The 273,795-nt window shown below is 48.7% G+C and overlaps 10 protein-coding genes, 1 long non-coding RNA gene and 1 pseudogene across 31 annotated transcripts; 4 read left to right on the forward strand and 8 right to left on the reverse strand.

The window, feature by feature from the left end:
• Positions 1–5,628: 5,628 nt before the first annotated feature.
• MRPS24 (mitochondrial ribosomal protein S24) lies at positions 5,629–8,715 on the reverse strand. The gene is made up of 4 exons (XM_087441905.1): positions 8,637–8,715; positions 8,472–8,540; positions 8,102–8,213; positions 5,629–6,486 (listed from the first exon to the last, which is right to left on the reverse strand). The coding sequence occupies exons 1-4, from the start codon at positions 8,673–8,675 to the stop codon at positions 6,203–6,205; spliced, it is 504 nt and encodes a 167-aa protein (XP_087298031.1). The 5' UTR covers positions 8,676–8,715; the 3' UTR covers positions 5,629–6,202.
• Positions 8,716–13,324: 4,609 nt separating this feature from the next.
• URGCP (upregulator of cell proliferation) lies at positions 13,325–86,307 on the reverse strand. Of its 6 annotated transcripts, none has more exons than XM_004438315.3 (6): positions 85,952–86,307; positions 34,098–34,124; positions 33,724–33,794; positions 21,591–21,641; positions 21,343–21,381; positions 13,325–19,379 (listed from the first exon to the last, which is right to left on the reverse strand). In XM_004438315.3, the coding sequence occupies exons 4-6, from the start codon at positions 21,622–21,624 to the stop codon at positions 16,786–16,788; spliced, it is 2,667 nt and encodes an 888-aa protein (XP_004438372.1). In that variant the 5' UTR covers positions 21,625–21,641; positions 33,724–33,794; positions 34,098–34,124; positions 85,952–86,307; the 3' UTR covers positions 13,325–16,785. The 6 variants fall into 6 exon arrangements, with proteins under 6 accessions (XP_004438372.1, XP_087294059.1, XP_014649106.1 ...); XM_087437933.1 differs by lacking the exon at positions 85,952–86,307 and adding an exon at positions 56,597–58,249; XM_014793620.2 differs by lacking the exon at positions 34,098–34,124.
• Positions 34,100–84,901, reverse strand: LOC147918111 (NTF2-related export protein 2 pseudogene; annotated as a pseudogene). The gene is made up of 2 exons (XR_015554712.1): positions 63,437–84,901; positions 34,100–34,124 (listed from the first exon to the last, which is right to left on the reverse strand). The product of XR_015554712.1 is annotated as an NTF2-related export protein 2 pseudogene (transcript).
• Positions 86,296–104,899, forward strand: UBE2D4 (ubiquitin conjugating enzyme E2 D4). 4 transcript variants are annotated; one of them, XM_014793622.2, is made up of 8 exons: positions 86,324–86,407; positions 93,182–93,245; positions 96,913–96,944; positions 97,042–97,119; positions 100,211–100,316; positions 102,127–102,220; positions 103,990–104,031; positions 104,436–104,899. In XM_014793622.2, the coding sequence occupies exons 1-8, from the start codon at positions 86,384–86,386 to the stop codon at positions 104,656–104,658; spliced, it is 663 nt and encodes a 220-aa protein (XP_014649108.1). In that variant the 5' UTR covers positions 86,324–86,383; the 3' UTR covers positions 104,659–104,899. The 4 variants fall into 4 exon arrangements, with proteins under 4 accessions (XP_004438374.1, XP_014649108.1, XP_087299134.1 ...); XM_004438317.3 differs by lacking the exon at positions 104,436–104,899 and having other exon boundaries at positions 86,296–86,407; positions 103,990–104,382; XM_087442457.1 differs by lacking the exons at positions 86,324–86,407; positions 104,436–104,899 and adding an exon at positions 86,437–86,515 and having other exon boundaries at positions 103,990–104,382.
• Positions 104,900–113,013: 8,114 nt separating this feature from the next.
• DBNL (drebrin like) lies at positions 113,014–126,857 on the forward strand. 2 transcript variants are annotated; one of them, XM_014793623.2, is made up of 13 exons: positions 113,014–113,155; positions 117,666–117,721; positions 119,518–119,630; positions 120,216–120,290; positions 121,831–121,977; positions 122,763–122,840; positions 123,146–123,297; positions 123,435–123,483; positions 123,924–124,017; positions 124,641–124,736; positions 124,833–124,945; positions 125,202–125,295; positions 125,755–126,857. In XM_014793623.2, exons 1-13 carry the CDS (start codon positions 113,073–113,075, stop codon positions 125,892–125,894), a joined length of 1,290 nt encoding a protein of 429 aa, XP_014649109.1. In that variant the 5' UTR covers positions 113,014–113,072; the 3' UTR covers positions 125,895–126,857. The 2 variants fall into 2 exon arrangements, with proteins under 2 accessions (XP_014649109.1, XP_014649110.1); XM_014793624.2 differs by having other exon boundaries at positions 123,438–123,483.
• A 654-nt stretch (positions 126,858–127,511) lies between these two features.
• Positions 127,512–130,449, reverse strand: PGAM2 (phosphoglycerate mutase 2). Its single transcript, XM_004438319.3, has 3 exons — positions 129,927–130,449; positions 129,637–129,817; positions 127,512–127,961 (listed from the first exon to the last, which is right to left on the reverse strand). Exons 1-3 carry the CDS (start codon positions 130,338–130,340, stop codon positions 127,795–127,797), a joined length of 762 nt encoding a protein of 253 aa, XP_004438376.1. The 5' UTR covers positions 130,341–130,449; the 3' UTR covers positions 127,512–127,794.
• Positions 130,450–153,403: 22,954 nt separating this feature from the next.
• On the reverse strand, positions 153,404–161,977 carry POLM (DNA polymerase mu). 5 transcript variants are annotated; one of them, XM_087445271.1, is made up of 11 exons: positions 161,544–161,977; positions 160,049–160,232; positions 159,194–159,292; positions 158,867–159,037; positions 158,141–158,212; positions 156,101–156,221; positions 154,635–154,767; positions 154,373–154,520; positions 154,031–154,270; positions 153,871–153,954; positions 153,404–153,764 (listed from the first exon to the last, which is right to left on the reverse strand). In XM_087445271.1, the coding sequence occupies exons 1-11, from the start codon at positions 161,717–161,719 to the stop codon at positions 153,705–153,707; spliced, it is 1,488 nt and encodes a 495-aa protein (XP_087301397.1). In that variant the 5' UTR covers positions 161,720–161,977; the 3' UTR covers positions 153,404–153,704. The 5 variants fall into 5 exon arrangements, with proteins under 5 accessions (XP_087301397.1, XP_087300931.1, XP_004438377.1 ...); XM_087444805.1 differs by having other exon boundaries at positions 153,404–153,704; positions 161,544–161,973; XM_004438320.3 differs by having other exon boundaries at positions 153,404–153,704; positions 154,373–154,475; positions 161,544–161,971.
• A 168-nt stretch (positions 161,978–162,145) lies between these two features.
• LOC147918112 (uncharacterized) lies at positions 162,146–169,118 on the forward strand. The gene is made up of 3 exons (XR_015548567.1): positions 162,146–164,621; positions 165,384–166,715; positions 168,996–169,118. It is a non-coding gene; the product is annotated as an uncharacterized LOC147918112 (long non-coding RNA).
• Positions 169,119–180,459: 11,341 nt separating this feature from the next.
• On the forward strand, positions 180,460–192,249 carry AEBP1 (AE binding protein 1). 2 transcript variants are annotated; one of them, XM_087417803.1, is made up of 22 exons: positions 180,461–180,528; positions 180,888–181,660; positions 183,327–183,671; positions 184,256–184,318; positions 184,437–184,508; positions 184,648–184,791; positions 184,867–184,944; positions 185,694–185,771; positions 186,576–186,659; positions 186,778–186,831; positions 187,670–187,779; positions 187,859–187,998; positions 188,320–188,404; positions 188,501–188,645; positions 188,744–188,829; positions 189,250–189,373; positions 189,650–189,846; positions 189,965–190,144; positions 190,330–190,681; positions 190,762–190,901; positions 191,016–191,115; positions 191,355–192,249. In XM_087417803.1, exons 2-22 carry the CDS (start codon positions 181,408–181,410, stop codon positions 191,963–191,965), a joined length of 3,441 nt encoding a protein of 1,146 aa, XP_087273929.1. In that variant the 5' UTR covers positions 180,461–180,528; positions 180,888–181,407; the 3' UTR covers positions 191,966–192,249. The 2 variants fall into 2 exon arrangements, with proteins under 2 accessions (XP_087274391.1, XP_087273929.1); XM_087418265.1 differs by lacking the exon at positions 184,867–184,944 and having other exon boundaries at positions 180,460–180,528.
• Positions 192,250–192,377: 128 nt separating this feature from the next.
• Positions 192,378–200,174, reverse strand: POLD2 (DNA polymerase delta 2, accessory subunit). 6 transcript variants are annotated; one of them, XM_004438321.3, is made up of 11 exons: positions 200,110–200,174; positions 198,398–198,671; positions 195,717–195,838; positions 195,389–195,512; positions 194,984–195,098; positions 194,604–194,802; positions 194,231–194,311; positions 193,921–194,078; positions 193,575–193,702; positions 193,013–193,114; positions 192,378–192,642 (listed from the first exon to the last, which is right to left on the reverse strand). In XM_004438321.3, the coding sequence occupies exons 2-11, from the start codon at positions 198,615–198,617 to the stop codon at positions 192,482–192,484; spliced, it is 1,410 nt and encodes a 469-aa protein (XP_004438378.1). In that variant the 5' UTR covers positions 198,618–198,671; positions 200,110–200,174; the 3' UTR covers positions 192,378–192,481. The 6 variants fall into 6 exon arrangements, with proteins under 6 accessions (XP_004438378.1, XP_087276250.1, XP_087275719.1 ...); XM_087420124.1 differs by lacking the exon at positions 200,110–200,174 and adding an exon at positions 199,519–200,046; XM_087419593.1 differs by lacking the exon at positions 200,110–200,174 and adding an exon at positions 199,010–200,046.
• A 28,375-nt stretch (positions 200,175–228,549) lies between these two features.
• Positions 228,550–230,765, reverse strand: MYL7 (myosin light chain 7). Its single transcript, XM_004438324.3, has 6 exons — positions 230,610–230,765; positions 230,359–230,434; positions 230,046–230,150; positions 229,534–229,612; positions 229,294–229,342; positions 228,550–228,734 (listed from the first exon to the last, which is right to left on the reverse strand). Exons 1-6 carry the CDS (start codon positions 230,643–230,645, stop codon positions 228,633–228,635), a joined length of 447 nt encoding a protein of 148 aa, XP_004438381.3. The 5' UTR covers positions 230,646–230,765; the 3' UTR covers positions 228,550–228,632.
• A 2,571-nt stretch (positions 230,766–233,336) lies between these two features.
• Positions 233,337–247,332, reverse strand: GCK (glucokinase). Its single transcript, XM_087422364.1, has 10 exons — positions 247,270–247,332; positions 242,053–242,215; positions 241,319–241,473; positions 240,105–240,224; positions 238,749–238,844; positions 238,453–238,552; positions 236,341–236,524; positions 235,196–235,351; positions 234,228–234,461; positions 233,337–233,930 (listed from the first exon to the last, which is right to left on the reverse strand). Exons 1-10 carry the CDS (start codon positions 247,315–247,317, stop codon positions 233,786–233,788), a joined length of 1,401 nt encoding a protein of 466 aa, XP_087278490.1. The 5' UTR covers positions 247,318–247,332; the 3' UTR covers positions 233,337–233,785.
• Between the last annotated feature and the right edge of the window lie 26,463 nt (positions 247,333–273,795).

Below are 273,795 nucleotides of genomic sequence, written 5' to 3' on the forward strand. Positions count from 1 at the left end.
GAATACTTTATCCAGCAAAGTTATCCCTCAGATACGAAGGAGAAGTAAAGGCCTCCCCAGATAAACAAAGCTAAGAGAGTTCGCCACCACCAGACCTGCCTTGCAAGAAACGCTGAAAGGTGTTCTTCAAATTGAAATGAAAAGACACTAATTAGTGACATAAAAGCAAATGAAAGTATACAATACTCTAGCAAAGGTGAAAAATAAACAGAATTAGAAAACTGTAACTGTATATTAGAATAGTTTGGTAACCACTCAATTACTTTATAAAGGCCAAAGGAAAAGAGCACTAAAAATAACTATAGCTACTACAATTTCTCAACAAATTCACAGCATAAAAATAAGTAAATTGTAACATCAAAAACATAAAAGGAGAGGAGTAAAAGGATGGAACCTTTATAGGTGAATGAAGATAAGATGTTATCTTTAGAGAAACAAAAAATGGACTGTTTTATCTATGAGACTTTATGTAAGCCGTATGGTAACCACAAAGCAAAAATCTAGGGTACAGTCATGAAAGGTGAAAAAAGAGGAAACTGAGCAAATCACCACGGAAAACCACTACTTTACAAAGGTAGACAGAAACGGAGAAAAAGAAACAATAGAGATACAAAACAAGCAGAAGGCAAATGATAAGACGGCAGTAGTAGGTCCTTACCTATCAGTAATCAGTCTAAATACAAATGGATTGAATTCACCAATCAAAAGACACAGAGTGTCTGGCTGGATTAAAAAACAAGACTCAACTATATGCTGCCTACAGGAGACTCATTTCAGCTCTAAAGACACACATAGGCTCAAAATGAAGGGATGGAAGAGGATAGTCCATGCAAATGAAAACTAAAAGAAAGTGGGCATAGCCATACTTACACCAGACAAAACAGACTTTAACCCACAAATGATAACAGGAGACAAAGAAGGTCATCATATAATGATAAAACAGTCAATACATCAAGAAGATATAACAATTGTAAATATATATGCACACAACATTGGAGCACCAAAATATATTACGCAAATACTAACAAATCTAAGGGAGAAACCAACAACAATGTAATAATGGTAGAGGACTTCAATACCCCACTGTCAGCGATGGATAGGTCATCCAGACAGAAAATCAACAAGGAAACATTGGAATTGAATCATACTCTAGAAAATGGACTTAATAGATATACATAGAACATTCATCCAATAGCAGCAGAACACACATTATTCTCAAGGGCACATGGAACATTGTCCAGGATATATCATATGATAAGACAGAAAACAATCTTGGCAAATTTAAGACTGAAATTTTTACCAACTATCTTTTCTCACCACAATGGTATGAAACTAGAAATCAACAAGAGGAAAGCTGGAAAATCTATAAATATGTGGAAACTAAACAACACACTTCTGAACAACCAATGGCTCAAAGAAGAAATCAAAAGAGAAATAAAAATCTTTCTCAAAACAAACAAAAATGGAAATACAACATATCAAAACTAATGGGATGCAGCAAAAGCTATTCTCAGAGGAAAGCTTATAGCAATAAATGCATATATTACGAAATTAGAGAGATCTCAAATAAACAACATAACTTTACAACTCAAGGAACCAGAAAAAGAACAAATTAAGACCAAAGTTAGTAGAAGGAAGGGAATAATAAAGATCAGAGTGGAAAAAAATGAAATCGAGATCAGAAAAATAGAAAGGATCAATTAAACAAGGGCTGGTTCTTTGAAAAGATAAACAAAATTGACAAACCTTTAACTAGACTACCTAAGGAAAAAAAAAAGAGAGAAGACCCAAATAAATAAAATTAGAAACGAAAAAGGAGACATTACAACTGACACCACAGAAATGCATAGGATCATGAGACTATTATGAACAATTATAAGCCAACGAATTAGATAACCTAGAAGAAATGGACAAATTTTTAGAAACACACAATCTACCAAGAATGAATCAGGAAGAAATAGGAAATCTGCACAGATGAATAACAAATAGAGAGATTGAATCAGTAATCAAAAACCTCCCAACACAGAAAACCCAAGGACCAGATGGCTTCACTGGCAAATTCTACCAAACGTTCAAAGAATTAACACCAATCCTTCTCAAACTCTTCTGAAAAGTTGAAGAGGAGGGAATACTTCCAAACTCATTCTATGAGGCCAGCATTACCCTGATGCTAAAGCCAGATAAGGGCATCACAAGAAAACTATAGACCAATATCCCTGATAAATATAGATGCAAAAATTCTCAAAAAAATATTAGCAAACTGGATTCAAGAACACAGAAAAAGGATTATACACTGTGACCAAGTAGGATTTACCCCTGGAATGCAAGGATTGTTCAACATAACATAAATCGATAAATGTAATACATCACATTAATAAAAATCAAAGATAAAAATCACACGATCATCTCAATAGATGCAGAAAATGCACTTGACAAAATACAACATCCTTTCATGATAAAAACCATCAGTGGATTGGGTATAGAAGGAACATACATCAACATAATAAAGGCCAAATATGAACCCACAGCTAACATATTCAATGGAGAAAAATCGAAAGCTTTTCCTCTAAGATCAGGAACAAGACAGGGATGACCACGCTCACCATTCTTATTCAACATAGTAATGGAAGTCTTAGCTAGAGCAATTATGCAACACAAAGAAATAAAAGGTATCCAAATTGAGAAAGAAGAAGTAAAACTGTTGCTATTTGCAGGTGATATGATTCTGTATACAGAAAATCCCAAAGACTCAACCAAAAAATTATTGGAGCTAATCAACAATTTCAGTAAAGTTGCAGGATACAAAATCAACATACAGGAATCAGTTGCACTTCTACACACTAAAGATGAAATATCTGAAAAAGAAAAAAAGAATACTATGCCATTCACAATAGCATCAACAACAATAAAATACTTAGGATTAAACTTAACCAAGGAAGTGAAAGATCTGTACAATGAAAATTACAAGACTTTTGGGGCTGGCACGGTGGCACAGCGGTTAAGTGCACGCGCTCTGCTTTGGCAGCCCAAGGGTTCGCAGGTTCGGAGCTCAGGCACACACTCATATAAAGTAGAGGAAGATGGGCACAGATGTTAGTCCAGGGCCAATCGTCCTCAGCAAACAAGAGCATCAGATGTTAGCTCAAGGCTGATCTTCCTCACAAAAAAAAAAAAAAATTACAGGACTTCGCTGAAAGAAATTGAAGGAAACAAAAAGAAAGACATCCCATGTTCATGGATCAGAACAATTAATACTGTTAAAATGTCCACACTGCTCAAAGCCATCTATAGATTCAATGCAATCCCCATCAAAATACCAATGGCATTCTTCATAGAAATAGAAAAAACAATACTAAAATTTGTGTGGAAACACAAAAGACCCTAAATAGCCAAAGCAATCCTGAGGCAAAAGGACAAAGGCAGAGTTATCACACTTCCTGATTTCAAACTATACTATGAAGCTACAGTAACAATAACAAATTATGGTACTGGCACAGAAATAGACACATAGACTAATAGAACAGAACAGGAAGTCCAGAATTAAGCTTCCTAAAGGAAAGTTCATTGGAGGAAAGTGACAGTTTGAGATGGCAACATCTTCTCATTGGCTGAGTTACAGTGTTTCTCATTGGCTGGGCTGTTGCCAGGTGGGGAGATAAATCTTCCTTCAGCAGTAAAGTTGTTGTACTTCTTGCGGCAGTCGCTCAAGCCAATGTCTCTTCCTGTTTGGAGGAACTGATGATGTACGACAGGGCATGACAGCTCCCCCTACAGGCCTGCCAACTCCAATTTAGTTGAGGTTTCCTTTATTCATCTCACAAAACTCACAACTAGTAGTAAATAAGCCTTAGAAATATAATGCACAGTATAGTGAATATAGACAACGATACTGTATCATAATCATCAAACTTGCTAAAAGGCTAGAACTTAATTATTCTAACTACTAAAAATAAAAGGATAGTTAATGTAACATGATAGAGGTGCTAATTATCACTACACTGGTAATCATATTACAATATATAAATCTATCAAATTAATGTGTTGTACATCTTAAATTTACAGGTTATATGTCAAATATATTTCAATGAAAAAGAAAGGATCAGGGTTGGGCCGGCCCCGTGGCTTAGCGGTTAAGTGCTCACGCTCCACTGTTGGCGGCCTGGGATCGGGTCCCGGGTGCGCACCGACACACCGCTTCTCCGGCCATGCTGAGGCTGCGTCCCACATACAGCAACTAGAAGGATGTGCAACTATGACGTACAACTATCTACTGGGGCTTTGGGGGGAAAATAAATAAATAAATAAAATTAAGAAAGGATCAGGGTCAAGATCTGGGTGAGTCTCTAATGGTCAATATCAAGGCGAGGGTGAGCATCAGGGTCATACTCAGGCATGGGATAAGGGCCAGTGGCAGGTTGAGGATCTGGGTAAGGTTCAGAGTCAAGTGAAGTTTCATGATCAGTATGTGGGTAGATGAGGGTCATGAAGGTCAGGACATGATCATGTCCAGCTGAGGTCCAGCATCAGCGAGAGCGAGGTTCAGTCAGGTCACAGTCAGAGTAAGGGTGAGGGTCAGAACACCTTCAGGTCAGTCAGTGTTATGGTGAGAATCAGGTATAGGGTGAGGGTCAAATTCAGATGTAAAGTCAGGTCCAGGGTCAGGGTCAGTGTCAGAGTGAAGGTCAGAGGGTCAGGGTGAGGCTCACATTGAGTTTCGTCAGCAGGGTGTCAGGGAGGGTCTCAGGGCCTGAATGACAATCAGCTTCAGGGTTAATTGTTAGAATCAGGGTCAAGAGTAGGGTCAGATCTGTGTGAGCAACAGGGTCTGGGTGACAGCTGAGTTTCAGGGTCAAGGTCAGACTCAGAACCTGGTTTAGCAATGAGTAGGGTCAGGGTTCGGGTCAGATTTAAATGACTTTCAGGTTTGTGGTTAAAGCCACGTTAAGAGTTTGGGTGAGGATCACGGTCAGAATCAACACAAGGGTGTGTTAGAATTAGGATGAGGTCAGTCAGGGTCATGCGGTCAGACAGCGTTAGGATGAAGTTTTCAGAGTGAAGCTCTGATTCAGAATCAGGGCTATGGTAAACATGAGCGACACAGGGTCAGGGTATGGTCCATCAGTCAAAATCAGCGTCGGAGTCAGAGACATGATTAGGAGAGGGTCAGGTGAGAACCTGGCTAAGAGTGAGGCTGAGGGCGAAGGTCCAGTAGTGGGTAGGAGCAGGGAGAGCATTACTGTCAGAGTGAAGGTAAGGCTCAGGGCGACAATCAGGGTCAAGATTAGGGTGTGTGTGTTAGGTCGAGTTTCAGGGTCAAGGTGAGGGTAGCAGGGTCATGGTCAAGGTGAGAGTCAAGGTCAGTGACGGGTGAAGTTAAAGGTGTGCAATCCCTGCCCCACCTCCCAGCGCCATGTGCCGCTTTTGCAGACGCGGCTTTCTGAAATGCTCTCCCCCATTTACCTGCTCGTCTACCTGCCTCACCTGCTTGGAGTCTTCAATGCCGCCTAACCCTCCCTGCCCCAATCCTCTGGGATACACATGTCCTGAAGGCAGGGATCCTGGAACAGAATGTTTTGTTCATTGATGGGTTCCAAGCACTTAGAAGAGTGTCTGGCACAGAGTAGGTGCTCAGTTAAAAGCTTGTTTAATAAACAATGAGTATGCATTGAAGTACTTCTGGGACAAAAGTATATCTGGAAATAAAATACACTGTTCATAGTAAATAGTTCTCTCTGGGGTAGAATTATAAGAAAGTTTCATGATCGATTTGATACATGTCCATATCGTTTTGATTTTTTAAAAATTAACATTGATTACTTCATAACCACCAAAAATAGATCTTGCCATTTTGAAAGGAAACAAAGAGCTTTACGTAAAGTTCCCGACACAGTGATCGCACAAGATACTTATTGAATTGTGGCTACTGCCTAAACCTCAGACAACTGGCAGCCTTCCTGGGAGTGCTGGAGCATCCTCAAAGAAACCCTACTCCAGTTCCCTCACCTGAAGAGTAAAGACAGACTGAAAAAGACAGGAAGACAACATGGAGAGTCTATTTATTCAACACCTGTCACCTGTGCAACTTTGACAATGAAGCCTCAGTACTCTGTGGGGATGTATTTTCCCCCATTTCTACTGCACTCCTTTCCCATACGATTCTGTCCTTTGCAGGCTAGAGCTTGATGCAAAAAATGCGATTGTCCTAGATGTACTTATACACAACCTTAGAGGGCAAAGTTTGGAGGTGCAGCCGCACAGGACACTTGTAAAAGTGGGACAGCAGAGTCTCACTGTAGCCCACGAGGAAGTAGAACTTGTGTGCAGGCAGCTGCCTCAGCACCAGGGCACAGATCTCCACCTGGTTAGCCCGGCGCTTCAGGATAATCTGGTCGGCCAGGCAGCCTGGGAAAGTGCCCAGCATGAACTTGCGAAGGAAAACATCTTCCACGGTTCGCTCTGCAGCATGGTCCTCTCCATCCAGGTTACCTGATGAGAGAAGGGCACCACAGAGAGTCGGCCAGAACTCCTGAGGTGACCTCCGAGAGCACTGGGCACTCAATTCCACCTCCCACCCCAGCCTCTTCTATTTTCTTCTGTAAGTGGAATAAAAAAAATAACACTTTAAAGTTCAAAGTACCTTATTTCACTAAATTCCCAAGCCAATCCTGTGAAGGAGCTATTACCATTGCTCTTGTTTTACAAAAGGGAAGGCTGAGGCCTGAGCCAGGGCTCAAAACTCAAATGATCCCTCCATGTCTAGTCCCTTTCCCACTCTTTCTTGACTGGTCAGCCAACGGGCCAGAGAGGAGGCCACCAGCTACTTCTGAGATTAGGGACACGAGCTCTCCTACCAGCCAGGGCCATGGGCTCAACCAGTGGACTCTCAGTGCCGACCCTGGAATCTCCCTACTTCTTACAGTATCTGTTGAGAATTTCTCCCCCACACCCCCCCAGACCTTAGAACCAGAATCTGACAAGGGTGGGGGACAGGAATCTGTATTTTAAGTTCTCTAGATATAAGCATCTCAAACACCCAAGTTGAGAACACTCGTACTGAACAAAATTGACTCTCAGTAATTCACAGTATATGTTCTTCAAAGTCACTATGAACAACGAACTGCTCCCAGGAGAAATACAGGGTTAGGTTTCTGCAAGCCTTTGGTTATAATTTGTGAAAACAGATCAATACATGACCTTGCTTTATGTGTGTTTCTGTTTAAGGACACCTTATTTATTACATGTGGCTGATTAACACTGAATTCTCTGCCAACAGCACTGTAACTCATGCCTGAAGGAAGCTTATCTAACATGCATATTTTCTCTGAAAGGTACATCACAGCCTTGTGCTTAGGAACGCTAGACATCACTTCAAGCATTACAGGCTATTTTAAAGCAGTGAAATCACCAACAAAACTGCAAAATTGTGGTACTAATAGATATCGAAAAGGACACTTGCTTACAATATGAAAGCTGAAACAAGAAGGCAGAGCCTTGTTCAACCTCAGCTGGGAAGGTGCACGTGGGATTGCTGCTCTCCCCATGTCTGAGCAAGACCGTAAACGCACACACAATAACCAAATTAACAAATACAGAATCTCCGAATAATGAGGGTCAACTGTATACACTTGTAGAGAAAAATGTGTGCTTCGATGGAAAACTGCAATGTTTAGAGCACACTCTTCCGCATCGTATTCTACGTGGTTTCACCCCTTTCACTGCCTCTGAGCTATTTTACATCTCTGTAAATTATAGTTAACTGATAGCAATGCAAAATAATTCTTGTCTTTAGGCATGCAAATAATTTCTGTGGAGGTGTGAGTCCTTGCTCCCCATGGAAAAGCCAGTTTTGCCTTCCTTTCAAATACATTTCAGCATTCCTCTATATGTCTCCGCTTTTTTGCTTCTCCTTTGAACGTGTCTGACTTATTTCTGACTCTCCTATCAACTACTGAGTTGAATAAAACCTGACACGTGTTCATTTTGTGCTTGTGTGACAGTCACCATTGAAAACTTCTCCTTCGGTGGGGCCCGGGGTCGTACCGCCGGCCTCCTAGCACGCTGTCGTCCTCTCCTGCCACCTAGACAGGCATCGTCCCCTTACCCGTGTGCAGCGACAGCCAGCCCTTGCGGTGGGCGATATAGTGAGGTGCGTGTGCCTCCTCGTAGGTCACTGGCTTGTCGCCCTTGCTTACTCGGACTCGGGCTGCCCGATTCTAGGAGCAAAGAGGGCCATGACTCAGTGCGCCCAGCGACCCGGCCGCCCTCGCCCCCGCCCCTCGGGCCCCCGAACCCCCCAGCCCGCCTCCACCACCTAGGACTCCGCCCCTAGGCCCCCACCCTTCGCCCCTCGCGCCCCAGAACCCCCTACCCGACCTCACCCCCGGCCCCAGGCCCCCAAGCCTCCGCCCCTGCACACGCCCCTCCCGACCCCGGCCCCGGCCCCCGCCCCCGCCCCCGCCCGCCGCGCTCACCTTGGCGCAGACTGTAGAGGTGTGCAGAGGGCGCCAGGCGCACGGCAGCTCCCGGCTCCAGGACAGCAGCTGTGAGCGGAGGGGGCGTGAGATAGCAACTAGGGCTCCCACCCCGTCCCGCCCGCACCGCCCGCACCGCCCGCACCGCCCGCGGCGCCCACTCACCCGCAGCCCCAGCCCCCGGCCGCACATGGGCGCCGCCATCTTGGGCCGGGCGGAGCGCGCGTGTCGGGGCGCGGCGCCGCGCAGGGGGGCGGGGCGGGGCGGCCCCCGGGGTAAAGGTCACCGCCCGCATTCCGCGCCGCGGCCGGGACTAAATGGGAGCCGGCGAGGGGCGGGGCGGGGCCTCCCGTCTGGGGGCGGGGCCGCGGCTCCTCGGTTGCGAGGTGACCTGTGCGGGACGGAGGGGGGTGGGAGCGGGGCCTCCCCGCGCCCCCCGCACGCGTGTAACCCTTATCCCTGCACCTCTGCGCCCTGCCCCGGTCGTTGTGTGCGTCGTATTCCAGATCCGGAAATTGAATGACGCAAAGCGTGAGCTTTCGCCCGCAAAGAGCTCGCACTAGCAGGGGCGACGGGTGTTCTGAAGAGGGAGCGGGCCGAAGGGAAGAGCCGCGTCCGCTCGGCCGCCGCCCAGCCTGGGCCTTCGGGCTCCGAGCGGCCCGGAGCGTTTTCCCAGGTTCTAGAAATTAGGCTGCTGACTTCTGCCTCCAAATAATATTGCTAAAGAACAAGCAAACAAAACTTGGCTTTTATCCACAAATAAAGAAGAAATATGTTTTGGTTAAAACTTTACCCAATTCCTCAAGGATGAGTGTAGGGTTTCATATGTGACCATACTGGCCTTGGGGAAGGAAAATTTTAAGTAAGGGAGAAAGTACCGGATAGTAAGGAAATTCATGGGGATAGCACAGAGCCTGTAATGCTCAAACCAGAGCATTGCCGCTGTGATTGCTATCCAGTAATTATTAATGGCAGAGGGAAAAATAGCAACACTGGTATCTTATTTCAGAAGTCACCGTAGTAATGGAAGAAAACATGGGCTCTGGAATCGGGCCCAGATGTAACAATCTTTGAACAATTGAGCCTCAGTTCCATGACCTATAAAATGGGTTTTGTTAATATTACTACCGCATAGAGCTGTTAGGATAGATAGCTGTTACTGGTTGTTAGTTTGAATCGTGAAATTGCCAACATTTGGCCGTTTTTGACCTACGTCATTCATCCTAATACTGCTTGCATACTGCTGTGGTTTGAGAGGGAGGACTAGATTATCATCTATAAGGAGGGGAGGGAAACGCTGGCAAAGGTGGACGCTGAATTGCCCAAAATCACACTGGGGAGGGGCAGAGAGGGACCAGGACCTACGTCTCTTGGTCTTGGCTTCAGTCTAGTACATTGTCCATGATCAAGGTTCGTTTGACCACTGGAAGCCCAGTCCTCGGCCCTTAATAAAGGGACAGCGTCTTTCCTGCCCACTTCACTAGGCATATTTTATTTCTAAATTTTTAAACTGTGGTTTCCAACTGTTATGCATATTGGATAAGCGGACAGAACAGGAATGACATGTTCTCCAACCACAATACTTTCCAAATGTAAGAACTTTCAACTTTTCCTGAAGGACTCTAGTAGTATCTTTTTTTCTTTTCAAAGTTTCCATAAAGTTTGATAATTTTATAATTTGATAAGTTTTATAATTCTGCTCCCAAGTGGTGAGGAACATAGGATCTGTCTGAATTATTGCTTCCTGGCTGTGCAATTTAGGTAAGTGACTTGACTTTTCTGAGCCTCAGTTTCTCTCATCTGTAAAATGGAGACAATGATGGTTGTCCTGAAAATTACATTGTAACATGCCTGGCCGAGTTCCTGATATCTACATTCTCGTAGGGAGATGAACCAGCTATTAAGGGTTTCTGAAGACTCACAGGACCAGCACCCTTACCAGAGGCAAGGAGAAGAGGCTGGTTTTCCAGTAAAGGTGACAAGTCACCGACTTCTACTGGAGCAGCAGGAGGCAGGGCTGCCAGGGGAGCAGGGGTTTGAGTTTTGCCTTGGAGGCAGTAGGCAATAATCCAGTCGAATTTGTTGTTTTTCTTTATTCAAGCCGCTCTCCCTTATGCCTGGGGTGTCTCCCAGGAATTCCAAACTAATCTAGACCTTTCATGGTTCAAATATCCTGTTACCTACCTTTTGTTTATTGTCTTTGTTTATACCATGCCTTGTTGCAGAAAGGGTTTCAGCTGGTTCCTTGATTGGGGGTCATGTGAGTGTGTTTGCATGATTAAAAGAACTTAAAACGAGATTTTAATACATTAGTATAAATTGTTACATTGTTTTAAATCGCCAGTGGAAGAACTTTAATGGGATGTTTTATTTTTCTGTAATTTCCATTTGTTAGTGTTCTGATGCACTTTGCTTCTCCCATCAGTCCTGTAAAGGAGGCAGTTTTGTCCAGGTTTTGCAGATCAGAAGATGGAGGCTCAGAGACTCACCTGAGATTACAGAAATAGCAAATGGCAGCAAGCCTTCTTGTTCCAAAACATGCTTGTTCCGCATCTGGGGTTCCACTGCATCAGTGGGTGGGGGTGTGCATTCAAAACCACGTAGGATGGGGGAATGGCCTGTGTGTCTGTGCGCAGACTGCTCGGGACTGGTCCTACGGGGCTTCCTGGATATGCAGCAGCCACATCTAGGAACAAGTGACCCACACGAAGGGCACCCCAGCTGGGAGGCCCGGACTAGAGCCCTGGGGAGATGGGGATGTGCAACCATTTTTTCTCAGACGTGACCCTCTTTACTCTCCTTATGATAACCAAAGAGTCGCTTTTATGTTCTCAAAGCAGTGGTTCTCAACCCTGGCTGCATGTTGGAGTGCTCTGGGCCCCATAGCACAAGTATGGGACTAGAGGGGTGGTACCTGTGCTGTTTCAGTGCTCCTCTGATGATCCTGATTTACAGCCAGGATTGAGAATCAGTGTCCTAAACTCCAAGGTTTGTGGGAACCTCCCAGAACTGATTGGTAGAGACCCCGTTTGGGGAGACGGCTGTTGGATGCTCCTTACTCCCCTACTCCCCTTTTCTACCACTGGTCCTGCAACACCATGGCAGCTCTCTCTCTGAGCGGATTGCCCTTAGTCCAGGCCTGTCCCTCTTGGGCCACAAGGCAGAGGAGAGGCCTGCTGGGTGGTCTGGACTTCTTTGAGACAGTCTGTCCACTGGATCCGGCACAGCCCAAGGGGTCACCTGTATCACCGGCCGGGCTGTAGGGCAACATTGTGGGAAGGGGAGACTCTGGGCCCACCTGGACTTGCAGAGCACAGTCCAGCCTGGAACATGGTGTTTATTTCCTGGAGCTCACCAAAATCTAACCTCAGGGAGGGGAGCCCCAGCCGGAGACGTCTGCTTTCCTGTTGGCTGCGGGCTCGCGGAGACAACCCCACACGAGACTGACTTCCCCTAACTCAGAACTGCTGACACTTTGTAACCTTGCATTTTGCAAACCTATGGTTTCCACATTACTCCTGGCAATTTGTTTTCTCCTAATAACCAACCCATTCACCAAGAAGAATCCCAGAGGCTCTCAGCTCTATTCTGGGAACTAGGCCAACTAACCACTGAAACCAAGTTAAAGCAGAGTCTTGAATCGTCCTCTTCTTTCTCCAACAGGTAGCCAGAGGGGCTCTAATCCCATGTTTCCCTGGGAGCTCCTGCTCCGTTCTCCCACCCCCTCTCCCTCTGTTGAGGCACAGGAAGAAGGGGTAGGTTCACTGGGTTAGGTCCCAACTATAATTACTGACTTCAGCTTTGGGGTGCTGAGCAAGTCCAGTCTCCTGATAGCGAAACCAATTAGAAACGCTGTGCGCCACACTGGGGCCCTGGGCTAAAAGTCAGGGCTTGGCATAAGTGGATGAGAAATGGGCCCCATGTGTTCTGGCAATTGAGACCTCACTCCCTGGTTCTCAGATGCCGTGCTAGATTTGAAGACAAAAATGTGTGAGACACTATGCCTTCCATAGGGAGCTCAGATGGGGAGAGCAGAAAAGCAGACAGGTGGAACGAGGTTAAGATAAGGACCATGACGGGGCCGGCCCCGTGGTGTAGCGGTTAACTGCGCGTGCTCCACTGCTGGTGGCCTGGGTTTGGATCCTGGGCGCGCACAGATGCACCACTTGTCAGGCCATGCTGTGGTGGCGTCCCATATAAAGTGGAGGAAGATGGGCACAGACGTTAGCTCAGGGCCGGTCTTCCTCAGCAAAAAGAGGATTGGCATGGATGTTAGCTCAGAGCTGATCTTCCTCACCGAAAAAAAACATAAGGACCATGACAGGAGCACATAAAGGCCCCTGACCCCCTCAGGTGGTGGAATGGAGGTGGGCTGCCATCAGAGGCCATCCTGAGGGAGAAGTGCCTGCCAGAGTCAGCCAGGAACAAGGACAGGTGGCAGGAGGCCCCAGGCAGACAATAGCATGAATGAAGCCAGGGAGTCCAGAGTGTGGGTGCTGTGGAGTGAGGGGTGGGAAGTCGCCAGAACCAGGATCAAGATCACCTTGGCCCTGGCCCCGTGGCTTAGCGGTTAAGTGCGCGCACTCCGTTGCTGGCGGCCTGGGTTCGGATCCCGGGCGCGCACCAACGCACCGCTTCTCCGGCCATGCTGAGGCCGCGTCCCACATGCAGCAACTAGAAGGATGTGCAGCTATGACATACAACAATCTGCTGGGGCTTTGGGGGGAAAAAATAAATAAATAAAAATCTTTAAAAAAAAAAAGATCACCTTGGCCCTCTTCTGCAGTCTTGTCTCAGGGGTGCTTGTAAAACCACATCTGATGTAATTTTGTTGAAGTCTTCGGAACCCAGGATAGGTTTATAGCCAACATCTTTTTTTTATTACTGCCTCAGGAAAAAAAGGATTTTTCTTTACTGGGCTAATTCACATCTGAGGAGCTGGGGAGAGATACCACATTAGGTTTACACTGGTACAGATTTCTCAACACGAGCCCTTCTAGGTAGTGTTTCAGTACATCCAAGATAACATCAATTAGAAAACATTGCTTTATATACCATGAAGAAAGAGAAATGGCTGCAAATTAATTTTAAGATACCACTGATTGATTACAAGATAAATCCTGTTTGCCATGTTAAAATGTTTGAGATTGATGTAGAAAGCAGGCAGTTTCCTTTGCATGAACCTCATGGATGTGCAGACTGGTGTAGACACGGCTTCTGGTGCCTTGTGTGCACAGACTTGCTCCTCCAAAACCAGCCTTTGTGCACTCACCAAAGAGCAAGTGCTAGTAGGGGGACTAAGGTTTAGTGAAGTGTAGTGACTGTGCTCAAGGGCTGTGGAATTAGCAGGAAGCAAGGCCGAGGTTCAGAACCAGGCCAGCGTCCTGCATGCTGAGGTGAGCTACTTCCCACCTCCCAGGAGAGGGGCAGGCACTCTTGTGCCTAGTCTCAAAGACTCCCAGGCCATTTACTCCAAGATCACTGACATGGTTCATGCTTTCACCCAAGTAACAGGGTCCCGCGCGAGCAGCCCTGTCCACTCTTCCGAGTGGCTCTCGCATCACTAAGCTTGGCTTCAAGGACGTCACCTGGCAAGGTCTGGGGCCTCTCAGTCTCTGAAGATGTCTTCAGGTCTGATGTGGGGGGTGCCCTCCGGCTGTGGTGATGGCGGGGCATGCTGATGCTTAGTGTTTTGAGCTCTAGGGCCGCTAGGCAAGAGCTGGGTATTGTGGAAATCTGAATCACAAGAGTGGCACTGACTTTAGGGTCTGAAGGTGCACCCCTTTTGCAGGTCATGGAATTGAAACATCAACCTCTAAACGAGGGTGAAGGGAGCGTCATAACTGACTTTTTGGAAAAATCACTCAGCTCCAGGGCAACCTCTCCTGTCCCTGCACCTGAGAGAGGTGATGGTCTTTCCACACCGCCCAGGCAGTTCCAGAATTCCTTGGCTGCTTGACTGCGTGTCCTCCACAGTGGTCCTGCCTGGGGCTGCCCAGGGAAACCTCCTGCTCAGTCTGTTACATCCAGTCTTTAGACTGGTCTGTTTTCAAAAGTCTAAAGAGTCTGGGCAAATGTTTGATGTAATTTCATAGTATCTTAGGTCCTGGGATGCATGGAATAATTTTCCTGATTACTAAGCAGTTATTAATCTGTTTCGGATCCTGCAGCCTCTTGAAAATCTGTTGAAAGCTATGAACTCTTTCCCTAGAAATAAAAGCACACATCTAATTTTCAGGAATTCAATGTCTGAACCTTATCTTTGCACAATGGATAGACCCAAGGTAAAGAATCTTTGATTAGTAGGGAGCCACGAGGGCTGGCTTCCCTGTTTCAGATTTCAGGAATAACTTGAGGGAACTGGTTGATAGTCAACCAATGCTAAGCGAGGTTTCCAGTGCCTGAACTTGGGGCCCAGGAGTGTCCTGGGTGACATTCCTACAGTGCTGGAGAAGCACCTGGGGGGAGTAAGACGAGGTTTTGGTATTTCCAGGTGAACCAACGTCTTAAAATTTGTGTTATTTACGATCCAGGAAGAGGTGAGTTCCTAGTGCCTGAGGATTAGAGATTCTTTTTGAGTTTCAGAAGGGAAAAGGTTTTCCTAAATTTATCAGAAAAAGATAGATCAGGTTTCCAGAGTTCCAGTACTGCCTTCAGCCTCAGTTCCACATGTCTGGAGGCTGGTCCCCAGAACGCAGGGGGCAACATTGTTAACATCAAGGGAGCTGCAGGTGTAGCATCCTGGGACTCCAGAAAAGGGCACAACGAGCCTGCTGTTCAAGAAGGGGTTCCAGTCCCAAGGGCTCCCTTGCCGAGTCTGGCCAAAGGAGTACAAGGAACACAGAGGAGGACCTGGTCACCGCCTGGGGGCCTAGTTTCCCTGAAATCACAAAATGTAGAGGGAAGGAGGCCCCAAGGCCTAAGCAGAGATTCCCAGAGCTAGTGGGGTTGGGGTCCAAGGCTCACTGAGGTGACCCTGGCCCTTGGTAAGGGCCAGCGCAGGCAAGGATTCCAGCTGGGGAATCGACAGTGGAGGAGCCCTACATTCTAGCTTGAATGGTGGCAACCGGGCCATGGAAGATATGAGGGAGGGTGCCTGGCCACAGAGACACGGAAGTGGGACAAAGGGCTGACACTGAGGGGCCAGGCGAGGGGTGAGCCTGGCAGCTGTGGGAGTTTGGGGAAGACGAGTGGTCAGGAGCAGAGGTGTAGGGCTGAGGGCACCGGCTTACTCATCAACACCTATGCAGGGGTGTGGCTGGGCTGCACTGCTGAACTGCTCCAGGCCTCCTTTCCTCACCTATCAAATGGGATCATGGTGGAGATACCTCGAAGTTTCCGCCAAGACAGTTCAGTTTCCTAGTAACAGCCTGAAGAATGGGTCTCTGCTTAGAAAGGAACAGCGTGGCCTTTTTCAGACCCTTCTCTCAGATGTTCACCACTTCAGACATTCTATTTTGCACCCTCCTCAGACTGACACTGATCCTCTTCAGGAAACAGGAAAATTAAGGCACAGAGAGGAACCTGCCCATTACCATCATTTGCACATTCATTCATTTCATTCATTCAACACACATTTATTAAGCGCCCATAGTGTGCCAGGCCCTAGGGGTACAAAGCTGGGTAATGTCCAGCCCTTGCCCTCAAGGAGCTCACAGCCTAGGGGAGGGGCAGAGGTGAACAGGTAAGTCACGATGCACAGCGCTGAGTGTTGTGGCAGAGGTGTAAACAGAGTGCTGTAGGGCGCGGCAGAGCGAGCAGGACCTCTCCTGGGGCGGGGTGGGGAAGCTTCACAGGTCAGTCAATAAATAGAGTGCCCCGGCTGCCCTGCACACTGAGGGCCCTCCCTAAACAGGCAGGATTGAGTCACCAAGGCTGGGGTGCGCTGGAGGAAAGGCCTCCCTCTGCTTCCTCAGGGCACCTTCTGACCTCGATCCTGTACCTGTCTGCCGGGCTGCAGTGATGGGGAGCTACTCTCCACTCCAGGGGCAGATGGAGAAGAGCAGCTGCACAAGAGGCTGAACCCCCAGGGGCCTCGAAAGGAGCTCAGAGACAACAAATTACGGCTGTGTCTCCACCCCCGAAGCCCAGGGCTATTAAACTCCCGAGAGCATCTCTGAGCTGGTCTGTGAGTTGACTTCCTTTCTTAACACTGTTTAGGAAACTCCAGACCCCTGCCTTTTGCTTTTCTCCCTTCTCATGTGGGTCGGGCACCAGCCCCCCTCAGGGGCCAGGTACAGCCCCATGCGGACACCCCCATCAGAACAGGCTGCCCACGGCAGGCCTCCGGCAGCTGAACCTCTGTTCTCCCGACTCAGAGCCGCCTCACCAGCTCAATGAGCTGCTGAATGTTTTTGTTTTGGTTGGACAGGCCATTCCTGATGTTTTCTAGCAGGCATCTCTTTAGTTCAAAAATGGCCTCGCTGTACCCCAAGCTCACAGCGGCCATGGGAGGCACTCCATGCCACAGGCCAGGGATGTGCCAAATGTGCTGCCTCTCAGGGTCACAAAAGGCCAGGTCAGCCAGCGTCCGGATGCCATCGCCCTGTTTCTCCATTTGCACTGCAGCTCTGCTCACGTCACTGGGCTGATCCAGGAGCTGCCTCCTCTCTCTCGGCTTGGGGCCGGAGGCAGACACATCATGAAGGTTCTGGTATACAAACTGATAGTTCGGCATGTGCCCCGTTTTTTCCAGCCTCAGAAATGCATGCAGAATAGCCGGTGGGATGTCCCTCGTTTCAGCTAAACTGACCACGGTGACGTTGCTCAGCCCCATAATCAAAGTGGCCAGGGAAGCCTCCAGCTCAAACCTCTCCCCAGCGGCGGTCAGAGCCCCCCCTATCAAGCCTCCAGAGTCTATCACCAGGATGTGGTCACAGCCCAGGTCCTGGCTGAAGCTCTCGGCCACTGTGATGAGCTGCATAAAGGCCCCTCGAGGACCACAGCCCTTCCCCGTGGCAAACCGCAGCCCAAACATGGTGTTGAGAAGGGTGGACTTGCCTGTGCCCGGCACGCCCAGCGCTGACAGGACCACCAGTCGCGACCTTCTCTCCAGGCGGATGTGCAGCTCCTTCAGGAGCCCTGTGACCCAGCGCAGGGGAGTGCTCAGTGTGCTCCCGTCGATCAGCTCCAGGGGGAGCCCCTTCAGCAGCAGCTCCAAGGCCAGGCCTGGGAAGTGGGCAAACCGCCTTTGGCCTGCTGGCAGCTTCCCTGCCTCCACAAGGCAGCTTTCTGCCTCGTAAAACTGTCCCATCTCCCGCAGGAAGTGCTCCACCCCCAGGGGCTCAGGCCAGAGCGCCTCACTGAAGTCCACTGCCCCACAGTGTTTTGGTCTCAGGGTAAGAATTGTCTCCGGAGGCTGTCTCAGCCTTGGCTGGGCCACCCGGGCCAGCCCCCACTCCATCCACCTCAGGAAGTACTGCTTCTCGCCCAGGGAGGCGCTGCTGACGCCTGTGATGAACTCTTGCACCCCCCAGGCAGGGTCGTGGCCATTTTGCTGCATTCGAAGTTCCAGTAAACGATGCCTCAGCTCAGCCCTGTGCTTCTCAGGAGGGTCTCCAGCCCACTGGACCTGGCAGAGCTCCTTCTCCACCTGGGCCGCCTTTCTCCAAGGGTCCCCCTGCAGCCTCAGCTCGTCCCTCCGGTAGGCGTCCGAGTCTTTGATTTTCCTGGTGATGCGCTCCATCCGGTCTTTCGCTCGCTGACACTCCTCGCAGTCCTCATCCACCCTCAGCCCCAGCTTACGGGCTGCATTCGCCATCTCCTCCACAGACAGCCTCCTGCAGGGGGACCGGGCCACGTGCCCCACGATGGAGCGGATCCTCCGCACAAAGCTCGCGCTGTCCGTGCTGCTGACCTTCACGAGAACGTGCGAGTGGTCCATCTTCAGCACGGGGATTAACTTGTTCAGGAATCTCAGGTTTGTGTTTCGTTTCCCACGGTAGGGACTCAGGATGAAGTAGTATTTTGTGGCCGACCCCTTCATGGAGTACAGCAGTTTGTACTCCTTCTTACTGATGTTGTCTGTCAAGATGAACACGGCTGAGGAGATTTCTGTCAAGAGCTTAAACTGCAGCCAATGAGACCCAATGTCACCTCTCAGGTTCAGAAAGGCCACAGGCTCTGGGAAAATGTCCAAGTCTTCCCTGCCACTGGGAAGAAACCAGGAAATTTCCACCATCCCGTCTGCAATCTCCCGAGGGTTGGTGCCCAAGTTCAGATCCCGGTGCCAGAAGCAGTCCCGCTGCCTGTGGCCCGGGCTGAGCACTGCATTGAGAAGCTGGGACTTGGAGTTGCTGCTGACCTCCATGCGCACGAAGGCAAAGGCCGGCGCCCGGAACAGGACCACGCTGTCTTCTCTGAAGCTGCCCACCCCCCTTGGAGGCTGTGACCACCATGTCCGCACAATGCCCCTCATGGCCCACAGCAGAAATGTGTGGTAGTGGTTTTCTGAGTCAGGCAAGATGAGAGGGAGTGCAAACTGGCAGAGGGACATTTTTACCACGATTTCTTGTTGCAGGAAACTATCTGAGGAAAGCAGAAGGGCACAGAGAAGGTCCAAGGGGTTCACAGGCGTGTCGGGGGTTGGCAGCTCAGAGAAAGAATAGATGTCCGCAGAGATATCGTCAGCTGTGTCCCAGTAGATAATCTCCTCTTCCATCTGGCTCTCCTTCTCCACAGGCCTGGCATCTGGGGGCATGTCCAGCACCATGGTGGTGTTCCTGGCTTCAGCATTGAGGGCCTGCAGCTTCCTGAGGAAATTCCAGGGCAAGTCTTTGGGAACCTGAGGAGCCCAGTTCTTCATGCTGTCACTACTGATCTGCAGGGAGTCCTGGAGGCTCAGTTTCTGGACCTGGTATGTCTCTAGTCCCAAAAGTGACAGCATTTCTTGCAGTCTGCTCCTCTCCACTGTGGAAAGAAATGAAGACATAAGTGCTCACCCTGCGTGTCAAGAGCCCAGGTTAGAGGTGAGAGGGAAGAGCCAGCATGGCGGGGTGGGAGATGGCCTCCTTCAGAGAGCAGGATCCTGGTACCCCTAGGCCCACCAGAGACCAAGACAGAGGTAAAATCACACCATCCCAGGACCAAACATAGCCAGATAAGCTCTCTAATGTGGGCCACATTAAGAATTGGGAGATTTCATGGAAAAGTCTACATGTCTGGTTTCTCTTCCAACCTACAAGATCTAGCAACACTGAGTCCAAATTTAATTGGCTAGAGTGAGCAGCTATGTACCCCTGATGTGGAATGCAGGCCCCATTCTTCCACCATGCCCCCACTCCAAGATACTCCCGTGCTTCTGACCCCACACTCCGGGCCCAGCAGCGGGCTCCCTCGTCCTGACCCCACACTCCGGGCCCAGCAGCGGGCTCCCTCGTCCTGACCCCACACTCCGGGCCCAGCAGCGGGCTCCCTCGTCCTGACCCCACACTCCGGGCCCAGCAGCGGGCTCCCTCGTCCTGACCCCACACTCCGGGCCCAGCAGCGGGCTCCCTCGTCCTGACCCCACACTCCGGGCCCAGCAGCGGGCTCCCTCGTCCTGACCCCACACTCTGGGCCCAGCAGTGGGTTCCCTCACACTGTCACCAGGAATTTCCCACAGGAGACACAATCACTAATTCACTCTGATTTTCTAGTTAATATTCTCTTCTCTTTAAAAATGAGTTGGAGAATTTTTAAAGGAAACAGGGAGTTATTACTAGGCATAGAGTGACAGAAATCATAGGTAAACAACCATTTTTCAAATCTGAAGCCAATAATACAGTTTTAAATTTTTACTTAATTAAAATATTTGGTAGAGATTATCATAAGCCTGCACTTATTTGTTCAGATCTTCAAATATCACCAAAAACAATATGAATTCTTACAAACACTAGATGCTCAGAACAGTAATGAGCCTTCAAAGGTTTCACACCATCCCTGTCTTGCCCATGGCATCTTAACTATTTTCATACTGCATATAATAGTACATTTTAAATGTTAATAAATAAATGCAAATCCTGCTGAGCTCCAGGATTTTCTCCATTCCTTTCTTTTTGAGGAAGTGACAGCTGTGATGCTTCCTTAGATGCTCATATAAACCGCGAGAGGAAGCACAAGTGACCAGCCCTCTTTTTGAGTCTTAAGAAGTCATATGATGGACTCAGGACAACTCCTGGGTGACCAGCAGGACTCAAAACACTGGAACTCAGGTGTCTCGTTCCCCCATAGGGGTCCACCTGCCGCTTAATGTTCCGCCTCAGAAACCCTCCATCCACAGGGGCTCAGAGAGCTCTATATGCAGTGTGGCTGCCGTATCGCCCCAGAGAGAACAAGGGCTGGTGGACTTGTTCCAGAAACAAAAGAACTGTGTGGGGAGAGAGACATTGTGGTAGAAATCCTTCATAGGTGCTACTCAGGTTTCTGAGTTTTGCCTGAATGAAACCAGGGACATTGTTTTTCTTATCCAGACATGGAACAACTATTTTTATTTTTTAAGTGGCCTGGTAGTTAAGTGTGACAGGGAAAAGCCAGCGCAAACAAACTTATTTATATATGCACTCATGCCCAGTGTGTGACCCTCGGCAGATCTGTAAACAAAACCACTGGACCAGATGAATGGTTCCCAAACCTAGCTGTGCTTTAGAATCACCTTGGGAACTTGTTAACTGTAAGATTCCTGAGCTTCCCCTCTACGGAGCTCACTCACTATGTCACTTTATATGGGGAACAGCTCCCTGGGGGGGTGTTTTTCTGGCCATATTATTAATGGCACATAAAGGGTTAATGGACTAGAGGTGACTTTGGTGCAGTCAGGGAACCACCAGCCTAGATGATGTCCTCTTTCAATAGGACAGGAAGCTAGAGCAGAGAGAACAGAGAAAACACATACCTGGTGGAAAGTCACCATCCTGAGCCTCATTCGTACCATCTAAAAAACCAAACAAAAATGAAGTGTCAATCCAATCAGGTGCCTTGGATTGACACATTAATTTAAGCTAAACTCAGAAGCCTCTCTTTCTTACTAGGATAGCAACTTCTCCCAATTTTTCAAAATATAAAATCCCAGTTATTTTTCACTTTACCCATTCCCTCTCTCTTTCCCCAATCCAATCTGTTGCCAAATCCTGTAGTTCCTACCTCCATAATGAAACTCGCAATCATCTCCTTCCATTTCTCTCCATTCCAAATCTAGAAGTAAAAAACACATGCACATTTAGTTTTATCAGCAAGTTAAGGACCTTTCTGCCAAAAAGATCAAGTGAGGATGTGGTGGCTAATGTTCATCTTTAGTGCTATTACTGGCTTCAGTTTTTCCTATGTAAATTTCATTTTTCTTCAACCCAAAATATGACACAAAGTAGTAACAGTTACACATAAGACAGTGATTTGCTCTAGGATATAGTCCTTGTAGAATTTACTAAACTTTGTGAAAATAAAATATAAATAACTTTATGAAACTTACATAGATTAATCTTTGATTTTAGAAACTATTTAAAATATAAGTTGATATAAATTCCTTGGCTCAATTTCAAGATTACTTCCTACAAACATTATTTTATTATATAATAATAATTTTTTGTAATCATTTAAAATGATGCACATATATGGGGGGAGGGCAGAGAGTGGGGAAGAGTTATAACTTAAAAGTAAACTGTTATTTGTCCAAAGTCTCTAACATCATGATATGTCCAGCAACACTAATATGTTAATTCTAGAATGTATTTAATTTAGTGCTATTCAGATATCTGCATTGGGGAAAAAAGACCTTAAAACCCTAGAGATTTGCTTACAAACGTGTGACAGTGGGAGCATGACTTCTGTATGCATATTTTTATTGTTTTGACTTTTTTTTTTTTCACTGAAGAAGACCCAGGCTGCCGAAGCGGAGCACAATGAACTTAACCACTAGACAGACCACTGGGGCTGGCCCTTGTTTTGACTTTTTATCTAAGTAGGAGTATCACCTATTCCAAAATTAAAATTATATATATATATATATATATTTTTTTTTTCTGTGAGGAAGATCAGCCCTGAGCTAACATCTAACATCCATGCCAATCTTCCTCTTTTTGCTGAGGAAGACTGGCCCTGAGCTAACATCCGTGCCCATCTTCCTCCACTTTATGTGGGATGCCGCCACAGCATGGCCTGACAAGTGGTGTGTCGGTGCGTGCCCACGATCCAAACCCGGGCTGCCAGCAGTGGAGCGTGTGCACTTAACCGCTACGCCACAGGGCCAGCCCCTAAAATTATATTTTTAAAAGCTTATGAATCAAGACAAGATTCTGACATTTTCAGATTTATTAATTCTCTTATGATTTCCATATAATCAGGTAGATAAACATAACATTTCAGACAGTAGTCTTTGATGATGTCTCTGGGAGACAGACATGAAGAGCAGGAAGGAGACAAACAGGAGAAAAGGGTTCAGAAAGCAGGAGAGTATCAGAGAAGACACAGATGGTTCACACAGATCAAACTGAAATGCTGAGCAGTCAAAAGATTATTTTATTCAAAGAGGAGAAAAGACATCAGCATTCTTCCAACGAATGCAAACTGCCAAATGAGAAGATAGAACAATTGAAGAAGAGAACAGGACAGCCAGAGAAGCCCGGGATGGGGTCAAGGGGGCTCTGAGAGAGTAGTTTTGAGCTGAAATCAAGGAGGAAGCTTCAGACCCAGAGAAGACAGGGCCTTGCTTTGTTAGGGATGAGAAACAGTTCTGATTTGGACCAGAAAGGTAACAAGTGGGTGAAGGCAAGGATGCTCAAAGTAGCCAAAGTGTCGGGTTATCAAACGAGGAAACTACTGACAAGGGGTGGGAGAGCCTAATGCTCCACAGGCAGAGAACGCTGGAAGCCAAGATAAACATCCGTCACCACGGAAGAGGTGGAAGAGGAGGCAGCAAGTCTGCAGGCAAGGACACAAGTCAGCAGCAAACACAGGGGCCAGCAAGGGCTTGCGACCATGGGCCAAGGTCTCCACTATACTTCAGTTGGACAGCTGGGCTCAAGTGGAACACAAGGGGCAGAGTGTGGGCCAGGTCCTACCACTGAAATGAACTCTAAGTGGGGCAATTAAAGCCATTCTCATCCATCAAACTGAATTACTTGTTTTCCCCAATTATTGAAGTACCCAGTACTCACACTGTAGAGTTTTTCACCAAATTTTTGAATACTTGTTATTGGGCAGTAAATGGATATTTAAGACACCATTTGACCCCTTGGGGCTGTTACCGTTAAGAATGAGCTATGGGGGCCGGCCCCGTGGCCTAGTGGTTAAGTTCGGCGCACTCTGCTTTGGCATCCCAGGTCCAGTTCCCGGGCATGGCCGTACACTGACTGTCGGAGGCCATGCTGTGGCAGCGACCCACATACGAAACAGAGGAAGACTGGCACATATGTTAGGTCAGGGCAAATCTTCCTCAAGCAAAAAAAAAAAAGGAGGATTGGCAGCAGATGTCAGCTCAGGGTGAATCTTCCTCAGCAAAAAAACAAAACAAAAAAAAGAATGAGCTATGGACACCTACATGCAAAAGAATGAAGTTGAACTCCTATCTCACACCATACATAAAAATTTACTCAAAATGTACCAATGACCTGGGGTCATGGTGGTTGAGTTCGCGTGCTCTGCTTCAGCAGCTGCTTTGGCGGCCTGGAGTTCACAGGTTCAGATCCTGGGTGAGGACTTACACACTGCTTATCAAGCCATGCTGTGGCAGCTGTCCCACATATAAGGTGGAGGAGGACGGGCATAGATGTTAGCCCGGCGCCAATCTTCCTCAGCAAAAAGAGGAGGTTTGGCAACAGATGTTAGCTCAGGGCTAAAACCATACAACTCGTAGAAGAAGACATGGGGGTAAATCTCCATAACCTTGAGTTTGTCAATGGATTCTTAGGTATGACACCAAAAGCACAGTCAACAAAAGGAAAAACAGATAAACTGGACTTAATCAAAATAAAAATTTTGAGTGGCATCAAAGAACATTATCAAGAAAGTGAAAAGACAACCTATAGAATGGGAAAAAATATGTGCAAATCATATGTGATTAGGGTCTAGTGCCTAGAATACACAAACAACTCTTACAACTTCACAACAAAAAAGACAAACAACCTGATTAAAAAATGGGCAAAGGACTTGAACAGATATTTCCCCAAAATATATTTCGGATCCTGGGCGCGCACCGACGCACTGCTTGGCAAGCCATGCTGTGGCGGCGTCCCATATAAAGTAGAGGAAGATGGGCATGGATGTTAGCCCAGGGCCAGTCTTCCTCAGCAAAAAAAGAGGAGGACTGGCAGATGTTAGCACAGGGCTGGTCTCCTCACAAAAAAATAAATAAATAAACAGAAGATAACAAGTGTTGGCAAGGATGGGGAAAAACTTGAACCTTCATGCATTTCTGGTGGGATTGTAAATGGGGCAGCTGCTGTGGAAAACAGTTTGGCTATTCCTCAAAAAGTTAAACATAGAATTACCATTTGACTCAGCAATTCCACTCCTAGGTAAATACTCCAAAGAACTGAAAACAGGGACTCAAGCAAGTACAGGTACACGCATGTTCACAGCAACACTACACACAATGGCCAAAAGGTGGAAACAACCCAAATGTTCACCAACAGATGAATGGATAAACAAAATGTGGCTCTCCATACAATGGAATATTAGTCAATCTTAAAAAGGACCAATATGGATGAACCCCAAAACATCACGCTAGATGCAAGAAACCAAACACAAAAGGGCACATATTGTCTGATTCCATTTATAGGAAATATACAGAATAGATAAACAGAGACTTAACATAGATTGGTGGTTGCTATAGGGGCTGGGAGGAGGGAGGGATGGGGAGAAAATGTTTAATGGGTACAGAGTTTTACATTCAAGTGATGGAAATGTTTTGGAAGTAAATAGATAAGAAGTACATCTTTGTGAATATACTAAATGCCACAGAATTATTCACTTTAAAATGTTTTTTTCCACCAATTTTTTTCCTTTTTTTATTCTGTTAAAATACACGTAAGATAACATTTACTATCTTAACCATGTTTAAGCGTACAGTTCACTGGTATTAAATACATTCACATTGTTGTGCAGTCATCACCACCATCCATCCCTGTAACTCTATTCATCTTGTAAATATGAAATTCTATACCTATTAAACAATAACTTCCGATTCTCCCCTCCCCTCAGTCCCTGGCAACTACCATTATACTTTCTGTCTATGATTTTGACTACTCTAAGTACCTCATATAAGTGGACTCATACAGGATTTGTCTTTTTGTGACTGACGTTTCACTTAGCGTAGTGTTCTCAAGGTTCATCCATGCTGCAGCATATTGCAGAATTTCCTTCCTTTTAAAGGCTAAATAATATTCCACTGTATGTATATACCACATTTTGGTAATCCATTCATCAGTTGATGGCACTTGGATTGCTTCCATGTTTTGACTGTTGTGAATAATGCTGCTATGAACATGGGTGTGTACAAACATCTTTTCAAGACCTTGCTTTCGATTCTTTTGAGTATATGACCAGAAGTGGAACTGCTGGGTCATATGGTAATTTTATTTTTAATTTTTTGAGGAATCTCCATACTGTTGTCCACAGTGGCTTCACCATTTTACATTTCCACCAACAATGCACAAAGGTTCCAACTTCTCTACATCCTCACCAACACTTGTTCTCTTCTGTCTTTTTGATAGTAGCCATCCTAATAGATGTCAGGTAGTGTTTCATTGTAGTTTTGATCTGCATTTCCCTAATGATTAGTGCTGCTGAGCATCTTTTCATGTGCTTATTGTCCAGGTGTGTATCTTCTTTGAAGATCTATCTGTTCAAGTCCTTTGCCCATTTTTGAATCACGTTTTTTTTGTTGTTGTTGAGTTTTAGGAGTTCTCAATATATTCTGATATTAATCCCTTATCACATATATGATTTGCAAATATTTTCTCCCATTCCATGGGTTGCCTTTATACTCTGTGGATAGTATCTTTTGATACACAAAATTTTTTCATTTTCATGAAGTCCAATTTGTATATTTTTTCTTTTGTTGCCTGAGCCTTTGGTGTCATACCCAAGAAATCACTGTCAAATCCAAATTCGTGAAGTTTTTATCCGATGTTTTATTCCAAGACCAAGTTTTAAGTCTTACATTTAGGATTACATTGATCCCTCTTGAGTTAATTTTTGTATACAGTGTTAGGTAAGGGTCCAACTTCATTCTCTTGCATCTGAATATCCAGTTTTCCCAGCACCATTTGTTGAAAAGACTGTACTTTACCCATTGAATAGTCTTGATACCCTTGTCAAAAATCATTTGACAGTCTATGCGAGGGTTTATTTCTGGGCTTTCTATTCTATTCCATTCGTCTGTGTGTCTGTCTTTATCCAATACCACATTGTTTTGATTACTATAGCTTTGTAGTAGGTTTTGAAATCAGGAAGTATGAAACCTCTGGTTTTGTTCTTCATTTTCCAGACTGTTTTCAAGATTGGCTATTCACTGTCCCTTGAAATTCCATGAGAATTTTTAGGATGGGTTTTTCTATTTCTGCAAAAAATGTCATTGAGTATTTGATAGGGATTGCATTGAATCTGTAGATAGCTTTGGGCAGTACTGACATTTTAACAATATTAAGTCTTCCAGGCCATGAACATGGTATGTGTTTCATTTATTTACGTCTTCTTTAATTTTTTCCAAAAATATTTTGTAAGTTTATTGTACAAGTCTTTCACCTCCTTGATTAAGTTAATTCCTAAGTATTTTATTCTTTTTGGTACTATTGTAAACAGAATTGTTTTTTTAATTTCCTTTTCAGGTTTTCCATTGTTAGTGTATAGAAATGCAACAGATTTTTGTGTTGGCTTTGTATCCTGTTACTTTGCTGAATTCATTTATTAGTTCTAAAGCATTTTTGTGGATCTTTACGATTTTCTACATATAAGATTACATCATCTGCAAACAGAGATAATTTTACTTCTTCTTTTCCAATTTGGATGCCTTTTATTTCTTCTTCTCGCCTAACTGCTCTGGCTAGAACTTCTATATTGAATAGAAGTGGTGAAAGTGGGCACACTCGCCTTGTTCCTGATCTTAGAGGAAAAGCTTTCAGTCTTTTACCATTTGGGATTATGTTTGCTGTGGGTTGTTCATATATGGCTTTTATTATGTGGAGGTAGTTTACATTGCTTCCTATTTTAAAGAGTGTTTTTATCATGAAAGGGCATTGAATTTTGTCAAATGTTTTTTCTGCATCAGTTGAGATGATCATGTGGTTTCTTTCCTTCATTTTGTTGATGTGGTGTTATTATAAGTCGAACCATCCTTGCATTCCAGGAATAAATCCCACTTGGTTATGGTGTATCATCCTTTTAATATGCTGTTGAATTCTGTTTGCTGGTGTTTTGTTGAGGATTTTTGCATCAGTGTTCATAAGGGATATTGGTCTGGAGTTTCATTTGCTTGTAGTGTCTTTATCTGGCTTTGGTTTCAGGGTTATGCTGGCCTCAAGAATGAGTTAGGAAGAGTTCCCTCTTCTTCAATTTTTTGAAAAAGTTTGAGAAGGACTAGTATTAGTTCTTCTTCAAATGTTTGGTAGAATTCACCAGTAAAGCCATCAGGAGAACGGGCCGGTCCTGTGGCTTAGCGGTTAAGTGCGCACGCTCTGCTGCTGGCGGCCCGGGGTTCGGATCCCAGGTGCACACCGACACACCGCTTCTCCGGCCATGCTGAGGCCGCGTCCCACATACAGCAACTAGAAGGATGTGCAACTATGACATACAACTATCTACTGGGGCTTTGGGGGAAAAATAAATAAAATTATTAAAAAAAAAAAAAAAGCCATCAGGAGCAGGTCTTTTCTTTGTGGGGAGATTTTTTATTACTGATTCAATCTCCTTATTAGTTATAGGTCTATTCAGATTTTCTGTTTCTTCATGATTTAGTCTTGGTAGGTTTTGTGTTTCTAGGAATTTGTCTGTTTTGTCCAGGTTACCCAATTTTTTGGCATACAGTTGTTCATAGTACTCTCCTATGATCCTTTTTATTTCTGCAGAATATGTAGTAATGTCCCACTTTCATTTCTGATTTTAGTAATTTGAGTCTTCTTTCTTTTCTTCCTAGTCCATCTAGATAAGCTTTATCAATTTTGTTGATCTTACTGAAGAACCAACTTTTGGTTTCATTGACTTTCTCTATTGCTTTTCTATTCTCTAGTTCATTGATCTCTACTCTAATCTTTATTATTTCCCTCTTTTTGTTAGCTTTGGGGTTAGTTTGTTCTTTTTTTTCTAGTTTCTTAAGTTGTAAATTTAGGTTGTTGATATGAGATGTTTCCTGTTTTTAATGTAAGCATTTACAGCTATACATTTCCCCCTTCACACTCCTTTCGCTGTGTCCCATATGTTTTGGTGTGTTGTGTTTCTGTTTTCATTTGTCTCTAAGTATTTTTTAATTTCCTTGTCATTTCTTCTCTGATCCATTGGTTGTTAAAAAGCATGTTGTTAAGTTTCCACAATTTTGTAAATTTTTCAGTTTTCTTTATGTTATTGATTTATAATTTCATCCCATTGTCATCAGAGAAGACATTTTGTATTATATTTATCTTTTTAAGTCTATTGAGACTTAACTTGTGGCCCTACATACGGTTTATACTGCTAAATGTCCCATGTATGCTTGAGAAGAATGTGTATGCTCTTGTTGGGCAGAGTGTTTTGTATATGTCTGTTGGATCTAGTTGGTTTATTGTGTTGTTTAAATCCTCTATTTCCTTACTTATCTTCTGTCTGGTTGTTCTATCCATTATTGTGAGTAAGGTATTAAAGTCTCCAACTCTTATTGTAGAACTGTCAATCCCTCCCTTCAATTCTGTCAGTTTTTGCTTCAAATATTTTGATGGTCTTCCATTAGATGCATAAATGTTTATAACTGTTATATCTTCTTGCTGTATTCAGCCTTTTACTAATATATAATGTTCTTCTTTGTCTCTTATACCTTTTGTGATTTAGAGTCTATTTTGTCTTATATTGGTATAGCCACTGCTGCTCTATACCAGAGCTGCTCTATACCAGAGCTGCTCTATACCATATACTATTTGCCTGGAATATCTTTTTCCATCCTTTCACTTTCAAATGGTTTAATGTTTTGGGATCTCAAGTGAGTCTCTTGGAGACAGCATATAGTTGGATCATGTGTTTTGATCCATTCTGCCAATCTCTGCCTTATGATTGTAGAGTTTATCCATTTACATTTAAAGAATTACTGATAAGGCAGGACTTCTCTCATTGTGCTATTTGTGATATCACTTTTTTTGTCCTTCATTTCCTACATTCCTATCTTTTTTTGTGTTCAGTTCATTTTTTGTAGTGAAATGTTTAAATTCCTTCTTAATTTCCTTTTGTGTATATTCTATAGCTATTTGCTTTGTGGTTGCCATAGGGGTGACATTAACATCCCAAAGTTATAACATTCTATTTTGAATTTATAGCAGTTTAACTTCAGTAACATACAAAAACTCTGCTCCTTTACACTCTGTCCCTACCCCTTTTTGGTTGTTGATATCACAAAATTACATCTTTATACAATGTGTGCCACCAAACATAAACTAAATCATTCTTTAAAATTCATGGTCTCCTAAATTATGTAGAAAACAAGATTTGGAATTACAAACCAAAGTTACAGTAATACTAGCTGTTACATTATTAATTTTTTTCCTTAAGTGTATTAGTTTCTTAAATCATGTAGAAAACAAAAAGTACAGTTACAAACTTGTTACAATAATACTAGTTATTATAATTGCCCATATATTTACCTTTATTGAGATCTTTACTTCTCCACACGGCTTCAGGTTACTGTCTAGCGTCCCTTCATTTCACCTTGCAGGACTCCCTTGAGCGTTTCTTGCAGGGAAAGTCCAGTGGTCATGAACTCCCTCAGCTTTTGTTTATCTGGGAATGTCTTGACTTCTCTCTCACTTCTAAAGGACAGTTTTGCTGGATTTAGGATTCTTGGTTGACTGTTTTTTTCTTTTAGCATTTTGAATATATCTGCCCACTATCACCTGGCCTCCAAAGTTTCTGATGAGAATCTGCAGAAAATCTCTTTGAGGATCACTTGTATGTGATGATTGGCTTTTCTCTTGCTTGTTTCAAGATTTTCCCTTTGGCTTAGCCTTTTGAAAGTTAATTATAATGAGTCTCAGTGTGGGCTCTTTGAATTCATCTTACTTGGGATCATTGAGCTTCATGTATGTTTATGTTCATGTCTTTCTTTAAATTGGGAAATTTTCAGCCATTATTTCTTCAAATATTCTCTCTGCCCCTTTCTCTCTCTATTCTCCTTCTGGGACTCCCACAATGCGTATCTTGGTCCTTTTTATGGTGTCCCATAGGTCTCTTAGGCTGTACTTACATTTCTTCAATCTTTTCTCTTTCTATTCCTCAACCTCAATAATTTCCATCGTCCTATCTTCAAGTTCTCGGATTCATTGTTCTGCCCACTCAAATCTGCCTTTAAATCCTTCTAGTGATTTTTTCATTTCAGTTATTGTACTTTTCAGTTCCAGAATTTCATTTTGGTTTCTTTTTAGGTTTTCTCTTTAGTGATATTTCCATTTTGTTCATATCATGTTCTTGACTTGCTCCACATCTTCCTTTAGTTCTTTCAGCATCTTTAAGACCATTATTTTAAAGTCTTTGTCTAATATATCTTCCAATAAGTCTTCAAGGACAGATTCTGTTGTATTATTTATTTTCCTTTGAATGGGCCATGTTCTCCTGTTTCTTTGTATGCCTTATGACTTTTTGTTGAACATGGACATTTGAATCTAATAATGTGGTAACTCTGGAAATCAGATTCTCTCCCTTCCCCAGGGTTTGCTGTCTTTTGTTATTGTTTTAGTTTTTTTGATTGTTATAGGCTGTCTCTGTGCTGAGGATCAGTCTGAGGTGTAAACGTAAGGTCTTCTCAGGTCTTTTCTGAGCCTTTTCCTGGGCATGTACAGTCACTTTTTAATTTTCCCTGTATATGCAGTTGTTTTTAATGTCTGGCTCCCAAAAAGGAAAAAGCAATAAGTGAAGGAGGTAAGAGTGTTGGTCTTTTAAATCCCTTGGAAGTCATTTCAGCTGGAGGAGGAGGGGAGAGGTGCAACTATGGGGGGAGGAGCAACAACAATGGCTGCCCCCCTCTTTGTCCGCACCTCTGTGATCAGAAGGAGCAACGAGCAATGAGAGCATATCCCCAGTATTTGGAAGACAGGGTTCTTTTTGCCTGCCCTGGCTCCTGCAAGCTGCTCCAGCATCATGTGCACAGCTGCCTGCCACTTGGCTGGGAGTGGGAGACAGGTAGCTGCTACTGTGCTAAGAGCTGAAATTGACCAAAATTAACTGCAATTTACCCTCCAAGTCTCCCCCTGGAAGTTGCAAGCCTTCAACAGACTCCCGAGTTCCAGAATAGTTCCATCATACAGATTCTGCTGCTGCAGTTGTTGTCCAGGTGGGGAGAAGGATTCTCCGTGCCTCCTGTTCCACCATCTTCCCAATCCTCTTAAATGGTTTTTAAATTTATTTTAAAAGAATGAGCTATGAAGTAGACTCCTCAGACTTGAGATAAGGTAAATAAATTCTATAGGAAGATTCTATAAAGCACAAACCAGGCAAAACTAATCTATGCTTTTAGAAGTTGGGAGAGTGTTTACCCCTGGCAGTGGAGGGGTGGGAAGTGATTAGAAGGGGAGCATCTGGGGTGATGGTTTTGTTTGGCTTCTGCATCTGGATGCTGGTTAACATAGGTCAGTTCATGTTTGTGAAAATTTATCAAGCTATACATTTGTAATATGGGCACTTTTCCATATGTATATTATACTTTAGTACAACTTTTTTTTTTAATCCTACAGATTGAAGAGCTTGCTTTAAGTCTTAAGAATAAAATATATGTGGAAGGAGAATTCACGTACCTCAGGAAGAAAATTTTTAAAAATAATTACAGGAGGCTTATTCACTAAAGAGAACTTTGGGGAAGGACCAGAGTGTCTCCGAGCCTCAGTTTCCTCAAATGAAACAAAAGACCGATAATAACTACCTTATGAGGTTGTCATTAAAAACTAAATAAGACAACGTACTTCACAGTAGGCATCCAGTAAGGTAATTCCTTTTCGTCAGCCCATCCCCAAGCTTTCTTTCCTGTTTTTCTAGAGCAACACTCTCCAATAGAACTTCCTGTGATGACGGAAATGTTCTATATCTGCACTGTTCAATATGCAGCCACTAGCTACATGGCTACTGAGAACTTGAAATATGGCTAGTGTGGCTAAGGACCTGAATTTTTTATTTTGTTTAATTTTAAATTGTGTGCCTAGTGGCTACTGTACTGAAGAGCATGGTTCTAGATCTTGAGAAAGAGAAGGACTTGGTGCAATTACTGCTTGATCCCAACTTTGCTATAAAACTTGACCAACTGGTCATTAATTTCCATAGTGCCTACCTTCTAGAATTTAAGTTCCATTAAGACAAAGATTTTTGGCCATTTCATTCATTATTGTTTACTACATACACAATGCCAGTACCTAGTAAGTAGTCAATAAATATTTGTTTGAATGAATAAAATAAAATAAAATTTGACTAACCCAAACTTATTTGCATGTTTTTGTGGGGTTATTTTTGCATAACACTATTAATATCCAATACAACACATTCCTTTTGAGAAGCACCAAATTAATGAGAGAGAGATCCAAAATGAGTTACTAAGAGAAATTAAGATGTCTAGAGTGTGGCCACCACACCTTAAAGCTGAAGTCATGAGGGGCAGCTACAGCCCCACTCCCCAAATTCCAAGAAAGAAAAACCAGCTTATGTGGACCATGACCAGGAAGACCACAAGCCCTAGTCTGCCCAGGACATTCCCAATTTATACCTGTTGTCCAAGCAGCACACAGCTTTCACTCTCAGAAGTGCCCAGTTTAGAAACTAGACAGTCACCCTAAACATGACTCAGGGTGACAGTTATGACACACTCAAATTGGAGTGATGTGTTCCTGGTAAACTGTGATAATTACCTGTTTAAAACTGAATCCTATTTTGAATATATGAAGGAAGCTTCAAAGACACTTACATAGAATCTTCTTATAAAAAAAAAAACAATAACAAAAAACAAAAGCCTCATGCTTATTTATTTTTGAGGTCCGTGCTCCCCAGCCCAGGGCAGTGCTAGAATCCAGAATTCCAATGGGATAGAAGAAACATACCTGCTTCTGAGTGGGTCCAAGCCTAACCTTACCTGCAATGGCCACAGCTGTTCGTCCCTCAGATGCCTTTATTTCTGGGGCCACTTCTCCCAAATCTGAATGTCTGAAACAATTTCAGAAGAAAATTATAATTAAAATAATGAAATACCACTTTCACCTATCAAATTGGCTGCATATCAAAATCTCTTGGGGAGCCTTTAAAAACTACAAATCCTGGTCACACCCCAGATCCTCGAAAGCAGAATCTCAGAGCCAGGACTGGCCATCATTGCTTTTAAAAGTGCCCTCAATGATTCTAATGTGCAGCCACAGTTGAGAAACACTGGTCTAGAAAAATCAGCACTCTCAAAAACTGTGGGCCAGAGCATAAATATAGCCATTCAGAAAGACATAAAAATGTACATACCCTTTGACCAGTGATTCCACTTCTATCCTAAGGAAATAATTAAGATTTAGTTACAAAGACGTTGATGTCAGCTTTATATATAATAGTGAAAAATTGGATGCCTTTTAAAGTAAAGTCCAATAGCAGGGAATTATTTGGTACAGTCTTATTCTGCAACCATTACAAAATATTCTATGGATCTCATTTTGTGGACAAAAAGATGTTGGATGATATGTTATGGAATGATGTTAATGATATGTTCATTAGTGGGGGGTGGGAAGTTAGGTTACAGAACAATATGTATAATGTGATTACAATTTAATAAAATTGTGTATATTTATCTATAGGTGTATATAGGGAGATGTAGAAGGATGTTCATCAAAAGTGAATAGTATGGGTGGGAGGGATGAACCTGAATTCTTTTAAGTATGTTTGATAACTATAGTCCATTTAAGAATAAACTATTTTAGGCATATCACAGGAATGAGCAAATGTGTTGATTTTGTCAGGCGCCAGAGTTCCACTGTTGAAGAAAGGACATACAAATAAGGAATGGAGGACATTAGAGAAAGACCTCGCAGAGGTACACTGGCATTGGAGGTACTATTGTGAACTCATGACTTTTTCCATGCATGCTTGTGTGCATGTGTGTATGCATATTTGTGCATACATGCAAGTATTTCCTAGCTATGTCCACTGAAAGGGTGGAGAACCACAGACACTATCACAGCAGTGAGCACACCAAGCACCCTTTAATATCATTCCACACTAAAAGACAACAGGTCTCCTTGGAGAAATGGCTGATTCCAGGGCTGCGGCAGGGAAAGAACGAGATGAACCTGAGCATCTTATTTTAGAAAATAAGGAAGTGCTCCATAAAGGGCTGGGGCATGTCACAGGACACAGGAGCCAGCTTGAAGGGGCTCCCAGTGCCAAGTCTGGGACAATTTGAGCATGAACATAATTAAATATAGTAATTCATTAAAAACCAATGAAAAATAGGAATTAATGAGTCCATATAGATAATAAATAGGTAAACAAATGGGGGGATAAAAGAAGGTTCTTGCTTACAACAGAATGCTAATGTGGAGGGGTGCTGAAGTTGGAATAGCATTGTTTTGCAACCATCTTAATCAAGACTGGTTCAAGCAAGAAACGTCAACGAATACCAGCTCTTGGAGGAAAATGTTGACGAGGAGCAAGATATGTCTCAAAATGTCTCCTCACAGACTGCTTATTACGTGCCAGGGAGAAAAAAACCTAGTACTTATACTTGACTGGGTGACCAAAGCCAGTGACAGTGGGGACAGATGGCCATTGTGTGCTCCCAGCTGTGGTACCCTGAGAAAGGACACAGTATCACCTATGCAGTATTCTGGCTGAGAATGTAGAACACTAAAGTAATCATGTGGACAAAACCAAAATGAAATATTATGCTAGAGGTGGATAACTGTATTATCCCAAAGTATGAATGTCATAAAAGACAAAAAATGATTGAAGAAATGTTCCAGATTAAGAGACATGAAAACAAAATGCAATACTTAATCCTAGACTGGATCCTGAACTAGAAGGAGAAATTTTGGGGTCCACTGACAAAACTGAAATATGGGTGCCATAAATGTTAAATGTATTGATGTTGATAACTACTGTGGTTATGTAAGAGAGTATCTCTATTCTTAGGAAATAGACACTGGAGAATTTAGGGATAAAGGGTGATAATGTATGCAACTTATTCTCTAATAGTTAAGAAGAAAATTACATGTGTGCATTTATATGTGTATGTGTGTATACACATATATACACATAGAGAGAGATGGCAAGAGACAGAGAAAGAATGATAAATAAGAATGGTAAATGAGCTAAAATGTTAAGAACAGGAGACTTTGTTTTTTTTTTTTTTTTTTTTAAAGATTTTATTTATTTATTTTCCCCCCAAAGCCCCAGTAGATAGTTGTATGTCATAGGTGCACATCCTTCTAGTTGCTGTATGTGGGACGCGGCCTCAGCACGGCCGGAGAAGCGGTGCGCCGGTGCACGCCGGGGATCCGAACCCGGCCCGCCAGCAGCAGAGCGCGCGCACTTAACCGCTAAGCCACGGGGCCGGCCCAAGAACAGGAGACTTTGGATAAGGGACCTTTTTATTTTTGTAATTTATGTCTAAGTAGAAATTACTTCCAAATAAAAAGTTTAAAAAGTTAACAGTGGTTAGTTATTTCTGGGTAGTAAGATATCAGTTTATTTTGTCTTATTTGAATTTTTTTCAATAGAAGAAGCATGTATTAATTTAGTAAAGTTAAAAGAGCTATTAAAATGATGCTGTCAGTGGGGGGGTGGGTCACGGCCAGTATAAGATATGTGGGTGCCCCAAGAAGATTTGATAATCTGGTGCTCTTCAAACCAATGTTCTTCCAATACTGTATTTAATGTAGTTTGGGGCAGGCCCCCTCAGAGACAAGCAACCCAGCTCCATTTAATTCATCAGCAAGACAAACATTGTGTGTTAAATCAAATCCACCCTCCTAGAGGAAGTATCAGGACCCTTGGTTGTTATTCCAGCATGTTCCTTGGGGGTCTCGTCCTCTGCTCTCTCTGAGGAGAGTTCCAGTTACCACAATGGTCACTGTGTTCATGGCTGTTTTAGCCTCTTTACAGTGCAGAGCACTAAGCAACTCTCTGACTTAATCTGACCCTGAAAAATGGGAGTTTTCATTGTCTTCTCTTCACTTTTCTGCAAAGAACATATATTGCTTTTGTAATAAGAAAAAAAAGTAACCTTAAAAAAGAAAACAACATGATTGGTTAAAAATCATTCCCCAGAGGGGAAGAAGCAGGCCTGGCCTGGCAGCAGCCATGGCACCATGCCTGAGATCCCAGGCAGGCAGAGGCCAGAGGACAGGTATTTACAGCCCAGGGCGTTGCCAGGCCTCTTCCCACTGCACATGGGCTCTCAGGACACACTCTCCAGGTAGTTCCCAGGACAGGAGCTTAACTTCAACCCTTTCTTCCCACACGAGAAAGCAGGGAACAAGAGTGACACTATCACAGGGACGACCTTGAGTTTGTGCTAACTTATAAAAATATAAATAGGGCCAGCCCCATGGCTTAGCAATTAAGTGCACGCGCTCTGCCACTGGCGGCCCCGGTTCGGTCCTGAGCGTGCACCAACGCACCGCTTCTCCAGCCATGCTGAGGCCGCGTCCCACATACAGCAACTAGAAGGATGTGCAACTATGACATACAACTATCTACCGGGGCTTTGGGGAAACCAAAAAAAAAGGAGGAGGATTGGCAATAGATGTTAGCTCAGAGCCGGTCTTCCTCAGCAAAAAGAGGAGGATTAGCATGGATGTTAGCTCAGGGCTGATCTTCCTCAAAAAAAAAAAAATAATAAAATAAATAAATAAATAAATAGAATTCTGTACTTTATTCTTGTCAACAAACTTCACACCTGATTGAGTCCCTGTGTTATAAACTGAAGGCAGTGCCAAGCTTTGAGGAGAGAACAGCAACAGAATCTCACCTTTGTCCAATGCTTTTTAATTTACAACTCTGCTTTCAATACTTGTATGGCCTGAATTGTGTTCCCTCAAATTCCTATGTTGAAAGCCTAACCCCCAATGTGACTGTATTTGGAGATGGAGCCTTTAGGGGGGTAATTAAGCTTGAATGAGGTCCTAAGCGTGGGGCACTGATCTGATGGGATCCGTGTCCTGTAAGAGGAGGACACCTCTATACGAGCTTGCTCTCTGCAGGCGCACAGAAAAGGCCACATGAGGACACAGCAAGAAGGGGGCTGTCTACAAGCCAGGGAGAGAGGCCTCAGGAGAAACTGAATCTGCTCACACTATGATCTGGGACTTCCAACCTCCAGAACTGCGAGAAATAAATGTCTGTTAATTCAGTCTGTAGTACTTTGTTACGGCAGCCTGAGCCGATTAATATAATACCCGAAACCATCCTGCAAGGTGGAAACAGGAATCAAGGCGGTCAGGCCAAGGGATCTGCCCAGCATCACCAAGCTAGCAAGCACATAGCCAGAACCCAAACATGAATCTTCTGGTTCCCTCTGGCTCTTTTTTTTTTTTTTTTTGTGAGGAAGATCAGCCCTGAGCTAACACCCGTGCTAATCCTCCTCTTTTTGCTGAGGAAGACCAGCTCTGAGCTCACATCTATTGCCAATCCTCCTCCTTTTTTTTTTTTTTCCCCAAAGCCCCGGTAGATAGTTGTATGTCATAGTTGCACATCCTTCTAGTTGCTGTATGTGGGACGCGGGCTCAGCATGGCCGGACAAGCGGCGCGTCAATGCGTGCCCAGGATCCAAACCCAGGCCGCCAGTAGTGGAGCGTGCGCACTTAACCACTAAGCCACGGGCCGGCCCTGGCTCATTATTTTTAAGGCTTGGATAGGTTTTAGGTAACTTATAATTACAGCTAGTAATTATAAAAATCATAAAAACCAGACTATCTGCCAACTTTTCTAAGCACGCAGCCTTGCTAAGCCGCCTCCTGCCTGTCCACAAGCAGGCCAGACCAAGACCGCAAAAACCAACAGCACTTCCAATGGCCCCAGACACGGGCAAGGGGGCTTTCTGCAAAGCAGTTTTTGAAAATTACTAACATCATTAATATCTTTTTCTGATTCCAAAAATACAAGAATAAAATATAGAAAAGAACCAAGAAAATGCCTTTGCTCTCTGAAAATTACTCAATATGTTAACCAATCCTCTCCCCCTTTTAATCTATTCATGTTGCTATAGCTCACTCCATCAAATGACATATAGGACTACGTTCTATGTGCCCCGTTTTACTCCCTTACTAGGGGCTATTTAGGTTTCAGTCTTCTCCTGAGGCCCACACTGGTCCTCTCAAGAACCCAGGGCATGGAGCCAAAAGTGGAACCCAGCTCAGGCACTGCCCAGGAGCCACCAGCCGAGGCCTGGCATGGGCATGGGCTCCTGGTCTCTATGCTGCCCAGGCCTATGGCCTCATGTCGTGATGGCGCCATGGCTCGCCTTCCCTCCTGGGGGCACCTCCCCACACAGACTTCTCCTCAGGGAAAGGGGTGATCTGATCCCCAGTGTGTCTAGCAATTCTTTCGCACTAAGTTGGTAAGCAGATACCCTGATTGTACACAGGGCTCCTTTCAAGTCTAGCAGGCAGAATCAAGACCCTGACAACTCCAGGCCACCTGCCTCACTGGCTGTCTCTTTAGGAGACAGGACAAGGCATCTTGTCCTTGCCCTTTTTTCTCTCTTTTTCCAATTGCCCAACAGAATTACCTGAGGAGCTTTTCTACTTTGCGGAACTAATAAAAGAAACCTCATGTAAATTAAGAGTCAGGAAGGCCTGTAAGGGGAGCCCTCACGCTCTATCATTCATCGTCAATTACTCCAACCAGGAAGAGACTGTACACTTGCATCTGGACAGAAGGGTGTTTACTGCTTTACTACCCAACAGGAGGAAGGAAGATTTCTCTCTGCTTGGCAACAGCCCAGCCAATGAGAGGCTGCAGCACCGCAGCCAATGGGAAGCCTCTATACTTTGGACTCCCAGTTTCCTCCAATGGACTTTTTATTACAGCCCCTCCCCACTCCTCCTCTTTCCCTATAAAAGCAAGCTCCCTGGGCCAGCGCAGTGGCTTAGCGGTTAAGTGCGCGCGCTCCACTGTCGGGGGCCCAGGTTCGGATCCCGGGTGCACACTAACGCACTGCTTCTCCAGCCACGCTGAGGCGGCATCCCACATACAGCAGCTAGAAAGATGTGCAGCTATGACATACAACTATCTACTGGGGCTTTGGGGGAAAAATAAATAAAGAAAAATTAAAAAAAAAAAAAAAAAAAAGCAAGCTCCCTTCCTTCCACCTTCAGATTTGCTTATGGTCTGCCACAGCCTGCATATCCCAAATTGCAATTCTTTTGGTTGTTCCCAAATAAAGTCATTCTGTGGGTAAAACAACTGGCCAATCCACTTTTTCAGTTGACATAAATGGTGTCTGAAAGTGGGGTCCAAAGGAGGCAACCCCTGAGAGACAGCAAGCCCCAGAATCGGGCAAGGTACCCATACTGAGCCCCTTGTGCTCATCGCTTCTGTGAGTCACCATCTACTTTTGGTTTAGTGAATCTCCTCTTGGATTCTTTTTTTTTTTTTTTTTTTTTTTTTAGATTTTATTTATTTATTTTTCCCCCAAAGCCCCAGTACATAGTTGTCTGTCATAGCTGCACATCCTTCTAGTTGCTGTATGTGGGATGCGGCCTCAGCATGGCTGGAGGAGTGGTGCCTCGGTGCGCACCCGGGATCCGAACCCGGGCCGCCGGCAGCGGAGAGCACGCACTTAACCGCTAAGCCACGGGGCCGGCCCTCCTCTTGGATTCTGAGCTCCACACCCTTTGCATTTTGAGCTCTCCTACTTTATTTGGGATCAGGAGAGGCTTTGTCCTCTTGGGGAAGGGACTTTGTCCTTCCTAGTTCAAGGCTCTGTCCTTGAGTTCAAGGCTTCACTCTTGGGGAGTAGTCAGTTATTTTCTGAAGAGTGCAGTAGAAGGATTTCTTTTGGGGATTGAGCCTGCTGAGAATCCAGGAATTTTCTTTGGTTTTCAGATTCCTTTTGGAATCAGGGCTAGGAATCTAGCAACTTTCTTGGGTTTTCAAAGGAATTTCAGAAATGGGATCCCAGTCATCTAAATGTTCTGAGGGAAACCCTCCTTCAGGGACCCTGGCCAGGTTTATGTTTAAGAAACATGGGATCCCCACATACACATTTTTAACTAAGTGGGCTAAACAGACCAAGAGTCGTCTGGAATGACAATGGCCATTATAGCGCACTTTTGATCTCCCCAAACTTGTTTTTCATAAAAGCAAATTGGAAGATCATGGCTCTAAAATTAAACAAAATGAATGATATGTTTATTTTAATTGGGACCTGGAGGGTTCCAAATGTGCACAAGACTCTAAAATTGCCTCACTACAAGATAATGTGTCTAAATTAGCCGAGAGAACTAAAAAACTGAGGGAGAACAAAATGGCTTCACAAGCCTCATGTTCCCCTCCACCTTCTTCTTCTTCGTTTTTTTGTGAGGAAGATCAGCCCTGAGTTAACATCTGATGCCAATCCTCCTCTGTTTTGCTGAGGAAGACTGGCCCTGGGCTAACATCTGTGCCCATCTTCCTCTACTTTATATGGGACGCTGCCACAGCATGGCTTGACAAGTGGTGCGTCGGTGCGCGCCCAGGATCTGAACCTGCGAACCCCGAGCCGCTGCAGCAGAGCACGTGCACCTAACCCATAAGCCACCAGGCCGGCCCCTCCACCTTCTCCTTTGACTCAGGTGCCATCTTGTTTGTCTTCCCAGACTCTTTTATCTCAGACTCTGCCCCAGCAGCCATCTTGTGTTCAGGCTTCACCCCTGATGTCATCTTCCTCTTTCTCTTCTGCTCCTCCACTCTTATTCATTTATTAGGCCAAGATTAATTAGAAAAATACCACGCTGGAATTTCTTCCTGTCAAAAGGGGGAAAAAGTTCTAAAATTTGACAGCATGCAAATAAAAATCTTCAGTTAAAAAAAAAAAGATTCTTGGGGCCGGCCCCGTGGCTTAGCGGTTAAGTGCGCGCTCCGCTATTGGCGGCCCCGGGTTCGGATCCTGGGTGCACACTGACCCACCGCTCATCCAGCCACGCTGAGGCGGCGTCCTACATACGGCAACTAGAAGGATGTGCAACTATGACATACAACTATCTACTGAGGCTTTGGGGAGAAAAAGGAGGAGGACTGGCATGGATGTTAGCTCAGGGCTGATCTTCCTCACACACAAAAAAAGATTCTTTGGCCATCTGAGCAGGTAACCTAACTTAGTCTATCTGCCAGAAACAATTTGGATCCAACTCTTCCTTTGAGTTTTGTAACTGAGACATGGCTAAGATTTTTGAAACAAGAGCTGTAAGATCTCTGTTTATGTCTATACATCTACGGATGTATGATATATACATGTGATTTTTTTTAACCTCCAGATGATATTGCCAAAATTAATTTGTAAAGAGCTCTATTTAATTGTCATAAAGAAAATGAAGCATTTATATAAACGAAGTATACTCTCAGAAATATAGAAACTAACCCAAATGCTTTCCACATTTACATGATCTGGAATTAATCTTTAGTAAATAAAAGCTAGCTTAGGATTGTTGGTTTAATTGAAACAAGCATGTCTTTAGAGTTATCAACACTGAATATAATGCAGACACAACTTTCATTCTACCTGGGTTTATTAAGTTCATGTTATCTCTGTTGCAAAATTTGTCAGCAAGAAAAATAACTTTAGATGATGGCTAACTGCTTTAATGTCACACAAAGTTTTTGTGAGTAATCTAAACATAATTGTTGGAAACAAATGATTTAGATAGATGAAACTGGGACAAGAGTTTTTAGGAGCAATAATTATATTTTATCGTATGTGTGCTTAAAAATAGCTTCCAAAATCTTTTTGGTAACTTGAGACTTTAGAGTTTTGCTAAGTTAAATTAAATGATGGCATTTCATTGAATATCTGGATCATTTTCCAAACAAGATAAAATACTAAAACATTAATTACTGAACATAGGTTCATCCACTTTTGGCTTCCTATTGCAAAGATACTAAAGGTAAATTTGGGTCTGTTAGTAACCGAGTCTTGTGCCACATCGAAAGGTTATAAATGTGCCAGTCCACAACTGCTTACTTCTTAGTTTTCACTAGAAATTAAGGATTCTAAGGGTTAAGAATTCTAAGATATGTAACTGAAGCTACTATAAACAAAAAGGGAAATATCTCAGTATGCAAGGAAAGTAGGATGTGTGTTTTGGTAAAAGACGGTATGAGGAATAGAAATGCATTTTGTTGAAGGGGAGAAAAAAAGCAATTTTGTCCTACAGAGAGGCTGGTTATTTCAGAATGGGAAAGAGGAAAACATAGGACAAAATCTGAATGTAAAAGACAGTTGTAGGAAGTTTATGGAAAGGAATCTTGGGAAAGGAATTTTATGTGTGGTCAGGACTGGCTAAGATCAGAGTGAGTGAGTTTTAATATCAGAAGTAAGCTGATGCAAAATTAAAATGTGGCTTTCTTTTCTGTGAGAGGACAAGGTTTTCTTGGCCTATTAGTCTACTTTTAATAACATTGTAAAAGCTTCTTTACCTTTTAAGTAATATACCTAGAAAACAGAGATTTTGTGTTGTATCAAAATAACTTCCTGTGTTGTTTTTATCAGGTCTTTAATTACAGTCATGCGCTGCATAACAACGTTTTGGTCAACGCATATATGACGGTGGTCCCATAAGATTTGTACCATATAGGCTAGGTGTGTAGCAGGCTATACCATCTAGGTTTGTGTGAGTACATTCTATGATGTTCGCACAATGACAAAATTGCCTAATGGCACATTTCTCAGAATGTATCCCTGTCGTTAAGCAACATATGACTGTACTTAGGAAAACTAAGCTTTCTTAATGTTAAAGAAGTTAAGTTTTGCTTACAACTATGTAACCTTCTGTATTTGCCTTTGAAATCTTCTATTGTTACTTTGGTCAAATAGATATAGTGTTATCACTTGTAATTCTACTTACTATCTAAACACATATGTCACAAAAATATCCAAATTTCCTTTTCAGTTGTATTATAATGAACCCTCATCTGATGCCTATCTATTGCCTTTTTTTTACGTCTTTTGTCATTCACAGTTATTGTTTCACAATGCTGATGCTTTTACAAATATGTTTCATCTTCAAAGAGACTCATGGAAAAGACTTTGACAAGTACTCTGGAATAAAAGTTTTTGATAACTTTAAGATCATAACACTCAACTGGATAAGAATTTCTAAAACTCAAATGGAAAACTGACTGCTTTAATGTTTTGTTTTCTGGATGTAAAGGATCCCTTTTTTCTCCTCTCCTTTAAGCTATCTATAATTTACAGCCATTTGGTAAAGTGTATCTTTGCAACAAAAGTTGAAGCATTTATCTTTCTCTCCCTACTGGATCCCTGCAGAATTTGGAAACTCTTAAGTATTCTCTTCATGACAATATATGTATTGGCATAAATTCAAAGAGAATCTAGTCTCCTTATAACAGGACATAATTGGAAATATTGGCTAATTATACCATGACTTTGACCAGATTACCATATTCAAGAGAGATGTATATAGACTCAGAGATGACCAGATAGCTTTAAGGAACTCCTTGGAAAAATCTATCTAGTACCTTTCTTACAAGGTAGATAGATTATTTCCAGCAAAATAGTCTTTAAAAAGTGAGCTTATATAGTCAATCACTAGTCATGCTGCATGTATATAAATAATTAGCCCAAGTTTAATACAACAAATTAGTTTTACTATGATTATTTTTAATAAAAATGGGGGCTGGGCTGGCCCTGTGGCTTAGTGGTTAAGTGCGCGCGTTCCGCTACTGGTGGCCCGGGTTCAGATCCCGGGTGCGCACCGACACACCGCTTCTCCAGCCATGCTGAGGCGACGTCCCACATACAGCAACTAGAAGGATGTGCAACTATGACATACAACTATCTACTGGGGCTTTGGGGAAAAAAAAAAGGAGGAGGATTGGCAATAGATGTGAGCTCAGAGCTGGTCTTCCTCAGCAAAAAGAGGAGGATTAGCATGGATGTTAGCTCAGGGCTGATCTTCCTCACAGAAAAAAATAAATAAATAAATAAACAAAATTGTTAAAAAAAAAATGGGGGTAATTGTGGAGAGAGAAATTATGTTTGCACCTTTGTAGATATTAAATTCTAGTCCTACTAATTGTCTTTAAGGTTTTGTTATATACCTATAAGCTAGACTGGATCCTAAATTCTTCTAGTTTCTTTAAATGTCTGGCTACAATTCTCCAAACTAACATTTCCAATTTTTAGTGCCCTTGAAATATCCTTGGAAGGATCTATACTAAGTCCTCCTCACTACCCAGATGGCAGCCAAACTTCAGAGACTTGAGCCTTGGGTACACATCTCATAGCTAAAGAAGGCTTCACCTGACATCTGATTCTGTAAAAATGCTTGGGACCTCTAAATCAAATTGACTACGAAGAGAAGCAGCCAACATCTGAGGCAGATAGCTTTCTCAAGATGACTAGACCAGGCCTGTATACCCTCTTCCCACTGTTGTTTCTTTTCTCTCTTTTTCCTGAAAGGACAATGCTCTTGTCCACATTTTCCAATCCCTTGCAAAAAGCGGAAACCTCTCTGATTGCTGGATTTGCCATCAGAAACCTCCTTCTGTCCAAGACAGTAATGACCCTTTAGTTCATCCTGTGAGTAATTTTAATGGGATTCCAGATGCCATTGTCTGTTTAAATTGTTCTGCAGGCCTATTTTATAGAGTCGGTGCTAAGCACGCCTAAACTTGTTCCTTGCTTTAATTTAACTCAACCTTGGGTGGCAAAAATGAGATCTTTTGAATATCTGTATGAAAAATTCTGTAGGACTGCCAATGTAACCCAGGCCATTTGTAAATTTCTTGATCTACCCATATATTTAGGCAACCTCTCAGTATTTAACAATATAATGTCTGAGCCTTGGTTGGATAACGCAAATGCCTCTATGCCAATGAATGAGTCTACAGATACCCCCGGTTATGCGGGAGCCTTATGTACACCCCTTGGTTACACCTTCATATGTGGAAGTTTTGGTAATGACCTTTATGCTTGGGCAGCTCATTACTTTGACAGCTGGAGAATACAAGGACAGTGTGCCCTTGCTGTATTCACTGTCCTATTCTCTCTCCATAACCAAACAGAGACCTCTCATTGGCCCGTTCCATAAACCACTAAAACCACTTTCAACAAGAACTTCCAGGAGGCATATGTGATTTTGGGTTTGCCTTTGCTGGGAGAGCTTTCTTTCCACAAATTGGAGTGAGTGCCAATGAACAAATGATCAGGAATCTATCCCTGACACTAGAAGAGTTGGCGAACTCCACAGCCAGGGCAATTTCAGCTCAGCAATAGTCGCTTACCTCATTGGTCAAGGTAGTTTTGGATAATTGTACAGCCCTTGAGTATCTACTTGCTGAGCAAGGAGGCGTCTGTGCAGTGGCAAACACCCCATTACACATGAATAAATGCCTCTGGGGAAGTGGAAACCCAATTACATAAAATTAGAGAGCAAGCACATTGGCTACAACCAATTTCACCTAACAACCCACTGTCTTTTGATTTGTTCAGCTGGTTACCTTCAGGTCTGGGCTCCTGGTTTAGAGCCATCCTGCAAACTATGCCTGTAGTATTGCTCTTAATGTTACTCTGTATACTTGTTGTGAAGTTCTGTACCTATTACCTGTTGAACTTCTGTAAAAATTATGTGCCCAATAAGGTGATGCTGGCTCAGCAATTCAAGATCATCGCCAATGCTTATGACCTTGATGAAATATAGACTTTAAATGGGAAATGCCTGGGAGAGTTCTCCCTCCTAATCTTCCTTGTTACTCACATGTGGCCTAAATGGTTTCTAATCACTGTGTAATTTCCCTATAACATGGGACACAATAACCAGGAAATGTCTTCCTGGCACCAAGGGACAAGACCACTATGTGCAGAGAACTTTCAGAGAAAGATCTTGATCAAAAGGAAAATGTGGAATTAATCAAAGAAACCTCAACTAAGTTGGAGTTGGGAAGGCCTGCAGGGGGAGCTCTCGTGTGCCGTTATACATCAGTCACTCCCAACAGGAGGAATTACGCTTGCATCTCTCCCAGGAAGCTGTTTACTACTTTACTACTCAGCAGGAGGAAGAAAGATTTCTCTCTCCACCTGGCAACAGCACAGCCAACAAGAGACGCACCCCAACCAGTGGGAGCCTCTACACTTTGGACTCCCAATTTCCTCCAGTGGCCTTTCTGTTTATTACAGCCCCTCCCCACCCCAACCCCCTCTTTCCCTATAAAAGCAAGCTCCCCTCCTTTGCTCTGCAGATGTGCCTATGGTCTGCCATAGCTTGCATAACCTGAATTGGAAGTCTTTTCGTTGTTTCTTTTTTTTTTAAAGATTTTTTTTATTTTTTTTAATTTATTTATTTTCCCCCCAAAGCCCCAGTAGATAGTTGTATGTCATAGCTGCACATCCTTCTAGTTGCTGTATGTGGGACGCGGCCTCAGCATGGTCAGAGAAGCGGTGTGTTGGTGCGCGCCCAGGATCCGAACCCGGGCTGCCAGCAGCAGAGCGCGCGCACTTAACCGCTAAGCCACGGGGCCGGCCCTTTTCGTTGTTTCTGAATAAACTCTTCTTGTGGGTAAAACAAATGGCCAATTCACTTTTTAAGTTGACAACTTACATCTGGAGATTCTGATTCAGGAGACCAGGGTGTTCAATGCACACTGACCCACCTCTGAAAATGGAGATGCTTGCTATCACCTCAGAGACAGGCCCTCCTTGGACAGTGTCCCTCAATGCCCAGAATAAACTGTCCAAACCTTGCAAGCAAGGCTAATTCTTAGCAACAAACCCAGCTCCTTCAATGGGCGGTACCAAAAAAACAAGATAGCATAGAAAACATTCCAAACCAGAAGAGTCTAGATAAATACAGGTACAATTGCTCACCATAGTGTAGTCAACAATGTATTATTAATTGCTTTGGATAATAGAGTCTGACTCAATTTTTGCTGTTTGATGCTGACAGCTTTCAAGACCTGCCACTTTCCCTCCCACCCCCTATCTGGGCCAGCTGACGAGAGAGCCTAGGGATTCCCTCCTTTGGTGCTGGCTGGGGACCCTCACCCCATTACAACCCCCAAAACAAAACCCCAAGCCAGATGCTCTGCCCAGAAAGCCTCACTAAATCAGTAAAAAATCTTTTCAAACTCTCTTGATATGTGTTATGGGTTGAACTGTGTCCCCCAAAAAGAGAGGCTCAAGTCCTAACCCCGGTCAAGTGAATGTGACCTTATTTGGAAATAGGGTCTTTGCAGATGTAATCAGTTAAATTAAGATGAGGTCATATCGGGGTACGGTAGGCCCCTAATGCAATGACTAGTATCCTTATAAGAGGAAAATTTGGATACATGGGGAGAAAAACGTACGACCATGGAGGCAGAGATTGGAGTGAAGCATCTACAATCCAAGGAATACCAAGGATTGCTGGCAGCCACCAAAAGCTAGGAGAGAGGCATGGGAAAGACTCTTCCTCATAGCCTCCAGAAGGAACCAACCCTGCTGACATCTTTCTGACTCCTAGCATACAGATACTTTAAGCCACCCGGTTTGTGATACTTTGTTACAGCATCCCTAGCAAACTAATACAGTGTATGTGTGGCTCTTTAGGCTGTATTGTTTCTGCCTTGTCTTGAGGTGGCGTTCTCCCCCATTTGTGTCTGTTTCTCTTCTCTGCTTCTTATAAGGATGCCAGTCATTGGATCATCGCCCACCCTAAAGCAGTATGACCTCATCTTAACAATCACATCTGCAAAGAGCCGATTTCCAAAAAGGTCACATTCACAGGTACTAGGGGTTAGGACTCCAACGTATGTTTCAGGGGGGACACAATTCAACCCAAAGCAAAACCCAAGCCAAAACTAGGGGCCATCCCACCCCTGCAGGGTGACCACATACTTTGAAAGTTTAAAACTCATTATGCAGCAGTGGGGACTGCCTGAGAAAACATGTGAAAAGTTTCCATCAAGCAGCACATGAGGACAAACAGATGTCAGATATTATAACAAGCAGCCAGCCCTGGTGGTCTAGTGGTTAAGACTCGGTGCTCTCACTGCCACAGACCGGGTTTGTGTCCTGATCAGAGAACCACACCACCCGTCTGTCTGTTGTCACACTGTGGCAGCTGCGTGTGGCTGTGATCCTGAAAGCTGTGCCACTGGGATTTCAAATACCAGCAGGGTCACCCACGGTGGACGGGTTTCAGCAGAGCTTCCCGACTAGACAGACTAGGAAGAAGGACCCAGCCACCCACTTCCAAAAAAACTGGCCAGGAAACCCTGTTAATAGCAGTGGAGCATTGTCTGATACGGCACTGGAAGGTGCGAGGATGGCGCAAGAAGACCGGGAAGGGTTCGCTCTGTTGGACACAGGGTCGCTAGAGTCAGAATCGACTTGAGGGCACTAACAACAACAGACAAGCACTGTGCAGCCTGGCAGTTTAGTCCCCCAAAACATGCTGGAGTGTGTGGGGAGCAAGATGGGGGGGCCACTGCTGTCCTCGTGCTTTTCTGCACCTAGAACCCCTCAACGGCAGGAAGAGGTGGCATACTGAGAAAGGGCACACCCTGCACGTGCTGGCAATGATGTCCTGACTGCTGGTGATGACCCTTCGGCAGGGCCCTGGGGCGATAACCATCGCAACACCCCAGCCTAAGACAGTTCCAGAAGAGAAATGGCATAATGAGCAACAGTCTTTGTTCCGGGCTCATGCTGTGGAGCCACCGTACAAGCTCTAAAACGCAGCCCTAATCCTCCAGGAGCCTACAGCAGAGTTAAGTTGGGAAGATATTATGAACACTCATTACACAAACTCTACAAAATACACATATGCTAGTCTATAAAACAAGGCTGGCCATCCCTGCCCTGCACACCTCATCAGGTTGCTCTAAGGATCCGGAGAGATTTACGTACATGAAGCAAGTTTACATAAGGCAGCCAATGTTCTCTTAGATTTATCCACATATTTATTTACTGGTAGTAACTCTTCCAGGAGCTTGGGACACATCAGTGAAGAACACAAATATCCCCACACTTAGCTTACATTCAACAAGGTGGGGGAGACTGACAATAAGCAATTTTTAAAGGTTTTAAATAGAGGATACATTGGAAGACATTAAGTGCTGTGGAAGAAAGACGGCATAGACCAGGATCAGGGTCTTAGCATGTGGTGAATTGGGGGACAGACTGCTGTAGTTAAAGGGTGGTCAGGGTGGGCCTCCTGGAGAAGGGGACATGCAAGTACAGGCTTGGCAGGAGGTGAGGGCATAAGCCATGTGGCTCCCTGGGGAGTGATCCAGTCAGAGGCCTGAGGGTGTTCAGTGATCAGAGGGAGGCCAGTGTGACTGGTATGGAGTGAGCAGGAGGAAAGCAGTAGGAGAGGTCAGGTAAGACCGAGCTTTCTAGGCCATAGAAAAGACTCCGGCTTTTATTCTGGAGGATGCTCTGAGTCCAAGGTAACACGCCTGTCTTATGTTGAGAACAGATGAGAGAGGACGAAGGTCAGACGTAGGTGGTAGCACCAGAGGCGACAACACAGGGTTGGGCTCTGCAAGTCTCTGTGAAGGACAGAGTGTGTGAGAAAGACAGAGTCCAGGAAACCTCCAAGTGTTCAGGCTCAATAGAGCTGCTACCATCTTACAGGGGAAGGTGGTGGGTGGGCAGGGCTGGAGGGGATCATGAGCAAGTTGGTACCATGGAGATGCTGCATAGACACAGGGGCTGGAACAGGCTTGGACGGCTTGCTGGGGAAGTCAGCCCTACACCGTGTACCGGAAAGACCACCTCGGCTCCTTTCCCAAAGACACATACTCTACCCACAACAAAGGCAGAATCAACTTGTTATTTATCCATGGTAACAGAAAGAAATTATGATCGGACCTGGAAAACCCAAAAAATCAACTGGAAAACTGAAAACCATGAGAATTAAGCTGGGGACACACAACAACTTTTTAAAAACTCAACCGCCTTCCTGTATACAAACATTAGTTTAGAAATGTGGAAGGAAAATTCCCGTTTATAGTACGAACAAGAGAAAATTTAAGAATATATGTAATAAACGTACAACACCCATATGAAAAGAATTTCTAAATACTAAAGAATATAAAAGATTTGAACAAATGAAAAGGCATATCCTTTTGGGGGAAAGGAAGGCTTAATATAATTTTTTAAGTCAACTCTCCCTGAACTAACCTGTAAGTGAATTTAGGTTCAAAAACAGACAAATTGATTCTATGGAGAATTATTTGTACAATAATAATCAGGAAAATTCTGAAAAAGAACAGCCGTGAAGGAGGACAAACCTGGCCAGATAGTAAAGATAGTACTAGCCACAGGGAATTAAGGTTGTAGTGCTGGCTCATGAATAGACAGTTCAGTAAAAGGAGAGCCCAGAAATAGGCCCAAATACAGTGGGCATTTCATCTCTGATCCAGGTAGCTTTGAGCATCTGGTGATTATGCAGCTAGAACAACCTGGAAAAAATAAAGGTCAATCCCTACTGCTTTTACCAAAATGAATACCAGCTGGATCTAAGATTCAAATTTGAAAACAAAACAAAAAATGCCCTGAAAGAAAATATTAAAGACTTATTTTTCTTAAAAAAAGATCTCAGTAGGGAAGCCTTCATGAAGTTAAAAGGCAAACGACAGACTGAGGAGAAGTATTTCTGACACAAATGACAAAGGCTCGTTTTCTCAACGTACAAAGATCTACCAATCCATACGAAAGAGCCAAGAATCAAAACAGAAAGAAAAATGACCAAGACCATCTCCAAAATGCATTTTGAGTTTAAAACAAAACAAGGGGGAGGACACAGAACCCCCGCTGCACCCTGCCACCCCAGTGCAGTCCTGGTTCTCAGACGGGAACAGGGTGCGAGGTGCCTGAATTTTCACCCAAGTCCCTTTTATACCTTTTGAAATTTGTACGATGCGCATGTATTACTTGTTTTTAAAAATAAGGCAACTAACAATTTTATAAAAAGTTACAATGGAGAGAGAATCTAAAGCAGAACCACCATGTGTGAATTACAGCAGGAAAGGCCTTTCCAACATGCAGGCAGCTCTCGGAATGCACAACCTCCGAGTGGGAATCCTGGAAAGGAAAGGATCCCCTTCTAAATTATTTCATTTTCAGGTATCTTTTGTAAAACTATAATTGAAGGTACAACCGCTACGCTAATACAGCTTCTTACTCCAACGAACCATGTGAACACATCCTTACTTCAGCTTCATCCAGAGCATGCTGGAGAGACACTGTGTGCTCTGTGGTCACAACAAAATACAGAATCCAACATTTCTGTTTGTGCCTCAGTAACCAAATTTAAACCAACCATCCAATTTAAACCAACCATACTTAATGGGGTCATTTTGCATCAAGTTTTAACTTAAACTGCTTTGCTGGGCCTCAGTTTCCTCATCTGTATAATGGGCATAATAACAGTACTTACATATAGGGTTGTTGTGAAAATTAAATAACATAATAGATGAAAAAGCACTTAGAATAAAACACTTTTTGGAAGTAGGCAGGATCTAAACTGAAAAGAACATTCCCTTGGACTGGAAAGCCTCTGCCACTTGTGGTTCTGGGTAAGAGGCCCTTCTCTGAGTTGGGCAGAGGTTGGCCACATGGTGATTCCACCCACAGACAGGTAAGTGAGGTCTGGTGAGCTGCTCTGCAGAGCCAGGGAAGCTTCAGCCTACAACACCCTCCTAGTTCTCCCATTTTCTCCAGTGGGGACACACTAGGGTGGCTGCTGGCTTGTTGGGCAATCCCAGATCCATGGGGAAAGAGCAAAGTCTGTGTCCTGCTGGCTAAGCCACATCCCTTCTTCAGAAGCCACAGCAGCTACTGACCAGGCTAAGGGCTCCTGTTGGACTTCTCCCAGGAGCAGACACACACCTTGTCTGAGGTACTCAGTGTTTCCTCCCCACAGTGTAGTCTGTGGGCCCTTTCCTCCTTTCCCTAGCCAGGCCAGAGGAGCCATCCTCCACCCAGTGTGAAGAGCCCGGAACTCTTCTGGCCCATTTGGACCAGGCCAGGCTCCAGTGGGAAAGCTGAGCCCTTCCCAGAAGGCAAAGCCCAGGATCCTTTTCTTCCCCACAAAATGACGGTGTTGGGAGAGACTCTTCCTGGACAGGGAACACAAAAGGTTAAAATTAAGTCTTAGGTACTTTTAAGTGTTCTGTGGATGTTAATGGGAGTGCTTTCAGCTGCCAACAGAGATGAGCCCTGAGAGGAGTGGCCATGAGAGCAGATGAGGTCCTAAGTGGAGCTCCTTTACCTCCTAGGACACGTCTCCTTACATTGCTTCTGGTCCAGTAAAGAGATTACTTAAGTGCTCAATGACCACATTTTCTGAAACAAAAATTTGAGGCGTATGAGTTCACTTATGGGAGGAGGGTGGTTAGAACTTCATGTTATCAATGAGATCAAAAAAAACTGGGACTATTTCTGAGGGACTAGAAGGGGTCAGAGACGAAGTTTCTGTCTTTAAAGACTGGGTGAATGAAGATGCCATTAGCTTCTTATTTCTTGACTCAATAATTCCATCAGACAGGCTAAACTTTTAAAGTTTGATGTCATCATGTGTTGGGAGGTAAAGAGAGCCCTTAAAATCTGGTGGTAGAAGGGAAAGGTGGTACAACCATTTATGAGGATACTTTGATAGTGTCAACTACAAATGGACAGGCCCCTGACCACAAGGTCCAGTTCTTTTTATCTACTCTAGAAAAACACTTGTGCATGTCCAGAGGGAGACACCAATGTGCAGCATTATCTTACAGAGAAAACTGGAAACATTCTCAAGTAAATAACATAACCATGCCACAGAATATTATAAAAGTGTCAAAATTTAGATAGATCTGTTCCTTGTTCTGACATGGAAAGATTTTCAAAGCATACTGTTGGGTGAATAAAGCAAGCTGTGGAACAGTATGAGAGCATTTACGTAAAAACAGAGCTAATAACTGGTTAAGACAGCAAATTTTACGTTAAGTGTATTTTAATATATTTTATACTATACTATAAATTATAATTATATAAAATATAATATTTTAAATAATTTTAATATACCACAATAAAAAATTGGGGGGGAAAACAGAGCAAAGAACAAACATAACATGTAAATGTCTGTCAGGATACTTGCCTAAGATGGGGGGGGGACTCTAGCAGTATTTGTAAGGCTCTCTGATAAGAATAAAGACCTAATTAAAAATACACCAAAATTTTAAGAGCAGTGGTCTATGAAAAGTCTAGTTACATTTGAATTTTATTCTCTCTTTTATACTCTTTTGTTTTTCAAATTATCTACCATCAACAATCTGAAAAATATATATACTTTGCACAGGTAATCTAGGTTTGCTATCCCTCTAGGTGGGTGTGGAGAGATGGTAGTAACATTGCTGAGGGTAGGAGCCCCTTCAAGACGGGCTACAAATGATGAAGCCCTTGGTCTCAGGAAAATACACACCAACCTCCAAGGCTGCATTCAATTTCAGGGAACACAGGGACCCCAGAAACCCACCCATGAAGTGTGAACCCTTGGTTAAGAGCCTTTGATTGAGACGACATTTAAAGCTGCAGAAATGGATGCAATCATGCAAAGAATGTGTGTGCAGATTAGCAGAGATGGACTGTAGAACCCAAGGGAACTCCAACAAGGAAGGAGCAGGCAGAGCACGGAAGACAGGAGGTGGGGGCCATAGGAGTGGAGGGCAGTCGGTAGCAGGGTGATGAGCTCCATCTCTCCTGCCCCCTCTGCCTCCTCCACACCGCTGTCGCATAGATTCTCCAGGAGCTCGACTGACAAACACCCTTCAGTGAGCAGTAGGCAGTGAGCCCACACATGAGGCCAGGTGCCACAGTCTGGCCCAGCCTCCTTCTCTGGCCCTTCTCCACTTAGCTCCAAACACACCGGGCTGTGGGTCATCTCAAATATATCTTTTCTCTGATGCCTTCATTCTTGCCATTTTCTTTTGCACAACGCCTCGCACATTGGTAGGGTCCTCAAAGATTGTCAGGAAATCTTTCCTTCCCAACTCTTTTATGGAGACTGTCACTTAGGAAAGCACACGGGATTTGGAGGCTCCTGCACGAAAGCCCAGCAGGAATCAGGGCTCCCCTCCCAGCCCTGCCCCGAATCTCTGGACTTGTTCCCAGAGCACCTAGTCTAGCAGGCTGAATGTCTGCTGGTCAGCTGAGACAGGCAAGAGGATCACAGGAAGCCATGTCTCCCAGTGAAGCCTGCAGAGTGGACACTTGGGGGTTACATCTAGAGATGTGGACTGTCCCCAAATTTGTACATACCATAATAAGTGCATAGTTCTCTCTATAAAATGAAATAAAGTATACCAAAAGTTTGTGACCTCAGCTTTGCAATGGGTACCCCTCAGAAAATTACATATTAATACCAACTGCAGACTCACGGGGTCAATCACAAATAGTTGGAACTGCAAATATCAAATCTGCATTAATGCCACCTACAGGGACACAGTTTAGGGTCTATTGGCTCACAGAGGGGCATACCAGCCCAGAAATAAGTCTACTCCTGACCCATATCTACAAAGTTGTGGGCTTGGACACCAAATGCACCATTTCTTTTCAAGGGCCTCATGGCAGCCCCACATAGGCTCAGCCACCCCTGCTGCCTCCAGGGGGCCCTGCATCACCCTTTCCTGACAAGAGAGGCAGTAACACAGCGGGACCTTGAACCCCTGGGTGAATCAGCCTGGTCTTCTGAGGGATGGGCTGCTGTTTACTCTATTTATGAGCTCAAAGCACTGGGTATTTCGTGAGCACTGCTCCCCAAACCTAGAAAGACAGCAAGTAGATGGAAAACGCCCATGACTTGGCTGGAGTCAAATCCAGGCTGCTCCATTAAGGCCCACTGCACTGAGCCAGTTCACTCCACGGCATGGCTCAGGCGTCACCTGTAAGAGGCCTGCTATCCATCATCTCTACCACACAGGCCTCGACACCTGTAAATGCTCTTCGTGAAATGTAAAGATGTACAATTTGAATTGCTATCACAGCCACTAGTCTAAGACCCTCTGAATGGCAGACAACAGTCAAACGAAGAATTTTACCAACTAAAGCAATGACCTTGAGACTAATTTTCCTCCTCTGTGAAGTGAAGATGTTGGATCACTTCTTTCATTCCCAGCTTTCATGACTAGCTAAATTACCAAAACAAAAAGTAATCATAATGAAACGCTGAGGTTTTATTTCGCAAATAAGGATCTAAAAAAAAAATGACAACTCTGTCATCATTATTCGCTAAAAGGAACACGTTAACACGAAGACAGTAAAAGAGAGCTGATGTCAGAATAGGGGCAGCCATCCCACCAGGGCCCGCGGCCCGGCCGACCAGGCGCCCCGGACCGGGCCGGCGCGGGGTGCCCCCAGCCCTCGCTCCTAACGTTCAGGCCACGTCCCGACGGCGGTGAGAACCCAGCATCAACTCCGACGCGAGCAAGTGGAAAAAACACAGACCGAGGGCCGGGCGGCAGGCGCCCGCCGACACCCGGCGCCCGGGGCGGAGCGGCTCCGAGGCCTGGGGCGCCGGGGGCCGCGCCGCACTGCCCGCCCTCCCCCGGCCCTGGCCCCGGCGCCCCCGGATCCCGCCCGCGCGCCGCTCTCCTCCGCCCGCGCCCCCGCCGCCCCCCGCCCGGCCGCGTCCGCCCAAGGTCGGCGGGAGCGGACCCGGGGCCTGGAGGGCGGCAGGGGTCCAGGGCCGGAGGGGCGGGGGTCCCGCAGGCCGGGGGGAGGCCCGCCCCCGCAGCCCCCACCTCGCAGCCCGCAGCCCCGACCCCAGCGCGGCCCCGAGCGCCGCACTCACCCGGGCGACGCCATGAGCGCGGCGAGGTCTCGGCGCTGCCGCCGCCTCCGCTTCCTCCACGCCGAGCGACTCCGCCGGGGAGGAGCCTCGCGCCGGCCACCGGCCGACCGCCCGGGCCGCTCCAGGCGGCGGGGCTCGGGGAGGGGCCGGGGGTGCAGGGAGGGGGCCAGGGACACGCGGAGGGGGCTGGGGAGCGCGGGCTGGGGGCCTGGGGTCGACCCGAGAAGGGCTGTGGGCCCGTTGTACGATAGGGGTGCGGCCGGGTATCGGCTCGGGGAGGCGGGGGACGGGATGTGAGTGGGCCTGGGGTCAGCTCGGGGCGGCAGGGGCGAGGGGAGCACGGGGTTGGCACCGGGGGCGTGGGGCGGCCCACGTCGGCCTGCAGCGCGGACCCGCCCACCTGCCCAGGTGCCCCAGGTGCTCAATCTCCGGGACTCGCCAGGAGGCTCCTCTGGTGCAAAACCAGCCGAAAACCTGCCCTCGGGCCACGACGCAGCTGCCGGATTTTGGTGAAGTCAACACCTCCCTGCGATTTGAGTTTAATTTCCGTAAGAAAAGCCTTTCCTTAGTCCAGCAGTACAAGGCGTTGTTATTATTATTAAGCAAAACAACAGCTTTGCTATTTCTTACTTGCTGTGCTGTCTTGTACAAGTTGCTGGCCTCTCCGAGCCAGTTACCCCCGTAAAATGTGTGTAAAATCACATTGTGGAGCCCTAAGGACTGTGGGCACTTTTATTATTATTTATGTTGCATTATTAAGCAATAATAATGAGTCTGGAATTCCTGCATTGGTGTTTCACAGCATCACTTGTGGGTGCTTGAGCCTCAGTTCCTGTCTCAGCAAAATGAGTTTTCAGAAGTAATTGAGCTCTTGTAAGTGAAAACGCTTAACAAAAATCTCTGAACAATATAAACCACTGTTGATCACATTTTTGTTATATTAAATATAACTAATCATTATTTTATTATTTTTACCAATAAGAATAAGAGACAACAAAGCAGTGACTGAAAGCCTTGGCTCTGGAACCAGAATACCTGGGTTGAAATCTGGGCTCAGCTAATTACCAGCTCTGGAACCTCAGGCAAGGTAGAACCTTCCCAGAGCCATCGTTTCCTCATTTGAAAAATAGGGATAATAATGGGTTCCTTCCTCTCTCTGAGGGTTGAATGAGTTAATATGTGTAAAGTGATTAATACATTGCCAGGTACATGGTCTCTTTCCTTCCCTGAGAATCCATCCTTGTTCCCTTCAGTAAAATACAAGGTCGCAATTGTTGTCTTGAGTTCAGAAAACAATTAATGCTCTGTCAATGTGAGCTGATAAGTAAAGCCACAGGGGCTTATTAAACCCAATTTAGGTATAAATCCAAGAGGACTAGGGTTAGAAAGAGTTTGGGGAGTGGGCAACCACTAAATGGCCTGATTGAAGGCAGCAATGATTGCCACTGGAGTGAGGGAGGTCAGGTAATATTTTTAAATAAACTTTGTTTTAAAATATATTTAAAAATAAGTAATATATGTTCACTGAAATTAAATATTCTTCCTCAACATGTTTTAGTGAGTATGTGGCATTTCACAGCCGAACACACATTCTTCTCAAGTGCAAATGGAACATTCTCTAGGATAGACCATATGTTAGACCACAAAATAAGTCTTAATAAATTTAACAAGATTTAAATCATACAAAGTATCTTTTCTGATTACAATAAAACTAGACACCAAAAATAGAAGGAAAACTGTAAAATTCACAAATATGTGGAAATTAAACAACACACTCAAACAGCTGATGGATTAAAGAATAAATCACAAGGAAATTAGAAAATACTTTGACAAAAATAAAAATAAAAACACAACATACCAAAACTTATGTGAGGCAGCAAAATTAGTGCTAAGAGGGAATTTTATACCTGTAAATATCTACATTAAAAAAGAAGAGGGCCGGGCCCGTGGCTTAGTGGTTAAGTGCGCGAGCTCCACTGCTGGCGGCCCGGGTTCGGATCCCGGGCACGCACTGACGCACTGCTTCTCCGGCCATGCTGAGGCCGCGTCCCACATACAGCAACTAGAAGGATGTGCAGCTATGACATACAACTATCTACTGGGGCTTTGGGGGAAAAAACAAATAAATAAAATTATAAAAAAAAAAAAAAATGAAGAAAGATCTCAAATCAATAAACTCTATGCCTTAAGGAACAAAAAAATGAAGAGCAAACCAAACCCAAAGCTAGCAAAAGGAAGGAAATATTAAAGATTAGAGCAGACAAAAATAAAATAGAGAATAGAAAAACAATAGAGAAAAATCAATGAAATAAAAAGTTGATTCTTTGAAAAAATCAACAAAATTAATAAACCTTTAGCTAAACTCACTAAGAAAAACAGAAGACTCAAATTACTAAAATCAGAAAGGAAAGTGGGGACATTACTACTGATTTTACAGAAATAAAAAGAACTGTTAGAGAATACTATTAACAGTTGTACACCAACAAAGCAGATAACCTAAGTGAAAAAAATAGCTTTCTAGAAACACACGATCAACCATAACTGAATAATGAAGAAATAAGTAATCTGAATAGCTCTATAACAAGTAAAGACATTGAATTAGTAATCAAAAAACCTCCCAACAAAGAAAACTGTGGACCAGATGGCTTCACTGGTGAATTCTACCAAATATTTAAAGAAGAATTAACACCAATCCTTCTCCAACTCTTCAAAAAAATTAAGGAGCACTTCTCATTCTATGAGGTAATTACCCTGATACCAAAGCCAAACAAAGACACTACAAGAAAACTACAGACCAACATCCTTTATGAATATTGATAGAAAAATCCTCAACAAAATACTAGCAAACAGGATCCAGAAACACAGAAAAGGATTATACACCGTGACCAAGCAGGACTTATTCCTGGAATGCAAGGATGGTTCAACATATGAAAATTGATTGATGTAATATATACATCAATATGATGAAGAAAAAAAAACACATGATCATCTCAATTCACGCAGAAAAAGCACTTGACAAAATTCAATGACCTTTCATGACAAAAACTCTCAAACTAGGAATAGAAGGAAACTTCTTCAACCTAATAAAGGCCATATATGAAAATCCCATACTCAGTGGTGAAGGCCTGAAAGTTTTTCCCTAAAACAGAAACAAGAAAAGGATGCTCGCTTTTGCCACATCTGTTCAACACAGTACTGGAAATCCTAGCCAGAGCAATTACACAATAAATAGAAATAAAGAGTATGCAAATTGAAAAAGAAGAAGTAAAATTATCTCTGTAGATGACATGATCATATGTGTACAAAGCCCTAAAGATTCCACAAAACCCAAACAACAACAACAAAAACCTGTTAGACCTAATAAACAAATTCAGCAAAGTTGCAGATGACAAAATCAACACACAAAGATCAGTTATGACAATGGCAGCAGGCCACACACATGTTAACACTTGCAGCAGGCCTGGCCACAGACCTCAGCAGTAGGTCCATCCATAGAGCCATCAGCCAGCCCACCCAGAATCTCTAACCAGGCTGACTGAAGAGGTCTTGCCCTGCAGACACCAGTCAATAAAGACTAGAAAAGGTACTGCTTCTTCAAATGCACAGATACCAACCCAAAGCCAGAAGGATCACAAAGAACCATGCAAATATAATACCACAAAGAAACCTAATAAAGCTCCAGTAACTAACCCTAAAGAAATGGAAGTCCATGAACTACTTGACAAAGAACGCAAAAGAATTTTCTTAAACTCAGTGAGAGAACAAAGACAGTCATCCCCAATAAACAGATGAAAAATCCTCACCAAATAGTAGCAAACTGGATTAAACAGCATATTAAAAGGATCACACACCATGAAAAAGGAAGATTTAGCCCTGGGATGCAAGGACGGTTTAAATTATGCAAATCAATCAATGTGATACACCACATTAACAGAATGAAGAATAAAAATCACATGATCATCTCAGTAGATGCAGAAAAGGCATTTGACAAAATTCAACATACTTTCATGATAAAAACTGTCAACAAAATAGGTATAGGAAGAACTTACGTTAACACAATAAAGGCCATTTATGAAAAGCCACAGCTAATATTATACTCAATGATGAAAAGCTGAAAGCTTTCCCTATAAAATCCAGAACAAGGCAAGGATGCCCACTCTTTCTTCTCCTTCAACATAGTGCTGTAAGTCCTAGACACAGCAATTAAGCAAGAAACAGAAATAAAAGGCATCCAAATCAGAAAGGAAGTAACATTATCTCTGTTTGCAGATGACATGATCTTCCATGTAGAAAACTCTAAAGACTCCACAAACACAAAAAATCTACTAGAACCAATAAATGAATTCAGTAAAATTGCAGGATACAAAAATCAACATACAAAAATCAGTTGCACTTATATACACAAACAACAACCTACCCAAAAAGGAAACTAAGAAAACAATCTTATTTACAATAACATCAAAAAGAATAAAATACCTAGGAATAAACTTAACCAAGGAGGTGAAAGACTTGTACACCGAAAACTATACAACATTGATGAAAGATATTAAAGAAGACAAAAGCAAATGGAAAGACACCCCATGTTCATGGATTGAAGGAATTAACATTGTTAAAATGTCCATACTACCCAAAGTGATCTACAGTTTCAATGAAACCCCTATCAAAATCCCAATGGCAGTCTTTACAAAAAAAAAAAAAAAAAAAAGAAAAAATAGGGGCCGGCCCCTTGGTGTAGTGGTTAAGTTTGGCGTGCTTTGCTTCAGTGGCCCAGGGGTTCGTGGGTCTGAATCCCAGGCATGGACCTATCCCACTCGTCAAGCCATGCTGTGGCAGCATCCCACATAGAAAATAAGAGGAAAGACGGGCACAGATGTTAGCTCAGGGCCAATCTTCCTCACCAAAAAAAAAAAAACAAAAAAAAATAGAGGGGGCCAATCCAGTGGACTAGTGGTTAAGTTTGGCAGGCTTTGCTTCAGCAGCCTGGGGTTCGCATGTTTGAATCCCAGGTACGCAACGCTCATCAAGCCATGCTGTGGTGGCATCCTACATCCAAAATAAAGGAAGATGGGCACAGATGTTAGCTCAAGTCTAATCTTCCTCAGCAAAAAGAGGAAGATTGGCAATGGACGTTAGCTCAGGGTCACTCTTCCTTACCAAAAAAAATAGAAAAAAATAATCCTAGAATTCATTTGGAACCACAAAAGACCCTGAATGGTGAAAACAATTTTGAGCAAGAACAAAGCTAGAGGCATCACACTTCCTGATTTCAAAATATATTATAAAGCTATAGTAAGAATAGAGAGCCCAGAAATAAGTCCATGCATTAACAATCAGCTGATCTTTGAGAAGGGTACCAAGAACACAAAATGGGGAAAGAATAGTCTCTTCAATAAACTGTGATGGGAAAACTGGATTGGATATCCACAGGCAGAAGAATGAAGTTGGATCCTTATCTTACACCATATACAAACATCAACTCAAAATGGATTAAAAACATAAACATAAAACCAGAAACTATAAAATTCGTAGAAGAAAACATAGGGAAAAAGCTAAATATTGGACTTGGCAATGATTTCTTGTATATGACACCAAAAGCACAGGCAACAAAAGCAAAAATAGATTAATAGCAGGGCTGGCCCACTGGTGTAGTGGTTGTTTGCCCGCTCCACTTCAGCAGCCTGGGGTTCACAGATTCAGATCCTGGGCACGGACCTATGCACCGCTTATCAAGCCATGCTGTGGCAGGCATTCCACATATAAAGTAGAGGAAGACGGGCACGGATGTTAGCCCAGGGCAATCTTCCTCAGCAAAAAGAGGATTGGCAACAAATGTTAGCTCAGAGCTGGTCTTCCTCTCTCCCTCTCTCTCTCTCTCTCCCTCTCTCTCTCTCTCTCTCTCTCTCACACACACACCCACCCACCCACCCACACACACACACACACACAGAGTAGTACAGTAGTTCTAGCCATTTAAAAGCTATAGGGCCAGCCCTGTGGCTTGGCAGTTAAGTGCGTATGCTCTGCTACTGGCGGCCCGGGTTCGGATCCTGGGCGCGCACTAACGCACTGCTTCTCCGGCCACGCTGAGGCTGCGTCCCACATACAGCAACTAGAAGGATGTGCAATTATGACATACAACTATCTACTGGGGCATTAGGGGGAAAAAAAGGAGGAGGATTGGTAATAGATATTAGCTCAGAGCCGGTCTTCCTCAGCAAAAAGAGGAGGATTAGCACGGATGTTAGCTCAGGGCTGATCTTCCTCAAAAAAATAAATAAATAAATAAAATAAAAGTTATAAAGAATTTGGAAAAAGCAATTTATATACAAGTCTTAAAACATATGACAATTAATGAATAGTATACGACCATACAATTCAGTTATTGCTAGTTATACACAGTTTTTAAAAAGTTTTAAAAAGCCAATCCAAAATAAGAATAAGCTCATTTTGAATAGGATATAATGAGTACATTTTGATCAGTACTACAAGATGTTGTGATCTAAATTTCAGTTCCACCCTTTCTCCTCTTTAATTCTCTTTCATTATTATATCAGAAATATAGCGTGTAGTTTGGGGCAAGAATAAATGAATTATTGGTTTTTAATTTTAGTGGTAAGAAACTTAATTTAGAATTGCAATGTGGAAACGAAGTAGGCACATCTAGCTTTAAAACATTAAAAAAAATAAATTATAAGAATGGAAAGATCTTTAAAGTTTAACTGAAAACCAAAGCGAGGTTTCTTTCTCTTTAGAAGTTGAGACATAGAATTATAAGAGAATAGAGGATATGGCCTAAGAGAATAATTTGGCCCAAGAGAATAATTCTAATAATAAACCCACAGCCTGAGTTTGGTTCCCAGGCGCAGACCTACACCACTTGTCACTGGCTATGCTATGGTGGCAGCTCACATACACTTGTTCTTTCGAAGTTTATAGGTTTATAAAGATCTGCTGTTCTCTATTTTCTCTCTAAAAAGACAAAGAGTTAGCCACATAACAAAAACATGTTTTAAAACAGGTCTATTTGCTTGATGCCATATGGAAGAACAAATCGTAAAATTAAATAATTTTAACTTTAAATAACTAAAAAATAAAAATAAAATAAAATATAAGGGAAAATCACTTATTTTGGAAGTGGGTAATACACAGGAGACTTTTGGCCTAATGTTCACATGGAAGACTTAGAAGTTAATGGTGTCACAAAGAGGTAGTAATGGCTCTTTCCAACTTTCCTGTTAGACCCTGCTACAGCGTTAGGCTTATGGCTGACATTTTATCTCCATAAGTTCTCAAGTAAATTGAGACACATATTGGTGATAAGTATGAGATGAATTGGAGAAACCTTTAAAAATCATTCTTAGAACAAAAGTGACACTCATGACCATTTGATAAGTATACTTATTACCTTGGTGATTTAAATCCTAAAAATAGACTACATTTTTATGAGGTAGAAACAAGTACCAAAAACTTACCATTTGGTCACGCATACTTACTTTTGGCTCCAGCCCTGGGTCTCTACCTTTCTCATTCCCTATTCTCCCATTAAAGCTATTAGTCCGACTACCATTCACTACCTCAAGTTACAGGCTTGGAGCTGCCAAGAAAAATATTTTTAAGAAGCTTTGCTTTTGGGCCAGCCCTGGTGGCCTAGTAGTTAAGTTTGGTACACTCTACTTTGGCAGCCTGGGTTTGGTTCCCAGGCGCAGACCTACACCACTCCTCAGTGGCCATGCTATGGTGGCAGCTCACATACAAAATAGATGAGGATTGGCCACAGATGTTAGCTCAGGGAAAATCTTCCTCAGCAAAAAAGAGGTGGATTGGCCACAGATGTTAGCTCAGGGCGAATCTTCCTCAGAAAAATAAAAAAAAGGAAGCTTTGCTTTTAAGTCACCAAATGTACTGAATATTCAGGTATCAACTGAGAACATTTTGCATCTCTCTAGTTGATTTATTCACTTCATAAGAAAACATAAAAGACATTACTTAACATGAAAAAGACTACTGAGCATCTCTACATGCAATTCCACTGTCAGAGTAGTTATGCAAACCTAAATCAGGAATGTTTTAATTGAACTGATTTGAAAAAGCCATATATTAATACTGCATTACCAGTGTATACTGAAAACAGGTAAGTGTTTTACTATAAAATTCTAATATTATAAGAGGATTTTATTTCTGCAATAGCCTGGGTTCACAGCAAGTATGTTAATACAGAGATCATGTGTTTAATATTACTATAAGAATGCCATTAGTAGAAATGTATACAAGGTATGTAAAAACCTAGCATTAAAGCTCTTAATGGCAAAAATCCAAAATGGCAGCTCCTAGAAAAGATGCTGCTGGAATTTTAAAACTTAAAGAAATTTAGTTTCAGCACATACTAGTTTATAGTGCTTCTACAATTAAATGAACTACTTCACATAAATTTCTGTAGCTGCAAACAATGAACCAAAGGAGTATGGACTTTTGCCCCCTTTAACAACTAGCCCAATCTTGAAAATGGAAGCAATCACTTGCAATCTTCTATATAGTGTTGTTAGAAGTGGACTGAGCAGTCAACAGGAAGTTCTGGTTGAAGTAGTGTTGTTTGTTGTCATCAAACTTCACAGTTCCACTGGTCACAACAAGAACTGTACTTTGGGCTCGGGTAGCTTGCTCGTGAATTGTTTGGCAATCTACCATATTTACTTGGAATTCACTAAAAGGCAACATCTCAAAAAAACTGGTTAACATTGCCATTCCATATTAAAGTGGCCTTGTCCATTTATAGCCTGATTAGTGCCCATCTTCTTTAGTCCACTGTCTCATGGTAAATATTGACAAATTCCTCAGCAGCTCTACATGCCTGATCTATATAAGTTTTAAAATCAACAGACAAGGCCATCAGAGAGCCCGAAGCAGCCTGTTCCAGCAGAGGCAGTGTCACTACATCCTCACGTGTCCAGCTCCCTTGGCATGCATGACTGGATTGTGGCTCCACATGAAAATGGTCACTCTTTCCTTGGTGTCTTCTTCTGTCTCCCCGAGACCAGTCTTTTTTGAATTTCCTCATAGTTTTAATCTTATTCTTTCTCTGGATCTCCTCCCTTTAGCTCTAACTGCAGCTACTTCTCAGTATAACTTCTTCGCTCCTCTCCTCACCTCTTACCTGGTGTATAATTGTTTTAATATGCTGCTGAATTCAATTTGTTAGTGTTTTGTTGAGGATTTTTGCATCAATAATCATAAGGGATATTCTTCTGTAGTTTTCTGTCTTTGTCTAGCTTTGGTATCAGGGCAATGCTGGACTCATGGAATGAGTTAGGAAGTGTTCCCTCCTCTTCAATTTTTTTGAGAAGTATGGGAAGAATTGGTGGTGTTAGTTCTTCTCAAGATGTTGCATAGAATTAACCAGTGAAGCCATCAGGTCCAGGGCTTTTCTTTGTCAGGAAATTTTTTTATTATTGATTCAATGTTCTAGTTTTTATTATTGATTCAATGTCCTTACTAGTTATAGGTCTATTCAGATTTCCTATTTCTTTGTGATTCAGTCTTGGTACATTTTGTTTCTAGAAATCTGTCCATTTCATCTAGGTTATCCAATTTGTTCACATACAATTGCTCATAGTTCTCTTATAATCCTTTTCATTTCTGTAGAATTGGTAGTAATGTCTCCATTTTCATTTCTGACTTTAGTCTTTTCCCTTCCCCTTTTTTATTGAGCTAAAATACACATAAAAAATTTACCATCTTAACCATTTTAAAGTATACAGTTCACTGGTATTAAATAAATTCACATTGTTGTGCAGCCATCACCACCATCCATCCCCATAACTCTTGTAAGTCTGAAACTCTATACCTATTAAATAATAACTCTCCATTCTCCCTTCCCTCCAGCCCCTGGCACCCAGTATTCTACTTTGTCTTTGTGATTTCCACTGCTCATATGATTTTCCCTCATACAAGTGAAATCATATAGTATTTGTCTTTTCGTGACTGGCTTATTTAACTTAGCATGATGTTTTCAAAGTACATCCATGTTGTAGCATATGGCAGAATGTCCTTGCTTTTTAAAGCTGAATAATATTCCACTGTAGGTCTTTACATTTTGCCTACCCATTCATCAGTCCATGGACACTTGGGTTTTTTCCATTTTTTAACTATTGTGAATAATGTTGCTATGAACATAGGTGTACAAACATCTCTTTGAGACCCTGCTTCCAATTCTTTTGGGGTTGTACCCAGAAGTAGAATTGCTGGGTCATAGAGTAATTCTATTTTTAATTTCTTGAGGAAACTCCACACTGTTTTCCACAGTGATTGTACCATTTTGTATTGCCATCAACAATGCACAAGGATTCCAAATTCTCCACATCCTTGCCAACATTTGCTGTTTTCTGGTTTTTTTGATAGTAGCCATCCTACTGGGTGTGAGGTGATATCTTATTGTATTGATTTGCATTTCTCTAATGATTAGTGATGTTCAGCATCTTTTCATATGCTTAATGCCCATTTGTACATCTTCTATGGAAAAATGTCCATACAACTCCTTTGCCCATTTTCGAATTAGGTTGTTCTTCTGTTGTTGAGTTGTAGGACTTCTTTACATATTCTCATATTAATCCCTTGTCAGATATACGATTTGCAAATATCCCCGCCTATTCTGTGGTTTGGCTTTTTACTCTGCAGATAGTGTCTCTTTACGTGCCAACTTATTAAATTTTCATAAAATCCAATTTGTCTATTTTTTATTTTGTTGCCTATGCCTTTGGTGTTATATCCAAGAAATCACTGCTAAACCCAGTGATTTCTGGGTGAATTTCAGTGTGGTGAAGATTTTGTCCTGTGTTTTATTGCTTTCAGTCTTACACTTAGGTCGTTGATCCATTTTGAGTTAATCTTTGTATATGGTGTTAGGTAAGGGTCCAACTTCATTCTTTTGCATGTGGATATCCAGTTTTCTTGAAGAGATGTCCTTTCCCCATTGAATGGTCTTGGCACTCTTGTCAAAAATGATTTGGGTGTGGCCCCATGGCTGAGGGGTTAAAGTTCCGTGTGCTCTGTTTCAGCAGCCCAGGTTCACAAGTTTGGATACCAGGCATGGACCGACTCCACTCACCAGCCATGCTGTGGTGGTGTCCCATGTAGAAAATAGAGGAAGGCTGGCGCAGATGTTAGCTTAGGGCTAATCTTCCTCAAGCAAAAAATAAAAAGAGAATTGGAGCAGAGCAGAGTGGATGTTAGCTCAGGGTGAATCTTCCTCAGCAAAAATAAATAAATAAAAAATATAAATAAAAATGATTTGATAGTATATGTGAGGGTTTCTTTCTGAGCCCTCTATTCTATTCCACTGGTCTATATGAATGTCTTTATACCAATAACACTCTACTTTGATTACTGTAGCTTTGTAGTAGGTTTTGAAATCAGAAACTGAGTCAGGTTTATTCTTCTTTTTCAAGATTGTTTCGGTTATTCACTGCCCCTTGAGATTCCATATGGATTTTAGGATGGATTTTTCTATTTCTGCAAAAAATGTCATTGGGATTTTGATAAAGATTGCACTGAATCTGTGGATCACTTTGGGCAATATTGACATTTTAACAATATTAAGACTTCCAATCCATAAACATGGGATGGGTTTCCATTAATTTATGTTTTCTTTTATTTCTTTCAGCAGTGTTTTGTGGTGTTCATTGTACAAGTCTTTCACCTCCCAAGTTAATTCCTAAATATTTTACGCTTTTTGATGCTATTGTAAGTGGAACTGTTTTTGTAATTTCCTTTTCAGGTGATTCACTGTTAGTGTAAGGAAATGCAACTGATTTTTGTGTATTAACTTTGTATCCTGCTATTTTGCTGAATTCTTTTATTAGTTCTCACAGGTTTGTGGAGTCTTTCGTATTTTCTACATATAAGATCATATCATCTGCAAACATCTGCGATAATTTTACTTCTTCCTTTCCAATTTGGATATTTTTTCTCTTTCTTGCCTAATTGCTCTGACTAGAACTTTTAGTACCATGTTGCATACAAGTAGTGAAAGCAAGCACCCTTGCCTTACTCCTGATCTTAGAGGAAAGGCTTTTAGTCTTTCACCTGGAGTGTTGTTTGCTGTGAGTTTCCATTTATTACTTTTATAATGTGGTGGTAGTCTTCTCCTATTCTTAGTTTGTTGCGTTTATTATGACAGGGTGTTGAATCTTGAAAATGCTTTTTCTGCATCAATTGAGATGATCATGCGGTTTTTTTCCTTCATTTTGTTGGTGTAGTGTATTACATCGATTGATTTTTTGCATGTTGAACCATCCTTGCATTCCAATAATAAATCCCAGTTAGTCATGATGTATAATCCTTTTAATATGCTGCTGAATTCTGTTTGCTGGTGTTTTGTTAAGGATTTTCACATCAATGTTCATAAGGGATATTGGTCTGTAGTTTTCTTTTCTTGTAGTGTCTTTGCCTGGCTTTGGTATCAAAGTTATGCCAGCCTCACAGAGTGAGTTAAGAAGTGTTGGTTTGGCTTCAATTTTTTGGAAAAGTTTGAAAAGGATTAAAATTAATTCTTCTTTAAATATCAGGTAGAAATCACTAGTGAAGCCATCAGAACCAGGGCTTTTCTTTGTGGGGAGATTTTTTTTATTATTGATTCAATCTCCTTATTAGTTATAGGTCTATTCAGATTTTCTATTTCTTCATGATTTAGTCTTGGTAGGTTTTGTGTTTCTAGCAATTTGTCCATTTCATCTAGGCTATCCAATTTTTTTGGCATACAATGGTTCATAGTATTCTCTTATAATCCCTTATTTCTGCAGAATAGGTGGTAATGTCCCCACTTCCATTTCTGATTTTAGTACTTCGAATCTTCTCTCTTTTTTCCCTAGTCCATCTACCTAAAGGTAGATTTAGGTCAATTTTGTTGATCTTACTGAAGAACCAACTTTTGGTTTTATTGGTTTTCTCAATTGCTTTTCTATTCTCTATTTCATTTATTGCTACTCTAATCTTTATTATTTCCCTACTTTTGCTAGCTTTGTGTTTAGTTTGTTCTTCTTTCTCTAGTTCCTTAAGTTAGGTTGTTGTTTTGAGATCTTTCTTGTTTTTAATGTAAGGTTTTATAGCTATAAATTTCTCACTTAGCACCTCTTGCAATGCATTAAGTTTTGGTATGTTGTGTTTTTGTTTTCATTCATTTCTAAGTATTTTATAATTTCTTTGTGATTTCTTCTTTGATCCTTTGTTTAAAAGTGTGTTGCTTAGGGGCCGGCCCCATGGTGTACTGGTTAAGTGCGTGTGCTCCACTGCTGGCAGCCCAGGTTCCAATCCCAGGCACACACCTATGTACCACTTGTCAGGCCGTGCTGTGGCGGCGTCTCATGTAAAGTAGAGGAAGACGGGCCCTGGGCCCGTCCAAAAAGAGGAGGATTGGCATGGATGTTAGCTCAGGGCTGATCTTCCTCACACAAAAAAATAAAAGCATGTTGCTTGTTTTTCACAATTTTGTGAATTTTCCAGGGTCTGTTTATTGACTTCTAACTTCATCCCATTGTGGTCAGAGGAGATACTTTGTATTATATTTATCTTTTTACATCTATTGAAAAAATATGTGGCCCTACATATGGTCTATCCTGGAAAATGTCCCATGTACAGTTAAGAAGAATGTGTATGCTGTTGTTGTTGGGTGGAGTGTTCTTTATATGTCTGTTAGATCCAGTTGGTTTATTGTGCTAAGTTCTCTATTTCCTGACTTATCTTCTTTCTGGTTGTTTTATCCATTATTCTGAATGGATTATTGAAGTCTACAACTATTATTGTACAAATGTCTATTTCTCCCCTCAATTCTGTCAGTTTTTGCTTCATATATTTTGACGGTCTGTCATTAGGTGCATAAATGTTTATAACTGTTATAGCTTCTTGCTGTATTGAAATTTTTTTTTATATGCAATAGCTTTTTTTGGTTTGTTTCTTGTAAATGTTTTTTATTTAAAGTCTATTTTGTCTGAAATTAATATAGCCACTCCTGCTCTCTTTTGGTTAGTATTTGCATGGAATATCTTTCCCTATCTTTTCACTTTCAAACAGTTTGTGTCTTTGAATCTCAAGTGAGTCTCTTGTAGACAGCATATGGATGGATCATGTGTTTTTATCCATTCTGCCAATCTCTGTCTTATGACTGTAGAATTTAATCCATTTACATTTAAAGAATTACTGATGTGTAGGGACTTACTTCTGTTATTGTGTTATTTGTTTTCTCTATGCCCTATCACTTTTTTGTCCCTCATTTCCTGCATTCTTGTCTTCTTTGTGTTGATTTTTTGTAGCCAATTTCTTAAATTCCTTCTTAATTTCCCTTTGTGTATATTCTATAGCTATCTGCTCTGTGGTTGCCATGGGGATTACATTAACATCCTAAAGTTATAATATCCTATTTTGAATTTATAGCAGCTTAACTTCAATAACATACAAGAACTCTGCTCCTTTACACTGTCCCCACCTCTTTTAGTTGTTGATGTCACAAAATTACATCTTTATGCATTGTGTGCCCTGAAACATAAATAATTCTTTAAAATGCATTAGTCTCCTAAATTCTGTAGAAAACAAGATTTGCAGTTACAAACCATTGTTACAATAATACTAGCTTTCATAATTGTTCGTATATTTATCTTTACTGAGATCTTTATTTCTCCTTATGGCTTCAGGTTATTGTCTAATGTCCTTTCACTTTGTGGGATTCCCTTAAGCATTTTTCGCAGGGCAGGTCTAGTGGTCATGAAATCTCTTAGCTTTTGTTTATCTAGGAATGTCTTGATTTAGCCCTCACTTTGGAAGGACAGTTTTGCTGGATTTAGGATTCTTGGTTGACAGATTTTGTTTTCTTTTAGCACTTTGAATATATCTACCCACTGTCTTCTAGTCTTCAAAGTTTCTGATGAGAAATCTGCAGATAATCTCTTTGAGGATCACTTTTATATGATGATTGGCTTCTCTCTTGCTTATTTCAAGATTTTCCCTTTGTCTTTGGCATTTGAAAGTTTGATTATAATGTGTCTCAGAGTGGGTCTTTTTGAGTTGATCTTACTCGGAGTTCATTGAGCTTCTTGGATGTTTATATTTGTGGTTTTCTTCAAATTTGGGGAGTTTTAAGCCCTTATTTCTTCAAATATGCTCTTGGCCCCTTTTTCTCTCTCTTCCTCTGGGATTTCTACAATACATATGTTGGTGCTTTTGATGGTTTTTCATAGGCATCTAGGCGTTGTTAGCTTTTCTTCATCTTTTCTCTTTCTGTTTCTCAGCCTCAATAATTTCCGTTGTCCTGTCTTCAAGTTCACTGATTCATTGTTCTGCCTGCTCAAATCTGCCTTTAAATCCCTCTAGTGATTTTTTTCATTTCAGTTATTGTACTTTTCAGCTTCAGAATTTTGTTCTGGTTTCTTTTTAGGTTTCCCATCTCTTTATTGATGTTTCCATTTTGTTCACACATCAGCTTCTTTACTTTTTCCATGTCTTCCTTTAATCCTTTCAGCATCTTTAAGACCATTATTTTAAAGTCTTTGTCTAATATATATTCCAATAAGTCTTTTTTAGGGACAGATTCTGTTATATTGGTTCTCTTCCTTTGAACGGGACATACTTTCCTGTTTCTCTGTAAACCCTGTGATTTTCTTGTTGAACACTGGCCATTTGAATCTAACAATGTGGCAACTCTAGAAATCAGATTCTTCCCCTTCCCCAAGGTTTGCTGTTTTTGTTGTTATTTTATTTATTATTATTGTTGTAGCTTCTCTGTGCCCAGGATTAGCCTGAGGGGTAAACTTAATGTCTTCTTGTATCTTTTTTGAGCCTCTCCTGGGGCACACACAGTCACTTTCTAATTTTCCTCATATATGCAGTTGTTTTTTAATATGCTGGTCTTTAACGTCTGGCTCCAAAAAGGGAAAAAGCAAAAAATGAAGTGGTGGAAAAGAGTGCTGGCCCTTTAAATATCCTAAAAGACACTTGAGCCAGATGGGGGAGAGGCTTGCAATAATGGGAGGAGGTGCAACAATGGCTCTCCGCCTCTGTGTTTGCACCTCTGTGATCGGAAGCAGCAATCAGAGATCTAAGCATAGATTCCTATTTGGAGTACAGGGTCCCACTTGCTCCCCTCCCCCAGGCTCCCACAAGCTGTGTGCAAGCTGCTCCATGAACATGAGCACAGGTGCCAGCCACATGGCTTGGGGTTGGGGATGGGTAGCTGCTACTGTGCTAAGAGCTGAAATTGACCAAAATTTACCACCCAAGCCTTCCCCTGAAAGTTGCAAGGTTCAACAATCTCTAGAGTTCCAAAATAGTTACATCAGATGATTCTACCAGTGCAATTGTTGTCTAGGTGGGAGACAGATTCCTGGTGCTTCCAACTCCACCATCTTCCCATAATCTTCCTAAGTCTTTTTTTTTTTTTCTTAATAAATCTAGGTAAAGGGTTGTCTATTTCATTGATCTTTTCGAAAAAAACTCCTTTTCTTTTCATTCATTTTCTCCACTGTTTTTCTATTCTATATTTTGTTCATCTCTGTTCTAATCTTTTCCTTCCTTCTGCTGGCTTTAGGTTTAATTTCTCTCTCACTTCTGAAGGACAGTTTTGGAGGACAAAGGATTCTTCATTGACAAGGTTTTCCTTCAGCACTTTAAATATACTAGCCCACTGACTTCTGGCTCCAAAGTTTCAGGTGAGAAATCTGCTGATAATCTTATTGATGATACCTTTTATGCTACAAGTTGCTTCTCTCTTGCTGCTTTCAAGATTCTCTTTGTCTTTTGCTTTCGACAGTTTATGTGTCTCATTGTGGGTCTCTTTGAACTTATATTATTTGTAGTTTGTTAAAGTTCGTGGATGTTTATGTTCATGTCTTTCTTCAAATTTGGGATATTTTCAGGCATTATTTCTTCAAATAATCTCTGCTCATCTGTCTCTTTTCTTCTGGGACTCCCACAATGCATATGTTGATCCTCTTGAAGGTGTCCTACAGGTTCCTTCGGCTTTGTACACTTTTCTTCAATCTTTGTTCTTTTTGTTCCTCAGACTTGATAACTTCAATTGTCCTATCTTTTAGTTCACTGATTCTTTCTTCTGCCTGCTCAAATCTGTCTTTGAATCCCTCTGGTGAATTTTTTATTTACGTTATTGTACTTTTCAGCTCCAGAATTTCTTTTTGGTGTATTCTTTTATTTTTCTCTATTGACATTTCCATTTTGTTCAGACATCATTTCTTGACTTTCTCCATGTCTTCCTTTAGTTTTTTGAGCATCTTTTAAGACAGTTGTTTCAAAGTCTTTGTCTAGTAGGTCTGCCATCTGGCCTTTCTCACCAGTTTCTGTTGTTTTTGTTTTTTTCTTTGAATGGGCCGTATTTTTCTATTTGAGTGTCTTGTAATTTTTGCTGAAAACTTGACATCTGAATCTAATAATGTAAGTCTGGAAATCAGATTTTCCCCTTTCCCCAGGGTTTCCTTTGTTTTTATTATTTAATTTACTATTACCGTAGACTGTCTCTGTGCCTACAAGGATCAGCCTGAGGTGTAAAATTAAGGTCTTCTCAGGTCTTTCTGAGCCAGTGCTTTTCCCTAGGCACTCATGGTGACTTTCTAAATTCCCCTGCATAGTGGTTGCTTTTAAGTGTCTTAGTCCTTAAATGTCTAGTTCCCACAATGGGGAAAAGAGATAAATAACGATGGAGGGAAAGTGCCAGCTCTTTAAATTTCCTGGAAGTTGCTTCAGCTGTAAAGCAAGGGGCTTGCACCACGGAGGGTGGGGGGTGCAGCAATGGCTGCCCACCTCTGTTTCTGTACTTCTATGATCAAAAGCAGCAATGAGAAAACAGTTTCCTGGTATTTGGAGAACAAAGTCCTTATTGCCCATCCTGGCTCAGCAAGCTGCATGTAAACTGCTCCTGAACAAAAGCATGAGTGACTGTCACAAAGCTGAGGGTGGAGGATGAGTGGTCAGTGCTGCAATTAACCAAAATTAACTGCAATTTCCCATTCAAGCCTTCTTCTGGAAGTTATAGTCTTTGAATAGAGTCCAGAGTTCTAACATAGTTATATCAAGCAGATTCTGCCTGTACAATTGTCTAGGCAAGAAGAGAGATTCCTGGTGCTTCCTATTCTGTCATCTTCCCAGAATCCCATAACTCTTTTTATATATTGCTGAATCCCACTTATTATGTTTCACTGAGAATTTTTGCTTCTGTATTCATGAGAGATATTAATCCACAGTTTTCCTTTTTTGGATGGTCTTTGTATGGTTTTGGTATCAGGATAATACTAGCTTCATAAAATGAGTTGGGTAATCTCTCCTTTTCTGTTTTCTGGAAGATAACATGTAGAATTGGTTCTTCTTTAAATGCTTGGTAGAATTCTCCAATGAAAACATCTGATTCTTTTGGGGGAACTTTTAAATTAAAAATTCAATTTCTTTAATGTTTATAAAACTATACAAATTATCTATTTCATATTGGGTGAGTTTTGAAGAATTAGTCCATTTCACACAAGTTGCCCAATTTATGTACGTAGAGTTGTTTATATTTCCTTATTATAATTTTGAGGTCTACAAGATTTGTAGTGATATCCCCTTTCATTCCTGATATTGGTAATTTATGTTATCTCTTTTTTTCTTTGTCAGTCTTAGCAGAGGTTTGTCAATATTATTGATCTTCTCAAAGAACTAACTTTTTATTTTCTCTTTCCAATTCCATTAATTTCTTCTCATTATTTCCTTCCTTCTGCACCTCTGGGTTTATCTTGCTCTTCTTTTTATAGGATCTTAAGGTAAGAGCTTATTTTATTTTCTTGAGACTCCCTCTTTTCTAATATAAGAATTTGGTGCTATAAATTTTCCTCTCAGCACTACTTTATCTACATCCCACACATTTTAGTATGTTTTACTTTCATTTTCATTCAGTTCAATATGTGGTTTTTATCTATCTTGAGACTTCCTCTTTCACCCATAGATTATTTAGCAATTTCTTGTTTAGTTTCCAACTGTTTGGAGATTTTCCTGTTATCTTTCTGTTACTGATTTCCAGTTTGGTTCCACTGTGGTGACAACACACACAGTACGATCTCAATTATTTTAAATATGTTGAAATTTGTTTTATGGCCTTGTCATAGTAAATGGTCTATCTTGGTGTACTGTCCATGGGAACTTGAAAAGAATGTCTATTCTGCTGTTCTTGGGCGAAGTGCTTTGTGTGTGTGTGTGTTGGATCCTGTTGATTGATGGTACTGTTGAGTTATATATCCTTGCTGATTTTCTGTGTAGTTCAATCAATTATTGAAAGAGGGGTGTTGAAGTTTCCAACATGATTTGTCTATTTCTCTTCTCAGTTGTATCCATTTTTGCTTTACATATTTAGCAGCTCTCTTGTTTAGTGCATGGACATTTAAGACTACCATGTCTTCTTGATAGCCTGACCCTTTCATCATTATGAAATGCCCCTCTCTGTCCCCAGTAATTTTCTTTGCTCTGGAGTCTACTTTATCTGTCATTAATATAGCCACTACTGCTTTCTTTTGTTTGAACTACATATCATTTTTCATCTTTTTACGTTCAACCTATCTATACTATTACTTTTGAACTGAGTTCCTTGCAAGGAGCATATAATATGGCCCTGGGCTTTTTGTTTGTTCTTCCCTCCCCAAAGCCCCAGTACATAGTTGTATATTATAGTTGTAAGTCCTTCTAGTTCTTTTATGCGAGCTGCCGCCATCGCATGCCTACTGACAGATGGACGAGTGGTGTGGTTCCCCGCCCTGGAACCGAACCTGGGCTGCTGAAGCAGAGTGCGCTGAACTTTAACCACTAGGCCATCAGGGCTGGCTCAGTAGGGTCCTGTTTTTTATCCCTCCTGCCCCTCTCTTTTAATTGGTGTATTCAGACATACAATTAATGTAATTATTGATATACTAGGCTTCAGTGGGGTTTCTGTTTCATTTTGTTTTCCACTTCTTTCCTCTGCTCTTCATTTCTGTTTTTTTCTGCCTTCCTTTGGGTTACTTGTACCTTTTTTTAGAATTCCGTTTTGTTGCGGCCGGCCCCGTGGCTTAGCGGTTAAGTGCACGCGCTCCGCTACTGGCGGCCCAGGTTCGGATCCTGGGCGCACACCGACACACCGCTTCTCTGGCCGTGCTGAGGCTGCGTCCCACATACAGCAACTAGAAGGATGTGTAACTATGACATACAACTATCTACTGGGGCTTTGTGGAAAAGAGGAGGATCGGCAATAGATGTCAGCTCAGAGCTGGTCTTCCTCAGCAAAAAGAGAGGAGGATTAGCATGGATGTTAGCTCAGGGCTGATCTTCCTCACACACACAAAAAAAAGAATTCCATTTTGTTTTATCAATAGTGCTTTTGAATTTATCTCTGTATAGACATTTAGTGGTTGCTCTAGGTATTATATTATGCATACAGAACTTTTCACAGTCCCCTGGTGTCGACATTTTACCAGTTTGAGTGAAGTGTAGAAACCTTACAAGCTTTTAAGTTTTTTTACCCTCTGTCATTTATAATACAATTGTCCTAAATATTTCCCACACACTTTGAGATCCGCCTCAGAAAATATAATTTTTGCTTCAAACACCCAATATAATTTAGAAAACACAAGAAGAGGGAAAAAACCCATTTTATTAACTAGCATTTTAACTCTTTCTATTGTTCTATCTCCCTTCCTGATGTTTCAAGATTCCTTCTTTTATCATTTCCTTTCCAATTCAAGAATGTCCTTTAGCCTTTTTTTATGATAGATCTGCTCTGCTGGTGACAAATCCTCTTAGTTTTCCTTCAACTAGGAATGTCTTAATTTCCACTATATTCTTGAAGAATATTTTCACTGGATATAGAATTCTGAGTTACAGTTCTGTTTTCAGTAATTGAAAATGCCGTGCCACTTTCTTCTGGCCTCCTTGGTTTCTAAAAAGAAATCTGCTGCAATTTAAATTGGTTTTTTACTTATAGGTAAAGTATTATTTCTTCCTGCTTTCAAGATTTTCTGTCTCTAGTTTTCAGGATTTTGACTATGATGTATCTTGGCATGGTGTTTTTTGCAGTGGATCCTACTTGGGGTTAGCTCAGCTTCCTGGATCTGCAGGTTTATGTCTTTTGCCAAATTTGGGGGTTTTTCAGCCATTACTTATTCAAATACTTTTTCAGCCCCGTCTTCTTTCTCCTCTCCCTCTGTGACTCAGATGAAATGAATGTGAGATCATTTGTTATACTCCCACAGGTCGTTGAGGCTCTAGTTTTTTTCCTATTTGCTCTCTGTTGTTCTTTCTGTTAGTTTTTATTGTTTTATCTTTACTTTCACTGATACTTTCCTCTATCATCTCCACTCTGCTATTGAGTCCATCTAGTGACTTTATTATTTCCTTTATTGTATTTTTCAGTTCTAAAATTTCCATTTGGTTCTTCTTTATATTTTGTATTTCTTTGCTGAGACTCTAGTTTGTTTCAAGCATTTTTGTAATTGTTCATTAAAACATTTTTATGATGCATGCTTTAAAATATTTGTCAGATAATTCTAATCTCTGTGTCATTTCTGATATGGCATCTGACGATTGCCTTATCTTACTCAAGTTGAGATAGTCTTGGTTCTTGGTATGATGACTGATTTTCAATTGTACCCTGGACATCGGGGGTATTACGTTATGAGACTCTAGATCTCATTTAAATCTTGTCTTACAGAACTTCTCTGACATTACACCAACACAGGAAGAAAGACCCCACCTCATTACTGCCAAGTGGAAGTGCAAGGCCACCACCCTGGCTGGGAGGGTGTGACGGTTAATTTTATGTGTCAACTAAATGGGGACACAGAATGCCCAGACAGCTGGTTAAAGATTTCTGGATGCGTCTGCGAGGGTGTTTCCAGAAGCGATTAGCAGTGAATTGGTGGACTGAGTAAAGCATATGGTCCTGCCCAATGTAGCTGGGTACCATCCAATCTGTTGAGGGCCTGAACAGAACAAAAAGGTGGAGGAAATTTAAATTGGTTCTCTGCCTGAATGCTTCAGCTAAGATAGCAATCTTCTCCTGCCCTCAGTGCTTCTGATTCTCAAGTCTTCACATAGATTGGAATCCACACCCTCAGTTTGCAGCTCTCAGACCTTCAAACCATACCGCCAGCTTTTCTGGACCTGCAGCTTGTAGATAGCAGATCATGGGATTTCTCAGCCTCCATAATCCTGTGAGCCAATATCTTCTTATAAGATATCTCTCTCCTTCTTCCCACCCCCTCTACTTTCTCTGAAGAACCCTAATACAGAGGGGGAGGAATGCCTTGTAACTTCTCCTAATGTGACTGTCATGGACACTGTGAGGGGGGAAAGTGTCATTATCACTGGATGGGCATGACAATCCCATCTCTTCTTGGCCTTTTCTGACATCACCCTAACAAGAGAGGAGGACTGTCTCTTTACAACTTGACTATCACACAAGTTTAGGCTCCCCACTTAACCTTTGCTGATCAGGATGGGGCCCTATTTTGTTCCACGGTATTTGGCTGGAGTAAAGCAGTTATGGTCTATAAGTTTTCCATTTTGCTAAGTTGCCCCTTTCCTGGTCCTTTGGTGAAACAGAGGCTTTTGTTGGGGCTTTTTTTCTTGCTCCCATTGGTGTTTCCACATTGCTGGCTTCTCAAGCACCCAGTCCAGGATATATTAAGCAAAAAGAGAACTCGTTGTGATGTCATTCTTGGGTCTCAAATCCCCTTGCTAGTCTGCCATCTTCTCTCTACCTTTCGGAGTTTTCTTATGTTTTGATAAAGCCCAATTTATTGGTGTTTTCTTTTATAGTTGGTGCTTATTACATTATATTTAAAACATCTTTGTCAAACCCAAGTTCATAAAGATTTTGTTTTTTCTATAAGTTTTTTAGTTTTAACCTAATTTAACAAGTAGATCTATGATCCATTTTTATTTAATTTTGGCATATAGTATGAGGTAAAGATGGAAGTTACTTTTTATGCATATAGCTATCCAATTGTTCCAGAGCCATCACTTGAAAATATTTTTTCTCCATTGAATTGCCTTGGCACCTGTATTAGTCCATTTGCCTGCTATAAACAGAATACCATAGACTGCGTGGCTTATAAACAACAGAAATTTATTCACAATTCTGGAGACCGGGAAGTCTAAGATCAAGGCACCAGCAGATTTAGTTTCTGGCAGGGCCCACTTCCTGGTTTACGGATGGCTGTCTTTTCACTGTATCCTCACATGGCAGAAGGGGCATGGGAAATCTCTAGGGTCTCTTTTATAAGGGCACTAATGCCATTCATGAGGACTCTGCCCTCATGACCTAATCACCTCCAAAGGGCCCCGCCTCCTAATACCACCACATTGGGAGTTAGGAATAAATATATGAAATTTCAGGGGACACAAACATTCAGTCTATAGTATCACCTTTTTCAAAAATCAATGTGCAGGTCTATTTCTGTACTCTCTATATTCTTTTTTCATTGACTAACCTGGCTATCTTTATAGTCACACCTTCTTAAATATGTATATTTTTTTTATGATATAGCCTGTAATCATACAGTTTGAGTCTTCCAACTTTGTTCTTCCTACTCAAAGTTGGTTTGCCCATTCTGAGTCCTTAATGTACCCACATAAATATTAGACTCAGTTTGCCAATTTGTACCAAAAACCTTGCTGGGATTTTGATTTGGACTGTATTGAATATACACACTAACTTACAAAGAATTGATATCTTAAGAACAGTGAGTCTTCCAACCCATGAACATGGTCTCTCTCTCCATTACTTTGATCTTCCTTAATTTCTCTGAGCAATGTTTTATAGTTTTGTGTAAAGGTCTTCCTTACACAAAGGAACAAACTTTTTTGTTTGTGTAAAGGTCTCCCTTACATAAACTTTTTTCAAGTTTCTTCATAAGCATTTCATATTTTTGTTTTTTTTTTTTAAATTAATTAATTTATTTTTTGTGAGGAAGATCAGCCCTGAGCTAACATCCACGGCAATCCTCCTCTTTTTGCTGAGGAAGACCAGCTCTGGGCCAACATCTATCACCAATCCTCCTCCTTTTTCTCCCCAAAGCCCCAGTTGATAGTTGTATGTCACAGTTGCACATCCTTCTAGTTGCTGTATGTGGGACGCTGCCTCAGCATGGCTGGAGAAGCGGTGTGTCGGTGCGTGCCCGGGATCCGAACCCAGGCCGCCAGTAGCAGAGCATGCACACTTAACTGGTAAGCCACGGGGCTGGCCCCTCATATTTTTCTTAGTACTGTAAATAGCATTAAATTATTTTTCAATTTCTGATTGTTGCTAGCACACAGAAATACAATTGATGTCTGTATATTGATCTTGCATCTGTAACTGCTAAACCGTTAATAGTTCTAGAAGTTTTTGTAGTCTCCCTTAGATTTTCTGTGTAGGCAAGCATACCATCTGCGAATAAAGACATTTTTACCTCTTTCCACTCTGTCTGCATTTTATTTCTTTTCCTTGCCTTATAGAAATGGCTAGAACATCCAGTACAACGTTGGATAGCAGCGAGAACAAACTTGCCTTATTCCTGATCTTAGGGAGGGAACGCATTTAGTCCTCCATTATTGTTATGGACTGAATGTTTATTTCCCCCCAAAATTTATATGTTGAAGCTCTAACTTCCAGTGTGGCTATATTTAGAGATGGGGCCTCCAAGGAAGTAATTACAGTCATGCATCACTTAATGATGGGGATACTTCTGAGAGATGATTAAGTGATTTTGCTGTACAAACATCGAGTGTACTTACACAAAGCTAGATGGTTTAGCCTACTATACACCTCGGCTATAAGGTACTAATCTTATGGGACCACCATCATACATGCAGTCCGTCATTGATCGAAACGTTGTTATGCAGCACATGACTCTAAGGTTAAATGAGGTCATAAGGGTGGGGCCCTGATCCAATAGGACTAGTGTCCTTATAAGAAAAGACATCAGAGAGCTAACCCTCTCCCTCCACCCCCATGACCTGTGTTCATGCACCAAGAAAGACCATGTGAAGATATAGTGAGGAAGCCATCTACAAACCAGGAACAGAGCTGTCATCAGAAACCAAGTCAGCCAGAACCTTGATCTAGGACTTCTAACCTCCAGAGCTGTGAGAAAATAAATTTATGTTGTTTAAGACACCTGGCCTATGGTATTTTTTATGGTTGTTCTAGCAAACTAATACAAGTTCTTTTGGCTCAAAGTTTTTCATGGGATTGCACTTAAGCTGTGAGCCAGGATCATCTTAAGGCCTGAATGGGGAAGGATCAACTTCCAAGCTCGTTTACATGGAATTGGCAGGATTCAGTTCCTTGTGGGGTGTTGGACTGAGGGGCTTCATTTTTTACTAGCTGTTGCCAGGAGGCCTCTCTCAATTCCTTGGCACAGGGGCCTCTCCATAGGGAAGCTCACAATATAGCAGCTGGCTTCCATCAGAGTGAGAGAGAGGGAGTAAGGGAGCGAGGTAGCAAAAAAATGAGAGGGCAAGAGAGGTTGCCCAAGATAGAAGCCAGTCTTTTTCTTACCCTAATCTCAAAAGTGACATCCCATCACCTTTTCTATTAATTAGAAACGTCACTAGGGGCTGGCCCAGTGGTGTAGTGGTTAAGTTCGTGCATTCTGCTTTGGTGGCCTGGGGTTCACAGGTTCAAATTCTGGGCGCAGACCAACACACCACTCGTCGAGCCATGCTGTGGTGGCATCCCACATACAAAATAGAGGAAGATAGGCACAGATGTTAGCTCAGAACCATTCTTCTTCAGCAAAAAGAGGAAGACTAGTTAGCTCAAGGCCAATCTTCCTCACACACACACACAAAAATATCATTAAATCCAGCCCACACTAAAGGAGAGGAGATTACAAAAGGGCTTGAATACTAGGAGGTGGGGATTGTTGGGGGTCATCTTAGAGGCTCCCTACAATAAGCTCTCAATAGCCAAATCTAGGACAACTTGAGCAACATATAAATAACAATACTAATGGATTAAAACTGATAGAATAAAAATCCATGAGTCCACACTGATATAAACAAAATACTTGAATAAATAAACGAGGGAGAAAAGACAGCCCTTCCTTACAGTAGAATTCCAATTAATAAATGTAGAAAGAAAACTAGAAATAGAAAATTAACATTTGGTAAACACCACAGTAATAACTGATGTAGGCAAGAAGGGAATCTAAAATTACCACATGAAAGTAAGATTGAAAAAACAAATAGGGTATTCACATAGCCTCAAAGTTTCTCCCAAGCTACTTATTAATTTAAAAAGAAAAATTTTTATCTTTACAGTGGAGAAATATGACAAATATCAACTTAAAGTGATCAGACTTTACCAGTAACAAGACTTACCAATGTCATGTACCTCCTGGTACGACGCACTGAGGGCAGAACATCACTCTGTAACAGTCTTGCCAAAAATGCATAACCTTAATCTCATCAATCAGAAAACCCAAACTGAAGGATAGTCTACAAAATAACTTGCCCATACTCTTGAAAAGTGTCAAGGTCATCAAAGACAAAGAAAGACTAAAGAATTGTCTAAGATTGCAGGATGCTAAGGTGACAAGACAAGCAAATGCAACATGGGATCCTAAATCGGATCCTGGATCAGAAAAAGGCTGTTAGCTGGACAATTAGCAAAATTTAAGTAAAGTCTGCAAATTAGTTAATAGTATTGTATACACGTTAATTTTCTGGATTAGATAATTGCATTACAGTTATGTAATATGCTAATATTAGGGGAAGCTGGGTGAAGGGTATACAAGAACTGTGTATTGTTGTTATTCTATTTTAAACAGCTTTACAGACATAAAATTTACCCATTAGTAATCACTCCCTATTCCCTACCCTCCCTTAGCCTTAGGCAATCACTAATCTACTTTCTGTCTCTGTAGAGTTGCCTATTCTGGACATTTCATATCAATGGAATCACACAATATGTGGTCTTCTGCGACTGGCTTCTTTCATTTAGCATGTTTTCAAGGTTCACATGTTGAATTGTGTCCCCCCAAAATATGCTGAAGTCCTAATCTCCAGTACCCGTGTATGTGACTTTATTTGAAATTCGGGTCTTTGCAGACGTCAAGTTAAGATGAGGTCATTAGGGTGGGCCCTAATCCACTATGATTGAGTCCTCATAAAAAGGGGAAATTTGGACACAGAAACAGACACACATACAAGGAAGACAATGTCAAGACACAAGGAGAACACCATCTGTAAGCCAAGGAATGCCTGAGGCTACCAGAAACTAGAAGAGAGATGTGGAAAAAAGATCCTCCCTCACAGCCCTCAGAAGGAACCAACCCTACCAATACCTTGATTTCAGACATCTAGCCTCCAAAACTGTGAGACAATAAATTTCTATTAAGCCACCCAGTTTGTAGTACTTCGTTACATCAACCACAGCAATCTAATATACCCATGTTGTAGCATATATCAGTACTTCATTCTTTTTATTGCCAAAATATTCCATTTTGTGGATATATCATATTTTGTTTATCCATTAAACATTTGGGTTGTTTTGACCTTTTGGCTATTATCAATCACACTGCTATAAACATTTGTGTACAAGTTCCTGTGTGGACATGTTTTAATTTCTCTTGGGTATAAACCTAAGAAAGGAATTGCAAGGTCATATAACTTTAACTTTTTAAGGAACTGCCAAACTGTTTTCCAAAGTGGCTGCACCATTTTACATTCCCACCAGTAAAGTGTGCAAGTTCCAAATTCTCCACATCTTCACCAACACCTGTTATTGGCTGTCCTTTTGATTATAGCTATCCTAGAGGGTATGAAGCGGTATCTCATTGAGTCTTTGATTTGCATTTCCCTAATAACTAACAACATTGAGCTTCTTTGTTTTATGTGCTTATCGGCCATTTCTATATCTTTGAAGAAATTCCTATTCAAATCCTTTGTTCAGTTTTTAATTAGTTTGTCTTTTTTATTGAGTTGCAGGAGTTCTTTATATGTTCTGGACCCTTATCAAATACATGATTTGCAAATATTTTCTCCCATTCTGTGGGTTGTCTTTTTGCTTTCTTGATGGTGCTGTTTGAAGCACAAAAGTGTTAAATTTTTATGAAGTCCAATTTATCAATTGTTAAATCTTTTATTATATTTACGATACTTCTGTACATCTAAAACTACTTCAAAATAAAAAACTATGTATAAAAGTTTATGTAAAAAGCTTAGAAGACTATGCGCTAAACTACCAACAGGAAGCAGAAATGGAATTTTTCATTTGCTATTCAACACAATTCCGTTTCTTTTCTTTTTCCTGGATTTCTTTTCCGGATTATACAAGTGATGCAGATTCTCTGTGGAAATTTTGGAAATTAACATCATTAGTAAACTCACCATCCAGAGATAACCATCGTTGTCACTGAAGTTTATATTCTTACACAAATATATAAACATTTATAAAAATTTGGGATCATTCGTTCTATGAGGGGAGAGCCACGTAAACAATTCGGGGATGGACGACTCACTGACTAACAGGAACACCAAGAAAAGGTGCTCCACCAGGGGCATTCAGGGGGGTGATGCTTGAGCTCGCCTTGCAAGGTGAGAGATGGCTCTGCTTTGGGGGAAGGAAAGAGGGAGCTTTCCGGACAGAGGACAGCCACGAGTAAAGGAACGTAATGAGAGCATGATGGAAACCCTTCATAGTAAGCCAGCTGGACCATACTGGATTTTGAAGAGCCTTATGCGACAGGGTGTAATCCTTGTAGGCCGTGGGGCATCCTTGTCGAGTTTTGGGCAAGGGACACGGCTAGGGACCATGGAAACGTCTATAATACATTTTATATTCTGACTGAGTACACACACACAGGTGACCATATGTTGGCCAGAGACAACCCCAGATTACACCTTTGGGCCTAGAGTAATTATACTGCACTCCCCTTTCACTCCCAAAAATGCATGATTTTGGAGGATGCGTGTTATCATCTACACACATACACACAACGGAACTTGCACACTTCTCACCTTTACTATGTGAGATGCACTAATATTTTGTATTCTGTATTATTCCAGTTTTTAAATGTTGGCTGCAACCCGTTAAACTGATTTCGTGACACACTAATTGTTCCTAATCCCCAGTTTGAAAAACTCTAACCTAGATACCTGCCAGGTCTTGGGAAAACGGGAAGGAGACAGAGAATTAAGTTTGGATGTGCAGTGTAAGGCCGTGGTTCTCAGCCTAGGCAGCGCCATAAAATCACCCGAAGCATTACTGAAAACGCACACCTCCAAGCCCACTGCATTTAAAACTTTGTTATGTGTATTTCTACGGAAAGAGCTGTGACATATTTGACACGTAACACGTAAAAGGGTATGAATACTTACAGACTTAAGTTCAAAGCAGAGCTGAGAACCACTATTTTCAGGAGTACGCGACAGCCTGGGAGGGAAGCCCAGGAGGCAAGGACAGGGAGCACGGCCGCCGGCCCCTCCCAGGTGCTCGGCGAGTCACTGTTAAACCAACGAGCGCCCCTCTCTCCGCCGGCCTCCCCAGACCCTCGCTGACCCGGGGGCTGGGCCGCAGCGGGCGCCACACAGCAAGCGACAGACGACGCGGCCGCTCCCGCTCGCCAGGCCCACTCCGCTCGCCCGCTCCGGGACGCGCCAACCGCAGGACGCCGGCCCCACAGTGCCCCGCGGCGCGCACGCGCAGGCGGCCGTTCCCGGCTTGCAGCGCTGCGCCGAGGCCGAGCCGGCAGCGGGCAGCCTCTGGCAGCCCGGGGCCGAGCCGCCCCCGTCTCCAGCAGCTGGGGTAGGATGGCGCTGAAGCGGATCCAGAAGGTAAGGGGCCCTCCCCCGCTAGGGCTTCTTGCGAGTCCGAAGCGTCGGGGTCTGAAGCCTCAATTCGCGGGCGGGGGCGCCGTGGCCCCCAAGTGAACAGCGGCTGAGGTGAGCAGACCACGGCGACCCCTGCCGGGGGTGGGGGGGGGAGGCGGAACCGCCGCCGGCGCGGCCTTAAAAGGGCACGGCGCGGCGCGCGAGGCGGGGCCAGCGTCACGTGGGGCGGTGGGGCGGGGTTGGAGGGGCGTGGCCGGAGTCACGTGGGGATTGCGTCAGGCTGGCAGGTTGGCTGGTGGGCTAGGCGGGGCGGTAGGGCGAGTTGACGGTGGTGCCTGCTGCGATGTTTAGACTCAGGGCTCTGTCGTTGCCTGTCCCGGGCCACGAGAAGGCGCCGGTTGTCTGAGGAATGAGGGCTCGCCCTTGTAAAAGTGTCGGGAGGGCTGGGCGGGGGAGTCGTGGTTGGAGCTGGGTCCTAAGGAATGAGTTGGAACTCTGCAACTGGAGAAAAGGGACAAGGGCGTTCTCGGCCACAGGAAGACCGCGTGGCTTGGCTTGGGGCCCAATGAAAATGACCGGAGCAGGATGCTGAAGCAGGGGCTGGGAGTGGGTTAATGGGCCTGGACTGGGTCTTAGGGCCAGTGCTGGGATAACTGTTTTTTTATCTTGTAGGTAACTGGGAGTCGTTATAGGCGATTAATATATTGTCAAACTAAAAAGCAAATTCCTGTTATTTTATCCTCAAAACGAATTTATTCCAGAATACCCAAAAGAAATGCAATTCAGAATGTACATGCTATGGCAAACCATAGGCAAATCCGGAAAACTTTTTTAAAAGAGGGTTGCTGCTTTTATAGAGAGAAAGAGATGGGGGAGGGTGCTGTTCTAAGTGAAAGTGCATTGGGGGAAGGTAACATTTCAGGGAAGCAGTGGCTTCTCATTGGCTGAGCTTGTCATTTCTCATTGGCTGGGCTGTTGCTAGGTTGAGAGAGAAATCTTCCTTCAGTAGTAAAGTAGTTTTACTTCCTGTCCAAGATGCACGCAGGTCTCTTCCTGTTTGGTGTATGATGTGGTGGGAGAGCTCCCCATACAGGGCTTCGCAACTGTGATTTAGTTATGATTTCTTTTATTAATTCCCATGATATTAACTAGAATTTGGAAAATGCACAGTAGTAGAAGAAAGAAAACATATTCCCAATTCTACCACCTTACCATTTGTTGACATCCTAGCATATCTACTACCAGTCTTTTTCTTATACTTTAAAGAAAATAATCATACTGTATTTTGTATCCCACTTTTTTCACATAGCCTTAAACGTGAGCATTTTCCATGTTGTGAAACAGTATTCATAGTCATAATTTTTAACACTAACTTTCTGTAAGAAAGTGACCAGTAACTTAATCATTACCTGTAGCGAGTAAACACATGGACATGGGTGTTGAGGGACCTGGGGTAGAGAATGAGGTCACCTGTGGTAGGACCACAGGCAAGGCACTTAATCGTTCCCAGCCTCTGTGTCCTATATAGAGTTGTTTTAAGACTTAAATGAGATGATACATGTTTAACACATGCTTGGTATATATCAAGCACTAAATATGAGTTAACTGCCATTGATATTCTAAATTCTTCATAAGAGTGCTGTGATGAGCATTATTGCACAGTAGGCTTAGATTTGATTACCAGAGATGGAATTACAGGATCTCTAAGGGTGTGACTCATTTTTTATAATTAGCTCTCCAAAAAGGAATTTTTTTGGCAAATTATTCTCTAAAGGGGTCATCTGTCATCCTAGGACTTTGAACCCGGTGAATCACATGCTCAGATCTGTGTTATAACAAGATCCTTCTGGCGGTGATGTGGCCTGGAGTGGGCCAGAGACTGGTGCAGAGGGAGAGTAGAGGTTATTGTGAAAGTCCAGCAAAGGCTTTGCCCAGATTAATGACTGTGGAATGGATACCAAGGCAACGGCAGTACTTGAGTGACATGGCAGAGGTAGAATTGACAGGACTTGAAGAAGAGTATGTGGTGTATCCATCCACAAGATGGATAACTGGGTAGATGGTGGTGTCATTGCCTAAGATGAGGAATCAGAAGTTTTGAGGACAGGGAGCAGGGTGGGGGAGATAAGGAGTGTAGGTTTGAACCTAGATGTTTGAACACGTAGCCTGATCATATTTATAAAAGGGAGAACTAGGAGAAACAAGTTAGGACCTTGAGGCTGAGATGGCAGCCATAGATATAAGGTAATTGAAGTCAGAAGGCTAGGGAGAACTTGCCTTGACAGGAATCAATAAAGGAGGAAACCAGAGCTGGCTTCCTGGGTATGTGACCTATATTGTCTCACAGGGCCCTTCGCTGTGAAGAGCCCTGTCCCTGGGTTAGTGCTCTGCAGTCACCATCTTGAAATTCAATAATTATTGAAGAAGAGACCCTGTATTTTCATTTTGCATGAGGACTCTGAAAGTTATGTAGCAAGTCCTGGAAGAAACAATGCAATGGTAGGAAATGTCTTGAAAAATGTGTCCAGTGCACGGTGGTGAGAAGGCAACACTGGGACAAGTTAGGAAGCCTTGGCTGCAAGTGACAGAGGCCCAGCTGCCCTGGCTACAGAATTGGAGGTCCACAGGACTTTGGGAGTGACTTTGGGGCTCCTGCTCTGTTTCCATGAGATTCTCTGGACTGAGCAGCTCTGGGCCCCATAGCCCACTGGGCATCCCCTAAGAAGAAGAGAGACGCTGGCTTCCAGAAGTTCTCTGAGAGCCAAGAAAATCTTTTTTTTTTCCTTTATCTACTTGTTATGAATTAAGTTACATGCTCATTCTTGAACCAGTGAGTGCCAAGACTGCTTTTAGAATGTCTGGTTACTGCTAGACCTGGAGCTGAGGGTGAGTCATCGTCTCCTAAGAGACCAGAACTGAACAGGAGCTCTGCAGGAAGGAGGAAGGGGGTGGTGCCAGCAGTCTAAGGCCTGAGTCAGGAGAGTGGCCTTGCACTAGCTGCCCCCTTAGCTCCCAACCCACAGCCCTTGCCAGCCAACTTCATCCCTTTTTTATAAACTGTTTCCAAAGAGTTGAATATTTGTAGATGAACTTTCGCTTTATTGATAAAATATTTCCCTCAATTAAACAAGAGTACTCATTTAAAAAATCTGACTATGTGTCAATGTAATGTTTCTAAATGTCTTCAATAGGGACAGGGATTTATGTGGCAGCATTACATTTATGTTTATACTATTAATGATAATTATTTTTTGCTTTCTAAAGCAATGCATGTTCTATAGAGAAAATTTGGAAAATGTCCCAAAATGTAATTTTTTAAAAAGTCGTCTATAGCCCTGTGAGGTAGTTGTGGTTAACATTTTGATAGATTTCATTCCAGTCTTTTTGCTGTGCGTGTGTTTCCAATTGTCGTAGTCACATGGTACATCAAATTTTACATTTTGCCTTTTTCTTCTCTTTTTTCCTTAAGGTTGTATCATGACATTTTCTCCTGTTACTCTGTAGTCTTTAGAAACTATAATTTTCAATGATTGCATAATGCTTGATTTAGCTTTTCAAAAAAAGTTTACTTTTTCTTGTTATAAATGATAATTGTTCTATAGAAAGAACTTGGAAAATCAGGAAAGTATAGATAATACCGTATTTTATCTGCTCTAAGATGAACATTTTTTCACATCTCTGAAATTGGGATGCTTCTTAAAATCACTGTCAGCCAGCCAGCAGTTGTGACTTAGTTGTCACCGTCTGTATGCATGAGCCAGATCATGGTAGTGCATACTGAGATAAGTGAATTGTTGGTGTGTTGGCTTTAATTGCTTTAAAAATGTCTTCAAAAAAAATACTGTGATTTAGGATTGAAAAGAAAAGCTTTTGTGAACACAGGCACAGAAACAAAACAGTGGGGAATCAATTTTATATTCATGGAATAAATATTTATTATTGGAGGAAAGATTGCAATTCCCTCTATTTCCCTGCCAAGCCAACCAATGCTCCATAAACCCCAGAAAGGAAGGTACCATTGACCCTCAAGTCAGTGAGGCTGGGTCACCTTTACTTGCTGAGGTTTGTGCAAAGAGATTGTGTATCATGGACCTTTGCAGAATGGGTATCAATGGCTCGGAAGAAAACTCCAGAAACAATAGTGGAGGCCTCTTTAAGAATCGCCACATTACCATTGCTTGGAAAGCACAGAGGATGGTTGTGAGAACATCCATGGCCCAGGGTTGACATTAGACTCTAAGTGGGAAGAACCAATTTATTTATTTCACTTGTTTTTCCTTTCTTGTGTGTGTGTATGAGTGATAGTTGATTAAAAAAAAAAAAAAAAAAAAAACCTATGCCCAAGTAAGCTTAAAAGAATTCTTTCAATAAAAATAATTTTAAAATAAAATTGGAAGTTTTAAGTGAAAGAAAGCATTCGGTCTTAGTTGAATTGCCAGTGTGTTTTCTTCCTTAGTTGTACATAAAATAAAGTCGTGACTGACAGCAGATGCCATCTTGCATTTGATGAAATGCAGTAACAGAGCAAGCTTGTCTGCTGGTTTGCTTAGCTACTCTCCTCTGTAACACACTAGACTTTCCTTTCTTTCCTTTTTTGAGGGAAAATAATTATTTTAACGTGCATAGTCCTTTACAATTAATAAAATATTTTATATAGTTATTGGATAGGTAATAAATAGCCATGGTTCAAAATTCAAAAAGTACAGAAGAGTCTACAGGAAAATTCTCCCTTCCACGTCCCCAGCCATCCAGCTCCTCTCCCTAGGGGTGAACAGTGTTAGGAGGTTCTTCAGTGTTCTTCCAGGACTAGACATCTTCCACCCATTCCTCATCCCTCTTTTTATGATACTAATGAAAGCATCTTCTATGCACTGTCTCCTTGATTTTTTACTGGGTGCACTTGTATACATTATACACATTACAAAATTTATAGCCTTACAGTAGTGCTGGCCAATTGGCAGGCAATTGTTATCATTACAACTTAACAGATAATTATACTGAGACCCAAAGAGGTCAAAGCGATTCTCCCAATGACAGAGCTGGGACTCAGGTCTTCTAGGCCCTATTAGGAAGCACAGGAATGCAATATAGGAGTGGACTAGTTTCTTTCAAATCATGCTTCTTCCTTCAAATGCCAGTTAGCATTAGAAACCCTTTGGTGCTGGTTGGAATCTATCAACAGAGACCCCCCCCTTCTGGTCTTTGAGGAATCATTAAGTCTTAGTAACCATTTACCACACCCCTAAAGAGGGACAGGGAACAGCCCATGCAAACATGTGGAGGTATAGAGAAACCTGGCGAGCTGGGGGGAATTGGCCTGTACTGCCAGCTTTTCCTGCCCCCGACTGTTCATATGGTGTTTCCAGGATTTGCCTTAACAGTCCTTCTATCAAAGAGCTCATTCATTCAGGCAGCATCGCAGAGGGTGTAAACAGTCCCCTACAGAGTGGTGGTGGAGGTGCCGAGGACACAGCACAGAGGTGAGCAGGACAGCACTGTTCTGCGCAGGTTTCTGTAGCCATACTGCATTTCTGAGTGTGTCCTCTGGTCCCCTTGCATTACCTTAGTTGTTCCCCAAGTTCATTTCTACTGTGACAACTAGCAATGCTGCTTACAGGGTGCTTACCAAGTGCAACCCATTTAGATACATCAGATACTGAGAACTGACCAGTGCTGTTTAACCTTCTGGGAGAAAACATGGCCTTGATTTGTAGTGTTTGCTGGTTTCTGTGGTGTAAATACGACCACCATGGCCAATTATATTTGAGGGGAAATGGGATGGGTACAGGATGGCCAGAGGGGTGGAGTTACTAGAATGATCAGCATGCCGGGACATAAGGTGAGATCAGGAGGAACTCTGTGGATGAGCTGTTTCATGCTTAGTTCAGGTCAGGTGGAATATCATCAGCCAGGGCTGAACTTCGTGCATGTACCCCAGACCCCGGGGTTTGCCATCCCTTGAGGAGTTTTGCTGCCACCTGATGGACCATTACTTGTGCCTCCTTCCTTCCCTTCAGAACCTCTCTGGAAACCCCAAGAAGTTTACCCAGATGTGGAACCTGGGGAGGATGGGGAATATTAGGAAACACTCAAGCTCAAGTTTGAGAGTCACTGCCCAAAGACTTGGGCCTTGAGGCTCATGCTGGGCCAGGATACCTTTTGGGGATTGTGGCCAGAGTTGGTATCCCATTAAGAGAATCTAGTTATGGTGAATTTCCTGTTCCCCTGTTGGTACATCGAGTAGCACTGCTAGACTGACTCGCATGTCCTTGTCTCCGGCTTGGAGCACTAGGACTTGCCACACACCCGGTGGTGGGTAGGACAGTAGGGGAAGTAGACTGATTGAAATACAGGAGCCCTGCCCTTGATTGAGCACTTCCTCTGGGCTAAGAGCTTCCATGCATTAACTCAGGAGCCCAGAGCCCTTCTCCACCTGAGTGGGGGAGAGGCTAGGCTTGAGCGTAAGGCAAACACACGTGAGACTCCTTGCCCTGCCCTCTTCCAGCTCTGTGACCTTGAGCAAGTAACTTAACTCTTAACTCTTTACATTCCAATTTCCTGACTTACAAAATGGAAATGGTAATACCTACTTCTCAGGTACCTTCAAAGCCATGAGCAGACCCTCAGGTCACTCGTTTTCATTAGCCAGACCAACCCCCTCCTGAAGCCTAGGAGCCCCTCCCACCGGGAGAATGCACTTCTGGCCCAGAGGTTTGGGGTAGAGCAGCATCCCAAAGGCACACACCAACTCTGAGCCCACTGTCTTTCATGTTCTAGGAATTAACCGACTTGCAGAGGGATCCTCCTGCCCAGTGCTCCGCAGGACCTGTGGGAGATGATTGTAAGTAGCTTTCAGCGCTCCTAATCACAGGAGCTTTGCAATCAGATTTATCAGCCCAGCAGTTTTTTAAGGTTTATCATTGTTTTCCCTTCATTTGCTCATGAAGTGCTTTCTCATTAGAAGCATTGAGTCCATTGCCTGCCTGGTCAAGATGCTGCCAGAGAAATAGAAGTATAATAATGTACACCTGAGATTTATATAATGTTCTAAATGAATGTTACCACAGTTAAAAAAAAGATGCTGCGAGAAATCACCACCTCCCTCCACTGGGGCACAAGAAAGCCGTCTTGTCCTGAGGCCCACTGGCTTCTGGAAAGTGCCTCTGACCAACTAAAACTTGGGTGTTGCTGTAGAAATGGTCATGAAGCTAGTCATGGAGGACCTGCTGCTGTACTTGGAGGCAGAGCTGGAGGGTTGGTGAGGGGCAGCAGGCTTGCTTCTTGCCTCTGCCCAGGGGAAGGACAGTACTGTTCTTTTCTCCCACTTGCTTCCCCAAGGGAGACTGAAGAAGCAGCACTGGCTAGCCCTCTGCTGCCCTCTAAAGTTGACCAGCCAGAGGCCAAGCTGCCCAGCCCTTGAGTTCCCCAAATCCATACTCTGCTCCCCACCTGACCTCCACTCTCTGGGCTTCTTAGGCGCTGGGACACTCATTCTTTACTGGAGGCTGCAGTAGCTGCAGCTGTGGGAAAAGTAGATGGGAAGGGAGAGACTGTGTGTCAAAGAGGGGTGGTGCCCTCTGAGGACACCACAGAATTAAAAACAGGGACTCAAACAGAACTTGTACACCAATGTTCATTGCACCATTATTCACAATCGCCCAAAGGTGCCCAAGTGCCCGTCAACAGATGAATGAATAAGCAAAGTGTGGTATATACATCCAGTAGCATATTCTTTAGCCATAAAAAGAAATGAAGTTCTGACATAAGCCACAACATGGATGAACCTTGAGAACATGATGCTAAGTAAAATAAACCAGAAACAAAAGGACAAATATTGTATGATTCCGTTTATAAGAAATATCTAGAGTAGGCAAATTCGTAGAGACAGAAAGCAGAGTAGAGGCTCATAGAAGCTGAGGGGAGGTAGTAATGGGGAATTATTTCATGGTACAGTATTCCTGTTTGGAGTGAAGAAAAAGTTTTAGAAATGGATAATGGTGGTGGTTGCACAACAGTGCAAATGCACTTAATGCCCTTGAATTATATAGTTAAAAATGGCTAAAGTGACATATTTTATGTTACATTGTTTTTCACTTTTTTTATTGTGTTAAAATACACATAACAGGGGCCCGGCCTGGTGGCATAGCAGTTAAGTTCACACGCTGCACTTCGGCAGCCTGAGGGTTCGCAGGTTCAGATCCTGGGTGTGGACCCATGCACCACTTGTCAAGCCATGCTGTGGCAGGTGTCCCTTATAAAGTAGAGGAAGATGGGCACGGATGTTAGCCCAGGGCCTATCTTGCTCAGCAAAAAGAGGAGGATTGGCAATGGATGTTAGCTCGGGGCTAATCTTCCTCACAAAAAAATTTAAAAATTAAAAAATACAATACACATAACGTGGGGGCCAGCCCCATGGTGTAGCGGTTAAGTGCGTGCGCTCCGCTCCTGGTGGCCCGGGTTCGGATCCCAGGTGCGCACCGATGCACCACTTGTCAGGCCGTGCTGTGGTAGCATCCCACATAAAGTGGAGGAAGATAGGCACGGATGTTAGCCCAGGGCCAGTCTTCCTCAGCAAAAAGAGAACGATTGGCATGGATGTTAGCTCAGGGCTGATCTTCCTCACCAAAAAAAATACACATAATGTGGAGTTTACCATCTTAACCATTTTTAAATGTCCAGTTCAGTGTTTTAAACACATTCATCTTGTTGTGCAGCCGTCACCACCATCCATGCCCATAACTCTTTTCATCTTGTAAAACTGAAACTCTATACCCTTAAATGCTAGCTCCCCATTGTGTTACATATTTTACTACAATAAAGAAAGAAAGAAAAATTTCACGAAGCTGGAAGAACAGAGGAGGTGGTGTCACCTGTATGTGTGCCTATACATCCTGCGGGCTGAGGCTTAGAGCAGCTGAGGGTGGCCGGGCAGAGCCGCTGAGAAAGGAGGTTCCGAAGGTGTTATGTGACAGTTGAATGAGCAAGGGTAGCTCTAGCTCCACTGTTTCCTGGCCCTGCTTGTCACCCGATCTGTGTTGTCCTTCCAAGCATGCCAGGTCTCCATAGCATGTGTTCCCTTCTTACCTCTCACTTAAGATCATGTCAGTAGGGTCACTGGTAGGATGGAATTGGTTCTGATTCAACCATAGCTTTCTAAAGGTGCCCTCTATGCTTGCTCTGCACCACGCACACCCTCCCTTCACCGTGGCCCTGTCCTGGGAGGCAGCTGTCATTCTTGGAAAGGTTAGCATCAAGGCTGCCCTCACACTCAGTACCTCGGTGTATGGGGTTTGTACAGCCTTGGACACTAGCTAACCTTTTGGGGCCATTCCGTGCCTGCCCTGTGGGTAAATAGCTCCTTTCTAGCATCCCTCTGCAATTTCCTTCCTCTTCCTCTCTCTTTTACGGCCTTTTCTTCTGCCTGTGCCCCCAAACCCTGCTTAGCCCTCAGCAGCCCTCAGGGGTTCAAGTGAATCAGACCAGAGGGTCCCAAACTGTTCACCAGAAGGAGCCCCTTTTATTAGCTACCCCTCCCCATGGGCTCCTATTCTCTAATATGTTCATTATCAAAAACTCTTATTTAATAAGGAATTCCATTCCATATTATTATGAAGCAAAGGTAGATCTACCTGCGAGCCACAGCTAATGATTAGCATGAGTTGGAAGAAAAACATCAAAAGCAAAAGAAGTGACACTTCCATCAACTCAGGCAGCCTTATCGCAGGTGAAGGTGTTATCCTCAGTAACATTTCTTTGAAATATTGCAAAAGGTCATGTGCTGCCTTGACTGCCTTTAGACACCTCTAGGGGTTTGGAGAACCTCGCCTTTAGTCCCCGCACTCGCCTCCCCCACGCCTCGGCAATTTCCTGTCCTGCTGTTGGGGGTAGAGTCTGTGGGTATTTGAACAGGTGGCAGGAAACCCAGGACAGGACCAGGTCTGAAACCTTGGGCTAATTCCACACCCATGATGGAGCATAAGACAAAATTCCCTAGAGAACAACAGACCCTTCAGATGGTCTCAGTAGCCACTCGGGTGGGTGGGCAGGCACTTTCCACAGAAACTAGAGTAAATTGCCCTGGAAGCCTTGGAGGTGTGTCACTGGCCCTCCAATGACTGGGCCAGCCTTGCTGAGAGTGCAGGAGCTTTTGTAGGGAAGAGTAGAGTGGTAAATGTAGCCTGAGATGCCGGGGAGGGTACCAGGCATGATGTGCAGCAAGAGAAGGCTCTGGCCCACTAGTGAGGGAGCACAGCCTGACCACCAAAAGGTGAGGACCTGGAAGGGAGGAACGGAGGGGCTCGTCTAGGCCCTGTCCCCGGGTCCCCAGAGCACAGGGCACTGCCTTGAGGCTGTGTGGAAGAGGACACAGATGCAGGGCAGCCCCATTGCGGCCAGAGTTGAGGGTAGTCTTAGGTGGATGACACCCTCTAAACTGAGCAGCTCCCTTTTGGTGGAGTAGACGTGTTTGTTGGGAAGTGTCTCACGTTCCCATCTCTCTTGTTTTGCAGTGTTTCACTGGCAGGCCACCATCATGGGCCCGGTAGGTAGTTGCTGCTGCATGCACCACTCTGGCTTTGCTCCTGCACTTTACACTTTTGTGTGTGCACTAATCTGCCTTCTGTGTCCTGTCCTTCCAGAATGACAGTCCTTACCAAGGAGGCGTTTTCTTCCTGACCATCCACTTTCCTACAGATTACCCTTTCAAGCCCCCAAAGGTGAGGACGGGGACAGTGTGTAAGGAGGGGCCTTTTCAAGTCACTGCTGCTCATGGGGCTTCTCCCACCTTCATGGTTACAGCCTCTCAGGACTTTAAACTCTGGACTTTCAGAATCAATCCCTGCTGTGGCAAGGGCCTCCCTAAGGTAGCCATGGTTTCAATAGTGCTCCTCGTGGTTGTGGCTGAGTCTGGCCAGGTCTTGGGCTCAGTTCCCTTCTTTGAAGTCCTTTTCAGGCTGGGACAGGGGATCTCAGCCCCTGCTCCAGCGACATTGGGCAATGTCCTGGGATATTTTGAGTTGTTAAAACCTGGGGTGGGAGGTGGGGAGGGGATTGCTACTAGTTCCTAGTGGGTGGAAGCCACACTGCTGCTCAACACCTTACAGTGCACAGGATGGCCCTGAATGTTAGCAGATGGAGACACCCTGGTCTAGGACCCCAGCACATCACCTCCCTTCCCACACCCTCAGTCTCCGTAATCAAGTTACAAGAGTAGTGGGCCTTCCTTTGCCTTCACACACATCCCATCCCATCAGTGGGGCCTTGAGAGAGGACAGTGCCACCAACAGGAGAGAGAAGCCTGAGGGGAACTACTTCACCCTGCCTCACTCAGGCACCACATGGCCCTGCCCAGAGGAGTCCTGCCCTCGGGAGGCTCACGGACCTGTGAGGGAGTGGTTTGGTAGAGAGCTGGCCAGTGCCAAGGAGAAGCACAGAGGGGGAGGTGGGACAGGACAATGAGAGTGGGTGGCAACGGGAGCCGGGCGGTGGGGTGGGGCGATCACAAGCCGGTGTGCGGTGGTGGGGAGGAGGCCAGAGGGGTGGCCTGAGGAGTTGTGTGGGGTGGACTGCTCTGCTGCAGTGAGGAGTAGAGGCTAAATGGGGTGGAGGCTGGGGTTGTGCAGGCAGGGCAGGTGGCATGGAGGAAAAGAGGCAGATTCTGGGGTGTTCAAAGGTGGAGCCGACAGGACAGGCTGCAAGTCAGGTGTAGTCATTCAGCACTGTATGTGTGACTCACCTCATTTTTAACATTTTTTATTTTTCTGATTGCAAAACTGGTAAGTATTGATTATTTTTAAATTAGAACATTGGAGAACTAACTAATGTGCAGATGGAAATCGGTCTCCTATAAACCTACCCACAGAGAAGACCACGGCAAACAGCCCGGTATACATTCCTCCATGTTTTTTCTGCATACACCAATATATATTTTTATTGTCATTTTTAAAATAAAAATATCAGTTCTGGTTGTGAACGAGGAAACTGAGGCTTTGAGGGGGCACATCATTTCCTGGAAATGGCACAGCTCATAGAGGAGGGTGAGACTTGAACCCAGGTGTGTTAGCCTACTTTTTAAAAACTTTTTATTTTGAGTTAATTTTAGACTTTGAGAAAAGCTGCAAAAGTAGTACAGAGTTTCCATATATCCCTTGTCCAGCTTTCCCTGAAGTCAACGTCTTACGTTACTGTAATATACTTATCAAAGCCAGGAAGTCAGTGTGGGCCACAGTGCTCTGAACCAAACTGACCACCTTATTCAAATTTTACCAGTTTCCACTAATGTTCCAGGACCCTGCACAGCATTTGTTGTCTTGTTGTCTTCATCTCCACAGTCTGTAATGGTGCCTCAGTTTCCCCAGTCTTTTATGACCTTGGTGCTTTTGAGGAATATTGACCAATTATGTTGTCAAATGTCCCTCATTTGGGGTTTGTGTGATGTTTTCTCAGGGTTGGACTAAGGTTGTGCATTTTGGCAAGACGTGTCAGGGCCCCATATCTCAGTTCGTGATGTGTCTCACTACCCTGAGGTTGGCTTCGATGGTTCAGTTGGAGTCAGACCCTCAGCCCTGTGTGCACATTGTATCTGAGCCTGTGTGAAGAAGCCCCTCTGGGCTCCCAGCTATAGCTCTGCCCAGGCATTGCCACCAGACGCCACCCCATGCCTCAGTGTTTTAAATCACGGTTAAATGTGGTCAGGATCCTGGAGACCTTACCAGCTTTTAGCAGAGGAGAGTGGGGTGTGCTGGACAGGGAGGGACAGATGCTAGAATATGCCAGATTTGAGTGTTGCTGCTGTTCTAGGGGGTTTGGTTGAAAAAGCAGGCTCCATGGTCACTAATCCACCCATCCCTCCCCTTTCCCTGTTGAAAGATGCAGACTGTCTTATAAAGTGGTAATTTTCCAGCTTATCTCCTGCATTAGCATGTGAGAAGCTGAGGACCTTTCTTAAAATAAACAGATAGGACGTATATCGTGTACATCTATTGGGCATTTTCAGGATCCCTAATTGCCCAAGGGCAAAGCAAAAACAGTGGCTATTATTAGAAGACAAGAAGTAAGCACTGAGAGTTGGGATCGCTTTAACAAGGAGGGATGTGAGCTGAAAGGTGAGAGTATTGCTCTACAATAGAAGAAAGTGTTTCTCTCTTTTAAAATCTCCTTCCACAGGAGCACAAGATAAAGTAGACTGATGTTTTGGCAGGAATTTTCTGACTCTATAGAGGGAATCTGGCAAGATTGCATGAGCTTCTTTATAGGAGATATTGAAGAATAAGACAGATACTTACTGTCTGAGATGCTTTGGAAGTTTGACCCTTCCTGGGACAAATCATTTGGCAATAGATGATAAATCTCACGTGGACACAGTCTTCCTCTCCCCATATTCTAAAGTAAGTTCTTTTCTTTAAAAAAAAAAAAAAAAAGTTTTATTATAAACCAACTTAGGCATACAAAATATTGTAAATAATATAATGGATGCCCACGCATCCACCATCCAGCCCAAGAACTCCATTATTCAAGAAGACTTTTGAGTCCTTGCCGCCGCCCTTCTTATTACTCCTCAGAGCGTGCTACTTTGGGAGGGATGGTGTCAGTCGCCCATGCTCACAATGAGAACCCAGCAGGGAATGGGTCTGAGGACTTCTCCTGGAGTGCCCCCTCCTCTATCCTGTTAGGGTTCGGGGTGGGGAGCCAGCTCACCTAGGCCTGTGCAGGGCTGGGTACTTCTGCCTTCCTTGGTTCATAATCCAGATGGGCAGTGTCTAGGACATCCCTGTGGTCTGTCTGACTTAAGGTCCCTCGTCTCTGCAGGTTGCTTTCACGACCAAAATTTATCACCCCAACATCAACAGCAATGGTAGCATCTGCCTCGACATCCTGCGGTCCCAGTGGTCTCCAGCACTGACAGTGTCAAAAGGTAGCCACCTGTGCCAGGCTCTGACATGCTTCACGTGCTCTGCCTCATGCCTGCCGCTCACACAGCAGCGTTCCTACCCCACACTCCTGGGAGGAAATGGAGGCTCAGAGAGAGCAGGCAGCTTCCCACAGACCATGGTCACAGCCCGTAGGGGAGGAATCCTGGTGATGTTCTTCCCCATGGATCAGTGCTCCAGCCAGACTGTTGCATGGGTACAAGAAGAAAATATTGATCCTATTTACACTTTTCATCTAGAAACAAGAAAGGCAAATGTTACATTACCTTCTCTGTTCCCTCATTTATTCATTCATCCAACATGGATTGTGATTCAGCGCTGAAGGAAGGAGATACAGGGTCTGTCCCCATGGAGAAATCCTCCCTCCCCAGAGCAGTGTGTTGAGCGCTGGTCTCTGGATGAGGCTGAAGAAACCAGTCTAAACTGGGTTTTATTTATGCAGATATTCCTTCTGAACTAAGATGGGCTGAACGTGGCTGTGTGTGCACTGCTACCCAAATATAGATGGTGTGAGTGTCCTGTCAGTAGATTGGGTGGGATGGTGAAAAAACGAACCAAGAGAAACAGAGTCCCAGAGCCCAAGAAAATAAGAAGAGAGAAGTGTGAGGCAATGCAGGCAGTGGAACTTCGGCAGAGGGGCAGCTGGTGGGAGCAGGCTTTTGAAGACTCTGCATCCAGAGGAAAAGCCGCCCATCCCCACCCCCCCATGGTGGTGCACATCCCTGTGGTGGCAGAGCAAGCTCCAAAATTCAGGTGTTTGAGGGACAGCCCGATGTCCTGCGAGATAACTCCATACCCAGGAGCCTGCTCCTCTTTGAGCTGAAACCTCACCCCACTGCCACAGGAGAAGTACTAGGAGGAAGGGCCAATTACAATCTAGCAGCTTCATGTGCCTTTGGCTGTGGGGGTCAGGACACTCCTTGAGCCTGAAGGAGGGCAAGGAAATCAAAGTGGCAGGGAGTAGGCCCTGGAGTGTGGAAGGAAGGAGGGGACAGATGGAGCCCGCCAGCCCTCCCATGACATGGTCTCTGAGCACAGAACAGCAGGCAAGTAGAATATCTTGAAAAAGGCGAACTGCCCCTCTCACCTGTAGCTTACCTGTGGGAGACTGTGGTCAGGACTTGGATGGCCTCACTGAAGTGAGGATGACGCTTGTTTGGGGTCATACGGTGGATCCAGAGCAAAGCCGGGAATAACAGTACATTTCCGTCTGGGACCCTAAGAATCTTGGCAGCACAGCTCCCTCCGCTCCTCACCATGACCCTAGTGGGGTGAGGGTCCTCGGGTCTGGAGCAGGCACCGAGAGTGTGCTGGGAGAGCTCAGGACAGGACAATGCGCATTTGCTTGGCAATCACAGACCTGGTTCAGAAACTTGTTTTTACCCATTTGCTGGGTGTTCCAAGTCTGTGTCCTTGGACAAGTTACCTGAATGCTCCAGTTCCCATTTCTTTATTAGTAAACAGGGCCCCTGGGACCAGACAGCAAAAGCGTGGGCTTGGAGCTGAAGACAGCAGCGCTTCATTCAGCAGAGCAGTGAGCAAGGGCTGGCCCCGCAGGAGGGTGTGCCCTAGAGCATCTAAAACTGGACTGCACCAGGATAAAATGGCCATTCAGATAATCGATGGCAAAGCAAATACTTTCACGAGTATCGGGGTGTCAAGCAGAATAATTTTGAGGGGATATTGAGGGGAAGACAATTGCTCCGTCAATAGAGAGCTTGAGTTGGGGGCTTATTGGGCCTGGGGCAACCTGAGCCTCATGGCTGAGCTGACCCCTTTTACTTTTCTTCCCAGTTCTCTTATCCATCTGTTCCCTGCTCTGCGACCCCAACCCTGACGACCCTCTGGTGCCAGAGATAGCCCACACCTACAAGGCCGACAGAGAAAAGTACGTGTCCTCTTTGGGTTGCCTTCCGGCCTTGGCTGCCCCAGGCAGCTCCCAGCGATATCCACCCTGAGAGGGTGCTTCTGGGCTAACCAGGTTCCCTTGGATATCTTCCTGCCCATGCCAAGCCCGTACAGTGGGGATGCCCTCAGCTTGGACTCCTGGCTCTCTCACTAACATATCTTTTGACTCTGCGGAAGGAGAAGGAGATAAAAGCAGTTCACTCTCCTGGATAGCTCATCAGCTGCCACTACTGAACCCTAAAATATTATTGCCAAGCCTGCCCTTGAGGCCACAGAGTCAGTGGTCAGCCAAGAATGGACTCAGAAGGATCTGACAGCAAGAAAATTCTGGATTAAATTCTAAGGTTTAAAGCGTAAGACAAGGGGGTGTCTGCTCGGATACGCCCAAGGTGAGGCCAAGGCCGGTTGAGGTGGGAAACACCACTGTGGTCAGTTTGCTGATTGAGGCTCAGAAGTCAGCAGTGTGTTGCTGTTTTACCGACAGACCCTCACTGTCAACTCTCTGTTTAAACACCGATTACCAGACCCAGAATTGTAGAATTCTGCCCCATTTGGCCAGGCACAACCATGTGCGCTGTAGCATGGGGGGATGTCTATGGCTGCTGAAGCAGGTACAGGTAAGGACTCACCTTCACTGTTGATAACCCCTGAACATGGGCAGCGTGGTAAGAAAGGGCCAGGAGTGGTAGGGGCCCAGGCATCAGGGGCAGCGGCCCTGTGAGAAGTGCTGGATCTCAGCGTACGGTGCAGGGTGGGCGTGGAGGGTAATTGCCGGTTCTTTTAAAGAGCATCTCCAGTGAGTGTTTTAGTTTATTACTTCTCTTCTGTCTGAAGAGATTACAATAGAATGTGGTTTTTCCAGCTTACATTTTTCCTGAAACCTTTATAGGTCTCATTATTTCCCTCACTGAGTTTTTCTGAATGTCAAAGTTAATTGACTAGATTTTAAAATATTTTATTTATTTATTTTTCCCCCAAAGCCCCAGCACATAGTTGTCTGTCATAGCTGCACATCCTTCTAGTTGCTGTATGTGGGATGCGGCCTCAGCATGGCCGGAGGAGTGGTGCCTCGGTGCGCACCCGGGATCTGAACCCGGGCCGCCGGCAGCGGAGAGCACGCACTTAACCGCTAAGCCACGGGGCCGGCCCTGACTAGATTTTAAATTGTATTTATTTTAACACTTGTTATGAGATACCAAAAGTGATTTTTTTCATTGCTTCCTTTGACTACAAATCTCTCTTACTTAGAGTCTCATGGCATCAGATCCCATTACAGTAATGAGGATAAATGCACACACTTACATAGCCCTTAATGGGTGCCAGGCCTGCTCCATGGCTACCGAGGGTGGCACGGACTCATGCTCCAGTGGCCAGGCTCCAAAGCCTGTATCCCAGAGTCCAGTGCTGGACAGCCTGGGACTATTCCAAGCTGACCTCTGTATCTCTTCCTGATCCTCATGCATCCATGTTGTAGGACAGAAGGGAGGAGGAGAGGAGGCTTGTGGCATTATTAAATCTTCCACAGCAGATAGTTGTGGAGAACCCTCAGGACCCACCAAGCTAGGGGTTTATGGCCCCAAGTGATATGTTCTTGCTCCAGGCAGTCTTTATTGTGCTCGTTCATCAGTGCTAGATACGTGAAAAGCAGCAGCAGCATCTCCCACACATAAGTTCTGTTCTCTACTCTGCATTGAAAGGAAGCAACCATTCTGAGTGAAGGTGTCACCCCCCTCTGCTTTTTTCTTCCAGGTACAACAGACTAGCAAGGGAATGGACACAGAAATATGCTATGTAAGAGCCTCGGAGGTTTTGTGGGAGACACTGTCCAAGAGAAGCTAGCCAGGCAAAGAGGGCCTCCCCTGAAACTGAGCTGTCGGCTGAGCCACTCACAGAGCATCATCTCTCCTGCAAACAAGTGTTGGTCGCCCACTTGCTCCAACTGCAGCATGTTGGTACCACTCTCAGCCATCGTGGCTTTGACAATGTCATGTCTTTGATGCCAAATCAATAGTCACTGTTAGGATCTTCAGCCTTCCTGGCTACACTGGAATTGGTCCCTCTACCCCGAATCACTGCTCGTCTCTTGAGAGGACAGTACACCTCCCCTGCCTGGCCTCACTCAGGGTGGCATCACTTGCCATGGCGCCACATGGGAGCCTCGGCCTGGCCCCTCACCATGTGCTCTTTGCTTTTAGAACTCAGTGCCATCCTGGATCCCAGGGCAGAGCAGGCAGGCTTTCCTCACATCCCGTCTGCTGCAAACTACGTCCCAAGGAGTCTCTGCTCATCCCAGGAGGCTCCTGGGAATTGGGAACAGTGTCACTGGGAAGTGGAGGCCTTGTCCTGCGGCTCCCACCGGTCTTCCTCTTCAGTGCCACACGCTGGCATTTTCCCCTGACACCCAGAAGCAGCAAATAGAATGTTGAGATATAAAGCCCATATCACCCCATGAGAGATGACTGTCTTTTTGGAAGCAAGAGCAAAATTATGAAACCTGGAGAGATTTGAGTTATGCTTTTCTATGTGATGAGGTTTTTCACCACCCCCACCTCTTCCCAGTTGGAGCCTACACTAAGTCCAAGTGTGAACCATTCACAGACCAGAACACAGGGAGAAGGAGAGACTTTTAAATGTAAATAAAAATGTAATTCACTCATAACTCTAAATGATAACTGACATTTAAGTCTGCTTTTTTTCCAGGCAGAACAGAAGATATGGAAACTTTTAATAGGTTCTTCAGAACCATGAATTAGAATAGCCTGTTGGGTAACTGGCCTCCTCTCAGGTTTCTGAAGCAATACATTTTAAGGGTTGCCCTTAGAGTTCCAAGCTTTGAGATTAGGTTAGATAGGAGAAGGGCAGGAAAGGGATTACTCTAATTGAACCTCCAAAGAGGGAGGAAAATTGAGGGGCTTCAAAGCTCTAAAGTCAAATTTGTCCAGTCTTTTCTAAGTGGGCTACAAAGCTGGTCCACCCCCAGGACAGCCATGGAAGAAAGGCTCAGGTAGGTAGGAGCGGGGTGAGGGTGGGGATGGGGGAGAAGCAGGAAAATTCTGCAAACCAAATGGCCAGATGGGGCCTGCAGGCCTGTGGAGTTTGAAAGGAAGCCTACAGACCTTGTTCCTGGGGATCAGCAAAAGATGACCATGGGAGGCTGATCTGCTCCAGGAACTCCCAAGTTGGAGTGTGACTTCACTACTGATGTGTTCCAGTGAGAACACTGAGATTGGTCCCACCACCACTTCCTCAGCAAAGCAGGCAGCAGTCTGAGCCTGGTCTGCTTTTCCTTTATGGGGGGTCCCCATTTGGATCCTCTGTTACCATGAGGTTACTTTTTGGGTTCCGTGGGCCCTGTTCCCTGCTTCTCACCATGGTGAGGATTGCCTCTTTAATTTTTGTGTGTGTGTGTCATGAGCTAACATCTGTGGCCATCTTCCTCCACTTTGTTTGTGGGACGCCTGCCACAGCATGGCTTGATGAGCGGTGCATAGGTCCACACCCAGGATCTGAACCTGCGAACCCCAGGTCACCAAAGCAGAGTGTGTGAACTTAACCACTATGCCACTGGGGCCGGCCCCTTTAATTTTTCCTCCTTGCTAACCCTTTGGTCTTTGCTTAAACAAAATGATAAATCTTAATAGGTGGGGAGAATGCCATTATTGCCGTGTCCCCTGGGAAGGCTATCAGCATACAGCTCTGCCACTTTAGGCAGTGGTCGCAATGCACCTTGCAGCCAAGCGTCACAAAGCACGGGAAGGTGGGGTGGATTCACATTTCAGAGACAAGTCAGAGGCTCAGAGAGGGAAGATCCAGGCCCAAGCTGGTGTTGAGACCGTGGGTTCTGTTCTTGGCCTTTCAAGCGTAATAGCTTATGACTTCCAAGAAGCTGATAAACTTTCTCAGCTCCATCAGAATGTCCCCATGCCTGCCCTCTCTGTTGGAGACATGTAGTAGAGAAAGTAAAATCAGCCCTTTGGGATGCGCAGTGTAAGTTATCATTCTCCCTCTGCAAGCTTATGTCCCTGCCAGACCCCTTAGGCCACCACAGTGATGCTCTGCAGGCCTGTCCCCACCAAATCTCCTAGACTCTCACCCTGGGAAACTCTTCTGTTTGTTAGGCCTTCCAGGGCTCAGATCAGCCTGAAGAACAGGCTTCTTAGGTTGAAAACCTTATTTTAAGAGGCACTGTGGTACAGGCAGCTCCCGTGTAAGCCACACGTGCGGACGTCATGTTTCGAAGGCGAGTCCCAGTTCAGCAACTGGACAGCAGATCCAAAAAGCCAAGTGTGGGGTGACGTGTTTTTCCTCTGTGGACCAGAGAGATCAGGGAGATGCATGATCTTAAGCCATTGATCCAGAATGAACAAATGACTGTTGACTCTGGCTGGAAGCACCTGGGTTTGCTGGATGGTGCTGAGATCTTGATCCTTTGTCAGGCTCTAGGAAGACCCAGGAGTTCTAAGAATATGGCAAAGGGTCAAAATCTCCTGACAAGGGATTAAAATGCTAGAACACAAATGTCCAACAGGCCTAGCAGCTCACAGCTGAGCAATATGTCAATGCTGTGGGATTCCACATCATCTCACTGCAGATGCTCAAGAATGGGCAGCTTCTGTCTCTGAAATTCAGGAGAAAGTCTCCCTAAGTGCCAGAGAGGTGCTTGTGGACTGTTGAGCAGAATCCTGGCCTAACGTCTGTCTCTGCTACTGAAAGGGAGGCAGAGAAGGAGCCTCAATATCAGCATGGGCCACTTGTCTCTCTGGTGTCTCCATTCCTCCTGCCTGCTCTACTCACTGTGACACATGCTTCCTCCCCAGCAGTGCTGGGTAAGGGCCGGACCTGGATTAGATCTAGCTGTGAATGCTGGTCCTCTGAGAAACGGAGGACGTGGCTACCAGCACCCCCAGGACAGCAGCCTGGTGCCCTGTGGGCATGAGCAGCAGGCCCATCCTCCTGGAGCACTTGCCCCTTACCTGCTGTCCATTGGCGGGGAAGGAAGAAGGACCTGTTGTTCTCCCTGGCCGGTCTGCTGGCCTCATTGTCCCCAACACCCAGGTTTCTCCCTGTTGACAGAGATTTTTTTAATACCAAAACCAAAAAGCCATAGAAAATCTGTGAAACCTTCTATCAGACTAGATAGCAGCTTTTTGATTTTCCTAAAAAATGTCTCCTTCCTTCCCCATCCCCCACTCACTTCTCCCAGGCCTTCACTCCCCACCCTGCAGACAGGCCCACTGGCTGGGCTCCACCTTGGGAGGTAATGGCAGAGCTGCCCCTCAGAGCCTGCCTCTCACCCCTGCTGCCTGCCCACCCTCCCCACCACCCACCCCCGCCCAGCACAACAGCTCAAGGAGCTGGCTGTGGTCCCCCCGCTGTCATTGTTGGCTGGTCATCCTAATCACTTTCTAATGATTTTCGGTGGCTTCATCCAAGCATTGATCAAGCACTTACCGCATGCAAGGTGTGGAGGGGAGGGGAGAAGAATTATAAAAAGAAGAGGGCCAGCCTGGTGGCGTAGTGGTTAAGTTCACTTGCTCTGCTTCGGCGGCCCAGAGTTTGCAGGTTTGGATCCCGGGCTCAGACCTACACACCACTTATCAAGCCATGCTGTGGCAGGCATCCCACATATAAAGCAGAGGAAGATGGGCATGAATGTTAGCCCAGGACCAATCTTCCTCAGCAAAAAAGAGGAGGATTGGCAACAGATGTTAGCTCAGGGCTAATCTTCCCCACACACACACACAAAAATAGCATGACATGGCTGCCTTCTGGGAGCCTACTGGGGAGACTCCATGTCGAGAAGGCCTCAGGAAGGTGGCAGGACTAGGGCTGGACCCGGAGGAGGGCCCTGCAGGCAGAGGGAGTCTTTCAGTGAAGGCTGGTCTTAGAACAAGCACAGCAGGTTGTAGGAGCTGGGTCAGCACCTGAGGACACTCCCTTGCATGGCCCTTCCCAAACTGGGGCCCTTTTACTTTCTGGGAGCCATGTGAGGGGTGGGGAGGGTGCACCAGGATAAACAGAGTTGCAGGGCTCACCTTCCCAGAGCATCGTTGAGGGTGGAGGAGTGGTGGAACGAATACGAATTTTCATATTAAGAAGCTGGCACAATTCATGTAAGCTGATACGTGAGACCATCTCACACCCTAGACCCCCAGGGAACAAGCGCTGTCGTTGGACCAGGGACCTTTCAGTAGCACAGACACAGGCGCGAAGCTGCCTCTACCCCTCAATCCATGTGAAGAAAGGAAAGAAGTGCCGTTAGGCCTGGGCCCAGCCTTGCCTCAGAGTTTGTTCTCAGGAGCAATAATGGCCTGGCCAGGGCCCAAGAAGGCCAGCAGTGCTCAAGGGGCAAAATTATCTGCCAGCTCCAGAAAGAAGGATGGAGCTGGAGGCACAGGCTGGTCTGCGGCCAAGGCAAGGAGTATAAGGCTGGCCGCCCTTGTGGAAGAAGCTGGCCCTTTCTGCATTCAGCGTCAAATGCCCAGCAGGGCAGGCTTGGTAGGCCTTCACCCTGTAACAGGAGGGACTGAGAATCTGTTAACGTCTTTGGGTGAAAATGTCAGCAAAGTTGTAGTGAAACTGCAAAATCCCCATCACCTGTGTCTTCTGTTCCTTTTGAGCCTTGTGGGGTTTCTGCTGGCTCTTTGCTGTGGGTGCACCCCTCTACAGCAGGGAGCTTGGCTGAGGCATGCATGTCTTCAGGTCTCCAGGGTTGAGGCTTCAGGCAAGACCTGAGAAGCCAGAGACCCTCACAAGAGCTCTGTGAGTGGCAAGCGCGCCCTCTCTGTGGCCTTTGTAAACGGTTAAGGTGGCAGGAAAGAACACTCCTCCTCCTGAAGGAGGAGGCTTTGCCCTTCCTGTGAGCCACCTTGCACTGACTTGTGGCTGCCCCTCAGAGCCAAGCCTTATGACAAGCAGTCATGAGGCCACTCTCCACCTGAGGGCCTGGGACCCTCAGGGTCAGAACTGCAGCCCTCCCACCTGCCTGCCATTGACTGCTTACTCTCTGTTCAAATCATAAGAGGGCCTCAACTAGGAAGGTTTTTTGTTTGTTTGTTTGTTTGTTTTGTCAGGAAGATCAGCCCTGAGCTAACATCTGCCAATCCTCCTCTTTTTGCTGAGGAAGACTGGCCCTGGGCTAACATCGATGCCCATCTTCCTCTATTTAATATGGGACGCCGCCACAGCATGGCTTGACAAGTGGTGCGTCGGTGTGTGCCCCAGATCCCAACCGGCGAACCCCGGGCCGCCGCAGCGGAGCGCGCGCACTTAACCACTTGCGCCACCGGGCGAGCCCCGGAAGGTTTTTTTTTAATCTCTCAAGATGTGAAGTATTTGTTTACAGTATTCCACTTACCATGCAGCATAAAGAAGTTTTCTTTTAGGGCAGGAAAAGTAATGATTCCATTTCTCTAACTCTGTAGTAACGTGACCACGTGTGGCTGAAGTGGAGAGATGTAATCCTAGTGGCTTTTAAGAAAATCATTTTCTTGCTAATTGACATTTCTGTTGATGAAGACTGAATAAACAGCTATTCTTTCTTACTGATTGCTATGGTCTGAATGATTATGTCCCCCAAAATTCCTATGTTGAAATCTTAACCCCCAAGGTGATGATATTAGGGGGTGGGGGTCTTTGGAAGATGATTAGGTCATGAGGGTGGAACCTTCATGAATGGCATTAGTGCGCTTATAAAAGAGACCCCAGAGAGGTACCTTGCCCTTTCCACCACATGAAGACATAGCAAGAAGATGGCCGCGGCCGTGAGGAAGCAGGTCCTCACCAGACACTGAATCTACTGGTGCCCTGATGGTGGACTTTCAGCCTCCAGCACTGTGAGAAATAAGTGTCTGTGGTTTACAAGCCTCCCAGGCTCTGGTATTTGTCATAGCAGCCTGAACAGACTAAGACACTGGTCTTGCTGTGGTTCTCTGACAGTTCTTTTTCATAATGCTGTTGGTTCCTTCTAGACGGTGGGCTCCAGAGGGAGTCTGCCAGCAAGATCCTCCCTCCACACTTGGACTCGGGTGTCTTGAGGACATGGCCAACTGCCCTCAGTGTGGAGGACACTGACCATTCTGGGCTCTGGTTCTGTGCCTTGGATCTGTCATCTAACCCACCAGGAGAGCATCAAGAAGTAAAGCAGATCTGAGTTTATCCACATGCAAGAAAGGTATAGACGCTTGTGCAAATAGCAGAGAAGTTAGTTCAGGAGGAGAGAGGAGTCCCAGGAATGACCTCTGGAGACATCTCACATTCTCAAACTGAGGAACAGCCAACCAAAAAGAGAGAGAGCTTGGGGCTGGCCCGCTGGCGTAGTGGTTAAGTTTGCGTGCTCCGCTTCGGCGATCCGGGGTTTGCAGTTTCAGTTCCCAGGCACGGATCTATGCACTGCTTATCAAGCCATGCTGTGGCAGGCATCCCACATAAAATAGAGGAAGATGGGCACGATGTTCACTCATGGCTAATCTTCCTCACAAAAAAAAAAAAAGAGAGAGAGAGAGCCAAAAGGAAACGGGAACACAAGAAAGCAGGAGTGGGAAGGAGACGGATATGGAAATGGTTTACACACAGCAGCCAGCCAGAGGGACCTTTTTAAAACATCTCCAGATCACATCCTCTCTCTTTACAGCACGCCAGAGATTTGGTTACACCTAGAACAAAACCCAAAGTCCTTCCCCTGACCCACAGGGTCCTACGGGATCCAGCCTCCACCCCACGTCTCCTTCCTTCTCCTTCTCCCTGTGCTCCACCCTCAAGCCCATTAGGCTGGCTCCCACCTCAGAGCCCCAACACATCTTGTTCCCTCTGCCTGGAACACTTCTGCCCAGACCTTCCATAGCCACACACTCCCACCCCCCTGCTCCTACCTATATCCAGTCTCTGCTCAAGTGTTACCTCCTCAGAGAGCCTTCCCTGGCCTGTTGAGGTGAAATAGGTTCCCACACCCTAGAGCAGGAAGTGGAATCCTGGCACCCTCACATTCCCACACCAGGGACCCCCCCTCAGCTTTCTTTCAATGGAGCCTGGATCTCCCTGATTTTCCCTCATTAGTGTGGATGAACCTGGTCACCACAATGAGCTGATCTATTTCCAAAACAAAGAGACCTGCCTCTTTGGCCTGCACAGCTTGATTCAGGCAAGGGGGGGGTCTCCCTAAGTTGACTAAAATGTTGAAAAGTGCTGCCAGACCTCCTAGGAGTCCAGGGACCCCAGGCTGGGGACTGGCAGCCAAGTGGATGAAGGAAACTGGTTACTAGGAGGTGTTTAACAGGAACATTCCCAGAGATAAGAGAGAAAACAAAGACACATGGGGCCAAAGAGAAGAAGGCAGAAGAACCATAGACTGGGGGCTGAACTCTCCCTGGAATGCAAAGGGTGGGAGGGACTAGGGTGGAGCAGAAAGTCACCTGAGGGTCAGGTCTGAAAGAAAAACAAGGACAGCAGAGATGTCACTGAAGAAAAAAAAGACTAGAAATTGGGAGAGCTGGGAGGTCCCCACTACTAGAGTTCATTTTTCTGATGCAAACACAGTAGTGAAGTCAAAATGTAGAAATGGGTACACCCGCACGTCGTAGAAGAGAAGACCCAGGATGGACTTGGGGAGGGAGGGAGGCGGCAGACCGGAGCTGCTGAAAGGAAGGAGTGTTTGGCCAGGACCTACAATTTCCCCAGATTGGGACAAGGTAACCACTCTGCCCATCAGAGAGATGTCAGAGCTTCTGCCTGTAAAATAAACAACAATGATGTAAACAGAAATAAAAACGGACATAAATGATTTTGGTAACTCATTTGGCAGCAAAACCTGACCTGAACTGCCACGAGGCCATTAACAGTCTTTCTATAACCCAATTAGCCAATTGTTCACAGACATCACTGCACAAATATGAACGTGTTTGATACCAGATGCGGCTTGGGATCAATATTACTTTTCTGAAATCTGAAAAACTCTGAATTCAAAAGCACATCTAAGGGACTATGGGACTGTTGGATCTGTATTTTAGGGAGGTGGGGAGTTCTTTGGGGTCAGAAGGGAAGCTTCCAGCTGCCTTGGGCCCTGGCATATTTCCCTCTTTCCCTCCAGGTAGGTCAGTCACGACAGGCACATTTGTGCATGGAAGGAACTGGTGCTCCCTGCAGGAAGGGAGTGGATTGAGGCATTGTGGGCCCCTTCCCTCAGTCGGCCAGGGCCTGGAGAGAATCAGGATGAGCAGCGGGCAGCTTCTTTACTTTCCTCCGCTACCTTGTCCTCAACCAAACTAGCGGGGGAAATGCAGGTGAGGTCGAGGAAGCACAACAGCACTTTGAGTTAGGTTTGTGGCGGTGTGGTGTCACTTAGTGTTCACTTTACTTCGCGTACTCATTGATTCATGCATGCTTCATTCACAGATCAAACTTCTGTTGAGGGTCCACACAGACGCTCCGGGAATTCCGTTTGGAGGGAGACTGTCATGAATCTCAAATTCTTAAATAAGTGCATTAATCGTGGCAAGAGTTAGGACAGAAACGCACGGTGCTCCCTGTGAGCAGCTATCAGAAAGCTCGGTTGAGTGCCTCGGCCAGGCCCACAAGGCGAACGAACGCCTGGCGGGGTGGAGCACCGGGGACGCGCAGAGGGACGTACCCTGCCCCCTTCCTCCGGTCCAGAGGCTTTTGCAGCCGCCACACCGCCCCGCCCCGCTCTTGCGACGCCCAGCCGGGAGACGCCCGCTCACCCTGGCCTCGCCCACGCCGCTTCCGCTTCCGGCCGTGTGGTGGGCGGGGCTTCCGGTCGTCGGGGGCGGGCCGGGCCCGGAAGCTGCAGCAGCGGCAAGGGGATCTCGGTCCTGGCCATGGCTGCAAACCTGAGCCGGAACGGGCCTGCGCTGCAAGAGGCCTACGTGCGGGTGGTCACCGAGAAGTCCCCGACCAACTGGTGGGCGCCGAGGCGGGCCGGGAGCGGGCCAGGGGGGGGAGAACCAGGGGTTGCGGAGCCGCGCGGCCGCAGGTGGACCGGGGCTCACCTATTTGCCCCACACCTGTGCCACCCCCGGGAGGTGCTCTCCCCACCCTGGTCAGCCAGTGCCCCGCCGTGCGTGGGCGGGTTAACCCCGTCTTGGGGGCCCAGTGAGTCCCCAGCCCCTCCCCCTCCGCTGGCGTCGGGTCTCGGCTCTTCGGGCCTCCATGTTGGGTTCTGTGCCTGGCTCTGGTTGGTGGCTTCCCAGGTTCTCCTTTCCTGCCCGGGGACTTCCCTGGACGAAGGGGCCCTCCACAGCCCTCCGTGAGAAAGCAGAAGCCAGGCCTGGCTTCTTTCAAACTCTGTGTTGAGGAGTGGGCCTCGGAGAGCGGTCTGGCAGTCCGGCTGGGAATAGGAGCCTTGCCCGGGAGGCGTCAGACGAGGTTAAGGGTTTGATTTCTAGTTCTCTGTGAGTGTGGGTTTCAGAAACCTCCCTTTCTCGAAGAAGAATACTCCTTCCCGTGCCTGAGCTGTGGGGAGATGGATGAAACAAGGATGCTGGCTACCTGTCTTTAGGAAGGTCCCATCCTCCCTCCACCTCTCGTGACAACCTCCGCCAGGCTGTCAGTGGTTAGGTTCATGCAGTGGATGGAGCTTTATAGTACTGGAAGCCTGGATCTGAAGTCTCTAGGGTAGCCCTGGGCAGCCCACATGCAGGGTCAGCTCTTTGTTGGGCAAGCACTGGTAGCTATGCAAGGTAATTCTGTGTCACTTTCCCATTTGCTTCAATGGCTTTCACTGATCAGTTGTGAGCACTTCCAGTTCTAAGAAATGTGCTGAGTGTGATGAACTAAGGTGACCAGCTTTGGGGAGCCTGTTCCCATTGCTTGGCGCGGGGCCTGTTGTGGGTGGCTGTGCTGACGTGACTGGCTCATCTCCACTTGTCAAGTGCTGCTGCTTTCTCATCTGCTTTCTCTGGTGCCCAGCACAGAGTCGCTTTCATACAACTTACTATTGTGACACTGAGGATGCTGTGGCCTTCCTTTTCCTTCAGCCCTTGGCCTTTTGGGGAAGAGTTTCAGAACACCAGCTGCCTAGGTCTGCAGAATCTGCAGACTCGTCTTGTCTCTGGGGCCAAGTGGGTGTGGGCCCCCTGCATGGCACTTGTCCACAGTTTTGCGTAGGATCCAAGCAGCACATCCTCTGTTTGGAACGCTTCTGTTCTAATTAGGGATGGGTGTCTGGTAACTGGTAGGGATTCTCTGCCTTCTCTTTGCAGTCCCTCAGAAATTCACCGACACGTCAAGCACTGTTATTTCTCTAAGGAAAGTTCTAGGTGTCAGCCCTCCACCCTGTCTCTCTCCCATCTCAGAGGGCCCTTCGGCCTCTGCTGTTACTCCAAACCCTGTTGAAAGTCTCTCCACACTGAGTGTCCCATTTTCACATCCATGTGAGGCCACGTGACTTTGGAGCCTGGAAGCATCTTTGTGCCTTCCCAGTCCTGCCCAGTTAGGGGTCTGCTCCTTTATGTGTGCTTAATCATCTGGTGTAGCCCTTTCTGGGCCTCTTAAGGGGTCTTCCCTCCAGGTCTGTCTTCATCCTCAGTCTTTTCAGGAAACATCACTGGTTTGGGGATGATGTCCCGCAGCCCAGCTGGCAGTTCAGGCTTCCCTCTGCAGGCCTCTCATGTTTCCAGCCTGTCCTTGGGCTTCTTAACAGCTCTCTGCTACCACCCAGGACTCTGTCTCCCACAAGGGTGCTGAGCCTCCTTCCTCTCACCCAGTCAGAGCCCACCCATCTCACCAGCCTCGTCACTCTCACCCAGGCTCCAGAAGCATTTTGGGTCATACCACTCAGCAGCATGAACCCCTGGCCTCTGCCCTCATTGTCACAGCCGTTAAGTATCTCAACAGATACTGTGTGGCAGGTCCCCACTCACTAGCTGAAAAAATATCTAAACCGTGTCACTTCCCTGCTTATTAAACTCTGCAGTGGCTTCCTGTTGCACATTAAATACAGCCTGGACTCCTCTCTGTGGCTGACAGGCCCTGCATGGCCCAGCTGCTGGTCTCCTGGCCTGCCGCCCCTCCTGTTTACCACACTGTGGCCACACCTGTTTCCACCTCTCTAGCCGCCTTTCTCTTCCTCAAACTTGCCAGCTGGTTCCTCAGAGCCCTTGCTCTTGCTGCTTCCTCTCCCTGGAGTGCCCTTCCACATCATCCTGGGGGCTCCCCAAACTTCACTTCTCAACTCCGGGGTTGCCTTCTTGGAGAGGCCTTCCTCGCTTCCTAGCTGCTTGGCTGCAGTCACATCTTCCCATCTCCCTGTTTTACTTCCTCTGGACACATGCCAGACTCCTCATTGGTGTTCCTGTCTCCTTTCTCTCTTCACCAGAAGGGATGGGATATGCTCTGTGTCTATCCCCAGTGCAGTAGTTGCTCAGGTGAAGGATGGACTGAGAGGGGTACAGAAAAAGTGGTATACGGTATGCGAGCAAGAAGAAGTGGTCTCTGGTTGGGTGGATGGTACAAGGTCTCACGTGCAGAGTGGGTGGTATTGGGCTAGGCCTGAAGCCAGGTGGGGTGGGGAGCAGCCACAGCATCAGCTCTCCATCTTGGGTCTGTCTCTTGGTTCCCCCAGGTTATTCTTCCCCTAGATCATGGCAGGGTTGTTCCCCTCCTGCACCCACTGCACTATCTGACAGTGTGTTAGTGTTGATTTGTGTATTTCTTTTTGTCTCCCGATAGAAAGAGAGTTCCACGGGCAGGGCCTCGTAGGGATTCTTCATAGCATTATTCCCATGACTAGCAAGCAGCATGTTCTCAGTATGTGTTTTTGGAAGGAAGGATTGAATTATAAGGTGCTCCATACTCCTTGTGGTGTGCATAGGCTGGCACACCATTTTTTTTTTCACGTTGATTTGAAAGAAGTGTAGAACTCGATTGAATGTGGGCATGAGACTCTGAACTGGGAACATTAAAGAAGGTGGCTCAGGCTGGAGCCTGGGGTGGAGGGGTAGGCGGCAGGCACGCAGCATGTCTCTTAGTAGCTGCTGGATCCCTTCTTGGAAGAGCTGGGCCGAGCGGCCACCTCTGTCCCCTGCTGCTTGTCCAGTGTCCCCGTCTTCTGCAGCCAGGGTTTTGTAGCCTTCGGGAGGAACGGGCTTCTTTCCTCCAGAAGGAGGGCTGGCCAGGACTCCAGCCTCCAGAGTCTAGACATCCACCACTCCCACGTCGTCTATTCCCTGTGTCTCTGACTGTTCCTTTTGGTGCCTGTCCTTCCGTATTCTCTTTCCTCTCCTGGGAAGCAATGGTTCTTTCCTCGCAGCCTGTCCTCCTACCAACCGGATCACCTGGGCCTGGGTCTACTTTCTTCCTATTTTCTCAGGCGTAGGCAGCTCTGCCCAGTAGCATTAGCAAGGCCGTGGGGAAGCTGAGTGCAGGCTGATTTGGTTCCTGTCAGACTGTCAACCCTGGAGCTCCTGTCTGGTGGACCTCAGCAGGCCTGTGCTTGGAAGCACGGGGAGATGATGCACTAGATCCGGTTTTGCCTTTGACTCGCTGTCTGATGGATCAGCGTCCCCACCCCGTGGTCTGCCAGCGCTACCAGGAGCTGAGCTGCTGCAGAGGTGGTGCTGATGGCTGGGCTCTGTGTGGACTGCAGGGAAGCCACCTCTTCCGAATGTTCTCCTTGAGTAACTTTTGTTCTGGTCAAGGGACCTTTCATGGCCCAGATTTAATAAAATTTACCATATTTCCTCCATACTACTGGGGCAGAAGTGTATAAGCCCAAATCTTTTCCAGAGTTCTTATGAATAATTAGTCTTATAGGAGAAGAAAAGTGTGGCCCAGGGTCACCTGTGGAGAGTTAATGTTCTGCTAGATATAGAACTTGTCCTGTGAGGGGCCTGACTTCACGTGGAGTTGTGGCTTCTTATGCAACCTATAAAAGTCTGTGTTTGCCGAGCCCAGAGCCACCTGCTCCACCAACCCTTCAGGCTTTCTGGAAGGTGGAGCAGACATGCACAAGGGTGTTGGGCAGCCTTCCCAGGTGCCTGATGCACATATTCCTCCTTCCTGCTTCTCTACGGGGTGCTTTGGATGCAGTATCTTTTGTCTTTTCAAATTCACATACCTGGTAGCCAGGGGAGTATTTCACACACAACTGTGTAGAAAGTTGCCATAAAATTTTGCAGCTTAGTTTTCCTCTAAGCAGATGTATGCTCCCCATCTCCATAGGTTTGTCCTCACAACAAACCCCTGTGATAAATCAGGCCGGCCTCTTCTCAGCTTCACTGCTGAGAAGGTGTAGCTCTGGGAGGCCCAGTGGCCTCCTGAGACGCTGCCTAGTGAGTCAGGTGGGCCCATGTCGGCCCACAGTGTTACTGTCATGCTGAGCTCTTTGGGGTGCAGCGTGAAGCCTGGTGCGTACAGTGAGGGCAGACAGCGCCCCAACGCACTGGCTACAGAGCCTGTTTGTTTTGTTTCAGGGCTCTCTTTACTTATGAAGGCAACAGCAATGACATCCGTGTGGCTGGCACTGGGGGTAAGTATGACCACGTGAGGAAACAGATGGGCTCTCGGGCATCAGGAGGCAAGAGACGGGGAGGGAGTGTGAAGTGCGTAAGGAGAGAGAGTTGTGACAGTCCGTGCTCCATGTTGGCTGGCATTTCAGCCCTCACAGCAGGAGGAAGGGGGCTTGGGGCACACAGGTGTCCCTTGCATGTGGCGTGACTGTACTGACACCTCTCCTGGCTAAAGGTGAACCCATCTTACATTGCTGTCAATGTTGAGGAATTCCCTGGTCCCCTAATTGGGGTGTGGATGAGGCACAGTGGCTGCAGCCAGCCAGGCAGGACAAGGGGCTCCACCAAGCAGTGTGGGACCACCAGCACTCACGACTGCTTCTGACCAGCTTTGGGGTTCAGATGTTTCTAAATGAGAATAACACCTTGGCTTTCTTCGCCTGGTGGTACAGGGCAGCAGTGCTCTCTCTGTGTTGTATTTGAGGAGAGCTGAGATGAGAAACAGGCCGGCCCTCTCCAGCTCTCAGGCAGCCCATAGCCTGGCCCGTGCTGCATCCCTAGCTCTGGGCTGCAGCTGGGGGAATGGCAGTTCCACGGAGCTGGGTACTGGTGGAGGAGAAGAAGGTACAGACTCATCCTTCTCTCTGCCCTCTTCCTGGTGGGTTGAGAATACGCAGGGGCCCAACCTCACCAAGGAGAGGTAGCATCAGTGCACATGGTCAGCCGGGATGGGGTGACCTGGAAAAGTGCTACTTGAATATAGGGTGATGGGAGGTCCCTGCAGGAAAGATGGGCTCTCACCCGCCGCTGGGCAGAGGCTATCCGAGTGGTGGGCCAAAGATGGTGGTTTGTAACCCTTGATCCCCCGAGCTGATACCCCTGTCTCCTCCCTGTGCTCAAGGCCAGCTCGCCTGACATGAGTGACACAGCTTCGTTATTAAGTGGATACTCACCAGCATGTTCTCTGCTTGCCACATGAGTGGTTCTGGTGACTTGTTGATAGAAAGCCCTTCGCTCTTATGAGTGCCTCTCCCTGATGGTCATCTTTCTCGAAGGACTGCCACTGGCCATGGTCTCACAAGAGTTGCGGAGTTCAGCAGCCATGTTTCCTACCACTGTCCCCAGTGGTACTCACGAGGCTCTGCCCTGAGTGCCCAGAGCAGGGGCGCAGGACTGCCTAGGTTCTGTGGAGCCCTATAGCCAGAATCCTGAGAAAGCACCTCCTCGCAGCCTGAGGAGGTTTGGAGGCCTAATAAGAACCCCAAACTCTAGTGCGTGCTAGGGCCCACAGCCTCAGTGTCAGGGGAGAATGGCTTAGGGTGGCCTGCTGCTGTCCCCCCGTGACTCCCTCATCCTCACTTGGAGAGTCTACAAGCTGAGCCCATGCACTGCTGTGGGACGTTCCGTTTGCTTGGGACCCTTTGGGTGGCCCTCGAGTCTGAGCAGACACATGGGTAAGGGCGTTATTCCAGGGCCCTTTGTGGGGTCCAGGCAATGGTAAAATTGTCACAGAGACCCTCCATTTGAAACTCTGGTGCTTGGTTTGTAGCCAAAATGACATTTTTGTTTCTGGAATTACCTGTGGGTTTATAGAAGTGGTTTTTAGACTAGTGTGGGTAAAAATCACGTGAAGGGCTCGGCGCAGGTGCAGATCCTGGGTCCCACCAGCTCTCATCAGTCAGCTGAGTGGCGGCGGCCCAGGAATGGGCTTCTGCTGCAGGTGGGGCTGAGAACCTGGTGTGGAGGCAGCCTGGGTTTCCTTTCCTGGTGGATGGGGTGCCTGAGCCACCTCTCACTCTCTTTGTGACTGCTGCAGAGGGGGGCCTGGAGGAGATGGTGGAGGAGCTCAACAGCGGGAAGGTGATGTACGCCTTCTGCAGGGTGAGGGACCCCAACTCCGGCCTGCCCAAGTTTGTCCTCATCAACTGGGTATGTAAAACTTGAGGGCTCCAAGTTTTCGTCTAGGCGTGACTCAGAAAAGCTCCCTTTTCTTCTTTCCTCCTTTGCGTTTCATGACTGGAGCAGAGGAGGACTTGACTTCAGGATAGCTTGGTGAATGAACAGAATAGTGGATTAATTCATTGTTGCCCAAAGAATACCTGGGGCCTTGCTATTGTAGAATTCAACCTCCAAGCCCAGAATTACTCCTGCAAAGTGGGGTACAAACCATCACCCTTGTCTTTGTCCCCTTCAGGGTAGTCCTCCTGAGGGAGCAGAGGGCCTGGAGAAGGGCTAGGAAGGCAGGACAGGGGCTCTAACAGAACAGAACCACTGGGTGGGGGCTAGGGAATTCAGAGGTGACCCCCCACAGTGGAAGCTGGTGGCTGTCCTGCCCCAAGAACCTCCCTGACTTGGAGGTATGGGACTCACCTTGTCCTTTACTTTGAGGATGCAGTTTTCTCTTTCCTGGGGCCCAGAGAAGCTGCCGAGTCCTTGGTGGGGGCAGTGGCTTAGCGAGGAGGGCTGGGTCATGTCCGGGAATTAGAGGGTCATGCTGGGTGTGTTGTGTTGCAGACGGGCGAGGGTGTGAATGATGTGCGGAAGGGAGCATGCGCCAACCACGTGAGCACCATGGCCAGCTTCTTGAAGGTGAGAGCTGCTCCCTAAGGGCCTCAAAGAGTTCCTCAGGCCCCAGGGTTTCTGGGTGTGAGTGAGTGGGAATTGCAGCCAGAGTTGGAAATGTACCCCACATCCCGGTGCTCCATCTGGACTTCAGGGCATGACCAGAGGCTGCTTGACTCTTGCTCAGCAAGTACTCAGGAGGCCAGGATGTGGCCAGAGCCACCTGCAAGCTGGCCTCAGTGGAGAAGAAGGACAAAGGACCACGAGGAGGACTGTGCTGGAGCTGGTCCTGGGGCAAGGCTAGGCCTTGGGTTCCATTTGTTTTATGAGTACTGTAAACACTTAGCAGTGTTGTCAGTGTTTGGAGGAGAGGGAGAGTTGTTTGTGCCCAGCACCTCAAACATGCATATTCCCTTTGATACGTCCCTTTCCGGTCTGGTTCTGTGTGGATTTATGTCAGTCATCATGTAATGGAACTTTGTTGAGTTTCAAAAGAGGTGTTTTTTTTTTTTTTTTTTTTGGTGAGGAAGATCAGCCCTGAGCTAACATCTGCCAATCCTCCTCTTTTTTTGCTGAGGAAGACTGGCCCTGGGCTAACATCCATGCCCATCTTCCTCTACTTTATATGGGACGCCGCCTCAGCATGGCCTGACAAGCGGTGCGTCAGTGTGCACCCAGGATCCGAACCAGTCAACCCCGGGCTGCCGCAGTGGAGCACGTGCACTTAACTGCTTGCGCCACCGGGCCGGCCCCTCAAAAGAGTTTGTTGTTCACTTGTCAGGTGACTTTTTGCATTTCTTTGGTTAGTGGCAAGGAGACTTGGGACTTTGATTTCTGGTTCTGCCAATATTTCTTCAGATATGCCTCAGTTTTTCCAACTAGGAGCTGAAAGAGGAACCCAAGTTTATTGGATATTTGGTAACAGTGAGCGAGGTCATGGTCTGACTTCTCAGGAAGAAATAGGTGGCTTGCTTTTTGTAGAAAATGTGCTTGTTTCCAGATGCCGTTTAAGGTTAGTTTTTATCCATTAGAAAGAGGCCCTTTAGGGGCTTACCCTGTGGCCTAGTGGTTAAGTTCAGCGCACTTCGCTTCAGTGGCCCGGGTTCAGTTCCTGGGCACCGACCTACACCACTCGTCGGCGACCATGCTGTGGTGGCGACCCAGATACAAAGTAGAGGAAGACTGGCACATGTGTTAGCTCAGGATGAATCTTCCTCAAGCAAAAAGAGGAAGATTGGCTACAGGTGAATCTTCCTCAGCAAAAAAAAAAAAAAAAGAGCTATCTGAGCTCTTTCTTTAATGCCTGAGCTACCTACTGAAATGCAGCACCACAGAACAAGTCACAGGGCGGTGGAACGCAGGGGCCTCACACACGAGCTGTCAAGTACGAGGGGTTTGCCTTGAGGTGGTTTGTCTGAGGCCTTAAGGAGAGTGTGCCTTGGTTCCCAGCAGGGTCTCCTGACCCTTAGCCCTGTGCAACCGTTGTCTGTGCTGTACAGGCTGCAGTGGGCAGCCTGTCCTCTCCTGGAATTGAAACGCCTTTCATTAATTGCTGCTCCCGCTGCAGGGGGCCCACGTGACCATCAACGCGAGGGCCGAGGAGGACGTGGAGCCCGAGTGCATCATGCAGAAGGTGGCTAGGGCCTCGGGTGCCAACTACACTTTCCACAGGGAGAGCGGCCGCTTCCAGGACATGGGCCCCCAGGCCCCAGTGGTGAGTGCTGCCTGGGCCCAAGGCGGGTGGGGTAGGTGAGTGCAGTTCCCAGCGTCCAGACTGGCTGGGTCTGCCCTTGGTGCTTATCCCTTGTGGGGCTGGGCTCCCACCTGCCTGGCTTCCAGTCCCCACCCCTGGATCGAGGTGCAGATGGTAACTCTATGTCTGACGGGAGCAGGAGCTGCCTCCTGGTGAGGCAGGTGCTAGTGGGCATGAGGAGCAGCCCCTGACTCTGCCTGGTGCTTTGACCAGCTGTTCTGGAGCATCTCATGTGGCTTTGTGTGGTCAGAGACTCTCTGCAGGGACAGTTTAGCACCCTCAAGGCCATGGCACCAGCATGTCCTGCGTGGCCCTGGACAGTGGCCGCTGTGGAGGAACTTCAGGTGGCAGACAGGGCAGGCCCTTCCAAGTCGTGGGCAGACAGCTATGGGCCTGTGGCCCGGGTGCTGGGTGGGGAGCCGAGTCCCCCGAGGCACAGCTGGGGTCTGTGGAGATTCCATGGGCACTGCCTTGGTGGTCAGCTGTCTGAGGCTGGTGGGCCAGCCTCATGGGAATGGCCCCTGGCTTCCATCCCCAAGGGCTGGTGCAGCCACAGAGCCTCCAGTGTTGTCTGGGTTGAGCTTCTGTTTGGCCATTTCCAGGGCTTTTCAGGCCATCTTGCTATCAGTCTCTTTGGGGGTCACTGGGCCAGTGCCGCTGCCTCTGCCAGGTGCCAGCCTAACGGTTCTTGACTGCACTCTGTGCTCCCACCAACAGCCCTGTAGTGAATCCTCTGTTCCCCGCAGGGCTCTGTGTACCAGAAAACCAACGCTGTATCCGAGATCAAAAGAGTTGGCAAAGACAGTTTCTGGGCCAAAGCAGAGGTGAGTGCTGCCCGGGCACGACGATGATAGCTGGCATTTGTGGAGCATCTCCTATGTGCCAGGCAGGTAGTGAGTATTTTACTTGCTTTGTCTCAGTTTTTCTTACAATAAGCTTATAGAGCAAATCTTGTTAGCACCTGTTTACAGATGGCCAAACTGAGGCTTAGAGGGGTTAAGTAACAAGGCTAGTGAGTGTTGCTCTGGAGCGCACGCCTGACTGTGCTGCTGTGCAGGCTGCCTGGGCAGGATGGGGCAAGGGCAGCGCAGGGGCTGAGCGGGGTCGGCGGGCGCGGCTCTCCCTGCAGAAGGAGGAGGAGAACCGCAGGCAGGAGGAGAAGCGGCGGCTGGAGCAGGAGCGGCGGCAGCTGGAGCAGGAGCGGCGGGAACGGGAGCTGCGTGAGGCCGCCCTCCGGGAGCAGCGCTACCTGCAGCAGGATGGCGAGGCTGGCCCCCAGAGGTGAGGCCCCAGAGGAGAGGTGGGTGGCTGCTGCCTGGGGCCTGCCTCGGGGCCTTCTCTCCTCCCTGGGAGTCTCCCCTGGAGGCAGGCCGGAGTGGGCTGGGGCTGGGCTGCAGCTCTTCCCTCTGCCCTCCCAGCAGGAAGTATGAGCAGCAGGAAGTGGTTTCGAGGAACAGAGAGGAGCAGGTGAGACCTGGACGCTCCCCCATCCAGAGGGGCCAGTCACAGTAACTCGTGGGAGTCCCCGATCTGCTGGGGCTCGTCCTGGACGGGCCCAGAGGCTGCCTGCTGTGAGCCACGACAGCCCTGGGCTTCCTTCTGACACACGGGCCCAGCATAGCGGGCCTAAGGGAGGGGGTTACTGTGAGGATCCTGCAGCCAGCTCGGACAGATTAGAATTGGGGATACATGTTGGCGCATCAGAGGTGGCAGTGGAGGGGAGAGTGAAGGGCAGAAGGTCAGCCTGGCCTGGACCTCAGCCTGGTCGTAGAAGAGGCCTGTGAGCCCCTTGGCTTTGGGGTTTTGCTTCCTGGCTCCCACCACCCCCCGCCCCAGCTGCGGGGAGCCAGGCGGGCTGATAGGCTGCTGGGTCCTCACGCACTGCTGGTTCACATGTGCTCCCCCAGGAGCCTGTCAGTCAGCAGCCAGCACACCCACGGGAGATTTTCAAGCAGAAGGAGAGGGCCATGTCTACCACATCTATTCCCAGCCCTCAGCCAGGTGAGATGTCTCTCTGGGCCTAGCCATGCGGCAGGGCAGGCAGGGGGGAGCCTGGGGTCCCCCGTCCAGAGGGCCCTCTGAGGTGGTGACAGGTGGGTCAGAAGTTGACGGGCAGGTGAGTAAGGAGAGCCTGTGCTCATGAGGGCAGCCTCTGGGAGGGGAGCCTGGGACCCAGGTGTCCCTTTCTACCCTTGACCTCATCCTACAGAGACCTGGTGGGAAAGGAGGGACCATGTGTGGCTCCAGAGTGGAGACCGTCCAGCCCTAGCCCTGTAAACCCTGGTACAGCTCACACATTGGGCTGTCAGCTGGGTCCCAGGGGCCTGCATCAGTCACCTCGCTGGCCCCTAGAGGACACAGGATTGCAGTTGCTGCTGGCCAGCCAGCTCTCCCATACTGCACATGGCCCCCGAGGGGCTGCTTGGAGCATACTGGTGTGTGTGTGATGTGTACACACCAGGTGGTGGTCTTGCAGCTGCCGCATGTGCCCGTATACCCCTGTGTGATGGCCGCTATCCCAGGACAGGTCCACCCTCTGGGCAGAGCACAGAAAAGGCGGAGACTGCTTGTTCTTCCCCCTTTCCAGTTGCATGATGTCCTGTGTGTTTACCATTGGTTTGCAGGCAAGCTGAGGAGCCCTTTCCTGCAGAAGCAGCTCACCCAACCAGAGCCCACCCTGGGCAGGGAGCCAGCTCATACCACCTCAAGGCCCAGGGCAGGCAAGACATGGCTACCCCTTAGGGGGGTGTGGGGGGGAGCCAGGGGATGTTCTCTCCCCTCCCCAAGGTCAGAGCAGGCTTTGTCCTCCCATGCAGATCTTCGTGAGGAACCGGCACCCAGTGCCCCTCCGGGTCCAGTGCAGGAAGAAGAGGAGGCTGTGTACGAGGAGCCCCCAGAGCCGGAGACCCTCTACGAGGAGCCCCCAGTGGTGGGTTCCCTGCAACAGAGCAGGGCTGCAAAGGGGTTGTGTGCCCAGAAACACCCTCGGCCGTACGGATCGTGGGATGCCTGGCTTTTCCTTGGCTCACCACATGTGGATGATCTTGTACAATTTTGGAGCAGCCCTGCCCTCCACGTGCCGGGCCCCTTTCCCCAGGCCTGCTGTCAGGGCTGACCACAGGCAGGGCCGAGTTTGTGGTAACCAGGAGCCCAGACTTCTCTTCTTCTTTCCCGTCCTTGGGCAGGTGCAGCAAGATCCTGGCTCTGAGCACGTAGACCACTACCCGAGTCTGAGTGGGAAAGGGCTCTGTGCCCGGGCCCTTTACGACTACCAGGCAGGTAATGTGTTGCGGCCCAGCCCAGCCCTCAGGCCCAAGATCAGGAGATAGGGTTCTGGGGCTCCCTTGTGGGGACAGTCCCAGACAGTGTTAGAAGAGAAGACAGGAGAGTGAGAGGGGAGAGTGGGGTGGACAGCCCAGACTGCCGCACATGCTCCCAGCAGCTACTTGCTGTCCGCTGGCATGAATCTCAGTTGCTAGCCTTGTTCTAGAGCCTGAAGGTATGACCAGAGAGGTGGGCCAGGACTGGACACTGACGCCCCAGGTGACCCTGGGTGGTTGCCTCGGGAAGCAGGCTGGTGTGTGGAAGTACTGTACTCCAGCCTTTTGCTGGAACAGTGGGCCCAGAGCGAGACCCTGTAGGAAGCTGTGTTCTGAGAGCAGCATCGGGGACGGGCTGGGGCTGGCACCCAGAGCCCCAGGGCCCCCAGCACAGCATCTGGGCTTACCCTCCTTGCAGCCGACGAGACCGAGATCTCCTTTGACCCTGAGAACCTCATCACGGGCATCGAGGTGATCGACGAAGGCTGGTGGCGTGGCTATGGGCCGGATGGCCACTTTGGCATGTTTCCCGCCAACTATGTGGAGCTCATTGAGTGAGGACCCTCCACTGCTGGCCAAGGCCGAGGCCCATCTTTCCTTTCCCCACCCTGATGCGGTTTCCTTATTGCTGGGGGAGGTGGTGTGAGGGTTGTGTACAGCACTCTTCCAGGAATGGAACCCCCCCCCCGCCCCACCGCCATGAGGACAAGCCCTCAGGCTCCCTCTGGCCTGGGTGGCTCAGCCTGTCACCCCAAATGCAGCAATAACCTGGTGATTCCCAAACATGCTTCCAGCAGCCTCCCAGGCCCTCCCAACCAGTCTGGCCTTGACCCCAACAGAGGACACTGAGCCAAGTCCCGCCCATGACCAGCCCCTTGGTGACCTCTGCCTGAGGAGAACAGCACTGCCAAGCTATGGAGTCTGAGCAGGGGCATCTAGAGGCCTCCTCTGCATTTGCCTCTTTTTCCTTTTCCGCTTGGCTCTTAAGGGATGGTGGCTACAGCATTTGGTGACCCTTGGGAACAGTGAACTTAGCAGAGTTTATGACCAATGTCAGAGTGGGTCTTGACAGTTTGGGCAGCCTAGTTCATTTTTCTGGGTCCTCTCTGCTCCCCGTTCTCTGTCCCTCTGCCTGGGCTGTGGGCAGTAGGGAGAGGGATGACCAACCCCCCATCTGAGTGGGTTAAGGAAGGTGTGAAAACATCAGCAGACACGACGTGACCTTCCGTGTGGCTCACTCTTGTCTGCTGGCCCATGTGTGCCTCTCAGCTGATTCTGGTTCAGGAAGAGTAACCAGAGTGGCCTGTGCCTGCTGTCTTCCCTCTATGTCTGTCCCAGCCCTCACATTTCTGCTTTTGGAGTAAGAATTGCCCCACATAGGCCCCAGCTCTCATCCACCCAGTTGTAGCCTGAATGCCCCCGAGTGGAAACAAACCCTTTCCTGGGTATCTGAGGTGTGCGTGCGCCTCTGGCCGACCATCAGCCACCTGGAAGAGGCATAAACGTTAAGATGTGATTGAAGTCAGCCTCCTGCATTTCAGTTCTCTGAGAGGGGCTGAGGGCTGCCCTGCTCCCTGCTGTGGGGAGCCTCCACCCATGTGGGATGGAGCGTGCGTGCATGCGTGTTTGGAGTGAGGTGCCTGGCACTCGCTGAACGTCTAGGGAATTACAGTTCCTCCTATGCCCTGGGAGTGCTAGGTGGAAGTGGCTTGGGGTGAAGGCTTGCTGAGGAGGCTGCTGGCCCCAGGTAGTGGCCAATCCCACTGCCCCTCCCCATCTGGTAGCAGGTGGCCCGTCCTGTCTGCCCCTTAGGCAGAGCTGCAGGCAGGCCTCACTGTCCTGATTTCTCTCCCATGAAGATGACAGGGCTCACCCCAGCTATGGAGGCCCCATGAGTCAGGTGTTGCCAGCTTTGAAGCCAGCTGTGGGCTTGTCTGTCCCCAGACAAGGGGATGCCAAGGAGGCGGGGCTCAGGGTACCGCCTTACTCTCCCCACCCTGGGGCTGCAGGTACAGCAGAGGACAACCTGTCTGAAGGAAGCTGGCCGTGAAATGGTGTCTTGGCTGCAGTCCTCGTTCACCATGGGGAGGGCTGGGTCACTCGGACACTCCCTAGGTGAGCCTAGGCACCCTGATTCTAAAGCAAAGTTACCAAGTGGCTCTTCAGCCTTGGGTGTCACTATAGGGGCTTGTTAGGAGCTGCCTGATAGCCAGGGATGGGGACCAGGCTCCTGCCCCTGGTTCCTGGGGTCCCCACACCTAATGGGATGGGCTGGGCAGGCAGCAAGGGCCAGGCCCCCTGGGGCAACATTTGTGGAATCCCAGGCGCCAGGCCTGTGGAGCCAGCCCTGAGTGAGCGCTAGATGGTGGGTATCTGCCAGCCCACGTACCAGGCATACTGGGGCCATGCTGGATTCGAGGCAGTGGGTGGAGGTGCTTTTATTGCCAGAGCCCACCCTTCACTTGGCCTTTCCCTGGGCGGCCACAGCCTCCATGGCCTTCCGGACAGTCTCCTCGTCACCCAGGAACTGCATGGGCTTGGTGGGCTTCAGTGCTGCATCCAGCTCATACACGATGGGGATCCCCGTGGGCAGGTTCAGCTCCATGATGGCCTGGTCTGACATCCCTGGACCAGAGGAACAAGGTCCTTAGCCCCTCTCAGCCTGTCCACCAGGCAGCCACCTGCTTTTGTATTCAGCTGGCTCCATGACCTTTATGGGCCACAGAGCTGGTCAGCTGGCAGCAGACCCCCACCCCTGACAGCAAGGCCACAGAAATGTGCGTAAAGAAGGTCAAGGCAGAACTGAGTAAGACAGAGCGACCTACGGAAATAGCCATGGTAAACCAAAGATCAAGCCGTGGGGACCTGGGCTGGTGCCATCGGTCTCAGCCCAGTGTCAACTCTGGGCAGACCAGTGGATGTTTGGGTTCAAAAAGACATTAGACGTTTGGTTTCTAGAGAGTTCTAAATTCTAGACTTTTGAGCAGAGGAGCAGGACTGCTCCTGAGAAAGGGAGTGGAAGAGGAACAGTGAGAAGGGCCGCCCGTGGCTGAGGTGGACGGGAGGCTATGCCAGGTGGAAAGGGCAAGGTTTCCTGGGGAAACCCGACCCTGCCAGCTCCTCATCCACTGGTCTGGAATAGCAGCTCGACCTTTAGTATTCCCGTCACCCTACCCCCCTTGGTGCAAGGAAGGCTTAAGAGAACCTTCTCTGGGCAGTGGGAGACCCCAGTTCACATTCGCGTCGGTGCATGCTTTTCTCCCAGATGGAGCTGAGAAGCATGTGTGCTGCAGGAAGCCCCCAGAAGGGAGGGGCGGAAGATGGTTGTTCCATCTGCTGGGCTCAGGGCCTGGTGTGAGGCGTCTGTGGCCCTAGCATCCTGGGGAGGGCAGACTGGGGCTGGCCAGGCTTCAGAGGCCTGCTTGTCTGCTTTGGTCAGCTGCCCGTCGACCCCCAGGAGCAGGAAGTTTGGGGCCCATCACCCTGCTTGTCTTCCCCTTCCCACCATCCCAACAGGCTTGAAGGCCATTCAGATGCAAACCTAGACTGTCCAGATGGCTGTGAAAATCCTGTGGGCCCATAGAACTGTCTCAGGTGCTAGTCAAAGGAAGCAAGTGGAGGGGCCCAGCAAGGGAGGGTCTGCCCCCTGCTCTTTAGTGGGAGTCCTGCTACCAGCCTGGAGTGAGCGGGTGAGAGCTGGGTTCCTGGGAACCAGAAGGGACAGGGCCCTGCCCCGCCGCCCCATATCCAGCAGCAGGCAGTACTGGGAGGAGCCCCATGAGGCCCCCATAGCCCCAGAGGGGGTGGTTGAGGCCCAGCGAATGAAATGACCTGACCAGGGTCACACATCAAATGAATTTGGAGCCAGACAGCCGAGCCTTTTCCCAGCTGCGTGTCTTTGGGTAAGATGCCACCCCTGAGCTTTCCCACTTCTCGCCTAGGGCTCATGTTGGGGAAGCCGGTTCAGCCCCACGGCCCTCAACCCCTGTGCAGGACCTGGGCCCTGGGTCAGTGGTGGCAGTGTTTTTACCCACAGTCTTCGGAAGGGAACTGGTTTTACATAGTGTCCCAGTACGTACACAGAAATGAAACAATTTTACAAAGCAGATTTTTAAGTGATTTCTCAACCCTCCCAGTTCAATTCAGTTTGAAAGCCCCACCCCGGGTGCTGACATCTGCAAATCTACCTCAACCAGGCAGCGGGCACTTTGCTGAAATGAGAAGCTGGGGGCTGGCTGGTTCAAGGGTGTGTGTCACCCCACCTGCCTCCACCCCCACCCCATGGGAGGGTGGGCCTCACCTTCCAGGTGCTTGACAATGCCCCGCAGGCTGTTTCCGTGGGCTGCGATGAGTACTCTCTTGCCAGCCTTGATCTGGGGGGCGATCTCCTCATTCCAGAACGGCAGGGCCCGGGCGATGGTGTCCTTGAGGCTCTCGCAAGTGGGCAATTCCCCAGGCTTCAGGCCTGCGTACCGACGCTCCTGGGGGCATCCACACTGCTATTCCCTCCCCAGACAGCAGCCCCGTACCCGGGCTCATCCCTGAGGCCCCCACCCCCAGGCCTTCCCTCAGGTGCCCTGAGCAGCCCACCTTGCTGATGGTGCTGTAGTAGGGGTGCTTCTCATCCATGGGGGGTGGTGGAATGTCGAAGGAGCGCCTCCAGATCTTCACCTGCTCCTCCCCGTGCTTGGCGGCCGTCTCTGCCTTGTTGAGGCCCGTGAGGCCCCCGTAGTGCCGCTCGTTGAGACGCCAGGTGCGCACCACAGGCAGCCACATCTGGTCTGTGCCATCCAGGATGGTCCAGAGGGTGCGGATGGCCCGCTTCAGCACTGATGTGTAGCAGATGTCGAACTCCATCTTGGCGTCCTTGATGGCATGGGCCCCCCTCTTGGCCTCCTCGGCCCCTTTCTCACTCAGCTCTGCGTCGAACCAGCCACAGAAGCGGTTCTCCTGGTTCCAGGTGCTCTCGCCATGCCGAACTATCACGAGGCGGTGGGTGGGCATGGCGGCGGCGGTGGGGACTGTGGCGGGCTCTGAACAGGGACAGCTGCCTCCCAGGCGCCCCCAGCTTTATAACAATCTGTCCCCAGCCCCCACCCTGGCCAACTGCCACTCAGCATTCCAGGCCAGACAGGCGGCGGCAGGTGGCCAGTAGCAAAGCTTTCGGGGGGAGGGCAGGCTGAGAGCTGGACTTAAAATAGCTCCGCCAGCCAGCAGTCCCCACAGGCCTAGAGCTCAGACTGGGTGGGGCTAGGTGGGGCTGCTGACCAGGGCTGGGCATGAAGGGCAGAAGTCAGGGCATCTGACAAGCCCTAGAGGTGGACTAGCAGGAACAGAGGGTCTCTCCATGGAAAGACTCCCCTTGAGGTCATGGCTCCCAGCCCCATCAACCCCTCCCTGCTCCCTGGGGGCCTGACACGCTCTCAGGCAGAGGCACAAAAAAATCCCAGTTGATTTCTAGTCACTCTTAACACAACTTGGGAGAAGCTTGCATTTCAGTAAGGAAACTGGCCTGGTGTCAGGGGGAGCCAAGGGACGTGTGTGTGCACGTGTGTGTTTGCCCATGCACATGTGTGTGTCTGTGTTTGCGCGCACACACGTCTGTTGCATGTGAACACGTCGTGCATACATGTCCATGTTGCACGTCTGTTGCATGTGTGTGTGCATATGCTTGTGTGTGCACGTACAAGTGTGTATCTGTTGCATGTGTGCGCACATGTGTGTGCATATGTGTGAGCTGCCAGGAGGTTCCCCCAGCGGCTCTGCTCTGTTCACCCAGGAGTGGGGGGCTACATGTTGGCAGGGGGCCTTCCTCAGGAGTCCCAACACCCCTCATGTCCCTCTGCCCTAGCCAGCTCTCTGCTCCAGCCCTGCCCACAGGATGAGCCCTGCAGGACACTGGGGCTGACAGCCAGCCTGGGAGGGGCTGCAACGTCATCTCCACTAGTCCCAAAAAGGGACAGAGGAGGGGAAAAGGTCGCTGTGGCCAGAGCCAAGGGAGCAGGTGGGGGCCATAGCCCTGGGGAGAGAGGTCTGGCCTTACAGGAAAGGGCACCAGGCAACAGTGTGGGCAAGGGGCTGAGGCCCAGCTGGATGGAGCTAGGTTTCCAGAACAAGAGGGGGAGCTGGAGGCCTGGTTGCCTGGGCCAGAGGAGAGCAGGGGTCCCTTTCTCTCTTCTTGGGTCTCTTTGTTGAGTTCTTATTCACATCTGCCACATTCTCCCACCCTACGTGCCTTCACCCAAGCCAGGCTCATCCCACCCAGCTGAGACCACCTGTAAAAAGAAAAAGAAATCTAAGATTCATGCCCTGAGGGACCTGCAGAATCAGAGGTACTGGTTGTTAGGTCCATGCCCAGCTTGGCAGGAGCACCTAGAGGTAGGCTGAGGTTAGGGCTGGGGACAGTGTGGAGTTGGGTCCAGGCCCAGGACTTCTGCACACAGGTTTTGGGGGACAAGGTCCACTGGGGCAGGACTTGTGCAGAAACCAAGCAGAGCCGTGAGGTCAAGATGCCAAGTCACAGCTTCACCCTCATGAAGGTACCAGTCCAGGGCCCCCCACCTCCTCCCACACCACTGCCCCCATGACCATACCCTCACCCTGCCAGGATTCTGGAAATGGAAATGGGTGAGTGGGAAGCCAGCCAAGGGGTCAGCCACCTTGAGACTTGGGCTTGAGTGTGTGAGAAGCCCCAGCATGCCTCCCTCCAGCCCACTGGCCACCCAGGGGAGAGGTCCCTCAGGTGGAGGCTGGCAGTGCAGTCTTGCTGCTCCAGCTCTCTTCTCGTCCAAGCCACTTCTCCTGATTTATGGTCTATTTTTTGTCCCCTTGACCACTGGTCAGGCCCTGGGGGTCCAACAGAGAGCCAGGCGGGACAGTCACGTTCCAGCTGGGGAGAAGGATAGTACAAGCAATTCAGCAGGCTATTCTAGCTTGTCCTGGTGACTAGGAAGGAGTCAAATAAGGGGATAGGGAGAGATGGGAGGGAAAAGGGCTGTGACTTTCAGCAGGGGGTAGGGGACTAGAGACAGCCCCTCAGAGGTGACATTTGAGTAGAAACAGCAGAATGCAAAGGACTGAACTATGATGAGTCTTAGAGGGAGAGCATTCCAGGCAGAAGAGCCAGCAAAGAACCAGTCCCCACAGAAGAGCAAACAGGCATGTGGCAGAGAGGCACGGAGGGGCTGGGCCTTTGTCTTGATGTGGTGGGAATCGTTGGAGTGTTTGAAGCACAGTTATATTTTAAAGTCACTTGCAGCTGTGGGGAAAACCACTTTTGTGGAGGCAGAAGTGGAAGCCTGGTTAGGCTGGAGGCAGTGGCTTTGGGGTAGGTGAGAATGAGGCTGCTTGGCCTGGGCTGGGTGCAGATGGGGTGGTGAGGAGCCGCTGGACTGGGGAGCCACTGGACCTCGCTGCCAACCAGAGGGAGGAGTACAGAAGAGAGGGCCAGGGGATGCCTTCCTGCCTGTCTGAGGGATGTCAAGAAAGCAGGGGACTTCAAAGGAGAGTCAGGACTGGGGAGGCGACACCCAGTTTCTGAACCTTGGCTCCAGCCTGACATTTATTCATCCAACAACAAGTCGTTGGGCATGTCAGTGTCCCGGTGCTGCTCAGGCAAGGCCCTGCTTTGGTGGTCTCCATCCTAGTGAGGGAGGCGGATGGTGTGCTATGCATGGTGTGGTGGGTGCGATGAGGGCCACGGAGAAGCAAGCAAGGCGAGGCAGGAGGGCTGCTGTTTGAATAGGACGGTCCTGGGAAGATGGAGCAAGCACCCTCCACTGGTCTCTCTCCCTGACCACAACTGTAAACCCCCGACAGACGCAGAGAGCAGATCTCGGAGGACTGTGAAAAGTAAGTAGCAGCAGGCGGATGAGGCAAGATCAGATTCAGAGTCCCATGGAACAGTGGCAAGTTTACCATTTTTTTCTTGCAGGGTTGCCCAGCCTGGACATGAAGGCAGCTTGAAACCTGAAAGTGCAACCATTGTGGACAGAAAGGGCTCCAGAAAATCCCTCTGGTCCCAGGAGCAGAAATGAAGCCCCTCCAGGTCAGAGGGTTGGCGAATCCCCTGATTTGTTCCCTTCTTCCCCACCGCAGCTCCTGGGCGACAATGTGGAGATGGCGTGGTGACGGCAGCATCAGCTGGGCAGGCACCCAAAACCCTGAGAGGGGAGCTACCCTCTAACCAGAGGAGCTCAGGCCACAAGAGCGTGTGGCAACTGCCCGCTGCTTTCTCTCTGCCCTCCTGCAGCCGAGGCCTGGATGCAGCTGCAGGAGCTGTGCAGCAGGTGGAGAAATGAAGGAAGGCCCCAGATTTCTGGCTAGAGGTCTTGGCAAGCAGGCCCCAGGGAGCTGTAAAGTGTCAGAGCACAGAGAGGAGGGAGATTAGCTGAGTGACCCAGTAAAGTTACATATGAATTCCTGGGCTACCTGCTGAGCTGCACGTGTGGAATCTGACCTTAGACGCGTACCATAGGCCTCAGGCTGACCACTGGGTGGTGCAGACAGACTCAGGACAGATCTGACTAGTAGTCAAACACTTTACACTTTGAACAAGAATCACAGCCCACAGAAGACAGGTGACCTGATTGTCTGGCAAAACAGCACAATCAACATTCTCCCTAGGATTTAAATAAGATCCAGACTCTCAAAATAATATTCAAAATGTCTAGGACACTTTTGCATGTGGCTGTCCAGTTTTCCCAGTATAATTTATTGAAAGGACTATCCTTTCCCCATTGTATATTCTTGGCTTCTCTGTTGTAAATTATTTGACTATGTATGTGTGAGTTTATTTCTGGGCTCTTTATTCTGTTCTGTTGATCTACGTATGTGTCTGTTTTTATGCCAATACCACACTGTTTTGGTTACTATAGCTTTGTAATATAGTTTTAAATTGGAAGTGTGATGCTTCTAGTTTTGTCCCTCTTTCTCAAAATTGCTTTGGCTATTCATGGTCTTCTGTGGTTCCATACAAATTTTAGGATTGTTTTTTCTATTTTAAGAAAAATGCCATTGGAATTTTGATAGGGACTGCATTGAATCTGTAGATTGCTTTGGGTAGTATGAACATTTTAACAGTATTAATTCTTCCAATCCATAAGCATGGAATGTCCTTTCATTTATTTGTATCTTCTTTGGTTTCTTTCATCAATGTCTTAGTTTTCAGCATACAGATCTTTTACCTCCTGGTTAAATTTATTCCTAAGTATTTTGTTCTTTGTGATGCAGTTGCAAATGGGGTTGTTTTCTTAATTTCTCTTTTTGATGGTTCATTGTTAGTATATAAAAACAGAACTGATTTTTTTATATTGATTTTGTATCCTGCAACTTTACTGAATTTGTTTATTCTTAACAGTTTTTTGGTGGAGTCTTTAGAATTTTCTATGTATAATATCATATCATCTGCAAATAGAGAAAGTTTTACTTCTCTTCTGATTTGGATGCCTTTTATTTCTTTTTCTTGCCCAATTGCTGTGGCTAGGACTTCTGGTACTATGTTGAATACAAGTGGTGAGAGTGGGCACTCTTTTCTTGTTCTCGATCTTAGAGAACAAGCTTTCAGCTTTTCACTGTGGAGTATGATGTTAGCTATGGGCTCACCATATATGGCTTTTACTATGTTGAGATATGTTCCTTGTATACCCACTCTGTTGAGAATTTTTATCATAAATGGATGTTAAATTTTGTCGAATGCTTTTTCAGCATCTATTGAGATGATCATATGATTTTTATCTTTCATATTGTTAATATGGTGTGTCCACACATTGATTGATTTGTGGGTGTTGAACCATCCTTGCATCCCTGGAATAAATCCCACTTGATCATGGTGTATGATCCTTTTAATGTGCTGTTAAATTTGGTTTGCTGATATTTTGTTGAGGATTTTGGGATCTATGTTCATCAGGGATATTGGCCTATAATTTTCTTTTCTTGTGGCATCCTTGTCTGGTTATGGTATCAGGTTTATTTTATGGTATCATAAATAAATTTTTTGGTATCATAAAATATTTTTATGTTTATTTTATGGTATCATAAAATAAATCTGGATGTGTTCTCTCCTCTTCTATTTTTCGGAAGAGTTGGAGAAGGATCGGTGTTAATTCTTCTTTAAACGTTTGGTAGAATTCACCAGTGAAGCTCTCTGGTCCTGGATTTTTGTTTGTTGGGAGGCTTTTGATTACTGATTCAATCTCCTTGCTAGTAATTGGTCTGTTCAGATTTTCTATTTCATCACCCTAGTGGTGTGAAATCTCATTTTGGTTTTCATTTGCATTTTCCTAATAACTAATGATGTTGAGCATTTTTTTGTGTGTTTATTGGCCATTTGTATACATTCTTTGGAGAAACTTCTATTCAGGCCCTTTGCCCATTTTTTAAATGAGTTATTTCTCTTTTTATTGTTGTCATAAGAATATTTTTTTATCATATTCTGGATACTAGACTCTTATCAGAATAGATAATTTGCAAATATTTTCTCCTATTCTGTGGGTTGTATTTTCACTTTCTTAATGGTGTCCTTTGAAGCTCAAAAGTTTTAATTTTGGTGAAGTCTAATTTATTATTTTTTCTTTGGTTGCTTGTGCTTTTGGTGTCATATTTAAGAAACCATTGCCATGATGATGAAGGTTTTTAGCCCTAAGTTTTCTTCTAAGAGTTGTATAGTGTTAGCTGTTACATTTAGGTTGTTGATCTACTTTGAGTTACTTTTTTAATGTAGTGTGAGGTAGGGGCCCAACTTTGTTGTTTTGCATGTGGATATCCAGTTATCCCAGCATCATTTGTTGAAAAGATTATATTTCCCCCCATTGAATTCTTTTGGCACCCTTGTCGAAAATCAATTGACTATAAGTGTGAGGGTTTATTCTTGGACTCTCAATTCTATTCTATTGACCCCTGTGTCTGTTCTTGTGCCAGTGTCTTGTCCATGGCTATCTTGGTTATCCACTTGTACAAAACTTTGTACAAAGTTTTGAAATTGGGAAGTGTGAGGGCTCTGGCTTTGTTAATCTTTTTCAATTTTTTTTTAGCTCTTCTGGGTCCCTTCATTTTCCCTATGAATTTTAGGATCAGCTTCGCAACTTCTACAAAGAAGCTGGCTGGGACTTTGATAGAGATTGCATTGAATCTGTAGATCAATTTGAGTATCGCCATCTTAACAATATTGTCTTCCAATCCATAAACATGGGGTGCCTTTCCATTTATTTACATCTCTTTTAGTTCCTTTCTCTGATGTTTTATAGTTTTCAGAATATAAATTTTGTACTTTTGTTAAATATATTCCTATTTTATTCTTTTTTTTTTTAATTTTATTTGTTTTTCCCCCAAAGCCCCAGCAGATAGTTGTATGTCATAGCTGCACATCGTTCTAGTTGTTGTATGTGGGACGCGGCCTCAGCACGGCCAGAGAAGCGGTGCGTCGGTGCGCGCCCGGGATCCGAACCCGGGCCGCCAGCAGCGGAGCGCACGCACTTAACTGCTAAGCCACGGGGCCGGCCCTTCCTATTTTATTCTTTTGATGTTATTGTAAGTGGAATTGTTTTGTTAATTTCATTTCTAATTGTTCATTGCTAGTGTATGGACATACAATTGATTTTTGTATGCTGCAACCTTCCTGAACTTGTTTATTAGTTCTAATAGTCTTTTGGTGGATTCCTTAGGATTTTCTATATACAAGGCCATGCCATCTGTGAGGAGAGATAGTTTTACTTCTTCCTTTCCAATCTAGATGATTTTTATTTCTTTTTCTTGACTAATTGCCCTGGCTAGAACCACCAGTGCAATTTGAATAGACTTGGATACTTGAATACATTGAAACCCTCATCAGAGAGAGTTGTAAATTCAGCCATTATGTATATATATATTTTTTAAAGAACTCAAGAGGTAAAGAATAGTAGCATATTTACATGGATTTTTTTTATTGAGGTCGTAATAGTTTATAACATTGTGAAATTTCAGTTGTACATTATTATTTGTCAGTATATATGTGCCCCTTTACCCTTTATGACCACTCTCCAACCACATTCCCTTCTGGTAACCACCAGTCTGTTCTCTTTGTCCATGTGTTTGTTTATCTTCCACGTATGAGTGAAATCACATGGTGTTTGTCTTTCTCTGTCTGGCTTATTTCGCTTAACATCATACCCTCAAAGTCCATCCATGTTGTTGCAAATGGGACGATTTTGTCTTTTTTTATGGCTGAGTAGTAGTCCATTGTATGTATATACTACATCTTCTTTATCCATTCATCAGTTGATGGGCACTTGGGTTTCTTCCACGTCGTGGCTATTGTGAATACTGTTGCAATGAACATGGGGGTGCATAAGTCTCTTTGAATTGTTGATTTCAAGTTCTTTGGATAAGTACCCAGTAGTGGGGTAGCTGGATCATATGGTATTTCTATTTTTAATTTTTTGAGAAATCTCTTTACTGTTTTCCATAGTGTCTGCACCGGTTTGCGTTCCCACCAGCAGTGTATGAGGGTTCCCTTTTCTCCACATCTTCTCCAACATTTGTCATTTTTTTAAATTTTTAAATTTTTTATTTTTATGTTTTGTGAGGAGATCAGCCCTGTGCTAACATCTGCCAATCCTCGTCTTTTTTTTGCCAGACTGGCCCTGGGCTAACATCCGTACCCATCTTCCTCCACTTTATATGGGACGCCGCCACAGCATGGCTTGACAAGCAGTGCATTGGTGCACGCCCGGGATCCAAACTGGCGAACCCCGGGCCACCGCAGTGGAGTGCATGCACTTAACTGCTTGCACCACCGGGCCGGCCCTAACATTGGTTATTTTTTGTTGTGGTGATTATAGCCATTCTAACAGGTGGTAGGTGATATCTCAGTGTAGTTTTGATTTGCATTTCCCTGATAATTAGTGATGTTGAACATCTTTTCATGTGCCTATTGGCCATCTGTATATCTTCTTTGGAAAAATGTGTGTTCATATCCTCTGCCCATTTTTTGATCAGGTTGTTTGTTTTTTTGTTGTTGAGTTGTGTGAGTTCTTTATATGTTTTGGAGATTAACCCCTTGTCAGATATATGATTTGCAACTATTTTCACCCAGTTGGTGGGTTGTCTTTTCATTTTGTTCCTTGTTTCCTTTGCCTTACAGAAGCTCTTTAGTCTGATAAAGTACCATTTGTTTATTCTTTCTTTTGTTTCCCTTACCCGAGTAGACATGGTATTCAAAAAGATCCTTCTAAGACCAATGTCAAAGAGTGTACTGCCTATATTTTCTTCTAGGAGTTTTATGGTTTCAGGTCTTACCTTCAAGCCTTTATCCATTTTAAGTTAATTTTTGAGCATGGTGAAAGACAATGATATACTTTCATTCTTTAGCACGTGGCTGTCCAGTTTTCCCAACACTGTTTATTGAAGAGACTTTCCTTTCTCCATTGTCTGTTCTTAGCTCCTTTGTTGAGGATTAGCTGTCCGTAGATGTGTGGTTTAATTTCTGGGCTTTCGGGCTGGCCCCGTGGCTTAGCGGTTAAGTGCGCGTGCTCTGCTACTGGCGGCCCGGGGTTCGGATCCCGGGCGCGCACCGACGCACCACTTTGTCCGGCCATGCTGAGGCCGCGTCCCACATGCAGTGACTAGAAGGATGTGCAGCTATGACATACAACTATCTACTGGTGCTTTGGGGGAAAAATAAAAAAAAATAATAATAATAATTTCTGGGCTTTCAATTCTGTTCCATTGATGTGTGTGTCTGTTTTTATACCAGTACTATGCTGTTTTGATTACTGTAGCTTTGTAGTATATTTTGAAGTCAGGGATTGTGATACCTCCAGCTTTGTGCTTTTTTCTCAGGATTGCTTTAGCTATTTGGGGTCTTTTGTTGCTCCATATGAATTTTAGGATTCTTTTTTCTATTTCTGTGAAGAATGTCATTGGGATTCTGATTGGGATTGCATTGAATCTGTAGATTGCTTTAAGTAGTATGGACATTTTAACTGTGTTTATTCTTCCAATCCATGTGCGTGGAATATCTTTCCATTTCTTTATGTCATCATCGATTTCTTTCAATAATGTCTTATAGTTCTCATTGTATAGGTCTTTCACCCCTTGGAAATTTATTCCTAGATATTTTATTCTTTTTGTTGCGATTGTGAATGGGATTGTATTCTTGAGTTCTCTTTCTATTAGTTCATTTTTATTTTATTTATTTATTTATTTTTAAAGATTTTATTTATTTTATTTTTTCCCCCCAAAGCCCCAGTGGATAGTTGTGTGTCGTAGCTGCACATCCTTCTAGTTGCTGTATGTGGGACTCGGCCTCAGGATGAACGGAGAAGTGGTGCCTCGATGCGCACCCGGGATCCGAACCCGGGCCGCCAGCATCGCAGCGCGCGCACTTAACCACCAAGCCACAGGGCCGGCCCTATTAGTTCATTTTTAGAGTATAGAAATGCAACTGATTTTTGTAAGTTGATTTTGTACCCTGAAGCTTTGCTGCAGTTGTTGATTATTTCTACTAGTTTTCTGATGCATTCTTTAGGGTTTTTTATATATAAAATCATGTCATTGGCAAACAGCGAGAGTTTCACTTCTTCATTGCCAATTTGGATACCTTTTATTTCTTTTTCTTGCCTAATTGCTCTGGCCAAAACCTCCAGTACTATGTTGAATAAGAGTGGCAAGAGTGGGCACCCTTGTCTTATTCCTGTTCTCATAGGGATGGCTTTCACTTTTTCCCCATTGAGTATGATGTTGGCTGTGGGTTTGTCATATATGGCCTTTATTATGTTGAGGTATTTTCCTTCTATACCAATTTTATTAAGAGTTTTTATCATAAATGGATGTTGATCTTGTCAAATGCTTTCTCTGTGTCTATTGAGGTTATCATGTGGTTTTTATTCCTCATTTTGTTAATGTGGTATATCACATTGATTTGCAGATGTTGAACCATCCCTGCATCCCTGGTATAAATCCCACTTGATCATGGTGTATGATCCTGTATTATCCTTTTAAGGTATTGCTGTACTCAGTTTGCTAATATTTTGTTGAGGATTTTTGCATCTATATTCATCAGTGATATTGGCCTGTAATTTTCCTTCTTTGTGTTGTCCTTTTCTGGCTTTGGGATCAGGGTGATGTTGGCTTCATAAAATGTGTTAGGAAATGTTCCATCTTCTTCAATTTTTTGGAATAGTTTGAGGAGTGGTATTAAATCTTCCTTGAATGTTTGGTAGAATTCTCCAGAGAAGCCATCTGGTCCTGGACTTTTATTTTGGGGGAGGTTTTTGATTACTGTTTCAATCTCTTTACTTGTGATTGGTCTATTCAGATTCTCTATTTCTTCTTGGTTCAGTTTTGGGAAGTTGTATGAGTCTAAGAATTTATCCATTTCTTCTAGATTGTCCAATTTGTTGGCATATAGTTTTTCATAGTATTCTCTTATAATCCTTTGTGTTTCTGTGGTATCCATTGTAATTTCTCCTCTTCCATTTCTAATTTTATTTATTTGAGCCATCTCTCTTTTTTTCCTAGTGAGTCTGGCTAAGGATTTGTCAATTTTGTTTATCTTCTCAAAGAACCAGCTCTTAGTTTCATTGATCTTTTCTTCTGTTTTTTTGGTTTCAATTCCATTTATTTCTGCTCTAATTTTTATTATTTCCCTCCATCTGCTGACTTTGGGCTTGGTTGGTTCTTCTTTTTCTAATTCTGTTAGGTGCAGTTTAAGATTGCTTATTTGAGATTTTTCTTATTTGTTAAGGTGGGCCTGTATTGCTATGAATTTCCCTCTTAGGACTGCTTTTGCTGCATCCCATATCAGTTGGTATGGTGTATTTTCATTTTCATTTGTCTCCAGATATTTTTTTGATTTCTCCTTTAATTTCTTCAATGATCCATTTGTTGTTCAGTAGCATGTTGTTTAGTCTCCAAATGTTTGTCACTTTCTTGTGTCTTCTGACAAATATTTGTCAGCTTTTCCTTTAGCTGATTTCTAGTTTCATCACATTACAGTTGGAAAAGATGCTTGATAGGATTTCAGTCTTAAATTTATTGAGGCTTGCCTTGTTTCCCAACATATGGTCTATCTTTGAGAATGTTCCATGTGCAGTTGAGAAGAATGTGTATTCTGCTGTTTTTGGATGGAGTGTTCTATATATATCTCTTAAGTCCATCTGGTCTGGTTTTTCATTTAATTCTGCTATTTCCTTGTTGACTTTCTGTTATGATCTATCCATTGATCTAAGTGGGGTGTTAAGGTCCCCTACTATTATTGTATTGCTATTAATATCTCCTTTTAGGTCTGTTATTAGTCGCTTTATGTACTTTGGTGCTTTTGTATTAGGTGCATATATAAGTGTTATGTCCTCTTGTCGGAATGTCCCTTTTATCATTGTATACTGCCCCTCTTTGTCTCTTTTTGCCTTTTCTATGTTTAAGTCTACTTTGTCTGATATACGTATGGCAACACCTGCTTTCTTTTGTTTGCCATTAGCTTGGAGTATCGTCTTTCATCCCTTCACTCTGAGCCTGTGTTTGTCTTTAGAGCTGAGATGTGTTTCCTGGAGGCAGCGTATTGCTGGGTCTTGTTTTTTTTGTGTGTGTGTGAGGAAGACCAGCCCTGAGCTAACATCTGATGCCAATCCTCGTCTTTTTTGCTGAGGAAGACTGGCCCTGGGCTAACATCCATGCCCATCTTCCTCTACTTTATATGGGACGCCACCACAGCATGGCTTAACAAGCAGTGCATTGGTGTGCACCTGGGATCCAAACTTGCGAGGCCCGGGCTACTGCAGTGGAGCACATGCACTTAACTGCTTGCACCACCAGGCCGGCTCCTGGGTCTTGTTTTTTAATCCATCCAGCCACTCTGTGTCTTTTGATTGAAGAAATCAATCCATTTACATTTAGAGTGATTATTGATATATGAGGGCTTAATGCTGCCATTTTATCACTTGTTTTCGGATTGTCCTGTATTTCCTTTGTTTCTCGTCCTGTGTATTTCAGACTGCCGATTCATTGTGGTGGTTCTCTATGATGGTTTTCTCAGTTTTCTCTTTATTTATCATTTGTGTCTCTATTCTGATTTTTTGTCTAGTGGTTACCATGAGGTTTGTATAAAAGATCTCGTGGAGGAGATTATCCCTTTTCTGATAGCCTCTTATTTCCTTGGTCTAAGCAGCTTCCATCCCTTTCCTCTTCCCTGTCTAAGTTATCATTGTCACAACTTATTCTGTTTTGTGTTGTGAGCTTGTGGTTAAAATGAAGTGATTAAGTTATTTTTGATGTTTTCCTTCCCTTTATCTTTAATGTTATAATTGTTTGCTAACCTATTCTGATAGCTGCAATTTTCTGATTTTGTCTGCCTATTTATGTCCTTGCTCAAGGCTTTGTAAACCCTTGCTTTTTTTTCAGGTATGAGGGCCTTCTTGAAAATTTCTTGGGGGGGTGTCTTGTGGTGATGAACTCCCTCAGCTTTTGTTTATCTGGGAAAGTTTTTATTTCTCCATCATATCTGAAGGATATTTTCACTGGATAGAGTATTATTGGCTGAAAATTTTTGTCTTTCAGAATTTTGAATATATCATTCCACTCTATCCTAGCCTGTAAGGTTTCTACTGAGAAATCCACTGAAAGCCTGGTAGGGGTTCCTTTATAGGTTATTTTCTTCTGCCTTGCTGCTCTTAATATTTTTTCTTTGTCATTGACTTTTGCCCGTTTTACTAATATATGCCTAGGAGAAGGTCTTTTTACATTGATGTAATTAGGAGTTCTGTTAGCTTCTTTTACGTGTAATTCTAGCTCCTTCCCCAGGTTTGGGAAGTTTTCAGCTATTATTTCTTCGTATAAGCTCTTTGTTCCTTAGTGCCTCTCTTCTCCCTCTGGAATACCTATAATCCTTATGTTGCATTTCCTAATTGAGTTGGATATTTCTTGGAGAATGTTTTCAAGTTTTTTTAGTCTTAGTTCTCTTTCCTCCTCCATCTGAAGCATTTCTATGTTTCTGCCCTCCATAATATCAGCTCTCTGGTTTAAGGACTCTAGATTTTTCTTTATCTCATTTTTAATGTTTTTCATCTCCAACATTTCTGATTTTTTTTTTTATAGTTTCAATCTCTTTTGCAAAGAATTCCTTCTGTTCATTAATTTTATTCCTGATTTCATTGAACTGTCTTTCTGACTTTTCTTGTAACTCATTGAGTTTTTCTGTGATAGCTATTTTGAATTCTCTGTCATTTAGAGTGTAAATTTCTGTGCCTTCAGGATTGATTTCTGGATGCTTGTCATTTTCCTCCTGGTTGACTATTAATATACTTCTTCTTACTATTTTATGGGGTGGATTTGTGCCCTTGCATAGTGGTAGTATCTAGTCGCAGATTCCACCTGCCACTATTGGGGGCATGGGCAGGACCTGTGTATTCTGAGCCTGCTGTGATCCCTGGCAGCTGTGCCTGTCCTTTGGAAGCTATGCTGACAGAACCTGTCTGCATTTGCTTGCTGGCCACCGCTGCTTTACACAGGTATGCGCTGGCTCTGGTTGGGGGGTCCCTTGCTCTGGCTAACCTGCTGAGCTGGTGCACCAGGCAGGGGGGTGGGGCACTTTCTTTTGTGTGCGTGATCCTGGGGGCACTCCCGCTCTGCCCTCACTGTCTGCCCTCCTGGGCTGCTCAGCTTGGTGAATATGCCCCTGCCATTGCTTAGCTTCCTTGGTGTGGAGCTTTCCTACAGGCTGGGAGGCAGTTCCAGGAGTGAAGGTGTTCCTGCAGAGGGCTGCCCACCCCCCGCCCCGAGCCGCTCAGTCCTGTGCCCTAGGTTGCTGCCATTTGTGGAGGGAGAGGAGATCCCCTTACCTGCTTCCACTGCCTTCCGGGGGCTCCAGCACCTCCACCTTCAGACATATGGCTGCATGGGTGTCTCAGATGTCTGTTGTGTTGTGTGAATGTCCTCAGTTGGTTTATGAGTGTCCTTTTCATTGTCTCTTATGGGGGAGAGTCTAAAGGAAGAGCTCACTCTGCAACGATGCTGATGTCACTCCCAGATTTTTATCATTTATGTTGTTCTTCCTGCATTCCTGATGTTCTGAGTTTCCCTCTGGTATCATTTCTCTTTTGTTTGAAGAACTTCCTTTAACATTTCTTCTAGGGGCCCGCCTGGTGGCGCAAGCGGTTAAGTGCGCGCGCTCCGCTTCGGCATCCTGGGGTTCGCAGGTTTGGATCCCGGGCACCACCAACGCACTGCTTGGTAAGCCATGCTGTGGTGGCGTCCCATATAAAGTAGAGGAAGATGGGCACGGATGTTAGCTCAGGGCCTCTTCCTCAAGAAAAAAGGGGAGGATTGGCATTTGATGATTAGCTCAGGGCTAGTCCTCCTCACAAAAAAAACAAAAAGAAAGAAAAAAAACATTTCTTTTAGAACAGGTGCTTTGGTTGTGAATTCTCTTAGTTTATCTTCATCTGAGAATGTCTTTATTTCACTTTCATTCCTGAAGGGTATTTTTGCTGGACATAGACTTCTTGGACCACAATTCTTTCATTTCAACGCTTTAAAAATGTTGTACCACTTCCTTCTGGCCTTCACGATTTCTGGTGAGAAATCCACCAGAACTCTTTCAAGAGTTGTTCCCCTACATTCTTCCTCAGCTGACTTTAGGATTTTTCTTGGTCTTTAGTTTTTAGAAGTTTCGTTATGATGTGTCTGGGCTTGGCGAGTTTTTGTTGTTGTTTATTTTGATTGTGGTTCACGGCACTTCTTGAATTTATAAGTTTCTGTCTTTTCTCAAACTATTGTTAGGTTTACTGACTCGCTCTTCTGTGGTTTCCATTCTGTTATTAAGCCTTTCCAGTGGGTTTAAATTTTGGTTATTTTACTTTTCAGTTGTAAAATTTCCATTTTGTTCCCCTTTATATCTTGTTTCTTGACTGATACTTTCTATCTTTCCATTCATTTTAAGAATGTTCACCAGTACTTTTTGAAGCATGGTTATGATAGCTGCTGTCAAGTCTTTATCTGATAATTCCAATATTTATGTCATCTCAGAGTGGGCATCTGTTGTCTTTTTTCTTACATGTTGAGATTTCCCTGGTTTTCTTACACTGGGTAATTTTGGGTTGTATCCTGGATATTTTTTTTCATCATCTAACAAATTTTTATTAACTATATTACATAGGTACATTCCAGTTGTCAGGATAGAAAGATAAAACAGAGAATTCCTGCTGTCATGAAGTTTACAGTTACAGTCTAGGAAAGGCCCAGACAAACCATTACAGTAGAATCAATCAGGGCTCTCAAAGAAACATGAACTAAGAAGGATGGCAGTGCCAGAGAAGTGGATAAGTTAGAGAAGCAGAGGCTTGGGAGAAGTGACATCAGGACTGAAATATGAGAGCTGAGTAGTGAGTAGCCAGGAAGGGGCAAGAAGGGGAAAAGAGAGTAGCATGGAAGGTGGAGAGTAGACTGCTTGCTTCCTGGGACCTGATACAAAGTTTTTTTGTTTTTTGTGAGAACATTTAAGTTCTACTCTCTTAGCAAATTTCAATTATACAATACTTTGGTGGATTGTATACAGTGCTATCAACTATAATCACCATGTTTTACATTAGATCCTCAGACCAAATTCATCTTATAGCTGAAAGTTTGTACCATTTTACCAACCTCTCCCGATTTCCCCAACACCCCAGCTCCTGGCAACCATTTTTCTACTCTCTGTCTCTAAGAGTTTGACTTTTAAAAATATTCCACATGTAAGTGATACCACCCAGTATTTGTGTTTCTCTGTCTGGCTTATTTCACTTAGCGTAATGCCCTCGAAGTCCATCCATGTTGTTGCAAATGGCAGGATGTCCTCCTTTCTCGTGGCTGAATAATATTCTGTTATGTATATATATACCACATCTTCTTGATCCATTCATCTGTTGATGGGCACTTAGGTTGTTTCCATATCTTGGCTATTGTGAATAATGCTTCAGTAAAAACGGGAGTGCATACGTGTATCTCTTAGAAATCCTGTTTTCATTTCCTTTGGGTATATACCCAGAAGTGGGATTGATGGATCATATGGTAGGTATATTTTCAAATTTTTGAGGAACTTTCATATTGTTTTCCATAGTGGTTGAACCAATTTACATTCCCACCAGAAGTGTATAGGGTTCTCTTTTCTCCACATCCTCACCAGCTCTTGTTATCTCTTATCATCTTGATGATAGCCTTTCTCACAGGTATAAGGTGTTATTGTGATTTTGATTTGTATTTTCATGATGATTAGTGATGCTAAACACCTTTTCATGTACCTGTTGGCCATTTGTATGTCTTCTTTGGAAAGTGTCTATTCAGATTCTTTGCCTGTTTTTTAATATTTTATTATTATTATTATTATTATTATTTTAGTGAGGAAGATTAGCCCTGAGCTAACATCTGCTGCCAATCCTCCTCTTTTTGCTTAGCCCATTTTCCTCCATCTTGTTTTAATATGTGGGACGCCTTCCACAGCATGGCTTGATAAGCGGTGCGTAGGTCCGCACCCGGGATGTGAACCTGCGAACCCCAGGTCACCGAAGTGGAGTGTGCAAACTTAACCACTATGCCACTGTGCTGGCCCCTCCTCTGCCTGTTTTTAATTGATATGTTTATTTTTTTGCAGTTGAGTTATATGAATTCTTTATGTATTTTGGATATTAACCCCTTATCAGATATGTGGTTTGCAAATATTTTCTCTGATTCAGTAGGCTGCCTTTTCATTTTGTTTATGGTTTCCTTTGCTGTGTGGAAGTTTTTTAGTTTGACATAGTCCCACTTGTTTATTTTTGTTTTTGTTGCCTTTGCTTTTGATGTGAAATCCAAAAAAATCATTGCAAAGACCAGTGTCAAGGAGCTTACCCTCTATGTTTTCTTCTGGAAGTTTTATGGTGTTAGGTCTTATGTTCAAGTCTTTAATCCATTTTGACTTGATTTTTGTGTGTGGTATAAGCCCAGGAGGCTGGGGAACCTTAAGCACCTACCAGGACTTCCTTCCCTACACTCAGGATTGAATTACAGGTTTCCAGACACACTTGATTGCTCAACATCATTAGTTATTAGGGAAATGCAAATGAAAACCACAATGAGATATTTCACACCACTAGGGTGCTTATAATAAAAAAGACAAACAATAATAAGTATTGGCAATTATATGAAGAAATTGGAACCCTCACATATTGCTGATGGGAATGTACAATGGTGCAGCTGCTTTGGAAAACAGACTGGGTGTTCCTCAAAACGTTGAACATAGAGTTACCATATAAAGCAATTCCACTCTTAGGTGTATATACCCAAGAGAAATGAAAACATATGTCCCACACAAAAACTCGTACACAGCTGTTCATAGCAGCATTAATCATAATAGCCAAAAAGTGAGAATAACCGGAATGTCAGTCAACTGATAAATGTATAAATAAAATGTGATCCATCCATACAAGGGAATATTATTCAGCCATAAGAAGGAATGAAGTCCTGACACATGCTACAACATGGATGAACCTTTGAAAACATTATGCTAAGTAAGTGAAAGAAGGGAGACACAAAAGACCACATCTTGTATGATACTCTTTATACTGAATGTCCAGAATAGGCAAATCTATAGGGATAGAAAGTAGATTAGTGGTTGCCTAAGGCTGGGGGCAGAGGGGAGTAGTATAGGGAGGTTGAAAGATGATGGCTAAAGTGTACAGAGTTTCTTTTGGGGGTAATGAAAATGTTCTAAAATTGTGATGATGGTTGCACAACTCTGTGAATATACTAAAAACCATTGAATTGTGCACTTTAAATGGGTGAATTGCATAGTATGTGAATTATATCTCAATAAAGCAGTTAAAAAAAACAGTAAAAGGTACTAATATATGTAGCTTAGAAGGAAAAGAATATACCATGCAAACACTAATCAAAATAAATCTGGAGTGGCTATATTAATATCAGACAAAGTAGATTTCAGAGCAAGGAAAACCATCAGGAATAACAGTATATTATATAATGATGATACTAAGAAGGCATAACAATCCTACAACAGAGTTTTAAAATACATGAAGCATAACCTAATATTATTGAAAGGAGAAACAGACACATCTACAATTATAGTTTGAGACTTCAGGACTCCTCTCTCAGTAACCAATAGAACAAGTAGACAGAAAATAAGAAAGAATATAGAAGAACTAAACAACAATGTCCACCAACTATATATAATTGACATTTATAAAACTTTCCACCTAACAGAGTACACATTCTTCTCAGGTACACATGGAACATTCACCAAGATAGACAATGTCCTGAATCTACAACAGATCTTGACGAATTTTAAAGACCATAATGGAATTAAATTAGAAATCAATAATAGAAAGATTAACAGGAAAATCTTCCAGCACTGGAAATTGAACCCAACACTGTTCTAAATAATCCATGGGTCAAAGAGGAAGTCTCAAGGGGAATCAGAAAATATTTTGAATGAAAAGGAAAATACAAAATATCAAAATTGTGGGAGGCAGCTAAAGCAGTGCTCAGAGGGAAATTTAGAGTATTATATGCTTAAATTAGAAAAGAAGACAGGTCAACAATCTAAGCTTCCACCACAAGCAGAAGAAAGGAAATAATAAAGATAAAAGCAGAAATCAATGAAATTAACAACAGAGAGGGAAAAAAATCAATGAAAACAAAAAGCTAGTTGTTTGAAAAGATCAATATAATTATTAAGCCTCTAGCCAGATGAGAGAGAGAGAGAGGGAATGATTGATTGATTTGATATTACCAATATCAGGAATGAAAGGAAGGACATTGTTACAGACAACAGACGTTAAAAGGATAAGAAGAGAATATGATACTACGAACAACTCTACATACATAAATTCAGTAACTTAGATAAAATGGACCAATTCTTTGAATGTCACAAACTACCAAAACTCATCCAAGAGAACTAGGTAATCTGAATAGTCCTGTATCTATTAAAGAAATTGAATTCATAGGTTAAAAACTTTCGAAAAGAACTCTCCAGGCCCAGAAGTTTTCACTGGTGAATTCTATCAAACATTTAAAGAAGAAATAATAATTCTACGCAATCTCTTCCAGAAAACAAAAGAGGAGGGAGCACTTGCCAACAAAATCTATCAAGTCACCAATACCTGATACCAAAACCAGATACAGTACAGGAAAAGAAACCTCGAGACCAATATCCTTCATGAACATAGACAAAAAAATCATCCACAAAATACTAGCAAATCAAACCTAGTAACATATAAAAAAGAATAATACATCAAGACCAAATGGATTTATTCCAGGAATGGAAAGCTGGTTCAATATTCCAAAAACCAACCAATGTTAACAGCTAAAGAGGAAAATTAACATGATGATATCACTTGATGCAGAAAAAGCATCTGACAAAACTCAACACCCATTCATTGTAAAAACTCTCAGAAAACTAGGAATAAAAATGAACTTCCTTAATCTGATAAAGGCCACCTACGGAAACCCTACATCTAACATCGTCCTTAATGGTGAAACATTGAAACCTAAGATTAGGAACAAAGCAAAGATATCCACTCTCACCACTTTTATGCAACATAGTACTGGAAACCCTTGCCAGTGCAATATGGCAAAAAAAGAGAAATAACAGGCATTCAGATTGGAAAAGGAGAAATGAAATTTTTCCTGTTCACAGACATGATTGTTTATGTAGACAGTTGAATGAAATCCACCAAAAATCTTTTAAAACTAAAAGTGAGATTTGTAAGGTTTCAGGATACAAGATCAACACATGAAAATCAATTGATTTCTATGTGCTAGCAATGAACAACTGGAAACTGAAACAAAATTTTGTAATAGCTCCAAGAGAATGAAATAATTTGATATAAATTTAACAAAATGTGCTGGGTCTGTATGTTGAAAAACTACAAAACGCTAATGAAAGAAATCAAAGAAGACCAAAATAAATGGAGAGACATACTGTGTTCATGAATTGAAAGATTCATTATAGTTAAGATGTTAGTTTCCCCAAAGTGTTCTATAGATTCAATGCAATTCCAATCAAAATCCCAAAAGATTATTTTGTAGATACAAACAAGCTGCCTCAAAAATTTAAATGGAAAGTCAAAGGAAATAGAATAGCCAAAACAATTTAAAAAAGAACAAAGTTAGAGGACTTACACTACCTGATATTAAGCATTACTCTAAAATTCAAGTTAATCAAGTTGAAATAGTCTTTTTGAAGGGACAGACATAGAGATAAATGGAACAGAATAGAGCCCAGAAGTAGCACCACACACAAAAAAAGCTAACTGATTTTTAACAAAGGTTCAAGGGCAATTCAGTAGAGAAAGGATAGTGTTTCCAACCAATGGTGCTAGAACAATTGGGCATTCATATGCAAATAAATGATCCTCAACCTAAACCCCCCACTTTCAACAAAAATTAACTCAAAATGAATCATAAATCTAAATGTAAACTGTAAAACTATAGAAGAAAACAGAGAAAATGTTTGTAACTTGGGGCCAGAGACATGACCCAAAAGTGTGAGAAAAAAACCTGGTAAATTGATAAACTGGTAAACTAGACTTCATCAAAATTAAAAACATATGCTCTGAAAAATACACTGGTAAGAGAATGAAAAGATAATGTATACACTGGGAGAAAATATTTACAAATCACATAACTAGCAAAGGACTTATGCACAAAATACATGAAGAACTTTCAAAATTCAACAGTAAGAAGACAATTCAATTTTTTTTTAAAGGGGCAAAAAACTTGAACAAACACTCCACCAGAGAATATACAGATGGCAAGTAAGCTGATGAAAAATGCTTGACATTGTAGACATTAGAGAAATGCAAATTAAAGCCACAGTGAGCTCCTGCTGCATACCTACTAGAGCAGTTAGACAAACAGTGGAAACACCAAGTGCTGGCAAGGATACAGAGCACCAGGCTCCTGGAAAATGTTAACATACACGTGTGGCTCACACTGCTGGAGGACTGCAAGATGATATATGCACTCTGGAAGACAATTGGCACTTTCTTATAAAGTTAAACACATACTTACCATGTAATCCAGTAATCCTGTCTTATTTACCCAAGAGAGATGAAAACCTATGTTCACACAAAAACCTGTATATGTCCCTCTATAGCTGGTCTATTCAACAACCCAACAACTCAAATGTTCTTCAGCAGGTGATGAAGAAACTGTGGACTGTCCACGGCCTGGAATGCTATATGCAGTAAGAAATACACAGCAATACAATATGCAGTAAGAAAGCAGACTAGCAGCAACCTGGATGGCTCTCACAGGTAGTATGCTGAGTGAGAGAGGCCAGGCTCAAAAGGTTACATGTAGTCTGGTTCCACTTATGTGACATTCTGGAGAAGGCAAAAGTATAGGGACAGAGAACAACCAGATGAGTGGGTTATGGGTCGGGGAGTATGTGACCACAGTGGGACAGCATGAGGGGCTATCCTGATTTTGGTGGAGGTGAATGGGTCTACACATGTGTAAAAACTCATAAAACTGTACACCAAGAGTCAATTTTACCACGTTAATTTTAAAAATATTTTTTAATGTGGTGAGTGGTCAGGGAAGACCCCACTTGACAAAGAGACTTTTGAGTAGTATCGGGGAAGAAGGAGAATCCCCCTCTGCCCTTTCCCTTAAGGTTCTTATGGCTGGCCAAATAATTAAAACACAGGTTAGCAGGAGAAAATAATACCAAGTTTAATAACATGTATACATGGGAGAAACCAGGGAAACTGAGTTTCTCAACACAATAGCGGCGGTTCTCTTAAATACCATCTTCATTCAGCTAAAGACAAAGGAGGACGTTGGGGGTGGGAGGTTTGGGATTTCAGAGGGGAAGAAGACAATTCACATGGAGAGGGAAATGTAAATGTTTGTCAGACAATTCTTTGCAGGGCCACCTATAGAGATTGTGGTGGAGAGACAGAAGTCACAGTAATCAAGAGTATGTAGATTTAAGTCCTCTCCTTCCGTACTGATAAGAGTTTCCAGAGATAAGGTCATCCCCCCTTCTCAGGACACAGAGGGAGATACCTTTAAAAATGTAAATATTTGGTAAACAGAACTTTGAAAAGAATGGGCTTAGCAAGGACCCTGCCAGTCTGTCGATACCCAGAGTTAAATTCCTCTAGGCAGTTAGTGGGGGAGGTCAAATGTCCATCAGAGAAAATAATCAAGGTAAAGAGACATATTTCAGGGTGGCCAAGTTTTGATCTCCCACAGTAGGAAGAGTAATTTCAAGTGGATGGTCTGGCGGGGGCAAAGGCCTGAGGTTGGAGCGTGCCTGGGGATTTGAGGAAGAGAGGACACCAAGTAGCCAGCCACCCCCGGTGAGAGGGTGAGCCACCCACTGGCTATGTGAGTATCTGGGGCGGTTCGGTTGGGAAAGCAGCAAGGCAGGAACGCACCTCATTCGCTCACAGAGCAGCAGGGACAAGTGGGGCCTGAGAGAGGGAACGTGCAGGAGAGGAGGCTGGTGTGGGGGCCAGAAATGCTAGGGCCCTGGGGCCACTGTGAGGACTTTGGATTTACTGAGTGAGGTGGGGAACCGCTGGAGGGCTTTGAGCAAGGAGTGACACACATGACCTATTTTTAAAAGACTGAGAACAGACCTTAAGAGGGCAAAGGTAGAGAGGGTAGGCCTGGTTGGGGTGGTGAGGGGCTGGCTGACCTAGGCAGGAGGCTGGTCAGCGTTGCAAGTTCTCTTCCTCCCAACTCCCTACCCCGGGCCCTCTCCCCCTCCAGATGGCAGCAGCACACCCTTTAGCGTCCCCACTGTAGACTCCTAGTTGGCAAGAGCTCCAGCCAACCCCTCTGGGCTCCAAGGCCCCAGGCTGGAAGCTGCCACTCAGGCATTGTGCAAAGCACTTGCCATACACCACTCAGGCTCTACAGCAATCCTGCGAAGAAGGCCCCATTCAGGTCCCCACTGTACAGGGGAGGAGCTTGAGGCCTCTGGCCCAGGGTCACACAGCCTCCCACAGCTGATGGGGGGCCACGCGTCCAGGCAGGACTGACCTCTGGGCAGAACCAGGCACCACGCTCCCCAGACACCCCCACCAGCAGCACATTCAGAAAATAGAGCCTGGTTCGTCCCATGTGCTCATTTTATTACATCTTTGACTGGGTGTGGGTGAGGGAGTGGTGGTCCACACAGGTGGGGCTCCCACTTGGGAGGGGTGAGGACTTGGGGCAGCAGTGCATCTTCTGTCTGCAGATATTCAGTGGCCGAGGGCATCCATACGGTCTGCCTTGCAAAGCAGCCCCGTGTTTCCAGAGTGAAAGTGGGGCCAGCGGATAGGATCAGGCATTTCTCTGCTCTGGGGGAAGGTACTCAAGGCCCAGATGTCTGAAGATGTCTTCCTCTGAAGCCGCATGGAAAAACGTCTTCTACAAGGCGAGTAGGGGCATTAGTGCCTGGGAGCCATGCCCACCACCATGGTGGCTTCCCTGAGAGAGGCATGGGGAGGAGCTGGAAGGGCAGGCAGAGCCTAGCCCCAGGGTGAGGTGCGACTGGAGGGCCCTGTGGGTTCCAGGCTGGACCCCAGCAACACACCTGCTCTGGATCAAACAGCCCATGGCTGCTCAGCTGCAGCCCCCTCTCCTTCCAGCTGAAGCGGCGCAGCTCCCGCTCGAAATGCTGGGGGAGAAGCGACTGCGTCAGCAGGGCCACTGGCCCCAGACCCCGGGGCCAGCCCCAGCAGCCCACTCCCTACCTTGGAGCCAGTCCAGCCAAGCAGGGCAAAGGGGAACTGGCTGATGGGGGCAACCACCAGGTCCACCCGCACAGCCTTCCAGGCAGGGCAGGGCCACCGGGGGCCCCCGACAGCAGCCCCTGGGGGTTGTGGTAGGCGGAAAATGCAGAAACTCCTCTCAAAGGCATCCATCGTGTGGCTCTGCTGGGTCAGGTGGCTGGGGTCTTCACGGCGGCTGTACTGGTGGTACAGGACAAGGCCCTAGGGGGAGAGCAGGCGTGGCCTGGCACCGGCACGTGGGGCTGGAAGAGCAGGAGCTGGGTTCCTAGCAGCTGTCTTGAGGGGGAGTGGGAAGCCCCTCACCTGCTTTTTCAGGCAGCACATCACTCTGGGCAGCAGCCCCGCCTCCCGGCCCTCCTGGGGGTGGGTGATGAGGAAGTCCACGTCGTGGCCCTGCAACTTCCCCCTGAGGGGGCCAGTCTGACTCCTGGGCCCATGTTCTCCCGAGGCCCTTCAGTGAGAGAAGGCCCACCTCTGCGGAAGGCCCACCTCTGCATCCCCAGCTCAGGTGCCTTCACTGGGGAGGGCTTGGAGCCAAGCCAGAGGGCACATCAGGCCCCCTTACCTCCGGAAGCCGCCGGCCAGCGTGACAGTGGCCCCAGGAAGGGCCTGCCCCACAGCTGCCTCCACCACCTGCTGCAGGGCCTCCACGTCGGGCCGTTGGACCAGGGCACCCAGGTCCTGGTGGTGCTGGAGTCCTGTGGGCAGCACAGCTCTCCTGACCCTCCCCACCCTGCCCTCTCTATCCATCTCTGCACGATCCCCACCTCCCTTTTAAATACTAAACTTTTATTTTGAGATAATCATAGATTCACATACAGTTGAAAGAAATAACAGAGGTCCCCTACTCCCTGTACCCACTTCCTCTGGGTGGTGACATCTTGCAGAACTATCATACATCACACCAGGATAGTGACTGTGACAGAATCAAGATACACACTATCCCTTTTAATGCCTCGGTTTTCCCATCCATGAAATGGGACCAGGTGATAAAAAGATGTGAAGGGGATGCCTCTGCCACTTAGAAACATGTTACTTTAGCCCAAGTCCATCTTCTCACCTGTCAGAGGAATCACTGTACCTTCCACATGCAGTTAGGAGAGGTTTAAGTGTGGGAGTAATGGCATCTGGCAGAGCCAGCTCTCAGTAAGAGCTGCTGGCCATTCCTGTCTTGACCGTGTCATGGGGAGAGGTGATTGGAATTAGCGGGTGCTAGCACGTCACGCTCCACTGGACACATGGCTTTGCAGGTCTCACTTCCCGCTGACCAGCCAGGCTACTCCCCTAGGACCCCCAGGTGGCCCCCTCTCCCTCAGCTCCCGGGAAGTTGGTTAAAGAGGCGGTGGGTGCTGGGCTGTGGGGCTCCTTCAGCAGGGCCTCCAACCCAGGCCACACAGAGAGAATGGAGCATCTACTCAACACCTGCTACGCACTGGCCTCACACAGAGGAGCTCACGGAATCCCATGCTTTACAGAGAAGGTAACTGAGGCTCAGAGAAGGTAAGTCAGGGTGCCGGCCACCTACCTAGTAAGTAGCAGAGACGGGACTCAAACCTAGGCCCAACAAACTCTCAAGTTCATGTTCTTTCCACTGCAGCCTCCCTCTAGCAGGCCCCTCACTGAGCCTCTCCTACCGCAAAGGTCTTCACACAGTCGGTCAGTGGGCCAGCGGGCCCATCACAGTGGCTAAGTGTGCCCGGGGCCCAGGCATGCCCTCTCTCCCTGGAATCAGGAGTAAAAGGCCCACGTCTGGTCCAGGTCCAAGTCTAACCAGGAGGCCGTGAATGTCACAGCAGCTACTATGACCATCATCACTCACTGAGAAAGGTCTGCAACGGATCCTGGTTCAGCTGGGTGGAGACCCCAGGAAACCCACCAAACAAAGATGCCTGCCTGCCACCGGGATCCCTTCACACTGACCCGTTCACTGCCATACAGGCAGCCGTCAGCACTAAGGGCTTCGTGATGGGGGAAGCCTTCAGGCCCCAATGCTGTGGGGAAGCCCAGGGCCCCCTCTCTCAGAGGGCTCACCTGCTTTCTGCTGCTGCGTCAGTCTTTGGGGCTGCTCTTGGAGGTCCTCCAGGGTCCGCAGCCCTTCCCAGTACCACCGGTCCGCAGTCTTTACTCCGACCCCGAAGATCTGGGTGAAGAGCTGTTCAGAGGAGGAGCACAACACAGTCAGGAGCAGAGCTCCTACAGCCAGATGCAGACACGACACTGACCTGTGAAGGGCGTGTCCTAGGCCAGCACCACTGCGGCGTTTCAGCAGCAGCCTCACTAAGTCATCACGCAGCCTAGCAAGTGCCATCCCCACTTGCACTTTTTGAGTTTAAGCAACGTGCCCAAGGCCACACAGAGTGCACAGGCAGGATTCAAGCCCCAAGCCTGGCCTATGCAGCCCACCCTCACAGGGGATGGCAGGGAAGGACCCCACGTGCTATCCCCCTCTCTGGGCCTTGGACCCGTCCTCTAGGAAAGGTCTCTCCCCAGAACTTGTCCAGTTCTAGCCTGTGATCCCAACACCACCAAAACAGTCATCCTAACAGTCGCTCAATCTCTGGGAAAACCATGCCACTCCACCCATCAGCAGCTGGAACTTACGACTGTGGTTCTTCTCCATTATTAACAAACAGCAGAACTATGGGCACTTAAGCAGAGGGTTGTTTTAACAGGAGTTGGAGGGAACACAAGCCTGGGGCTGGCTGGGGCTCTGTTCCAGGCTCACACAGCAGGTGTCACTGCCCGGCCACAGGTCAGCACAGACGTCCAGGCCGGTGGAAATGATGATGCTGGAGCCGACCTCTCATGGGGTGGCTGCTTGCCTTCACACCGGTCCCCCCACCACAGGGTGGGCCCTGACCCTGGGCCAAGCAAGTCACCTGTCTCTTCCCCACCTACAGCCCGTTGGTCAGGGGTAGGCACCTGCCCTAGGCCGGCCACTCAGAGCCCCTCCTCAGGAATTGTTGGAACTGAAACAAGGTCAGGACCATGCAGTGGTAGAGGCTGTAACGTGTGGCAGGGCACCTCCTGTGGCCATATCTCGACCGGTAGAGGCAGCCAGTATGCACCGAGGAGGAAGAACCGCCTGGGCACTTGAGTCCCCAAGCCCTGCCCCCTGCAGACCAGCTGCAGCCTTGCCCTTTCTGGGCTGTGCTGGCCATCCTTCCTTGATCCCCTGAACCAACAGCATGAGCTGGGTCACTGTCACCAACAGAATCCCAGCAGGAAAAATGTTGAGAATAGCCTAATCATATTGTGTATAACAATAGACTTCTCACCATTAACATACTTCTCTGCCGGCCTAGGGGCCTCTGGGGCTCTGGGCTGCCGGGGAGGAGGCAGCGCAGAGAAGAGGCAGCAGCTCTGCCCTCTGGGCACTTCCCCACTCACTAACTCCTGTGTTGCCACCACACTCCCCCGCTCCTGCCCCATTCTCTGTCTGTCTGAGCCCCTCCGTCCTTCACATGTGGCTTCTTTCCCTCTTTGAAGCCCCCTGTTGATCCTCACAACATTCTGGGCAACCTCCCACCCCACCAGGGAAGCCCCACTTCCCCGATAGTCACTGTCTGACAACCTCCAGCCACAAAACCAGGTGTCAGGGCCCCCCCAAGAGCTGGGGTGGCTCCACATCAGATTAGAGACAGCAGGAAGGTGCACTGTGGACACAGGTGGACAACACCAAGAAATCAGTGCGCGAGATCATCAAACAGTGCAGTCTCGCAGACTCAATTGTCCCCGACACCCAGGAAAAGGCCACGTTTTGTTCGGTATGCTCTAAGATGCCAGAGCATGTAATAAACTTGAGAATACTCCATCAATACTTCAATAAGAACAGATGGTACTAAGTGATCTAGAAAATTCCCTGTGCTCAAAACAGGCTTCTCCTTGTCTGTCTCCATTTGGCTGCCTTGTGCGTATCAGGTGTCAGCTTAGCTGCCACTTCCTCAGCGAGACCTTCTCTGACCCCGGGGCGGGGCCCGCTGCCCCTGCTTGCCTCCAGTACATGAACTGTGCTGTCATTCTGGTGGACTGTGGGCCGTCTGCCCCTCCTGGGAACTGCCCTGCACGTACCTTCATGGTCTGGTACCTCTCTGAGAGCCGGACTGTCTCCACCTCCTCACACACTCCATGTTCCAGCAGCTCCTGTGGGAGGAGACAGAGCCGAGCTGGGGGGCCAAGGACAGGGGAGAACCCCAACACTCAGCAGGGGGCTCTGTGGTACCGGGATCCAGTGGGACTTGGAAATGGAGGCTGTGCCCAGGCAGGCAAGCAAAGCTCCTGGCCTCAAAGCTCCTCAGGCCCGGGATCGTAGGTCATTCCTCAGATAAGTAAACAACTGCTTTTCAAACACTGATGAATTCAACAGGACTTATTGAAAAGCATAACTATCAAAAGTATCGTTCTGTCACAACATATTCTCCCAGTGGTTAAGTGTACAAAAGGACAACTCCACATTTTGGGTCCTCAAATAATGTGTATTTTAAAAAGAGGTGCTCATAATCAGGTTCTCTTCCACCATCCTGGGCAGTATGGGCTGATGCCAACCATCCAGCCACCAGCCTGCCAGGCCCCTGGCAGCTCCCTTCCTTGAGTCCTCTCAACCACCCTGAGGCAGGTGGTGTGGCCCCAATTTACATATGAGGAATCTGAGTGTACACGGCGTCTTGCCACGGCGTGGGAGCTGCCTCCATAGCTGGGCTCTGAACCCGGAGCCACTTGCTCTCACCAGGCTCCACGGCCTCCTCACCCACCCACTCTTGTTCACGACCCACCCTGCTAAGGGTGGTCAGCACGTACCTGGACGACCCTGCAGGAGTGTTCTCCAAAGTGGGGCAGCGCCTGCAGCTGGCTCAGGGCTGTAATGGGGCTAGGAAGGGCCTTGAGCACCGAGGCTGCTCTGCAGAAGGCCAGGAAGCGGCCTTCACTGCCTTCAAAGCCCGCTGCCTCTGCCAGCGTCTCCAGAGCCTCCTGCAGGGAGGGGCCCTTGGTGAGGGGCAGGGTGGGCAGGGTGCCTCACCTCAACCCTCCAGCTGCCACCCACCTGTCCCCACAGGGCAGAGTGGGGGAGTGCTCACAGGAGCAGGCCTGGCTGCATCTCAGGGAGCCCAGGAACCCACATCTCACCGAGAGGCTGGTGTTGTGGTGTGTGAGGGGTGTGGGTCGCTGGCACGCATAGGGCAGCATCCACACTGGGCTTGGCAGCCCCTTCCTGGGCACGGCCACCTGGTGATGAGCAACGTACAGGCCACTTTGAGGCTGCAGGGCTGGCAGGGCCACGCAGCCCCCAGAGCCTTGCCTCTCCTGGGGGGGGTCACCTAGGGCTCTTGGGACAGAAGGAACAGACTCTGAGAGGCCAAAACTACCGGAGGCATGGGGCAGAGGCAGCGCTGCCCTGCAGAGCAGGCCAAGGACAGGCTCTTCAGGCCAGAATAGAGTAGTAACACCAGCCAACCGTCATGGCGCACTCTTCCTGCTGTTGTGCATGCTGCATGTGCTCCACCTCCCGAAATCCTCTCAACCAAGGGAGCTAGGGGTGCTTGTCACCCCCACCTTGTCCCCACAGATGGGGACACTAAGGCCTCAGGGCTCACAGGCAGAGCCAGGATTTGAATGTGGGCAGCCTGGCTCTGAGCCCTTGCCTGCATCCCCCACCTCTGCTCACCAGGAAGCACTGACGTGTGGCAGAGGCCGTGAACCTCACAGCACCCTGGGACAGCCTCCTGCTGGCCCTCTCATCTACTTGGTGAGCAAGAAACGCCTAAAGAAGCTAAAAATGAGTTGACCCCATGAGAATGTACACCACTGATGAGAGCAGAAGCTGGGATGGCCTGGCCCCCTGGTGGTCTGGGCAGAGCTCTCACTGCCCACCTCATCTGAAGGACACTGAGGCACTGCTGCCACGTCACCCGTCCCAGCTGAGCTGTGGCCTGCACTGGGGCTTTCTCTGCGGCCCCTCCCGTAATTCTCCAGCTGGCTCACCTCCAGGCGGTGCCGGCACTCCACAGGTACAGGCTGCCCAGCTGCCATGCTCTCTGTGAACCAGCTTATGTCCAGCAGCGCTGGGTGAGTGCAACCTGGGGGAGGGGCCATTGCCATGCGCTCCTGCCAGCAGATGGCCTCCTCTGCTGAAGTCTGCTCCATCACCACATGTGTCACCTCAGGGCTGGCCAGAGAGTGGGGAGGGGTGAGGCCCGGAGCCCTTTCCCAGGCCCACGTCCTTCATACTTGCTCCGTACCTCCAAGCCTTGCTCTTACTGTCCCCTCTGCCTGGTAAGCACCTATTCATTCTTCAAATGTCACTTCCTCAGAAAGACTTCCCGACCCCTTCTCCTGGCAGACGAACACCTCCACCCTCCGGCACCTGCAGAGCTGTGCTTCTCTGCTCTAGCTACCATCACAAACCCAGCCCGATTTTGGTTGTCTGTCTCCCTCTTCCCCCACCCCAGAGAAAGGAGTTCCTTAGGGGCCAGGAGCAGGAGGTCTTCATCTAGGTGCTGGAGCCAGAATGCTTGGGTTTGAAACTCAGCTCTGCCACACACTTGCTGTGTGCTCTTGGGCACAGCACTCACTTCTCTATACTTTGATTTCCTCCTCTGTAAAGCAGAGAAAATAACTTATCTACTTTGTAGGGTGTGGTAAAGATTAAAGGAGCTAATAAGCAAAAGGGCTGAGATAGTGCCCAGCACACAGGAAGCTGCCATCACGGTCCTCTCCTGAGTGGGTCCAGCACACCCCTGGGAATGTTAATTACATTAAAAAAAAAAAAAAAAAAAAAAAAAAAGGCTGCAGGGGGACTGGCCCCTGACTCATTTGCTCTTTCAACTTCAAAACTATGGGAACCTAGCTCCCTTACTCTCAGCATGACCTCTGTGGCCGCTATTTTTTGCTCCTCTTGAAGTCAAACTCAAGTCACTTTCTCAGCCTGGAAGGGAGAGGAGAGGTCAGTTTGGCTAACAGGGCAAGATGAATTCACCTAAGACAGAGGCTGTTAGCCAATGATACTGTCAACCAACCCACCGGGCTCCTTACACCCCCTCTGGCATACATTCTCTCGTTGTCCTATTTCTGAATACTGTTAGCACCTCTTACAAAGGAGGAAATGGAGAGAAAGGCCATATGACCTTTAAGTGCCAGGGCTAACTTGGAATCCAAAAACCTGCGGCGCCCCTCCGCCCCAGGGCCAGCCGTGCGAGCCGTTTCAGATCTCAATATCCTCAGCTGTAAAGAAACACCGCAGGTGAAAGCGGCTGTCAGCTGCCGAGTTCCCAGCACGGGCATTTCGTGCTTAAGCCGGCACATCACGCAGCGGTGTCCTCCGGGCCACCGGGCACGAGGGCATGGCGACGCCGACACGGGTGTCCCTCGCTCCCCCGTGAGGCGGGGCTGTGGGTGCCGCACCCACCCCCAGACCCCGAGGAAGGTGTCCCCGGGAAGGCGGCCCCGCCGAGCCCCGAGCTTCGCCACGACCACGCACCTGTAGGCGTCCAGGACGCAGAAGCCCTTGGAGAGCGCCAGGCGCGTGAGGAAAGCCCGGCGGCTGCGGCCCATGCGCGGCTCGGCCAAGTAGATGGCCACGCCGGGGAAGCGCGCCGCGGAGGGGGCGGCGGCCCCCGGGGACCCGACCCGCGCTCGCCGCCGTCTCGGGAGCATCGGGGCGCCGGCCGCAGGAGGCGCCCGCCGGAGGCAGGGGGAGGGCGGGCGGGGGCCGGAAGGAAGGAGGGCGGAAATCGGAAGAAAGGCGGCCGGAAGCCGACTGGAAGGGGAAGTGGCCCGGCTCCACCGTGAGGCAGGCCCCGCCCCTCGGCCGCTCGGCCCGCGGTGAAGGTCCCGGCTCCCACCGGGTTGGGTGCCCCGGCCGCTCGGCGCCTGACGCCCCGCCTCTGTGCAGATACACCGGAGGACGCGCCGTTTAGTTCAATTCCTCTCGCGGAGAGCCGGGTCAGGGTCCTGGGGCCGCTGCAGGGAGAGACGCGGGGGGGGCGGGGCCGTGGAGGGAGGAGGCGGGAGGTTGGGGTGGGTCCTCGACGGACGGAGACTCGAGGGATTCGTTCTCGGGAGGCGGGGAAAAGGGCGTCCATCCTCGGTGGGGGAGTGGGGGGACTGGCCCCAGTCCCTGCCGGCTACCCACTCTGGCCGTGCAGACCGCACTGGAGCCGCGGGGCGGGCGGGGTCCCGAACGGCGGAGCGGGACAGATGCGCGAGCTTGGAACGTGCGCGTGGAGCGGCCGCTTCCAGCTCCTGGAAAGGTTTTTCGGTCGAATGGCGTTAGGGCAGTTGGCTGGCCATTTGGAAAAATAGAAGCTGGCTCCCTCCCTCACTGCTTAACACCGAAATAAAATCCAGATGGATCAAACATTCAAATCTAAAAGAGAAACAAAAATGTACTGGAAAGTCAATGAATGTTTTATAGTCTAAATTATCACAATAAACCTGGAGAGACCGAAGGAAAAGAATGATAACGACTACATACAAATTAAAATTAAAAGGCAAACTGGAGAAAAAGTGTATGACACATTTTGAAATTAAGTCTAATTCCTGTAATTATGAAATTGACCAAATAAAAAAGAAAAAGACAATGATCTAATGGAAAAATTGGCAAGAACACCAGTAGGCAGTTCACAGAAGAAATACTGCTCAGACTTACACCAGATTCCCTGACCTATCCACTCATTACAGAAGTGCAAATTTAAATGAGAATATCTTCACCTGTCGCATTATCAAACGTTTAAAAAATTCATCACACATGTTGAAGGCGTGAGGGAATTGGCAATTTGGAGGAGGGACTTTTGGAAGCCAATTTGGCAACCATATCCAACAAAACGAAAAGAAAAATCACACCCAGCAATTCCTTTTCCAAGATTAGGATTGTGTTGAATCTCTAGATCAAGCTGGGAAAGCCGACTGGACAACATCGAGTGTTCCTGTGCGTCTCTCTTATTTCAGGCACTGTGGTTTGGAATCTTTGTTGCAGCAGCGTAGCTGTGCTCAGATGAACAGATGGGGCAGGCCAGGTGTGACCCCTGTTCCCAGCCCTCTCCTCCACCTTCGCCCCCTGCATCCTTTCTCTATCACGTGCAGTGGGCCCAGGGCTGAGGAGGCAGGTGCCTCAGCCCAGGCCTCCTCTTCCCAGCCTGCCCTCCCGGGTCCCAGGACACATAATCCGCAGCCAGGAGGCCTGGGTTGTGGCCCCTCTCTCATCTCCCTGTGCTCATTTCTCCTCCTGCCAGCAGGGAAGGGGGAGCTCCCCAGGCCTCCATAAGGGGTCAGAGCCTAGTTCCCCCTCTGTAGGTCCTGCCTCTCCTCAGGGAACAGCCGTCTATCTCTTAAAACCATTTCCTTTCCTCTTAATGTCCTCTGTCCCTGCTGGCCAGGGCACCTGTGTTCCCTCCTGGGGAGGCAGAGGCAGCTTTTAATACCCATCACACCTGAATACTTAAAACGCTGGGCATCTTGCAAAAATGAGGGACACAGAGCCTTCCACAGGCCCAGGGAGGTTTTGCGGGGGGGCGGGTGGCCCTCAGTGTCCACGGAGTGGAGGCCTGGGCACCAGTGGGCAAGGCCATGGCCTTGTTGGGTGGTGTTTTCCTCTCCTCCTCTCCCTGGACCACCAGCTCACTGCTCAGCCAGCTGGGAAGCAGAAAGTTCAGCCTTCTATTTCCAGAAAACCCGGCTTGGGGTTCCCAGATGCCGAGGTCCCCAGCCACTTGCTCCCCACGCTGAGATCACCCCCTAAAAAGTCAGGCTGCACAGATGACCTCCTGGCTGGGCGCTTTCAGCTGCCCTGAGTGTGCGCTGTGGCTGTCTCATGCTGTGTTTTGGGTTAGTTTTACCCCGGTGTATGAGCTTGGATTTTTCCAAGATAAATCTCATTGAGCTGTTTCCTGTTCCTACTTCCAGATGGAAGAAGTCCCCGGGGGTGATTTTTCAGTCCTCATGACCTTTGCAAAACCTCCCAGCAGAGCGCCTTCTTTGAGGTTCACTTCAGCGCCGTCGTGCCTATCCTTGGCCTGTGCATCCAGGACTCTGCCCTAGCTCTGGGGCCTGCCCCCCGTCGGGTCGTGTCTCCTGCAGGCTGCTTGCCAGCAACATTCCAGAAAGCGTGTGGTCAGACTGCTGATGCTGCTGGACTGGAGCTCCTGAGGGCCGCTGGCCCGGATGCTGTGGCCTCTGGTGCTGGCCCTGGGCCTTCCTGAACTATCCACCACACCACTGTGGGTTTGGGTTACCTGGTCTATCGGTCAGCTCAGGCTGACATAACAAAATACCACAGACTGGTCGGCTTAAACAACAGAAACTTACTTCTCACAGTTCTGGAGGCCAGAAGTGTAAGATCAGGTGCCAGCAGAGTCCGTGTTGGTGAGGGCTCTCTCGTGAGTTACAGACGGGGTCTTGCTGTGTCCTCACACGTCGGCACTAATCCCATCCAGGGGGGCGCCACCCTCGTGACCTAATCACCTCCCAAAGGCCCACCTCCTAACACCAGCACTTTGGGCGTCAGGATTCCAACATGTGAATTTTGGAGGGACACAGACAGGCTCTATAGAAGAAAGAGGTGAGGGGAATGGGGGCCTGGGGCAGCATCTGGAGTGGGGAGACTGGACCAGAGGGGTGGAGAAGAAGCCTGACTGCTTCCTGCCATGGGGATTTGGCCTGAGAATGATGGAGAAGAGATGGGTCCTTAAAAAGAAGGCTCTTTGGGTTCATTTGTCCAACCAGCCCTGGCTCACGGTTGGCAATGGGGGAAGGGCTAAGGGGTCCCAAAGGCTTACGAGAAGAGGGGTGTTTGCTGACCTAAACTCCATTGCAAATTGACAAAGTTGTCCACTCTTTCCACCACAGATTATTCCATTTATATGAGGGCAGAATATTACATTCTTGAACAAACAAACCCAATGTCATTTATTTAGATATTTTCCCATTTACTACTGTCATCATCAAAATGAAACACAGATAGGACCACAAGGAGTTCCAGTTACTGGCTTTAAGGAGAGTCCTGGGCTGGAAAGTTTGGCTGAATGCTCAAGGTTGTCATGGACGGTGGCCCAGGGGGTGGAGGGTCTGGAGAGGTCAGACGGGGGGGCAGCTGGCTGCCTCAGGACGTGGGCAGGTCAAGGTCACAGGCCATCCGTCCCTGAGGTGGCAGCTCAAGAGGGTGTCCATGGGCAGGGTGCCATGGAGATGGAAGGGGGTGGCATCTGGGTGCAGTGGGGGGGGGCATGCTTGTCAGTACAACTGCTGACGTGGAAGGCTTGGTATAGGCCAAAGCACTGTGCTAATTAATTGTTATATTTTTCTTCTCTTCTCAATTGTATAGAATTGGTACTACAGGCACACCTCAGAGATATTATGGGTTTGGTTCCAGACCACCACAATAAGGCAAATATCACAATAAAGTGAGTCACATGAATTTTTTGCTTTCCCAGTGCGTATAAAATTTATGTTTACACTATACTGTAGTTTATTAAGTGTGCAATAGCATTATGTCTGAAAACAATGTATGTATCTTAATAAAAAAATACTTCATTGCTAAAAAAATGCTAACCATCATCTGAGCCTTCAGCGAATCGTAATCTTTTTGCTGGTGGAGGGTCTTGTAGAAAACGCAGTATCCGTGAAGTGCAATAAAGCGAGGTATGCCTGTATTGTCATTTTTCCTATCTTAGAGAGAGAGAAACTGAGGGTTAGAGCTAAAGTACTATTTCCAGGGTTACAGCACACAGAGGCATAACTACGAGTTAAACACTGGCTGTCTGACTTCCGAGCATCCTCGCAACAATTCATTCAACAAAATTGTGTTGTGCGCCAAGCTCTGTTGTAAGCGCGGTGGGTACAGCATACAAGACATGCAGAATTTTGCTGCCTTTGTTGCATTTTGGGGAGGCAAGACAGACAGACAGCAATCAAACAAGGAGAATGTCTACTGTGCTAGATGGTGCAGTCGGGTAGAGTGGGTGTGGTTGCACAAGCCCCTCTCAGCTGTACCCCCGTTTTCAGTGTGCCTCTAATGCGCACCCCGGCAAGAGGTGGGGTCTAGTCCCCTCCTCTAAGTCTGGGCTGGCCCTGGGACTTGCACGGACCAACAGAATGCAGCGGAAGTGACATTGTGGGCTCGCGGGCTTGGCTGGAAGAGGGCTTGCGGCTTCCATTTCTGCGCTCTTGGAAGGCGGCTGCGTGTGAAGAAGCTCGGCTGGCCTATGGGTGATGGGAGGCCACATGAAGAGAGAGCCGAGGCGCCAGAGTGACTCCAGCTTCCTGCTGACGCCATTGCATGGGGGACTAGCTGGTGCCACGTGGAGCAGCCAGTTCGCAGAATCATGAGGAATAATCTATCACCGCTGGTTTAAACCATTCAGCTTTGGGGCACTTTGTTACACAGCAGCAGATGACTGAAGCCATGTCCATCCACAAGAAGACAAGACAGGGACCTGTGTGGCTGGCACAGAGTGAGCATGGGAGGGGCAGAGAGTGAGGCCCATCATCCCCTGAAAGGACTTGGACTTTCCCCCAGAGGAGAGGAGAGGCTCGGTGCAGAGGCCAGACGTGATCCGGCTCAGCTTCCACAGGCTTCCTGCTGCTGTCTGGAGAGCAGACTGAGGGGCAAGGGAGAGCCAGGAGACCCCTCCGAGAGGCCTCTGCACTCACCCAGGTGAGCAGGGAGGGTGACCAGATCAGGGGAGGCGTGTGAGTAGAACCAACAAGACTGGTCAGCGGGTCGAATCTGGCTGTCAGAAAAAGGAAGGGTTTGCTCCAGCTGCAGAAAGGTGGGGGTTGCCATGTCCTGAGATGGGGCAGCTTGTGGGGAGCTCAGGAGTAGGGCTTCCAACAGTACCCTGAGACCCCACAGAAACCAAGGCAGGGGGTGAGGGTGCAGTGTGACAGATGCGGCCAGCACCTGGGAGGGGCGCGGTCTACAGCTCCAGGTTAGGGGATCCTCAGGTGAGGAGATCACCGGGAGGGAGCAGAGATGCAGAGGATGTGCGAGCACTGAGCCCGGGCTCCCCCAAATCAGAGGAGGGAGACTGTCCCTAGGGCAGGGGAAAACCGGGCCAGGAGGCGTCCTAGAATCCACATGGAAAGGCTTTCCGATGCCTGTCAGAGGAAGACTCAGGAGGGAGCTGTTGCTGGGGGTCTGACGGAGCGGTTCTGGTGGTGAGTGGGCAAGGGCCTGCCCTCTTCTCCTCCAGATGCCCTTCATGTTCCGTCCTCTTCGAAGTGATGCCTCGCTTCTGTCGCCAGTTATTTAAGTCACTTAACCAATCCAAGCCACGGTGTCCTCCTTTGTAAACTGGAGTGATAGGCGCCCTCCCGCACAGGGCTGATGGGCAAACAAAATTGAGCAGACAGATACAGGAAACAGAGCAATCACAGCACATCTGCCTTATTTGGATCCTGACTCAAACAAATAAACTGTAAAAAATAAAATGTATGAGGCAGCTGGGGAAGTGTGCCCCCGATTGATATTAATATTGAATATTAAAGGAATTGGGGTTGAGAGTGATAATAGGTTATGTTAAAGAGAGAGAGAGACTGAGGGAGTCTGTTCTTTTAGAAATACACAATAAAATATTTTCTGGTGAAATCATATGATGTCTGGGATTCGCTTCAAAATTATGTTGAGGTGGAGGAAAGGGTGGAGCACAGAAGGAACAAGACGGGCCAGTGACGGCAGGAGGCTCAGGGTATCATCTCTCTGCTTCTGCATATGTTTGAAATTTTAATAATGAAATGTTTTTTAAGCATGTGCACATATACAGAATGAGGTCAGCTGTTCTAATGCCAGGCACTGTTCTTTTTTTTAAAGATTTTATTTATTTTTATTTTTTCCCCCCAAAGCCCCAGTGGATAGTTGTATGTCGTAGCTGCACATCCTTCTAGTTGCTGTATGTGGGACTCGGCCTCAGGATGAACGGAGAAGCGGTGCCTCGATGCGCACCCGGGATCCGAACCCGGGCCACCAGCATCGCAGCGCGCGCACTTAACCACCAAGCCACAGGGCCGGCCCTGCCAGGCACTGTTCTAAGCACGTTACATGTGTCAGCTCATTGATGTCCAGGACATTCTTGTCAGTGGATGACATCCATGTTCCCATCTGCTGGGGAGGAGATAGAGACGCAGAGAGGTCAAGTAACTTGCCCCAGTTTGCACAGCTAGTGAACAGCAGTGTTGGGATGTTGTCTTGGAATAACACTCCTGTGTTCTCCTTTATTCTCACACAATACTTCTAACACCAGATGTGTGGGTTTTCCACACCGAGCAACTCTGCAACACCAGCTGGGTGTCCTACAGTACTGGAGTTAGCGCAGACCCCACAGGTTAAGGGCTCAGTGCCCCCTCACTTCAGGTGCCAACCTCGAATCCAGGTTGTCACTTGTGCTTCTGACTGACTATAAATTGGCGTTTCCTTGAACACCTCCTCGAATTTGATAATTTGTTAGAAAGGCTCACAGGACTCAGGAAAGCAGTTTACTCACTAGATTATCAGCTTATCACAATGGACGTTAAAGGATATGAACGAACAGCTAGGTGAAGAGATACGCAGGGCGAGTTTCGGAAGGGTCCTGAGCGCAGGAGCTTCTGTCCCTGTGGAGTCGGGGTGCACCACCCTCACATGGATTGTTCACCAACCAGAAGCTCTCCGAACCCCGTGCTTCAGGGATTTTTATGGAGGCTTCCTCATATAGGTGTGATCCATCATTAACTCTGGCTCCTCTCCCCTCCCCAGAGGATGGAGGGCGGGGCTGAAAGTTCCAAGCTCCTAATCATGGCGTGGTCTTTCTGGTGACCAGCCCCCATCCAGGAGCCACCCAGAATGGCCTCATTAGAACAAAAGATGCTCCTTTCATTCAGGAAATTCCCGGGGTGTAGGAGTTCTGTGTCAGGGACCCAGGGGCAGATACCAATATGTATATTTTCTGTTATTTGACAGATGTGACCCAGGGAGCCTGGCTGCATCACAATCTCCTGGTCTATGTGCTTCCAGAACGCCTGGACGATTATGTGACAAACTGCGACTTGTTCTCTCTGGGAGGTCGGATGATCTGAAATTCAATAAAACACATAATCATTTCGTTATTTTGCCTATTTGTGCTTTCTAATTTTCCTACAATGAGCATGCACCACCTGCATAATAAAGAACTTTGAAATAAGAAGAGTGTTCGAGCAGCCAGAGGAGTCGCAGCTTTGGCGGGGTGGGGGTGCTGAGCTCTGGGCTCCCACCCTGGGGTGCGGGGGTGGGGTGGGAGTGAGGTGGGCGGGGGCACTGCCACCCTGAGACTCCCAGTCCTCATCCCCGTTTCTGATGGCCCACAGCTGGCAGGATTCCAGAGCCGGCAGTGAGATTGGCAGGACCGGCTGGTGTCCAGCCTGGCACAGGCCCCTGGGGCCATGCACCGGTATGTGTGCCTGCGGCCCTGCCAGACCCACAAGCACAAACTCATTTTGGGACATGGCATCTCAAGGAGGCAATAGGGCAAAGTGGCCACCACCGCATCACATCTGACCCTTTCATCAAACCTGGGTGGGGTGGGTCACTGTCCCACTTCCACCCACACATGCTCCATGGCAAGTCTGCCCTTGCCCTCACCCATCAGTCACCCAGTCATCCACACTGCCCAGTTCATGCCTCTGGTTTCCGGAACGTGTGACCAGCTGTCTGCAGGGCAGGTCCCCACGCTGGTCTGCGCCCCCTCCCCCCGTAATTACTCTTCCTGTGGGCCTTCTCGGATCCCCACCTGCCGGTTCCCAGCCAGTGGCCTTGCTGGCTCCTCTTTCGGCATCTACGGGGCCCATGTCTTGTGGGCCCTGCCCCAGCATCATCCCCAGCCCAGTATCCCTGCACTCCATGGCTCCTCTGCCCTCCACATCTCCACTCAGCTGCACCAAGCCCCACTGCCCACAGGGTAGAACCAAGTGCAAGCTGGCTTCCAGGGGCCGCTGACCTACCCAGGCCTCATGCCGCCTTCAGCCCCTGCCCACGCGGTCACCATCTTTCTGAATTCCCTTCATCTGCTCCCCTACAGCAGAGTCTTCTGGGCCTTGGCACATGCGTCCCCCTCTCTCGGGATACCATCCCTTCCCTGCAGTGACTTGCCTGGCTCATCCACTCACTCTTTCCTCCAGGAGGTCTGTGCTGGTCCCCAAGCCCGGTTAGACCCCTGCATGTCCCCAGACCACTAGGCTGTAGCATCTGTCACCTCCACTGGAGAGAAGGCTCCTAGGGGCAGGGGCCTTCCCTGGGTGGGCTCTGTGTGGCCGTGCCCGCACATGGGGCCAGGATGAATGCTTTCTGCTGGGAAAGCTGTCCTGGCACTAAATGCACGTGTCTGATGCTCACTGCCCTCAGCAAGTGCTTCTTACCAGGAGAAGCTCCTATGCCCCCGGTGAGCCTGTGCAGCCTGAGGCCGGCATGGCTGAGCTCACACAGCCCCACGGGAGACCCTGCGGGCCAGCCTCGGATGCATGGGATGGTGATCTCCCAGAACTCCAGGTCTTTGGGTTCTGACCCCCTCATTCCTTGGGACTGTGTGTGTACAAAGGACTATGAGTCGGTGATTTAAAAGGGGGGCAAGGTGGGCGAGGGCCTGCACGGTGTGGACTGGGAGGGAACAGGGGTAGCAAAGGCCCCCACCACAGAAGTGGGGGAGGAGCGAGAGGAGCCAGCCCGGAAGTCTGGGTGACCCTAACCCCGTCCAGGAGAAGGAGGTTATGAAGGGCACTGCGGTGGCCCTGGGTGATCCAGGGGCCTGGTGAGAGTGCCGGGTGTAGAAACAGCTGCCTGGGACTGAGGAAGCGGAAAAATGAATGTGAACAACTCCTTCAAGAAGCTCATCTATGCAGAGGAGGATAGAGGCAGGGACGGCAGCTACAGATTTTAGCATTGAGAACTCAGGGCACCACAGAGGCCTGGGGGGCATTCTGGCACCCCTCTCTAATGGAGGGACTGTGGCACCGGAGGAGCAGACCTGCTGGAGGTCCTCGTCCCTCCCGGGAGCTGGCTCCCGCCTCTTGTCTTCATTGGCTGGGCTTCTGGCTCAGGTCTGCAGACAAACACGCGAGAATGTGAACCCCACACACACACACTGATCATCAAATTGCTGATACCACAATTTGTTTCTTATTCTTACACTTTCCTGGGATTTCAGCTTTTATACCCTCCTCTACTAGATACTGTTTTTTTTTAATACCTTCCTAAGATTTTAGTAATCTTACCAGACACAAATATGAAAAGAATATCATTTGTAGCAAAGACTTAATTATTCCTCAGTACCTGCTATCTCTGTCTTCTTCAGTAACAGAACCCCTGATATTCAGCTGGTACGAGGCCTTTGGAAAAAGACTACACTTCTCAGCTTCCCTTGTAGATGGGTGTGGCCTGTGCCTAAGTTCTGGGCAAGGCCAATGGAATGAACTTAGAGCTTTGTGTGAGGTCCTAGAAAGTGTTCTTAAAGGAAGAGATTGTGTTCCACTATTATTCCTTTTCTTCCTTTCTGCTGGCTGAGAAGATGCAATGATGGCTGGATCTCGAGCAGCTATTTTGCACCACAAGATGGAAGCCATATCTTGAGAATAGGGGAGCAACAAAACGAAAGGAGCCAGAATCTCTGATGATTGTTAGGCTGCCGTACCAGCTCTGGACTGCTTACCTGTGGATTTTGTTTATAGGAAAGAATAAATTTCTATCTTATTTTAGCCGCTGTTACATTGGGCTGTCCATCACTTACAGCTGACCCTAATCTTAACTGATAAGCCATTTCAGATAAGTGGAAGTTGCAGGTTCTGGGTTCTCAATCAATTATCCCTTAGTCGGGACACAGGACTTCTCTGTGCTATATGAGATGATTCAAATCTGAGTCTCTAGTATTAGACTGAATCTTTTTATATTAAAGTTTTACTTGCTAGGTTATGGAGCTCTTAAGTCCTGTCTTTCAAGTAGATTTTAAATTTTGGAGACTTTGTGTCTTTTCCAGAAACGATATAGTCAAGCAGTAGCTGACCCACGTGCTCTCAACGATGTTGGCCTAATCTGTCAGCGTTTCTAAGCAAGTGGGTGTTACTTACGAGTGTCTTATTCCGCTCAGTCAGGGTTTGTTTTAAGGCGGAGATGTTACCTCCTGGGAGAGCTTCCTCCCCCACACGGGACCTGCACGGGTTATCTGGGCCCTCTCGGCGTTTCCCCATGGCCGTGCTCCTCACCACGCCAGTACCCACCACCCTCCTGAGCTCACACAATTCCAACTAGTTGTCCATCTCACAAGATGCTGTTGAGGCATTTATCCTGTATTTAGCTATTAACAGATATGTACTCAGGGCCTCTGTGTGCCAGGCCTCCTCTAATCACGGGAGACACGTAGTCAATATCACAGCTCCCAGTCCTGGCCGTGTGAAGCCGGCAGCGCTGTTGGTGGGGAGAGAGATAGTAAACCCGAGAGATAAGTGTTGGCTACTGCTGAGTCACCAGCCACCCAGTTCAGCAGATTAAAACAATCACATTTGTTAGCTCACACGCCTGCCAGCTGTCCAGGCAGTTCTGCCCGCCTGAGCCCGGCTCAGCTGGTCTCCTTGGTCTCCTGCACGTGTCCTGCTGGCTGGGGTGGCCATCTCACATGCCACGGCTTTGCCCCCAGTGGTCCTGTCCTCCCGCAGACTAGCCCCGGTGTGCTCTCACGGTTCTGGAGGGCTGAGGGGAGAGGGGACTCTGCAAGTGCTTTTTCTTTTTTTTTTTTTTTTTAAAGATTTTATTTATTTATTTTTTTCCCCCAAAGCCCCAGTAGATAGTCGTATGTCATAGCTGCACATCCTTCTAGTTGCTGTATGTGGGACTCAGCCTCAGGATGGACGGAGAAGTGGTGCCTCGGTGCGCGCCCAGGATCCGAACCCGGGCCGCCAGCATCGGAGCGCGCGCACTTAACCACCAAGCCACGGGGCCGGCCCTGCAAGTGCTTTTTCAAGGCTCTCCTTGAACCAGTTTATTCCTGTGCCACTGGCCGAGCCTGCAGTCAGAGAGGCAGGGGCGCAGGGCAGGGCCGGGGCACAGGAAGGCCACTGAACTGGAGCCGTTAGACCCCAGTGGGCCTAGGTGTCAGAGATAAGGCAGGGGTGTGCGGTGGGGCATCCGGCAGATACCAGGGAAGGCTGAAGTTCCATGCAGGCAGAGGGGAAGCTTCAGTGAGAAGGGGGCTTTGAGTTAAGGCCCCAAGGTAGTGACGTCTGAGGAAGGGGTGCTGCAGGCAGAAGGAACAGCACACACGTCCCCTGAAGCAGGACATGCCCACCTTGTTGGTGGGATTTCCTCACACTAAAATGGGGAACGTGCTGCATTCGTCTGGGTGGGCCAGGGGAGGCCTTCTCAGGGGCTATCACACCCCACTCCCCAAAGTCCGTACGGATGCGCTGGACATGCCTGACTCGTCACCTCCAGAGCCACAGTTTCTCCTGCATCGCACTTCAGGGCAGGAATGTCTGTCCTGGGGGTGGACACTGGGGCACGTGCTTGTTATAAGGCTGGCATCCAGTTTCCCGAGAAGATGGCCCTGGGCCTATCCAGCCCTCAGGTCCTCTTGTGGCTCCTGGGGAGGGGGCTGGTGTAGCCGCGTTTGTGCCCCCAGCTGACCCTCCAGCTGCAGCTGATTGGAATAAGGCGTAGGCTGGAGTCCAGTCGCCTGGTCTGAGCCCTCTCTGGGAAACATGTGAGCTGAAGCGCTGGGGTGCCGAGGGGCCTGGGTGGACAGCAAAGGCTGGGCTGCAGAGGAGAGCAGAGGCCCTCTGTCCTACCAGGCACCCATGGGACGATCTGTCAGGGCTCAGCTGCTGTAAAGGATGTATTGGTCAGGGTTCTCCAGAGGAACAGAACCCATGGGATAGAGAGAGAGAGAGAGAGAGAGAGAGAGAGATTTATTATGAAGGATTGGCTCACGAGGTTACCAAGGTGGAGAAGTCCTGCCTTTGGCCGTCTGCAAGTGGAGGCCAGGAGAGCCGGTGGTGTCGTTCAGTCCAAACCGGAAGGCCTGAGAACCAGGGGAGCCAATGTCCTAGGGCAGGAGAAGATGGACATTTCAGCTCAAACAGAGATCTGGGCCCATCTGCGTGGAGGAGGGCCTTCTGCTTTTCTCAGTCTGCTGATTCAGATCGGTCAATCTCTTCCGGAAACACCCGCACAAACACACCCAGAAATAACGTTTCACCAGCTATCTGAGCAGCCCTTAGCCCAGACAGAGGACAAAAAATTTGCCATCATATGGGTTTCTGTCCTTTGCAGCCAAATGATCCTGAATGACAGTGCTGACAGAGACTTCCCAACACTGCCTGCACCAGCTTTTTAACCTGAGAATTTGATATAGAAAAAGTAGTACTTACTATATTTTAATTTGCATTTTCATAATCTTTAGTGCGGTCAACATTTTTGCATATGTGTATTGGCCACTTATGTTTCTTCTTTTGTGAATTGTCCGATTCTGTCTCCTAGCTCACTTTAAAATATGGATACCAAGTCAAATTGGTTTTAAAAATGTAAAGAACCCTATTTAGCAGCTTCCCTTTATTGAAGACTTACTGGTTTTTGGGCACAGCTTTCTAGATTTATGTCAATGAGTCCTTGTGCCATTTTCACGAGGTAGTGGTAGTGTCATTACTCTCCCATTGCAGGGAAGAGAGAAACTGAGGCTCGGAGAGAGGCTCTGGGGCCTCGGCCGCCTCCTGAAATGTTCACTTTCTGACCCATGGGCTGCAGATCCTTTCGCAATGTTTTGTTTGCCTTTTAATTTCATGTTCAGTATATTTTGAACAGAAACTTTTATGCAACCCAAATTCTCGATCCTTCCTTCTACAGTTTCTGCTTAGGAAGACTTCCCTCACGAAGAACATAAACACAGATTCTTATGTTTTCTTTTAATACTTTGATGGTTTCTCTTAGCATCTACATCTCTAATCCATGGGGAGTTAATTTGGATAAAGGGGTGAGGTATGGTCAACATTCTTTTTTTCACTGTACCCTGTTTGGAAAGGAATGACCTTCCTTTCCCCTTGAACTTAACACTGGCTGACTGTCACACTAGCTGCCACACGCCCTTGTCCCAGCCTGCAGGCTGCAGAATTACTCATGGCGCTGGAAGCCGCCTCCAGCCCCTCCGCCTGTCAGCGCCCCCGCCACCACAGTGACCCCCCATCTCCCCAGGGCCTGGGCCCTGCGGCGAGTGGAAGGAATTCGGGTGAACTCTGCTCGCTCAGCAGTCCAGGCCTGGGGAGCTAGGCGGGGGCACCGGGCTGTGGAAAATCACATGTGGTTTTCAAGTTGTCGGAAACGAAGAAAATTGTTCTGCCAGTTGTGCAGATGGCTAGACACTGTCTGAGAGACCCCAGGTCCCGTGGCTCTGGGAACCACCCTCCTCATGGGCCCCAGCAGCCTGACCCCCCTGGTAACATCCAGACTACAGACAAGAGGGTGTTTCTAGAGGCCTCCTCTGAGGTCCTTCCCTGAGGTCCTTCTCCCTTGGTCCCTGGAGGCAGACTCAGGACTCCAGGAGCCTGGGAGGGGCTGGGGCCTGCTGTCCAGAGCCCAGGCTTCCCGGACCTTCCAATTCGACCAAACCCGCGCTCATGCCATCCACCTGGGCCATGGAGGAAGGCCCTCCAGAAGAGCCCCCTCGGCCCGCTCAGTGTCGTGGCTTCACCTCCCCTGTGGCCCGACCTTCTATGTCTGAGCTGCTGCCTCGGAGACCCCAGGCGCTTTGGGGGGGGTCTTCTCCAGGCCCCCCAGGCTCTGTTCCTGCTTGCTCTGTCTCCGTGTCCTGCAGCTGCCCCGGCTAGAACTCCAGCACGCTGGTCCTGCCGGCCGGGGAGTTTCCCACTTCTTCCCAGGCCCAGGCACCAGGGTGGCTCCTGGTGATGCTCGGGCCTCAGGGGGAGGGGCTGGTGCCCCTGTGGCCCCGTGCCCAGAGGCTGTGGAGCCTGAGTGGAAAGAGCATTTGGTCTGGCCTCAGAAATCCCTGCCTGGACCCTCTCTGTCACCGACATGCTGTGACCTGGACCCTGGCCTTCTCCCTGGGCCTCAGTTTCCTCACTTAGAAAGGGGGAAAGATGGTGCATGTACTCAACCAGCATTGATCACTGCCCAACCTGCTGCCGGGGGCCACGACCTGGGACACAGTGACTGACGTTCAAAGTTGGGGGTGGGGGGGTGGGTTGAGGGGGTAGAGTCTCTTCTGCTGGAGTCCCCCTTCCCTTTCTCCCACGACCCAGGGGGTCAGTGCCCTCCGCCCCTGTGCCCTCTGTTCCAGGGGGTCAGTCACTGACTTTCTGTTCCCTCCAGCCTGAACGTCTTCAGAGGAAGGCTACATCCTTCCTCTGGATCTCTGGCCACGCTCAGGCCGGCATCTTGTTGAAAGTTCCATAAAGACCGGCCCAGTGGACCAGTGAGCCATAGTCAGGGACACACACCCTCAGAGGAGTGCACAAATTGCCTGGGGACCAGGAGGTGAGGGGGCTGGTGCTGTGGCAGAGGAGGGGCCGGGGGGAGGGTGTGTACTGGGGACTGGGAGGTGGAGGGCGATGAGATCACAGACTTTTCAGCCACAGCAACATGGCATGAGGCAGTCTCCTGCTGAGATGGCTGGCAGGTCCTGGCAGGATGGCTTGGTGACCTCTTTTTGGGCACTCAGGCAGCTGAGATGTGGTGTCCCTGGGTGCATATTTTCTGCTGAAACCTTTAGAACCGATGAATTTCCTGAGAGGCCCAGGGTATGGCTCTTCCCTGTAGAGGCCAGTAGAGGGTCTTCAGGGAGTCCTCCTCTAGGGGACCCTGCATTCCCTGGACGTGGAGAAAGTGCTTAGATGGAGCCACTCCATCTCTCCATCTCATGGAGAAGTGTGGTCACCACGTTTAAGGCAGGAACCCTGACATCCAGTGGGAGGAGGGGGAATGGGGCCAAAGTCACAGGGGAGAGGGGGCGGGGGGGGGTCACCCAGGGGTGGGACTGACCCTCATGCCTCCCAAGGCCTAGCCCAGCGTTGCCTCGAGGTCTGAACTGTCTGCGCTGCAAAGACAGATATGATCCCTGCTTGACAGGGACCATCTGAATGGGAGACCCTTCCTATCGGGGGGGAGGGCCGCTGGTGGACGTGGAGACACATGTCCTCTTACAGCCTGAGGGAACTGAGGCATCCAAGGTCACAGTTTGAGGACTGGCTTCTGGGATGGGTGGGAGGAAGCAGGGAACCCTCTCCCCCTCCCGCCCCAGGCAGGGGTTTCCTTCTCACCACAGGAATTGGACTGCCCGTCTGAAGGCATTAACAAGGCAAGTCCAATCTAAATCAAAGCTTCCATTTCTCATCGGATTCGCAGCATCTTCCGTCCCTACCCCATGGGACTGACCCCACCATTGTGGGAAGAGCGTGGGTTCCATTCCTTCCCATTCCTGCTCATCTCTTCACCACCCCCCCCCAAGTGTGGGTCTTCTCCACCCCACCCTGCTGGGGCCAGGGAGGGGGCGTTACTGAAAGGGGCAAAGTGGCCTTGGTGCCCCCCATGTGACAGCTTTGCCTCCATGTCCCCCCCTCCACTGCAGCCCACAGGGCCTCTGCGCTGTCCCTGCTCCTGATATCAGGTGGGGCGCCCCCCCAGCTCTCTCTCCTGGGGCCTCCCGCCCTGGCAGGCAGCCCTCCTGGCATGGTTCTTTCTCGATGGCCTCAGAGGTGTGCTCTTGGCCCATGAGCCAAACAGCACCGACCTGCCATGCCAGGGGTAAGAGCGCACGCCACACCCCCTCCTCCCTGTCCTGCATTGGTGGGCTCCCCCGGCCTCGGCCTCAGCTCCACGCGTCCCCCGCAGCCCTCATCAGGCTCCCCAAGAACTGTCCTTCCCTACTCTGAAAGCAGCGAGGGGAGGCCCACCAGGGTGAGATGTTGCCCTCCCTCTCCCTGTCAAGCCCAGTCCTGCTGTGGCCCTTTGGGCAGACCCTCACTGGGAGGGAGCGAAAGGTCCAGCCTTCTCTTAGGAAGCTGGAGGTGGGAGGTGGGATGGGGGGGCCCAGGGTGTCCAGCAGACCCCAAGACCAGCTCATGAGAGCCCCTGGATATGGACACAGACACTCCGCCCTGGGGCAGGGGGCCCTGGACCCTGGAAGGGTGAGCAGCAGCCACAGGAGGCCACAAGCTCCCACCCCTCAACCTGTCTCTTCTTGGCCTGGCCTGCTGCCCTTAGGGAGTTTGGTTCAGATGTGGTGCTGCCAGCAGAGGGGGTCTCCTGACATGCCCTGTGGCTGCCTCCCTGCCCCTGGCAGAGCCCCAGGCCCAGGTCTAAGGGACTTCCTGGGGGCGGGTCTTAAAGCTAAGTTGGGTCTCAGCCCCACCCATTGATGGTGGGGTACTGGCCTGGCATGGAGGCAGTCACCCCTCCTCCCCACCTGCCCAGATCCTTGGTGGCCCCAGGCCCCCAACTTCCTGGCCCCCCCAGGGTCCCAGCACCCCACAAGGCCTTTGCTCATGTTCCTGTTGGTGACTCACTGTGGCTAAGGAAAAGATTGTTTCTATTCCTTTTTAATTTTTTTATGGCTTCTATTTTCCCTGGCAGAGGATGTTGGGCCCAAATCCCATCCATGTGGGAGCCAGCTGAACTCGGGAGCCGTTCCCAGGGAAGTGACGTTCCACAGCCGCCTCCAGCCTTGGGCCTCCCTGCTTGACACTCTCAACTGGGGGCAACAGAGCAAATTCCAAGACAAAGTTTCGAGAACGATGATTCAGAGGCTCGCAGAGGACATTTATGGGTAAGAGCTTGCTTCAGCCTACTGGACCAGCCTGGGGACACACGGCAGGGCGAGGAGGCCTGACTGGGGGAGGGGTTCTGAGAACCCAGGTGGACTTGGTCTCTGGGAGGACATGAGAAGAGTGGGGAGCTGGTGGGTTGTGAGTGCTGAAATCATGCTAGGCACAGCACATGCACGATCCCCTTTGATCCGCACCGTGAGGGCAGGGGAGACAGGTGGGGAGCAGTGAGGTTACTTGCTGTGATCAGATGGCCAGGAGAACAGAGCTGGGATGTGACCCTAGGGACCAGCTCTTGACACGGTCCCACTGCTTTTTAAGTGTGAACAAGGGTGAGCCAGTGCAAAGTGAAGGAAGGGAAAGGAAGAGGTGAGAGGAGGCAAAGCCCCCCTAGGTCCTGCTCCCAGTCCCGGGGCTGAGCCAGCAGCTAGCCAGGGCTGTGTGCAGGGCCTGGGTGCTTCTGGACCTGCTTTTCCTCTTTCTCTTTCCCCGGAGGTCCAAACTCTGCCTGTCAATCATCACAGGGGCTCCTGGGTTTTCACACCTGACTACTTCACTGGGCCAAACTCTCACAGATGACCTTGGCTCAGGGCTGACTGCAGCTAAACTTGACCCATGGGCTGCCGGTGTGCTTTTTCTTGCTTCCTCATTCCTTCAGGGAGGAATGTTTTGGGAGCTCTGGCCTTAGGTGTGAGCTAAGGGCCAGCCAGTGTTTGTTCTTTGAGAAGCCAGGCACACATGTCATAACTCCCTATGCTAGCACCCATGACAGACATTACTAATCGACCCTGGGATTCTCTGACCTATGCTGGCACCCATACAGACATTACTGATAGATCCTGGGATTCTCTGACTGTCCAATCTATGTGCCCCCGGGGTGCACCTGGTAGCTGGAGCTATTGTAAACAGTTTTTAAAAACTGTATTCTGATAAGAGGAAGGAGAGAAATGCCTGTTTGTCCATGTTGGGATCTCAGCTGGTGGGAAAGCAGCATATCCCTAGAGGTGAGGCAATGTTCATTGTGGGAAATGGTAAAAGATAAGCTGTAGGGGAGGGGACCTGACCCCAGATATTTGTGCCTCCTGTTTGGGTGGCAAGTGACTTTCCACGGCACATCCCACCACACAGCTTCATTGAGTTAAAGGCACACATCCTCTCTCCCTAGATGCTCCATGTCCTCAGGGGCTGTGCCTGATCTCCTGTGCACTTGTGGCCCCCACATCTCCCACATGGAGCTGGGCTCACAGATGTTGCCCCTAAAATCTTCCCTTGATCTGACCTGGCTTCACTTGAGGCTGCGCTATCTGCTTGAGAGAGAGGCCAGATAAGCGGGATGCTGCCTCCCACCTCCTTGCTGGGTTTGTAATCTGGGATGCCGGCATCCCTCCCTAGGGTGCTGGGAGTGGCATCCCTCCCTAGGGTGCTGGGAGTGCCGGGGTGGGCAAGAAGCCTGTGAACTTGTGTGCAAATTGCTGTGTGAGTGCTGAGTCCCTCCACACCCCTGACAGCCCATTCCTATGAATTATACATACAATTTAATGAAATTTGAAAGGAATCCCCTCCCTCCCTGCTCCATCTCTGCCTCCCTCCAAAGTTGGCCTTGTGTGCCAGGACCGGGGAGCAGAGGGGACCTACATGGGGGCTCCTAGCCCCAGCAGAGAAGCCGTCCTGCCCTGAGGGCAGTTTTGCACCAGACTCTGTCACGAGTGAGTGAGTTCCCAAAGTGTGGTCCCTCCTTAGGGTGGGGCTTGTCATGGACCTGGGAGGTTAGTTGGGTGTCTGAATGAAGGCTGGTGACAGTTTGCAGAGCTGCCAGGCCAAGGCTCCAGAGAAAGGGTAGGATGGGTTGCCCAGGCGCACTCACGACCCTTCTGAGGCCGGAGATGGAGAGGGTCCCCGAGGCCAGACTCTGCCGCTTAGCTATCAGGGTTCCCGGTCACCTCCGACGGGCTCGGTGGCATCTCCTCTCCTGGTCCGGGTGGCTTGGGGGCGGTGCCATGGACGGAGTGAGGCAGGGGTGTCGGCCACCTCGGACCTGCACCCTCAGGACCTCCCATGCTCCCAGGCCCTCCTTCCTAGGCGCGGGCCTCCGGCCCGGGACACCGCCCGAAGTTCCCGCTTCGGAAGTGCCCAGCGCGCGGCGCGGGGACTGCTCCGCCCCCCGCAGCCCCTCCGTCCACGCCCGGCTCCTCCTCCTCCTCCTCCTTCCCCCGGGGTTGGGGAACCGGCTCCGGAAGCCCTGGCGCCCCCGCCCCGGCCGCCACTGGCGCTTTGGAGAGGGCGGTCCGCTCGGGAGCGTGCCACGCGGGGCCGGAGCTCTCAGCCGCCGCCAGCGCCTCGGAACCCCTGGACCACCCCTGAGCCCCCACTGACCCCTGAGCCGCTTCCCACCCCCGCGCCCCACCCCGGAGCCCCCCGCCCTTCCCTTCCCGGAGCGCCTCGCGCCCCATCCCGGAGCGCCTCCCCCGACCTCCCCGAGGCCCCCCTCTCCGGAGCCCCTCTCCCCGCGCCCCTGCCCTCCGGGGCCCCCCACGCCCCTGCCCCCCGGAGCCCCCAGGCCCCTGCCCCCCACGCGTGCCCTGGCCATGGCGGCTGTGCGCGGGGCGCCCTTGCTCGGCTGCCTCCTGGCGCTGCTGGCGCTGTGCCCCGGGGGGCGCGCGCAGACGGTGCTGACTGACGACGAGATAGAGGAGTTCCTCGAGGGCTTTCTGTCGGAGCTGGAGCCCGAGCCCCGCGAGGACGACGTGGAGGCCCCGCCGCCCCCCGAGCCCACCCCGCGCGTCCGCAAAGCCCAGACCGGGGGCAAGCCGAGGACGCGCCCGGGGGCGGCCGGAGAGGGTAAGAGTCCCGGGCAGGGGTGGCCCGCCGCGTGATGGGGAGCCTCGGGGCGCCCTGCACCTCAGGTGAGAATGGCGGACCTCGGCAGGGTTTGGCCGCTGCCCAGTCTGCCCCGCGTGAGGAATGGCTCGGTAAGGCACCAGAGAGCCCAGATGTCTGGCGGGACGCTGTGCCAGGCAGAGGTCAGGGCTGGCTTGTAGCCCTTTGGGCGTGGAGGCTCCTCCAGCAGGTCTGCTGTCTGATAGCTTGAGTTGTCCCACTCCTTCACCCCTAGCCCCCAGCCCCCCAGAGGGACTAGGCTTGAGTCAGCAGGGGACGTGGCTGCCCCCCCCCCCCAGGTCTCTGTTGTGAACCACCCCACTGTCCTAATGCGGCCACTCAACGTGTTTGTGGCACACACTGGCTGTGCCCACACCACTGCCAGAGTTCCAGCCTCAGGCCTTCCCTGGGAGGAGTCCCCAGCACCCTCCTGCCTGGCCTCCTCCAGGAGCACAGAGGCAGGTGAATGGGTTGCAGAAGACCCCCTCCTGTCAAGGCTTCCGGGAGCAATAGGCAGTGGGTAGTCCTGGGTTATTGTGAGAATTGAATGAGGTGATACATCACCAAAGCATTTAGCCCAGGGCCTCTTACATAATCAGTTGTCAATAAATCTTAGCTGTTTTTTGTGACCTTCTGGGGGGTGCCAGGGGTCTTGTTGATCTTTCTCTCCTGGGAGACTCCAAGGCACCATCCATCATTCCTGAGGTCAGCAGCCCCTCTCCCATGTCCCTCCTCTAAATCTTTCCTGGCTCCTCCCCAACTCCTGGGGGACAGGTCCTGGGACCCACTACGCCTCCCCCACCCCCTCTAGCTCCCATTCCATGCTGCCGTCCCGGCCTCTTGGATGCTGCTGTGGCAGCCCTGTTTCTCCTGTCTGTCTGCATTTTGTAAATTTTCCTGTGTTTCAGCCTTGTGGCCCCAACCCCACATTAAATTCTCGACAGCATTTGCTCAGGGTCCTGGAGGATTCCCACAGGCGGCCCAAGCCCTGCCCCTGCTTCCTCCCCTAGGCTCTGAGATGCTGGAGCAGCTGCAGCCCCTGCCTGTCCCTCTGTCCTCAGTGTGGCCCCAAGACCCCCATTGGTTATGACTTCCAACCCACCCCAGACTCCTTACTTCTGGTTAGGGGATTGCCCCCGAGTGCCCCTTTTCTTTGAAGCTTTTCTTGCTCCTGCAGGGAGCTTCTGGGAGGCCCCGTGCCCTGTACTTTGTGTGGTAGTTGGCAGGGATGAGACCCCTCCCTTCAGACTGGGCGCTCCCCCAGGCCTGGGTGGCTTAGTCACCTCTCTGCCCCTCCCGTGCCCAGCACAGAACAGCGCTCCCTGACTGGCCGAGTGGACATGTGGGGAAGGAGGAGATTGTGAGGGGCCCCTGCTGAGGTTTTGGCAGGTGGGAGCTGACTACCCAGGCCAAGATGTGGTGACGGCATAGACTTGCAGACAGAAAGCCTGGGTTCCAATCCCAGCTCTGCCACGAGGGCAAGGGACTTAACCTCTCAGTTTCCTGCCTTGGGAAACACAGGACTAACAGGAGCCCCTACTGCCCAGGTCATGGGCACCTTGGGGGTGCCACACGGGGTGGAGAACGGGCTCTCTGTTGATTTGACCTAAATCTGTATCTTGGACAGCGCCTCCAGAAAAGGCCAAAGACAAAGGGAAGAAAGGGAAGAAGGACAAAGGCCCCAAGGCCACCAAGCAGCCCCTGGAGGGGTCCCCCAGACCACCCAAGAAGCCGAAGGAGAAGCCACCCAAGGCCACCAAGAAGCCCAGGGAGAAGCCACCCAAGGCCACCAAGAAGCCCAAGGAGAAGCCACCCAAAGCCACCAAGAAGCCCAAGGAGAAGCCACCTAAGGCCACCAAGAAGCCTGTGACCAGGAAGAGGCTGCCCACCCCGACCCCCTCAGAAACCCCGTGGTGGCCACTACCCGCACCCCCCGGCCCCGGCCTCGAGGAGGAGCTGCCCCAGGAGGGAGGTGTGTGCGGGGTTCTTCTGGGGCTGTGAGGCTTTGATCTGCTGGGCTGCGGGGGGGAGGGGGAGGGGGAGGAGTGAGGGCGGGTCCCTAGGACCCACTTTCTGCAGAGCCTGCGGGCCCTCTGGACAGGTTGGACTCTGGGGCCTCGCTGTCGTGAACAGGGCAGTCCGTGGGAGCTCCACCAGTGCCGCTGCCTCCCCTGGGTAGAGGAGGGCTTGGTGGCCTCGTGGGTGGGGCTTGCTTTCCACTGTCCCGGGATCTGTCCCCTGGGTCCCCCCTTTTAAAGTCACCACCCCCTCCGCCCCCGTGTGTCACTGGGCTCTGAGCCTGCAGGGTGCCCTCCTGCTGGGGCAGCTTTGTGGCAGGGCCTCTCAGACAACAGGGCCTGGGCTCCCCAGAAAGCCACCCAGCTCTCTGACCCCAGGATGCCAGCTGTGTGCTGAGGGCCAGAGCAGCTCAGGCCTCCTGGGAGGGAGCCAGGGCCTCAGGGGTGTCAGGAGGACCCAGGTCCTATGGAGGCTCAGCGTGCAGCCAGCGGTCAGGGCAGGGCTCCCATCCAACTGCTTCTGGGGTCTGTGTTGCAGGCGGGGCCCTTCTAAGTCCCTGGCAGGGTCCGGGAGGAGAGACTGATGTGGAGAACCAGCCTGGTGAGTGGGCGCCATCCACTGGGCCTCAGGTGCCAACCGCCCTGGCTTTCTGGGGTGGGCCGGGTGTGGGGTGTCAGTGAGTGTCTTCAACGAGGCGGCCACAAGCATTTCCCCCCAGAACTGGAGGAGGAGACCGAGCAGCCCACGCTGGACTACAACGACCAGATAGAGAGGGAGGACTACGAGGACTGTGAGTAGGACCCTCTCCGCCTGGACCCCAACCCCTGGCCTGGGGGTCCACTAATGGTCCACCTGGAGGCCCCACTCTGCCAGCCCTGCTGCCCTCTGAGGAGGGCCTTGGCCTGGCTCAGAGCTCACGCTCTCCCCAGTTGAGTACATCCGGCGCCAGAAGCGGCCCAGGCTGCCCCCCAGCAGGAGGAGGCCCGAGAAGCCTTGGCCTGAGCGTCCCGAGGAGAAGGCCGAGCCACCCGGGCCGGGGCTCAAGGCCCCAGAGGAGGAGGAGGAGAGGATCGGTAGGCTGGGGGCAGATGGGGAGGGGGCACTGGGGAAGGGGGGCTCTGGCCCACCCCTGCCTCCCACCTCCACAGAGCTGCCTCTGAAGCCGCTGCCGCCCCTGCCGCCCCCCGACTATGGGGGTGGCTACGTGATCCCCGACTACGATGACAGTGAGTGCCCACCACACCCCAGGGTCCAGGGCCAGGCCAACCACCTTGGAACTCCAGCTTGGTGGCCATGACCTCGCTGCCCTTGCCGCCCCCGCTCATTTCCTGGTCGCTGTCTCCCGACTTGCTCCTCCCCCATGGTCCTCTCTTCCAGCCTTTTCTTCGAGAGCCCCAGTGGTCGCCTCTCTGTCCCTCCTGCCTCCAGTCCTGCCCACCTCCACTCGCCCCACGAGACTTCCACCCCCTCAAGGCTGCGGCCTTCCTCTCCTTCCTGCTCCTGGCCCTGTGCATCCGATTCCCCCCTTCCTGGGCCTCGGGCCCTTTCTCTGCCCCCAGGTCCCCATCAACTCCTCTAACCCTCAGCTCCAGCTCAGCCCTCAAGACCACCCCCTTCCTGGACGTAGGTGCCAGTTGTCACTTGAGGTGTGTCCTGTGCCCACGTCCCACTCCCTGCCCAGCCTTATCCCGCCTTTCCCCAGGCCAAGCCCCACTGCTGGGTGAGGCTGGTGACATCTCCAGGGTCTTGTTCACCCCACCTATGCCCAGGCAGCCTCCTCCTCCAGGACGACCCTCCCTCCTCATCTCAGCCTGTCTAGATTCTTCAAGGCCCACCCTGATCTCATTCCTCATCTTGTGCTCCCTCCTGCCCAGTCCTGCCCACTGGGCTCCTGTGCACCCAGGACCTCTGGCTCACGGTGTGGGGCCCTAGAAGCAGCTCTGGGCGTTCTCATTAGGGTTCTCCCTCCCCGCAGTGGACTATTACTTCCGGCCTCCCAAGCCCCAGAAGCCCTACCCGGAGCTAGAGACAGACGAAGAGAAGGAGGGGCTGAGTGAGTGAAACCAAGCTATTCATACCCCCAGCCGCCCCAGCCCACCCCACCCTGACCCCCATCCCACCCGCCCCACCTCAGCCTGACCCCCACCCCACCTGCCCCACCCCACCCAGACTGCTACCCTGACCCCCACCCCACCCTGACCCCTACCCTGACCCCCACCCCACCCTGACCCCCATCCCACCCTCCCCACCTCAGCCTGACCCCCACCCTACCTGCCCCACCCCACCCTGACCCCCACCCTACCTGCCCCACCCCACCCTGACCCCCACCCTACCTGCCCCACCCCACCCTGACCCCCATCCCATCCGCCCCACTTCAGCCTGACCCCCACACCACCTGCCCCACCCCATCCTGACCCCCATCCCACCTGCCCCCAGCTCAGCCTGACCCCCACCCCACCTGCCCCACCCCATCCTGACCCCCATCCCACCCGCCCCATGCCACCCTGACCCCATCCCACCTGCCCCCAGCTCAGCCTGACCCCCACCCCACCTGCCCCACCCCATCCTGACCCCCATCCCACCCGCCCCACCTCAGCCTGACCCCACACCACCTGCCCCACCCCACCCTGACCCCCCATCCCACCTGCCCTCAGCTCAGCCTGACCCCCACCCCACCTGCCCCACCCCATCCTGACCCCCATCCCACCCCCCCCCCCTCAGCCTGACCCCACCCCACCTGCCCCATGCCACCCTGACCCCCATCCCACCTGCCCCCAGCTCAGCCTGACCCCCACGCCCAAATGTCCCTGAAGCCCAGGGCTAAGCTGACAGGCCCCTCCCACGTTCCACCCTTCAGAGAAACCCAAAAAGGAAGGCAGCAGCCCCAAGGAGGAGGAGACGGATGACAAATGGACTGTGGAGAAGGGCAAGGACCACAAAGGTACGTGTCTGGGGCCTAAGGGCAGGGCCCACACAGCCTGGGTCCCTGTGGGACAGCAGCGGGACTCCTGGATGCTCTGGGACCCTCGGTGCCACCTCCTTCCTTTGTTGTCCCCCAGGGCCCCGGAAGGGCGGGAAGTTGGAGGAGGAGTGGGCTCCAACAGAGAGAGTCAGTGAGTGAGGGGCCCTGGGGATGTGGGGATGTGGGGGAGTGGTAGCTGGCGGAGCCTGGGGAGTGGGTATGGAGGCTGGAGGTGTGTGTGGGGGGGTGGGGGGCTGGGAGTATATGTGGGGGTGGGGGCTGGGGGTGTGTGTGAGGGCTGAGGGTGTATGTGGGGTGTGTGTGAGGGCTGGGGGCATGTGGGGGCTGGAGATACATGTGGGGGCTGGGGACTGGGGGTGTATGTGGGGGCTGAGGATGTGTGTGGGGCTGGGGCTGGGTGTGGCTGCTGGGCATTATGTGGGGGGGGTGAGGGCTGGGGGCATGTGGGGGCTGGAGGTGTATTTGGGAGGTGGGGACTGGGGGTACGTGTGCCGGCTGGGGGGCCATGCGGCCACAGCAGGGTAAGGGTGTTGGTGAAAGTGAACCACCCAAGGCCACACGTGGGTCCCAAACCTGGATTTCTTGACGGTGCTCCAGGGTCCCAGAACCCTTTCCTGCTCTTAAATTCTTGGAGCCCAGAAGGGAAGGGTCCTGGAATGTCTCTGCCCCGGGCCTGACCCCAGGGGACAGAGCTGATGGCGCAAGGCAGGTGTACAGCTGGCCCTGATACAGATGATGCCTGTGACTGGCTGGGCCCTGGCATGGCTGTCGCTGTGATTGCATGTGAGCCTCGTGACCCCTTAGAGCCTGGCATCATCAGCCCATTCTCCAGATGGAGAAGCTGAGGTCCAGGGAGGGGAAGCATAGGCTGGGGTGGAGGTGAGTGGGCTCTGGTCTTCTTGGTTCTGGGCTTGTCGGAGGGAGGGACAGAGCCAGTGGGCCACCAGCCTGGGGTGCCGTGTCCCTAGAATGCCCCCCTATCGGGATGGAGTCGCATCATATCGAGGACAACCAGATCCGGGCCTCCTCCATGCTGCGCCATGGCCTGGGGGCACAGCGCGCCCGGCTCAACATGCAGGTGGGTGTTGGGATGTGCCCCCCTACCAGCTGGGCAGAGGGCTCCTCTGCCCGCTCAGCCTCCCCACTACCCCTGACAGGCTGGTGCCACCGAGGATGACTACTTTGACGGGGCATGGTGTGCTGAGGACGACCCTCAGACCCAGTGGATCGAGGTGGACACCAGAAGGACCACCAAGTTCACAGGTGTCATCACCCAGGGCCGTGACTCCAGCATCCAGTACGTCAACCAGGCTCACAGGCACTTGGTGGGGGCGAGTGGCTCCAGGCCTAGCTGGGTCCCGTTAGAGACATTCCAGTGGGCCCTCCAGGGCCGCTGCCCCTGCTCCTCGGCTATGGCTAGTCAGCTCCCCGTGTCCAGTTGAGCAAACCATTCCTCCACACCATGTAGCAGCCATAGGAGCCACTCCTGATGCCCTAGCTCCACGCACCCCTGCTAGCTCTTAAGTTCTCCGGCCCAGAAGAGGGGGCTCAGGCTGCTGGAGGGCCTGGGAGTGGGGCAGGGAGATCAGCCTTGCCCAGACTGCCATCTGCTCCCCAGTGATGACTTTGTGACCTCCTTCTTCGTGGGCTTCAGCAACGACAGCCAGACGTGGGTGATGTACACCAACGGCTATGAGGAAATGGTAAGCACCGAGCCTGTGGCTCTGCTCCCGTTGTCTGGGCTTCGGGTGGGCTCTCGGCCAGGGTGGGGTGCCGCTCTGAGGCCTGCCTCTCCCCAGACCTTCCACGGGAACGTGGACAAGGACACCCCTGTGCTGAGTGAGCTCCCGGAGCCGGTGGTGGCCCGCTTCATCCGCATCTACCCACTCACCTGGAACGGCAGCCTGTGCATGCGCCTGGAGGTGCTGGGGTGCCCCGTGTCCCGTGAGTGCAGGGGGCTGGTGGGGCTCGCAGGGGCGGCTGGGGCAACCTGGTGGGCTGGCAGGTGGCGGCTCAGGGCCCTGCCTTCCCACCCTCTACAGCTGTCCACAGCTACTACGCACAGAATGAGGTGGTGACCACTGACAACCTGGACTTCCGGCACCACAGCTACAAGGACATGCGCCAGGTGGGGCGGCTGCCCAGGGGCCAGGGGTCCTGTCCAGGGGCTGGGGTGTCCTGTCTGGGGGCCAGGGGAGTTATGTCCAGGGGTGGAGGTCCTGTTCTGGGGGCTGGGGGTCCTGTCCAGAGGCTGGGCTCAAGGCTAATGGGAGATCGTATCTGGTGCTCTGAGTTCTGCTCCCGGCCCAGATAGCCTGTCTGAGGCCAGCCCTCTTCTCAAGAGGGAGGAACTCCTAAGGCCTCTCCCTCCAGCGCGAGTACCTCAGAAGGGCTGGCGTCACTTTAGGGGCCACTCCTACTGCAGAAGCCTTCCCCGTAGAGCAGATCGAGGCAGTGGGAGAGGCCGTGGTCACTGGGGGTGGACTAGCACTCGCTGCATCCTGGGCTACCTCTGGACTGTGTGACTCATGTCCCCTCCTGCGCCCAGCTGATGAAGGCGGTGAACGAGGAGTGCCCCACTATCACCCGCACATACAGCCTGGGGAAGAGCTCACGCGGGCTCAAGATCTACGCCATGGAGATCTCGGACAACCCTGGGGACCATGAGCTGGGTGAGGGCCCCCACAGCCCCTGGAGGCCTGGATTAGATCCCCCCATGGATTAGAGGCAAGGCGCTGGCACTGCAGCTGGGCCTGTGGCATTGATGTTCTCAGCTCACCACCTCCTCCCTGTCCTTAGAGCTCCCCTGGGGGATCCAGTCGGCCGTGCTGGGCCCTGCAAGCCTCAGCTGCTCCCCAGCTCCCTGGCAGGAAGGCCAGTTTGGATCCTTCTTCATATCCTTGAGGCCTTGGGAGGCTGGGTAGTTGCTGAGGCTCCTGCCCTTGCAGGGGAGCCCGAGTTTCGCTACACGGCTGGGATCCATGGCAACGAGGTGCTGGGGCGTGAGCTGCTGCTGCTGCTCATGCAGTACCTGTGCCGCGAATACCGCGACGGGAACCCCCGTGTGCGCAGCCTAGTGCAGGACACGCGCATCCACCTGGTGCCCTCACTGAACCCTGATGGCTATGAGGTGGCAGCGCAGATGGTGAGTTGGGGTGGGGGTGGGGGGCTGGGCGGGAAGGGTGGGGGGAGCAGGGGAACTGCAGCCAGCAGGGGCAGGACTAGGAGCGGGCTGCTGATGCTAACCCCACTGGCTCCCCCAGGGCTCAGAGTTTGGGAACTGGGCACTGGGGCTGTGGACCGAGGAGGGCTTTGACATCTATGAAGACTTCCCGGATCTCAACTCTGTGCTCTGGGGAGCTGAGGAGAGGAAATGGGTCCCCTACCGCGTCCCCAACAATAACCTGCCCATCCCTGAACGCTACCTCTCCCCAGATGCCACGGTGAGGCCGCAGCCCAGACCCTGGGGTCCTGGAGCTCTGGACTTGGGGGTGGACTGGGGGTGCCTTAGCCTGGGTGCTGAGACGGAGGGGCTTGAAGGGACAAGAGGGGGCATGAATACCAATATGGGGTCTGCATGGAGGGTGATGGAGGCTGTGGCCCAGACCTCAGCACTGGCCGCCCCCAGGTGTCCACGGAGGTCAGGGCCATCATTGCCTGGATGGAGAAGAACCCCTTTGTGCTGGGGGCAAACCTGAACGGTGGCGAGCGGCTGGTGTCCTACCCCTACGACATGGCCCGCACGCCCAGCCAGGAGCAGCTGCTGGCTGCAGCCATGGCAGCTGCCAGGGGAGAGGATGAGGACGAGGCATCTGAGGTCCAGGAGACCCCAGACCACGCCATCTTCCGCTGGCTGGCCATCTCCTTTGCCTCTGCCCACCTCACCATGACTGAGCCCTACCGGGGAGGGTGCCAAGCGCAGGACTACACCGGTGGCATGGGCATCGTCAACGGGGCCACGTGGAACCCCCGATCTGGAAGTGAGTCAGCCTGGGAGGGGCCGTGGTGGGGCATGTGGTGTGGGGCGGGGGTGACTGGGCTCTGTGTCTGCCCTGCCCAGCTATCAATGACTTCAGTTACCTGCACACCAACTGCCTGGAGCTCTCCATCTACCTGGGCTGCGACAAGTTCCCTCACGAGAGTGAGCTGCCCCGAGAGTGGGAGAACAACAAGGAAGCTCTGCTCACCTTCATGGAGCAGGTGGGGGGCGGCTGTATCTGAGAGAGGTTGCTGAAGGGCTGGGGCGGGGAGGAGGGGAGCAGCAGGCTGTGAGGGGTCTCCATGTGGATACCAGCCCTTGCTTCCTTCCTGCAGGTTCACCGTGGCATCAAGGGAGTTGTGACGGACGAGCAGGGCATCCCTATTGCCAATGCCACCATTTCCGTGAGTGGCATCAACCATGGTGTCAAGACAGGTACTTGTGTGCACCCTCCCAAGGTGGGGGACCAAATCTGGGCCCAGCAGGTCCCTGCTCCCTGGGACCCCACCAGAGAGGGTCTGCCCTGGCCAGAGGGAGGGCTGAGGGGGCTGCGGGGATCTCAGAGAGAAGGGTTGGGGGGACCTGAGAGACAAGGGTTGGAGGGATCTGAGAGAGGAGGGCTGGGGCCTGGGAGGGGGGACTCTTGAGCAGCTGAGTCTATCCTCCCTCTGCAGCAAGTGGTGGTGATTACTGGCGAATCCTGAACCCGGGTGAGTACCGTGTGACAGCTCACGCAGAGGGCTACACCCCGAGCGCCAAGACCTGCAACGTGGATTACGACATCGGGGCCACCCAGTGCAACTTCATCCTGGCACGCTCCAATTGGAAGCGCATCCGGGAGATCTTGGCCATGAATGGGAACCGGCCCATCCCACACATTGACCCCTCACGCCCCATGACCCCCCAGCAGCGACGCATGCAGCGCCGCCGCCTGCAGTACCGGCTGCGAATGCGCGAACAGATGCGGCTCCGTCGCCTCAATGCCACCACAAGCCCAGCCACCTCCCCCACATCGCCCCCCACCACCCCCACACTGCTCCCCACCCCCACCCTCGCTCCCTCACCCGCACCGAGCTCCACCCTGGGGCCCTGGCACTTTATACCCGAGACCACGGCTGACTGGGAGGAGTCAGAGACTGAGACCTACACAGAGGTGGTGACGGAGTTTGGGACGGAGCTGGGGCCCGAGGAGGAGGAAGAGAAGGAGGAGGAGGAGATGGTCACCGGCCCAGAGTTCCCCTTCACCACAGCCGAGACCTACACAGTGAACTTCGGGGACTTCTGAGAACAGGTCTCCCAACGCCGAGCCTGCGCCAGTAGTCATGTCACCTCGGCCAGCTCGGTGGCCATTAGCACATGGAAGGCCCCCTGGGGTGGGCCGGGCCAGGAGGGGGCATGAATGTGACCAAGACCTACGAGCCTGGGTCTGTGTCAGGCTTCTGCTCCACCTGCTGGCTTCGTAGAGGACAGGCTGTGGCAGGGCTGGGGTGGGGGCAGGCCGAGTGAGCCCAGGAGGCAGACTTCTCAACACCTGCCCAGGCCGCACCAATAAACCAAGCTCATGGCAGATGTGGGGCTGACTGCTCGCTGTTCTGACCAGCTCGGGGAAAGGGGAGGAGGAAGGAGACTTACATTCACCGCGGGCTCTCCCCAGAGGAGGGCCCTGGCCCGCCATCAGGTCTGCCCAGGAGCTCAACACCGGTAAATGGTCAGGCTTTATTTACAGAGCAAAAGCTGCTCCAGTGCTGATGTTGCAGGGAACGAACGGCCAGGGCCTCTCTGGACAAGGCTCCTTTGTGAGTCAGGGGCCCAGACCCAGGCCTCCCAGGTCCTCGTCCTCTGCCCCGAAGCCTGAGAAGCTGATGGGCTGGCAGGCCAGGCTGCGCAGGTTTACGAGGCAGGCGGTTTGTGTGGTACTGAAGTCCGGGACGGCCACCAACAGCACCGTCTGGTCCTCGGGGCCTGCAAAGAAGGCATGTGGGAACCCACCTTAGCTCTGGGTGAGCCCTTCTCAAACGGAAGTCACCAGAAGTGAACAGGAGCCCCCCATCAGCACCGTGGGAGTGCTGACCACAGGAGCTCCTGTGGACTGGAAATGGGAAGGGCTGAGGACACACAAACTCCAAGGCTAGGCCATGCTGACCAGAGGTGAGCTGACCCCACCACACGGGCATGGACAATTCTAGCCAGCCACCCACCAGGGAGAGCCTGGGCCGAGCGCCCACAGGGCCGGGGGAACTGGAGTACAGGTCTTCTCTGTGAGCCTTGTCCCCAGGTGAGTGAGCGCCTTTTGGGCCAGCCCAGGCCTGGGCCCCCAGAACACGAAACTTACCTTGGATGATTTTGGAGCCAAAGCTGGGTGTGTTGCCACAGAAGTAGACGTGAGGGCACTCGGGAAAGACGAACGGGTCACTCTTGTAGAAAGGATAGCAGCCTGGAGAAGACAGGCCTCAGCTGACAGTGGGCTCCTCGTCTCACACTGCAGACACAGGGCGCTGTCCCGTGGAGGATGGGGAGTGCCATCCCTGCTCACTCACTGTCTCTCTGTCTCTCTCGATGGTGGTGGCAGCCCCGCCATTGTGACAACAAAAACACCTCTTGACATTGCCATGGGACCCCTGGGGCAGGTCACTGTGCCCTGCCACCTCTGCCCTTCTGGATGGGTAGTGCTCTGACGAGCCCAAGCTCCCAAGATGCTCCCGTGGCCTTCAGCCCTGAGCAGGGCCTGGGCCATAGAGGTAAGATTCCAAAGTAGCTTCCAGAACAAGTGTCAAGCTTTTGGACTTTTCCTGAGGTCACAGCACATCCACACCGGGAACCCTCAGGGCACCAAGGGGCCCTGTCGGGCCTTCCCTGGTCCTTCAGTCCCACCCCATGTGGTTGAGTCCCATTACCTAGGGTGTCAGGGGCTGTGGGACTGATGTGACGGACTCGCAGAGTCCACTCCAGGATCTCCAAGTGATCCTCCATGCTGCTGTACCGGAAAATATCACTCACGTTCTGTCCTGATGTCCCCAGGAATCTGCAAGGAGAGGTGAGGCTGACCCCTACCCCGGGAACTGTCATCTGCACCCCTCCCACAGCGGCCGGCCCAGAGCCCACCTGGCACTCCCATGGGGGGTGTCCCAAGCCAAACTTGAAAAGAGCCCAATTCCAGGTGGGCCCTTTGCAGCCCTGAACCCAACCCACCCCTCCTGGTGCCACTGAGGCAAAAGGCTGGAGTGTGGCTGCGCTGGCTACCTGACTCCATCGATGGTGGCCTGGTAGGGGTTGGTGACCAGCTGGAGCGTGGAGTAGGCAGTGGCCAGTGGGAACATGCAGGGATGCAGGGGCTGCTGGGGGAGCGTGTAGTTGGTTGGGTCAAATTCACCTGGCATCACGTCCACGGGCACTGAGGCCTGGAGGGCACAGGGGCAGGGGAGCTCACAGGGCCCAGCGCCCTCCACACGCAGCCCTGCTGGAGCTCCCTCCACCTCCCCTTCCCTGGTCCGCCCAAGTACAGCCTCAAAGACTCCAATCTCGATCACCGGCCAACCCCCAGCTTGCTCACACTCAGCTGCAGGAGGATCTCATCCAGCATCTTGACGGCTTCCACACTGGCTGCCTGGGTTTTCTTGGTTAGGTACTTGGCCTAGGAGTAGAAGCCCACAGGCTATCAGGCCCTGAGTGAAGCTTAGATCAAAGGGGCACCCAGAGCCCCCCCTGGAGGGCTGAGAGCAGAACAAAGCCCCACCCACAGTGGGGCAGTAAGAGCTCTGTGCCGCAGGCTGCCCACCACTCTCAGAAGGCAGGGCCCAGCATGACGCTGCGCCAAGCAGAGACAGTCCCACTGTCACTGCTGGACACCTCCCACTAGACCTGCAAGAACCCGTGCCCTGACTCCGGGGAAGGAGGGGCTGGATGCACCCAGGCGGGCACCATACCTTGTTGATGGAATCTCTGCTCTGGGTGTTGTGGCTGAGGAGGTTCCCAGCGAGGATGACCCGGGAGACATGGGCGGCGCTGCACTGCTCCCCTTCATCCCCAAGCTGCCCCGTCACCACATCCACCAGCAGCTGGGTGCCCAGCAGGCTCTCGCCCCCACCTCCACCCAGGCCCAGACCGGACACCAGCAGCACAAACCTGCGGGAGAAGGTGGGGTCCTCCTGGGCACCAAGAAAGCAGGCAGTCCCCCCAGGTGGGTGGGCCTCACGGAGTCACTAGTGGAGCTCCGTCACCGTCATGAGTGAGCAGGGGAGATACAGCCTGACAACTGCGGTTCCCCTGGACCACTGACTGGGGCACCTGAGCGACTGCTCCTCACCTGTCTGTGTCAAGGAGGGGTGCGGGCTTCTGAGGAGCAAGCTCTGCAAAGCAATGGTCCTCCACCTGGAACTTCCCATCGTCTCTCACAGAGCCAAGTACGGCCAGGACCGTCCCTGGGAAGCAGCAATGTCAGGCCCTGAGGAGGGGAGCCCGAGGGGCTGCCACCTCCCTCCAGTCACTCAAACGGCAAAACCAGCCGGTTCTCCTCTGCTGTGCTGGCAAATTCTCACTTAGGACTCGGGACTGAGCGTCAGCTTCCTGGGGTCACTGCCTTCCAGTGGAGGTGGGAAGAACTGAACCCCTACATGGGTGTCACCCACTGCCTGAACCCAAACCCATTGCTCCAGGAAGGTAGGTGTCACCAGCACCCACAGGCACAGGCCGCCCCCTCCCCACTGCCCACCTGTGACCAGCTTTGACACGTCGATGGTGCCTTCCAGTCTGATACGCTGCAATTCATCTTCCAAGACCAGCTCATCGTCTGGGTGGATGTATTTGCTCCGAGGAGGCTGGGGGAGCAGGTTGTGCTGGAATTTGGAGATAGGACGTGGTCTTGGGGCAGAGCCCACCAAGGCTCCCATGCCGCATCAGTGAGATGGCACTGCAGCTGCCACCCCCCATGGGGGTAGAGGCCCAGCCCCAAATCCCTGGGTCCAAGGCAGGTGGCCCCACTGGTGCCCCCAGGGAAGTGTTCCAGGGAAGGCCCACATGAACCGGCCGGCCAGCCTCACCTCCTCGCTGACCTCCCGCAGGATGGAGGGCTGGAGCGGCATGGCCTTGAAGAGGGTGCCCACCACACAGCATTTCTCCCCAGGCTGCAGCTCACACAGCTTCTTTATTTGGACTCCACTGCCTGGGGCACGAGGGGCATGAGCTCAGAGGCCAGGCGGCCCTCCTGCTGCCCCCACGGGACACTGTCACAGGCCTCACTGAGCGCTGTAGCCCAGGGCCCTAGCCTCTGCCAGGAGGGAGAGAACGTCAAGTGCAAGGACCCCCTGGGCCTAAGGATTGCTCGGCCTCAGGAGGACAGAGGGACTCTCGATGTGGCTGGGCCCTGGTTGCCAAGCGTCCTTGTAAGAGAGGCAGGCATGCAGAGGGTGATGTGAAGACAGGACAGAGATGAGTGATGCAGCCACAAGCCCAGGAATGCCGGGGCAGCCACCAGAAGCTGGAAGAGGCAAGGAAGGATCCTGCCTCAGGGCCTCCGGAGGGAGCTCGGCCCTGCCAACACCTGGATTTCGGACTTCTGGCCTCCAGAACTGGGAGAGAATAAATTTCTGTTGTTTTAAGCTGCCCTGTTTGTGGCTTTGTTGTTTGTTACAGCAGCCACAAGAAACTAACACAGAGTATTACCTCACTTATACCTAAATTGTAACACTGATTCTTGGAAAGAGGCATGCCAAGTCTCAACACAGCCCAGCCCTAAAAATATTACAACTTCCTTTAAGAGTCTGGATTCTTCCACCCGCCCCACAAATGCCTCATCCTCTGAAACAGAAATACCCCAAATTTACACTGCATATGCCCATCCAGCCCATTCTGCTCCCTGCAGAGGCAGGCGGCCCTGTTCACTGGAGCGCCTGGGATCCTGGAGAACAACACATGGGAAGCGTTGAGGGACACACAGGAAGACAGGCATGGGAGACACGTCGTCCACAGGGGTCACTCGGGCGGAGGAGGCAGGAGCACAAGTCCCAGCAGGCCCGTGGATTTGTCAGTACAGACCCCAAGCCTGGAGGAAAACGCTGTCAGGAGGTGACAGGATAATGTGGATGCGGGACCAGCCCCTTCTTTAGTTCAGCTGACTCCAGCACGGCCCCTGCTGCCCTGGAATAACCAAGAACATTCCACAGATCTACACACTGGGGAGTGGAGGAGAGCAATTCAAAACAAAATAAGGAGCTACAGCACAGGACAGAAATGCCAGATGCCAACAGAAACAGTAGATCCCAAAGTGCCGACGTCTGCCAAGCCCTCACTCAGCCCGGGGTGCTGTGCCAAGGACTGGGCACAGAACATTTCCACCACTGGCAACACGCCAGAGTAGGTAGTAGTGCCCCACCATATGGTTGAGGAAACTGAGGCAGAGAGAGACTAAGTAACACATCCAAGATTACACAGCTGGGGTCCAACGTGTGCACCTTAGCACCAGACAGAACCACACATCCCTGCGCCGAGGGCAGGACATCCATCTGTCCGGGCGGCGTGTGGGCACCAGTCCAGGCCCCAGCACCAAGACTGAACACAAAGGCCCATCCTCACCCTCACTGAGCTCACGGTCCAGAGGGAGAGAGAACAGCAGTAAACGAGGGATCAGCCACCGTGACAAATGCCATGAACTAATGGAGCTGAGGCAGAAGATACAGAGAAGGCCCTGATGGCCCAGGTGGCCTTTCAAAGGACACGGCATTTAAGTTGAGGTCATGAGGGAAGACTGGGAAAAGAGCGTGCCAGGCGAAGGGAAAGCCAATAGCAAGAAAGGGCTTGGGGCACTCAGGAAACTCTAGAGGGAGAGAGGAGAATTCCGAGATGGGCTGAGCTCTAACGAGGAAGCCCGGCCACACAAAAAAGGACGTGGAGGTGTTCTGGCCGAAGCCAGCATCAACCGCCAGCCAGCGAGTAAACGATGCTGCCTGCCACGGGTCACCCAGCCAAGGCCCCATTTGTCGTGGGCCGCTGTCTGAATTCCTGACCCCAGTCTGCGAGCAGAACAAAATGGCTGTTTTTGGTCAGTGGGGAGCTTTGTTAGCAGCAATGGTCACTGGAAGAGAAATCTGGTACGAGAGGGGGTGCTGCTGTAAAGGATTTAAAAGCTGGCAATGACGTGGGGCCCGAGAAGGATGTCCCTGTGGGCTCTGAGGAAAGCGAGGACAAGCTACCGGGAGCCAGAGGAAGGAGACCCTTGTTATTTGGTGGAGGGAAGGCTAGGAGACCCCAGCCAAGTGTCCTCCTGGCTACCTATGATAAAACCTGAGTCTATCCAGTGGCTTGGTGGGTTGGGCTGGGCCTGAGTGCCAGTGCTTCCCGAAGCTTTCCAAGTGGTTCCAATGTACAAGCAGGGCTGAGACCCACCGAGCCTGGTGCTGGGGGGCAATAAAAATGAGTAAGACATGGTCTCACCTACAAAATTTCAGTTTAAAAACATAATAGATGAAATGAAAACTACACGGAAAGCCACTCCTAGAAATAGTAAGAGAGGGTAATGCATCATCATCCAAAAGTTGAAGGTGGGGGTTCTGCCTCACCACCAAGAACAACTTAACTGCGGAGAGATCACCAAGGAAAAAACGGGAAAAAAAAGAAAAAGGTGTGCATTGCCCAGTCCACTTGATTAGGAAAGAGAGAAGAGCCCAAGGGACAGGAGGTTCATGCCCAGCAGACATGGAAGCACTTCCCCCAACTCGAGACTTACCCCAGCGCTGCTGGGCCCGGCTCACCAGGAAGGGCCGCATTTGAATGAGGCGGGTGGCATATATGTGGGCATACTGCCGGCTAAAGCTGCGCTCCCCCAGCCGGAAGGGCTGCGAGGAGTTGGTGTAAGTCACCACTGGCACCCGGGCAAAGGTGGCGTTGTTGGCTGTTGGTGGGGACAGCAGAGTGTGGGCCCTCTGGGCAGCCTGCTCAGAAAACATGGCCAGGCTCGATGTGTCCAGACGGCTGTGCCCAGGCCAAGGAGGTGGTGGTCACTGTAAGAACACAAACGCATTCCTGCAACCCCCATGCACCCCGATGGCAGCAGCTTTCCCAGTGCATCTCCACTGCACCCACAAGGCACGGGCGAGGAGGGAAGAGCTGCAGCCCACACTAGACATGAGTCCAAACAGCAGCTGGAAATTGACTGTGCTGGATACCAGCGTCTCACTCTGTAACCCTCATCCAAAAAGGGAGACAAGGACAGCTAGGAAACATCTCTCCCACCTGGAATTCTCTAAACCTGTCTCAGGCGTCCACTGCCTGCTCCACACCTCCACCTGGGCAACTACCAAGCTCTCAAATCCCACACGGCCCAAATGGAATTCCTCACCTGCCCCTATCCAGCTCCCCCAGCACCTGCCCCATCTCAGGGCATGAGGCCAGCCTTATTATTACATAAAATAAGCCTATTATTTCTTTTTTTATAATTTTATTTATATTTATTTTTTCCCCAAAGCCCCAGTAGATAGTTGTATGTCATAGCTGCACATCCTTCTAGTTGCTGTATGTGGGACGTGGCCTCAGCATGGCTGGAGAAGCGGTGCGTCGGTGCGCGCCCGAGATCCGAACCGGGCCGCCAGCAGCGGAGCGCGGGCACTTAACCGCTAAGCCACGGGCCGGCCCTAAGCCTATTATTAAATAAAAATAAAACAACATAAATCAGTCACTCCTCTGCTTAAAACTCTCCAAAGGTTCCCCATTTCACTGAATAAAACCTCAAGTCCTTACAATGGCCTATGAGATCCGCCCCGCGGGTCCTGTCCTTATGTACCCCCACCAGGAGGCCCGCTCTTTTCCCACATCCTACCCACGGCTCACTGGCTCCTCACTCAAACTCACCTGCTCCAACTGCCACCCTCTCAGAAGTCTGCTTCTCCAATGTTTGTTTCCCACGCATTTACCTTCTAACCATCGATACATTTTAAGTTTATTGTCTGCCTCCTTTGACTTGCACGTAAGCTCCAGGAGAGCAGAGCTACCAGCACCTGACCCCACTTTCCAGCAGCAGCCACGAGCCCCACTGAGATGTGCTGCAGGCGGGTTTCCAAGAACCGCGCAACGAGCAAATGCGCGCTGGGATGTAAGTGCACGTCACGAGTTAAACAGGACGCAGCAATAAACCCGATTTCCCTTCTTTCAGTTGTTTTAGTACAGCCATTAGGTGGCTTGTATCCTATCTCTATCGGACAGCTCTGGGCTGGGCCAGAATCTGAATTAACTTTCGGCCCAAATGTACAGTGGGGGCGCCACCGCCGGCCGCAGTCCCGGAAGGAGACCTCGGCCCCGACCTGCGCTCTGGGATCGGCTCTAGGGGACAGCAGAGACACTGCTCAGACCCCGCACACGCCGCTCAGCCGGCCGCCACGCGTGGTCACCCAGAACGCCAGCCCCGCCGCCCCACGCGGCCCCGGAACGCCGCACCCCACTCACCTCGCCGCGCGCCGCGGCCCGCCACCGCCGCGCACCACGTTCCGCCAATCCGCGCGCCACACTACGCCCATTGCCGAATCTCACCAATCGTCGCGCGCCCCTCCCCGTCCATCACAGCGCGGTCCGCCCGCTGCCGCGCGGCGCATCCCGCCAATCTGCGCGCCCCGCCCTACCCATCTCCGAATCTCACCATTAGCCGCGCGCTATGCTCTGTCCATCACAGCGAGGCCCGCCCACCGCCGCGCGCCGCGTCCCACCACTCCGCGCGCCCCGCCCGTCCGTCGCCGCATTCCGCCAATCCGCGCGCGCTCCGCCCCGCCACTCCCCGCGCGCCCCACCCCTGGACGCTGCGCGTGCGCAGAGTCACGCCCCCGGTTTCCCGGGCAACGAGGGTCGGGGCCGGTGCCCCGGGACAGGTATGGTAGCGTGTTAGCCGCGTCGCCCGGCCCGGGCCCCAGCGGAGGCGGGTCCCAGCGGTCGTCGTGCCTTCCCAATAGTTGGCGCCGCTCGTGTTACCCTAGGGCCTGGCGGGACGCGCGACTCTGCGGTGGACGCCCGTGCTGACAACAGGGTGGGAGGCCTGAGGCCGAAGGCTGCACCGCCCAAGAGGAGCGATGACTCCGCTGGAGGGCGAGCGCGGGGCCAGGGACTGGGATCCAGGCCAGCGGAGGAGAGTTTAGGGTTAGGCTTAGGTTTACGGTTAGGTTTAGGTTTGGGCTTAGGTTTACGTTTAGGGTTACGGAAGCAGACGCGCTGTGTAAGGCTCTCCCCCGGGGCCACAGGCCTGCCCAGCCTCCACCCAACATTCCAGTCTCTAGTCCTCACTGCCCCTCGTCATCCACACTCCTTTCTGCCCACAGAGGCTTTTCCCGTGCCGTCCTTCACTTTGGGGCGCCCTTTTCCACATCTCCACTAGTCCACGGAATTCCTAAGTGAGCCCGAGTAGCCCTTCCCCATGGAGCTTTCCTCGCCACTCCCACCAGCGCGGAGATTCTGTCTCGGGCGCCCTTTTAGCACATGCTGTTCTCATTCACTGTACATCCGTTTCTCAGGTCCCGGTCTTGTCCCTACACAAAGTAATAATAATAGATAAAACATAAAAGCCCTTACTATGGACTGTTCTCAGTTCTCGACACATAAATTCATCTAATCTTCAATTAACCTTTTGAAGATGAGGAAACTGAGGCACAGAGAGGTCACACAGCTACTGAGTAACAGCTGAGATTCACACCAAGGCAGCCTGACTCTTAGCTGTAACTTTATATGTGTGCTGGGCCTCTGCTTGAACAGGTACCCCCCCCACGGTCAGCTGAATTACCCACTGATTACCTGTTACCTCTCTGCTCCTGCCCCTGCCACTTAATAAGGCATCTGTCAAACATCTGTGCAGTTCAGAGTGAACTGGATAAGTCTGCCCTTGGAGGGTATATGGGAACCTAGTCTAGTTCACTTACCACAGTGCCTGGCACATGGAGACTCCCAGTTCAGCCCATATTTGTTGAATGAATGGATGAGTAATTTTTTTTTTTTTTGGCCAGGCAATGTGCTAAGTGTCTTAAGAGCATTGTCTCACTGAATGTTACGGTAGCCCTGTGAGGCAGGTGCTATTATCATCCCCATTTTACAGAAAGATTCATCATTGCACAGGGTCACACAGCCGAGAAGCCAGGGGCCAGAATTTGAACCTACCTGCCTGATTCTCTGGCCAAGTGCTCATACATGGAGCTGGGTAGGCTCTCCACCGCCACTGACAGGCCTGTATCAGGCGCACACATGGGGCAGCTGAGCAGGTCTGGGGCAGATCCTTAGGCAACAGTCATGTTGTAACAGGACTGATGGGTCCTGTGAGAGGGCAGGGACAGATGAGTGGGTGTACTTCTAGGGAGTGTAGGCACTGTTGGGGGCTAACACAATTCCTTCCCTAACCCTCCTCCCCTTGCTATCTTCAAGGATGGAAAGGCTAAGTGTTGACTTTCCTGGCCTCCCTGGCAGCCAAGCAAGGTGATGAGATCAGATCTTGCAGAGACATAAGGGGATGTCTGGCAGGGGTTGGGGTTTGGGCTTCTGAGAAATCTGCTTTTGTGATAAAAGGGAGGGGTGCAGCCTGCTGCCTTTCCCCCTCATTCTGTCTTGAATACAGTACATGGCAATGTCCTGTGGCCATGAGAGAATCCCAGGGATGCCAACCCAAGTACCACTTAGCCACTGCACCAAAACCGGTGATTGCTAACTTCTTATTTCATGGCAAAAAATGAACCCTGTTTGTTTTCTCCACTTTGGGTTTTCTGAATGTGAAACCAAAGATGTTCTCACATGAAATATGTAGGTAAATAAAAGGGCAAAGCCACAGAGTGGTGCCTTTGGGATCAGGCCCCTCAAAATAAGTACTAGTTTCCACTGAAAGCAAGGGCTGGGTGAGAATGGCATTACAGGAGAAGGCCTTCTATGATGCTCACTAATGTGATCTTATTTAAAAAAATTTTTTGTTGTGGTAAAATATGTATAAGATTTACCAGTTTAACCATTTTGAATTGTACAGTTTAGTGGCATTAAGTACATTCACATAGTTGTGCAACCATCACGACCATCCATCTCCAGAACTTTTTCATCTTGCAAAACTGAATCCCTGTTCCCATTAAACACTAACTCCCCATCCTCCTACCCATCTCCTGTTATCCTCTAATCTACTTTCTGTCTCTAGGATTTTGACAACTCTAGGGACCTCATGTAAGTGGAATCACACAATATTTGTCTTTTTGTGACTGGCTTGTTTCACTCAACATAATATCTTCAAGGTACACCCATGTTGTAGCATGTGTCAGAATTTCCTTCCTTTTATGGATAAATAATATTCCATTGTATGCATATAACACATTTGGTTTATCCATTCAACTATCAACGTATATTTGAGTTGCTTCCCCCTCTTGGCTATTGTGAATAATGCTGCTATGAACATGGGTGTACAAATATCTGTTTGAGGCCTTGCTTTCAATTCTTTTGGGTATATACCCAGAAGTGGAATTGCTGGATCACATGGTAATTCTATGTTTAATTTCTTTTTTTCGTGAGGAAGATTGGCCCCTAGCTAACATCTGTTGCCAATTCTTCTCTTTTTGCTTGAGGAAGGTTGATCCTGAGCTAACACCTTTGCCAGTCTTCTCCCACTTCGTATATGGGATGCCACCACAGCATGGCTTGATGAGTGGTGTGCAGGTCTGCGCCCAGGATGTGAACCCACAAACCCCGGGCTGCCAAAGCAGAGTGTGCAAACACAACCACTATGCCACCAGGCCGGCCCTTATGTTTAATTTTTTGAGGAACTGCCATACTGTTTTTCACGATAGCTGCACCATTTTACATTCCCACCAATGGTGCAGAAGGGTTCGTTCCAATTTCTCCACATCCTTACCAACTTGATTTTTTTTTATAGTAACCATCCTAACGGGTATGAAGTGATACCTCACTGTAGTTTTGATTTGCATTTCCCTAATGATTAGTGACGTTGAACATCTTTTCACATGCTTGTTGGCTATCTGTATATCTATGAAGAAATTTTCATTTAAGTGCTTGGCCCACTTTTAAATTGGGTTGTATTTTTGTTGTTGAGTTTTAGGAGTTCTTTATTTTGGATATTAATCCCTTATCAGATGTATGATTTGCAAATATTTTCTCCCTTTCCACGGGTTGCCTTTTACTCTGTTGATAGTGTCCTCTGATGCACAAAAGTTTTGAATTTTGATGAAGTCCAATTTGTCTATTTTTTCTTTTGTCACCTGTGCCTTTGGTGTCGTATCCAAGGAATCATCACCAAATCCAATGTCATGAAGATTTTCTCCTATGGTTTCTTCTAAGAGTTTTATAGTTTTAGCTCTTAGGTTTAGGTCTTTGATCCATCTAGGGTTAATTTTTGTATATGGTGTTAGGTAAGAGTGCTACTCTTTTGCATGTGGAGATCCAGTTTTCCTAGCACCATTTATTGAAAAGACTGTCCTTTCCCCATTGAATGGTCTTGGCACTCTTGTCAAGAATCTTTTGACCAGGGGCCAGCCCGGTGGCATAGTGGTTAATTTCGCGTACTCCACTTCGGCAGCCCAAGGTTCTCAGGTTTGGATCCTGGGCACAGACCCATGCACCGTTTATGAAGCCATGCTGTGGCAGGCGTCCCACGTGTAAAGTAGAGGAAGATGGGCACGGATGTTAGCTCAGAGCCAATCTTCCTCACCAAAAAAATTTTAAAAAATCTTTTGACCGTATATGCAAGGGTTTGTTTCTAAGCTCTCTAGTTCATTGGTCTAAATGTTTGTCTTTATGCCAGTATCACACTGTTTTGATTATTGCAGCTTTGTAGTAGATTTTGAAATCAGGAAGCGTGAGTCCTCCAACTTTGTTCTTTTTCAAGATTGTTTTGGCTACTTGGGGTCCCTTGATATTCCATATGAATTTTAGGATGGATTTTTCTATTTCTGCAAAAAAATGTCATTGGGATTTTGATAGGGATTGCACTGAATCTGTAGATCGCTTTGAGTAGTATTGACACCCTAACAATATTAAATCTTCCAATCCATGGACATGGGATGTCTTTCTGACCAACTAGCTGTAAATCAGGGTTCCCACAACCCCTTCCCTTGGGTTCAATAATTTTCTGGAAAGGCTCACAGAACTCAGGGAAACACTTACATTTACCATTTTATTCTATAATAAAGGATACAGAGTAACAGCCAAATGAAGAGATATATAGAGTGAGATCAGGAAGGATCCCAAGTGCAGCAGCTTCTGTCCCCATGGAGTTGGAGCATACCACCCTCCTGGAACATGGATGTGTTCACCAACCCTGAAGCTCTTTGAACCCCATGCTTTTGGGATTTTTATGGAAGCTTCATCATGTAGGTGTGAGCTATCATTAACTCAGTCTCCAGCCCCTCTATCCTCCCTAGAGGATGGAGGGTGAGGCTGAAAGTTCCAAGCTCCTAATCATAGCTTGGTCTTTCTGGTGACCAGCCCTCATCCAGGAGCCATCCAAGAGCCCACCTGGATTGCCTCATCAGACTAAAAGACAGTCCTTTCACCCAAGAAATTGCAAGGGATTTAGGAGCTCTATGTCAGCATCCAGGAGAAGAGACCAAAATATAATCTATTATTTCATATTAGCTTTTATAATTGTCCATGTGTTTACCTTTACTGGGAATTTATTTCTTCATTCAGTTTTGAGTTACTATCCAGTGTCCTTTCATTTCTACCTGAAGGACTCCCTTTAGCATTTGTTGCAGGGAAAGTCTAGTGGTAATGAACTCCCTCAGCTTTTGTTTATCTGGAAATGTCTTCCTTTTACTCTCATATTTGAAAGACAATTTTGCCAGAGATAGGATTCTTGATTGATGTTTTTTTCTTTTAGCACTTTGAATGTATCAACCCACTGCCTTTTGGCCTCTAAGGTTTCTGATGAGAAATCTGTTGACAGTCACTTTGAGGATCCCTTGTTGCCTCTCTCTTTCTTGCCACTTTCAAGATTTTCCCTTTGTCTTTGTCTTTCAGCAGTTGATTAAAACGTGTCTCAGTGTGGCTCTCTCTGAACTGTTCCTACTCGGAGTTTGTTGAGCTTCTTGATCAAATTTTGTACATTTTTGGCCGTTATTTCGTCAAATAGTCTCTCTCTCACACAGTGTGTATGCTGGTCCACTCAATGGTGTTCTACAGGCCCTTAGGCTCTGTTCACTTTTCTTCAATGCTTATTTTTTATCTTTCTCAGGCTCAATAATTTCAATTGTCCTGTCTTCAAGTTTGCTGATTCTTTCTGTTCAAGTGTACTTTTGAATTCCTCTAGAGGATTTTTCATTTCAGTTATTGTACTTATTAAAAATAGACTTTATTTTTAGAGCAGTTTTAGCTTCACAGCAAAATTGAGTGGAAGATACAGAGATCTCCCATATGCCCCCTGCCCCCACACATGCATAGCTTCCCCCCTTATCAGTATGCCCCACCAGAGTGATACATTTGTTCAATTGATGGACCTACATTGACACATCATTGTCACCCAAAGTCCGTAGTTCACATTAAGGTTCACTCTTGGTATTGTACATTCCATGGATTGGACAAATGTATAATGGCATGTATCCACCATTATAGTGTCATACACATACTGCCTCTAAAAATCCTCTGTGCTCTGCCTATTCATCCCTCCCCTTCCCCCAACCCCTGGCCATTACTAATATTTTTACTGCCTCCATAGTTTTGTCTTTTCCAGAATATCATATAGTTGGAATCATACAGTATGTAGCATTTTCAGATTGGCATTTAAGATTCCTCCATGTCTTTTCATGGCTTGATAGCGCATTTCTTTTTAGTGCTGAATAATATTTCATTGTCTGCATGTACCACATTTTATTTATCCATTCACGTACTGAAGGACATCTTGGTTGCTTCCAAGTTTTGGGAATTATGAATAAAGTTGCTGTGAATATCTGTGTGCAGGTTTTTGTGTGGACATAAGTTTTTCAACTCCTTTGGGTAACTACCAAGGAGCATGATTGCTGGAATGTATGGTAAGAGTATTTATGGTTGTAATAAATTGCCATACTGTCTTCCAAAGTGGCTGTTCCATTTACATTCCTACCAGCAATGTATGAGAGTTCCTGTTGCTCCATATCCTCATGAGCATTTGGTGTTGTCATTGTTCTGGATTTTGGCCGTGCTAATAGATGTGTCGTGGTATCTCATTATTGTTTTAATTTGCATTTCCCTACTCATATATGATGTAGAACATCTTCTCATATGCTTATTTGCCATCTGTATATCTTCTTTGGTGAGATGTCAGAGTCTTTGGCCTATTTTTTAATTGTATGGTTTGGTTTTTTATTTTTATTTTTAAGAGTTCTTTGTATATTTTGGATAGCAGTCCTTCATCAGATGTCTTTTGAAAATATGTTCTTCTAGTCTGTGGCTTGTATTTGCATTCTCTGGATAGTATCTTTCACAGACAGAAATTTTTAATTTTAATAAAGTCCAGCTTATCAATTCTTTCTTTCATGGATCACGTCTTTGGTGTTGTATCTAAAAAGTCATTGCCAAACTCCAGGTCATCTGGATTTCCTCCTGTGTTATAGTCTAGGAGTTTTATAGTTTTGCATTTTACACTTAGGTCTGTGATCCATTTTGAGTTAATTTTTGTGAAGGGTGTAAAGTCTGTGTCTAGATTCATTTTTTTGCATGTTGATGTCCGTTTGTTCCAGCATTGTTTGTTGAAAAGACTGTCTTTTCTGCCTTGTATTGCCTTTGCTCTTTTGTCAAAGATCTATTGATTATGTGAGTCTGTTATTCTAGTCCACTGATCTATCTTTCTATTCTTTTGCAAAAATCACACTGTCTTGATTACTGTAGCTTTATAGTAGGTCTTGAAGTCGGGTAGTGTCAGTCCTCCTATTTTGTTATTCCCCTTCAATATTGTGTTGGCTGTTCTAGATCTTTTGCCTCTCCATATAAACTTTAGAATCAGTTTGTCTATATACACAAAAATAACTTACTTGGGTTTTGACTGGGAGTGCACTGAATCTGTAAATCAAGTTGGGAAAAACTGACATCTTGACAATATTGAATCTTCCTATCCATAAACATGGAATATCTCTCCATTTATTTAGTTCTTCTTTTATCTGAGTTTCATAGTTTTCCTCATATAGATCTTGAACATATTTTGTTAGATTTATACCTAAGTATTTAATGTTTGGGGAGTGATAATATAAATGATATTTTGTTTTTAATTTCAAATTCCACTTGCTCATTGCTGGTATATAGAAAAGCAATAGACTTTTGCATCCTACAATCTTGCTATAGTTGCTGATTAGGTCTAGAATTTTTTTGCTGACTCTTTGAGATTTTCTACATAGATGATCATGTTATCTGTGAACAAAGACAGTTTTATTTCTTCCTTTACAATCTGTATATCTTCTATTTCCTTTTCTTGTCTATTGCATTAGCTAGGACTTCCAGTACAATGTTGAAAAGCAGTGGTGAGAGGAGACATCCTTGCCTTGTTCCTGATCTTAGAGGGAAATCTCTGAGCTTCTCACCATAAAGTTTAATGTTAACTGTAGGTTTTTTGTAGGTATTCTTTATCAAGTTGAGGAAGTTCCCCTCTTTTCCTGGTTTACTGAGAGTTGTTATCATGAGTGGGTGCTGGATTTTGTCGAATACTTTTTCTGCCTCTTTTAATATGGTCTTGTGACTTTTCTTCTTTAGCCTGTTGATGTGATAGATTACATTATTGTTGATTTTTGAATGTTGAACCAGCCTTCCATACTTGGGATAAATTCCACTTGGTCATGGTGTGTAATTCTTTTTATACATTGTTGGATTCAATTTGCTAATGTTTTTTGAAGATTTTTGCATCTATGTTCATGAGAGATATTGGTCTGTACTTTTCCTTTTTTGTAATGTCTTTGTCTGGTTTTGGTGTTAGAGTAATACTGGCTTCATAGAATGAGTTAGGAAGTATTTCCTATGTGTCTATCTTCTGAAAGAGATTGTGGAGAATTGGTATAATTTTTTCCTTAAATGTTTGGTAGAATACACCAGTGAAACCACCTGGGCCTACCTGGTGCTGTTTTTGGAAAGTTTACTAATTATTGACTCAATTTCTTTAATAGATATAGGTCTATTCAGTTTGTCTGTTTCTTGTGTGAGTTTTGGCAGATTGGACCTTTCAAGGAATTGTTCCATTTCGTCTAGGTTATCAAATTTGTGGGCATAGAGTTTGCTATAGATGGAATATTTGTGTCTCCCCAAAATTCATATGTTGAAACATAATCCCCAATGTGATAGTATTTGGAAGATGGGGGCTTTGGGAGTGACTAGGTCATGAGGGTGAAGCCCTCATGAATGGGATTAGTGCCCTTATAAAAGAGACCTCAGAGACCTTCCTTGCCCATTCTGCTATGTGGGGACACAGCATGAAGACGGCCATCTATGAATCAGGAAATGGGTTCTCACCAGACACCAAATCTGCTGAAGACTTGATCTTTTTTTTTTTTAATTGTTAATTAATTTATTTTTTTATTACAGTAACATTGGTTTATAACATTGTATAAGTTTCAGGTGTACATCATTATACTTCTGTTTCTGCATAGGTTACGTCGTGTTCACCACCCAAATACTAATTACAAATCCATCACCACACACATGTGCCTAATCATCCCTTTTGCCCTCCTCCCTCACCTCCTCCCCTCTGGTAACTACCAATCCAATCTCTGTCTCTATGTGTTTGTTTGTTGTTGTTTTTATCTTCTACTTATGAGTGAGATCATATGGTATTTGACCTACTCCCTCTGACTTATTTCACTTTGCATAATACCCTCAATGTCCATCCATGTTGTCACAAATGGCTGGATTTCATCGTTTCTTATGACTGAGTAGTATTCCATTGTGTATATATACCACATCTTCTTTATCCATTCTTCCCTTGATGGGCATTTAGGTTGCTTCCAAGTCTTGGCTATTGTGAACAAAGCTGCAATGAACACAGGGGTGCATGTATCTTTCCACGTTGGTGTTTTTTTTTCCTTTTTTTTTAAATTGATGTTTTAATAGTTTATAACATTGTGAAATTTTTGGTTGTACATTTTTGTTTGTCCATCACCATATACATGTCTCCCTTCACCCCTTGTGCTGACCCCCACCCCCATTGCCCCTGGTAACCACAAGACATATGAGTGAGATCATACAGTGTTTGTCTTTCTCTTTCTGGCTTATTTCACTTAACATAATACCCTCCAGGTCCATCCATGTTGTTGCAAATGGGATGATTTTGTCTTTTTTTATGGCTGAGTAGTATTCCATTGTATATATATATCACATCTTCTTGATCCAATCATCAGTCGAGGGACACTTGGGTTGTTTCCACTTCTTCTCTATAGTGAATAATGCTGCAATGAACGTAGGGGTGCATAAGCCTCTTTGGATTGTTGATTTCAGGTTCGTTGGGTAGATTCCCAGTAGTGGGATAGCTGGATCATAGGGTATTTCCATTTTTAATTTTTTGAGGAATCTCCATACCGTTTTCCATAGAGGCTGCACCAGTTTGCATTCCCACCAGCTGTGTCTGAGAGTTCCTGTTTCTCCACATCCTTTCCAACATTTGTTGTTTTTTGTCTTGGTGATTATAGCCATTCTAATGGGTGTGAGGTGATATCTTAGTGTGGTTTTGATTTGCATTTCCCTGATGATTAGTGATGTTGAACATCTTTTCATGTGCCTATTGGCCATCTGTATATCTTCTTTGGAGAAGTGTCTGTTCATTTCCTCTGCCCATTTTTTGACCGGGTTGTTTGTTTTTTTGTTGTTCAGTTGTGTGAGTTCTTTATATATTATGGAGATTAACCCCTTGTCAGATATATGTTTTGCAAATATTTTCTCCCAGCTGGTGGGTTGTCTGTTCATTTTGATTCTGGTTTCATTTGTCTTGTAGAAGCTCTTTAATCTGATAAAGTCCCACTTGCTTATTTTTTCTTTAGTTTCCCTAGTCTGAGTAGGCATGGCATCTGAAAAGATTCCTTTATGACCAATGTCATATAGTGTGTTGCCTATATTTTCTTCTATGAGTTTTATAGTTTCAGGTCTCACCTTCAGGTCTTTGATCCATTTTGAGTTAATTTTTGTGAATGGCGATAGCAGATGGTCCACTTTCATTCTTTTGCATGTGGCTGTCCAGTTTTCCCAACACCGTTTATTGAAGAGACTTTCCTTTCTCCATTGTCTGTTCTTGGCTCCCCTGTCAAAAATTAGCTGTCCATAGATATGTGGCTTTATTTCTGGGCTCTCGATTTTGTTCCATTGATCTGTGTGTCTGTTTTTGTGCCAGTACCATGCTGTTTTGGTTGCTATAGCTTTGTAGTATATTTTGGAATCAGGGAGTGTGATACCTCCAGCTTTGTTCTTTTTTTCTCAGGATTCCTTTGGCTATTCAGGGTCTTTCGTTGTTCCATATAAATTTTAGGATTCTTTGTTCTATTTCTGTGAAAAATGTTGTTGGAACTTTGATAGGGATTGCATTGAATCTGTAGATTGCTTTAGGAAGCATGGACATCTTAACTATGTTAATTCTTCCAATCCAAGAGCATGGAATATCTTTCCATTTCTTTGTGTGTTCTTCAATTTCTTTCAGCAATGTTTTATAGTTTTCAGTGTACAGATCTTTCACCTCTTTGGTTAAGTTTATTCCTAGGTATTTTATTCTTGTTGTTGCAATTGTAAATGGGATTGTATTCTTAATTTCTCTTTCTGCTGCATTGTTCTTAGTGTATAGAAATGCAACTGATTTTTGTATGTTGATTTTGTATCCTGCAACTATACCATATTCATTTATAATTTCTAAAAGAGTTTTTGGTGGATTCTTTGGGGTTTTCTATGTATAAAATCATGTCATCTGCAAATAGTGACAGTTTCACTTCTTCCTTTCCAATTTGGATCCCTTTTATTTCTTTTTCTTGCCTGATTGCTCTGGCTAGGACTTCCAATACTATATTAAATAGGAGCAGTGAGATTGGGCATCCTTGTCTGGTTCCTGTTCTTAGAGGGATTGCTTTCAGTTTTTCACCATTGAGAATGATATTAGCTGTGGGTTTGTCATATATGGCCTTTATTATGTTGAGGTACCTTCCTTCTATACCCATTTTATTCAGAGTTTTTCTCATAAGTGGATGCTGTATCTTGTCAAATGCTCTCTCTGCATCAATTGAGATGATCATGTGATTTTTATTCTTCATTTTATTAATGTGGTGTATTATGTTGATTGATTTACGAATGTTGAACTGTCCCTGCATCCCTGGAATAAATCCCACCTGATCATGGTGTATAATCTTTTTAATGTATTGTTGTGTGTGATTTGCTAGTATTTTGTTGAGGATTTTTGCATCAATGTTCATCAGTGATATTGGCCTGTAATTTTCTTTTTTTTGTGTTGTCCTTGTCTGGTTTTGGTATCAGGGTAATGTTGGCTTCATAGAATGAGTTAGGGAGCGTGCCCACCTCTTCTATTTTTTAGAAGAGTTTGAGAAGGTTAGGTATTAAGTCTTCTTTGAATGTTTGGTAGAATTCACCAGGGAAGCCTCAGGTCCTGGACTTTTTTTTGGGGGGAGGTTTTTGATTACTGTTTCAATCTCCTTCCTGGTGATTGGTCTATTCAAATTCTCTATTTCTTCTTGATTCAGTTTTGGAAGGTTGTACGATTCTAAGAATTTGTCCATTTCTTCTGGATTATCCAATTTGTTGGCATATAGCTTTTCATAGTATTCTCTTATAATCTTTTGTATTTCTGAGGTGTCTGTTGTAATCTCTCCTCTTTCATTTCTGATTTTATTTATTTGAGCCTTCTCTCTTTTTTTCTTGGTGAGTCTAGCTAAAAGTTTGTCAATTTTGTTTATCTTTTCAAAGAACCATATCTTGGTTTTATTAATTTTTTGTATTGTATTTCATTTATTTCTGCTCTGATTTTTATTATTTCCCTTCTACTGATTTTGGGCTTTGTTCTTCTTTTTCCAGTTCCTTTAGGTGTGCTGTTAGATCATTTGAGATTTTTCTTGTTTGTTGAGATAGGCCTACATTGCTGTAAACTTCCCTCTTAGAACTGCTTTTGCTGTATCCCATAAATTCTGGCATGTCGTATTTTCATTTTCATTTGTCTCCAAGTATGTTTTGATTTCTCCTTTGATTTCTTCATTGACTCAATCGTTGTTCAGTAGCATTCTGTTTAATTTCCACATATATGTGGCTTTTCTGTTTTTCTTCCTATAGTTGATTTCTAGTTTCATACCATTGTGGTCAGAAAAGACACTTGGTATTATTTCAATCTTCTTAAATTTATGGAGACTTGTTTTGTGGCCTAATATGTGATCAATCCTGGAGAATGTTCCACGTGCATTTGAAAAGAATGTGTATTCTTCGGTTTTTGGATGGAACGTTCTGTATATATCTACTAGGTTCATCTGTTCTAGTGTGTCATTTAAGGCCAATGTTTCCTTATTGATCTTCTGTTTGGGTGATGTATCCATTGGTGTAAGTGGAGTGTTAAAGTCCCCTACTATTATTGTGTTACTGTCTATTTCTCCTTTTATGTCTGTTAATAATTGCCTCATATATTTAGGTGCTCCTATGTTGGGTGCATAGATATTTACAAGTGTTATACTCTCTTGTTGGATTGTTCCCTTGATCATTATGTAGTGCCCTTCTTTGTCTCTTGTTACAGTTTTTGTTCTAAAGTGTATTTTTTCTTATATGTGTATTGCTACCCGAGCTTTCTTTTCATTGTCATTTTCATGTAGTATCTTTTTCCATCCCTTCACTTTCAGTTTGTGAGTGTCTTTAGGTCTGATGTGTGTCTCTTGTATGCAGCATATATATGGGTCTTGTTTTTTTATCCAATCAGCCATCCTATGCCTTTTAATTGGAGCATTTAGTACATTGACATTTAAAATAACTATTGATAAGTAGGTACTTACTGCCATTTTTTAAACTTTTTTTTTTCTCAGTGTTTTAGTAGTTCTCTGTTCCTTTCTTCTTTGCTTGCTCTCTTCCCTTGTGGTTTGATGGCTTTCTTTAGTATTATGTTTGGGTTCCTTTCTCTTAGTTTTTTGTGTATTTATTATAGGTTTCTGGTTTGTGATTACTATGGGGTTCATATACAGTAACCTACGTATATAGCAATCTATATTAAGTTGATGGTCTCTTTAGTTTGACCTCTATCTGACAGCTCTACTCTTTAACTCCCCTCCTCCCACATTTTATGTTTGGATAGCGTATCTAACCTCTTTTTTGTGCATTTGTATCTGTTACCCTCTTATCATGGAAATAGATAATTTTTCCTATTTATGGTCTTCTCTTTCCCCCTTAGATAAGTCCCTTTAGCATTTCTCATAGAACGGGTTTCTTGGTGACAAACTCCTTTAATTTTTGCTTGTCTGAGAATCTTTGTATCTCTCCTTCCATTTTGAATGATAACCTTGCCAGGTAGAGTATTCTTGGCTGTAGGTTTTTTCCTTTTAGCACTTTAAATATATCCTGCCACTCTCTTCTAGCCTGTAAAGTTTTTGCTGAGAAGTCAGCTGATGGCCTTATGGGGTTTCCTTTGTATGTAACTTGTCTTTCTCTTGCAGCTTTTAGGATTCTCTCTTTAATTCTGGACATTTTAATTATGATGTGTCTTGGTGTGGGCCTCTTTGGGTTTATCTTGTTTGGTGCTCTCTGTTCTTCCTGTACCTAGATGTCTGTTTCCTTCCTTAGGTTAGGGAAGTTTTCAGCTATTATTTCTTCAAATAGATTCTCTGCCCCTTTGGCTTCCTCTTCTTCTGGGACACCTATAACCCAGATGTTAGTGTGCTTGATGTTGTCCCAGAGGTCCCTTAGACTCTGTCCTGACTCTTTTAAATTCTTTTTTCTTTTATCTGTTCAGCTTGGGTGATTTCTTCTAGTCTTTCATCCAGCTTGCTCATCTGTTCTTCTGTATCCTCTACTCTGCTTTTGAGTCCCTCTAGTGAATTTTTCATTTCCAGTATTGTATTCTTCATTTTTGATTGGTTCTTTTTATATCTTCCATTTCTTTGTTGATGTTCTCACTGAGTTCAAGCATTCTTCTCCCAAGATCAGTGAGTATCCTTAACACTCTTTGTTTGAACTCTCTGTTGGGTAGGTTGCTCATTTCAGTTTCATTTAGTTCGTTTTCTGGGGTTTTGTCCTGTTCCCTTACTTGGAATGTATTCTTTTGCCTCCTCATTTTGCCTCTTTCCCTGTGCTTGTGTCTAAGTATTAGGTAGGTCAGCTAGGTCTCCTGATCTTGGAGAGGTGACCTTATATAAATGATGCCTTATGAGGCCTGGCAGTGTGCTTGCCTCCCGTCGCCAGTTCCAAATGTTCCAGGAGTGGCCCCTGTGTGGGTTACATGTGTCCTTCTGTTGTGGTGTTGTTGTTCTTGCCGTAGGTGCCCAGGGAGGCTGAGCTGTCCCCCTTTCCAGCTGGTTGTAATGTTCAGCTACGTGTAGTTGTTGTGGGCCCTTCAGTCTCTATCAGGTGTAGGGAACCCCAGCACAGTTGGCTGCAAGGTGTAATAGCACATTCCTGTTGCAGTTTTTCTATTAAGTGAGTAGGCCCCCAGCATGGCTGGTTGTTAGGCTCAGGGGCTTATAATTGCTATGAGCCTCTGGCCTATAAGGCTCTTGTCAGTTCTCTGAGGATTGCAGCTGGGTGGAGCTGGCCTCAGGCACGGGAGCACCCAATTGTTTCAGGCTTTGGAAGGTGGGGCCAATCCCCTATGTGGGTCTTTGAGAAGCACAAGTCTTCTGCAGCTGACAAGCCCCACCACCCACAAGTCTACACACACAGTTAACACAGTCCTGCCCCACATGCGTGCCCCAACCCCCTGAAGTGGACCCAGTCTCTCCAAGGCAGTAGCCCCACACACTCCACCAACGCCCCACACTCTCCACCCGCTCCTTGTGCACGCCTTGCCCCACAGAGGTGGACCCACTTGCCAGGCTGCAGAGAATCCAGTCACCAATCTCTGCAGGCCCACATGTTGCCTGAGGGCTTGTGGTTGGGTAGGCTGCCTGCCCTAGCTGAGCTGGATTAAATCGGTGCTCTAGTGGGTGGGCAGACCCTGGGCTAGCAGGCCCCAGGGAGAACTCCAATGGCATCTACCAGCATCTTTGTCAGCACGCCCACACCAACACACTATAGTGGCTGCTGCCAATGTCCCAGTCCCTGGAGAGGTGTCACCTCTCACTGAGATGCACTCAGAGACTATCAGGTGAGTCTCTTTTCACCAAAGGACTGTGCACCTTTCTTTCTGGTGATTTTAGGTTGTTTTCCAAGACAGGTGAATTTGTGCATGGGCCCTTTAAGAGCCAGCTTTAATTTCTTTGTAAACCAGCTTTTCTGGGGGTATTCCCCAATGTTGTTAGTAGCAAGCAAACTCAGATATTATGCCACTCGGCTTGGTTGTGCTGGGTCCAAAAAACACATAGTGGGACTGCTCCCCGGCTCAGATCCCCCACTCCTCCAGGTAGGGCTGCATACCTTTGGGTTGCTCCCTGGTGGCCGTGAGATGTTACAGCTTGTGAAGGTGGCGTTTTTTCTCTCCAGAAGGGAATTTTTGCCTCTTCCACCTCAATTAGGATTGTTGTTTGTTGCAACAATCTTATCCCATTTTCAGTTCTCTCTCGGGGTAATTTTTCCAAGAGTAGTTGTAAATTGGCTGTGTCTGTGGGAGGAGGTGAGTTCAGAGTCTGCCTACGCTGCCATCTTGACTTCTCTCCTGAAGTCTTGATCTTGAACTTCCCAGCCCCCAGAATTGTGAGAAATAAATTTCTGTTGTTTATTAGCCACCAAGTCTATGGTATCCTGTTATAGCAGCCTGAATGAACTAAGACAGCCTTTTCTAATCATCCTTTTAATGTCCAGGGTATCTGTAGTGATAGCCCTTCTTTCATTTCTGATATTAATAATTTGTGTCCTTTCTTTTTTTCTTAGTTAGCCTGGCTAGAGACTTATCAATTTTATTGATTGTTTTAGAGAACCAATTTTGGTTTCATTGATTTTCTGTACTGATTTTTTGTTTTCAATTTCATTGATTTCTGCCCTAAATTTTATTATTCCTTTTCTTCTGCTTACTTTGGATTTAATTTGCTCTTCTTTTTCTAGTTTCCTAACGTGGAAGTTTAGATGACTGATTTTACATCTTTCTTCTTTTCTAATATATGCATTCAACGCTATAAACTTTCTTCAAAGCACTGCTTCTGCTGCATCCCACAAATTTTGATAAGTTGTATTTTCATTTTCATTTGTTAAAATATTTTTTAACTGCTCTTGAGATTTCTTCTTTGAGCCATGTATTATTTAGAATTGTATTGTTCAATCTCCAAGTACTTTGTGATTTTCCAGTTGTCTTTTTGTTGTTGATTTCTAGTTTAACTCCATTGTGGTCTGAGAGCAGACATTATATGATTTCTGTTCTTTTAAATTTGTTAAGTTGTGTTTTATGGCCCATAATGTCGTCTATCTTAGTGAAAGCTATTGTACTTTTCAACTCCAGAATATTTTTTTGGTTCTTTTGAGTTTTTTTGTCATTTTGTTGACACTTCTTTTTGTTTATACATTATTTTCTTGGCTTTTCCCACGTCTTCCTTTAGTTCTTTGAGCATCTTTAAGACAGCAGTTTTAAAGTCTTTGTCTAATAAGTCAGCCATCTGGCCTTTCTCAGGGATGGTTTCTGTTGGTTTATGTTTTCCTTTGTGTGCCTTGAGATGTTTCTGTTGAACGTGGACATTTGAATCTTACAATGTGGTAACTCTGGAAATCAGATTCTCCCCCCTCCCCCAAATTTGCTGTTTTTGTTTTAGGGTGTCTCTGTGCTGGGGATCAGCCTGAAGTGAAAATTTGGGTCTTTCAGGTCTTTCTGAGCCTGTGTCTTTCCTGTGTATGTGCAGTGACTTTCTAAACTCCCTTGTATGTGCAGTTACTTTTGAATATCCTAGTTCTTAAATGTCTGGCTCCCAAAGGAGGGAAAAAGAAAAACGTAGAAAAAAAAGAAAAAGGTACTGGCCCTTTAAGTCCTTAGTAGCCACTTCGGCTAGAAGGGGTTGAAGCAATAGATGGGGCAGCCACCTCTGTGTCTGCACCTCCATGATCAGTAGCAGCATTCAGTGATTAGAATTCAGATCGCTGATATCTGGAGGATAAGGTCCTTACTGCTCACTTCAGTTCCTGGAAGCCGCCCTAGGAACACTGGGGCCAACAGCTAGAGCCGGGATGGGGGCATTAAAGCTTTGAACTGCAGTTGAGAAATTGCTAGGGGCTTCACCATGGACAAACTTGAGAGTTAAAAACTCCAGGGCAGGGGGTTTGGCCTGGTGGTGTAGTGGTTAAGTTTGTACACTCTGCTTCGGCGGCCTGGGGTTCCCAGGTTTGAATCCCGGGCATCGGACTGACACACCGCTCGTCAAGCCTTCTTGGCCCTCCTGTAGTTCCCGTCTGCTCCCAAAGCTGGTCCTTCAACGTGCATCCCTGATATCCAACTAATCAACTATCTTCGGTTTAAGTCAGCCACAACCACATGATACACCTGCCCTTCACCCACCACTGACCTGCAGCTGGGTCCGCCTGACTTCAGGGCCCAGGGGTCATCTCAAGCTCAGTCCTATGTAGGGCACACCATCCCACAGCTATGACGATGGCTTCCATCTTGGTCTTATGCCCACTGTGTCCTGAGCCAGGTTTCTCATGACCAAAGAATAACTCAAAGCAGCCTGGCTTTCAGAACCCCCTCGCCTCCCAGGATTTCCCAGCACAGGCCCTCCACCTCCAGGCTCACCAGCCCTGGTCCAGCGTGCCTTCGTCTTTGCTCAGGCCTTCCTCTGCTTGTTTGTTCCACTGCAGCTCCTGACTACCCACCACCCGTGTGATGTGGCCCCATCCTACACACCCTGCCACGCTGCTCGGACAGTTCAAACCAGCCCATCTGCTACTGTGGTCTGCAGTGTCATCTAAGTGACACTGTTTGGGGAAGCCAAGAGCCACCTCATCCGCCTATTTGCACATCCAGTTCTGCTCCTACTTCATACCATAAGTGTACAATAAATGTTTTGAGATGATAACTTTTCTTCTTTTCACACTAATTTACAAATTTATCATTAGAGCTATGGAAAAAACAACTTTTAGAAACTCAAGTATCATTATCAAGAAATTCAATCTTTCCCTTAGACCATATAAGGAATTGGAAATATTCACATAGTATTCAAACATTTACTGTTTTGGCTTGTTTGATTTCTGCAGGGTCTTCTCACACTGCTGAGTCCCAAGGTCCTGAAGCAGCAAACGTGAGAAGACAGGTCACATGCTGGTTTGCAAACTGGTCCCCTTACATGGAGGGCAAGGAGAGACTGAAGAAAGAGGCAGACCGTTCCAGATTGGTAGGTGGCAGTTTTAATAAACAAGGGAACTTTCTTACAAGGCTTGTCTTGGGTGGCTGCAAGACAAGTAGAGCTCCACACCCACTCGCCAAATCTTAAAAGTTTATATAGAGGCCTTAAGGGGGTTCAGTCATGTACACCGTCCAGAAGGTCTCAACAACCCATTGCTCTCTCAAGTCTGCGTCCTTGAAAATGGCTCCCACTGTGGTAATGGGGAGCAGAGCGTACATTCCAGAGCAGGGGAGGGGGTGAGGAGCCTCCGATTGCCCGGGTCCAGGTCAAGGGTCAACTGGCAGTCACGTCCTCTCAATGACCCCCTCCAGCACCCCTTAGGTGAGACAGGAAGGCTAGAGGGGGCTGGAGTGGACTGTTTCCATTCCCCAAGTCAGTTAGGTTCTGGTAAAACAGTTCCCTTGTGGGCAGGTCTTATTAAGAAGAAAAGAATGCTCTGGCGTATTTCAAAATAGCTGTTTTACCCCCATGCTGGAAGCATGTGGGGTTTTTATCAGATCTTTACTGTGACAAGCTGGTGGGGCTCCTGGAGGTAAAACTCATGAAAGTGTGGACCCCCTTAAGACTGGACTGCTCTGGATTTTGTTTTGTTTTGTTTTGGAAAGGAAGATTGACCTTGAGCTAATATCTTGGGAGCACAGCGGTCCTCTCCTATTTGGAATTCTCTGATCTGATGCCAGCTTTGGGACTGATGGCCCCCAGATTGCCCTCTGCCTTTGGATTATGGGCTCATGAAGCAGAGTCTGGGAGAGGTGGTCCAGTTGGCTGGGCCAAGTGCCCGTTGCTGAGGTCTGAGCCCCTAGGCCTTTGTAGGATTGATTACCAGGAACTACCCCCACCAAATCCACACTCAGTCCAAGAGAAGTCCAAGAGAAGTAACTCCCCAACAGGAATCAGTGCTACTGGGAAGGGGATGGCGCTGGGCTATAAATGATCCCTGTCCACTGCAAGGCACCTCCATGTAAGATGGACGCAGAAAGCTATGGACATCTGTGGGGAGGGTCCTGGGTGCCAGGCTGGCAGCTGGAGTCTGTGCTATGGCGGTCCCTGTGGAGGTGGCACGGCTAAGAGCAAGGTGAGGCCGGCTTGGAGGATGGGACCCTGGGGCAGGTACAAGGCTGGCCTACTCCCCAGAGTCGGGCCTGAGGTAGGGACCTGGGTCTTGATCACAAGTCACAGAAACCAACTGGAGGCAACTTAAGCAAAAAGTGGGTTTTGTTACAAGGGTACAGCCCTGCGGGACTATGAGCAAGAAAGGCGGCCCCTCCTGTCTGTCACTTGGCCTTGGGGCCTGTGCCTCTGCTCCCCTCCACCCCCACCTCCCTCTCTCTGTATGTCCCTCTGGGAGCAGTGGCCACCTCAGTCCAGTCACCTGAGGCCCAAGGCAGTCACCTATTTCCCAAGGCTGCCACTGCCAGACCCTGTGGGTATTGCAGGGTGGGGGGTGGGGGTGCACAGCAAGGGGGCTGTGGATGGAGCCTGGTGGGAACTTGGGGTGGCTCAGACCAGGCCACCGGAGTGGGGGTGGGGGGGTTGGGGAGGGTGGGGAGGGAAGCACACGGGAGGACCAGGCATGGGTCCCTCGGCTGTAGGATGAGAGGAGGAGGAGGAGGCAGCAGAGAGTTAAGGAGGGGTCCTGGGAGAAGGATGGTGGAAGTGTTGCTGACGGCAGAGCAGGGCGCAGGGTGATAAGGTTCTATTTTGGGGCTGTGTGGCTCTGCACATCAGCAGCACGTCCCTGCGGGGATGTGTCACAGACTAGAGGAGGGCTGGCGGGGAGAGGCGGGGCTGAGGTGAGTTGGTAGGGGGGAGGGCAGAGGCTGTTCCAGACTCCTGGGGTGGCTGAGATGAGGGCACTGAGGGGCAGAGAGTGGTGGAGAAGGAGGGGACAGATGGGAGAGGAGCCGGCAGGGGGAGTTCTCCCTTCTCCCGGCAGCCGCCCCCCTGTCCTCTCCTCTATCTCCCAAGGGGCTGGACCTACGCCAAAGCCCTTCACTAGGGAGGGCACAAACTGCAATGGCGGCAGACTCCAAGGGCCCACTGTCTACAAAAGCTCCTGGTCTCAGCCTCTAGAAGCCTAGAGATTCGTCATATCACTTAATCATTCACTAGACCTTGCCCAGCACCTGCCGTGTGCCAGGCGTGGTGCTGGAGGTAGCGTGAGACACACACCCCTGTCCTTGTGTTGCTCATGGGAAGCCGTGATGCTGGGTTGACCTAAGTCAGGGGTGGACCCAGCGAGCCCTCAGAGGAACATGGCCCAGACCTGAGTCAGGAGATGACTCCCTGGAGGAGCAGACACCTGAGCTGGGGCCTGAAGCCCAAGAAGGCCAGGAGGCTGGATGGGGTGGTTCTTGAGGGGGCCACAGCCCTGATGACTGCTAGAGCTATTCTAGCACCTTCTAGCTCAGCTCCCTCCAAACTGGACCCCAAGCAGCTCCACACCCTGTGCCCTCCTTCAGAGGACCCACCAGTAAGTCTCTAAGCAAAACCCACAGGTGCCTGGGTTACCCGTGGGCAGTGAGCCAGGTGGGGTGGGCCTCGTTGCCTGTAACCGAAGGTCAGAATGAAGAAAAGAATCTCAATTTTCAGTTAATCTTCTGAAAGCTTTGGCAGTGCTCCTATTTGTCTTTGTCAGGATAGAGGATAAGAGGATGCTCCACTCTCCTATTGCTGCAAACAAAGCTCCCCCAGTCTTCCTGGTTTACAGCCATAGCATCTTCTTACTCCTCGTGTGCTGTGGGTGCCCGGGAGGCTCAGTGTTCTTCTGGCCTGGGCTTGGACGTGGCCGTTTGACTGGGGCTGGGGGTCCAACAGTCTCAGTCTCAAGTGTCCAGCCGCAGGGGGGATGGCCAGGCCTCTCGCTCATGTGATTTTTTATCCTAGTCTCAGCATGGTGACCTCCGGGTTCCAAGAAAGTGAGGGCAGAACTGCAAGGCTGCTTGAGGCCAACAAGCCACCAGCGAGCCCGGATTCTGGGGTGAAGAAACAGGCTCAGCCTGCTCATGGGAGCAGCTCTGCACCAACTTGACACTCTGAGTGCCTTAGCTATCGTGTGGTTTCCCTCCGTGGTGTGCAGATGGACTGTGGCTTCCAGGGGCTCTGTCACCTCAAGACGAGCGTCAACTCCTCTGGCCTTGCCACACTTCCAAGGCCCTCATCTCCCCTTTCTGCTAGGAAATTGTCAAGTCACCTGTGTAGATAGCAACCAAAGAGTGTCTGGGTACTAGCCCACCCTCCGATCCATCTGCATGTCCCTCCATCTGCACATTTAATCAGAAAACAAAATCAAACAATGCATAGGCCCTTGCCCTGTGGACATGCCCGATGGTCCAGAACTGAAACCAGTGTCACAGGGGGCTTACTCTGGGCTGACCTCAGAAGAAGAGGCTGGGAGGGTGTGGTGGGTGCTGTCAAGAGGGGTGTAATTCAGACATCTTCATTTTCAGCCCCTGGATATGGATATGTAGGGCCTGGAAACCTTCAGGTGCGAGGACTCAGCATGCCTGCGGGCTCTCCGGGGCCTTCTATGGCCGGTTTATTCTCCTGGAGAGGGAGATCCAGACCTGTAGCCTTAGGCCCACGTACTCTGCTCCAGGATCAGTCTGCACAAAGACAAACAGCAGATTCTAACCTGGCTCTGCCACCTCCAGACTGTGTGTGGCCTTGATAGGTTGCTTTAACCACATAGTGCCTCAGTTCCCCTATCTGTGAAGTGGGGATGATGGTCATACTGTGTTGGTTAGGACTGGGTTCTGCTGCAAGTATAAAAAACTCCAAATAATAGGGCTTGACTCACATAGAAGCTTATTTCTCTTTGTGTAAGACATGGACGGGAGGTCTAGGTGTTGGGTGGTGCCCCCAAGTGTCAGGGACCCAGCTGGGTGCAGCTTACGGCCCCCTACAGCCCTGGAGGTCATGTGCAAGCTGTGTTCCAGGGAGGGAGGTGGAGGAGGCACAACATCTGTCTCTTAAGAACAAAACTGCCACACGATATGGGCTCTGACACCCCCCTGGTCACACCTGCCAGCAAGTGAGGCTGAAAAGTGTAGTCTTTACTCTGGAGCCAGAGGCTGGGGAATGAGCTGCCTGCCCCGTGTGGCTCACGAAGGCGCTTGGCACCGCCCCTGGCACAGGAGTGCTCCATAAGCGCCAGGTGCTGTTAACATCCAGTCCAGCCTCTCCTTCACAGATAAGGAAACCGAGTCCCAGAGAGGGAGCAGGGGTTGTTCAAGGTACTCACTTACCCAGTGAGGGCAACTGGAGCCAGTTGCCTGAGAGGGCCTCCCTCAGTGCATTGCTTCCCTCTGCATCCCACGCCCCAGCCTTTCAGACCAGAAGAGTCTCTGGGGACAGTGACAGCCATCAGACCCTGCGGGCTAAACCTTAGAGAACAGCCTATGCCTCCTGCAGAAGCATGCAGATCGCAGATTTCTCGTGCCAGAGCGAAGTTTGTGAGGAATATCGGCCCTGAGCTAACATCTGCCAAACCTCCTGTTTTTTGCTGAGAAAGACTGGCCCTGGGCTAACATCCATGCCCATGCCCATCTTCCTCCACTTTATATGGGATGCCACCACAGCATGGCTTGACAAGCGGTGCGTCAGTGTGCGCTCGGGATCCGAACAGGCGAACCCCGGGCCGCCGCAGCGGAGCGCGCGCACTTAACCGCTTGCGCCACTGGGCCGGCTGGAGCCTGTCTTATCAGTGGTGTTAACTTATCTAAAAAATGCGCCCCGTGGCCGGCACCAAGACTACTCTGGTGGCGCGGGGGCAGGGCAGGGACTGGGGCCCTGTGCGGGGGTGCTGAATGGGTCTCAGGATAAAATCGGAAAATACAACATACAGGGGCCTGGTTCCACACTGTGCACCGCACAGCTAGCCAGCCCCGCGTGGCCACTCTGCCCCCACCCCTCATCCCCTGTCCGGCAAGCCTGAGGCTCTGGTGAGATGGAGCTTCAGGCCATGCTGCGGAGGAAATTAAAACAAAATCTCCTGCCAACACAGAAAACCTCTCCACCAAAGTCATGAGAAAGAAAACAGACATTATTGAATAAGCATTAAACTAGAACTCAGTGCTCATCACAGGCAACCAGCTAAGAGATGGCAAAGATGGGAAGAGGCTCACCCTTTCTACAGCCAGGTCAACCCCTCCACAGGTGTTCTCAAGAGAGACGGAAACCAGTCCTGCAGTGAGAGCGCCTGACAGCACCTCTGTCATACAGCTCACCTGCACACACCTGGCTGCTGGGGCCCCCCGGGTCGACTGACTGCCTTTATCCGGAGGAAGAATAAACTTGTCCTCTCTTGAGGCCTGGAAGCAGGCTTGCAACTTGGAGCAGGAGCCAGTGCCAGCCCCAAGGGAGGCTCCTACCTCCCACGGAAACTGGGAAATGGGGCTGTGACGTCCCTTCAAGGAGATGCTCCCAGGTCCTTGGGAGACGTTCCTGGGTGTAAAACTGGCAAGAGGCTTATCTAGCTTTTAGATTTACAAAAAAGAAGTAGGGAAAGAACTTACAAGTTTTCTAAAGGAAGTGCTCTAGGAAAAGAGAGAAGTCTGTTTCCTTTCTTTGCATCACGGAGTATTAACTTTTTATTTTTAATCTGCATTTGCCTTTATGCTGCCCCTCAAAGCCCGGGTGAGGGACGTACAGCGCACGGGCCTGCCCTGGCTCGAGGGCACTCCTGAGCAAATGTGTTTCCTGAGGGTCTCCTGAGATTCTGCATTTCCAACCAGCCCTGCAGGAGGCCTCTGCTGCCTTTGCACCCAGGGTGTTGGGGCAGGAATGAGGGGTTTGGGTTGGTGGCAGGGATGGGACAGTGCTTCTTCTCTTGGACCCCTTGGACTGAATGTGAGCCCCTGGCAGAGGAGGAGGAAGGGGCTGAAGCTGATGGAAGTTCCTCCAGAGAGTCCTGGGAGATTCTGGCCAGGGTCCCAGTGAGGGCAAGAGGCTCAGAGACCTGTTCATGGACACCAGCGGAGCCTGCTGGGGGTGGGGTGTGGGGAAGGGACCTGAGGACCAGGAGCTCCAGGACATCTGGAGAGAACGCCTTGGCTGGGGGTGGGGGGTGTCCTCACAGAGCAGTGAGGCTTCCACGGCTTCTAGAAAGACAAGAAGTAAGGGGGGTTGCATGTGGCCTCTTGATGAGGCTCCCCTTGGGGAATAACTGGGGCGCAGAGTGGCAGAAGTGTGTGAAAAGCCTGTCTGAGCCTCTCTCGACAGACTGGGAGTTGCACAGAACTCGGCCCTCCCCTCCGGGAGAGCGTTTCCATGTCCATCTCCAAGAGGAATCCACTGCCTGGCCCATCCCCGGCCTCCCCAGCCATGCCCACCTCCTTCCACTGCCCTCAAACACTCACAGGTGAACACCGTTAGCCCACTCTAGTAAGAGAAGCCTTGGCTTCCCCAAGGAAAAAATCCGGCCTCTACAAATGAGTTTGTACGGTCTCTGCTCCCTGTAAACAGAACCTTCTCTCTTTTCTGCCAGAACTCACAGAGGCAACTCTGCCCAGGTGAAGCAGGCCTCCTTTGGGTGCAGTCTGAGAGAGCACTGGTGTGACCCCTGTTTACTGGGTGTGAATCCTGGTGACCCCACAGCCCCCGGAGAATGCAGGCTTGAACACATCCACAGCTAACTCAGCTCTGTCCAGTGGAATGGTAACGTGAGCCTGAAATGAGAGCCACATATGTCATTTAACATTTTCCTGTAGCCACGTTAAGGAAGCAAAAAGAAAGAGGAGAAATTCCCTTTAGGGTATTTCTAGTCAACCCACTATATCCAAAATATTATCATTTCAACATGTAATCAATGCACAGTTATTAATGAGATATTTTACGTTCTTTTTTTTTGCTGAGGAAGACTCACCCTGAGCTAACATCTGTTGCCAATCTTCCTCTTTTCTCGCTTGAGGAAGATTAGCCCTGAGCTGACATATGTGCCAGTCTTCCTCTGTTTTGTATGTGGGTCACCGCCACAGCGTGGCTGCCAATGAGTGGTGTAGGTTCATGCCCAGGATCCGAACCTGCGATCCCGGGCCGCCGAAGCAGAGCACACCGAACTTAACCACTACCTTATGGGACCCCTATTTTACATTCTTTTTTGTACTAAATCTTCAAAATACAGTGTCCCTTTTACACTTGCAGCACATTCCAATTCACACTCGCTGCATTTCAAGTGCTCAAGAGCCACAGTACAAGCCTGTCTGCTGCTCCTACTCTCTGTCTCGCTCTTGTCTCTCACATACACATGCACACTTTGCCCTCATCACTCCAAACTAACATTAATACCGGCAGTTTTGGTGCAGAAAGGACTCAACTTAGCAGAAAACTACCCCAGGAGTGTGAAAGGAAACATTTTTTTAAAATCAGAATCATGGGGCCGGCCCCGTGGCTTAGCGGTTCAGTGTGCGCTCTGCTGCTGGCGGCTCGGGTTTGGATCCTGGGCGCGCACTGACGCACCACTTCTCCAGCCATGCTGAGGCCGCATCCCACATACAGCAACTAGAAGGGTGTGCAACTATGACATACAACTATCTACTGGGGCTTTGGGGGAAAAATAAATAAATAAAATTATTAAAAAAAAATCAGAATCATGACTTGCATCCGAATATAAAATGAACACCTGTCAAAGATTTTATTCGCTCATTAATGCACGAGGGCACCAATAAGATGTTACAGCTGGTTCAGAGGAGATTCAAAGAGCAGATGCAGTCTAGGCCGTCAGGAATGCGGAGGTGAACTCGCTTAATGGGCACCAAGCTGGCCTCTTGCACAGAGAAGGAGGAAGTGAACTTGCTTTGCTGGGTAACATTCATTTGCCTGTCTAGGGAGGGAGTCATTGACCTGGCTATTGGTTACCTACAACTCATGGAGTTGTGAAATAGCTCAGAGATAGTGACAGGTGCAGAGCACCCTCGAATCAGAGAGCCCGGAGGGGGTGCTAGATGGCAACTTTTGAAGACACCGATGATCTTTTTGGTCCATTTCAGAGTCTTTCACAACTTTTCCCTGCAGAGGCTTGAATTATAAAATTATCCCTTACTTTTTGAAATTGGTTTGTCGAACAAACAGAACTCGTGTACTGGAATCATAACACATTCTTGATTTTGTTCACCCATTGTCCCAGCAGCACGCCCAGTGGGGTGGGCTGCTTGCCTGCTCTCTGGATGAAAACCTGTGCAGTTCCGTGATTTTTGTGATCGCCAATAAGCAATAGAAAGTGTTATGATAACTTTAAACCTCAAGTCTCAATGTAATAATTAAAATTGCCAAGTCCCAGACAGAAATCAAAACTGAACACCTCTGAAAGGTGACAGTGCCTTTCTTCTCGCTTGCCTTCCGGGAGGGAGCGTGGTCAGCTCCTCCTTTCCTGCTCTTCTCGCCCCACCTCCCCAGCTGGGGAATTACAGCAGAGCTTGGAGGGAGGGGAGGAAGCGGGGCAGAGAGCTCTCACTCAGCTATTCCTGTCCAGAGATGGACTTCATGAACTCTAGGTCCGGCCCAGGGAGATGTCTCTCTCTCCCTCTCCCCTACTCCCCACCTTTTCTCTCTACCGCTCCCCACTCCCCCCACGCCCCTCCCCTTCTTTCTCGCCTCCTCCCCTCCCCCTCCCCCTCCCCTTCTCTCTCCCCTGCCTTATCCCTCTCCCTCTCTTACCCCCCCTCTCCCCCCCCCTGCTTCTTTCCCTCTGGCTTCTCCCACTCTCTTCTTCCCCTCCTCCCTTTTCTCCCCTCCCCCTCCCCACCGTGGGTTTTCTGCTCTGGAGGTTCCTCTGCTGCCCTTCAGTACCCATGATGGGGGTGTGTCCTGTCCAGGTGAGGAGGGGGATGGGACACTAACAATCCTTTCCAGAGAAATCCTCTTCTATTTCCAGCCATCCCGCCTCAGAGGCATGGAGCCAGTTCCTGAGTATTTCCTTGGAAGTCTGCGTGTACTCTGGCCCCTCCTTTGGTGTCACGGCACCTTGCCTGCATTTCCAATGTGAAGTTTGGTTGTGTTTTCAAATGGGTTCCTCAGCGCTTTTCCCACAGGGCCCAGCACACCACACGCCTGTGTAGGGAGGCCTGCCTGAGCCAACGTGCAGAGATGGGGGCTGTGTGGTCAAGCAGTCCGAGGGGCAGAGTCCCAGGGCCGTTGCCCATCAGCTGGGCCGTTGGCAGAAGTTTGCTGAGCGTTGGGTAGGCAGCCTCACGATGCTGAACAGAGGGCCCATCGTGCGCCTCGGTCTGGGCCTGGTGGAGGTGGGCATAAAGCCCAACATTTCCTCTCCTGGAGGTGCAGCCTTGGGCGAGATGCCCACCCTCTCAGGCCTCAGTGTCCTCATCTGTAAATGGGCGTATCATGGCTCATCTGTCACTGGGCAGTGTGAGGTGCATCGAGGTGGGCTGGTGAGGGGCCTGGCTTATTCTCACAGCGATCCCTGCATTGGCCCCTCGGATCCCCTTGGCTGACCCCACCCCATCTGTCACAGACAGGCCACCACTGCAGGTCTAATTCAGAAACAGTGTTTATTGAGGTGACCCCAAGGGCCTGGCACTGAGTCACGGCCACCGGGCCACCGGCGTCTCCTGCTCACTCCTCCTTCTCGTCACCGTGGGTGATGATGTAACACAAGGACTTGTAGTCGATGTTCCCTGCCAGGTCCATGGGTGTCAGGGCAAACATCTGCTCCACCTGTGGGAGGCACTGGTGAGAGGCAGGCCTTGGGTTGCCCAGCTAGGGAGGCCTGGGGGGGCCAGTGTGTGACCTGAGGGAGACCTGTGTCCCTTCTCCCTTCCCCTGGGGCTGCGTTTTGGCCCTTAGCCTTTTCAGCCCCAAACCCAAAACTCTCAGTTAATGTTTTTCTGTTGTCAGACTTTGGGCAGACTGGGTGTGGGCGGCCCGATGGGGGCCATGGGTCAAAGGGCCCACCCTGGCCCTGGGGACGCTCCCCTCTCTTCTCTGTGCCGCCCCCACCCCCGCATGTACGGAACCTCTTCCAGATGTTGAACGTGCCACTGTGCTCTCACCCTTGGGCCTTTGCACACACGGCTCTCCCAGCCTGGCACACCCTCCTCCCTTTTTGACTCCACGTCCTTTACCCTCCAGGTCTCAACAGAGACGGTACCTTCTCCAGAAAGCTGCCTCTAAGCCCACAAGGGCAGTGGGTCACCAAGGCCTCCCCAGTGCCCAGTGGGGTGAGGGCTCTGCAAAGGGGTACGGGAGAGCTGTTGAAGGAGCCAGGAATCCTCACCTCAGCCGGAGAGAACTTGTCTGCCTGGGTTAGGAGAAGCTGCTTGAACCTGGGTGGGTGGGAAGCAGTGGGAGAGCCCCGGGTGAGTGGCTGCAGATGGAGGGGGGAGGAAGGCTCCCTCGGTCCAGGTGGCCACCCCCAAGGAGCAGACAGGACCCACAGTACAGGCGCCACCCTCACAAGGGGCCTCACTGCCCTCCCCAATTCCCGCAAGGTGCCCCGCTGCCGGCTCCCACTTACTCATCCTTGTTCACCACGCCCTTGCCGCTGGGGTCAAACATGCGGAAGGCGCTCAGGATGGCTTCCTCAGGGTCTGTCCCTGGGAGGCCGAAGGCGCAGGTGAGAACCCACGCACCTCACCTCCCTTGACCCATCCAGGAGGAACCCAGGGTACAAGGAGAGCCCTCCACATCCCAGAAGAGGTGTGTGGGGGGGGTGTTCCCTGATACGAAGTGTCCCTCAGGGCCCAGAAGGGCGGTCCTCCTGAGAGGGGCGGGCTGACTAGGAGATCGAGATTTGGGATTTGGGAGTGGAGGCTGAAAGCACATTTTCCAACCCTGAGTCGAGACTTGGGGTGACCAGTGCCTGTGGGTCTGGGAAGCAGGGGTGGGCTCCACATCCTCTGGGTGGGCAAGGGCCAGGGGGCGTCCAGGAGGGGGTTTAGGAAGGGTCCAGGTAGGGTCCGGGTAGGGTCCAGGCAGGGTTCAAGCTCGCTGCCTGGCCAGGAGGATCCAGGCCTGCCCCAGGCTCACCATTGAGCTTCTCTCCAAAGAGCGTGAGGAAGACGGTGAAGTTGATGGGGCCCTTCCCCTCCTGCAGCATGGCGTCCAGCTCCTCTTCTGGGACACTCACCTTCCCTAGTGGGGTGGGGGCACGAGATGGACACAGGAACCCCGTAGGGTCCAGTGGAGCCCAGGCTGCCTTCCCCTCCTTCCCAGCCACAGGGGGTGTCGAATCACCGGCAGCTCTGAGCAGGGGAGGTGAGGTGGAAGTTAGGTGTGACTGGGGGGAGGGCGGTGTGAGGAGATGGGAGCAGGGCAGGCTGGGCGGGAGGTGGGCACTCACCGAGCTGGGAGTAGGTCTCCCGAAGGTCTGACTTGCAGATGATGCCATCACGGTTCTGGTCGATGCAGCTGAAAGCCTGTGAGGTGGGGGGCCTCAGTCTCCAGGTGTGAGCAGCTCGTGACCTCAGGGAAGGCAGAGGGTGGTGGGAGGAGCAAGGACAGGGGCCAGGACCACTGACCTACAGAGAAGAGGGGTGTATCGGGGCGGGGGCTCCGGGACAGGTCCCAGGCTGTTGGGGGTGGGGTACTCACTTCCTTGAACTCCTGGATCTGGGCTTGCTCAAACATGGAAAAGACGTTGGAAGAGCCACGCTGGGCCTGCTTGGTGGCTGCAGCCTTGCCCCGGGTCCCCGCCTTCCTGCTGGCCTACAACAACTGTGGGTGGGGAGGAGTCCTCTCCCTGGCTCCCCAAAGACTCCCCCCATGAATACCCCCAGAGCAGCCCAGGAGAGGCTGTGTCAGAGTCCTCTTCCTGTCCCTGGAGACCACCTCTCCAGGCCCAACACAGGCACAGCAATGGCTGGCTCTGCTCCCCTAGCCCAAAGGACCATAGCTGGGAGGCCACTGGCCTTGCATCCCCCCACCTGGCACTCACCATCCTCTCTCTGTGGCAGCCTGGTTGCCACGAGGGGCCCACAGCCCCCTTTATGTCTCAGCCTTATCACCTAGAGCACCAAATAAGGACAGGAGGAGAGGACAGGCCCAAACTTGGCAGCCCCTGCCTGGGCTGGGGGAAGACAGGGCCCCAAGCAGATTCCAGCCACGTTCCTAGTGACCTTCAGGCCCCCAACCTGTAATATCCGGGTGTCCACCCATTCCGGCAGCACCGGATGCAACACCTCCCGAGAGCAGAGCAGGCTCACAGCTCTCACCACTCCAGGTGCTGAATGAGAGGCCCCTGCTACCCCCATCTGACTGCCCCTCCTGCAGGGCCAGCCCAGAACCTGCCCAGGCCAAGAGGACAGCGGGGGGAGGGCTGGCCTGGGGCCCCCACAGGGCTTGGCAGGGCAGTGGGTGGTACTGAAGTTGGTCTCTGGCCTGAGACCCCCAGGGATTCCCAGACGTTTGGGTGAAGAAGCTTGGCCCTGGCCTCTGCCCCCTCTGACCAAGGGGCAAAAGGCAGCCCTGAGCTGGCTGTGACCCCAAACAGAACCTGCACGTGATGCTTTTGGAGCAAGAGCACTGCCTGTAGCACAATCCCCCGTGAAAGTGGGTTGTAAGCCCCTCATGTGGGCTCAACCGTGGAGCAAGGGGCCCGGGCGCCCTATGCTGTGCCAGAGCAGCAGCCTCACTGGCTCCTTGCAGGCCCAGGGCACAGAAGGGCTGGGAAGAAGGGGACATTCCAGAGCAGAAGGAGTGGGCTGCTGGCTGCCCCCCGAACCTGAAGCAGGAGTGGGCTGCTGGCTGCCCCCCGAAACCCGACTCTGCAGGGCTGCCCCACCACCCGGGAGTGAGGCCAGACTCTGCCAGTTGGGGTGAGGAATGCAGAGAGGTTCTTATCCATCAGACTCAATGTCCCTTTTGTACAACAAGTACGTATTTTAAAACACCTCCTTTACTCTCCTGAAGTGAAATTTATAGACTATATAACTTACCTTCATAGTGAATTTAAAAAAATCAATACAGTGCCCTGAACTGTAACATAAAGGAAAACTAGAAAGTAATTTATATTAAAATGAGATCCCATATGTGAATGCTCAAACATGAGTACATTAGTACCAATAATGAAGTAATCAAACGCTCGTACAAACTTTTGATGCATAATTTAGATTCAACAGAACTAAAAAGATAAGAAGCAATTCCATATGAGACATACCAGAAGATGAGAGAACATCTCAAGCGGGATGTGACTGCTCAAAATCACAACTTGGGGTTAAGTTCTGAATGAAACAACACAGTTATCCCAGATTTGCTCAGTAGTTTCTCTCACTGAAGAGTGAGTATATGTTAAAATCCTACAAATATGTGTTTATATGTAACTAGGCTATATGTAAGATGGCATCAGGCCCTCGGGTTGGCTATCTCAGTTAGGTATTTCACCCAGGAGCATCTGGAAGGACCTCAGAAGTCACGTGACTTCCTGTAGCCCAGGCCCCCCCAGTCACAACCCAAGTGGCTCTAAGGGAGCCCCTGCTGAGACCGACCCACAGCAGGACCAGCCCCCAGAGACCAGGCTGATCCCCTTCCCGGGCAGCACCCTGGCCTCCCACTCTTTCCCGGGCACTCTTTTGGGGCTCTCAGAGACCTCAGAGCTGCTGAGCGATTAGAGATGGGTAGATCCAGACCCCACATTCTACGGGCGGGTGAGTGCGGTCCTGGGCAAGTCCAGTACCTCTGACCTCCCCAAATGCCACCCCATTTGTGTTCCTACAGCCTGATCTGTCACTCTTCACACTTCCTGGCGTAGCTGGCTGGAGGGGACGGCAAATTCCAAGATACGCCTAGGCCTGCGGAGTGTCTGTGTGCACGTGACCACGTCTATATATTGACAATGGCTATATATTGACCCACAGCCCTTACGCACAGAGGTCAAAGAACAGTGGACAAGGCCAGGTTCTAAATTTTTAAAGCTTTTAATTAAAAAAACCACACGGTCCCAGTTGGGCATGGAGAGGTTGGTGTGGCACATGGAGGTCTGGTGAGAAGAGAGAAGCCTGGGTGGCCCCTCCGGGTGTGCTGAGTGCTGCTGGGCCAGCGCCCCCGCAGCTAGGTCCATCCCTGGGGTGCTCCCAGGGCTGCCTGTGGCAGGGGTGGGGCTCCTCCTCTTTCTGGGCCCCTGGGGTAGGGGCTTTGGAGGCTCTGCCTCTCCTGTGAGGGTCCATCCCAGAACCACAAACCACTCACTGAGGGCGCTTTGGGAGGGAAAAGGCTGCCATCTCCAGGCTTCGGGTGTACCTGTAGCCTCCACTCCCACCCTACCCACCCTGTAGCCCAGGTCTAGGTCTAGCCGGCCCGGGGGGGGGGGGGGGGGGGCTGCCTCCCAATTTGGGCTAAGTTCCCAGGGAAGCCAGGCCACAGCAGAAGGCACCCCCTTCCCACAGCCAGGCTGAAAGCTCCATGAGGCAGGCAGTGCAGAAATGCAACAAAGTCCTGAGTGACCAACTCCTTCTGGGTCCTTGATTCCAACAAGTAAGGCAAGGGACTTGGGGGTCTCCATTCCTGCTCATCCAGCCCCCAACTCAGTCAGGGCCGTAGGGCTGTCCCACCAACTGACTCTGAGAGAAGAGGCCTTCCACGAACCCCCGCATTCCCCCCACAGGCCTTTCCCCATCTTCCGGGGTAGCAGGGGAGTTGAGAGGCATCCATGGTCCTTACAAGGAGAGGCCTCTTGACCCTGCCAGGCAGGGAGCATCTGTGGTGAGCATGTCCCCCAGAGCCCAGGTCTAGCAGCCGGCCACAGCCTCCTCCTTGCCTCGCGGCCTCCGTTCTCACTGGACCAGCATGCAGGCCTTCTTACAGGCCACCGCGGAGATTAGGGCCGCTCCCCGGCCGCTGCCCTCCTCCGACTCGATGAAGGTGATCTCGCAGTTGGGCGTCAGCCTGCGCACGCTGGCGTGGAACCGCTCCTTGAAGCTGAGCAGGAGGAAGCAGAGCTGCTGAACCTCCTCCCTGCGCTCCCAGATGGCCTCCCCCCGGCCCACCCTCCGGAGCCTTTTGGCTTACTCAACGCAGCCGCAGGGGATAAGCCTAGGGAACCCTTCCCTTGCGTCTGGACCAAGGTGGGCGAGGAGATGAGAGTCCTTGGGCCTCGGAGAGCGTCCGTTTCGGCCCGCGTTTCGTAAGTGGAGACTGAGGCCGGGCTCTGCCCTCAGGACGCGCCCCCACGCGGGGAGGCTGGGCGCGGCGGGGCGGGCGGCTGCGCGGGCTCACCTGGGATGCAGCTTGTACACCGAGCCGTCCACGCCCACGGTGATGCGCATCACGTCCTCGCTGCGGCTCTCGCGCATGCGGTTGATGACGGCCGCCAGCCCCGCGGAGCACATGTGCGCGGCGCGCGTGGACACGCTCTCACAGGCGCGGCGCACGAGGTCGCAGTCGGTGGCCGAGGGCCTCAGCCCCAGCGTGCTCAGGATGTTGTAGATCTGCTTGCGGTCGCCCGAGTCGCTGCGGGGCAGGGGCGGGAGCGGGGAGGGCGTCGCTGGAAGGTCGCTCACCTGGCCAGCCCGACCCCCAGCGGCGGCCTCTGCTCCTCCCCCTGCCCACCTCACGCAGGTAAAGCGCTTGGGGCTCGGGATCCGGAGGGGAGCGGGTTCGATTCCGCAAGGACCAGCAGTAACCTGGTCATTACTCTTCTCTTTAAGCCCAGGGTCTCCGCTCTAACCGGGGCCACAGCGCCGCGCCTCAGGGCTGTTGCGTGGACGAAGTGAGGCGACGTCCACGGCCGGTGAGGAGCCACGGGAGGGGCGCGCGGGCTGCTTCAACTGCCTGGCGGCGGGCTCTACTGGGGGCTGGAGGCCACCCCCGCCCCCTGAGCCGGGTCCCGGCGCCCTGCCGCAGCACCTCACCTCCCGCCCGCCCTGGGCCTCCCCGTCTACCTCCTAAGCTCCGCCCTCTGAGCCCCACCCCGGGACCTCGCCTGCGCCCTGATCCCAGCCCCCGCCCCTGCACCCCGGGACCTCACCCCCCCCCCCTGCCCCCTAAGCCTGGCCCGGGACACTGCACCCGGTGATCTCACCACCACCCCAGGACCTCACCCCCGGCCCCAGCCCCATTAGCTCGGCCCCCAGCACCCCACCTCTCGCCCTCGCCTGCAACACGCCCCTTGCGTCCCTGTTCCGGACCCCTCCCCCTGCGCACTGCCACCTGTACCCGGCCCTGCGCCCGCGCCACCCACGCACCTCTCCACTTGCGACACCAAGCGTGTCTCGAAGGCGCCGCGCGTGCGCAGCTGCTCCGAGGCCTCGCCGTGGAAGAGCAGGTCCTCGTCCACGAGCTTCAGCAGCACGAGCCGCACCAGCTCGCCCATGTACTTGCCGCCGATGAGCTTCTCGTACCTGCGCAGAGGGCGGCAGGGTCACCCCAGAGGGAAGACTCCACGCGCAAGCGGGGCTCGGGAGCCGGCGCCAGCGCCCCCCGCGGCCGCGAGGAGGCCATGTGGCGCTGTGACACCCCCTTGGCAAGCCTGGTTCGTGCCCGCTTCCTCGTGTATCAACGGGGCTTTAGGACTGCAGGGATGAGGAGCGTGCTTTGGGGCTCGGGAGCGGAGCCTCGGTCCAGCCCCTCTGGTGAGCCTCGCGCTGAATCCACTTCAGTCCTCCCACAGCCTGTGATGGGGTGCTGTTCTCATCGCCCAGTTACAGTCGGGGAAACTAAAACTTGGAGGCGCTGGTGACCAGTCTGGGGCGCACCCCTACCGCCACGCTAGGGCTCTGTGCTCCTGGAAGCCACGCAGCTGGCGCGTTCATGCCGACGTCTGCGAGCCTCCGTGTTTTCATTTAGTAGCACATTGACTACTACTGACCTAGCAGAGGTTTATGCGAGTCAGATAGGAAGCTAACGAAGGAATCAGCCCGTGCCTGGCGCATCTGGTTAGGCGGCTAATAAAGGGTACGGTGACTCACGACAACCTCTGTGAGGGCTGGTTCTCCAGCTGCGCTCTGCGCCCCGGCAGCATTCCACAAAATACTACTATCCACTCTGTGAACGCGGACAGGTTTGTCTGTACTTTGGGGAACTCTGGGTTAAACCCAGTTAATGTTGCTGGGGGCGTCTCAGAGCCTTCCTATGCCACCTGTCCAAGGTGGGAGGTGCGGCTGATCTATGCACAGACTCTCTTTTTGGGGACTAAACCTTCACATCTCTCACTGTTCCGGGTTTACAGACGGGCAAGCCATGAATGGGAGCTGAAGGAAGAGACCAGCCAGCTTAGGAGGGGGTTGTCAGTTTGCTTTTCCCCTGAGCTGTTTGAAAACAAGCCCATTATCTGCGTCGCGTCGCGAGCCCATCTGCCGCCCCGCGCGGCTGGGGGAGGGGCGCGCCTTACAGCTGCTGGCCGGGGTTCAGGGAGTTCTCGTCCACCACCCGGTCGTACTCCAGCAGGAACTCGTCCAGCTCGCCCGCGTCCCCGAAGGCGCCCCACTCGGTGTTGACACACATGCGGCCCTCGTCCCCTTCCACCAGCTCCACGTTCTGCATCTCCTCCATGTAGCAGGCGTTGCAGCCTGTGCCTGTGGGGCGATACCGTCAGGCCCCACCCTGCCCGGGGCAGGACAGGGCACCTTCCTGGGACCCCGCCCCTCCTGGGTGCTGTCCCCCCCACCAGCAGTAGGCCCTGGTTCCTGCAGGCAGGAAGCCCCTTGCGACCCTGTCTTCCCAGCTTCCTTGAGCCCCCCACATCCACCACTGTGTGAAGGGGTGAACGGTCTCCCTATATCTCTGGAGCAAAGGAAAGGTGGCTTTCCCAGACGCCAGAAGACCTGGGTTTGCTGTGTGACCTCAGGTAGATAAGCCCACCTCTCTGGGCTGTTCCTCTTCTCCCAGAGGGGATGGTAACACCTTCTCCTCCCATTTCCTGGGTAGTTGGGAGGATTGAGGGAAACGTGTCAAAGTGCTTTGCCAGCTAGAGATGGGTGCAGAATGTTATGGTTTTATCTTATCTATGCACCACTATTGTTTTCTGGCACTTTCCATGCCTGTGTTTGAGCTTCTCCATCCTGAGCCCTGTTTTGGGGGGCCACCCAGAGGTGAGTAAGGCACAGTGTGGAGCCTTGGGAGCAGTATATGGGCTACTGCAGGTGGGAGTGGCTCTGGAATTTGTAATTTGCAGGGTCCTGTGCAAAGTGAAAACTTGGGCTCCTTTGTTCATAAATTATTCAAAACAATGACAGCAGAGCTTCAGTCTGAGTGTGACTGCATGGGCTGCACGCCCCTAAAGTCATCAGGGACAGCACCTCAGAAGCAGACCAGTGGTGCTGCCCAGTAGGAAGTGAGGCCAGTGATGCTGGGCCTTCCAATTTTTTGTGGGAAAAAACAGAAATCCAGACTTTGATGTGAATTCTCCCAATTTTTAGATCTCGGTAATTATCATCAATGTGTTTTTTAAGCACTGAGCAGAGTGAACAAGAGTGTTTGCAGGGCAGATGTGACCACAGGCCACCCTCTGTCATCTCTGCTCCAAGAGCAGTATGCCCGAGGCCCACGGCTGCAGAACTCAGGCTGAGGTGCCCCAACCCCACTGCCTCAGGCAGCTGTGGAGGAGAGAGCCGGGGAGAACGGCTCCTGGAGCTCCTGTCTAGGGGGTGGACTTAACCACAACTTTCCATCTGAAAGGTGAGAAAGGAAGGAGATGTGACAAACAAGAGGAGAGACCAAGCAAGGTCAGGCTGCAGCTCAGGACATATATATACAGTTGCAGATGGGTCCTAAGAAGACAAATATGTAACCCTTCAGGGCTGGCTCTGAAGGGACCAGCGAAGCAAACAACTTGAACACTGACTTGCTGGGTAACCAGGGCGCAGAGAGTCCAGAAAAAAACCTCACACCTGTGTACCCAGTGCGTAACTGATCAGACAGGATTGCTTTTCAGTAAGCGCACATTGTAACACCCTGGGAACTTCTGGGAAAGGCCCTCGGTTGGTGGGGAAAGCCCCGGGGGCCAGTGCTGCTGCCCTTCCTGGCACCTGCCTTCACTTCCGGCAACGCAGGCAGCTGCCCTGGGCAGGGTCAGACCGTCCAGGAAGGGATGACGGCTTTTGCTTATCCTCTTCCACTTGGACAAATCTGTCCAGTTTGGTCAATTTACCAGATAAGGTGTTTTAATTCAATCCTGATGGACCAGGTGGATGGGCAGCTGGTGTGCCATCTGATGCAGCGACGTGCACGTGTTGAAATGCGTCCCACTAGTAAAGAGCGCCTGCATTCAGGACAACCCTGCTGCTCCCCAAGACCGCCCCAGGCTCCAGCACCTTTGCGGTCTGTACCTGGCACACAGAGCCTGCTCCGACCATCACCAATTGCTCAGGACTTTGGCCCTCACTCCTCAGGGCCCAAGGCAGAGGCAGAAGGAGGCCTGTGCAGCCTGCTGTAGACAGGGGGGCCTCGGCCCTGTCTTTTGTGGTGGCAAGGGCCTCAGATAGGGCAGGGCACACATTCTTACCCACAATCATGCCAACCTCACACCGGCGGTCTTCGTAGTAGCAGGAGATCATTGTGGCCACGGTGTCATTCACCATCGCCACCACGTCCATCTCAAAGTCCTGCCAAGAGGAACAGAGGAAGCAGTGATGGGGCCGGGGTCTCAGCTCAGCCTGCTCTGGGCTGGTCCAGCCAGGCAAGGGAGGACAGGATTCCTTCCTGGGGGGACACCCAGAAGGCCCTCCCTGGCATCCTGGCCTGGGGGCAGGGGGAGGAGGTCCAGAGCAGCCGCGGGGGCAGGTGCAGGTGCCACCTCACCCCTCTCCGTTTGATGGCGTCTCGCAAGAGCCCCACGATGTTGTTCCCTTCTGCCCCTGAGGCCTTGAAGCCCTTGGTCCAGTTGAGAAGGATGCCCTGAGGGAAGAGGAGGGCCTCTGTGGCTGCTGATGAATGCTGGGGGCAGGGGTGAAGGGACGGGCAGCTAACTTGGACGACAGGGACATGCATCCCACTTTACAGTCGAGGAAACTTAGGCTCAAAGCAGGCACGTAACTTTGAGAGGCACTGGAGACAACTCTCCACAAGTATCTCGTCTTTCTGCGGAGCTGGGTCCCAGCCAATTGAAGAATGTTTGTGTAGTAAAGCCCAGAGATGCCCTCCCAGAGTAGGATGAGGTCAGAGGGGAGCAGCCCTGGGTAAGATGGGGGCTTCTCTCCTCTAGTGCACCCACTGCATGTGAAGGAACCATCTGGCCCTCAGGACGCTGCGGGGACTGGGGCTCAGAAACCAACATGAGATGTTGATCCAGCTGCTGCTCTGCCGCGAGTCCCGAACTGGCTTTCTCTCCGACCCAGAGGTCTCATGTGTTACCCATGCATGTATAATTTACACACACACGTAATGTGCGTGTGTGTATATGCACGTATATTTACATGTGTATGTATAACTCGCATGTGTATGTAAAATTTACATGTACTGCGTGCACGTATGTACAATTGGTGTGTGTACATATGTATGTAAAATTGAGGTATGTATATAATTTACATACAATTGATGTGTGTATATTTGATGTTTATATATATTTATGTTTAATTTACGTGTGTATATGTATGCGTGTGTAATTTATGTGCATATATATGTATGTATAACTTACGTGTGTGTGTGTGTGTGTGTGTGTGTGCGCACGCGTGCGCAACTGTGGCAGACAAACTTGCCAGCCCGCAGGCAGGGTGAAGCCTCAGCCCTGCACATTTCTGCCTCCGCCTCAGGTGGTACAGCAGGTGACGACATGTGGGCGTGTTGGAGCCCACCTGCCCGAGTGTGAGCCCCAACGGTGTCACTTCCCGTTGTGGGCAAGTTGCTAACCTCAGTGTCCTCATCTGTCACCGGGGTGGTCATAGTGCACTTCTCACAGGGTGTGGGGGGACTTAAGGGGAAGAGTGAGAATCTGCTAAGGTTACTTCCCCAAGTCTCATAGAATGTAAGTGATAGGGCCATAATTTGGCTCTTTCTCAACTTGGGGGGCTGCGCCTGGAGCCAGCACACGGCAGAGTTTGCGGCATGCCTTTCTCTGGGGCGCGTGTCTGTCTGTCTGTCCGTGCGTCCACCTCCTCGTGTCTGTCTGTCTGTCCGTGCGTCCACCTCCTCCCCGACCCGCCCTCCGCCTGGCCCCACCTTGTCGATGTCTTCGTGCCTCACGGGAAAGGAGAAGGTGAAGCCCAGGGGCAGCTTCTTGTGCTTCATCTGGTGCTTGTCCAGGAAGTCAGAGATGCACTCAGAGATGTAGTCGAAGAGCTGGAAGAGCCATCCGACCACAGAGGGTGGGCTGGCTGCAGCCCCCTGGGGTTTCAAGCCTGAGGTGCTCCTCAGCTCATGCTGAGCCATCGAGCCCCAGGAAAGCACAGCCTCGGGGCCTGACCTCAGTTCCCCTCTCCTGATCACCACTGCTTGTGGACTCAGGCTCTGAGCCTCTCCCAATGCCAGAGTCCTGGTGATGGCAGCCCCTGGGACAGTGTGACACCAGGACAGGGCTGGTCTCCAGCCCGGCTGTGCTCTGTCAGCCTGGCCTTCCCAGCTGGACCCAGTGAGGTCCGGTTTCAGACACAGAGGACAGAGGTACATCCCTGGCCGTAACTATGATTTCTGTCTCCAGCACCCAGAGTGTCCTTTGCCACCTCCAGGTGTCCTGGCTGCCCCACCCCTGCCCCTGCCCAGGACCAGCCCCCACCCAACTCATGTGGGCCTGTCCACAGAACTGGGCATTGCTGAGTGCTCTGCTGATTGACCAAGCTCCCTGCTGGGTGCTGGGGCCAGAGAGGCACCCACACCACCCCTGCTGCCTTGATTCATGCCCAGTGCCAAGCATTTAGGAGTGTGGTGAGGACCAGGCTTTCCTGCCTTGAAACCCTGCCCCTCAGGGGATCGTCTCTGGCTCTGTCCGCCTCCCCCCGGGGCTCATTCTACTTCTGCGCCCTGCTCCTGAGTCCTCCCCGTGGTCAGGTGGCCTTGCTGCCTGGGCAGACATTATGATTACAGTCACCCCACTTGGTGTCCATGCCGGTGGAGGGCGAGGGGGCGACACATGCGGAGAGAGTGGAATGTGTGGGCTGCATGCTGGCTGGACCACTGTGTTCTCTCAGCTGCCGTGTCATGTTTCTGATCCTTCTGAGAAACTGGGCAGGGTCTAACCTGCTGAGGCCATGCCCGGTGGCCATCCACCTAGTCCTCCTAGCTGCCTCCCTGGGCCCTCTGAGCCTGGGTGACCCTCCTGCCCACAGCTGCCCTCCCACCCCGGGTAGATAGGTGGGCCCTCCCACTAAGGCTAGCTGAGCTCTGAGATCCATGGTGGTCTTGACCCCAGCCCCCAGCCCCTGGCCCAAGCTGCTCACCATCTCGGCGGTGCCCGTCATGGCGTCCTCAGGGATGGAGTACATCTGGTGCTTAGTTTTCACACTCCACTGCCCCGCCTCGCCCTCCCCCACCTTCACCAGCATCACCCTGAAGTTGGTGCCGCCCAGGTCCAGGGAGAGGAAGTCCCCGACTTCTGCAGCCACAGGGAGGAGCACATCAGCTTCAGGGGCACCAACCCAGCAGGACCCCCAAGACCAGGAAGAGGAGGAGGGGAAGGTACGGGGGGCCCAGAGCAGCCGGACATGGGGCTGCCGAGGCCAGATATCTGGGGAAACCCAGAGTAAACTGTGGAAAACTTCCCCAGGTCAAAGGTGAACTGGGGAAGTCAATGGGAACCCTCCGCTTTGGACTGAAGTCACCCCCAGCCCAGGGCCCAGCTGAAGACCTAGTGAAATGACCCAGACTCAGGATTGGTCTGCGTGTCCCCCAAGTGACCCAGGGGAACCAGTTTCCCATTGTGAGATGAAAAAAGCCAGTTTTCCTGAGACCAGAGTGAGCTTGAGGGCCCCAGGGCTGTGCTAGGGGAGCGGCCTGTGTCTGGGGCCCAGTGTATTTGGGACCTGTCTCAGGGCTGCTGGGGATAGTCAGAGCCATTAAAAGGGGCCTGGGGCACCTCTCCCTGCTGGGGCCTGAGGACAGCTGCCTTTGGATGAGGAGCTGCCCTTCCCACGTGGATCCCATCCCTGCCCTGCCCTGCCCTGGACCATGGTACCTGAGCCTTCTGGGGTGGAACGCACGTAGGTGGGCAGCATCTTCACGGTGGCCTCCTCATGGGTCTCCAGCCTCAGGCCTCGGTCCATCTCCTTCCGCATCCGCCTCATCACCTTCTTCAAGTCCTCCTCCTGCAGCTGGAACTCTGCCAGGATCTGCTCCGCCTGCACAGGAGGGGGAGTGGGTAGGTGGGGGAGGGGGACCTCAGGGGGACCGGGTTGGGGGGGGACCAGGTATTTCCCACACACACCGAGGGTCTCCTTTGCCTTCTGACCTTGGGTCCAGGATGATCCATTGTTTCAAACCACCACAGTTAAAACCAGTTGAAAAGTTAGAACAGCAGAGTTCCAAGACCAGCCTCTAAACAAATGTGGCCTGGGGTATGTTAGAGGGTGAGGGGCAGAGGGCAGATGTGGCGCCTCCCTTTGTGCCTTAGATCCCAACAAGGGGAGGAGGAAGGCGCTAACCTGGAGAGTGGATGAGTCATGGGCTGAAAGAGCCCATCTAGAGGTGATGGGCAGCAGGGATTACTGTCTAAAAGATCCGGTCATTCTCCTTCCAGAAATTTATGCTAAGGGAATAAATGGGCCAGTGTGCACAAATATGCATAAGGGATAGTCAAAGGAACTCTAGTTAGAGGTGAAACTAGTTAGAGGTGTCTGCTTGACTGAAGCATGGCGGTCCCTAGTCTGGAAGGCTCTGAGGCCGACAGAGGGAAGAGGGTCCCTACACATTGACAGGAGGGAGGCCTGTGCACACAAAGCTCTGATTCAATGCCACCATTCCCGTGAGTATGGACGGCCTGGGGGGGTGTCTCCTCGAGCACCATCCAGGGGGTGACCACTCGCCCCTCCATGGTGGCCTGAGGTCAGGCCGTGAACGCTGCCCATGCCCACATGGCCCCAGTAAGCAAGACCCTGCTCTGACCCTGCGTGTGGATGGCGGTGTGGCTGCCCCTTTCCCCCTTCCCGCATATTCATGGAGAGAAGGCCACTTTAATTCACTGGCTATTTGGACCAAAAAGGAAATGAAAGATATTCTCATAAAAGCCATGGGTCCATTCTTCACACTCACTCACTCTCTCGGCAGCAGTCTTCCCTGTAAGCCCGGGTGGAGACGCTCTGAATTCCAGCCAGGAGGCACACAACCTTTGCCCCTTCTTCCTCAGTTTGTAGATCCCACATTTTGTTGGGGAAGGTAGCACGTTAAAGGAAGGCGGCCCCTGCCCAAGCCCAGGGACAGCCCAGGGTGGGCTAAGCCAGGCACAGCTCTCCTCTCCCCTTTTGCTGGTTATTTGGTTTCGAGCTGGGCCTGTGGCTCAGTTCTGCCAGATGACAGGTAAAGGGATACCTGATGTTAGCAGGAGGGGGAACATTCTGGGAAGGTCAGTGCCCCCGCACTTAAAATTTAAACCCAGGGAAGGTCACAAAGGGATGGGGCTGACAAAATCTATGACAGAACACAGCATCAAACGCCAGTGTTTGCTAAGCCATTCTGCAGCTCCGGGCACAGGGTCAGAGTGCAGCCCACCCCAAGGCTGTCCCAGTGGTGCACAGCTCTGGAGAAGCCCCCAGCGCTCTGTGAAACCATCCAGGCTGTCCTCAGACCCACTGCTACGAGCTTTGCCTCCTCTGTCTTTCTTTCACACACTTTCAAACATAAAATGTGCCAGGAACGAATAGTAACATTAACATCTGCTGAATTCTTCCAATATGCCAGGCCCCGAGCTGAGTGCCTTACACAAGCTGCCTCACACCCTCGTCACAGCACACGAGGGAAGGTGCCGGCATCTGCCCACCTTCTAGACGGGGAAAGGCTTAAAGAAGTCACTTGTGCAGCCACATGCGGCCAGCACACCGCGGTGGGGCCAGCACCCACAGCCATGCACGGGAGGCTGTCCGAAGTCCTTGAGAGGCTGCCCAGCATCTCCCCTGAGACGGAATCAGTCAGAGGGACAGATTAGAAGACATCTATGGGCTCTTAATAAAAGTGATGCTGATCCTGAAAAGGTCCAGCCCTCGGGCCCTGCTGGGCTCCATCCTCTGTCATGGCAGCCCCTTTGGTGGCCGTGAGCCTGGACTGACGAGGGGCCTTGGGCCAAAGGCTTCACTCTCTGTGTCCAGGCTCGTGTGGGGCCCTGCCATCAACTGTGGGCAAAGCCAGAAAGTCCCCTCCGTGGAACCCCAGAAATCACACGAAGTCAAACCTCCTAGTCAGGGGGCAATTTGGAGTTGCTATCAAAATTTACTTTTCATCTAGCAACTGCTCTCCTAGGAATCTGGTCTACAGAGAGAGTCCTGCAAGCACGTAAGAAGCACGTGCAGTGCTGGGACAGTGAGGACTCAACAGGACCCACATCCACCAGCAGCAACTTGACATGGACACCAGGGTGCCCCTGACAGGACCTCTGGGGCCTTCGCAAGGAAACACGTGTGAGCGTGAGTGAAACGGGGAGACGGGACCTTCGCTAGAACCTGATTCCCTTCTGTAAATAAAGTTGCATCTGGCATGTGGGTCTGATGTGTCCTGTATAATATTCTCAAAAGCTTAAATTTGCTGCCAATGTTTAAATAGAGACACTTTTACAGAAAAATCTGGATTTCTGATGGGATTTCTGTAAAAGTAGATCTGCATTCTCACTGGGGCTGTGGGGAGGCCACCCACTTTGGGCAGGGTGCATGGGGTGGGGGAGCCTGTCCCGGGCAGTGGGGGTCCTGCAGGAGACGCCCGGTCATACGCCGTCACACGGCACCCTGCCCAAGCCAGGTGCTGCAGGATCTCCTCGCTGTCCATACCACGGGACTGTGGGACCCTTCCTCACACACACGCACACTTGTGCCCATTCCCTGTTCCCAATGGGCACAGATTGGGGGAGGGGTTCTGGAAGGTTCCGAGGCTGCAGTCCAATATTCCAGGTGGTCACAGGCTGACAAGGGCCTCCAGCATACCTTACCTCCGGGAGTCACCTCTCACCATGCGGAGCGTCCTCCATGGTGGGTGCAAGCCCCTTCCTCAGGTGCGTGGGGGCCACGGACACTGTGCTCTGTCCGCGTGCAAGCCCAAGAGGAGGTGCTCCCACCTGCGTGGTTCCCTCAACCCTCAAGGCTGTGTGTCCGGGGGGCGTGAGTGGGGTTCAAGTCACGCGGGCAAGGTCTGCCTCACAGACCCCTGGGAACAATCCTAGGAGCAGGCACATGTACCAGGCCCGGCTCCGGCATCCCCTTATCTCCTTTATCCGGTTCTCCCTTATCCTGCTTAAATCTCCCAGGACCTACGCACTTTATTATCTCATTTCTTACAAATAAAGAAACGAGCACAGAGGTGCACTTTCCCAAGCTAACAGAGCCAGAAGGATCAGAGCCCACCCCTAACCCTGCTGGGCTGCCTACTGCCTGATTTGACGGCCCAGGCCCCCAGCCCTTCCTGGAGCCCAGACCCCAGCTACAAAAGTCTCTTTTGAGTCTCGTGCTGAGTGTCCGTGCAAGCTGGCTTAAAGGACTTGCCTGAGCAGCCTAGGAAATGCAGGGTGCTGCCTGAGGAGCCCAGAGAAGACACTTGCCCCCACACAGGCCTCAGGGGAACAAAGAAAGCACAGACAGACCTGTTTCCCCACTCCATGCAGCTGCACCCTCGCCTGCTCAACAGGGGGTCACAAGACACATCGTCAGTGCTCACCACTACACCCAAACATGGGGGGTTCCTGCTCGAGTGACTTCCCCACCTCCAGCAGGGCCACCATCTGACCTTGTCTCCCTAGCAGATGCCCACTGCATGCCAGGCACTGCATGGGGTGCTGGAGAACAGACAAGACCCTGCCCTCAGGGAGCAACAGAAGGGAATCACACGAACAAGCAGATGGACAGCAGGTTGGTGGAGAGGAAATGAAGCTGGGAGGAGAAAGGGGTGAGCAGCTGCTGCTTCACATGAAGTGGGCAGGACACCTGCACAGGCAGGTGCCTGGAGCACAGGCCTGAAGGGAGCTCAGAGGGAGCCCTGCCGGCTGAGGCCTCACCCGGGAATGAGAGGCCCGGAGGCTGTCCCAACAACCGGGGTGGGGCGAGGAGGGAGCTGTCAGAGTCTAGACTTCTGAACATCGAGCAGTAACGCTCTGCTGACAGGCTGAGGCATAGGGGTGAGAAAAAGAGGAGTCTGGGGTACCCGTTTGGGTTTGGCCTGAGCAGCTAGGCGAGAGGCCCCACTCACGGAGATGGGCTGGGTTGGGGGGGAATCAGGAGCTTGGTCTTGGCATGTTGGCATGTCTGTGAGCCAAGGGGAGATTGGTGCCAAGCAGCAGCCGGATGTGTGAGGCAGGAGCTCAGGGGACAGTCTGGCTGGAGATATAAATTTGGAAGCTGTCACTATGTGGACAGTCCTTAAGGCCACAGGCCTGGACAAGGTCATCAGAGCACAGGTTGGAAGCAAGGTGGGAGGGGCAGTGCTGGCTGGACAGGGGTGCAGGGGGCTGAGTCTGCGGGGCTCAGCTGGTGGGACACAGTGTGGGCCCTCCATTTGACAGATGAGGAGACTGAGGGAAGGCCTGAGGGAGTTTCCCACCCCAGGACAGACTGGGAGAGGCTGGCATGTGTGGAGCTGTGGGCCCCAGATGGCAGGGAACAGGTCCCCTGGGGAAATGCTTGAGATCCCATGGGCTCCAGAGCCTATCCCTGGGACCCAGAGGGCAGTGTGGGCTGGCCATGTGTCCAGCTGCAGCTGGCCCCTGTGCTCCCAGGCTCTCAGGTGGCTGTGTACTGTACACAGTGGGTGACCATGGGCCAGTCGTCCTCATACTCCCGTGGGAGAGGATCCCCGATCCACCCCAGCCCTGCCGCGAGGATCCCAGGAGAGCCAAGATGGGCATGCCCCTGAGAGCCAGAGAGCATTGGGAAGTCCGGCACTCCCCTGCAAAGCCCAGGCCAGGGCACCAGAAGCAGGGGTCCTGCGGGGGCCGTGGTACTGTCAGCTCCAGGAGTAAGTTCCCTGGAAGATGCTGTCCCTGCAGACCCCTCCTCCAGAGGCTGAACCAGGGGTGTCAGGAGGGGGCAGTGGGGAGGGGGCCAGTGACAGGCACAGTTCTCTGTTAGCCTGAGTGGCTCCTTTCAAGGAGTCCAGCACCACCTCGACCTCTACTCTGCCAAACCAACTGCCCTGTCTGCACAGGGAGAACCTGCCCCTGCCATGGCCCTGGGGCCATTCTCCCTGGCTTTGGGGTGACCCTTACCAGATTCAAGGCTATCTGGGCCTGGCTCCTTGTGGCATCCATCGCCATCTCTCCGAGGGGCCAAGAAGTAGGTTTCTTGGGGGTGGAGACACTCCTGCCTGCTGAGACCAGGGCTGGGCTGCAGCCCCAGAGACTGAGGCCCACCTGTGCAGGTGAGGGCCACCTGGCTGGAGAGTTGCTGGTGGCAGGCTGCCCAGGGCTTCTGTACTGAGAGCACTCAGCAGGCAGCTGCTGAAATACTCTGCCCACTGCCAGAGGGTCAGGCAGGGCCGGAAGGGCAGAGGAGAACTGTATGGGGTCAGGGTTGACAAGGGCCACGGGGACAGCGCTGTGGGGCGGTGCCCCATGTCCTCTGTACGCTGGTGTTGGGATTCGCTGCCCAGAGGTACAGTGGAGGGGGCGGAACCAGTCTATCCACACTCCAGTCCTTGGATGTGCCAGGGCGGGCAGTCACCACGCTGCCCAGGGCAGGAGAGGGCACTGAGGAGCCTGGCAGACAGGGAGGTGCTACCAGGCCCAAGAGTCCGGACTTGGTCTTGGGCCACAGGACCCCCAGCGGATTTTCATACCATCCGGGGTCTGTGCAGTGCCTGGGCAGGGAGGGGCAGACTGGTGGCAGGGAGGCCTGGCCTGAGGCCTGGAGCAGGGCAGACCCCGCCGGGAGCGGGTGGGGAGGGCGCAGGGCAGAGAGCTGGGACCTCCCGGGGCTCTCCTCGCCTCCCCTATGCACCACAACCCCACCAGGTGAGTGTGTCCCTTCCGCCAATCAGGCCACAGGACTGGTTTGGCGCAGGTGGGGGCGGGGGAGGAACAGGGGTGGGTGGGCGGGGCGGAGGAGAGGGGCAGGGGGAGGGGGAGATAGGCCAGGGGTGGGAAGGGAGGTGGGGAGGAGGAAAGGGAGCGCCTGGGGCGGGGGAGGAGGGGGAGGGGGAGAGGCAAGAGCTGGGGAGCAGGTGGAGGCGGGGAGCTGCCCTCGTGCCTGCCCCCCACCCCACCCCAGGGACGTCCCCCCAAGTGAAAAAATGCTTGTTTTCGTCAGGCTCTTCAACTGTAAATCTTGAAAACCTGCCTCAGAGGCTGGGGAGGTCATTCAGGCCTTTTGGGCTTTGGACGCTGGATGGCACGCAGACAACGTCCCCCCAGCTTGGCCCAGCTCTCGCCTGGGAGTGAACTTGTCATGCCCTGGACATGCCAGCACTTGCCAAGCCCTGCTAAAATTAGCAGGAGCTCCCAAATGGGCAGAGTCAGGATGATGGCTTGGCAGAATGTCAGGCTCTCCCACCAATGGCCAGTGTGGTCACCCCCAGGAGGCCCTTGACATGATTGATCTCTTTCCCAAAATAGAGCAAAAGGACTTCACCAGCCCACCTGTGATGGGTCATTGACCCACTAGCCTCTGGCTCTGAGCAACTGTTTGCACAAGGGGTGCAGGGCTCATACCCAGGTTTGGAGTAGGGGGGCCTTCTGGACCAGCCAGGCCAAGAAACAGCTGCCCGTCTCCTGGTCTAAACTCATAGCACTGGAGAAGAGGATCAGAACCCTCTGGTCTGTCCTCTGGGAGGTGGGAGTGGACAAGGGCTGGGGCAGAGGCAAATGAGCCTGTTTCTGGTTTGCGGGACTTCCAGTGCCCTCTCTAGCCTGCCCTTTGACCAGCGAGCATCCTTCCCCAGAGCCCTTTCCTGGGGCCACTTCCTTGCATTCTGCTGCACCTGTGAGGGCAGGAAGGGGTCTGACACCCCCACTTCCCCACACTAGTTAATCCTCCAGACCCAGACTCTCAGACCCTGTGCCAGCCCTCCTGTGCACCCACCGCTTGTCCTGTCTTATTTCTTCCTCTTTAGACGAGGGAGAGTGACACCAGAGGGTCAGTGTAGCAGGGCACAGACGTGTCCAGAGAAGAGAGGCCAGGAAAGGAGGGGCCTCAGAGATGACGGCTGGTAAGGGAAGCCCAGGACATGCTCAGAGTCTTCATTATCTCACCGGCTGCCCTGAGGAGGCTGGATGAACATGGTTTCTGCTTAGACTTTCTTAAAAAACAGAGCTACCCAATGATGGGCTAGGATGTCTCACCAGATTGTGAGCTCCCCATTTAATGGGGTGAGAGAGGTGGGGCATTTGAGAGAGCAGGATCAGAGGGACCTCACCCCGTGTCCCAATTGGGAGCCTTGACCCTTGGTTGAATGATATGATCTTCTTTTTAATTTATCTCTAGGAAATAATCTGATGAGTTCAGTGATGGATATTCCAGGTTATTCTTTCTAGGATCAAAAACTGGGACATAACCTACGTATCCAACTATAACAAATTGGTTAAATAAGTTATGCTACATTTATATGCAGTCATTAAAAAAGATAAGATTGACTTGCCTCTATTGGCATGAAAAGATGTCCATGATATATTTAAAGAGAATGTGGTGCCTACCCTCCAATAAAGCGTCCAATGAGCCCCGTCTCTGGTATTCACCCTTTGTGTAGTCCCCACCCATGCTGAATAGGTCTAGCCTGTGTAACCAATAGGATATTGCAGAAATGATGGAACATGACTTTTGAGGCCAGGCCATCAAAGACATTGTGGCTTCCGCCTTGCTCTTTCTTGGATTCTTCACTCTGGGGGAAGCCAGTGCCAGGCCGTAAGGACACTCAGGTCCTATGGGGAGGTCCACCAAGAATAACTGAGGCCACCTGCCCATGAGCAGCTCCAACATGCCAGGCAGGTGAGTGAGCCACCTTGGGAGCAAATCCACCAGCCCTAGTTGAGCCTTCAGTTGATGCAACCCCAGCCGACATCTTGACTGCAACCTTAGGAGAGACAAAGCCAGCACCTCCCAGCTGTGCCATTCCTAGATTCCTGACCACAGAAACTGTGTGAGATAATAAAAGTTTGTTGTTTCAAGCCACTAAGCTTTGAGGCAATTTTTCACATAGCAATAAATGACTAGTATAGAGGAAAAGCAGCTATAAAATATAATATGTCTATTTTTGTCATATATTATATATCATATACACAGGGGAAGAAATACAGCAAAAAGTAATAGTAATTATCTTGAAGGTGGAAATATGAGTGATTTTAATTTATTTTCCTCTTTGCTTACCATTATTTCCTACATTTTTCTGCAATGAATGTGTATTAATGGAGTAATATTTAAAAATCAAGTTAAAAAAGCAAAAAGTTTGGTCCTCATCTGCTGTTTTTGCACAGAGGCTCCAAGGTTCAGATTCAGAAAAACAGAGGTTCACAGTTAAATGGGTCAAATTTCCAGACCCCATATTTAGTGGGAAAGAAAGTGGAATGGGACGCCAGGGAGCCCAGAATGCCAGCCCCTCCCCCTGGCCTGAGGGCCCTCATCACTAGCTGGTCACCAACGTGGGCTCTCCCTGCACTGATGCAACAGGGCCTGGAGGCCAGCACGGTGTTGCAAGTGTTTGCTTATGGCAGGGGAGACTGGAGACTGGCTGTGCCCTTGTGTAAGGGCGGGCCAGGGGCCTGGTGGTAAGAGAGTGTCAGGCAACGTGGCCAGGATGTCAGGGACAGAGGCAAGAGGGAGATGAGCCGAGAGACAGCAGAGCATGCTGGGGTTACAATGACCACAGCTAGTGAGCGTCCAGGGACTTCCATATGACAGCTGCTGTGCCAGATGCTCTATGTGGATCACAACTGGCCTGGGAGCTTGGGGCTGTCATTTTCTATGTAGGAAAACTGAGGCCCACGGGAATTAAGTGACTTCTCAGATCTTGCAGCCATACGTGACTTGGCCTGGATTCACTCCCAGGTTGGTGTGACCCTAGGAGTGCTGACAGTTTATACTTCATGGCTAGATGGGCTCGTTCAGGGCCAAGCACACACTGAGGGTCAGGAAATAGCCTCTGGAGATGCTTCCACGCTGGAGATATTCAGAGACCTCAGCTTCAGGTGGTAGAGACGGGAGTGGCAGCAGCCACCAAGGTCTGCACTGCCCAGCGTTTGCTTCTCCAGCAGGTGGGTCTGGAGGCTGGGGCCAAGTGTCAGGGGTGAAGCCTAAAGGCCAGGGCCACGGGAGGGGTAGAGGCAGAGTATAGGTGAGGGAACAGGGAGCATCCTGCCCCTTGGCTGGGGAGGGGAAGGCAGGATAATGCTGGGGTGATGCAGGAGCATGAGGTCACCCACCCATCTGAAGACTGACTCTGCTGTTCACTGGCTGTAGAACTTGGGCAAAACTCTTAATCTTCTAGGCCTCAGTTTCCCCATCAGTAAAGTGGAAGTAACAATTTATCCACCTAAGAGGGCCAAGGAGATGATCCAACGAGATAATGCAGATAAGACTCTTGGCAACACAAGTTGTTCAATAACTTGTAGCTATTTTTGCTACTAAAGGATGCTTTAGCCCCTGGGTCAAAGTTAAGTAATGCAGATTGTCCAAAGCTTTAGATCAATAGCAAGTCTAAAGCCAAACTCCCACCTCCATGCCTGCTGATTATTTCAGAGTGTTCTAAGGAGATAAGCAGGTGTTACAGCCTCTTTTATGCCAGTCCTGCACTAAATCAATGAAGCTTATTGTCTGAAAAGAGGATGATATCACAGAAAATGGTGGAGTAGGAGGCTCCAGGGGTAAGTCCCTCCACCAAAACAACAATTATGCTAGAAAAACATGATCAAAATCAACTATTTTGGAGCTTGGGATCCTGATCAGACACTTACAGTAACTAGGGGAGTGCTTGATGAAAGGAGAGTGAGTGTGCACAAACCAACTACCACCCTCATTCCCTGCTATGGCCAGGGGGACAGCACCCATGTTCCTAGAGCAGCTGGCTGGAGTAAGGGTGGGCAGTCAGGACCTTGGGTTGTCCATTTCAGTTGATCTGGTGGTTCTCTGAGGACTCAGCACAGAGCTTGCCTTTGTTTCAGCCCCCTCAGGCTGCAGCAGCTTCCCTAGTGGCATCTAGCAGAAGATTTAAAGAGACATACTGCCAGTGTAAAAAAATTTTTTGTTTTGTTTTTTGGATCAAAACATTTAAGGAATTCTCTGTCAGGTCACAGGTTGACTGCAGAGACATCAGAAGAGAAACTTCAGTGACCACACATGACAAGAAATACAGACTTTGCAAAAATAGTTTGGAAAAGTCACTATACAAATGATGACTGCAGCCCTCAACAAGCAACAAAACCAATTCCTAGGGAGAGGGAGAATCTGACTTCTAGAGTTTCCACACTATACTACTCAAAATGTCCAGATCGCAACAAAAAAAATTACAAAGCATACAACAAAACAGGAAAATATGGCTCATTCACAGGAAAAAAAGAATTTGATAGAAACTATCTCCAAGGAAGCCCAAACATTGGAATTACTAGTCAAAGACATTAAATCAACTGCCTTATATATGCTCAATGATCTAAAGGAAATCATGGATAAAGAACTAAAGGAAATCAGGAGAACAATGTATGAACAGATAAGGAATGACAATAAAAAGTAGAAATTATAAAAAGAAACCAAATAAAAATTCTGGAGCTGAAAAGCACAATAGCTGAAATGAAAAAAATCACTAGGGGATTCAGCAGCAGATTTGAGCAACCAGAAGAAAGAATCAGTGAACTTGAAGACAAGGCAATTTAACATATCTAATCTTCCTAACAGTGAGGAAAAAGAATGAAGTAAAGTGAATAGAACCCAAGGGACCTATAGGATACCATTAAACATACCAACATAAGTATTGTGGGAGTTCCAGAAGGAGAAGACAGACGGAAAGGGGAAAAAAAAGTATTTGAAGAAATAATGGTGAAACAATTTCCCAAATTTGATGAAAGATATGAATATACATATTCAAGAAGCTCAGTTAACTCCAAGTGGGATAAACTTAAAAAGATCCTCACTGAGACACATTATAGTTAAACTGTCAAAAGGCTAAGACAAAGAGGAAATCTTGAAAGCAGCAAGAGAGAAATTGCATACAAATGATCCATAATAAGTTTGATAGTTGGCTTCTTATGAGAAACTATAGAGGCCAGAAGGCAGTGGAATGACACATTTAAAGTGCTGAAAGAAAAAAATCAAGAATTCTATATCAAGCAAAACTATTCTTCAAGAATGAAGGAGAAATAAAGACATTACCAGATAAACAAAACTTAAGGGAGTTCATGACCAGTAGACCTGTTCTGTAAGAAACACTAAAGAAAGTCTTTCAGGCTAAAGTAAAAAGGCACTAGATAGTAATTCAAAGCCATATGAACAAATAAAGAACACTGGTAGAGGTAACTATATAGGTAATTTGAAACCAATATTACTGTACTTTTGGTTTGTAATCCCTCTTTTTTTCTATATGATTTAAAAGTCAATGCAGAAAATGATAATTATAAATCTCTGTTAATGAACTTTCAATGTAATTTGTGACAATAACTGTATAAAGGAAGAGGGATGGAGATGTATAGGAGTAGAGTGTTTGTATACTATTGAAACTAAGTATTATTCAAACTAGGTTCTTATGAGTTTAAGATGTTAATTGTAATCCTCAAGGCAACCACTAAGAAAATAACTGAAAATACACAAAAATAGAAAGAAGAAGGGAATCAAAATGGTCCACCACAAAAAATCAACTAAATACCAAAAAATAAAGCCAATAATGGAGGAACTGAGGAACAAAAAACATATAAGACATACAGAAAAACATAGGTAAGTGTCAGAGGTAAATTCTTCCTTATCAGTAGTTACTTTAAATGTAAATGGATTAAACTCTCCAATTAAAAGGCAGAGATTGACAGAATGGATAAAAAAGAACATGATCCATCTATGCACTGTCTACAATAGGCTCACTTTAGATACAAAGACACAGAGTTTGAAAGCAAAGGATGGAAAAAGATATTACATGAAAATAGTAACCAAAAGATGGCTGTGGTGTCTATATTATTATCAGACAAAGTAGATTTTAAGTAATAAAATGCTGCAAGAGACAAAGGAGATTATATGTTGATAAAAGGTCCAATCCATCAAGATGATAGAAAAATTATAAATAACAGAGCCCCCAAAATACATGAAACAAAAATTTACAGAATTGAAGGGAGAAATAGAAAATTCTACAATAATAGTTGGAGAATTTAACACATAATTTTCAATAATGAATTCAACAACCAGAAAGAAGATCAATAAGGAAGTAGAAGACTTGAACAACACTATAAAGCAATTAGACCTAACAGACATACAAAACAGTCTCCCCAACAACAGCAGAACACAAATTCTTCTCTAGTGTGTATGGAAATTCTCCAGGCTAGACCATATGTTAGGCCACAAAACAAGTCTTAATAAATTTTACACAATTGAAAGAATACAAAGTATCTTTTCTGACCACATGGAATGAAACTAGAAATGAATAACAGAAGGAAAACTGGATAAGTCACAGATGTATGGAAATTAAACAACACACTCTTCAATAACCAATGGGGTAAAGAAATCGGGGGCAAAGAGAAATTAGAAAATACAAATGAAAATGAAAACACAAGATACCAAAATGTATGGGATTCAATAAAAGTAGTTTTCACAGGGAAATGCGTAGCTCTCGATGCCTACATTAAAGAAGAAGAAAGATCTCAAATTAATAATCTAACTCTCCACCTTAAGGAACTAGAAAAAGAAGAGCCAGCTAAAACGAAAGCCAGCAGAAAGAAGGAAATAATACAGATTAGAGTGGAGATAACTGACATAGAGAATAGAAAACAATAGAGAAGAATCAATGAAACTCAAATTACTAAAATCAGAAATGAAAGAGTGGACATTATTATCAACTTTACAGAAATGAAAAGGATTATAAGAGAATACTATGAACAACTGCATGGCAACAAAAGGATCACTTAGAGGAAATGGAAAAGTTCCTAGAAATACGTGAACCACCAAAACTGAGTCAAGAAGAAACAGAAAATCTGATTAGACTAATAACAAATAGTAAGGAGATTGAATCAGTAATAAAAAACTGACCAACAAAGGAAATACCAGGCCAAAATGACCTCCCTTGTGAATTCAAAGAATTATCAATCATTTCAACTCTTCCAAAAGACCAAGGAGGAAGGAACACTTCCCGACTCCTCGATGAGGCCAGCATTACCTTGATACTGAAGCCAGACAAAGACACTACTAGGCAAGAAAACTACAGACCATATCCCTTAAGAACATTGATGTAAAAATCATCCACAAAATACCTACAAAGTCCAGCAACATTATAAAAGGATTATACACCACGAGCCAAGTGGGATTTATCCCAGGGATGTAAAAGTAGTTCAACATACAATAATCAATCAATGTAATACACCACATTAATAGAATAAATGAAAGAGACCATGTGATCATAGCAATTAATGCAGAAAAAGTATCTGATGAAAAACAATGTGCTCTCAAGATAAAAAGCACTCAATAAACTAAGAATAGAAGGGAATTTCCTCCTCATAATAAAGGTTATATATGAAAATCCCAAGGCTAACATCATACTCAATGGTAAAGACCTAAAGCTTTTCCCCTAAGATTAGAAACAAGACAAGGGTGCCTGCTTTCACCACTTCTAGTCAACATAGTACTGGAAGTCCTAGCCAGAGCGATTAGGTAAGAAAAAGAAATAAAAGGCATCCAAATGGAAAGGAAGAAGTAAACCTATCTCTGTTTGCAGCTGACATAAACTTACATGTAGATAACCATAAAGAATCTACAAAAAAATCTGTTTGAACCGAGCGAATTCAGGAAAGGACACAAAATCAACACAAAAAAATCTGTTATAGTTCTATACACTAGCAATAAATAAACCAAAAGGGAAAATAATTCCATTTACAATAACATCAACAAGAGTAAAATAATAGGAATAAATTAACCAAGGAAGCAAAAGACTCGCATGCTGAAAACTACAAAACATTGCTGAAAGAAATCAAAGAGACACAAATAAATGAAAAGATATCCTGTGTTCATGGACTGAAAGACTTAATGTTGTTAAGATGACAATACTACCCCAAATATATACAGATTCATTGCAATCTCTATCAAAATTCCAACAGCATTTTTTGCAGACGTGGAAAAACGCATCCTGAAATTCATATGGAATTTCAATTTGATCCTGAATGGCCAAAAAAATCTTAAAAAAAAAAGAACCAAGTTGGAGGATCACACTGCCCAAGTTCAAACTTACTGCAAAGCTACAGTAATCAAAAGAGTATGATTCTGGCATAATGACAGACATATAGACCAACTGAGAAGAATAGACAGCCCAGACACAAATCTTTGCATATAAGGTCACTTGATCTCCTCAGCAAATGGTGCTGGGATAACTGGATCTCCGCATGCAAAAGAAGGAAGTTGGACCCCTACAACACCATACACAAAAATTAACTCAAAATGAATCAAAAACCTGAACTTAAGAGCTAAAACTATAAAATTCTTAGAAGAAAACATAGGGGCACATCTTTATGACCTTGGATTTGGCAATGATTTTTTTTTAAATATGACACCAAAAGCACAGGCAACAAAAGAAAAAATTGATAAACTGGACTTCATCGAAATTAAAAACTTTATACATAAAAGGACACTATCAAGAGAGTGAAAAGACAACCCATAAAATGGGAGTGAATATTTGCAAATCATATATCTGATAAAGGTCTAATATCCAGGGTTTAATATAAAGAACTCCCACACTTGACAACAAAAAGACAAACAACCCAATTTAAAAATGGGCAAAGGATTTGACTAGACATTTCTCCAAAGAAGATATGCAAGTGGACAATAAGCACGTGAAAAGATACTCAACATCAGTAGTCATCCAAGAATGCAAATTAAAACCACAATGAGATACCTTTATACCTACTAGGATGGCTACATGTGAAAAAACAGAAAATAACAAATGTTGGTTAAGATGTGGAGTAATTGGAACCCATACACATTGCTGGTGGGAATGTAAAGTGGTTCAACTGCTGTGAAAAACAGGTAGTTCATCAAAAAGTTAAGCATAGAGTTACCGTATGACCCAGCAATTGCTTCTAGGTATATTCCACAAACAATTGAAAACAGGGACTCAGAAAGATACTTGTATGACAACGTTCATAGTAGCATTATTCACAATAGCAAAAAGGTAGAAACAATCCAACTTTCCATTAATAGACAAATGAATAAACAAAATGAGGTCTATACATACAATGGAATATTATTCAGCCGTGAAAAGGACTAGAGTTCTGACACACTACAACATGGAGGAACCTTGAAAGCATTATGCTAAGTGAAATAAGCGAGACACAGATTCCACTTATATAAAATATAAAAATAGGCAAATTCATAAAGACAGAAAGTTGAATAGTAGCTATTAGGGGAATAGGGGGAGGAATGGAGAATTACTGAGTTTCTGACTGGGATGATGAAAAAGTGACAGTTGCACAATATTGTGAATATAATTAATGCCACTGAATTGTACAGTTAAAAAATGGTTAAAATGGCAAATTTTATGCTTTACATATTTTACCACAATAAAAAAAGAGAGACTGGGGCCGGCCCCGTGGCTTAGCAGTTAAGTGCACGCGCTCCGCTACTGGCAGCCCAGGTTCGGATTCCGGGCGCACACTGATGCACTGCTTCTCCGGCCATGCTGAGGCCTTGTCCCACGTACAGCAACTAGAAGGATGTGCAACTATGACATACAACTATCTACTGGGGCTTTGTGGGAAAAAAAAGGAGGAGGATTGGCAATAGATGTTAGCTCAGCGCTGGTCTTCCTCAGCAAAAAGAGGAGGATTAGCATGGATGTTAGCTCAGGGCTCATCTTCCTCACAGAAAAAAAAAAAAAAAGAGAGAGAGACTGACGAACAAGCTGGTCTATTTTTATAGTAAAAGCAAGATTTTTACTTTCCCAAATGGAATCGCCACTCAATCACATTTGTATATTCATTCATTCATTCAACAATATTTGCCAGCAGGTGCCTTGCACAGTTCTAGACACTATGTGGATGTGATATGGACTCTGAACAGGGTTAGGGAACTTAACTACTTCTGGATTCCCCCTAGATTGGAGATAAGCCTAAAGAAGGTTTTGAGAAGGCCCGTTCAGTCTTCTCACTAAACAAAACGACTCAGCCATGTGGCAAAGATTACTTTGACGGTGGGGTCTTCTTACTGTGACCTGTGTTTCTCAGATGCCTCACGGCCCCGGCCACTAAGCTAAGAGGGGGATGGGGCCTAAGAAGAAAGAAATAAAGTAGATATAAAAACCATGTCTGCAAGAGAACTTGGTTGTAGTTACTAGCACTATTTGCCTGTGAGCAAATAGATGAGATGCCGACTAAGTTTTTGAGGAATTGTAAAACCCCACAAGCTTGGCCTGAAAAAGCCTTTGATTGTTCAAGCCATACAATAACCCTTGGGCCACCAAACTTTATCATCAGGAAGTAGGCTGTGAAGGGTTTTACCCTGGAGCATGGTGGTCAAAGAAGTCTCCCGAAGGGTGGGGCCTGGAGCCCAGAGTCTCCCCTGGAGGGCAGAGCTGGAGTCCATCAGAGGAACATGTGCCCGCCAGGGCAAGGTCTTCCCAATCCCTCCCCTGATCCGTGAGTGAGGAAAGATGGACAGGTGACTCTTCTTCAGGTCCCCGACTGCAGGACCACACACAGCGTTACCTGCGCCTGGTCGAGATGGCTCTGCCTGGCTACAGGGACTGCCTGGGAACTTGGGTCATCACATCTGGGGAAGGATGACCACCACAGATGCATTCTATGTGTCAGAAGAAAGGTGCACGTGGACATGTGGTGGCCAGAGGAGTGGACTGTGGCAGAGATTGCCAGTTATGGGCCAAAATGCACATCCTCTTTGTCCACTGTGATAGCAGTGCCAGGTGTGTGGCTGGCCGGCTGCTCAAGACTCTCAGCCTCCCTTGTAGTGAGACATATCTGTGGAATTGGAGCTGAAATGACGCATGCCATTTCCAGGTCCAGGCTTTTAAGAAGGGAGCGTCTCTTCTAGGTTCTTTCTCACCTTTCTGTGGGCTACACACAGAGGAGGCGAGGCTTTAGGAGGTGAGTGGAGCCATGAAATGTAAGATGCCTAGATTTCTAGATTACTGTGTGGAAGAGGACCTCCCAGCCAGCTCACACCTGTGTTTGACTATTATATGAGCAAGAAATACAGTTCTACTATGTAGACCCATTTCGTATTTTGTTGTATTGGTCACAGCAATTAAGTGTGCCTTACTTAATACTCAGAATGATGGCATCAATGACCAAAACTAGAGGTTGGAAGGGGGTTTGGATCACTCATTTATTTGACATTTACTGAGTACCTAATTTGTGCCCAGTCTGAGGTTATGAAAGTGAGTAGTTTTTAGTTCTCAAGGAGCTTGCAATCTAGCAGAAGAGACAAGCAAATAACTAACACAAACTGATCCTGGCAAAGCTACAGGGTCTTTGAGGAACATGGAAGAGACTGATGGGTGTTTTCTGGAGGCCAGGACAAGGTTTCTCAAGACTCCTTCCTGTAGCCCTTGATGCCTGAGAGGGAAGTGGCCGGTTAGAGAAGGACATTCCAGATAGAGGGGCCAGCAGGACAACATCAGAGGCGTTTGGAGAAACAGATAGTTAGCATGGCTTGAACTTAACGTGCAGGGAGGGCACACCCAGTAAATGTGGCTGTTGTAAATGGCATCAGGCTAAACAGGTATCTGAGCTGTTACAGACCCTTCACACATGAGTAACCACGAGAGTGCGGGGTGTAAAAAGTACAGCTTCTAGCACAGCAGCACGCAAAGGGACATTCACACCCTGAATGCACTTACGAAAGACGGATGGGAAATCAATGTGCAGAGCGTTCCTCTCAGATGCTAAACCCAACACCCAGAAGATGAAGTGAGCCCAAAGAGGAGGAGGACAAAGGGAGCAATTATGAGAAAAGCAGAAACGAGCCACACAGAAAGCACACAAACGAAACCACAGCCAACTTGATTAACAAACCCAAACCAGTTCTTTAAAAAGACCAGTAACATAGCATACATGTGGCAATCTGATCAGGGGTAAGACACCAATGAACAAGTTCAGGGGTAAGAAAGGGACATAATCACAGAAAAAGAGGAGCCTGAAAAATCTTATCGGAGTTATGCATGAGATTTGCTTCAATACATTTAAAAAATCTAGAGAAAATGGATGATTTTCCATTTTCAGGAAGACTCAGAAAGACATAGAAAGATCTGAGCAGATGGAGAAGAATAGAAGAAATGTTAATGTCAAAAACCTTCCCCTAACAAGAATACCAGACCTAGCTAGTCTTTTAAAGACTATGGATATGGAGATGTACAGTGCACTGTCTGGCCCATAAAAGTCTTAATAAATGCTTATTTAATGAGACAATAAGTGGACAAAGCTTGTTTTGCAGGCAGGGACTGGCTGTGAGGGAGCCAAAGTGGGGACACAACCAAGTGTTCAACTGAATCCTGCAGACAGTGGACGGCCGTATGGTTCATGACAGCAGAGGCACAGGAGGAAAGGAGATTATCTGGCGTTGCTCAGTGTGGATGGGGCTGGGGATAATAATAATAATAATAATAATAATAATAATAATAATGGCCGTGTATGTGCTGGGCCAGGCACAGTCATTGAGCCACAGAGAGGTAAGTTACTTACCCCCATCACCCTGCAAACACGAGGCTCAAACCCAGGCATTCTGCCTCCAGGGCCCACTCTTGGTCCCTGAGCTATCCTGCTTCTGGAGGAAGGGGCACACAAGCTTGGACATCATCATGGGAAGGCCGTGGTGATGGTGATGGTGATGGTGATGGTGATGGCCAGGGTGTAGGTGGTGAGAGCAGAGGGCTGTGAACACAGTTCATAGAAACATATTTCCAGGTCCCCCGTAGGATCCCTGTAGAGTTACTCTCACCTCTTGGCAGAACCATTTCTGATAAAATGTGTTGTATCCAGAATATATAAAGAACTCTTACAACTCAATACGAAGACAACAACTCAATTTCTAAAACCTCACCAAAGAATGCCCAATAAGCAGATGAAAATATGTCCATCATTAGTCAGTCCGTAACATGCAAATTAAAACCACAACGACACTGCTGTACACCCACCAGAATGGCTAAAATTTAAAAGATGGACAAAACCAAGAGTTGGGGGGATATGCAGCAACTGGGACCCTGGAACACTGCTGGTGGGAGTGCAGCTGGTACAGCCCACCAGGGAAAACAGTTTGGCAGTTTTTTCTAAGGTGAAACATACATTTACCACATGACACCACTCCTAGATATTTATCCCCACAAAATGAAAATGTAAATCTACACAAAGATCTGTACCTGAATGTTCACAGAAGCTTTATTCAGTATAACCAAACCTGGAGCCCCCCCTAATGCCTGTTAGCTGCTGAATGAATGACTAGACCAGCAGGCCATAGCACTTCCCTGCAATGGAACACGACTCAGCAACGAAGAGATAGGAAGGATTGATGTACTGCGGACAGATGCACAGCAGTGTGCTAGGTGAAGAAGAGAAGCACAAAAGACTGTACTCTCAACGGTTCCATTTGTATTGAAAAGGGAAAACCAAAGGCCATGAAACAGCCCTCTGGTTTTCAGGGTCTGGGAGTGGGAAAGGTGATTGACAGCAAAGAGGCAGGACTGCGGGAATTTTTGGGGTGATGGGAAGATTCTGTATCTTGATGGTGATGGCGATTACATAAAGGTATACATTTGACAAAACTCATCAAACTGCACACTTAAAAAGGTGAATTTTATTGGATGCATATTATACCTTAATTTTAAAAAGTAGAGTATCCAGTGAGGTTGGAGAGAGTCAGGAGTCCAAAGGAGAGGTACAAAGAGAGCTGCTGCCGTCCTCCAAGCTCCCCTCCAGCAGCAGGTCTCTCCCTTTGAGAACCCAGGATCCAGGACACGGGGTTCCAGCTCCCTCATGGCACTTGGAGCAGGAAATGGAGGCTGGTGGCCTCTTGCTAGCTGCCAGCGCACAGCCCAGGAGGTGATTCATTCCTTTGAAGCCTCAGTTTGTGCGCCTATAAAAAGGGGTGAGATGCCATCCTCCCGCAGAACCGTGGCCCTATACCTGAGAAAACCCACCATTCCAACAAGATTTTTTGTTGTTACTAGGATGACAGATCTGGGCCCAAGAGGGTCCAGGAGAGCCAGGGCTCCCTGCCCCGTCCAGCACCCCAGACCTCCAGCTTCCTCCCAGTCCAGGGTTGTCAAAGCCGGAGCTGTCTGGGTCCGCTGGTGGGGAAGTAAATGCCATGAAAGCAGAGTCGTCTAGCACGACACCTGTCTGTGCCTGGCTTTCCCTTCTTCTCCAGGTCTCAGCAAATGTCACTTGGAGGACATCACTATCAGAACCCATCTCGCGGTCTATCGTCTTTGCTCCGTACGATGTAGCGCCCAGGAGAGCAGGACCCATCTATCCTGAGCCCCAGTGCCAGGACGCCCCAGCCCATCGTGGGTTCTCATTGCTCAGCAGCTGCCCTAAATCCAGAGGCTAGAGCAGCCTGGGAGCCGCCACCGCGACCAGGTCTGGTGTCATCAGCCCAGTGTCGGACCGTGTGCTGGCCAGGTGGGTGGCCTGCTCCTGGGCTGTGCGCTGGGCTGCACGTGCTCCTAGAGGTGTGGGCAGACACTGTTTCTTGCTACCCACAGCTGGTTCCCTTCCTTCTTGCTCACAAAGCCTCCCTTTTGTTTGGGGATCAGATAGCAACGCACCCAGCACTGGAGGCAGACCCACCTGGCTTAACCCGCTCACGGTCACCTACCCTCTTCTGTGAGACGCCAGGAGGGAGGCCTCTGGGGAACAAACGGTGGCAGAAGCCCCACCCCTCTTGCTTTCGGAGCATCGTTGGGCCTGTTGGTACCACTTGTGCTGTGAATGCACCTTGCAGCCATGAGGGGAGGCCAAGAGAGTCAGCGGAGTTGTCCCAGAGCCTGACATCAGGGTGTCATTGTGTTGGGCTGGGAAACACCTGCTCTGGACTACGTATTATGTGAGATTATGAACCTACTGATGACCTCGGTGTTAGTGGGTGTCTGAGCCCCGCACCTAAAGGGCCCTAACTGCCACAGTGGGGGGCTGACAAGTCATTCGGCTCTGCTTCACGTGAGAATGCTCTCAAGAGGTAGGAGCAAGACACAGTGGGACACAAATTGGTGGTTATGTTCAACAGGGTGGGCTCAGGAAAGGCCCCGGGAAGTGAGCCAGGAGCTGGACTTCGTTTCCCCTCAAGGTGATGGCAACCCAGTGCTGTGCTGGGAAATAGTTAACAATTGGCTCTCCAATGAAAACAAGTGGAGGAGTTGAGCAGAGCAGCCCCCGCCCCAGCCTCGTGGGATCTGATCCTCTGACTCACTTGGGCCACCTCTGAGTGGCTGCATTCTTGCAGGGCGGGGCCATGTGACAGCAGGCTGTGGGCTCTGGCCATGTGGACTGCAGACTGCAGACTGGGCAGGGCCAGATTGAAGCAAACACTCTTTTCTACCCTCCGACTTACTCCAGGGTTAATGTCCAACTAGCCACACGGATTTCCTGACTACACTCCTGACCTTTGCAGTCACTTTGAAAACGTGCTGGAGAACTAATTTACAATAGCAGGAGCCTGCACTCCTTGTTTGAAATGAACAAGGTAACGATGCCCTTCCAAATATCACTGAAACTCTCTGTATATAGAGCAATCCACCAAGGATTTGTGCACAATGTAAAGCATTTAAAAGACCAACTACCTAATTATTTAACCCTTAAAAAACTCAACAGTGGCTCTGTTTGTATGGAGTACACAGGGATCCTGTTCACGTCATATCCTGTAACAGATGGTGTTACCTGCCAAGATCCCCTTTGCTGGGCGCTGCACCTCCCCCCAGCTGCTCAGGCTGGCTGCCAATAGCTCACAGCTGGACCCTTCTCCTGAGATGTGCTTTCAATCTACTAAGTCACCCCACCCAGAAATACCTGGGAGGTTATGCAGGATTGGCAGAGAAAATACGTATGTCTGCAATATTTGGGACATATATTAAAAATTCATTTGTTGTTTATCTGAAATTCAAATTTAACTGGGCATTCTGAATTTTTGTTTGCTAAGTCTGGCAGCCCTAGCCCTCTGGCCAGGGTCCCCAGCCAGTACTGACTGGTACAGGAGTGCACAGGCTGCCCGCCTCAGGAGACAACTCCCGGAACCGTTCATGCTCTGGAGCTCCCTCGGGGATCAGACTGGGGCTGACTTCTGCCGTATCTGAATCTGCCTCTACTCCCTTATCCAGCCCCTTACTCTCAGCAGGCCTCATCTGAAAGCGTTCCATCACTAAATCACAGGCACCAGAATCCTCGTCACAGGCCCCCTGGGACCTGCCTCCAAGAATCTGAGACAGTTGGTGCCAGGGCTAGTCCTAGACATCAGGTCCTAGAAACCAGGTAGGGCTCTGGAGCTGGGTCACTTGCAGTGGGATGACAAGAGGATGCTTCACTGCTGGTAGAAGCAGTACGGGTAGCCCCTGGACTGCTGTGGCAGTCCATCACTGATTCCCACCGGGGGCGGGTACTGGTGGAAGGGGAGACCCCGCCCATGCCATGTCTGGCCCTGATGGCTCTGGGAGATTTCAGCCATAAGGACTGTGCAACTCAATGGCTATTGGTAAGTGGCTCGATGTACTGAAAAGAGAAAATGGCAAGCTTGGATCTCTCGATTTAAAGCAAAGCATGAGAGAGGGAGGGTCTCTCTGGCAGTACTGGCATCCCGCAGCCAGAGGCCGACAGAGCTGGAGACCAGGCCAGGACTTACTTGTAGGGCGGGAACACGATTTCAGAGAGGACCAGTCAGGCTCGATGAAGGAGTATGTGTATGTGTAGTGGCAAGTGGGTAACAACCAGCTCTCAGGGATGGCAGAGGTCCTGGCTTGTAGCGTTTTCTGATTTTCATAGTGCAATTACCACCCCCCCCACCACAAGGCCGATTTTAAGCTGCCAACATGGCATCACTGGAGGAGGGATTGGAAAGAGATGCGTGTGATTGGCTTTCTGATCATGTGAGTAGACGTGCTTGAGAATGCCCAGATTCCCATGAACCTTCTGGGCTTACAGAAGAGCCTTGCTGTAAGAAGGCGGCTTCTCTCAATGGAAGACCATACAGAAGTCTCAAAGAGATAATACATGCCTTTCTTGGGACCTACTTCTGCCTCTGCCTCTCCTCCTGGCTACAACAACTAAGGTCGAATCTCAGCATGGCCCAATTGGAGAAGCACTGGACCCACTAAGGAAGGAAGAGAATGATATGCCAGAGGAGCTGCAGGCCCTGGCTAACATGTACTGGCAGGAAGGGGGAGACTTGATCCTGCGGTGCTGGATCAAGGGAGGTAGACAATAAGCAGGAGGAGGGAGAATTTGCTGATGTGGAGGCATCTTTCCATCACACAGGATTTAACACCCTGGCAAGGGTCCCAAGAGATGGTTCCATTACATTGCTGGGGTGGCTCTTGGAAGCTTGGAAAAAGCAATGACCCACATTAGATGAAGTAGAGATGCTTGAGTTGATATGGCAGACCATGGAGGAAGTGATCAAAAGGATAAAAGAAATGAGTATAATAACACTGATCTGCTCTGTAAGATTGGAAAACCCACACGCTTGCCACGCTCCTGGGGAAGGCAGGGATGACACTCTGTTTGCCAAGGCTGTAGGGGACATGCTGGTGGGGGGATGCCAACTGAGAGGCTCAGCGGGTGCTGTCCTCTATGGACCAGGGCTGACGGGAGGCGATGCTGCTTCAGAACTGCTCTCTAACAGCAGTGAGGATGACAGATCCCTTAATGGCAGAGACCAGAAGCAAAGTGGGAATAATCACCATACTGGGCAGCAAAGTCAGACCAACAACCAGAGGGGTTGGCCTACGGGGATCTAAGAAAAAGGCCAACAGAGTGCTGTATTCTTAGGTCCAGGAAAGGATGAGCAGAAGGCTGAGGTCAGCTGCCCCAAAGGAGAGTTACAATGGAAAGGCATAGTTTCCAAACCTGAGCCAGTTCTCAGGTCCAGAACCCATTGATTGAAAGAGGGACTGAGTCCCCATGAGGAAGGACCCTGTAAGACCACAGCAAGTGTGTATAATACTCTGGCCCTGGTCTGTCTCACATGGGATCCACTAGTTCCATGGATCCACTCAGTGGTCACCTGCCTGGGTCTTGAACATATGATTGGAATGGATTTCCTTAGCTATTGGAATAACCCTCACAGTGGTTCCTTGACCTATAGACTAAGAACATTGGAAATAGGAAAGGCCAAGTGCAGGCCCCTGAAACTGCCACACACACACACTAGCCAGAGAAAAGCATCTAGTTCCGGGGAGATGGCAGAAATTACTGCCATTTTTAAGACTCAGAGGGTGCAGGGCAGTGGGTCACTTCATATCATCATTAAATTCTGCCGTCCGATCCCTGTAAAAAATGGACTGGATCAGGACAGATGACAGTGGACTATCACAAATTCAGCCACAGAGTAGACCCAATTGCAGTTGATGGGCTGGATGTAGTATCTTTTCTAGAGCAGATTAGCGTTGTTTATAGTAGCTACATATTAGGCGGCTACTGATCTGGCAAATTTATTGTTGTGGACTGAATGTGTCCCCCCAAATTTCATATGTTGAAGCCCTAACCCCCAATGTGATGGTATTTAGAGATGGGGCCTTTGAGAGGTAATTAGGGTTAGATAAGGTCAAGAGGGTGGGCTCCCATGATGAGATTAGTGTCCTTATAAGAAGAGGAAGAGACAGGAGCTCACTCACTCCCTACCACGTGAGGACACAGCAAGAAGGTGGCCATTTGCAAGCCAGGATGAAGGCTCTCACCAGAAGCCCACCACGCGGGTACCCTGATCTCACACTTCCACCTCCCACAGCTGTGACAAATACGTGTTGTCTAAGCTGCGCAGTCCATGGCGTTTGTTATGGAAGCCTGAGCTGACCGAGACATTCATTTTTTCAATACCACCCAGGAAGGAAGTGTGGAAGCAGTTTGCGTTCACATGAGATGGACAATAGTATATATTCACAGTCTTGCTGCGACAGGATGTGATTCTCTCCCTCTCTGCCCAATGCAGTCCCAAGGGACCTGGACCATCTAGACATTCCACAGAACATTACATTGGTTCCCTATGTTGATGCCATCATGCTAGTTGGACCTATTGAGGCAAGAAGGGGCAAGTGCTCTGGGTGTCCTGGTGAGACACACACACTCTAGAAAAGGTTCAGGGCCTAAACATCAGTGAAGTTGGTAGGGCCTAGTGGTCTGGGACATGCCAGGACAATTGCTTTAAAGTAAGTAAGAAATGATTGTACCTTGTTTCTCTCATCACTAAGGAAGGTGCATGATGCTTGAAAGGCCTTTTCAGATTTTGGAGGCAGCATATTCCGCACTTGGTAACACTGCTCCACCCTATTTATTGGATGAAACAGAAGGCTGATAGTTTAAGTAGAGCCAGAGAAAGAAAGGGCTCTGCAGCTGGTCAGGATGGTGCCACGATCAGCCCTGACCCTCAGGCCATGTGACCTGGCAGCCCTGATACTCAAGGTTTTACACTGTGTGGAATGTGGAAACCCCAAGAGGAGAGTCATAGATCAGACCTGAGGGCTCTGGACCAGGGTCTTGCCCTCTGAGACAGAGAACCAAACACCACTTGAAAAGCAGCTCGTGGCATGTCACTGGGCCCTGGTAGAGACAGAGTATCTGACCATGGGACATCGAGTGACCATGTGGCCAGAACCGCCCATCATGAGCTGGGTGTTATCAGATCCACTAAGTCATGAGATCAGGCAGGCCTGGCAGCCATCTACCATAAGACTGAAGTGGTATGTCTAGAATTAGGCTCAAGCAGGTCCAGAGGGCACAGGTCAGCTGCAGGAACAGGTGGTCCAGATCTGCCTGTCACCTACCACTCTTGCACTGACGCCCCTGTGCGTCTCCCTCAGCTCATACACTTATGGCCTCATGGTGGGAGCTTCCCTGTGCCTAGCTGCTGGAGGAGGGCAAAAACCCACCCATGCTTGGGTCATGGACAGGTCAGTCTGGCGTGTTGGTGCAAGCTGGAAATGGCCTTCTGCTGCGCTACAGCCCCATTCAGGGGCGGCTCTAAAAGACCATGGTGAGGAGAGATCCTCTCAATAGTCAGACTGTGGGGCAGTGCACCCAGTTATTCACTTTGTGTGGAGAGAGAAGTGGCCCAAGGTAAAGATACACACGGACCCATGGGCATGGTAAACAGCTCAGCTGGTTGTTCAGCAGCCGGAAGGAGCAAGATTAGAGGCCTGGGGAAAGGAGCGGTATGGGAAGAGGTGTGCCGATAAATCTCCATGCATGGGCACGAGTTTGAGGGGTTAATGACTGCCAGAACCATCTGCTACAGAAGAGGGAAGACCAGGCGGCCCCTGATGTCAGCTCAGCGTTGACACAATGTCCTCATACGCAATAACCACAGTGGCAGAGACACAAGCTGTGCACCTGCCCCAAAGCACAGGCCCCTCTCACCGAGGCTGACCTAGCTTTTGCTGCTGTCAAACGTATGACCTGCCAGCCTCAGAGACCAATACTGAACCCCTGGTACGACATCATTCCTCCAGGAGACCAACCAGACACTACTCGGTGACAAGTTGATGACACTAGACCCTTTCCACATTGGAAGGGCAATGACTCATCTTATATTCCAGGTACGGATTGACTTCCCTACCTTCAGTGTCTCAGCCAGTCCCACTAACTGAGGAATCACAGAATGTCTGATCTACTGATATGAAATCCCACACAACTTTACTGCAGACAAAGGACCCACTTCACGGCAAAGGAGGCTTGGCAGTTAGCATATGAACATAGGATCCACTAGTCCTACCACCTGGAAGCTGCCAGCCTAATGGAGTGGTGGAACAGCCTCTTGAAGGCACAGCTGAGCTGTCGGCTGGAAGATGACCCCCTACAGAAGGGACCAATGTCCTCCAGGGGGCAATATACACTCCAATGGCCATGGGATGATACTGTGTCCCTAGAAGGTAAAATACGTGGGTCTGGGAACGAAGGGCTCTTCATCACTCCCAATGACCCAGTTGGGGAACTTGTTCTTCCTCTACCCGCAACCTTAGGTTTTGTGGCTCTAGAGGTCCTGGTTCTCAGAGGAGGGATGCTTCCACTAGGGGATACAGGGAGAGTCCCACTAAACTTACAGCTACAATTGCCATCTGGTCATGCCGTGCTCCTTGTGCCAGTAGCCAGGCAGGCAGAGAAAGTTATGACCATCCTGGCACAAGGAGCATGTGTGACCGGGTGACCATTGACCCTTGTCATCCCAGGGAGACAGGACTACTGCTACACGATGGAGCAAGACAGCACATGTTTTCCACTCAGATGATCTGCTGGGGCATGTCTAGTACTCTCGTGCCCAGTTGTGACTGTAAATAGACATCATGCAGCAACCACAGCCTGATAAGGGAAGGCAGGATGCAGACTTCGGGCTGAGGGTCCAGGTCGCCCCTCCAGATGAGCCACCTTGACCAGCAGTGTCAGCCAAAGAGGAGGGGCTCTAGAATGGATGGGGGAGGGAGGGGATGAGTATCATGTATAATCTTAAGACCGTCTGCAGAAGTGGGAACTATAGTTCCTCTCACTAAACATCCAATTGTAAGTCTCCTCAGATCCTGAGGAAGCTGTGCCTGGATGGAGTGAACTTAATGTGAGAGGAGAACGGATCTGGGTCATGCAAGGGGCAGGCTGTAGCATATGCCATTGGTGGCCCACCCTACTGGCCTGGCACATCCAGCCCCTGTCCGTTGTGAGTGGCGGCTGCAAGCCGCTCATAGCTACACCCTTCTCCTGAGAGTTTCCTGGAAATGCTTGGAAGATTATCCCTCCCCTGTGGCCCTCAGCCAACGACTCTGTGACAGGGGTATGAAAGGCTAGCCTTTTTCCTCAAAGAAGGACAACTCCGCAATGTTCCTCACACTTCAGAGCTCCCTGTGAGGTCAGGCTGAGGCTTCACTTAAGCTGAACCCACATCTTTGCCTGGTTTCTTCCCTCTCCATTCTGTTCCCCTCACTTCCTTTCAGGTTCTGCTGAGAGCACTCCCTCAATAAGTCACTTTCCCAGGAATCCAATCTCAGGCGCCACATCTTGGGAACCTGACCTAAAACAGATAGAAATTATTTCTCCCTTTCGTACAGCACCAGGCCTGGTAGCAGCCGCATGACATGCAGACAACAACATGGGACAAGGCCCTCTTGGTAGAACAGCAAAGATATGATACCCACATCTTCTCCCAGGACTCAGCTGCAACTTACACATTGATTCATTATACTCATTTTCCATCTGGGTAGTGAATTTTGGGTAAACAATTCTGCAAGTCATTAGAGTGACTATTCAGACAGTGAATGTTCAGATAGCAGAAGATACCTGTTTGCCAAAGACCGAGTCTTCACTTGAGATCAGCCTCACAGCCCTGCCCCCTGGGCCAAAGCCTCGGAGGGCAGAGAATTCTGCGTTTGCATCTGTGCACCACCATTTTTCTAATTGTTCACTAGCAAGGCTGACAGTCCCGTTATCCACAGCAAGCTCCCACCAGAGGGGGAGATGCCCAGGTCTTACCAGGTGAGAGACATTGTAAACTGCACTCTAGCTTAAGAGCGCACGTGTAAGGAGACTCCAGGAGCTGATGAGGGCTCACGGGGAGTAATTTGTGTCAAATTAGCCTCATTTTCTTTTTCTTTCTTTTCTTTTATGCTTAAAAACCTTTTGTAATAGAGAATTTCAAACATATACAAAAGTAGAGAGAATAGTATTTTGAACCCCAATATGTATCCATCACCCAAGATCAATAATTACAACATTCAGTCATTCTTGCCTATTTTTATAAGTTTTGTCTTTTTAACTAGAATTCTTGCATTGGTAGAACAGGGGATTCTGTAATTGCATGTTTGTCTGGCTCTCCCACTAGGCTGGAACATCCTATAACAACACAGGGTATAGCTTTTGTTTCTATGGTGCTCCCAAGGCATATTGCATGACATTTGTTCATTCATCATTCATTTACTCATTCATCCAAAAACACTTATTGAGGACTTACAAGGACCCACGGTCACTAAGAGCTCTGCAGGCACTCATAATTTTTTAGGAACAGGAAAATGCAAACACTGAATCTATAGCCAAGAGCTCTAGAAGCACAGAGGAGGAAGCAACCAGCTCCCTTAGGAGGGCCCTGACACTCCAGGCCCGACGCTCTGCTCTCCTCATCTACATCCACTCCTTAGGCACTCTTACTAATTCCACAGCATCTGTTAGGTTGGGGACACCAGCCCTGACCTCTCCACTGAGCCCCAAACCAGGGCACCATCTACCTCCTTGACAACTCCATTTGGTGTCCAACCGACATTTTTCTACTTTCCTCTGTGCTGGGGTCATTTATTTGCACTGGGCATCCATTTCTACCCCCTCTCTGTCCCATAGAACACAGGGCTGGAAGAGTGAAAACTACATTTCCCAGGATCCCTTGCAACCAGGCTTCTGAAGCGTCTTGGGTCGACCATAGGCCACATTCCTGTGATATTTGGAAGTCTGTGGTGGATGACCTGCAAGCTTTGACCAACACGAGCGTTGGCAGTGTGGGACCCATGACCCAGCCTCATGAGTGTGAAGACGGTGAGGCCGCGGCAGCTGGCTGGCCCTGGGATTGTACTGCAGGGAGTGGCAATGGAGCCCAGGTCCAGTGTGGCCCCTGGCTCTGCTCCCTAAGCCCTCTAGATGGCTTTATCAGCACCCAATTCTCTGTATCAAATCCTTCCTGCTTGGAATTCCTGGAGTGGGTTCTGTTTCTCCCTAACCCCACCGACCTGAAACACCACCTTCTCACAATTCGATCATGGTAACAGCCCTGGGTCGTTCTGTTTCCATTCTTGCCCCCTGCAATCTCTTCTCCACTTACCACCCAGAGTGACCTTTGAAAAGCATGAATTGAGCAATGTAACTCCCTGATCAAATACCTCTAGGGTTAGGTTAGGAGACCAGGAGTCCAGGAGACCAGGAGGTCAGGAGGCCAGGAGACCAGGAGTCCAGGAGGCCAGGAGGTCAGGAGGCCAGGAGGCCAGGAGGCCAGGAGGCCAGGAGGCCAGGAGGCCAAGGATGGGCAGTGTCCTGCCTGACCTCCCTCTGTTTCCTTTTCTCCCTCTGGCCTCCCCCAAGCTTGGTCCCACACTGAGAGTCTGGTGATGAAGACATGGAGGGGATTTTGAGGCAGGGCACCAAACACAGCCAAGCCCAAGGAGCTGGACAGAGGATGCAGTGAAGAGTACTGAGTCTGGGGTGGCCAGAGTGTGGCAGCGATGTCAGGCTGGGAGGCTAGGATGTGGGCTGACCTCGCATCTCCCAGCTGCCCTCTGAGGGTTTGGCTCTGCGCGGAGGTCATGGGAAGGTCTGTGGGGGGAGACACGCCTGGATCTGCACTGAGCTAGCTCACTCTGGAAGCACCGAGAAAGACTTAGAAGGGCAGGACCTGGAGTGGGGTGGCCAGCAGAGTTGGGTGTAGGGGTGAGGACAGGAGGGCAGAAGGGCTGCTCAGGGCCAGCTGCCCACAGGAGAACATAGTAAGGATGGCCTTAGCAGGACAGACAGATGGCCTTGCTCCAGAGCAGAGAGCAGGCATGGAAGTGGGAGTTGAAGCAGAGGTGACTCTGCTCAGAGAGTCGAGCGGGGCTGCCCTGGGGCCATGTTGCTCTGAGGACAGGTGTACAGGAGGTTTGGGCCAGGTGTGCCCACACCAGGACCCTTGGTCTGTCTCCCCAACCAGCCCTCTGACTCCTGAGGGCAGTTGATTCTAGCACCACGGGCAGCCAGTGCCTCTGGTTGGGCTGGACAGAGCACGCCCTGTGGATCTGCAGTGTGTGGCCCCAGCACAACCCTGAGTCCTGCGAGGGGATGCATCTGGCTACAACTCATGGAGGGGCTCTCCTTTCTTTCTGGTTGTAAGTTGTGAGGCTGTGAGCCTGGAGCTCCACGACCATGTCCCCGCCCATCATCAGTGGGGTAGAGTGAGGCCGGCCCCAGAGAGAGCCGGATGGAGGGGCATCAGCTGCCTTTAAGTCTCAGATCCTGCTCCCCGAAGCTGCCCTGAGCTCAGCACACTGAGCTGGGTCCCATCAGCCGGTGCAGCCCCCTCTTTGCTCCCCCAGGTCCCATTGTGTTTGCTTTGCTTCCTGCCAGACATGCCTGATAAATCCCTGGTGACCACCTGTCAGAGGCGCTGTGAACCTCGCTGTCCAGCGTGGTAGCCACTGGCTACCTGTGGCTCTTGGGCACTTGAAATGCGGCGAGTCCTAACTGGGATATGCTGTACATGTAAAATACACCCCACTTTGGAAGGCAATATGAACAGCAGCGTGTCAAATATCTCATTAACAATTTTTATGTGGATTACATGTTTAAATGATAATATTCCGGATATAGTGGGTTAAATAAAGTATTATGAAAATGAATCTCCCTATTTCTTTTTACTTTTTTAACTTGGCTACTAGAAAACACTGCATTTCCCTGGGACAGTGCTGTGTAGACTGTGGGGCTACCTTA

The sequence above is a fragment of the Ceratotherium simum genome, chromosome 1, assembly GCF_057802395.1.
Source record: "Ceratotherium simum simum isolate JZ-2026a chromosome 1, ASM5780239v1, whole genome shotgun sequence".
Classification (NCBI taxonomy): domain Eukaryota; kingdom Metazoa; phylum Chordata; class Mammalia; order Perissodactyla; family Rhinocerotidae; genus Ceratotherium; species Ceratotherium simum.

Coding starts and splice junctions, on each gene's coding strand:
- AEBP1 (XM_087417803.1), top strand. CDS start 181,408: ATGGCGGCTGTGCGCGGGGCGCCCTTGCTCGGCTGCCTCCTGGCGCTG. Junction 186,832..187,669: donor GGCTCCAACAGAGAGAGTCA/GTGAGTGAGGGG, acceptor CCGTGTCCCTAG/AATGCCCCCCTATCGGGATG. Junction 187,999..188,319: donor GGCCGTGACTCCAGCATCCA/GTACGTCAACCA, acceptor TCTGCTCCCCAG/TGATGACTTTGTGACCTCCT.
- URGCP (XM_087437933.1), bottom strand. Junction 21,642..33,723: donor AACAGCTGTGGCCATTGCAG/GTAAGGTTAGGC, acceptor TTTTACTTCTAG/ATTTGGAATGGAGAGAAATG. Junction 19,380..21,342: donor GGATGGTGACTTTCCACCAG/GTATGTGTTTTC, acceptor TTCTTTCCACAG/TGGAGAGGAGCAGACTGCAA.
- POLD2 (XM_004438321.3), bottom strand. CDS start 198,617: ATGTTTTCTGAGCAGGCTGCCCAGAGGGCCCACACTCTGCTGTCCCCA. Junction 195,839..198,397: donor CCGGGCCCAGCAGCGCTGGG/GTAAGTCTCGAG, acceptor CTCGTGCCCCAG/GCAGTGGAGTCCAAATAAAG. Junction 195,099..195,388: donor CGTGTCAAAGCTGGTCACAG/GTGGGCAGTGGG, acceptor GCTGCTTCCCAG/GGACGGTCCTGGCCGTACTT.
- PGAM2 (XM_004438319.3), bottom strand. CDS start 130,340: ATGCCCACCCACCGCCTCGTGATAGTTCGGCATGGCGAGAGCACCTGG. Junction 129,818..129,926: donor ACTACAGCACCATCAGCAAG/GTGGGCTGCTCA, acceptor GGATGCCCCCAG/GAGCGTCGGTACGCAGGCCT. Junction 127,962..129,636: donor CATTGTCAAGCACCTGGAAG/GTGAGGCCCACC, acceptor CCTCTGGTCCAG/GGATGTCAGACCAGGCCATC.
- GCK (XM_087422364.1), bottom strand. CDS start 247,317: ATGGCGATGGATGCCACAAGGAGCCAGGCCCAGATAGCCTTGAATCTG. Junction 242,216..247,269: donor CCCAGATAGCCTTGAATCTG/GTAAGGGTCACC, acceptor CCTCCTGTGCAG/GCGGAGCAGATCCTGGCAGA. Junction 235,352..236,340: donor CTGAACCCCGGCCAGCAGCT/GTAAGGCGCGCC, acceptor CCCTCTGCGCAG/GTACGAGAAGCTCATCGGCG.
- MYL7 (XM_004438324.3), bottom strand. CDS start 230,645: ATGTTTGAGCAAGCCCAGATCCAGGAGTTCAAGGAA. Junction 229,343..229,533: donor GGCGTGGTGAACAAGGATGA/GTAAGTGGGAGC, acceptor CCACCCACCCAG/GTTCAAGCAGCTTCTCCTAA. Junction 228,735..229,293: donor ACAAGTTCTCTCCGGCTGAG/GTGAGGATTCCT, acceptor TGCCTCCCACAG/GTGGAGCAGATGTTTGCCCT.
- UBE2D4 (XM_014793622.2), top strand. CDS start 86,384: ATGGCGCTGAAGCGGATCCAGAAG. Junction 86,408..93,181: donor CGCTGAAGCGGATCCAGAAG/GTAAGGGGCCCT, acceptor TTCATGTTCTAG/GAATTAACCGACTTGCAGAG. Junction 93,246..96,912: donor AGGACCTGTGGGAGATGATT/GTAAGTAGCTTT, acceptor CTTGTTTTGCAG/TGTTTCACTGGCAGGCCACC.
- POLM (XM_087444805.1), bottom strand. CDS start 161,719: ATGCTCCCGAGACGGCGGCGAGCGCGGGTCGGGTCCCCGGGGGCCGCC. Junction 154,768..156,100: donor GACGCAGCAGCAGAAAGCAG/GTGAGCCCTCTG, acceptor TGCTGCCCACAG/GACTCCAGCACCACCAGGAC. Junction 154,271..154,372: donor TGTGCTGCCTGAAAAAGCAG/GTGAGGGGCTTC, acceptor CTCTCCCCCTAG/GGCCTTGTCCTGTACCACCA.
- MRPS24 (XM_087441905.1), bottom strand. CDS start 8,675: ATGGCGGCGCCCATGTGCGGCCGGGGGCTGGGGCTGCGG. Junction 8,214..8,471: donor CCTCTACAGTCTGCGCCAAG/GTGAGCGCGGCG, acceptor CTTTGCTCCTAG/AATCGGGCAGCCCGAGTCCG. Junction 6,487..8,101: donor CTGGCTGTCGCTGCACACGG/GTAAGGGGACGA, acceptor TTCTCTCATCAG/GTAACCTGGATGGAGAGGAC.
- DBNL (XM_014793623.2), top strand. CDS start 113,073: ATGGCTGCAAACCTGAGCCGGAACGGGCCTGCGCTGCAAGAGGCCTAC. Junction 119,631..120,215: donor AGTTTGTCCTCATCAACTGG/GTATGTAAAACT, acceptor GTTGTGTTGCAG/ACGGGCGAGGGTGTGAATGA. Junction 123,298..123,434: donor GGCGAGGCTGGCCCCCAGAG/GTGAGGCCCCAG, acceptor CTGCCCTCCCAG/CAGGAAGTATGAGCAGCAGG.